This window comes from Theropithecus gelada, chromosome 1, assembly GCF_003255815.1.
Source record: "Theropithecus gelada isolate Dixy chromosome 1, Tgel_1.0, whole genome shotgun sequence".
Lineage (NCBI taxonomy): Eukaryota > Metazoa > Chordata > Mammalia > Primates > Cercopithecidae > Theropithecus > Theropithecus gelada.
Window position 1 is genome coordinate 1,040,804 of NC_037668.1, and position 239,456 is coordinate 1,280,259.

The 239,456-nt window shown below is 41.6% G+C and overlaps 5 protein-coding genes and 2 pseudogenes across 16 annotated transcripts in view; 2 read left to right on the forward strand and 5 right to left on the reverse strand.

Moving 5' to 3' along the window:
- Positions 1-15,689: 15,689 nt before the first annotated feature.
- On the forward strand, positions 15,690-71,214 carry GPSM2 (G protein signaling modulator 2). Of its 3 annotated transcripts, XM_025384731.1 has the most exons (16): positions 15,690-16,679; positions 22,075-22,120; positions 24,946-25,017; positions 35,964-36,185; positions 36,579-36,714; positions 37,047-37,189; positions 37,732-37,855; positions 37,969-38,084; positions 40,892-41,047; positions 42,511-42,619; positions 43,495-43,624; positions 54,140-54,210; positions 58,114-58,290; positions 61,954-62,113; positions 63,527-63,744; positions 70,513-71,207. In XM_025384731.1, the coding sequence occupies exons 3-16, from the start codon at positions 24,962-24,964 to the stop codon at positions 70,750-70,752; spliced, it is 2,058 nt and encodes a 685-aa protein (XP_025240516.1). In that variant the 5' UTR covers positions 15,690-16,679; positions 22,075-22,120; positions 24,946-24,961; the 3' UTR covers positions 70,753-71,207. The 3 variants fall into 3 exon arrangements, with proteins under 3 accessions (XP_025240516.1, XP_025240509.1, XP_025240498.1); XM_025384724.1 differs by lacking the exon at positions 22,075-22,120 and having other exon boundaries at positions 70,513-71,214; XM_025384713.1 differs by lacking the exon at positions 22,075-22,120 and having other exon boundaries at positions 16,435-16,679; positions 24,714-25,017; positions 70,513-71,214.
- On the reverse strand, positions 70,750-110,387 carry CLCC1 (chloride channel CLIC like 1). Of its 6 annotated transcripts, none has more exons than XM_025384755.1 (12): positions 110,268-110,387; positions 96,706-96,835; positions 96,213-96,314; positions 93,988-94,095; positions 89,946-90,167; positions 89,585-89,725; positions 87,505-87,598; positions 85,841-85,938; positions 85,429-85,575; positions 81,677-82,018; positions 74,960-75,277; positions 70,750-73,191 (listed from the first exon to the last, which is right to left on the reverse strand). In XM_025384755.1, the coding sequence occupies exons 2-11, from the start codon at positions 96,832-96,834 to the stop codon at positions 75,005-75,007; spliced, it is 1,656 nt and encodes a 551-aa protein (XP_025240540.1). In that variant the 5' UTR covers position 96,835; positions 110,268-110,387; the 3' UTR covers positions 70,750-73,191; positions 74,960-75,004. The 6 variants fall into 6 exon arrangements, with proteins under 6 accessions (XP_025240540.1, XP_025240550.1, XP_025240578.1 ...); XM_025384765.1 differs by adding an exon at positions 109,218-109,378 and having other exon boundaries at positions 70,750-75,277; positions 110,268-110,322; XM_025384793.1 differs by having other exon boundaries at positions 70,750-75,274.
- Positions 83,565-84,782, forward strand: LOC112624283 (annotated as a pseudogene). Its single transcript, XR_003119386.1, has one exon. The product of XR_003119386.1 is annotated as a ubiquinone biosynthesis protein COQ4 homolog, mitochondrial pseudogene (transcript).
- A 6,675-nt stretch (positions 110,388-117,062) lies between the features above and the next one.
- WDR47 (WD repeat domain 47) lies at positions 117,063-189,556 on the reverse strand. Of its 4 annotated transcripts, none has more exons than XM_025398536.1 (15): positions 189,183-189,556; positions 170,371-170,537; positions 164,350-164,433; positions 160,670-160,775; positions 157,776-158,578; positions 151,641-151,767; positions 149,303-149,481; positions 142,879-143,136; positions 138,946-139,021; positions 133,415-133,572; positions 129,664-129,833; positions 128,992-129,162; positions 128,115-128,246; positions 121,187-121,405; positions 117,063-118,421 (listed from the first exon to the last, which is right to left on the reverse strand). In XM_025398536.1, the coding sequence occupies exons 2-15, from the start codon at positions 170,526-170,528 to the stop codon at positions 118,279-118,281; spliced, it is 2,784 nt and encodes a 927-aa protein (XP_025254321.1). In that variant the 5' UTR covers positions 170,529-170,537; positions 189,183-189,556; the 3' UTR covers positions 117,063-118,278. The 4 variants fall into 4 exon arrangements, with proteins under 4 accessions (XP_025254321.1, XP_025254351.1, XP_025254332.1 ...); XM_025398566.1 differs by having other exon boundaries at positions 151,641-151,764; positions 160,691-160,775; positions 189,183-189,548; XM_025398547.1 differs by having other exon boundaries at positions 160,691-160,775; positions 189,183-189,548.
- Positions 133,847-134,138, reverse strand: LOC112632690 (annotated as a pseudogene).
- Positions 189,557-210,656: 21,100 nt separating the features above from the next.
- Positions 210,657-220,822, reverse strand: LOC112604544 (transcription initiation factor TFIID subunit 13). The gene is made up of 4 exons (XM_025353586.1): positions 220,749-220,822; positions 219,818-219,896; positions 213,248-213,345; positions 210,657-211,160 (listed from the first exon to the last, which is right to left on the reverse strand). Exons 1-4 carry the CDS (start codon positions 220,773-220,775, stop codon positions 210,990-210,992), a joined length of 375 nt encoding a protein of 124 aa, XP_025209371.1. The 5' UTR covers positions 220,776-220,822; the 3' UTR covers positions 210,657-210,989.
- A 16,819-nt stretch (positions 220,823-237,641) lies between these two features.
- The window catches only part of LOC112636145 (UPF0577 protein KIAA1324-like), a 63,380-nt gene continuing 61,565 nt past the window's right edge, over positions 237,642-239,456 (reverse strand). Inside the window, exons 5-6 of the mRNA XM_025404645.1 lie at positions 238,827-239,060; positions 237,642-237,723 (exon numbers count right to left, since the gene is read on the reverse strand). Of these exons, the coding sequence (XP_025260430.1) occupies positions 237,642-237,723; positions 238,827-239,060 (316 nt within the window). The remainder of the gene's footprint in view (positions 237,724-238,826; positions 239,061-239,456) is intronic.

Below are 239,456 nucleotides of genomic sequence, written 5' to 3' on the forward strand. Positions count from 1 at the left end.
CATGTGTGCAAAGACCTGAGGATGGAAAATAACATTGTTTATTGGGAAAGCTGAAAGGAACTAGCATGGTGGTGGCAGAGATGAAATAAGTTGATGTGTTCAAGACATAAGACGTTTTTGAGTAACAATCAACAAAACCTGGCAATGTGCTTGTGAAGGCAGGGGAGAATTTAATCAGGACCCCTTGTCATGCTTTCTTGTATTTTTCCAAGTATTTTAGAATAAAGATCACTCAAATCAATAATAAAAAAAAAGACCCCAAAGAACAAAAGACATGAATTAAGAGAAAAAAAGATATACAAATATACATGGTGCTTAAACATATGAAAAGATGATTACCTTTGTTAGAGCATGTTCTATGTTTTAAACATATTTGTAGGCCGGGTGTGGTGGCTTATGCCTATAATCCCAGCACTTTGGGAGGCTAAGGTGGGAGGATCCTTTGAGGCCAGGAGTTCAAGACCAGCCTGGCCAACATGATGAGACCCCGTCTCTACTAAAAAATGCAAAAACTAGCTGGGCATGGTGACGTGTGCCTGTAATCCCAACTATTCGGGAGGCTGAGGCACGAGAATCACTTAAACCTATTTATTTATTTATGTATTTATGAGACAGGGTTTTCCTCTGTCGCCCAGGCTGGAGTACAGTGCCATCATTGTAGCTCACTGCAGCTTCAACCTCCAGTGCTCAAGCGATCCTCCTGCCTCAACCTCCCAAATAGCTGGGACTACAGGTTCCTGCCACAGCACCCAGCTAATTTTTTTTTAAATTTTTTGTAGAGGTGGGGTCTCACTTTGTTTGCCAAGCTGGCCTTGACCTCCTGCGCTCAAGCAATCCTCCTGCCTCAGCCTCCCAAAGTGCTGGAATTACAGGCATGAGCCACCGCACCCAGCCTATGCCTACTTTAGCTTTAATGCATGCATAAGGTTTAGAACAGTGCCTGACACATAATGTCTTGATACATGCTAGCTTTAAAAACTTATTAACCATTATGTAAAATACCTCTGTCAGTATTTCACAATTTTAGCTTTTTTGTATGTTTTTATATGAGATGAGAATTTGAAATGTAAATCTGTTATAAGTTGTGGCATGGTAGAAAAACAATAGCTATCAATACTTCCCTAACCCTTTCTTGTAAAAAGCACAAAGCTCTTTGCATAGTCATAAGTTAGAGCCCCCAGCACAATTATGAAGTAAATATTACCTGATCCAATGCTGCAATGCCAATTTTTACTAGACAGTATTAAGATACCAGAAGTGACAACCATATGAAAGGTAAATAATCAACGTTTAGCCTTTTATGATAGGCTTGTGTAGGCTTCATAAGCGTTAATTAACTAAAACTCACAACACTTAGGTGAGGTATTTCTTTACCCTCTCAAGCAGTGTCATTATCTCAGAGAAGGAAACTAGGTACAAGGTTAAACAACTTAGGACAGGAAACAATTATCTGCTCAAAAATAACAGCGCTTTGCCTCTAAATAACACTTTTCGACCAACAGTATCCAGTCACATTGCAAACTCTAATTAAACACTCTCAGGGACTTAAGTATCTCTAACCTTGTGGAACAGATTGAAGGAGAGGAGGCAGTTTAGCTAAAATTATACAGCAGGCCACTAGCAGCCAGGATTTAATCCCTTGGAATCAGGTGTGAGGTGGGATTAAAAGCCGACTGTGTGGTAGGTGCTTTGTGTATATCTCTTCAGTCCTTTTCACAGCCCCCAAAGTAAGTATCATTGCTTCTTTAAGATGAGGACTGAGGACACGGTGGTTCATGCCTGTAATTCTAGCTCTTTGGGAGGACAAGGCGGGCAGATCACTTAAGGACAAAAGTTTGAGACCAGCCTGGCCAACGTGGTGAAACCCTGTCTCTACTAAAAATACAAAAAAAAAAAAAAAATTAAGCTGGACATGGGGCGTGGTGGCATGCAGCTGTCATCCTAGCTGCTCGGGAGGCTGAGGCACAAGAATCACTTGAGCCTAGGAGGCAGCGGTTGCAGTGAGCTGAGAGCGTGCCACTGCACTCCAGCCTGGGTGACAGAGTGAGACCCGGACTCAAAAAAAAAAAAAAAGATAACTGAGCTCAGAGGAACAGAGCTAGGATAGGTCATCCAAAGCCAACGTGCTTCTGCTCCCGTAAGACCGCATGTCACAAACAGGAAGAAGAAATAGAAGCAGTCAGACTCATCAGTGTTGTTGTTGTTGTTTTAATAAGATTGGTTATTGTTTTAGTTTCATATTGCTTCTATAACAAATTGTTAAGGAACAAAATTTCAACAAATTGATTTCAAAGATCTTATTGGCTTTTATTGGCACTTCATGAATCAGACAGCATACCATCTATGAAATAGAAAGGCTCTTCAATGAGCTAAGCAGAGAGGCTGGGCTTTACAGGCAGAAAAGGCTAAAGTAAGCAGAAATAAGGAACAAGGACCCATAAGCAGATTGATTGTTTCAAAGTGACTTCAAGCAGAGGGGATTTCCTTATCATGCCTGATCAAGTTGACTGGGCCCCATTAGGTTGGTTGCTATGAATTTCCTGTTTTTTTAGGAAACTGACCCATTTCTAAGTTCAGTTTGGTTATGTGGCCCCGAGCACGAGTGACTCCATTCTTATTGGGTCTGGTCTGTTGGGGCCTAGTGCAGGAGCTCAGTCAACCAATGACCTCTCATAAATTTTATTTCACAAAGTTAGCACAAATGTAGTGTAAAACTACACAAGTTGATTAAGTTCTGGAGGTCAACGTCTGAAAATAATTTCACTGCACTGAAATAAAGGTGTAGGCAGGGCTGCATTCCTTCTGGAGGCTTGACAGGAGAATCAACTTTCTTGCCTTTTCCAGCTTCTAGAGACCATTTGTAGTCCTTGACCCATGGCCCCTTCCTTCATCTTCAAAAGCAACATCACAACATATTCAAATCTCCTCTGACAGTGACACTCCTGCCTCAGTCTTTCACTTACAAGGACCCTTGTGATTACACTGGGCTCACCCGGATAATCTAGGATAATCATCTCAAGACCCTTAATTTAATTGCATCTGCAAAATCCCTTTGACATGTAAGGAAACACATTTGCAGATTCCAAGGATTAATACTTGGACATCTTTTGGGGCCATTGTTTTGCTTACCATAGTACTCTTTTGGAGGATTCTTAGAAAACTAGGATCTATGCCTCATCATTTCATCCCCAAGTAGCATTTATTGTATCTCCAGAGGGTACTACTACCCCAAAGCCCCTCTTGATGTGAAGCTTTTTTATCCTGTAGAACAATTGTAATTTATTGAGATACAGCAGGAGGGCATACCTCAAAATTGGAAAGCTAAAAAAAAATTAAAAATTATACCTTTGATACATGCAACTGTAATACATGGATGAATTTCAAAATACAGTTACATGTCACCTAACAACAGATATACATTCTGAGAAATGCATCATAGAGTGTACTTACACAAACTAGATGGTGTGGCCTACTACACACCTAGGCTATATTGTATAGCCTATTGCTTTTAGACTACAAACCCATAGAGCATGTTACCATACCAAATGATGTAGGCAACTGTAACGCAATAGTAAGTATTTGTGTATCTAAACATAGAAAAGTTTCAGTAAAAATATGGTAATATAATCTTACGGGACCACTGTCATAGATATAGTCTGTCATTGACCAAAATGCTATTATGTGGTGCATGACTGTAATTTAGCTATTTGAAAGAAGCCAGGTTACACACACACACACACACACACACACACAGGGTATATATTGTATAATTCCATTTATATAAAATTGTGAAAAATGCAAAGTGATGTATAATAATAGAAAGTAGATCAGTGGTTGCCTGAGTTGGGTGTAGGTTGAGAAGGGAGATGGGGTGACCAAGAGACATGAGAAAATTTTTAGAAGTGATAGATATGTTGATTGTGGTGACTTTTTTTCAGAACTTCACAAATCGTGCCCTTTAAATATGTCCTGTTGATTGTATGTCAGCCATAGCTCAAGAAAGTTGTTAAAAATAATACGTTATCCCAGTGTTTTGGGAGGCTGAGGCGGTCAGGAGTTTGAGACCAGCCTGGCCAACACGGTGAAACCCTATCTCTACTAAAAATACAAAAATTAGCTGGGCATGGTGGTGCACACCTGTAGTCCCAGATTCTTGGGAGGCTGAGGTGGGAGGATCGCTTGAATCCAGGAGGCAGAGGTTGCAGTGAGCTGAGATCACGCCACTGCACTCCACCCTGGGTGACAGAGCCAGACCCTGTCTCAAAATAATAGTAGTAATAATAATAATAATACATGAGCAGGCCTTGGTGGCTCACACCTGTAATCCCAGCACTTTGGGAGTCTGAGGGTGGAGGATCATTTGAAGCTTGGAGTTTAAAACCAATATAGTAAGACCCTGTCTTTAAAACACACACACACACACACACACACACACACACACACACACACACACACCAGCTGGGCATGGTGACAGAAGCTCACAAGCTTGTAGTCCTAGCTACTCAGGAGGCTGAGGCAGAAGGGATCACTTGAGCCCAGGAGTTGGAGGCTGCAGTGAGCTATGATCACGCCACTGCCCTGTAGCCTGGGTACAGAGGGAGACCCTGTCTCAAAAATATAATAATACATGAAAAGAGACTTTAAAATCCTCCAAAGCACACAGGAACTTCATAAAATGAGATCATAGAGCCAGGGAGAAACTTGTATCACACAGCAGTAACCTTATCTATAAAGCTCTTCAGAAAATGTTTAATGACCTCATTCACATGTTATCATTTTAGGATGATTGCAGGTTTGCAAGTGTAACACATTTAGCAGTTTGTTTTGCATACTGTCTAAGTTCCACATGGCCTCTGAGGCCCTTTGTGAACTGTGGCAGCTTACCTCTCCAACCTGTCTTCCTACCACACCTTGCCTTGAAATTCATGCTTCAACAATCCTAAGCTATTTATAACTCCCCAAGCTCACCTGGTGTTTTATGTCCCCGTCTTTGAAGAAGACATGCCTGGAATGCCCTTCCTCTCTGGCCTCTTTGGCCAGGAGAGGTCATCCCTTCGTCTTTTGTCAATTCATGCCCTGTACAAGGTTCCCCGGTTACACTTTCTCCACTATCTTGTAATTAATTGTTTCATATCTGTCCTGTCACTAGCCTATTTGTAATCCCAGCCAGGGCATATAGCTGGGATGGCAGGGTCTCAACATTTATTTTATGGAACTGGAAATGCTCTCAGTGTGTCATGGTGGTATACATGAGAACCATTAGGATGTCTACAGGGAAGAAGATCTGCCAAAAGAGGAGTTTGAATGTTGCTGGATGAAGGGACAAAGCACGGTCTTGAAGTTGGTGGCAGTGACACTCCTGCAGCCTGAACTAGAGCAGTTGGTTCTCAATAGGATGGCAGGGCCACCCAGGGGCTTTTAGAAATGGAGGGGGAGTGCAGCTGGCATTTAGTACTCAGGGGCCACGGTGGAAGCAAAGTCCTGTGCAAAGAAGAATGCTCTCATCCAAAACGCCAGTTAGAAACACTACTCAAGGATAAAGTGTGTTTTCTCTGTAAAGACGGCAAATGGGCTGGGCGCAGAGGCTCACGCCTGTAATCCTAGCACTTTGGAGGGCCAAGGTGGACGGATCATGAGGTCAGGAGTTCCAGACCAGCCTGGCCAACATGGTGAAACCCCGTCTCTACTAAAGATACAAAAAATAGCCGGATGTGGTGGCAGGTGCCTGTAATCCCAGCTAGTCAGGAGGCTGAGAGAGAAAGGAATCGCATGAACCCAGGAGGCAGAGGGTGCAGTGAGCCAAGATCGCGCCACTGCACTACTCCAGTCTGGGCGACAGAGAGAGATTCTGTCTGAAAAAAAAAAAAAAAGACTGCAAATAATCCTTTTCCCTAGTGCTTCATGTGAGTGTGATGTGCAGCTAGTGAGGAGACTGGAATCCTCTCCCCGAAGCGCTCACTCTCTGCACTTACTCCTTGACCCCTGGGGATCCTCTGTCCCCTGAACTTCTTTTGCTCCTCAAATACACTGCCTACTGCCTACCTTAGACCTTCGCTTCATCTGTTCACAGGGCCTGAAGTGTCCACCCCACCTTCCTCCTGCCTTTCTACATGGTTCTTACTCAACACTTAGCATGCCACTTCCTCCAGAACCTTCTCTCATTCCTACAGTAGGCCAGGGTCCCCTGATATAAGCCCCCAGAGTACTCCGCTTATCTCCTTAGTAGCATTTATCACAATAATAAAATACTGGTGAAAGGAGAGAGGGGAGACAGTGAGAAAAGGGAAGGCAGAGAGGGAGGAGGGAAGGAAGGGAAGAAGACCTATTTGGCTGCTTGAGGAGAGTGGAAAAGCACAAGTTGTTTAAAAACTGAGTTTGGACCGGGCACGGTGGCTCATGCCTGTAATCCCAGCACTTTGGGAGGCTGTGGAGGGTGGATCACCTGAGATCGGGAGTTCAAGACAAGTCTGACCAACATGGAGAAACCCCATCTCTACTAAAAATACAAAATTAGCCGGGAGTGGTGGTGCATGCCTGTAATCCCAGCTACTCGGGAGGCTGAGGCAGGAGAATCGCTTGAACCTGGGAGGTGGAGGTCACAGTGAGCCAAGATTGCACCTCTGCACTCCAGCCTGGGCAAGAAGAGCGAAACTCCATTTCAAAACCAAACAAACAAATAAACAAACAAAAAACTGAGTTTGACCCTTAGCTCTGCTCCTTAGTAATTGAGGACCTGGATGAGTTATCTAAGTGATCTGAACCTCGGTCCCCACATCCACAAAATGGAGAAAAAGGGTGCTCGTGGCAATTAGATAAGTATATGGAAGTGCCTTGCTCAGTGTCTGACACACGGTAAGTGCTCAAAAAATGTCAAACCTTTTTACCTTCTCTCCTTCTCCCTCTTCCCCAAATGGAAGGGCAAGTAAGGGTGAAAATTTAACTGAGAAATGTGTACTGAAAAAGCCTTAGTACCTAGCTTGCTAGAGAGAACATCTATAATCCTCCTAAATGGGTTTGAGAGGCTCTGTGAACACAAAAATGTCTTAAAGGAAGCCTGTGGTCAGGGGATGAACAGTCATAATTGGTGAGAGTGGAGGCAATGGGTAGAATTCCTAGACATTGGCAAGGTCGTGTTGCTCAAATATTCATAAAAGATCTACCCTTTTCCGCACAATCCCTCCAGCATGCTAGCAAGTATCTGTAGGATGACTACACTTGGTTTCTTGGAAAGAATGTGACCCAATGAGGAAGTGAGACACCGCTAAAAATTTACTTAGTTCTTATGCCTAGTGTTCCATTATTGGAAGGCTAAGCATGTGGGAATTATTTATATCCTACTGCTCAAAGTCATCACCAAGGTCTGATTGCAAAAATTCAAAAAACTGCAACCTCAGGCATTAATGGGTTAATGTTTCTGAGACCAGAGCCCTACCAAGGTTCTACTAATGCAAAACACAATGGTTTGGGAAGCGTCAGTGACACCTATCTGAGGTGGAGTGTAGCCACTAAGGTAGAAAGAATTCCAAATGATGACAATTCGGATTGCTATGATTTGCCTAAACCTCTGGGCACATTTGCAATCCCATTATTAAAACTGATAATAACATCATAAAACAGTGTCATTATCTTCAGAGGAGAACATCTGAGCAAGCATGTTACCCTAAAGGCAAACGGACTCTTAGAAGTTAAGTACATGGAAGACTTCTAGGGTCATCATAAGAGTCTCGCTTCCTTTCTAAGCAAGCCACCCTACTGAGTTTTTGAACAATATGGTAGTAATGAAGTTTTACTAGGCAACTTCTTTGCAACTTCCTGTACACCTGACACCATGTAAATTAAGAGTACTTGATTGTTTTGCTGGCAAAGCAAAGGCAGCCTCTAGATCTGCTGTTAACCAGTGATAGCACCCACCTCAACTTTAGTGAACACTAAAAGGTATTAATATATCTTCACCAACCCTGTAAAGAAAGAGAGGGGTCTCCTGGTTAAAGCCCTAAGCTACTTACTTACTTCTCTTTCTCAGACAGGCTTCTTAAACCTACCATCTTTGATCTACAAGTCCTAAAGGGTTTCCATGCTCAATGGCCTTTGCCAACTCCTCAAGGTTTTAAAATAGGAAGTCCCTCATCCTGGGACCCTATCAGTCTCGGGATGATTGGTCACCCCAGCTCAGAACAGATTCTCTCCACCCTACCCAACCGCTAACATCTGTATTATCTGTCTCCCCCAAGCACTTAATCTCTTTTCATACCTTTTTTTTTTTTTTTTTACAATAGAAAGATACCAGAAGGAGGTGATAAAGAGAGGCACGTGTGGGAAATATATACAAATCCACAGGGGGTTTTCTTAGTTTTCAACTTTTTTTTTTTTTTTGACACAGGGTCTCACTTTGTCATCCAGACTGGGGTACAGTAACATGATCTCAGCTCACTGCACTCTCTGCCTGCCAGGCTCAAGTTATCCTCCCACCTCAGGCCCACAAGTAGCTGGGATTACAGGTGCATGCCACCATGCCCATCTAATTTTTGTATTTTTAGTACAGATGGGGTTTTGCCATGTTGGCCAGACTGGTCTTGAACTCTTGGACTCAAGCAATCCACCTGCCTCGGCCTCCCAAAGTCTTGGGATGACAAGCGTGAGCCACCGCTCCCAGCCAGTTTTTAACTTTTTTATATTTTATATTTACCTGCTTATTGTAGAAAATGTGAAAAATCGAAAAAAGTATAGAAAGACAATGCTTCATCGTAATTGTTTCTTGTGTTTCGAGGACACAATACATAAAAAATTGCATACGATCCTTTTTTCATCTAATGTCAAGAACATTTCCCCACGTTATTAAAAACTTTGAAATGAATACTTGTTTTTAAGAGTTATATCCACTACATGGCTATACTATAATCATTTCCCTAATGACAGACATTTAGGGTATATCCAAGTTTTCAACATTTTCTTTTTTTGTTTTGGAGATAGGTTCTTGCTGTCACCCAGGCTGGAGTACAGCAGTACAGTTACAGCTCAAGCCATCCTCTCACCTCAGCCTCCCAAGTAGCTGGGACTACAGGCCTGTGCCACTACACCTAGTTAATTTTTAAATTTTTCAGTAGAGATGGGGTCTTGCTATGTTGCCCAGGCTGGTCTCAAACTCTTAGACTCAAGTGATCCTCCTACCTCAGCCTCTCAAAGTGCTGGGATTACAGGAGTGAGCTACTGTACCCGGCCTCAATATTTTAAAATAACACAACAGTAAAACATCCTTGCCTGTATTTCTAATTATTTCTTTAGAATAGATTATTAGATGGGAAAGTATTAGGACAGAATATAAGTATTTTAATGCTCTTAATATAAAAACAAAATGGATTACAAGCATATTCATCAACAGTGTGGGAATAATATATTGATATGCTCTCTGCAACACTAAATTGTAATTTTTTAAAATCTTTGTTAATTAAAAAAAGGTATTTTAGTGTTTTAATTTGTAGTACTTCGATAATTCATGAAGTTGGACATTTTTCATGTTTATTAACCATTTTTATTCCTTCATTTGTGAATTATCTCTGTCCTTTGCACATTTAGCTATTATCTACAATATGGTTGTTTTTTAATTACAAGTAATACATGCTCACTGTAAAACATATTAGAAAACGTTAATACTTATAGTACTTTATAACCTGCTCCTGAAAGAACTGAATCCAATACATTGTTAATACCTTTCCATGTCAACCAATATGCATCTTAGCTAGCAAATAAATTCAATTGCTGCACAACATTCCACTGTATGGGTGACTTGTTTTCACTGCTCTTTTGGACATGTAAGTGGTTTCAAATGTTTGAATATTAAAAATGATTGTATGATAAGTTTCCTGGTACATTTATTTTGCACACTTGCCTGATCGTTTATGTAGGTGAAGTCCTAAAAAATGGAATTGTTTGGTCAAGAGGTACTAAGGCTTTTGACACATATTACAAAATCTCCCTCCAAAATGATCATACTTATTTGCAGCTCCAACAGCAGCTTATGAGAGGACTCGTTTCATCACATCCTCAGCAACAACGGGTAACACGATTTTTAAAAATCTGAAGTCTGATGGGCAAAAAAGGAGTCCCATTGTTGTTCTCGTTTGCATTTATTTAATAATAATGAAGCTGAAGTTCGTATGTGAGCTCATTGTGGTCACTTAAGTGCTGGTCCTTGTCCTTTGCCCTATTGGGTTGTTGTCTTTTTCTTCTTTGAGGTTATTTCATTGTTAGAGGTTAGGCTGTAAGGTAATTTCATTTAAATACCAAGTATTCGGTATTAACTCTTTGTCAGTAACACAGGTCTCCATTTGTCATTTTCCTTTTGATTTTTTAAAAGTCAGTATATGTAGAGAGAGTAAAAGCATGGCTCCTGAGACAGATTGGTTCTACTATTTACTAGCCTTGGTGGATGCCGTGTTAGGTGCCCTGTTTAGATACCCTTCACTGGCCAGTACACCTGTCTCTCCACTGTTGTGAGGTTGGCGGCTAGAGCTCACAGGTGCCTTTTTCTCTAGAGAGTCTACACTAGGGAAGGCAGCCACACCTGGGGGAAGGTTACGCCCCACTTTATCCTGATACAAAGGTACAAACACCTTTGTGTAAGATGGGGGCTAATTCTGCAGTTTGGTTTATGCTCTAGTTTCCAGAGCCCTCCCTCAGTGGAGCAGATCACGGCTAGGATTTCCTAAGATCCATTTTTCTTGGATCTTTTCCCTTCCCTATCCTGTTTCACTCTCTCCCTTATGGGTTCCTCCTAAAGAGCCCTCCCTCAATAAATTATAGGGATCTAAATCCCATCTCGGGATTGGCTTCTAGGGAAACCAACCTAAGATACTGTAAAATGGGGATGATGTTAGTACCTACTTCATAGGGTTGCTGTGGAGATTAAATAATAGTCAAAATAATAATAATAGCAAAATTTAGCACTTATATGTGCTAAGCCCTGTTCTAAACAGTTTATATGTATTCATTCATTTAATCCTTACATCAGTCAATGTCCAGGTATAATCCTCAAACATGAAAAAAGTTTAGAATTGTGCTTGGCATATATTTAGCACCAATAAATCTTAGCTATTATTATTTACTGATTTACTCTAGATTTCACATGAGAGATTAGGCATGTTAGCAGGCTGTTTCCCTGCATTTTGAAGTCTCTTTCCCATTCTCTTTTTCTTAGCTATTCCTTTGGAAAGCTCTTACCTACTCCGTGCCCTCATTTTTTCCTCCTTTTATTCTATTTTTATTTTATGTATATACACATACACCTACATATGTGTACATATATACATACATATATACATACATATGTATGTGTATATATGTACACACATATACATACATATATATTTTTTGAGACAGGGCCTTGCTCTGTCTCCCAGGCTGGAGTGCAGTGGCACAATCATGGCTCACTGCAGCACTGGCCTCCTGGGCTCAAGTGATCCTCCCACCTCAGCCTCCCAAGCAGCTGGGACCACAGGTACATGACACCACACCAGGCTAATTTTTATTTTTTTGTAAAGACAGGGTATCACTATGTTGCCCAGGCTGGTCTCTAACTCCTGGGCTCATGCAGTCCTCCCACCTCAGCCTCCCAAAATGCTGGGATCAAAGGCATCAGCCACCATGCCCAGTCTTTTATTCTAAAAGATGGAGTAACAAGTCCACATTCTTGCTGAGGAAACTACACAACCAGTCTTCTAACTTTCTTTTAATCAAAGGAGCACTGTTACTCTGATAGATTTTGTTGGGGGAGGGAAGCAACAAATGTTATTTACTTGGTTATTCAAGTTTGCCTTGATTCAGTGTGGTCATTTATAATTCAGGGAAGTCTAGCGACCCTGGTTTCATCTTAAAGCAAAGCTTGGCGTATCCTAACAACCCCACATGTTGTGAGGCTATGTACATTCTCAGTGCTCTCCCCCTACTCCAACACACTGGAAAATGGTCAAGGAAGCCTGTCAGCAGTGTGAGCACCAGGGGGTTTCATCTAGTATTGTGGAAGTGGTGTGGTAAAAACTTCATTGCTGTGTTCCCAGCATCCAGCAAAGTGCCTGGCATAAAATAGGCATTTAAACATAAATGTTATGGAGCAGATCACAATACGTTTTTAAACAGATCCCTTTCTCTTTCTCTCTCTCTCTCTCTCTCTCTCTCTCTCTGATTCAGGATCCCCAAGAAGACTAATGTGCCTTTTTTCGTTTGTTTTCCATGGCATTGACATTTATGAAGAGTCTGGGCTAGTTGTAGAATGTCTGCAGTTCTGGATTTGTCCCAGAGTGCTTTTTAAAAAATATAAATCAGGACCAGGCGTGGTGGCTCATGCCTGTAATCCCAGAACTTTGGGAGGCTGAGGCAGGTGGATCACCTGAGGTGAGGAGTTCAAGACCAGCCTGACCAACATGGTGAAATCCTGTCTACTAAAAACACAAAATTAGCCGGGTGTGGTGGCATAGGCCTGTAGTCCCAGCTAATCAGGTGGCTGAGGCAGGAGAATTGCTTGAACCCTGGAGGCAGAGGTTGCAGTGAGCTGAGAGTGTACCACTGCACTCCAGCCTGGGCAACAAGAGCAAAACTCCATCTAAAAAAAAAATAATAATACACACACACACACACACATATACATATATAGAAAAATAAGATGAAGTTATTCCCATGTTTAAAACCTTCCACTGACTTCCTATAATATTTAGAAAATAAAGTCCAAACTCACTACCCTGGCTTACAAAGGCCTACATTGCCTTTTTAATGTTTTCTTCTTTCTCACTTCAGCCACAGTGGCCTTCCTCCAGTTTCTCAAGTCCACAAAGCTCTCAAATCCTGCAAAATCCTCACAGGATTTTGCATTGGCTGCTGCCTTTGCCTAATGTGCTTTTCCCTGAAGTTTGCTTGAAGGCTGCCTCCTTCTCATAATTCAAATCCCAGTTTGAATGCCATTTTCTCAGAGAGGCCTTCCTTATCTTGGCCCCCAATCTGAAACAGTCACTTACTCACTCTCATATCACCCTTCTTTTAACTCTCTGCATGGTACCTATCATATTTTTTCCTTTTCTTTCTTTTTATTTTTCTTTTTTTTTTCTTTTTTTTTGAGACAGAGTCTCGCTCTGTTACCCAGGCTGGAGTGCAGTGGCGTGATCTCGGCTCACTGTGAGTTCAGCCTCCCAGGTTCATGTCATTCTCCTGCCTCAGCCTCTACAGGCACCTGCCACCACATCCAGCTAATTTTTTGTATTTTTTTAAGTAGAGATGGGGTTTCACTGTGTTGGCCAGGATGGTCTCGATCTCCTGACTGCGTGATCCACCCTCCTTGGCCTCCCAAAGTGCTGGGATTACAGGCGTGAATCCCGGCCTCTTTTTTCTTTTTTGAAGCAGGGTCTGGCTCTGTCACCCAGGCTAGAGTGCAGTGGCTGGATCATAGCTCCCTGGAGCCTTGAACTCTTGAGCCTCAGCCTCAGCCTCCTGAGTAGCTAAGACTACAGGTGTGTGCCACCACACCAGCCTAATAAAAAAAAAATTATTTTTGTAGAGACAGTGTCTCGCTATGTTGCCCAGGCTGGTCTCAAACTCCTGGCCTCAAGCAGTCCTCTCACCTCAGCTTTCCAAAGTGTTGGAATTACAGGTGCGAGCACACCCAGTCCTGATATTTTTCTTGTTATTTATTTTTGTTGAGCTCCAAGAGATCAGGGGCTGTGTTCTGTTGTGCTCACTACTATATTCCCTGTACCTAGAACAGTTCCTGACACACAGCAGAAACTTAATACATACTTGCTGAATACTGTAATGAATAAGCTGAGAGCTGAGGATGAAAAGAAGCCAACCATTTAAGGAGCTTGGAGGAAAATCTAGGCAGAGAGGAGGTCCTGAGAGAACCCTGAGGCTTAGTCCGTTCTACGGCATGAAGAATGCCTTGTATACTTGGAGGAAAGTGAGGCAGCAGGAGGGAAAAAATAGGAGAGAAGAGAGAAATTGGCAGGGGCTAGATGGCTTAAGGCCTTTTTCCCCAATGGAAGTTTGGATTTTATTTTATTTTTAATTAAATGGGAAATCACTAAAGGTTTACAAGTAAGAGAGTGACATAATCTGACTTATGCCATTTAAAAGATATTTTTCAATTTGAGTGATTAGGAAGATGGAAGTAACTAATATCAGAGATAGAAATCACATACGTAAGAGAAGATTTGCAGGGGGAAATAATTTTGGACATGTTGAATGTAATGTTTTACTTCCGGCTAGGTGAGGGAGCTCACACCTGTAATCTCAGCACTTTGGGAGGCTGAGGCAGGAGGATCCTTTGAGCCCAGCAGTTCAAGACCAGGCTGGGCAATGTAGTGAGACCTTTTCTCTACTGAAAAATAAAATTAGCCAGACATGGTGTCAAGGTCCTGTGGTCCCAGCTACTGGGGTGTAGGGGTGGGGTGAGATTGGAGGATCACTTGGCCCTGGGAGATTGAGGCTGCTGAGCCATGATCTCCAGCCTGGGTGACAGAGGGAGGTCCTGTCTCTCTCTCTATATATATATAAAACTTCCTTTGTGGCTTTCACAGTATCCATACTTTAAAAGAATTTATGATTAAGAAGGAATTAATACCTACCTCTGAAACAGTACAGCCAACCAATTCCGTTGTTATTTACCAGAACCTGATATTAAAGATGGTTGTTGATAATAATAATAATAGGTATCAAGTATGGAGCAGTTTCTATGTGTCAGGCCCTATGTCAACCACTTAACAACCTTACCTCACGGAAGCATCATAGCTACCCTTATTAGAAGAGGCTTTATTATGTTTCATAGTTGGGGAAACTAAGACTAAAGAAGATAACTCATTCAAGGTCAATCAGATAAGTAAGTAGCAGAGTTGGAACTCAAACCCAGGTTTAGTTTGATGACAAAGCTGTTCCTTTAAGCAATTTGCCACAACATGCACCTAATGGGAAATGTTGCTCGGATCACTGGTGATGGCCATCATTCACAGAGATACTGAACCCAGAGTTTTCTTGAACATAGGCTTTACCCTGTAGAAACATTTAAACTTTGTTTCAGAAGAGAAATATCTATTTGAGAAATAATCTAAGTAAATTCATCAGATGCTTTACCCCAGAGAGACTCTGGTCTTCATATTTCGGTTTTTGTTGTTGTTTGAGACGGAGTCTCGGTCTGTCGCCCAGGCTGAAAGTGCAGTGGCGCAATCTCAGCTCACTGCAACCTCCGCCTCCTGGGTTCAAACCACTCTCCTGCCTCAGCCTCCCGAATAACTGGGATTGCAGGCGCCCGCCACCAGGCACGGCTAATTTTTGTATTTTTAGTAGAGATGGGGTTTCACCATGTTGGCCAGGCTGGTGTCCAACTCAGGTGATTCACCCGCCTCGGCCTCTCAAAGTGCTGGTATTACAAATGTGAGCCACTGCGCCCTGCCGGTATTTTGTGAAGAACAAACTACAAGGTGACTACTATTTTGGGGCCACCTTGACATGGAGGAGAAGTGAATGGAAATAAAACTTATTCTTCCCAGTGTCTTTAGAATGTAGGTGCTGAAACTGAGTAAAACTGCCACCCAATTTTCCTGGGAACCAGCGATTCTGCAGTCAACAGAAGTTTGCATTTCCAACAGCTGGAAACGCCAAGATTGTGGCACAGCCTCAAGAACTGAGGCTGCCTTGTTCAGACTTTCACACGGTCCCTCTGTTCCTTCCACAGAGGCCTCTTTTTCTTCTACATCCCGCATCTGCCGCTTGGGACACTCATTCTGCAGGGCAGCACCAAGTCTTCCAAAAAGGCGGCGCTGGTTTTGTGCTCCATTTTTAAAGGGATCTAGGCCAGCCCCTATCTGAACTCCGTATGATTTTTTGTTTGTTTGTTTGTTTGAGACGGAGTTTCACTCTTGTTGCCCAGGCTGGAGTGCAATGGCGCGATCTCGGCTCACCACAACCTCCGCCTCCCAGGTTCAAGCGATTCCCTGCCTCAGCCTCCTGAGTAGCTGGGATTACAGGCATGCGCCACCACTCCCGGTTAATTTAGTATTTTTAGTAGAGATGGGGTTTCTCCATGTTGGTCAGGCTGGTCTCAAGCTCCCGACCTCAGGTGATCCGCCCGCCTCGGCCTCACAAAGTGCTGGGAGTACAGCCGTCAGCCACTGCGCCCGGCCAACTCTGGACAATATTTATTGCTCTACTTTTTAGTGTCTGAAGAAGAAAGAAGGGGACAGGAAAGAAACTTCAATTTGAGAGTTGAGGACACGTGCCAGAGCAGAGGAGGACCAAGCTCCCAAGTCCCCTGTCACCTTGACACGCAGACGGGTCGCCAGGACTGCGAAGAGTGGGGCAACCAGCGCCCCGCCCCGCCCCGCTGCGCCGCCAGCCATTGGCCGGTCCGAAAGACGCGGGGCGTTGTCGGTTTGAATGGAGCGCCTGGAGCCGGAGCGCAGGCGCAGAGGGCGGCGTTGAGGCCGGCGGAGCCGCGGGACCCCTAGGTGGCGGAGGGACGCTCCGGGGAAGCGAGGGGCGCTACGAGCTCTTGCCCACGTGACCTGCCGGGGGCGGGAGCAGGGGGCGCGCCGGCCTCCCGCGGTGCCCCTGCCTGGGGGAGGGGCCGTGACCACCCGCCTGTCGCCAGAGGCGGTCGCGGCTGCACCTTCACCGCGTACCCGGGACCCGCCGGCCCGCGGGAGGTGAGCGCTACCGCGACGAGGGGTCTGAGGCGTTTGAAGGGCTCTCGGAGGGAGGTGACAGGGAGGGGTGCGTGTGCGTGCGTGTGGAGCTTCTGTGTCCAGAGGTCTGGGGGCGACGTCCTTTGTTTTGGGCGGAGGGCGGGCGGGGGACTTGCGGGACCTGTGGGCGCTGCGGGGACGCGGCGTCGATGCTCAAGAAACCAGAAACTCGGCTTGAGGAGTTGCTGCTTTTTTGTTGGAAAGTCTTAAAATGAGAGTAAAGCGTAAGAATCTCACTCCCGAGTCTTTTTTTTTTTTTTTTAAGGTAAAGAGTTTGCTAGAGTCCAGCGACTTCTTACTATTCTGAGTGTGAGTAACAAATTGTGAGTTAAAGCCCGAATCCCCGTGGAATGCAATCCGAGGCTGATTGCAATCACTTGGAGTCGGGCGCTTCCTACCTAAACCAGGCAGTTTGTGGCAAATACCTGCGTTGACCGTGTTTAAATTAGTGAACTTTCGGGCACCCACTGGTCGATTTACCGTAGAAATTGGTAGTTGCTGCAAAAAGTGTGAGTAAACATAAAACGTTAAGAAAACCCTTTCTTGAAATCTATAGAATGCCTTCAAATAAAAAATGAAAAAAAAAATCTGAAATTTCCTTGTTTTAGTAGTAACCAATTAGAGCATTAACTCTGGTTAAAGAAAACGAGTAAGGATGGAAATTTTCTTTGCCTTGATGCATAATTTAACCGCACCGTAGAATTAAACGAAGTAGGTTCTTGGCTTTCCTTTCTGTCGGGTTTGCGTTGGAGCCTTCATGGGTTGTGTTGGAAGTTAACAGGACCAACCGAGCTGAGTTTTCAAGCTGCCACTTTAGAAGGGTGTTCTGAAGATTTCTGGCCTGATAATAGCCAGTGTGATTGCTTCTGATAAATACCACTTTTGCTTGGGTTCTCACTATTCAGGAGCAGCTTTAGTTGATTGTTTAGAAGTGAATAAACAACATTAAAAAGGGTAGATCACTGTTGGTTGACAAGGTGTGTGTAAGGAGAGGGGGGCCTTAGGGATCAGGGGTGGTCTAACATCTACTCCTCTTTACAACTACCATGAGTCGTTTTCGCAAGCTATCTCCCAGGCTATTATTTATAATTTAAGTATTGGAGCGGTTTCAAAGTAAAAAGTTGCCTGATGTTGTTATAGAGGCATGTCTCCAAAATCCTCTCTGGCCAGATAAGCAGTTTAGTTGTATTTTCTTACGTTCTTAAATCAGATATTCGGTGTTACAGACATAGTTAATATAAATCTGAGACTTGGTTACTAGACTAATTAAAACAGTGATAAGATATAGTAGTTTTTAAAATGACCTTTTCATAAACATAAAATATTTCTAAGATCTATCTTAAAAATTTTTTAATTAGTTCTCTGGAATTTTAAAATTGAAAACGTGACATAGATTTAGGTTATTCTAAATTTGAATATATATTAAATCTGTCTATTTTATAATAACAGTTACTATTATTACTACAGCACTATGTTGAGTACTTTTGTTATGTATCAGAGCCAGGTGCTGGGTCAGGTGCTTTATAAATCATGTCTGTAATTATCACAGCACATTTTAGGTAAGTGTCATTATGCCCACACCAACTGAGAGTTTAGCATAAGATCATATAACTAATAAGTCACTGTGCTGAGATTTCAAATCATGGGCTGATCCCAAAGCATATACTGTATTTCTTCTGTGTGTCTGTTTAAATCTCTGCTGTGTCTCTGAATTCCATTTGTAGGGACAAGTTCTACTTTAAAGATGGCTTTAGGTGCTGTGTGTTGTAGCTTCGCAGAAATATTTCAGTCTTTCTGTTGGAACTATCTTGCTTCATTATCTTATAAATCATCTTATAAATCACATTATATTTTCAATATCCTCTTAATCATCTTTATACAAAACATAAGTGAAGAGTAAGACTTTTCTGAGTTTCTTACATAAATATGAATACAATCTTTCCTGTGGAAAAGAAATGTATTAAAGTCCGGTTTTCTCACTGTTACCGGATTCTTTGGCCTCATCATAATTCCTATCTTCTTCCCAGACAAGAAATGAAAGTTTGTTGGGCATCCCTTATGTGCAAAGCAATGTCTTTGGTATTGTGAGATGACAGAGAATGCTTGCTATTCAGTAGTTGTTTCTGGTGTGTTTGTAGTATTTTTCTTTCCTCCCCATTCCTGCCTTACATGTTGCTGTTGGTTTATCTTCCTAGCAGAGATCCAACTTGGCTATTCCTTTCTGGGGAAAAAATACCAGCAAGGTTCCCCATTGTGTAAATAAAAGGCTGAGGCCGGGCACGGTGGCTCATGCCTGTAATCCCAGCACCTTGGGAGGCTGAGGTGGGTGGATCACTAGGTCAGGAGTTTGACACCAGCCTGACCGACATGGTGGAACCCCGTCTCTACTAAAAATACAACAATTAGCTCGTTGTGGTGGTGCACGCCTGTAATCCAAGCTACTCAGGAGGCTGAGGTAGGAGAATCGCTTGAACTCAGGAGGGGGAGGTTGCAGTGAGCCGAGTTCGCGCCACTGCACTCCAGCCTGGGTGACAGAGCCAGACTCCATCTCAAAAAAAAAAAAAAAAAAAAAAGGCTGAATATGAATATATGCTTCTGCCACATATTCAGAGTCCCTCACAATTTGTTAACTGTTCTAACTTCTCAGACTTCTCTTTCACTACTCTGAACACTATGTGCTTATCCTGGAACACATTCTGCGCGTTTCTACCTCTCCCTTTTTCTTGAGTCGTTCTTTTCCCTTGACTGTAATGCCTTTCCTTCATTTGGCTAATAAGATCAAGCCATCCTTCAAGGTGCAGTACAAACTTCCTTGCTTCCAAAATTTTTCCCTGGTCCTTTTTAGTTAGAATTATTCTTCCCATATTATCTCAAAACATTATTGAATAGAAACATTTATTTTCCCACAGAATGTTGATAACTTTTGGGAAGAGAAGATAAAATCATGCTTAATATATTTTGCTATGGAGAATTCTAAACTCAAACTCTCTAGGGACCCTTTCTAAGCATTTATAATATTTCCGCATTTGGAATTTATTTCTGCTTAAAAATGTGTTTGGGTCGGGCACCGTGGCTCACGCCTGTAATCCCAGCACTTTGAGGGGCCCAGGTGGGCGGATCACTTGAGGCCAGGAGTCGAGACCAGCCTGCCCAACATGGCGAAACCCTGTCTCTACTAAAAATACAAAAATTAGCCAGGCATGGTGCTGGACACCTGTAATCCCAGCTATTCGGGAGGCTGAGGCAGGAGAATCACTTGAACCCAGGAGGTGAAGGTTGCAGTGAACCAAGATGTCACTGCTGCACTCCAGCCTGGGCGACAGAGTGAGACTACATCTCTTTAAAAAAAAAAAAAAAAATGCTTAGTGGAAAGGACCATTTCCTTTCTATTTCACTGTTGAGCTTTAAAATTATCATGTATATGTATTAGTTGATTGAAGCTGATGACCATCATTGGTAGTAATAAATGGCTATGTTTACCAAAAAGGTTTATATATAGTTCAGATGATCTAACCTGGAGGCAAGAAAAGTAAATTATATATTTATTGTCTGATGAATGTTACCAGTTTGTATAGATCCATGGATGGAAGAAACAGACCAAATAAACAAACAACAACAACAACAAAAAAAAAACAAAGAAACAGACCAAAAGTTATTGTCAGTTAAGTGCCAATCAGGATCAGATAGGTTAGACAAATTCAAAGAAGCACAAAATGTAACCTGGTTTGCAAACTTTTTACTGCCAATGGAGTAAAGCAGGGCTAGGATCTCTGATAAAGAGCTTTTCTTGTCTGCTCTGATTGCATACCTTGGACAGTGCCTGAAAGTCCACCTAGCTGTCTAAATGAAGTCTGTCTATTTTGACTTTCTAATTAGATAATTAAATGCGAGGCAGTTAGAGTTGTGTACTAGTTGATCTTTCTGTATGTTTCTGTCAATTCCTGGGATTTGGAAAAAATGATTGCCTTTTCTTTAGGGTTAGATGCTGTGATCTAGCAATTTTGTTAATTTTGCAGTTTTTGGAGCATTGCTTGGAAGATACTGTTAGGAAACAGATTTGTTCCTTGCAGATTGTTAGTTGTAAATAATAATGGAGGTTGGAGGTTGAACTTGATGACGTCTCAGTATCCTTACAAACCTATCATTTATTTTCCAATTCTTGGTCCTGTGGTTAATTTTTCTTATCCTAATGAACAAATTTGTAATTTAATATTTGTTGCAAATTTTACTAGTCTTACACTACATACACACGCATTGTATCTAGGAAGTAGATTTGTTAACTCCATGTAATGAGGAACATGAGTGAACACATTATTGCTAAATTGGCTACAGAGTTCTTGAAACGTGAATCATGAATCAAGAATTGCTTGTTTGTTCAGTGAATTTTTTTTTTTGTGAAGTGCTACCTAATTGTTATGGAGATTGTAATGTAAGAGGCACTTTTAAAGATATTCTTCCCTTGAGAATAGTAAGACTATATTATAAATTGCTCTTATTGAAATAGTGAATAGCATTCTGTCTTCTTGCTTATTTTGATAGTCTTAAAAATGGTTCTACATGCAGTTTTCATCAAGTAAAGTATTTTGCAACTTTATGTTCATTTACTTATTCGTTAATTTGTTAAACATGTAAATGCTATATGTTTCTTCTTAAGGAGTACGAAATTAACATTTTATAATGATTGCAAAATTTATTTAGAATTTCATTAAGAACTCATGGATGAGAAAAATATTTTATTTTTTTAGAGACAGGATCTCACTCTGTGGCCCAGACTGGAATGCAGTGGTGCGATCATAGATTACTATAACCTCCAACTCCTGGGCTCAAACAGTCCTCCTGCCTCATCCTCCCAAGTAGCTGGGACTATAGACACAGTCCACCACACCTGGCTGATTTTTTAATTTTTTGTAGAAACAGGGTCTTATACATTGCCTGGGCTGGTCTTGAACTGCTGGTCTCAAGTGATCCTCCCACCTTGGTCTTCCAAAGCACTGGGATTACAGATGTGAGCTACCGGGCCTGGCTGAGAAAAATATTTACATTTAATATCAGTATCTGTGGGGAATTGGTTCCAGGACCCCCTGAGGATACCAAAATCCATGGATGCTCAAGTTGCTTATATAACATGGTATAGTATTTGCATATAACCTATACATATCTTTCCACAAACTTTCAGTCCTCTCTAGATTACTTATGATACCTAATATGATGTAAATGCTATGTAAATAGTTGTTATACGGTAGTCTTTAGGGAATAATGCCAAGGAAAAAAGTCTATACGTGTTCAGTAGAGACACAACTATTCATTTTCTTTCCTGAATATTTTTGATACGCAGTTGGTTGAATCCGCTATGCAGAACCCACAGATCTGGAGGGCCTACTATAATTTAATTTAATTCTCAGGTAAATTAATTCTAATACCTCTCTTTCTGCTCCATTTTATAAATAACAGCCCAAACCTCATAGTGGATAATGGGAGACAATTTCATTGCCAGTTTAGCTATTTGTGTAATCTGGATGCACTTTGGAGCTATTGCTATGAGTGTCCACACTGATTCCCTTTATTAATTTTTTTATTAAGGAAAAAAGAGGCACAATGGAATTCTGAACAAAAGGAAAAGAGATTTGATGTGTTGATAGCTGCTACCTTTTTGTTCTTTCTTAAAATACTGCTTCCTAGCCAATGCTGTGGCGTGCACCTGTAGTCCCAGCTACTTGGGAGGTTGAAGCGAGAGGATCACGTGAGGTCAAGAGTTCCAGGCTGCAGTGTGCTATGATTGTGATGTGAATAGCCACTTTACTCCAGCCTGGGCAACATAGCAAGATCCCATCTCTAAAAAACAAAACAACAACAAAAGATAGAGCTTCCTTTTTTGGCCAAGAGAAGGGATCAGAGGAGTAATATTTTGTCTTTCTTGCATGCTAAACTTGTTATTAATATGAAAACCTCATTTCCTCTAGGAAACTTCGTCAGTATTCCCAAGGCTGTTTCTTTCTACCTTCCCTCCTCTCACCTTACTGCTCTGTTCCCTATTAACCTCTAGCTGTACTTAACTGACAGAGCAGTGAGTACTCATTAGAGTCTGGTTTATGTTATAACTGAAATACTTAAAAGGACGTTATATAGAAGCGGAATTGGACTTCATTGTATATGGCAGCAGAAGGAAGAAGTGGAACAAATGGGTAGAAATGGAAGGATTGCTCAAAGTATGGAACAGTTTTCTTATAGGAATATTCAGAATTAGGATTAGCTGCTTTATGACCTATGTAGGAATGCTATAGTAAAATAGTGGACTAACTGACCTCTAGGATTGTTTATAACACTGAGATTCCAGGACTTTATGATTGTTTATGAATTTATCTCATATATACATATGTATATCCTTCTTTGTCTTTCTCAACTGTTATCTCAGAGGTTATAATTTATATCTGATGTGCTGTAGCTCTCTCTAATGTATCGGTATGGATTCGTTTTTGTTTTAAAATTCTCAGTCTTTATCACTGAAGATTTTGCCTTTATTTCTCTATTTCTTTCTCACCCTCCTATTAGATATATTATAGGGCTGCTCATTTTATTCTCCTTTTCTCTGAACTTCTCTGTATTATTTTTCGTCTGCTTATCATTCTCTCTTTAGCTGCTTAACTAGTACATTGAGGGTTTGTTGTTGTTTTGGTGGGGGGAGACAGAGTCTCGCTGCGTCGCCTGGACTGGAGTGCAATGGCATGATCTTGGCTCACTGGAACCTCCGGCTCCCGGGTTCAAGTGATTCTCATGCCTCAGCCTCCCAAGTATCTGGGATTACTGTCGTGCATCACCACACCTGGCTAATTTTTGTATTTTTAGTAGAGACAGGGTTTCACCATGTTGGCTAGGCTGGTCTTGAACTCCTGGCCTCAAGTGATCACCTGCCCCGGCCTCCCAAAGCACTGGGATTACAGGCATGAGCCGTTGCACCTGGCCTTAACTAGTACATTGAGTTATTAGTATCAGTGTTCATGGTAGTTTTTTGTTTCATTTTGTTTTGGGGCAGGGTCTTGCTCTGTCACCCAGGCTGGAGTGCAGTGGCGTGAATATTAATACTTTGAGTAACAGCAATCAAAAACCTATGATCAAAATGTCCATCAACAGCAGAATGAAAAATACATTTGGTATACAATGGAATATACATGCAAGTTGTAGCTATGCACAACAATTGAGAAAAATCTCAGAAACATAATGTTCAGCAAAATCATACAAAACTCAATTGTATCTTATTTAGGACTATACCGACATTTGTAGTAAAGTTGTAAAGACAAGCAAAGGAATAAGGAACAAAATTCAGTTTAGAAATCACCTTAAAGGGAAAAGGAAGGAGATGGGTTAGGTTGGAATACCCAGGAGACTTTAAAGGCAGTGGTAATGTTCTTATTTTAAACTGAATGGTGTTATATAAATATTTGTTGTGTCATTCTTTTTACCATATACATATTTCCCAAATTTCTTTTGTACCTACCCGATATTAATAAAAAACATTTTAAAGACCTTAAAGAGTCTAAGTAGAATATATTTTGAAAGCAAATGAATCCAACTATAACCTAAGTATCAGTGTGATATCTTCTTTGAAGAAATAAATTTACTGAGTTTGGAGTTGACTATTTCAAATAATTATTGAATTTTCATTTGATTTGTTAGTAGTAGTTTTTAAAAGTGGCAATTTTGTTTTTAGATGCTAATATGATACCTACTGTTATTCTTTTTTGTTTATAGCAGAAAATATTACATAAAATTATTAAATTTCAAACATTTTAAAAATTAAAGTACAGCTCTCAAATCTCATCTATTCCCACCCCTATTTAGAAGCTCCATGGTGACAGTTAAGCCCTGTGCTGTCTTCTGTAGTGATTGACATGACAGCAGTCTGTGGAGTTAGCTTGTGATTATGTACAGCTCAGGGTTACTATAGGTTATTCTTTGAAAATAGGACTTCAAGCAAAGCATCTTGTATTCCTTTTGCAGAAATGTTGCTGAAGTGCTGCTGAAAGGGCCAGAGATGCAAGGATTTGGGACACATTTTGAACCTTTAAGCTGTCTGACATTGACCTCCTTTCGTTATTAATAAAGAAGAAGCAGGAGCTTAGGATGTATTAACACCAACTCATTAATATACTAACCGGACAATGTTCTACAAATAATTCTACACTGTAAAGGACTGGATTGGCACAAAATAAAATAATTTCATTTTATTCAGCTTATAATATGACTTGATGGAGGAAAATTTGATAAGCATGAGGGAAGACCATTCTTTTCATGTTCGTTACAGGTAAGACTATTGCTGTCTTAATGGATGACCTTTAATCCTTATTTTAAAATGTTTTTAACTCTGATGACCATTTCAAGTTTCAGATGAAAATACTCAAATATACCAGCCATAGTATTGTCTGTAGACAATATTTTCTTTTTGTTGTAAGTTTTTATGTCCTTTCTATAGAAAAATGGAAGTAGAGACCAATTGTGTACTATGGTTTGTTTAATGTTCCCTGGAAGAGTTTATGAATAATTTCTTTATAATTTGTAACTTTTTATATAATGCAAATATGTAAATGAAATATGTTTGAAAATCTTTGAGGCTAAAAGATGGATTTTTTAAAAATGTGGTCAGCTGAAGGACCTAACCTTTGCATTGTAATTTAATGGTGATCTTTTAGAAATGAACTTTTTATTTTTGATTTATTTTTATTTTTTGTAGTGTATTGTTTTGATTCCCTTCTCATTTCCTTTTTTGTATTTTTTTATTTTATTAATTTTACTTTTTAACTTCTATATTATTAGAGATGGGAGTCTCACTATATTGCCCAGGCAAGTCTCAAACTCCTGGGCTCAAGCAGTCCTCCTGCCTCAGCCTCCAGAGTAGGAGGAACTACAGGTGTGTGCCACTGCACCTGGCTTTTTGTTTTATCTTTAAAGGAAATTTTATTTCACTACCATTATTACTATTTTAAATATTTACCTAATCCACATTAATGTAAATACATTATTATTAAAATACAAATAAGCACTGCTCAAAAGAAATATCACTTTTAAGCTTAATGTCTAGTGACATTTTGTGTTGTTTTGCTGATTTAATACATAAGACCACAGTTTTACATGAAGTAGTGGTAATCCCTAATTTACTTCAGAAAGCAAGTCAGGCTGAGGAAAGGCACCCACATTCTCTCACAAGCTTCACGGGCCCTAGGGAAATGGCCTGGCTCCTCTAGGCCCTACAGTGTTCCCTTGGATGCCCAAATGGACTGTCTACATTCCAGGTAAAAGGTTGCAGATTGTAGGGACCAGTGTTCCCACCTTTGTTCTGCATCCACAAGTATCTTTCACAAATACAGCACACTCCCTTTGGCTATACCTTATATATAATATGTTATGCAAATGTATGTGTATTGGGGGGGATGCTTCCCACTGATCTAGATCAGGATCCAAATCAGACATACACATCAGGAAAGGAGTGAAGCAAGCCAGGAAGTAAGTGATAGCTGGGCAGAATGAAGGTATAGAGTGGGCAGGTCTTCCTGATTTTTCAGGAGAGCACAGGAAATCTGAAAATCTGAAGTGTTTGTTTGTTTGTTTGTTTTGAAACAGTCTCACTCTGATGCCCAGGCTGGAGTGCAGTGGCATGAGTTTGGCTCACTGTAACCTCTGCCTCCCAGGTTAAAGCGATTCTCTTGTCTCAGCTTCCCGAGCAGCTGGGATTATAGGTGTGTGTCACCATGCCCAGCTAATTTTTTGTATGTTTAGTAGATACAGCGTTTTGCCATATTGGCCAGGCTGGTCTTGAACTCCTGGCCTCAAGTGATTTGCCTGCCTCGGCCTCCCAAAATGCTGGGATTACAAGCATGAGCCACCAAGCCCGGCCGGAAATGTAAATCTTTAATATGCTGTCTCCAAATTCTGAAATGTTGGCAGCTAATGCAAATTTTTTTTTTTTAAATGTGGGTTGAACATTTTAAGGAGGAGAAAAAGTCCTGTAACAGACGCAACTCTCTAAAAAACCACACAGACAGGTGGGGGAGGTAGAGCTCGAGGTTTTGAGAAAGCTCCTCTCTAGGACGTAACATACACTTACCCTGGGACTCCGAGGCTGTAACCCTTCTGCACCTCGAGGTCCAGAACACCAAGTGTGAAGTCTCCATCTCCTGACCTTGCCCACCTCATTGCCCTCCATACCTCCTCATCACACCCTCCATTCCCCAAACCCCATAGGTTCCTCTGCCTCCCAGACTTTGGCCCTTATTCCTTGGATGGCCTAGAATGCCACTACCTGTCATCCTCCCAGGCACTGCCTGTTGCAAGCCAGGGTGCCATTCTCATTCCTCACTCCTGGAGGGTTGCATACAGACCTTCCTATTGCATCCTTCTAGATGGGCTGCTTAGGTCAGTGTCACCCACAGACACCATGCACCCAGTGACAGTCTGTGAGAGCATGCGGCCCACCCCCATCCATGTGTGGAGCTCAGCCTTCGTAAATGAGCATTTTGAAGGAATGGGTATTAAATAAAACCGGAATAGGTGGGTACTTTGTAAACATGATAACCAATAGCCAGTTTAATATTTAGTGATAAAATATTAATGACATCTCTATTGCAATTAGGAACAAAACAAAACTATCTGCACTATGATTATTAACATTTATTCTGGAAGTTCTGGTAATTGCACTAAATGATAAATGCAAAATGCAAACTTAAATATTATAATCATTTAGTAAGGTGATTAGAGAATATGTTCTTTTTTTTTTTTTTTTTTTTTTTTTTGAGATGGAGTATCGCTCTGTCCCACAGGCTGTAGTTCAGTGGTGTGCAATCTTGGCTCACTGCAACCTCTGCCTCTCAGGTTCAAGCAATTCTCCTGCCTCAGCCTCCTGAGTAGCTGGGACTACAGGCATGCACTGCCACGCCCGGCTAATTTTTATATTTTTAGTAGAGATGGGGTTTGCCATGTTGGCCAGGCTGGTCTCGAACTCCTCATCTCAGGTGATCCACCTGCCTCGGCCTCCCAAAGTGCTGGGATTACAGGCATGAGTCACCGCACCTGGCTTTTTTTTTTTTTTTTTTTTAACCCCTTGAGACAGAGTCTTGTTCTGTTTCCCAGACTGGAGTGCAGTGGCATGATCACAGCTCACTGCAGCCTCAACCTCTCAGGCTTAAGCAATCCTCACACCTCAGCTTCCTGAGTAGCTGGGACTACAGCCGTGCCTGGCTAATTTTTAAAATCTTTGTGGAGATGCGACCTCACTGTGTTGCCTAGGCTAGTCTCGAACTCCTGGGCTCAAGAAATCCACCTACCTCGGCCTCCTAAAGTGCTTGAATTACAGGAATGAGCTGCCGTGCCCAGCTGGTAATAGATTCTTTATCAAAACTGTTACAAGTTAATTATTAGATAAACATCAGAATATTGTAGCAATTAATAGAATTCAAAATCTCAGAAGGAAGGTGTATCAAATTTTTTATGTCTTAACATATTTAGGAAATAGGAGATTTATTATCCTGTAGAGTAAATGGTTCATGTTAGGAAGGTTCATGCCAAGGAAGTTAACATAGGTAAGATGAGGACATTTCTATTAAAAAAGAGTTTCAAGTAAAATAAAATGGAAGACATTTAAGATATAATTAAGATGAGATTTTAATATATGAAATGCTCTCATCCTACCTGTTACATAAACTTCCAGAAACCTGGGAATTATCTACTTTTTTCCTTTCTCATTCTGTATCCAGCATGAAGTATTGCTGGTTTCATCTCCTAAATGTTTCTCAGATTCATCTACTCATGTGCGTCCTTCCAGTTGTATGAAATGCTTGTTCCCTGGTGCCGTAAAGAAATATCACTTGAACATAAATGTATTTAGTAAGGCTATTTTTACTTCCTGCAGAAAGGGTACACTCGCCAGCAGTTTTGCCACGAGAGTACACTGAACAAAGGAGACAGGGTCATTTATAACCTGACGCATCCACCCTACTGCTGTGTCCGGTTTCCATTGGCTGGAACGGGACCTCACATTCTGTATTTGTCCCGAGTGGCTAGCAACTTAGAACTTTTTAAAAGAGACAAAGGTAGAGGGCAACAAAGCAAGGAGGAAGTAACTTGTGGAATGTTGAGAAAGGTAAAAACACTTTTAAAGAAGGAAGAGGAACAGGTTATGACCTAATGCTTGCTTGGACCAGTATAAGCATGCTAGGGCAAATACTTAGGCTAAATTGTGGGAGCTAAGAACATAAAGTACATTGATTTCCTTATCGTGGCTAGCAGATATTTAAGAATGTTAGCACAGGTCTTTGAATAAATTTTGCTTCTAAGAGAAGTTACTATTTATTCCTAATTAGATGGGGAGGAAAGTCTTTGAAGAGGAACCTCTACTTTACTTTTTACACCACCATAGCTCAATTGAGATCCTCAGGATCTTCCTTCCAGACTCCCTCCATTCTTCACTTCTTGGAACCCATCATTTTGATTTGTCACGTAGTGGGCTCAGTCTCAAAACAGAGAGCTAACCGTGCAACCTCTCTGCTCAAAACCTAGGGTGGCTTCTTGTCACCGAGCCAAGCTGAACATAGAACACAAGATCTTCCATTATCTGGCTTCTGCCTATTCCTTGGACCTTACTTCCTGCCATTCTTTAACTTGCACTTTGAGCTCTGGTTTCCTACATGTCGTGCTGTTTTATGTCTCGTGTCTTTGCTCATACTATACCCTGTGTTGAATTCCCTTCCCACTTTCTTTGTTTAGCTAATTCTACTCAATATCTAAGATACAGCTCAGAGATTATCTCCTCCTGGAAACCATTTCTAAGCTCCATAGTTAGGCTCTGTGGCCTCCATGTGATTATATTACAATCTGTGCATTTTTATTAGCACCATCAACTATATTAAAATTAAATGAATCTGTTTTTATGGTGCTGTCTTCCCCCTCACCTCTCCCTTTGAGCATTAGCTCCTCAGCTATGGTCGCTCCTCAGCAGCCATGATAATTAGCATGTTCTCTGGCACATATTGAACTTCAGTGGAATATGAACATAATAAGATGTTTGTCTTGCTGAATGTTTTGAATAGTATTGTGCTTTCTAATATGGTAAGAGCAGTAGATAAGGAGGAATGGCTTGTACCTCTACCTGTTGGAAGATCTTAGAATTGTCTTTTTTTCCATGATACAGTTTAGATCAAACATGGTTGCACATTGCTATAGGACTTCACCAAGGGAACCTTAAAAATCGGTACTGTCTGTAATAGGACTATACCAAACAAATCCCTGACTTTATCAGTGCTCTACAACCAGCATTCTGTATATTGATTGGATTGTCATATAATTGGGGGTAATGATTTGAACTCTTTATGTTAGGCCATAGGCTAGTATAAGTTATTCTTCTGCTCTAGTGAATACTTATGAAATGTTTTATCCATCTGGTTCTTCCATTGTGGAGGTCCTCATCTATCCCTGGAGGAGCTTCTGTGGCACAATGAATTTGTAATTTTGAAATGGAATGTTTCTTGGGACACTAAGTCACCTCCTAAGGGGACATCAGAATGCTTTAATGAAATATTTTGCACCTATTTCAGAAGGTGGAGACTGATAGCAAAGTATAGTTTATTTCTAAGTTTAAAAAATTACATGGTTGATTTTTAGGAATTATTAAATTTTTATGTGTGATAATGGCATTGTGATTATATTTTTTGAAAAAGATTAATCTTTTAAAGATATATACTAAGGTATTTACAAATGAAATCATATGCTTTCCAGAATGTACTTCAGACTGATCTGGGGTTGGAAGAGTAACAATGGGAGTAGGAATGAATAAATAATATTTTGATTGTATATGTGTAATTGTTGAAATTGAAAGATGGATACATTGGGTTCATTACACTAGTTTCTCTGGTTTTGTGTTTCTTTGGGAAATGTCATTTATGCTTCTTACTGTGAATAATAAACATTTCAATACTTTAATATTGTAAAAGTTAGATTATTGCACGTAAGTTGTGAAGGAATACAGATATGGTGTTGAATTCTTTAATTTTGTTAGCTCAATGTAGTTGTTAATAATGTGCTTTCTTGAATAGTTTAAGTTAACATGGAGTGATGCAAAGACCACTGGATTTGGAGACAAAGACAAATTTTCTTATCTCGGCTTTGCCATCCCATGACCTTAAGCAAGTCATTTAACCTGTCTCAGCATCAGTTTCTCCTTCTGTAGCAATGCCTATCTTAGAAGGTTATTTTTATTTTATTTGAGAAGGTTATATTTATTTTATTTTATTGGAGTGCTCACTGCACCCTCTGCCTCCTAGGCTCAAGCTATCTTCCCACCTCAGCCTCCCGAATAGCTGGGACTATAGGCTCATGCCACCACAGCCAGCTAATTTTTTTTTTTTTTTTTTTTTTTTGGTAGAGATGGGGTTTCGCCGTGTTGCCCAGGCTGGTCTTGCACTCCTGGGCTCAAGCAATCCACCCCGCTTAGCCTCCCAAAGTGCTGGGATTACAGGTATGAGCCACTGCACCCCGCCTCAGAGGGTTATTTTGAGAATTAAGTTTGATAAAGGTTAAAATCACTTTTAAGACTAAATTACCTTATGAAGTTTTATTTTTAATCATTTTCTTCCTTCTTATTCTATATTATTAATCATCTAACCATACAAAATGTAAATCAATATAATTGAGCACTTTTCCTTTTACAAAATAAATGAGAAGAGCTAGATATATGTGGTAAATTGAATGGGTGAAAACTGTTTATTGGGGCTAGGACTGGTGATGGAAAAGGTTCATGCCCAATTAGAATACAGAGAAGGTAGAGCTAGAGTCTATGAAAGAAGATTCCACAACCACAGAAATGGAAAGCATAATAGAGAAAATGGAGAGTACTCTTGTTTTGGCTCTTAAGTCCTGAATCCCATCATTTATTCTTAAATAGTATGTAAGCTCCTTGAAGCAAGAGTCAAATCTGGACAAAATTGATGTTATTAAGTCTTCTAGAAACTTTGTATGTGGGATATATTTTAATGGAGGGGTATTTTCTTGGTTTTTCTTCTATATCTGGGTATGTTCTGTGTTTTCAACCCAACTGGTAAACAAAGGAGGTAATTCTATTCTCTCATAGAGACAGAGAGAATATGAAATTACTTTCTCTGTTACTATTTAATGATCTTCTAAAAAATTTATAAACCAACCTGCCCTATTTTTCAGGCATAAACCTATATTTGATTCAGATGTTAGAGATTTTTGCCAGAATATTAACTTATTTTCTAATAAAATACAACAGAGCCTGAATCTATCTAAGAATTAATCATAAACTAGAGAGTTTTGGACATTATTTCAGGTATTAGTCACTGGAATAACTTTTCTAAGATAGTCTCTCCTGTAGGGCATTGTTACTACATGGACTTCAAAGACAGCCATGTAGCCAGCAAGCTTCCAGTTTGCTGTCATTGTTTCTTATGGCAATTATGTAAAATGCCTTTTAAAAAATGTGTAACACTTATGATGCCATTCCACCTATAGCTAAGTTTTGTTGGATGCCACATCATTTGGATCAATGGTTCCAGTAAAATGTTCTGTAGACTTAAATCCAGAAGATCAGTCATTTGTGGTGAAGTTATTTATTTGAAGAAGATACTTCTCAGCTTTATATGAATATAGGCAAACATACTTCCGATTTTTAAATGTTGTTCACATGAATAGCCAGTTCCGCCTTACTCCTAATTTCCTGGCCAGCAACCCAGTCATCCTAAACTGATGGTGCTGTCACATATGATCATTTCCCCACCTCTCCCTTAGTGACATGATGTGCCATCATTAGTATTCCATTGTATAGTGGCGTGTAATTTTTTTTACCCAGTGCTCTATTGGTGGACATTTAATTCATTTGTGTTTTTTTGCTGCTGTAAATATCCTTTCATATATATCTTCTTAAATTTGTATAAGTATACCTTAAGATCAATTCCTAGCACTGAAAATGCTTGAGATACAATTTTTAACATAATTAGAATGCTTAAATTAAAACCTTTTTATAGGAAAATATTTTACATGTAAAATATATTTTCCATGTTTTTTTAATATTTCTTAGAAGTTCATTGGTTTCCGTTTTTGACAAATAAAGACAATCAGTTCAGGTACTTCATCTAGCAAAATAATCCTTTAATAAAAATCACATTTTGACTGGGCACGGTGGCTCATGCCTGTAATCCCAGCACTTTGGGAGGCCGAGGCAGCCGGCTCTCCTGTGATCAGGAGTTTGAGACCAGCCTGGCCAACATGATGAAACCCCGTCTCCACTAAAAATACAAAAATTAGCTGGGCACGGTGGCGCACGCCTATAATCCCAGCTACTCAGGAGGCTGAGGCAGGAGAATTGCTTGAACCCAGGAGGCGGAGGTTGCAGTGAGCCAAGATTGCGCCATTGTACTCCAGCCTGAGTGACAGAGCAAGACTCCATCTCAAGAAAAAAATCACATTTTTACATATCTTTTGTTGACTTATATCTCTTTATACGTAGAATATGACAATAACTTCATAAAATCTTACACAGATCTACTCAATTTTTTCTTTTATGAAATCTCTCATTTTCAGAAATGCAATTCTAAAGGGCAATTTTCATTTTTGGAAGACAAAAATAGGCTTTATTAATTGTGAAGTGATATATAAAGAAATATAAATATAGCTGTTTAAGGTCTCTGATTTAACCGCTTATCTTACTATGTATTTTAGATCTTCTCTCCTGTATCTAATTGGCTTGTAGTCTAATGTTGTAGCAAAATGTTAGAGGTTTACCTGCATTATTTTGCATAGATCCATAAAGTGAAGATGGGGCCGGGCATGGTGGCTCACACCTGTAATCCCAGCACTTTGGGAGGCCACGGTGGGTGGATTGCTTGAGGTCAGGAGATTGAGATCAGCCTGAGCAACATGGCAAAACCCTGTCTCTACTAAAATTACAAAAATTAGCCAGGCATGATGGTGCACGCCTGTAATCCCAGCTGCTCAGGAGACTGAGGCACAAGAATCACTTGAACCCAAGAGGCAGAGGTTAGCAGTGAGCCGAGATTGTAGAGTGACAGTGTGAAACTGTGTCTCAAAAAAAAGTGAAGATGAGCAAGCAGTAGCCATTAGCTAAGTCATTTGAATTCTTAAAAAAGAAAGAAAGAAAGAAAAAGATACCTAGACAGAAAACATGAAAATTACCTATTGGAATTGGCTGCATACATCTGCTTGTTCTGAACCAGAAGTCTGCTTTGAACCTTTACAGTTGGCTTAGTTAATTTTGTCCAGGCTTTTAGCTTCATCAGATATATTTTCCATTTTATAATCCCATTTTAATTTATGGCTGTAAGGACCCTTGAAATTTTACAGACTGAAAAACAGCACTCAAAAAAACATGTTAATTGATCTACCACTAGATATACAGAAATATAATCATATTTGAATGATATTAGGGTGAGTGGTGGTTTAATTCACATTTCTTATAAAAGCACTGATTCTCAACCCTAACTTGTACTTTAGAATTACCTGGGGCTTTAAAAAAATACAGGTGGCCAGACGTAACCCAGAGAGTGGAGTTCAGGGTTGAGAGTTTTAGAAAGTGCTCCAGGTGAGCTCTGCTGTTGTACAGCCAGCATTAAGAACCACTGGCTCAAAGCTCATTCTAGTAAGGAGTAACTTAGTGCTGTTCCAAAAATCAAAACGTTTGATGAGCCTAATCAGAGCTTTTCAGAGAGTGATATGTATGCCACTGGTGGTACATAAGGTAACTTTACTCACTTTTAGAGTTTAATAATTACATATTTGTTTAATGTGTATTAGAACAGGGATTCCCAAGCCCTGGGCCACAGACCAGTACTGTTGTGGGCAGTTTGTTAGGAGGTAAGCTGCAGGTGGGCGGGGCAAGTCAGCATTTCCACCTGGGCTCTGCCTCCTGTCAGATCAGTGGTGGCATTAGATACTGTGAACTGCACATTCGAGGGATCCAGATTGCACGCTCCTTATGAGAGTCTAATACCTGATGAGATGTCACTGTCTCCAATCACACCCAGATGGGACCATCTAGTTACAGGAAAACAAGCTCAGGGCTCCCACTGATTCTACATTATGGTGAATGTGTAGTAACAAGAGAAATAAAGTGTACAATAAATGTAATGCACTTGAATCATCCCAAAACCATCCCCTGCCACCCATCCGTGGAAAAACTGTCTTCCACAAAACCGGCCCCGGTGCCAAAAAGGTTGGAGACTGCCGTATTAGAATATAAATATAAGTATCATATCAAATTCACAGTTTCATGAGTACTGCTTTGGATGAAGCTCCATTTTTTTTCAATGATAAAAGATAGTGTGCCAATTTAAAGGAAATTTGCCAAATTACAGAAATAATTAAACAAATAGGTAGTTCATACATAATGGCAGAAATCATGAAGATGCTGAAGAAACACAATGGCAATTTTGGTGAGGGGCACCCTCTAAAATTTAGGATTTGAATCCAAAGTGTCAGTGTTTTTTTCTCCCAGATATGTTTACAGTGACTTCATCCTTCTTTTTCAATTCAGGGACAGACTTTCAAAATTAGTATTTCTGCGAATTTTTTAATCATTGTTTTCTAACTTAGTTTCTTGACACTTAGTTCTCTTGTGAAAATGTGCCTTATAGATCAAGAATATTTTGTTCCTCTATTTTTCTATGGTATACGTGGTCATGTGGTGGTAAGAAGAGGAAGGAGACTGAGTGTGTGTTGTGTGTGTATGAGAGAGAGCAAGGGATGGATGGATGGATGGATGGTCAGAGGGGTTGATGAACAAGTGACTAGAATACTTGGATAACTTGGATACCTGGGTAGAGAACAGTATTAATAATTGTAGGGCCTCACTTTCCCACATACTCATCTCCTCAGACTCTAAGGACGTCCAGAGGTCTGTTACAACTCAGAATTGTTTGGGAAATACTGCTATAGGTTCTTTCACTAGTAACATGGATTGCTCTGGGCCAATTAAAATGAGCTCCACATACAGATATTTAGCTATCCTGACCTCTCTGAGCAGGCTCAGAGAAATTTGAGTAGGCAAATTACCTCTTGCTACAAATAACTGTTTTACTGTTTCATCAGGAATGTATATAGATTTCAGTTATAGAGGCAGCTGCCCTGAACAAGAGTAGCCATATAGTCTACATTTAAATTATATTACTGGAAGTTAAAAATACTGTGATGCAGCTGTAATGTTATGTTTAAATGTCCTGTATAATTTTGTAGAATGGAAGCTTCTTGCCTAGAGCTGGCCTTGGAAGGGGAACGTCTATGTAAATCAGGAGACTGCCGCGCTGGTGTGTCATTCTTTGAAGCTGCAGTTCAAGTTGGAACTGAAGACCTAAAAACACTTAGTGCTATTTACAGCCAGCTGGGCAATGCTTATTTCTATTTGCATGATTATGCCAAAGCATTAGAATATCACCATCATGATTTAACTCTTGCAAGGTAATTAAGCTTTTAAATATTCTTCCTTCTGAAATTAGCTATTACATTAAAAAATATTTCTATTCAATTAACAAAAACTAACTTAATACATTTAATGAGTTCTACTTCAGTAGCATCACTTTTTAAAACTAACCTTTAGGTTGAACACAGTTTAATTGAATGAATAGTAGTGAAATGACCCTAGAGTTTAATTAAATGGATGAAAACTAATTACATTCGAATCCAGAAATGTAAGTTTTAAATATTTATTTAAAGTAGGTTTCAAAGCCAATGGGTTTTTCTTACCTTAAGCATGTTAGTTTGTCCTCTTGGAAAACTGTACTCTGGCTGCTTTATATTTTAACACCATTTGTATTTCAATACCATTTTTTTTTTGTTTTTTGCTTTTTTCAGGACTATTGGAGACCAGTTGGGGGAAGCGAAAGCTAGTGGTAATCTGGGAAACACCTTAAAAGTTCTTGGGAATTTTGATGAAGCCATAGTTTGTTGTCAGCGACACCTAGATATTTCCAGAGAGCTTAATGACAAGGTAATACCACAGCATTAGATGGTAGGTCTAATATTTTCATTCAGATGGCTTTGCATTTTAATACTATTTAATTATTCTATAGTTTATTTAAAAATTAATACCAAAAAAGAAAACATTGATAGACTAATAGAAGTAAAATAGAAAAAAAAATTTAATGGAGAAAAAGAAGGAAATAGAGGTCTTTCTTTTATAAGTAATTATTTGATTGGTTCTGTATGGAGAGCCAATATAAAAATTTCTTTCCCTTGTCCATAATACTAAGGATATTACAAATATATATGATAAACCTGACCTGTTTTCAAAATGTAAACTTTGCTGATGTCTTCATTTAGGTGGGAGAAGCAAGAGCACTTTACAATCTTGGGAATGTGTATCATGCCAAAGGGAAAAGTTTTGGTTACCCTGGTCCCCAGGATGTAGGAGAATTTCCAGAAGAAGTGAGAGATGCTCTGCAGGCAGCCGTGGATTTTTATGAGTGAGTAGGGGCTGATATGGGCAATCATGTAGGCCCATCTAAGCCGTGGATCTGCTATACGTTCTTTATTCGGTAGTAAAGTTTTTAAGTTTGGCAAAGGTTTTAAAGCTATGAACTAGCAAAATCATCAATTCAGTTGCTTAAATGTTATAGTGTTATTATTAGTAGTAATCTGCAGCTTTCATTTAAATTGCAGACCAGTGCCACTTAGTGGCAAAAACAAGAAATATCAATGGTTGGGCTGTTATTTAGAGTAATTTAGTCTTTTACCAATAGAATTTCATACAACTACTTAACTACAGGGGTTCCAAGATTAACTCTGTGCTTGACCCTGGGCAGAAACCTATCTAAATAGTTTAATAAAGTGTTCCCAGCTATTTCCTATAATTGCTCTTCATCATTGATGTCATCCTTAAAATGTTGCACATTATGGCTGTAAGCTTCCTTACATTTTTTTCTGATAAAAAGAATTAGATATGTAAATCACGTAAATAAAATTGTTTTGCAAACTTATTTTTTCATCACTTTTTGCTATCCCTTAGGGAAAATCTATCATTAGTGACTGCTTTGGGTGACCGAGCAGCACAAGGACGTGCCTTTGGAAATCTTGGGAACACACATTACCTCCTTGGCAACTTCAGGGATGCAGTTATAGCTCATGAGCAGGTACAGTGGAAGGCCTTGGAGCCAGACCATTTCCTCCATCAAAGTTCTGAACAGTGATTAGATCATTCTTCCGTTTTATTTTAGCTATATCTAATTAAAATTTTCTGTTTCAGCGTCTCCTGATTGCAAAAGAATTTGGAGATAAAGCGGCTGAAAGAAGAGCATATAGCAACCTTGGAAATGCATATATATTTCTTGGTGAATTTGAAACTGCCTCAGAATACTACAAGTTAGTCTAATATTTCTGTAGATAAATGTAAAACGAATAGTTATTCAATCCCATTAATTCATAGGCTTTAGGTTTAAAATCTGATTGCAGCAGGACTTTTGGCATCTAAGCCTCAATTTCCTTATCTGTAACAGAATATATCAATACATCATTTTGGGGAATACTGTGAAGAGTGAATGAAACAATATATTAAACACTTAGCACAGTGCCTGGTACACAGTGCTCAATAAATATTATTGTACCTAAGATTTAATAGCAGCAGTATGACCCCTTTATAGTACTGGTTTTTATCTTTAAAAGTAATTGTTTTTAAATGAAGTTTTCAACCTTTAATATCTTTTAAACCTATTTAGCATATGTGGTGTATATTGTGTATATGCTTTATTTCACTCAATTATGGGTTAGAAGAGATGCCAAAAGAAAGCCTGGTAACAAAAATATTTATAGTCTCTATCAGTGATCACTGATTTTTTTGCTCTACCTTCCCACCTTCTTACTGAGCAGTTCTCCCTTTACCCTCTTTCTGCCCATATTTGACTGTGTCACTGTAAGCTGCGTCCCCATTCACTTACCTGAGGAGTTTGCAATCCCAGCTTCTTCTGTGGCAGGATGTCTCTTATCAGTAGATTTGAGACATAGATGATAGAAAGTTTAGACAGCTTCAGGTTGCCTGATCTGTGCTTTCTAGATTGAGTTTTCCCTAGTTAGTGGGGATTGAAGGCCCTTATAGATTTTGGGTAGAAGCCAGTTTGACTAAACTGAAGACACAGTGATTGATTTGTATTTTGTTAAAGAATCCAATATGAGACAGTTCTGAATAATTTTGTCATCCTCATAAAAAGGTAAAATTGTTTCAGGCCTATCTAAAAAAAAATTGAATAGCATTCCACTTTGCTTTAAACATTAACTAATGGTTAATATTTGTTGGTTGGTTAGGTTAGTTAGATATGAAATAGCCTCCCAAATAAAACATATTACTATGTACTATATGAAGGAGTATATATTTTGATTTTAAATATAAAAGTTTCTTATATTTTAAAGCCAAGGGATATAGAGAAGTCTTAATTATTAAATGGCATACCTCTGTTACATACTGAAAGGGTCTATTATAAAATGGATAGTGGCTATTTGACTAAAGAAGCATGAATATAAAGTAATGAAACTTACTTTTTTTCTCCCTATAAGCAGCTAGAACTCAGAACTTTATATATATTCCAAGTTGTTGGTTAGAAATATTTTTAGAACTCTTCTTTAGATTTTTTTTTTTTTTTTTTTAAACAAAGACAGTTTTGAGTTTTGCTCTTGTCGCCCAGGCTGGAGTGCAATGGCACAATCTTGGTGCACTGAAACGTCTACTTCCTGGGTTCAAGTGATTCTCCTGCCTCAGCTTCCTGAGCAGCTGGAATTACAGGTGTCTGCCACCATACCCAGCTAATTTTTGTATTTTTAGTAGAGATGGGGTTTCACCATGTTGGCCAGGCTAGTCTTGAACTCCTGACCTCAAGTGATACGCCCACCTCGGCCTCCCAAAGTGCTGGGATTACAGGTGTGAACCACCACACCCAGCCCAGAATTGTTATCAGGGCCAAACAAGAAGGCTAACATAACATTGTAGATCCATAGCCTTCCAGATACAAAGCAGTAGTTTGGTAAACCTATGTTAGTAATTGAATTTGGTTCCAGAAAGATTTCTGATCATTTACAAATCAACTGTACCATCAAAGAATAATGGTATGCCAGAAAGCATTATGCCACAGGATCTGAGAGCAATTCCAAAAGTCTTTCAAAAATATTTGAAAAGACAGGCAGCATTAGAATAATTAGGTAGCCTCCTAAGGTGACAGATTTGAATGTATCATCATTAAATATGTAATTTTAGATTTGTTTGTTTAAGAAAAAGCTATCACATTACCGTATAGTAATTTGTCGTATAGTTATAAGTGATATGAAGTAATTACACTATTTGGCAGAAATGATGGGAGAGCCATTTAAATTACTGAATCCAAAAGCATCTGTAGGTTTAAGCACTGATAATAATAACATATTAACATTTATACAGCATCTACTATGCACAAGATGCTATTCTAAGCACTTTTTATCTATACATATTAATTTAATCCTCACAAAAATCCTTTGAGGTATTTCTCCCATTTTGTATATGAAGAGACTGGTATACATACTTTGCCCTTAGCTTAGTAATTGGCAAAGTTGGGATTTAAACCCAGTCTAGCTCCAAGATCTATACTCTTAACTGCTATGCTAGCTTCTCACTGACAATACCACAGGTAGAATGGGTAATGTTTGGATGCAGCATTCAGTATTTTTCATGAGTTGATGACTAATGCCCTATACATAAGAATTTTACCTAAGTGGTGACTAATAGCCTACACATAAGAATTTTACCTAAATATTTTAAATGTTGACAATGCAAAGGTGACAGTACGATTGAAAACAGATGTCATGTGGAAAAAAGCTATTGCCAATACTAAAGGGAAAGTTTTTTTTAAATGTTAAAGATAGTATGTTAACCTCTAGAAACTCTTGATTTCATGTTTCAATACTCCTTTACTTTGGTGAATTGTTAGGATTCTCAAATTTATTCTGTCTTGAATCTGCTTTCTGTGTTTCAAAAAGGCCTTTTCATTTTGTCTAAAAGTAATGAAGAAAGTACGGGATATGAATATTAGGCTCTCAGAAATTTAAAGGCAGCAGAAAGCAGCAGAGAGGAAAAATTAGAGTTTTATTTTGTGATCCTTAAAGCCCAAACTGAGAATGATCATTATGTAAGAATTAATTTCTTCTTGTAGGAAGACACTACTGTTGGCTCGACAGCTTAAAGACCGAGCTGTAGAAGCACAGTCTTGTTACAGTCTTGGAAATACATATACTTTGCTTCAAGACTATGAAAAGGCCATTGATTATCATCTGAAGCACTTAGCAATTGCTCAAGAGCTGAATGATAGGTATGTTTTACATCTTTTGACCGTAACTAAGGTAAAATATAGATGCATTATTGAATCCCTAGAGTTTTTCCTTTGTTTCTTTTCCTGTGTTTACCTTAAAATCCCTTTTAAGGAATTTTCTTTTTCAGTGATATCCTCTGTATATCATTGTATGAAGGGCTAGTCTGTGATAGAGGATTAGTCTGTGATAGAGGACTGTCTGCGATAGAGAATTAGTCTGCGATAGAGGATTAGTCTGTGATAGAGGATTAGTCTGGTTCCATATGCCCTTGACCCAAGATCAGTGACTAGGTCCCAAACTCAGTTACCTCTTCAGAAGTCTTCCTGGAGAAACCCCGTCTTTACAAAAAGTACAAAAATTAGCCAGGCGTGGTAGGGCACGCCTGTAATCCCAGCTACTTGGGAGGCTGAGGCAGGAGAATCGCTTGAACCCAGGAGGTGGAGGTTGCAGTGAGCCGAGATCACGCCACTGTACTCCAGCCTGGCGACAGAGTGAGACTGTATCTCAAAAAAAAGTCTTCCTAACTATGTAAGTGTAACCCCGTATCTACTAAAAATGCAAAAATTAGCCACGTGTGGGGAGGGGGCATGCCTGTAATCCCAGCTACTCAGGAGGCTGAGGCAGGAGGATCACTTGAACCCAGGAGGTGGAGGTTGCAGTGATCTGAGATCACGCCACTGTACTCCAGCCTGGCAACAGAGCGAGACTGCATCTCAAAAAAAAAAAAAAGTCTTCCTAACTACATAAGTGTGGGAATTGTGGTAAACTTAGAGATAATGCCCAGTGTGAAGGGGGCAACTACTACCCAACTCCAAATAATTGTTGCCAGGCAGGAATGAAAATCCATTGTGTCCACATCTTCCTGTTTTTTAAAGAAAAGCTGGAAGTGCTGAGTTTTATATGAAATCTGCTTTTTAAATGTTAGTGGCTAATTCAGTTGTTTTGTTTTACTGTATTAAAAAAACAGTATTTGCCAGCATTTAGTCTGTGATATTTGCTTTAGAAAATCGATTTTTTTTTTTTTACCTCAGTATGAAAGAGAACTTTTCGATGCAGTTGTTCAAAATGAAGTATGCTACCTCAAGAGGTAGTGAGTTCTGTCTCCCTGCTGCTCAGACACACACTGAATAATTACCTGGTAGGGCTGTTATAGAAGGAAAATGGGGTAGTGGACCAGAATACCTATCCTTGAGATTTATTACTTTATACTGTATTTTCATATTTTAAAAGAATGTTTTCTATGTTGTAATACTTGACTATGAGTTTAGTATCATGTGGGTATTATTTTTTTTAATCTGGGTATTCTAATATGTCTATAATATCACGATAGTATGTTCTTTATATGAAAGACCAAATCAATCCAAACCTTTCTTTATACCTTTAGTTCCTGCTAGATAGCTTTTATTCTATACATAGGACCTCTTTTCAAATAACTGCGTGTTCGCTTTGAATAATGTTTTAGAATTGGTGAAGGAAGAGCATGTTGGAGCTTAGGAAATGCATACACAGCACTAGGAAATCATGATCAAGCAATGCATTTTGCTGAAAAGCACTTGGAAATTTCAAGAGAGGTATGAAACAAAAAAATGCTGTCTGTGCTGTTGTAATTTACAAATTAGAGGTTGGGGGAGGGAACCCTGTTATTTCTCTAGATTGATCATGTGGCTGAATAATAAATTTGATTATATATCATTCTCTTGTCATAAGAACCCCACAAAGCATTTTGAGGTACAGATCACAGTTATGTTTGTATTGTCTTTGATGTAGGAAGACAAGAAAGTAAGGCTGGGCATGGGTAAGTGGAAGGAGAGTACTAAAATATGCTCCTACTCTACCCGCATCTCTACATGGAGAAGTAGCATGGTATTGAAGGAAAAGCATGATTCTTAGAATTAAGGACTGCTTCCTCTTGTAGTTCTGCCACTTACTGGCTATTTGAGCTTGGAAACCTTTTCTGAGCCTCAATTTCTCTCATCTGCAAAATGGGAATAATATCTACCTTGCAAAGTGTTATAATGATCAGAGCTAATGTATATTAAAAGTGCCTAGCAAAATGTCTGGTGCTAGCTTAATAAACATTACTATTATACTATGGGAATAAAATATTCTAAGGAAATTTGATTCATATACCAAGTTAATGTGTCCAGGATAATCTACCTTATTACTTAGTATGATCCCAGAGAGCAAGAGCAATCTAATGTTTAGAGAACTAAAGAATTAAAAGAATACAATTAGCTGTCCTATTACGATATTTTAGAACTTGCTTTTTCTTTCTGTATTCTTTAAGACAACTATTAATGGAAAAAAATTTTCAGTCATTCATAGTCTCATAATTCTAATAAAACTATTTTCATTCTTCCAGTTTTAGGTTCACTACATTTACAAATAATCTTCACCATTCTTTGTCTTTAAATACTACTCTAAAATATAAATGTTTGTGTTGTAGGTTGGGGATAAAAGTGGTGAACTAACAGCACGACTGAATCTCTCAGACCTTCAAATGGTTCTTGGTCTGAGCTACAGCACAAATAACTCCATAATGTCTGAAAATACTGAAATTGATAGCAGTTTGAATGGTAAGTAATAGGACTTTTAAAACCCAATTTTTAAATCCTCAATATTTACATTAAAGTTATTTATCACAAATTTGGCATATTCAGAGAGAATATATAACATAGGAAGTTCAACTTATTACACTCTTTTTGCTGTACACAGCTCTGTAAATATATATAATTATATATAATATATAATTTATAAATGTAAAACAGTATTTTATAGTTTTTATGAATTTAGGAATGGTGATGGTATTGTTCTTTTCTTTTGTAAAAATACATTTAAATTCTCTAAGCTCATTCAAAAATTTATAAATGTGAAGGTGCCAAAATTTTTAAATGTTATTGTTTATCCTTTTTGTCTCATATAGTTTTACATATTTGATTTCTGTTTAGCTCTTTTTCCCCCATTTCATTTCCAAGGTGAATTTTCTTAGGACTTTCTTTTTTAAATTCAGAAAATCTAAGATACTCTTTTTATTTTTCTTTCTTGCTTTTTTTTTTGTTGTTTTTTGGTTTTTGGTGGCAAAACCTATTTTTAGGAAACCTTCCTTAGGTGCCGATTTGTTTGACATTTCTATAGCGAGGAAACTTGCTATAATGTCTCTTTTTGAGTGAAAAAAAAAATGCTTTTAAAGAAATAAAAGGGATAAGATTAGGATCACATTTTTAAATTTCATCAGTATGTGATTCTGTATGAGATCATTTTCCTAAGCTTGAGAGATTCTCAGTCTTAAAAAAACTGACAAAAAAAAAACTGACAAATATTTTGAATCTGAAAGTCAGTGATAAATCTACCTTTTTCCAATCTTTTTTTTAAACTCATGAAAAAGGAAAAGAAATTAGTGGCTAGTCATCTGATTTAGACTTTCAAATAACATTTAGTGAAAAGTCTGAAGTGTGAGCCGTATAATAATTTGTGACTGCGTGCTTTGTGGTTGAATGATGTGCTAAAACTAGTTTTTCTGGGTTGAACTTTCTTTTTTTTTTTTTTTTTTTTGGAGACAGAGTCTCGCTCTGTCACCCAGGCTGGAGTGCAGTGGCCGGATCTCAGCTCACTGCAAGCTCCGCCTCCCGGGTTCACGCCATTCACCTGCCTCAGCCTCCTGAGTAGCTGGGACTACAGGCGCCCGCCACCTCGCCCGGCTAGTTTTTTTGTATTTTTTAGTAGAGGCGGGGTTTCACCGTGTTAGCCAGGATGGTCTCGATCTCCTGACCTCGTGATCCGCCTGTCTCGGCCTCCCAAAGTGCTGGGATTACAGGCTTGAGCCACCGCGCCTGGCCCTGTGTTGAACTTTCAAACAGATTATGCCATAAGAGCTCTCATCTTTAAAAAGCAAAAGCAAACAGTTGCTTGTCTTCATGGACCCTATAGACTGTTCCTTTGTTCCATTTTATAACAAAACCTGAAAAGACACCACTGATGTTCATTGTCTTTACTTCCTTGCCTCCCTTTCTCTCTTTAACCCATTCCCGCTGGGCTTTACCCTCACCATGACTCTGAAACCACCTTTCAAGGTTACCACAAACCTCCATTTTACCAAATATATCGTTCAGGTTTCACATGTCAGCTTACTTGATTTTTCTCAGCAGTATCTATAGCCAATCATTCCCTTCTGAGAATACTTTCTTCATTCAGCCTCCAGGATTACTGTACTTTTCTGGTTTGCCACTCTCGTCTTTATTCTCTTCTCTCCTCTTCTTCATCTTTCTGTCCTTTACATTTGCACTGCTCAGGGTTCAGTTCTTGGATCTCTTCCTACCTTCTTTCTCTCCCTATTTTCCATCTGTCTCTCCTTCCTTCTTACTGCTTTTACCCTTTTTCCTTCTATTCTGTGCTTTAAGTCAGTGCTTCCAGTAGAATTTTCTGTGATGATAAAAACGTTTTATATCTGCCATCCAATATAAAAGCCACTAGCTATATGTGGCTGTTGATCACTTGAAATGTGGCTACTACAAGAGGGGGTGAATTTTTAATATTACTTAACTTTGCTTAATTAAAATGTAGAGAGCCGCATGTGGCTACTGGCTATTGGACAGTACAGCTCTAGATAATCTCATCTGGTTACTTGGCTTTTATATTGTCTATATACTGATTATTTTCAGATTTATATTTCTAGCCAAAATTTCCCTCATGAGTTTGAGACTCATTTGTTTAACGTTTTCCATTGTCATGCCATATCTAATTGGCATCTAAAACTTAGCATGTCTAAAATGTTTTCTCCTAAACATGTTCTTCCTGTACCCCACCCTGTCTCAGGAAATAGTATCACCATTCACTCAAGTAATCAGGCCAAAAAACTAGGGGTCATACTTGTTCACTTTCTACTTTATTTATTTATTTATTTATTTATTTATTTTATTTATTTATTTTTTTAAAGACAGGCTCTCACTCTGTTGCCTGAGCTGGTCTCGAACTCTTGTCCTCAAGAGATCTTCCCACTTCAGCTTCTCAGTTAGCTGGCCTTGTTCCCTTTCTTTCACTCACTTCTACATCAAACCTATCAGAAACCCTGCCTTCAAAATGTATCCCTAATCTCTCCTACAGTTTACTCTGCAATGATCTTAGTATAAGCTACCAACAGCTCCCAGCAGAGTTCTAGCCTACCAATAATTTATCTTACTTCAATTCTGCATCTCTCACACTTGCTTTTCCTCATAGGAGCCAGAGTGCTTTTTTTTTTTTTTAATTAAAAAAAAATTTTGGCCAGGCACAGTGGCTCACGCCTGTAATCCCCAACACTTCAGGAGGCTGAGGCAGGTGGATCACCTGAGGCCAGGAGTTCGAGACCAGCCTGGCCGACATGGCAAAACCCCATCTCTACTAAAAATACAAAAATTAGCTGGGCGTGGTGGCGCAGACCTGTAGTCCCAGCTACTCAGGAGGCTGAGGCAGGAGAATCACTTGAACCTGGGAGGCGGGTTTTGAGATGGAATCTCGCTCTGTCACCCAGGCTGGAGTGCAGTGACGGAACTGTAGGTACCATCTCCTAGGTTCAAGTGATCCTCCCACCTCAGCCTCTCAAAGCGCTGGGATTACAGGCATGAACCATCATGCCTGACCTCAGAGTGCTCCTTTAGAACATATGTCGTTCCTCTGTTCAAAACCCTCCAGTTAGTTCCCATCACACCTAGAACTGAATCCTCAGTCCTCACCATGGTTGAAAGGCCCTACGTAATCTGAACCTGCCTGTTTCTTCAGCCTCTTTTCCTACCATTCCACCTCTTGCTCACTCTGGCTCTATGAAGACAGGTGTTTTTTGGTCTCTCTTGTTCATTGCTATATCCCCAGTGTGAGGAGAAAGGATTTGTAAGAAAACTTGTCTATTTCTGGTGTTGGCTCAAGGTAGAAAAAAGGAGCCTTCGCTAAAATCCTGAATTCATGAATTCATAAGCCTCCCTGTATACTGGTTTGGAATTTGATTTATACCATCTGCACAGTCTAAGAAACCCTAATCCATTAAAGCACTTTTGGGTTAGAGGTGTTCCTAGAGACTTAGCAGAAGTAAGACCAAATAGTTTCTGGGGGAAAGGCATTCTTGATTCCAGGTCATACGGGTTTGACAACAAAAAAATTACCAAATACATAAAGAAACAAGCCAAGATAGTAAGGAAACAAACAACAAAATTAGGTTATCAAGATCTTCAGATGTTAGAATTATCAGATATAGAAAATAAAATGACTATGGTTAAAAGTTTACAGAAATAACAAGGAAGTGAAACAAGAGAATAACAAAAATGTTAGGTAGACTGGAAAAAAAAAAAACCTAATATTTATTGAGTGCTTATGATATACCAGGCAGTGATTTAAGTGCTTTACATGTTTTAACTCATTTAATTGTAACAATTCTAGTAGTTAAGTTTCTGTTATCCTTAATTTACAGATGGGGAAATGGAGGCAAGAGAGGTTAGATAAATTTCCCAGGGTTACCTGCATAGTAAGTGGTAGAGATGGGAGTTAAACTTAGTTAGTCACTCTGGCTCCAGAATCCGTCTTATGTGATAGTTATGTCTTAATGTGATGTTAACACACCTGAATAATTGATAAAAATCAGTCAGGAGTCAGACATCAGTAATAGAGATTTGACCAACACAGTTAATAGGCTTCTTCTAATGCAATATTTTGCGAACTGTGTCTGACCCATTCATGAGTTATAAAATGAGTTGCAGTTACCATTAAAAATACACATATAGGGCTGGGCGCAGTGGCTCATGTGTGTAATCCTAGCACTTTGGGAAGCCGAGGCAGGCGGATCATGAGGTCAGGAGAGCGAGACCATCCTAGCTAACACGGTGAAACCCCATCTCCACTAAAAATACAAAAATTTAGCCGGGTGTGGTGGTGGGCACCTGTAGTCGCAGCTGCTTGGGAGGCTGAGGCAGGAGAATGGTGTGAACCCGGGAGGCGGAGCTTGCAGTGAGCCAAGATTGCACCACTGCACTCCAAACTGGGCAACAGAGCAAGACTCTGTCTCAAAAAAAAAAAAAAAAAAAATTCATACAGGAGGCTGGGCACGGTGGCTCATGCCTGTAATCCCAGCACTTTGGGAAGGCCAAGGCAGGCGGATCATGGGGTCAGGAGATGGAGACCATCCTGGCTAACAGGGTGAAACCCCGTCTCTATTAAAAAATACAAAAAATTAGCCGGGCTTGGTGGCGGGCACCTGTAGTCCCAGCTACTCGGGAGGCTGAGGCAGGAGAATGGTGTGAACCTGCGGGGGCGAAGCTTGCAGTGAGCCGAGATAGCACCACTGCACTCCAGCCTGGGCGACAGAGCGCGACTCCGTCTCAAAAAGAAAAAACTTGCTGTGAGCCGAGATTGCACTACTGCACTCCAGCCTGGGTGACAGAGTGAGACACCATCTCAAAAAAAATAATTAAAAAAAAAAAACACATACAGGAGCCGGGGCAGTGGCTCATGCCTGTAATCCCAGCTCTTGGGAGGATCACTTCAGCCCGGGAGTTTGAGACCAGCCTGGGCACACAGGGAGACCGCCATCTCTCCAAAAAACATTTTTTAATTAGCCATGCATGGTGGCATGAGCCTGCGATCCCAGCTACTTGGGAAGCTGAGGTGGGAGCATCACTTGAGCCCAGGAAGTCAAAGCTGCAGTAAGCCATGATCATGCCGTTGCACTCCAGCCTGGGCAACAGAGAAAAACCAAAAAACTACACACATGTGTATGTGTGTATATAAAACTGTTGTGTGAAGATTTTGTTGTATGTTTGTGTATGTTCTACGTATATATGTGTATTTTTTAATATGGGGTTACACCTTAAAAGTGAAAACCACTGATTTAATGGAAATATATTGACCTAACTGGTCAATTTCCATTATTTTTAAGTATTCATGAAATATTTACAGAAAACTGACAATAAAGCAAATCTCAACAAATTTAAAAGGATTTGTATCACATCTGTATCACACATGCCCTGAGCACAGTGCATTTAATTTAGAAATTAATAAGATAATGTATAAAACATTCAACTGAAAACTTAACACACTTCTCAGTAACTTACAGGTTGAAAAAGAAATCTTAAAGTTAGAAAGTAACTTAGGACTGAATTATAAAAATAGTTTCAATTTTGTGGCACGCAACTTACATTGGTACTTAGAGCAAAATTTATGTTGTATTTAGAAAGGAAAAAGGCAGTGGCTCATGCCTGTAATCTTAACACTTTGGGAGGCCCAGGCGGGCGGATCACAAGTTCAAGAGATCGAGACTATCCTGGCCAACATGGTGAAACCCTGTCTCTACTAAAAATACAAAAATTAGCTGGGCATGGTGGCAGGTGCCTGTATTCCCAGCTACTCAGAAGACTGACTCAGGAGAATTGCTTGAACCCAGCAGGCGGAGGTTGCAGTGAGCCGAGATCACACCACTGCACTCCAGCCTGGCAACAGAGCAAGACTCTGTCTCCCCAAAAAAAAGGAAAAAGGCTGAAAGTGAGCTAAATATCTAAAAAAAAAAAAAGAAAGAAAGAAAGAAAGAAAAAACTGAAAGAAGGCAAAAATTTAAAAAGAGCAGAATTTAATAAAATTAAAGATTCAATAGAGATGGTTTTTTTAAAGTCAAAATTTGGTTCCAAATTGTTTAAATTTTGACTAATTAAGTCTACAGCAAGACTGTTCAAAAAGAAAAGGGGACATAATAAATATGCAGAGATTAAAAAGAGATTCTGAGTAACATTGTGACAAAATATTTGAAAATCTAGGAGAAATGGGCAATTTCTGGAAAAACAAGTTACCAAAACTGATCCAATGGTAAAATGTAATGTGAATGGTTTGCTAATGGCTAAAATTATACAGAAATTAGATCAGTAATTTAAAATCTTCCCACTAGGAAAATACCTGGCTCAGATTATTTTACAAGTGAGGTAAACCAGCCACTTAAGAAAACTAATTACAATACCTTACACAAAAATTGTATAGGCAACTGAGTAAGTAGAAATACTTTTATCAGTCTGAGAACCATAACCTTGATATCCAAACTAGATAAGAAACAATACAAGAAAAGTAAATTACAGGCCAGCCTTACTCATGAACATAAGATATAAAAATCTTTACAAAATATTAGCAAAGCAAATCTAGCAATGTATTTAAAAACAGGGAGCAGGGCACAGTGGCTCACCCCTGTAATCCCAGTACTTTGGGAGGCTGAGGCAGGTGGATGACAAGGTTAGGAGTTTGAGACCAGCCTGACCAACATGGTGAAACCCTGTGTCTACTGAAAAATGCAAAAATTAGCAGGCCACAGTGGTACACGCCTATAGTCCCAGCTACTCAGGAGGCTGAGGCAGGAGGATCACTTGAACCCGGGAGGTGGAGGTTGCAGTGAGCCGAGATAGCGCCACTGCACTCCAGCCTGGGCCACAGAGAGAGACTCTGTCTCAAAAAAAATTCAAGTGGATTCAACATTAGAAAATCAATTAATGTAATTCACCAATGAACATAGGAAAGAGAAAATCACCCAAATATCCAAATCTGTTAAATATATTTCATTTAATAGTACTATTAAATGAAAATGTTCCATTTATAAGACACAGTAGCAGATTGGAGAAAGAATAAAATGCAACTACACACTACTTGCAAGAGAAATATATAAGGATATAATAAGCCTGAAAGTAAAAGAATAGATGATTCGCTATGCAAAAACTAACCAAAAGACAGCCAGTATAGCTATGTTAATAGCAGATAAAATATACTTTAAGGCAAAGGGTCTTACTAGAAATGAAGAAGGTCGGCTGAGTGTGGTAAGTCACGCCTGTAATCCCAGCACTTTGGGAGGCTGAGGCCAGTGGATCACTTGAGATTAGGAGTTCGAGACCAGCCTGGCCAACATGGTGAGACCCCCGTCTCTACTAAAAATACAAACATTAGCTGGGGGTGGTGGCAGGGCCCTGTAATCCCAGCTACTCAGGAGGCTGAGGCAGGAGAATCTCTTGAACCCAGGAGGTGGAGGTTGCAGGAGCCGAGATCACACCACTGCACTCTAGCCTGGGCAACGCAGCGAGACTCCATCTCAGACGGGCGGATCACGAGGTCAGGAGATCGAGACCATCCTGGCCGACACGGTGAAACCCCGCCTCTACTAGAAAATACAGAAAAAAACTAGCTGGGCGAGGTGGCGGGCGCCTGTACTCCCAGCTACTCGGGAGGCTGAGGCAGGAGAATGGTGTGAACCCGGGAGGCGGAGCTTGCAGTGAGCTGAGATCCGGCTACTGCACTCCAGCCTGGGCGGCACAGCGAGACTCCGTCTCAAAAAAAAAAAAAAACAAAAAAACAAAAACAAAAACAAAAAACAAAGTAAATGAAGGTCACTTTACAGTGGTGCTTAACAGTGATTAACAGTTCAATTCACCAGGAAGATACATGCATTAAATGCGTCTGGGCTTAGTAGGCCTTTATAACAAGGCCTTAATGTACATAAAGCAAAATTAAAGAAATGGGAATATCTACAGTTATAATGGGAAATTTTAACACATCTCTCTCAGTAATTGATGGATGATAAATCATACTCAAGTGGGAAGACAATTTTTTTTCCCCCCAAGACAGGCTCTTACTCTGTCACCAGGCAGGAGCACAGTGGAGCCATCTCAGCTTACTGCAGCCTCTACCTCCCAGGCTCAAGCAATCTGCCCACCTCAGCCTCTTGAGTAGCTGGAATTATAGGCACACGCCACCACGTCTGGCTGATTTTTATATTTTTTGGCAGAGATGGGGTTTTCCCATGTTGCCCAGGCTAGTCTCGAACTTATGAGTTCAAGGGATCTGCCCACCTCAGTCTCCCAAAGTGCTAGGATTACAGGCATGCACCACCATGCCCGGCTGACAAAATTTTATAAAAGATTTCAGTTCTTCTCAGATTGATAAAAATTAAGTGCACTGCCAAACACATCACAATTATTTTATGGAACTTCATGAAGTTATTCACAAGTTTATATGAAACAAAAAAGTTCTGAGAAATACCAAAACATTCCTAAGAACATGAAAAGTGCTTTCTTTACAGATATAAGTAATAAGACAGTGTGCTGTTGGCATAAAGACAAACAAATAGACCAGTGGAATCAAGTAGCCTATATTCCTTGGATATATGGAAAATAATCTCACATAAAAATGAATTATTGATGGATTAAGGATTTAAATGTGAAAGACAGATTTAGAGCAGTAATAGTGATGATGCAGGAGAGGTGCAGTGGCTCACCCCTATAATCCCAGCACTTTGGGAGGTTGAGGAGGATCGCTTGCATCCAGCAGTCAAGACCAGCCTGGACAATATAGGACCCTTGTCTGTATCAAAAAAAAAAAAAAGTTGGAAATGGTGTTGCATGCCTATAGTCCCAGCTACTTGGTAGGCTCAGGTGGGAAGATTGCTTGAGCCCAAGAGGTCAAAGCTGCAGTGAGCCATGATTGCACCACTGCACTCTAGCCTGGGCAATAGAGCAAGACCCCTTCTCAAAAAAAGAGATGGGGGCTGGCCAGGGATGGTGGCTCACGCAAGTAATACCAACACTTTGGGAGTCCGAGGTGGGCAGATCACTTGAGGTCATGAGTTCCAGACCAGCCTGGTCAACATGGTGAAACCCTGTCTCTATTTAAAAAATAGGGGTGGAGGGCACGGGGGGGCAAAAGTGACGAACAGTACACAAATAGCCCATAAATAGAAGATACTTAACTTCATCTCATCAGCAAAAATCACAGTGGAGTACTATTAGAAACTTATGAGGTAAACAAAAATTACTACCAGTATTAAAATGATGCAGGGTAATGGAAACTCTTATATGGATTATATGAAATAGTTTCATATAAAACTATTATATGAAACTGTGTGGATATGGTATTGATGGGATAGAAATTGGTGCACCCTGAAGTACAATCCAGCAACATTCTGGTGAAGTTAAAGATGCACCAACTGTATGATTCAGCTGTTCCACTCCTGTTCTGCTCCCAGTTATATACTCCTGATAACCACCAAACTGGAAGAAATGCTTGTTCATGTACACTGAGAGACATTTCCAAGAATATCTGTAGTGTGCTTATCATAGCAAAAAATTGGAAGCAACCCAAATATCTATCACTAGTAAAATGGATAATTTCCTAGTCCACTCTACAGTCTGTTATTTTTGAGACGGTGTGGATAGTATAAACCAGTTATTATAAAAAGCCCTTGCCAAAAATGGCAATGAAAATGAATTAAGGTATACATAGCAACTTGGATGAATCTCACAAATATAAGGTTTCTCAAAGCTGGTTGCAGAATACATACAGTATGATACCATTTATAAGTGTTTCAAAACCCACACATGCTGTATTGCTAAGAAATACATGCATTTGTAATGAAAATGCATAAAAGCACAGGGAAGACAAGATAAATTATGAGGGGAGTTATACAAGGGGAGTTTAATGTGTTTGTAATGTTTCATTTTTTAAGCTGGGTATTAGGTATTTCTTATGCCTTTTAAAATATTGCCTAATATTTTAAAAGATTAAATGGATATGGAAATTCTCTATATTTAATAACTTTACTGAAAAAATTTAAGGCCTTGTTTACTTGTTTTCTGACTGGCAGTAAGTCTGTCATCTAATGAGATCTTAAAATGGAAAGGGATGACCTAGAAAGGAATAACAGCGTGGTAGTGGGGATGCTATTTTGATTCTTTTCACACAATTGAAGGCCTACAGCCTTTTCCTTATGTTGTTATAAGGAATAAACCGCTCTACAGTTTGTTATTTTTGAAACTGTATGGATAGTATAAAACCAGTTATTATAAAATGCCTTTTTCAAATTAAGGGGTAATGTTAGTTTACAACCAAAATGTAACTTCCTTACATCAAAGCATTTTAGAGGGGAATGTATATTCTATTTTTGTGTAGCTGGTATGGAAAATCATTATTCTTAGAAGAATACATATTTGTACAGGTTTTCTCCTTCCATATGGGTTTGTGTATCAGATTTTAGAACTGAATAATGTAATGATGCTGAACTTGTACTCTTAAGGGCTCCCTGGTTTATTTGAATTAATTTTTTTTAAACAAAGGTGTACGCCCCAAGTTGGGACGCCGGCACAGTATGGAAAATATGGAACTTATGAAGTTAACACCAGAAAAGGTGGGTGACAGGTTTTATATTTTAAATTTCATGAACTATTATAAAATGTTTTAGTAACTTTTCATTTAATGAAATAATTTAAATAAGGCTTGCCCTATATAGATATCACTTGAAAAGTTGCCTGTAAAAAAAAAATCAGAAAAAGTATAGTGCAAAAAGAATGCGTATAGTGTGCTGCCATCTGTTTAAGAAAAATACATGCATATATTTCCTTTGTAGATTCCTAAAACATTTCTGGAATAAGATGTAAGAAACGGGCTAACAATGATTTCTTCTGGGAAGAGGACTGAGTGGGTTAGGCTAGAAATACTTTATATACCAGTTTGAACTATTTGAATCATTTACCAAGTAAATGTATTACTTTTTTTTTTAATTAGATCAGGAAGATCAAAAGGACAACCTTTTTTTCCCAACTACATAGCAACTTTATTGCCAAGATAAATGAAATTTATGATCAAAAGGAGAGTTGTTTTTCTAGCTGCATTCTTGAAAAGCTTTTTTTTTTTTTTTAAACAAGTACTTTGTGTTGAAGATACATCTTCCTTAGGCTTTTTCTTGGGGGAGAGGGGTGCGTAGTAAAAGGGAAGGGACTTCATAATTAGAAACAGGTTATTGAAGAACACATCAAGACTGCTTTCTTCCATTTCCTTTGAACTGAATATTACATTGTCAAAATAGGCTCTCGGCCGGGCGCGGTGGCTCGCGCCTGTACTCCCAGCACTTTGGGAGGCCGAGGTGGGTGGATCATGAGGTCAGGAGATCGAGACCATCCTGGCCAACACGGTGAAACCCTGTCTTTACTAAAAATGCAAACATTAGCTGGGTGTGGTGGTGCACTCCTGTAGTCCCAGCTACTCGGGAGGCTGAGGCAGAAGAATCGCTTGAACCAGGGAGGCAGAGGTTTCTGTGAGCTGAGATCGCACCACTGCACTCCAGCCTGGCCACAGAGTGAGACTTGTCTCAAAAAAAAAAAAAAAAAAAAAGGCTCTCATTCTTTTATGTTTATTTTTTTTTTCTTTTCTTTTCTTTTTTTTTTTTTTTTCCGTGATGGAGTCTTGCTGAGACTGGGACTATGGGTGTACATCATCATGCCTGGCTAAGTTTTTTCAGAGACAGAGTCTCGCACTGTGTTGTTTAAACTGGTCTTAAACTCCTGGCCTTTAGCAATCATCCTGCCTCAGCCTCCTGAGTTGCTGGTATTATAGGTGTGAACCACTGTGCCAGCTGTGGTATATTTTTAAAAATACTTTTTATAAAATATCTTCATTACAGCAACTTTAGAAAATTTGAATACAGAAATAAAGATAATCAGTAATCCTGCCTCCTGATGGTAACTACAGTTATTTTCCCATCTATTCATCTGGCATTTTCATATGGATGTTATAGACACTATTTTCTAATATGTGGTAATCTATCAAGAACGTCTTTCCAGCTGGACGCAGTGGCTCATGCCTGTAATCCTAGCACTTTGGGAGGCCGAGGCAGGCAGATCACTTGAACCCCGGAGTTTGAGACCAGCCTGGGCAACATGGTGAAACCCTGTCTCTACAATTAAAAAAAAAAAGATAGAAAAATTAGCTAGGCTTGATGTTGCATGCCATGCCTGTAGTCCCAGCTACTTGGGAGGCTGAGGCAGGAGTATCGTTTGCGCCTGGGATGCAGAGGTTGCAATAAGCCATGATTGTGTCACTGGACTCCAGCCTGGGTGACAGAGTGAGACCCTGTCTCTGAAAAAAAAAAAAAAGAAAAGAAAAGAAAAAGGAACATCTTTCCATGCCATTAAATATTCTTCTGCCCTATCATTATAACAATAACATATGCTTTTTCAATAGTGATAGTTTATGTGTGAATAGTCTTCAAAAAACCAAAATCTAATTGTGTTAGAATCATATCCAAGATATTTTTATTCCAGCAATTCAGAGTTATTTGGAAACTCCAGTAGTTTTTAAAGGACTTTGTGATTTTTCCAAATGTCCAGCTTTTCTTTGTGAGTGGTTCTCAAATATAAATTTGTTAAATCCACAAATTATTTTTTAAAAGCTTTTAAGGCAATTTTTGTCTACTTTCTTCTTTTAGGAACATAGAAGTAGCAAAATTAATTTGCTATCTTCTGCCTACCTATGTAGTGGTACTAACAGTGTTATGTAAGAAGCTGACCAGATTCGACCTTGTAATTCTCCAAGAGCCAAGTGATAAAATTCTATCCTTAATTTAAAATATGTTTAAGTGTAATTAGTTCTTTGTATTGGTTTCTTTTCCTCATAATAAAGCTGTCAAAGAATTCATTATTTCATTATTCTCAACAAAGTAAAGAAGCATACATAAGGAAAAAGGGAATTTCTTCGCCCTGTATTCTTGTTTTCAGTATTGTTGAGAAGTTCAAATAAATATATAAGGAACATTTTTAATTTTTCTTCTTGAGTTTTGGGTACAGTTTTATGTTCTCACATCAAGGACCATTTTCCTTTTCTCTAAACAATAGACCATGAAATCCACTGTAGTAAATAATTTCCCCTTATAATGTGTATGTGAAAAGGAATCGATGGCTTGGTTCACTTACTAACCACATGTTTTAAAAACAGCAACAAGGCCTGGCACGGTGGCTCACGCCTGTAATCCCAGCACTTTGGGAGGCCAAGGTGGGTGGATCACGAAGTCAAGAGATCGAGACCATCCTGGCCAACATGGCGAAACCCCGTCTCTACTAAAAATACAAAAAAATTAGCCGGGCGTGGTGGTGGGCACCTGTAATCCCAGCTACTCGGGAGGCTGAGGCAGGAGAATCACTTGAACCTGGGAGGTGGAGCTTGCAGTGAGCTGAGATTGCACCACTGCACTCCAGCCTGGCAACAGAAAAAGAAGAAAAAAAAACAACAACAAATGTATTTATATGCGTATATGTATATATACACATACACACACACACACACACTCTCTCTCTCTCTATATATATATATATAAATGGGTTCTCACTATGTTGTCCAGGCTAGCCTCAAATTCCTGGGCTCAAGCAATCCTCCCGCCTCAGCCTCCTGAGTAGCTGGGATTATAGGTGTGAGCCACCATCCCCAGCTACATGTCTCACTCCCCTGTACGTTTATTTCAGTTTGTACCTCATGGGGCACTTTTCTGGATTGGTGGGAATGTTCTATGTATTGATTGGAGTAGGGGTTATATGGCTTCCAATCATAGACTTAAAATCTGTGCATTTGACTGTAATTTTACCTATGAAAAAATGTGTGTAACTAAAATTATTACATAGCATGAACCTTTAGACTTAATTATAAACATTTAAGACTGAATGTTAAAGCTGCAAATGTCAGAGCTATTGTATGTAGTGCATATTTTTCCCCTGTACTCAATAGATGTTATTTTGTTATTTGTAGGTTGTGTATTTACACCAGATCTAGACCTTTATAAATTGGTTTTGCCTATTGAGAATTTAGTACGGTATTAGTAAAAACAGTACCGTTTTATTTTTTAAAAATTACTGCTATGTTTCAAATATTAATTTTTATGTTTAAAAATTCTACATACATCCAAAAATTCCAGTTGTAACATATTTTTAAGTAACTCACATCTAGAGTAAAACTTTGGCTCCTTCTCTGACCGTTCATACTTTATTTTTATCAGGTTTTGGCAAACCTTGCTTTCTTATTCATAGGTTCTTTAAAACCAGCATTTTAATGTTTTGATAATGAGAAATCCACAGTATGCATTTGGTACAAGATCTTGAAAATAGTGCAGTATACTAAAAAAGATATTTTTAAAGAGATCTAAAATTCTTCCTCTCTCCCCCAGTAGTAAATAAGTGAGTATGTCAGGTTAATATTATGGGAAACCAGAAGAGAGCTGGGGATTTGGAGGTGTTTTTTCACCTGCCTTCCATTTATAATTTTGTAGATACAGAACTGGAACAGTGAAATTCTTGCTAAGCAAAAACCTCTTATTGCCAAACCTTCTGCAAAGCTACTCTTTGTCAACAGACTGAAGGGGAAAAAATACAAAACCAATTCCTCCACTAAAGTTCTCCAAGATGCCAGTAATTCTATTGACCACCGAATTCCAGATTCTCAGAGGGTACGTTTAAGTTTTTGAGTATTGTGTTTTGAGTACCAACATTTGGGTTTTCTTGTATTCATACTGAATTTTTAGTAATTTAAATTAGACATGTAATATAAAATACCTTTGTATTCATATTTCCCTATCTTTTCTATCTTCTTCAAAATTAGAAATGGTAATTACTGTCTTAGTAGATAAGTTGCTCCCTTGTATTGGACAATAATTATTTTTCTTTTTTTTTTTTTTTCTCGAGATTGAATCTTGCTCTGTCACCCAGACTGGAGTTCAGTGGCGCAATCTCAGCTCACTGTGACCTCTGCCTCCCGGGTTCAAGCGATTCTCCTGCCTCAGCCTCCCAAGTAGCTGGGATTACAGGTGCGCACCACCATGCCCAGCTAATTTTTATATTTTTAGTAGAAACAGGGTTTCACCATGTTGGCCAGGCTGGTGTCGAACTCCTGACCTCAAGTGATTTGCCTGCCTTGGCCTCCCAAAGTGCTGGGATTACAGATGTGAAGCACTGTGCTTGGCCAATAATTATTTATTTGAGTCACTGTTGTTTGCAAAAATACTAGCAGTTATTTCACTGCATTGTCTCCCAGTAAAACCACCCTCTACTCAGCTCAGAAGGCAGAACAAATTAAATTCAGATGCTCAAGAATTTTTAAATATTAATTTAGAATGAAGAGTGTCTGTTAGCATCTACTTCTATTAGTCATATTATTGAAACTGTAATGATAGAATTACAAACTTTTGATGAAAAATGAGCCTGGGCAACATGGTGAAACTGTTTCTACCAAAAAATAAAAAGTTAGCCGGGTATGGTGGTATGTGCCTATGGTCCCAGAGCCCAGGAGGTGGAGGTTGCAGTAAGCTGAGATCATGCCACTACACTCCAGCCCAGGCAACAGAGCAAGACCCTGTTTCAAAAAAAAAAAGAAAAATGAGCATAGCAAACAGTTTATTTAATTTATTTAGAAATAAAAATATGATGGGTTTACTGATAATCAGTATCAGGGAAATCTCAAATCCAGCTACCCTATAATCTGGTAAAAGGATCAAAGTAAATTACAAAGAAGGTACTTCATATTATCAAATCCATTTATCTGCCAGGCGCAGTGGCTCATGCCTGTAATCCCAGCACTTTGGGAGGCAAAGGTGGGTAGATCTTCTGGATTTAAGAGTTCGAGATCAACCTAGCCAACATGGTGAAACCCCATCTCTACCAAAAATGCAAAAAATTATCTGCGTGTGGTGGCACACACCTGTGGTCCCAGCTACTCAGGAGACTGGGGTGGGAGGACTGCTTGAGCCTGGGACGCAGAGGTTGCAGTGAGCTGAGATTGCACCACTGCACTCCAGCCTGGGTGACAGAGTGAGACCCCATCTCAAAAAAAATAAAAAAATAAAATTGGCTGGGCACGGTGGCTCATACCTGTAATCCCAGCACTTTGGAAGGCCAAGGCAGGCAGGTCACTTGAAGTCAGGAGTTCAAGACCAACCTGGCCAACATGGCAAAACCCTGTCTCTACTAAAAATACAAAAAATAGCTGGGTGTGATGGCACATGCCTGTAATTCCAGCTACTCAGGAGGCTGAGGCAGGAGAATCGCTTGAACCCGGGAGTTGGAGGTTGCAGTGGATCGTGCCCGGGAGTTGGAGTTGGATCGTGCCACTGCACTCCAGCCTGGGCGACAGAGTGAGACTGTCTTCAAAAGAGTAAAATAAATAAAATCAATTTTTCCAGCAATGAGAGCCTTTGAAAAAAAAGTTAACCTTTTTGTTTTAAGTTAGAGATTTCTTTTGTCAGCATTTCATTTATACCTATATCCTTGTAGTGTCTTTTGTCTCAATTTCTTTCCCCCAAGTCTGTGGTATTGTTATAGAATGCCTCGATTTTTATCAGTGGTTTCTTACATAGCTTTTCTGGGATAGCTATGACTAATAAAATTAAAACTTATGGGGTATATAGAAATTCAGGGATATTTTTGTAGATCTAGAGCAGGACTGGAATTCAAGGAAGTCACGCCTTTGTTCAAAGTTTGGGGTCTTAACTAAGCTCACTTAGCTCAACTGAAAATGCCCATACTTTTGGAGCCATATGTATTTTCACGTTCACAGTCTTGAATTCTAGGCTTTTTTGCTCCTAGGAAAAAGTCTTTTGTTGGTAATTAACACATTTGACTGTGGCTTATGTATATATCATTCCCAAACCTCAAATTTAACATGTTAAAAACTTCTCTTAATCACTCCTGTTTTCCTTGTCCCAGTTAAAGGGATACCATTTACTCTGTCCCTAAGCCAGGAACCCCAGTGTCGTGCAAGATTCCCTCTTTCACTAACCACATCAAATCTACTGTGTCCCTCAGATCTGCTCTTACCCTCACCCCTTTTAAAAAATATCTGCTACCCCAGCACTTTGGGAGGCCAAGGCAGGCAGATCACCTGAGGTCAGGAGTTCAAGACCAGCTTGGCCAACATGGTGAAACCCTGACTGTACAAAAAATACAAAAATTAGCCAGGTGTGGTGGCATGCACCTATAGTCCCAGATACTCAGGAGGCTGAGGCAGGAGAATCACTTGAACCTGGGAGGCAGAGGTTGCAGTGAGCCAAGATCATACCACTGCACTTCAGCCTGGATGACAGAGCAAGATTCCGCAAAAAAAAAAAAAAAAAAAAAATCTGCTACCATGTCTTAGCCTAGTACTTACTCTCTTACCTAGACTTCAGTAGGTACCTGAACTGATCTCCCTGCCTTCATTTATTATCTCTAAACAAAACTGCTTAAAATTGACTATTGCCAGTGCTCATCTTATTTCACATAGGATAAAGTCTACATTTGTTAGTATTGCATACAAAGGCCTCTTCCCTCCTCTATACCTACCCCTACCCTTCAGTTCATCATCAATTGAATACTATCGCATATTAACCAGTATGAAACATCTCTCACCTCCAAATGTCTATTCATTCTTAAGGAGCCAACACAAATACATGCTATGAAATTTTCCCTGTTTCTCCTAAAAATTAGTTCTTCTCTCCTCCTCAGGCCCATAACACTTTTTGTATATGTGCCTCTATTATAATACATCATTATGAAAAAATTAAAATAATTACTTGTATTAAACATTGCATTAATCATTTCAGTTTTGAAGCCTTCCAAATGAAGTATAAATATAGATCTTGCTCTCCTCACAAATATTCATTTATTTGAAGTTTGTATTTTTTCAGGGTCTTCAAATCTAAGTATAATAAAAAAGACCTTAGAAATCACTATGGTAGGAAAACACCCTTGTTTTCTTTCTTAGACAGCTCTTACAAAGAGATAAGTGTCCTTAAATTCCGCTGTAGAATGTTTAAAACTGAATGCAGAGCCTGAAGTACAGGCCTGTATCACCAGTGTTTGCATAATTCAGTATCTGTAGTGGTTCTGTTACGTCTGAGGTATGTTTCTTTAGCTTCAGAAATACAGGAATTAAAAACTAGAAGTGCTTTTTGTTAGTTGGATTAAAATAAGATTTTATTACTAATATTTGCCATCTTGTATTCTTTTTCAAAATGTCAATTTTCATTTTTAATCCTCATCCTTTACCTTTTGCATTTAAATGCATCATGATGTTCATTGATGATCTAAAAATAATACTGGAATATTCAAATGAACTAGACTTCCTCTCAATATTTTAGAAAATCAGTGCGGGTACTATTGGAGATGAAGGGTTCTTTGACTTATTAAGCCGATTTCAAAGCAATAGGATGGATGATCAGAGATGTTGCTTGCAAGAAAAGAACTCCCATACAGCTTCAACAACAACTTCTTCCACTCCCCCCAAAATGATGCTAAAAAGTAAGTCATCTCTGTTTCTCCCCCGATTTTAATAGTTCTCTTTGATATTCTTGTGGTTTATTTCTGAGAATTGAGTTCCCATCATAAGAGATATAATAAATGAGCCTGAATCCAGGTATATCCGAAATGCTGCTATTATACAGTTCAAACAAGGTTTTCCCAGTTCCCTTATGTATATCTGTGTTTTTAGTCCAATGTGCTTTCTACTAACTATATTATACTGCCTCCCTAGTTTTCTTTGAAAAATCTGTTGTGGAAAATGTGACTGTGAGCCAGGTGTGGTGGTGCACGCCTATAATCTCAGCTACTTGGGAGGCTGAAGTGGGAGGATCACTTGAGGTCAGGAGTTTGAGGCTATAGTGTGCAATGATCGTGTTTGTGAATAGCCACCGCACTGCAGCCTGGGCAGCATAGTTAAAGCCTATGTCTAAAAAATATATAAAAATAAAATCTGATTTTATTTATTTATTTGAGACGAGATCTTGCTGTTAGCCAAGCTGGAGTGCCAGGCCATGATCATAGTCAGTGCAGCCTTGTGCTTCTGGGCTCAAGTGGTCCTCCTACCTCAGCCTCCCAAGTAACTGGGACTGCAGGCACACACCACCATGCCCGGCTAATTATTTTTATTTTTTGTGGAGATGAGGTCTTGCTATGTTGTCCAGGCTGGTCTCAAGCTCCTGGCCTCAAGTGATCTTCCTGCCTTAGCCTCCCAAAGTGCTGGTATTCCAGACATGAGCTACCATGCCCAGCCTTAATATAACTTTTAAAAATAAAAATGAGGAAGAAAAGTAGTTATACATACTTTATGATTATACATAAAATGTCAATACTTCATATCTGGATTAAGAAAGAAAAACAAAGACAGACTGAAGAGGAACCTATGGCTAAGGCTGAGGCTAAGGCCTGGCTGAGTTAGAAAGGACTAAAATAGGTTGCTTATATTTTTCTATTTCGGCTACCAGAAGACTTCTTGTACCATAGACCAAGACTTGCCAGCAGCACTTAACTGTTAGTTTACTAAATGATTTGTATCCAGGGCCTAGAATAAAAAACACTGTCCCACACATCCTGGTCTGAGAAATTATGTAAGAAAAACAGTTTATTCACCTTCTGAAATCTGGTCACATATCTTATAGTTACATTTTGAGTGAGCGTTAAATAGAGAAATATAGCCAAATCTGAATAACCCCCAAGTGGGTCATTTGAAGTACTCTAGGGTTCATTTTTCCCTCCCGCCAGTAAAAACCACACCCATCTAGCCAAAGCCCATCCGTGTCAGCGCTATAGCAGGAGGGCAGGGCAGGTATTGGGACTGGCAAGGCTGAAAAGATCTAGGTATATATAATAAATGTGCTTAGGTTTTTTTTTGTTTTTTTTTTTTTTTAACCTTTCGCTTTCTTCTACTATTCTTAGCACCATCTGTTCCTGTGGTATCCCCCAACACGGATGAGTTTTTAGATCTTCTTGCCAGCTCACAGAGCCGTCGTCTGGATGACCAGAGGGCTAGCTTCAGTAATTTGCCAGGGCTTCGTCTAACACAAAACAACAGCCAGTCGGTACTTAGCCACCTGATGACTAATGACAACAAAGAGGCTGATGAAGATTTCTTTGACATCCTTGTAAAATGTCAAGTATGTCTGTATGTTTTTTTCATTCTGCATACAGCTCAGATGCCACTGAGAACATTGGCAGTGTTATAATTCTCATTCAGGAAGGGCTTATTTTTTATTAGAGAGTTATTATTGTCCCTCATTCAGTAAAAAATTATTGAACACCGATTATGTTTCAGGTGCTATTCTAGGCACTGAGGACACACTTGATTTTTAAAGGATCTTACATTTTAGGAGAGACAAGTGCATATGTGTGTGTGTGTGTGTGTGTGTGTGTGTGTATAGAGAGAGAGAGTATGTGTGTGTATGTGTGTTGTATTAGGTAATCATACTTGCTATGAAGAACTTTAAAGGAGGATAAAGGGGTAGTGGATAAGCGGAGGTGTTGGTGGTAGGGGGAGTGTCTGTTTTAGGTAGGGTGGTTAGAGAAGACCTTTCTGGATTGTCATTTGAACAGAGACCTGAATGCAGTGAAGCAGTCAGCCATGTGACTATCTAGAGAAAGAGTATTCCATGCAGAGGCAGCAAGTCCCCTCTTGGATATAAAAGCTTAGCCAGTTCAAGGAATGGCAAATGTGACTGGCATGGGATGGGTAGGGGAAGGGAAGAGTCGCACAAAATGAGGATGGAGAAGTAATCAGGGCCTAGATCATCTAGGCTCTTAGAGGCCATGATAAAGTCTTGTGTTTTAGATGTATTAAGAAAGTACTGGGAGTATCCTCAAAGAGGATCCTGGCTACTGATGGAAGAATGTAGAGTGGCAAGGGTGTTAGTATGAAAACCAGCTAGGAAGATAGTATGGCAATGCAGGCAAAAAATACTGGTGATGTGGACTAGAGTGGTAACAGTGAGTAGTCAGCGTAGGGCTACATTATTAGTTATTATATCAGTTATATATTATGGTTAGTTGGCAGGATGTCTTAATAAATTGGGTAGAGGGTTTCAGGGAAAGAGAATCAAAGATTACTTATACCTTGAATAACTGGGAAATGAATGGTTCTATTTACTGATATGGAGATGACTAGAGGAGAAGCAAGTTTGGAGACAAAAAGCAAGAGTTCTGTTTTAGACATGTTAAATTTGGTAAACTGTTAGCCAGTTCAAGGAATGGCAGGTGTGACTGGTATAGACAATGAAGTAGAGGTGTTAAATAGGCAATTTGATGTGAAGTCTGGAGCCCAAGGGAGACGTAAACTTGGGAGGCATCAGCATATAGTTGGTATTAAAGCCCTGGGAAGAAATTACCTAAAGAATAGGACAGGAAGACTAAGCCCTGAGCATTTCAAAGTCTACTAGTTAGATGGAGGAAGATGAGCTGGCAAAGCAGCAACAGCCAGAGAGTTGGAAGGATACCCCGAGGGTGGGCTGGGGTGGGGTGGGGTGAGGTGTGGTGTGGTGGAAATCAAGTGAAGAGTGTATCTTAAGCAGTGCTCAACTGTGGCAAATGTTGCTAAGAACCCACTACTAGATTTGATAACATGGAGATTATAAATAATTTTGAAAGATACTGTTTCAGTGGTATGGTGGGGACAAAGGATTGAGTGGGGTAGGAAAATGGGAAGTGTGAAAGGGGAGATAGTAAATATAGAAAACTTTAATGGGTTAAATCGACCATTAGCTAGAAAAGAAATACAAGGCAAATGTGGTTTTTTCTTTTCTTTTTTGGGGTGATAACATAGTTTACAGGTGGAAACGGTCAAGTAGAGAAGAGTCAGTGATGTAGGTAAGTCTGGGGTAACTGAAGAACACAGTTTTTGTGTAGGTGAGAGAGGGAAAGCAGAGTATGCATTTGGAGATGGGAGCAAGTAGGAATTCTCTCTGGATGCTTTTGTTGTCTCACCAAAGAAAGAAGTAGTCATTAGTTAAGACTGGGGTTGGGGAGCCCTACAAATTTGAAGAGAAAGGAAGTGGGAAATAGATGACTTAGAGAAACTGAAACTAGGGGAAAGTATTAAGAATACTGTGCTGTGGAAAGAACCCACCTGAGGTTCACAGTCACTGGAAGTAAAACTGGTTGAGTGCAATTGTGTATTTATCCAGTCATAACCAGCTGCTTGAAGCAGAGATAAATCAAGACTGATATTTTGCCAGGAGAATGGGATTTAGGGGAGAGAATGGTAGTTGAAGACATGTGCCAGGAAGTGATTTTAATAATGGACTTTAGAATCTAGGCTGTAAGAAGGGAAATAAAGAAATGAAAGGTGTGAAAGTAAAAAGTAGCAGTGGTCCCAGTAGATTCAAGGAATGCTAAAGATACATAACAAACCATCAAGATCTATGAAGCAAAAATTAACAAAATTGAAGGGAGAAATGGACAGTTCTACAAAAATAGTTGAGGAATTCAATATCCTATGCTCATTAATGGATAGGACAACTAGAAGATAAGTGAGGAAAAGGAGGACTTGAATACACAGTAAACCAACTAGATTTAATGTGCATATATAGCACACTTGACCCAACAACAGCAGTGTGCACATTCTTCTGAAGTGCACATGGAACATTTTTCAGGTCGGTCCATATGTTAGGCCACAAATTCTCAACAGATTTAAAAGATAACTATCATATAAAGTACCTTCTCTGACCCCAAAGGATAAAATAAGCAATAACAGAAGGAAAACAGGAAAAACTCAAAAATTTGTGGAAATTAAACACTCTTAAACGACTAATCCATCAAAGAAGAAATCACAATGGAAACTATAAAATAGAGACAAATAAAAATAAACATACAAAAATGTATGGGACATAGCAAAGGCAATGCCAAGGGGGAAATTCATAGCCATAAATGTTTACACTAAAAAAAGACGAAAGATCTCAAGTCAACAACCTCACTTTACAACTTAAGGAACTAGAAAAAGAAGAACAAACAAAACCCTAAACTAGCAGAAGGAAAGAAAGAAAAATAAAGATTATAGCAGAAATAAATAAAATACAGAACAGAAAAAAAATAGAGAAAATCAATGAAGCCAAAACGTTTTGAAAAATAGATTAACAAAATTGACAAACTTTTAGCTAGATAGACTAATTGTAAAAACATTCAAATTACTAGAAACACAAACTTACCAAGAACAAATGATGAAGAAACAGAAAATACACCCATCGTAAGGAGGTTGCATCAGTAATCAAAAACCTCTTGCTAAAAGCCCTGGACCTGATATCTTTACTGGTGCATTCTATCAAACATTTAAAGAACTAACACTATGCCTTCTCAAACTGTTCCTTCCAAAAACTGAAAATAAAGGAACACTTCATAACTCATTCTATGAGGCCAGTATTGCCAATACCAAAGCCAGACAGACACTACAAGAAAAGTACAGATCAATATCCTTCATGAATCCAGATGCAAAAATCAACAAAATACTACAATCCAAATTCAGCAGCACATCAAAAGGATTTTACAACATGACCAAGTGGGATTTATTCCTCGGATACAAGGATTGATTGTTCAACATGTGAAAATCAATCAATGTAACACATAAACAGAATAAAGGGAAAAAAACACATATAGGAAAAAAAAATGACTAAATTCAAAATTCTTTCATGATAAAAACTTAAAAATTAGCAACAGTAGGAAACTACCAGAACATAGTAAAAGCCATATACGAAACATGCACCGCTGACATCATACTCAATGGTGACAGACTGAAAGCGTTCCTCCAAGATCAGGAACAAGATCAGAATGCAGGTTTTGGCCACTTTTATTCAATGAGGTACTAGAAATTCAAGCAATTAGGCAAAAAAGAAAAAAAGGCATTCACATCGAAAAGGACAAAATATCAATAAAATTGACAGAGGTAATCAACAAGTTTAGCAAATAGCATGATACAAAATCAACACAAAAATCAGTTGTGTGTTTATACACTAACAATGAACAATTGAAAAGAAATATAAAATTCCATTTAAAATAGCATCAAAAAAATAAAGTACTTAGGAATTAATCATTGAGGCAACAGACTTGTATAATGAAAACCACAAAACATTGCTGAAAGAGATGAAAGAAAACAAATGGAACAATATCCCATGTTCATGGATTAGAAGACTTAATGTTAAAATTTTGATACTATCCAAAGTGACCTACAAATTCAATACAATCCCTGTAAAAATCCAAATGGCTTTTTCCCCCTACAGAAATAGAAAATATAGCCTAAAATTCCTAAAATTCATATGGAACCTCAAGGGACTTCCAAATATCCAAAACAATCTTAAGAATAAAGCTTTAGGACTCACATTTTTTTATTTCAGGTTATTACAAAACTACACTAATCAAAACAGTGCTGTACTGGCATAAAGACAGACATATAGACCAAAGGAACAGAATACAGATCCCAGAAATAAACTTTTGCATGTGTGGTCAAATGATACACAACAGGGGTGCCAAGACCATTCCATGGGGGAAAGGATGGTTTTATCAACAAATGGTTCTGGGTAAACTAGATAGCCACATACAAAAAGAATGAAGTTGGACCCTTACCTAATACTATATACAAAACTCAAAGTGGATCAAAGACCTAGGCATCAGAACTAAAACTATAAAACTAAAGAGGAGCATGTGGTGGCTCACACCTGTAATCCCAGCACTTTGGGAGGCCAAGATGAGAGGATTGCTTGAACCTAAGAGTTCAAGACCAGACTGGGCAGCATAGTGAGATCCCATCTCTATAAAAAAAATTTTTTAATGGCATACACCTGTAGTCCCAGCTACACAGGAGGCTGAGGTGGGAGGATCACTTGAGCCTAGGAGTTCAAGGCTGCAGTGAGCCATGATCATGTCACTGTGCTCCAGCTTAGGCCACAGAGTGAGACCCTGTCTCTAAAGGAAAAAAAAAAAAGGAAAGCCTCATGGCATTGGGTTTGGCAGTGATTTCTTGGTTATAAAACCAAAGGAGCAGGGAACAACAACAACAAAATAGACAAAATGGACTTAAAAACTTGTGCATCAAAGGACATTATCAACAGTAAAAAGGCAACTCAACATAAAATACTTGGAAATCACATATCTAATAAAGGATTAATATCCAGAATATATAGAGAACTCCTAAAACTCAACAAAAACCAACCTGATTCAAAAATGGGCAAAGAACTGCAAGAGGCATTTCTATAGAGATAACAAGAGGCTAGAATATGATCACGGGAGCCAAATGGCTAATGCCGAAGTGAAGGATGAGAACACTCAATCAGAGGAAGTCTAGGAACTGAAGTGCCAAGTGTTGGGTTAATTGGAGGACATTGAAATTATCAATTTATGACAGGAGAAATGAGTGAGCCATGTATGTGTGGAGGCGGCACCGACTTAGGAGGGCAGTAAATAACTGCATCCTCTGAGGGTTGTGGGATTAAATACTCAGGGATCTATGTGCTTATCACAGTCCCTAACAATGTAGTGGGTATTCAAATATCAGCTATCACACTTCTATTCTTATTCTTGAGCTACAATGCCAGAAACTGTGGTGTATACTTGTAAGTACATGTATTTTTTATTTGACAAGTAGCATGTCTAATGTAAGAATCATAATACTCAAACTTGAAAGAAAAATTCAGAGACCAGGTACGGTGGCTCATGCCTGTAATCCCAGCATTTTGGGAGGCCAAGGCGGGCAGATCACTTGAGGTCAAGAGTTCAAGACCAGCCTGGCCAACACGGTGAAACCCTTGTCTCTACTAAAAATAAAAAAATTAGCCGGGTGTGGTGACACATGCCTGTAGTCCCAGCTACTGGGAGGCTGAGGCAGGAGAATCAGTTGAACCTGAAAGATGGAGGTTGCAGTGAGCCAGGATCACACCACCGTACTCCTGCCTAGATGACGGAGCGAGACTGTGTCTCAAAAAAAAAATCAGTCTGGGCTATTTCTTTTTTCTTTTTTTTTTTTTTTTTGAGACAGAGTCTCGCTCTGTCGCCCGGGCTGGAGTGCAGTGGCCGGATCTCAGCTCACTGCAAGCTCCACCTCCCGGGTTTACGCCATTCTTCTGCCTCAGCCTCCCAAGTAGCTGGGACTACAGGCGCCCGCCACCTCGCCCGGCTAGTTTTTTTTTGTATTTTTTAGTAGAGACGGGGTTTCACCGTGTTAGCCAGGATGGTCTCGATCTCCTGACCTTGTGATCCGCCGGCTATTTCTTAACAGATTTAACTGCCTAAGACAGAGGCAGGCAAACTTTTCCTGTTAAGGGCCAGATAGAAAATATATTAGGCTTTGCAGCCTATATGGTCTCTGTTGCAACTGCCCAACTCTGCCATTTAGTAGGGAAGCAGCCATATAGATAGTATATAAACAGATGTATTGATGGGAAAATGAAAATGACTTCATCTACAGAAGCAGGCATTGGGTTACAGTTTGCTGTCACCTAGCCTAAGATGCGATTTTTTTAAGGTAGTTCCTCATGGGTTTGTACATATTTCTAAAGGTTTGTTAAGTTCCACTGTTGATGCCTGTTAGATTATAACCTTGAACTGTCATACTTAGATAGAGTTGACCTTGTGTTTTATCTCAGATTTTTTGTGACCAATTATAATTAAAACAGTATGACTTAATATAATGCACTTACTAAACCCATGAAGCAGCTATACCTATATAAGTCATTTTAAAGGAAAAATTGTATGCAGTTTCAGGTTTAAAGATTATTTCAGAAATCAGGCTGGGAACTAAAGAAAACAATGTAAAAACAAAGATTAATTTCTGAGAAGCCCCAAATAAGTTTACAACTGTGTTTTCTTGGTATGACTGACAGAGATATAACATAGCTTGGTGCTTTCTTTCCCACAGGATGTCTTTTAATCTCTTTCTCATACACTTTTAGGGATCCAGATTAGATGATCAAAGATGTGCTCCACCACCTGCTACCACAAAGGGTCCGACAGTACCAGATGAAGACTTTTTCAGCCTTATTTTACGGTCCCAGGCAAAGAGAATGGATGAACAGAGAGTTCTTTTACAAAGAGATCAAAACAGAGACACTGACTTTGGGCTAAAGGACTTTTTGCAAAGTAATGCTTTGTTGGAGTTTAAAAATTCAGGGAAAAAATTGGCAGACCACTAGTTACTATAGATGTATTTTTTTTTCCTTTCAGAACACGGTAAGGAAACAATCTATTAATTTTTTCCTTAAAAGGAGAATTTATAGCACTGTAATACAGCTTAAAATATTTTTAGAATAATGTAAATAGTTAACCTTCAGTAGTCTATTAAGGCATTACTACTTCTCTGGACACGCGCATGTTTGAGGGTGGAGGTGTCCTGTAAAGGTGCTTCATCGTCTGTGATTACTTGGGATGTGTTCTTTGGCAGCTTGTTAGGTTACTTTACCTAGTGTTTGTAAAGTAGGAAGTTAAGTGAATCATAGATTAGAATTTAATCCTCTTATGGAAATAATTTTTTAAAATCTTGACAATGGCATTTTTTTTTTACACATAACCATGGATGTAGTGGGAAACAATGCTGTTTAGTAAAAATAATGTACTTGATCAATGTAAAAAAGCATATAAAATAGTCTTATTAAAAATCTAGTTTTTTTTTTTTTCTCCATGAAAATCTATTTTCAATATTTTTTAGGCCAGTGAGTATAAAAGAAACTCTGCTTCTTGGGCTGGGCATGGTGGCTCATGCCTGTAATCCCAGCACTTTGGGAGGCTGAGGCAGGAGGATCCCTTAAGGCTAGGAGTTCAAGACCAACCTGGGCAACATAGTAAGACCCCCGTGTCTACAAAAAATAAATCAGCAGCCAGGCGCGGTGGCTCATGCCTGTAATCCCAGCATTTGGGAGGCCTACGTGGGTGGATCACTTGAGGTCAGGAGTTTGAGACCTTCGTGGCCAACATGGCGAAACCCCATCTCTACTAAAAATACAAAAATTAGCTGGCCATGGTGGCATGCACCTGTAGTTTCAGCTACTTGGGAGGCTGAGGCAAGAGAATCGCTTGAACCCCTGGGAGGCTGAGACTGCAGTGAGCCGAGACCAGCCACTGGAGTCCAGCCTGGGTGAAAAAGCAAGACTCTGTCTCAAAAAAAAAAAGAAAAAAGATAGCAAGCATGCTGGCACACACCTGTAGTCCCAACTACTTAAGAGGCTGAGCCAGGAGGACCACTTGAGCCCAGGAGGTGGAGGCTGCACTCCAGCCTGGGTGACAGAACAAGACCCTGTCTCTAGAAAACAAGTATCTTTTGTGTGTTTTGGGCTATTTGTTTAAAAAATATATATATTTAAAATGGTCTCTTCTGTTCCATAATACTGCTGTAAAACAAACTTTTCTAAGTTCCAATATAAAAAAAACAAAAAACACCATGTGGTTAGGTCAAGAACCTAGGACACATAAATAGAAAACGGATGAAAACTCACAAAAATTAAGTATAAAAGATGTCAGCTAGAACATTAGTTGTCATTAAGCCTTGTCTTCCTTATCCCAGATACTGAAGGCAGTTTACAAGGGGATAACAAAGTAACTGTAGCAAAAGACAAGTATGGGACAGACCAGGGCCTGGAGTAACACTGCATCACAGACTGCAAAAGCCCACGCTTGGAACAAGTTGCCAACTTGTTCCACTCTCCTTGCTTCTGACTGTGCACAGCTGGGATAGGATCTGGGGATGTGGACCCCTATTCTTTCAAAAAGTCATTCAGGTGATTTGGATGGGCAAATAGAAATATTTATCTAAATGGCCAATGTTTTTTAAAGAGAGAGTCATAATCTGGAATTAAAGTGCTCAGCCAAAAAAAAAAAAAAGTACTAAATTAAAACCTGGATTACATTATGTTTTACGTATACTATAAGGTGTGATGTCCTGGATAGCATTTTAAAAACTCAGGTAAGTTAAGTTTCATGGGGTTCTTATACGAAAATTCAGTAAGACAGTATACCAAACCACAATGTAAAAAGTTTATTTTGTGTATATAATAGTTCTTACAGCCTGTAAACATTCAACATTAAACATTGTTTTTAATAGCTGTCTATCTACCCTGTTCTGATTTTCCTAAAAGCTTCACACTATATAGGCTGGGCATGATGGCTCACGCCTGTAATCCCAACACTTTGGGAGGCCAACAAGGGCAGATCACTTGAGGTCAGGAGTTCGAGACCAGCCTGACGAAACCCCGTCTCTACTAAAAATACAAACATTAGCCAGGCATGGTGACGCACACCTGTAATCCCAGCTACTTGGGAGGCTGAGGCAGGAGAATCGCTTGAACCCGGGAGGTGGAAGTTGCAGTGAGCCGAGGTTGCGCCACCGCACTCCAGCCTGGGCGACAGAGCAAAACTCTCAAAGTAAAATTAAATTTTAAAAAAGCTTCACACTATAAACCTTAATTTTAATGACATATTGGCTAGTCAATAAGCCTTATCTCTTTTCTGATAATAAACTGGCCCTGATGTGTTCAATTTGCTTTCATATTTAAGTCTTTCCTGAATTGCTGTCGTCATTCAACAGCAGCTGCACGTTGCCTTGCTAGCTGTCAAAGTAGATTTCATCCCCAAATGGATATCTGTAATGAAAGCATACAAAGGTGAAATTTTATTTAAAATTTTTTAAAAAGAATTTGTTTTTGGATTAAAAGGCATGCAAGCAGCTTTAATTCCATCCACAGTTACAGTCTATCACCTGGGGCATTCACTGCTTTTCAGAGTCGGATCACAGTTCAAAAGACAGCTCTCACCTTGGGGTCAGTGTGAACATGTCTTGTCCCCAGAGGACTACTTTATATGCATGGATGTTCACAAATTTATTCTAAACTGCAGGTGTCTGTCAGGATTCATTTGTTATATGCCCTCTGTGTTAAAAATCTTAAAATCCTTTTGCACTTCTTAGAAAAAATAACCTTTCTGATGAAATACTAAAGATGTTTGCAATATTAAACTAGAATATATTAACATGTATAATTTTTTTTGAGACAAGGTCTTGCCCTGTCACCCAGGCTGGAGTACAGTGGCTAGATCATAACTCACTGCCACCTCGCCATCTTCTTCTCTCAGCCCTCCAAGTGGCTGGGACTACAGGTGTGTACCACCATGCCTGGCTAGTTTTATTTTTAGTAGATAGCCTTGAACTCCTGAGCTTAAGCCATCATCCTCCCTCGACCTCCCAAAATGCTGGGATTGTAAGCATAAGCCACTACGCCTGGCCTAAAATTAAATTGTTACAGGCACATAAGTAACACTTCCTGGATCCAAAAATGTGCATTCTGCATTTCGTATTAAAATGAAAAAGCAAATGCTTGGGATACAAATATCTGCATGAAAATTTAAAGACTTTATTCCTGACTGGTATCATTTTTAGTAAGCAGTTGAACATAACTTGTAGTGTGAATATGGTTAAAACAAAGGACACCTGATGTCTGTGAAATCTGCTAAGGACAGGTACAAAATTTATGAATTGCTTTTTAAACAGTTTAAAATGAGGAATGCTTTTGATAATAAGAAAGACTAATGTAAAGTGCTGACTGATGTCCTGTCTGCAGTTAAGGAAGACACCCAACTTTTCTTCCTCATTATGGTATTCTCTGTGTACAGATTTCTAAAAATGCAAACTTCCTATGGACAAGACAATATGATCTGCTATAATATAAATTAAGATATGATAATATGCTAGGATTCTGAGTAACATGAAAAATAGGTCTTATAAACAGCCCATATACTTCATTTGGTGGGGGAAAAGAATAATGTCATTTTCAGTCGACTGACTCTGTAAAACAGATTACCAATGTTATCTAAATTGCCCTGGCAGTCTTCAGTTTTCTCTAAGTAAACATAAAGTAAAAGTGACAATAAGGATGCAGGTGTAGTAATAGCTGCAGAAAAGATGAAACTACGAAGCCACAATGGCCTGTGGGCAGGCTACATAGAGACAAGCTGAGGTGTCAGACTGATCCTGGTAACGACACTCCATGGCTGCATGAAGATGCTGGAGACACCAAGTGGGTGGCCTGAACTCTAGTGGATTCCACTAGGCAACGTAAGTTGGTTAGTGGGTTCCTGTAAGTGCCTGTAACAATAAAATTTCTTTTTCAATGTCCCCAATTCAAACTGGTCTCCTTAACTATCCAGAATCAGTGATGCCTGCCATCTGTTCATCTTAAACACTTCCTACTTTATGGGATGTAAATATCAAAGAGAAGATGAAATTAAAAGCTTTTATATACATACATGTGTTTGTTAATTCTAATTGTCAGTAAAAATGTGAATGTTGAAGTTGGCACCTTTGTAGTAATCAGAATACTTGCAGAGAAGAGAAAGAGAGTGAAGAGTATACTTTACAGAGCTCGAAGGAGACTTGAGGCTGTCGTTTGTGCTGGTGTTCCTCTAGCCACAGGGGCTGCTGACCGGATCCTGTCCACGTGGTCCAGCCACACCACTTGTGGGGCTGTATGTGCTGCCTTGGTCCGGGCTGCCCACGGCTTCAGACTTGAGCTGGGCCTTTTCCACTGCAGGTGAACCTTCTGTATTCCCCGATGTGTCTTGGCCAGAGACAGGCTTGGCAGACTGGCTGCTTTCAGTACTGCTTTCTTTCAGTGTGCCTTCCCCCAGGATTCCACCTATCTCCTTGGGCTTTGTATCCAAAACAGGTGATTTCTGCTATAAAGTACAAAATTACATTTTAACTGTTTAATGTAATGTGAAGTCTTAGTAATCAAACATATCTAAAAAGTTCCCACCCTAATCTGTTGTAGCAAGCTCCAAACTCTTTCAAATCCAGGGTCCAGTGCTAAGTTATAATTATGTAAATGTTATTATACCTCACCAAACTCCACTGTACTCCCATGGAGGAGTGGGAACACTTAGGGCCTACTGGGTGGTCTAGTGGCCCAGCTTAGAAGGCGTCAAGAGAATTGGTCATCAGTATTGTTAGCTTCTCTAGCCTGGTGAGAATAATTCATTTGACAAATATTTATTGAGCATATATTAAGTTCTAGGTGTTAGGGATACAGCAGGAACAAAATACATAAAACTGTTCTCACTGGAACTTATATTTAGGTTAGAAGAAAATCACACAAGTATCATATATATGTTGAATTAAAGAGGCTATGTAAAAAAAGCAGAGAAGATATGACTGCTGAATGTGGGGTGGGCTGGTAGGGTCAAATTATAGTTTAAATCAGGGTGGTCTGAAAACATGATATGGCATCCAGCCAAACTTAAAGTTTTGTAAGTGAAGGAGAAATAAAATCCTTTACAGACAAGCAAATGCTGAGAGATTTTGTCACCACCAGGCCTACCTTACAAGAGCTCCTGAAGGAAGCACTAAACATGGAAAGGAACAACCAGTACCAGCCACTGCAAAAACATGCCAAAATGTAAAGACCATCAATGCTAGGAAGAAACTGCATCAACTAACAAGCAAAATAACCAGCCAGCATCATAATGACAGGATCAAGTTCACACATAACAATATTAACCTTAAATGTAAATGGGCTAAATGCTCCAATTAAAAGACAGACTGGCAAACTGGATAAAGAGTCAAGACCCATCTCACGTGCAGAGGCACACAAAGGCTCAAAATAAAGGGATGGAGGAAGATCTACCAAGCAAATGGAAAACAAAAAAAGGCAGGGGTTGCAATCCTAGTCTCTGATAAAACAGACTTTAAACCAACAAAGATGAGGAGAGACAAGGCCATTACATAATGGTAAAGGGATCAATTCAACAAGAAGAGCTAACTATCCTAAATATATATGTACCCAATACAAGAGCATCCAGATTCATAAAGCAAGTCCTTAGAGACTTACAAAGAGACTTAGACTCCCACATAATAATAATGGGAGACTTTAACACGCCACTGTCAACATTAGATCAATGAGAGACAAAGTTAACAAGGATATCCAGAAATTGAACTCAGCTCTGCACCAAGTGGACCTAATAGACATCTACAGAACTCTCCACCCCAAATCAACAGAATATACATTCTTCTCAGCACCACATCACACTTACTCCAAAATTGACCACATAGTTGGAAGAAAAGCACTCCTCAGCAAATGTACAAGAACAGAAATTATAACAAACTGTCTCTCAGACCACAGTGCAATCAAACTAGAACTCAGGACTAAGAAACTCAATCAAAACCACTCAACTACATGGAAGCTGAACAACTTGCTCCTGAATGACTACTGGGTACATAACGAAATGAAGGCAGAATAAAGATGTTCTTTGAAACCAATGAGAATAAAGATACAACATACCAGAATCTCTGGGACACATTTAAAGCAGTGTGTAGAGGGAAATTTATAGCACTAAATGCCCACAAGAGAAAGCAGGAAAGATCTAAAATTGACACCCTAACATCACAATTAAAAGAACTAGAGAAGCAAGAGCAAACACATTCAAAAGCTAGCAGAAGGCAAGAAATAACTAAGATCAGAGCAGAACTGAAGGCGACAGAGACACAAAAAACCCTCCAAAAAATCAATGAATCCAGGAGCTGGTTTTTTGAAAAGATCAACAAAATTGATAGACCGCTAGCAAGACTAATAAAGAAGAAAAAGAGAAGAATCAAATAGACGCAAAAAAAAAATGATAAAGGGGATATCACCACCGACGCCACAGAAATACAAACTACCATCAGAGAATACTATAAACATCTCTATGCAAATACCTTAGAAAACCTAGAAGAAATGGATAAATTCCTGGACACATACACTCTCCCAAGACTAAACCAGGAAGAAGCTGAATCCCTGAACAGACCAATAATGGGCTCTGAAATTGAGGTAATAATAGCCTGCCAACCAAAAAAAAGTCCAGGACCAGATGGATTCACAGCAGAATTCTACCAGAGGTACAAGGAGGAGCTGGTACCATTCCTTCTGAAACTATTCCAATCAATAGAAAAAGAGGGAATCCTCCCTAACTCATTTTATGAGGCCAGCATCATCCTGATACCAAAGCCTGGTAGATACACAACAAAAAAAGAAAATTTTAGACCAGTATCCCTGATGAACATCGATGCAAAAATCCTCAATAAAATACTGGCAAACCAAATCCAGCAGCACATCAAAAAGCTTATCCACCATGATCAAGCAGACTTCATCCCTGTGATGCAAGGCTGGTTCAACATACACAAATCAATAAATGTAATCCAGCATACAAACAGAACCAAAGACAAAAACCACATGATTATCTCAATAGATGCAGAAGAGGCCTTTGACAAAATTCCACAGCCCTTCATGCTAAAAACTCTCAGTAAATTCGATATTGATGGAACGTATCTCAAAATAATAAGAGCTATTTATGACAAACCCACAGCCAATATCATACTGAATGGGCAAAAACTGGAAGCATTCCCTTTGAAAACTGGCACAAGACAGGGATGCCCTCTCTCACCACTCCTATTCAACATAGTGTTGGAAGTGCTGGCCAGGGCAATCAGGCAGGAGAAAGAAATAAAGTGTATTTAATTAGGAAAAGAGGAAGTCAAATTGTCCCTGTTTGCAGATGACATGATTGTGTATTTAGAAAACCCCATTGTCTCAGCCCAAAATCTCCTTAAGCTGATAAGCAACTTCAGCAAAGTCTCAGGATACAAAATCAAGGTGCAAAAATCATAAGCATTCTTATACACCAATAACAGAGATCCAAATCATGAGTGAACTCCTATTCACAATTGCTTCAAATAGAATAAAATATCTAGGAATCCAACTTACAAGGGATGTGAAGGACCACTACAAATCACTGCTCAATGAAATAAAAGAGGACACAAACAAATGGAAGAACATTCCATGCTCATGGATAGGAAGAATCAATATTGTGAAAATGGTCATACTGCCCAAGGGAATTTACAGATTCAATGCCATCCCCATTAAGCTACCAATGACTTTCTTCACAGAATTGGAAAAAAACTACTTTAAAGTTCATATGGAACCAAAAAAGAGCCCACATTGCCAAGACAATCCTAAGCCAAAAGAACAAAGCTGGAGGCATCATGCTACCTGACTTCAAACTATACTACAAGGCTACAGTAACCAAAACAGCATGGTACTGGTACCAAAACAGAGATACAGACCAATGGAACAGAACAGAGCCCTCAGAAATAATGCCACACATCTACAACCATCTGCTCTTTGACAAACCTGACAAAAACAAGAAATGGGGAAAGGATTCCCTATTTAATAAATGGTACTGGGAAAACTGGCTAGCCATATGTAGAAAGTTGAAACTGGATCCCTTCCTTACACCTTATACAAAAATTAATTCAAGATGGATTAGAGACTTAAATGTTAGACCTAAAACCATAAAATCTCTAGAAGAAAACCTAGGCAATACCATTGAGGACTTAGGCATGGGCAAGGACTTCATGTCTAAAACACCAAAAGCAATGGCAACAAAAGCCAAAATTGACAACTGGAATTTAATTAAACTAAAGAGCTTCTGCACAGCAGAAGAAACTACCATCAGAGTGAACAGGCAGCCTACAGAATGGGAGAAAAATTTTGCAATCTACTCATCTGAGAAGGGCCAATATACAGAACCTACAAAGAACTCAAACAAATTTAGAAGAAAACAACAACCCCATCAAAAAGTGGGCAAAGGATATGAACAGACATTTCTCAAAAGAAGACATTCATACAGCCAACAGACACATGAAAAAATGCTCATCATCACTGGCCATCAGAGAAATGCAAATCAAAACCACAATAAGATACCATCTCACACCAGTTAGAATGGCGATCATTAAAAAGGCAGGAAACAACAGGTGCTGGAGAAGATGTGGAGAAATAGGAACACTTTTACACTGTTGGAGGGACTGTAAACTACTTCAACCATTGTGGAAGACTGTGGCGATTCCTCAAGGATCTAGAACTAGAAATACGATTTGACCCAGCCATCCCATTACTGGGTATATACCCAAAGGATTATAAATCATGCTGCTATAAAGACACATGCACACGTATGTTTATTGCAGCACTATTCACAATAGCAAAGACTTGGAACCAACCCAAATGTTCTTCAATGCAGACTGGATTAAGAAAATGTGGCACATATACACCATGGACTACTATGCAGCCATAAAAAAGGATGAGTTCATGTCCTTTGTAGGGACATGGATGCAGCTGGGAACCATCATTCTCAGCCAACTATCGCAAGAACAGAAAACCAAACACCGCGTGTTCTCACTCATAGGTGGGAATTGAACCATGAGACCACTTGTACACAGGAAGGGGAACATCACACACTGGGGCCTGTCATGGGGTGGGGGAGGAGGGAGGGATAGCATTAGGAGATATACCTAATGTAAATGATGAGTTAATGGGTGCAGCACACCAACATGGCACACGTATACATATGAACACACCTGCACGTTGTGCACATTTACCCTAGAACTTAAAGTATAATAAAAAATAATTAAAAAAAAAAAAAGCATGATATGGCTAGGCATGGTGGCTCACACCTGTAATCCCATAACTTTGGGAGGCCAAGGTGAGAAGACTGCTTGAGGCCAGGAGTTTGAGACCAGCCTGGGTAACAGCAAGACCCCATCTCTACAAAAAATAAAAAATATTAGCCAGGCATGGTGGTATATGCCTATAGTCCTAGTTTCTAGGAAGGCTGAGGCAAAAGATTCGCTTGAGCCCAGGATTTTGAGGCTGCAATGAGCTATGATCACTGCATTCCAGCCTTGACCACAGAGTGAGACCTTGTCTCCAAAAATAATAAAAATGAGTAAAGGTCTGAAGACAGTAACCATATGATATATGAATGAATACTGTAGAGCGAATGAACAGGAGGTACAAAGGCTCTCAGTTCAAGGAACAGTCAGGAGCCCTTGTGGCTGAAGTAGAGTGAGCATGGAGGAAGAAGAGGTGACCAGAGAGGTAGTGGATGTGGGGGAAGGGGAGACCAAGGAGGCTTCTAGGCCATTGTGATAAGTGGCTTTCCCCTCAAGTGAGACAGGAAGTCACTGGAAGACTTCTGAGATAGGTGACAGGTAATTATTAACTATAAAAGCTGGAAGGAGCATCTTAAGGTCTTGTTTTTTTGTTTGTTTGTTTTGGTTTGTTTTTTTTTTTTTTTTTTGAGACGGTGTCTTACTCTGTCACCCAGGCTGGAGTGCAATGGTATGATCTCGGCTCACTGCAACCTCTACCCCCTGGAATCAAGCAATTCTCCTGCCTCAGCCTCCCAAGTAGCTGGGATTACAGGTGCGCACCACATAATGCCTGGCTAATTTTTTTGTATTTTTAGTACAGATGGGGTTTTGCCATGTTGGCCAGGCTAGTCTTGAACTGCAGACCTCAAGTGATCTGCCTGCCTTGGCCTCCCAAAGTGCTGGGATTACAGGCGTGAGCCACTGCACCTGGTCCATCTTAAGGTTTTCTAGATACATGTAGATGTGTTTATTTTTGTACGAACTCTATGGGAAGGGGTTCTATAATTTCCCAGATTCTATTATGTTCATAACTATTTCAAAGGTTTAACAGTTGCAACTTAAACATTTCAAATGACAATACAAATTCCTCCCTCAAACAGAAATGGAAATGTCCCTTCAAAAGGCTGATAATGGTGAAACACTTCTCACCATTCTACAGGTAAAAAGTATAGTCTAGCCAGCCAATGACACCGAAGATTTGGGGAAGCAATGTTTTTTATCCCGGCCCCAGCCCACTCTTCCATCCAGCTAATCCTTTAGGGCCCTACAGTGCCTTCCCTAGAGCTCTGGGCCTTCAGTGATGCCTCCTCTCTGATCTCTTCAAAGATAGAAATTTCTGTCATGCTCACATGCTGGCTTCCTATGAAGGTTCGTATGAATTACCATCTGTTCTAACAAACTACTGTTGAATTGTATTTTACATAAAAGTTAAATCTAATTTTATTTCTTCTGAGGAAGCTGAACTAACTTTGACTAGGAAGGGGAGAGACAGAGTGACTCTATCACTCATTATATAATTAAGGGTGAAGGGTAAGAGTAAAAACAATCAGAACTCTTCCAGAAGCATTTAGAACCAGTAACGAAGGGACAGCAAAATAAAAGAGTTGCTGACTTACACCGGGTACCACCGTGGGATGCTCTCGTGCCTCTGCGTCTGGTACATCAAATGCCCGGAGCACTTCAGGGCTCTTGTTGCCAGTCTGAAATCTCAAATCAACATCTCTCTCTCTCAAAATCTCTCTTCTACCCTCATATGTTTTAGTATAAGGGCCTTGCTCAATGGGGCCAGTGTGGCCCCTATAATAGAACTCTGCATCACCTGCCCCACCATCAGGTCTATAATCAATTTCCTCCTGCCGTCTTCTATCCCGTGGCCGAAGTGCCTGGGGAGGTTCTCTCTCAGGACCGCCTACATGTCTCAGCACATGAACTGATTTGCCAGCACCATAGCAGAAACTCTGTAAGGAAAAGAAATACATTTTCCTGAGGACTTAATGGCTAATCTACAAAAAAGTTATGAGGCATTTTATTCAGAGTGCTAACAAAATTATGTAATTTAACTTACTTGTGGCATTTATAGACATAAACATGTTAATTTGACTTTTTTTCATTAGAGACCTCTTCTTTAGATTAATACAAGGCCAAAGTGGCCAATAAAGCTTAATAAATCACTGAATATTCAGTAGATATTTTAATGAGCTAGACACATTTTGATTGAACTATAACAATGGCAGGCTGAAGCCTAGGTATTTAAATTAGCAGGTTCTAGTCTGATAATTATTCATGTTTCTAGATTCATGCCCATCATCATACAAGGTAAATGCTGAAAATATTTAAAGTTGTATATCATTATGTACACAATCTCCTGTACCTTTACTTTTTACAAACTAGCTTAAGTTACAGCTAAAATTCAACAGGTTTTGATTCACATTCCATGGGAAAAAGTAGGCAGCAGTTCCTGACAGTGTGGCTCAGGGACCCCTGCGGGGAAACCTGAGACTTTCAGGGGATCTATGAGATCAAAACTTTTCATAATACAAAGACATTATTATTTGTCTTTTTCACTGTCCCCTCCTGAGTGTGCAATGGAACATTCCAGATGCTAGAGTGACAGCCTCACTCGGACTCAGGAGATGCCTGCCTGCGTGTACAGTACTCGTATGTTTTAAATTTGTTTTAACTCCTAATATGTAAATATCAATAAATATAATCACCTTAAATAAGAGCTGTTTGTGGGCTTCAATTTTTAAGACTGCAAAGAGGTCCTGAGAACAGAAACTTTGAAAATTTCTATACTAGTTTTTCAAACACTACTATTTGAAGACAGAAGTAGCCAAAGTCAAAGAGCATAACTTTCCTTAGGGAGCACATGAAACAAAAACAGATGGTGAAGACTCTGCTGATAATTTCCGTTTCAGAGACTACACTACGACTATAGAACTAATGTCACGTAACAAAAAAAAAATACCCGCCAACCACATAATCCTGTAATCACAAGCCAAAAAACAAAACCAAAAAGGAAACGATTTCAAAGTGAATAGAGATAGTGAATCTTGTATCCTTAGGGCAGAGAATTTCCCTTGGCACATCTAAGTTTTTGGTTTTATGCAACAACCGCTTTACTTGGGTAATAGCTAAAAAATCGATAACAAAAAACACTGAACAGACCATGGATGAATGACGAGTAATATTTCTTCTTAATGTCTGCTCCTGGATCCCCAAACTCTTTCTCAGCATACCCACGTTCTTCCACATCCCTTTCTGGTTCTGTGTCAAACTCAATGCTCTTCCCTTCTCACTGCTGCAAAAACTCAAGACTACAAATAAGAAGGCCCCCTTTCTCAAGGAGACAGTAATCAACTTCCTATTTCCTGTGTATTAATTCACCAAGGTTAAAGGACAAATTTAAAAAGAGGGTATTATTCTAAATCACTGCTACATATGCAATCAAACTAGAGAACTACTTTCTTGATTAGAAAAATATACAAGTGGACGCCCACTGCCATGGCGACTCCGCTGCGCCCTGTCCTGCGCCGGCTCCGCGGGCTTCCTCCTGCGGCTTGCTGCAGAAATGCCTCTCCGGGCCAGGAGCGACGGCGCCGGCCCGCTGTACTCGCACCACATCCCCACCTCCCCGCTGCAGAAAGCGCTGCTGGCCGCCAGCTCCGCGGCAATGGCGCTCTATGACCCCTACCGCCACGACATGGTCGCAGTTCTAGGGGAGACCACAGGACACCGCACCCTGAAGGTCCTCAGGGACCAGATGAGGAGGGATCCAGAGGGTGCCCAGATCCTGCAGGAGCGTCCCCGGATTTCGACGTCCACCCTCGACCTGGGCAAGCTCCAGAGCCTGCCAGAAGGCTCCCTGGGTCGCGAGTATCTCCGTTTCCTGGATGTGAATAGGGTCTCCCCAGACACCCGAGCACCCACCCGCTTTGTGGATGAGGAGGAGCTAGCGTATGTGATTCAGCGATACCGGGAGGTGCACGACATGCTTCACACCCTGCTGGGGATGCCCACCAACATCCTGGGGGAGATGGTGGTGAAACGGTTTGAGGCTGTCCAGACTGGCCTGCCCATGTGCATCCCGGGTGCTCTCTTTGGACAGATCCAACTCAGTGCTCAGAGCCTGCGAGTGCTGGTCTCGGAGTTGATCCCATGGGCCGTTCAGAACGGGCACACAGCCCCATGTGTCCTCAACCTGTACTATGAGCGGCGCTGGGAGCAGTCCCTGAGGGCTCTACGGGAGGAGCTGGGCATTACGGCACCACCCGTGCATATCCAGGGCTTGGCCTGAGTTCCTGAGCCAGCGGGGCCTGGCCTACTTCCCCCATCTACTGCTTTCCTTGGGGGCAGAGGGCTCCCTTGACTACCTTTGTTCCTCTTCTTTGAACACTGACCCTTGGACAACATTTATCACAATTTGTTATAGCCACTGCTGAGTGGCCTTGAGGACGAACCCCACAGGGAGCAAGCAGTACAGAGGCACTCCCAGGGGGACCAGCAGCTGTCCAAGGAGAACCATGCGTGAACAGTGTCAGTCGTCTGGGCTCATGCTGGGATGTTGCAGCACTCCTGTTGCGACTCCTTCCAACCAGCCAGGTTTGCTGGGGGCCAGGCTGGGTGTCCTCACAGGAGTGAGTGCTACACCCAATTCCAAAAGCCCGAGAAGAGAGAAGCGGAGGGGGAGGCGAGTGTGTGAATAAAGGCTCCCATCAGGTCAAAAAAAAAAAAAAAAAAAAAGAAAAATAGACAAGTAAGTATAATATATCTGTATCCTTTAGAGGGGCGGAGGGGAGGAAAAAAAATCTGTATCACTTAAAAATCACCTTCTCATTAAGCATGACTTAGCCTGATTTACAATATCAGAGAAGCCCAGTAAGTTCAGCATTGCTTTTCTGTAAATCTTGCTAAATACTGACAGTGCTAATACTAGCCAGTATTAATATATTAACACTAAGATTTAATATAAATCTTGCTAAATACTGACAGTGCTTTTATATATATATATATATATATACACACACACACACACACACTGTTTTGTTTTTTTTTTTTGAGACAGAGTCTCGCACTGTCACCCAGGCTGGAATGCAGTGGTGCGATCTCCACTCACTGCAAGCTCCACCTCCCGGGTTCACGCCATTCTCCTGCCTTAGCCTCCCAAGTAGCTGGGACTACAGACACCCCCCACCACGCCCGACTAATTTTTTGTATTTTTTTAGTAGAGACGGGGTTTCACCGTGTTAGCCAGGATGGTCTCGATCTCCTGACCTTGTGATCCACCTGCCTCGGCCTCCCAAAGTGCTGGTATTACAGGCATGAGCCACTGCGCCCGGCCTGACAGTGCTAATACATTAATACTAACCAGGATGGCTAATGCCATAATTATCAGCACTGGAAGATGAAGCAGCGCTGGAATTTCCTTCATGAGTGCTTTAATGAATTCCCCAGTTCCTTTTCCAATGTGCTTCAATGGCTCCGTTACAAATGTGGTGAATGTAACTGCAAGTGCCTAAAACAAGAGAGAAAAGCAACTTAATTTTCTCCTCACAGGGCTAAGGTACAGAATGAATCAAAATTCATTGTGCACTGAGGCTGAAAGTATGTTACATAAATTAAAATGCTGTTGTGCCATTTTTAATGTGAAAAATCACTGTGCAATAGTATTTTTTGTTGGACAAAGGCTTATTTGCAAAATGACTCAAACACTAAATTTCTTTACAATACAAGGGATTTCTGACTTACTTTAAGGAATTTTTACAAAATATATGCGATACCTTTGTTGGTGGGACCAACCAAATAGGGTTGACTAGTAAGAGCTCATAGTATTTTTGGCATGGGTCATCCTTATAGGTCCATGAACTTCTAAACCATTCTGTTTAGAGAAACAGACAAAACACTGATCATTTCTTTTAATGTTGCATTTCATTCCCAAACAAGACACTACTTTGGTTTTGACCCTCTGACCACCCACCAATCAGTTTTAAATTATCTTGTTTTAAGTAGACTCCCTGTAATGCTGATTTTTAAATTTTTCATCTTATGTCCAAAATCATGTTTTAAAAATCCATTCAAATTATACATGTTTTATGCAGATAAAAAAATTGTATTTTATAAAAATGTCTAAAAGGTAAACACTTTAAAAGCAATGCTTCACAAACACAAATGAGTACAGGTAAAACGGGAAGTCAAAATAAGACTGGTGGATTGTATCAAAGTCAATATCCTGACTCTGATATTGTACTATTAAAGCTGTGCAAGATGTTACCATTGGAGGAAAATGGGGAAAGGGTACACCGGCCCTCTCTGTAGTATTTTTTACTATGTGAATCCACAATTACCTCAGTAAATTTTTTATTTAAAAAGTCAGTTCTGGCTAGGCGCGGTGGCTCAAGCCTGTAATCCCAACACTTTGGGAGGCCGAGACGGGCAGATCACAAGGTCAGGAGATCGAGACCATCCTGGCTAACATGGTGAAACCCTGTCTCTACTTAAAAATACAAAAAACTAGCCGGGCGAGGTGGCGGGCGCCTGTAGTCCCAGCTACTCGGGAGGCTGAGGCAGGAGAATGGTGTAAACCTGGGAGGCGGAGCTTGCAGTGAGCTGAGATCCGGCCACTGCACTCCAGCCTGGATGACAGAGCCAGACTCCGTCTCAAAAAAAAAAAAAAAAGTCAGTTCTTTATGGAGTTTACAAAATAAAGTAGAATATTAGTTCTAATTTTTCCAAATCAGGCTTATATACATTGGCAAACTAGCCCGAGCTAGAGGACACATTTCACTGTCCACTGAAGCCATGAATTGGTTTAGTTCCCACAACTTTTTAAGAAACATTTATTTTGGAACCCATCTGCAGAATTCTGTATCAGTCATGGACTTGCATTTATAAAATGCCTTAGAACACTATTAAACCATCCCCATTGCTAGATATACACAACCAAAGGTAGTGAACATTCATGAGAATGTTTATAAAATGTGAAAGAATTAAAAAACTAATCTTTCCCAGAGTTAAAAAAAAAAGTAAAGCTATAATATAAAATTTCACAAGTCAATATAAGGCCATTAAATTTAAGATGGATATTAATTCATATATACACTCATTCACTTGATTCACTTGTTTAATAAACTTCTATTGAGAATATGCCAGACACTGTGCAAAGGACGAGATGAACAAAAGCGAGCATAGGATCCTTCACACAGTCTTATGAAGGAAGACAGATAATATCAGAGCCAACATATATACAACTTCTATTCCTTCCCTGTGACTTTAGATGAGCATAAAAGTCACTCGTTTTAAACCTCAAATGCTTCTTGCATGTTCTTCTGATATTAAAGATTCAGTCATGGAAAGCCTCCTCTGTTATTTTATCATTCTCTTTGTTCTATGTTCTCTCATTCTCAGAATTTCTATCAAAATAAGGACAAGTGTACAAACACCTTACCCCAGATACTTCCAGTCCAGTCCATCTTCTCGGCACACACATTGTTTAATGGCTCCATCTTGGCGACTTCAGCCTGATGCTGTGCAAAAGCTAGCTGACCAAAACCAAAAGGGAACCAGGAGAGGCCGTTACCATGAAGGTTAGGCCTACACATTCAAAAGACCTTCATTCAAAGAGTGTCTTTACCATGCATCCAAACCAGACTGTTATAAAAGTTTTAATTAAAAAAATTCATATTATTACTATTTTTTCTCTTTTTTTCCTGAGACGGAGTCTCACTCTGTGGCCCAGGCTGGTGTGCAGTGGCACAATCTCTACTCACTGCAACCACTACCTCCCAGGTTCAAGCAATTCTCCTGCCTCAGCTTCCCGAGTAGCTGGGATTAAAGGTGCCCGCCACCATGCCCAGCTAATTTTTGTGTTTTTAGTAGAGACGGGGTTTCATCATGTTAGCCAGGCTGGTCTCGAACTCCTGACCTCAAGTGATCCGCCCACCTCAGCCTCCCAAAGTGATTATAGGAAATTATATTATATTATAGGAGGGATTATAGGAAAACATATTATTTGTAAAGAGTAGCTATTTCCAGTTCATGGAAAAGTACAGCCTTAATGCAACAAGTAAGCATAAAGTACTAACTACAATTGCCTTCTCTGTAAGTAATTATAATGAAAAAGGAAAACTTTACTAAAAATAATGTTTTTAAAAATTAGTTCAGCCGGGCATGATGGCAAGGGCCTGGAGTCCCAGATACTCAGGAGGCTGAAGTAGGAGAATCGCTTGAACCCAGGACGTAGAGGTTGCACTGAGCCGAGATTCCGCTACTGCACTCCAGCCTGGGGGACAGAGTGAGACGGTCTCAAAAACAACAACAACAACAACTAGTTCTAGCCATACAAATTAAATGACTACTTCTCATTTTCTTTTACAGTTGATGATATCCTATTTTGCACTGGATAATTTCCAGCACAATGACCAATATACAATCATTGAGGTGACAATACTCAACAAACTTTCCTTCCACATAGAATCTGTGTTTAATTTGTAAATAATTAGTTCTAGATACTATAATACTTAGGGCAAAAGGTTAAAGAAATGTCACAATGCTTTAACCAGATGAAGTCATTGAAGTCACTGGCTACTTGACTTACTCTGCTAGACAGATCTAAAATTTTCTTTCAATGATTATGCTATGTTGATGGGAACAGTAGTGGTCCTTTCAAATTTCTATATACAGTATGATCCCAACTTTGAAAGATAATTAAAATCTAGAAAAAAACTAGAAAGAAATACCTCAAACTACTGACAGATTTTCTCTAGGTGATAAAATTATAGGTGATTTTTAAAATTAATTTCTTTTTATCTGTCTTTTCTACATTCTCTGCCATGAACATAACACTTACTCAAAAAATAAGCTAATTTTTAAAAGATAGTATTCTGGTATCATTTCTAGCAAAGAATAGAATGACATACCCTAAATTACCCACATGAGAATTTTTAAATGTATCCACCTAGCTTTATTCTTTTTTTTCCTTCCTTTTTTCAAGAAGGACTTCACTCTGTGGCCGAGGCTGGAGTGCAGGGGCACGATCTTGGCTCACTGCAACCTCCCAGGTTCAAGCAATTCTCCTGCCTCAGCCTGCTGAGTAGCTGGGACTACAGGCACACGCCATCAGGCCCGGCTAATTTTCGTATTTTTAGTAAGGATGGGGTTTCACCATGTTGGCCAGGCTAGTCTTGAACTCCTGACCAAGTGATCTGCCCACCTCAGCCTCCCAAAGTGCTGGGATTACAGGCATTAGCCATCATGCCCAACCCACCTAGCTTTATTCTGACTTACATGCCCAAATGTTAACAGTAACTGGGTTATGAAAATTAGGACTGAACTTTTTTACCCACTAACTGGTCAAGGAATCAAAAAACAGTCAGCTAAGAATTTTCCATTTAATTCCTCCCCAGCGTGGACCACCTCTAGTCACTGCCTCCAACCTACATCCAAGGCAAGATTGCTTTCAACAGATTAGTCTTCTTTCATTGTGAATAAATGTTTTAAAATTGTAAAACCCTTCATCCATGTAATACCTTATATAAATACATCCAATTCCATCCCAGACTGAACAGAAAGCTGATGATTAAAACACGTCTCAACTGAGTGTACCAGCGTACATATGTCCACAGCTCGGTAGCCACTAAAACCACGATGCAGAGCAGACAAAGAAGTACCTTAAAACAGAGAGAAGCAGAAATCAGCCACCAAAAACACTCAGGGCAGCTAAAAAGAACTGGACTCAAATGCACAAAATCATTTCTACAATTTTGCAGCTTATTCATCAATAAGGCATGAGTGACTTAGTACAGGTTCTGAACATAATTATGGTGGAGTTTGGAAAGTATTTTAAAAAGGAAACTTAATGACGTTGCCCTTGCCCTCATCCCATCTTACCATTAACACATTATATGGATCCACTCCAAAGGAATCTTCAAATCGCCACTTCCATGTTTCAAAATCATGAAACTTAAAATTAATTAAAATATCACTTAGTGCATCATCCAAGGCACCTGGTTTCCAGTCTTCTCCACTGAGAAACTTCTGTATTTCTAACAACGTTTCTCTTTTAAGGATAATCTCGGCATCATAATGCATATCGCCTTTGTTTTCATCAGGCTAAATTAAATTTACCAAAAAACAAACAACAGAAAGAGAATTTTATTACTACTTGGTGAACCATTTTAAGACAAAAGCCAACTTGGAACTAAATATTAGTTTGCAGTATTTCATATGTATAATAGCCTGGGCGAGGTGGCTCACACCTATAATCCTGGTGCTTTGACAGGCCAAGGTGGGAGGACAGCTTGAAGCCAGGACTTCAAGACCAGCCTGGGCAACAAAGCAAGACCCCATCTCTACAAAAAATTCTAACAATTAGCTGTGTGCAGTGGTGTGCACCTGGCTCCCGCCTACTAGGGAGGCTGAGGTAGAAGAATTGTCTGTGCCCCGGATTCAAGGCTACAGTAAGCTATGAGCACACCACTGCACTCCAGCCTGGGAGACATAGTAAGACCCTGTCTCTTAAAAACAATAATAATAATATCCACCTGTCTTCACAGGCTAACATGAAAACCAAAGATAATACACGTGAAAAACATTTAAAAATTCTAGAACTCTGTGCAAAAAAAAGATACTGTAAATTTCACTAAAATACAGTTGATTCTTGCTATTCACAGTAGTTATTGTCTATAAAGTCACCTCAAACACCGATTAGCAAGTACTGAACCATTACTCCTATAATAAATATACGGTTTGGTTCATGCAAACCTCTGTCATAACATTTTTATCAATTGATCAATACATAACCTTGTTTTATGTGTGTTTCTGTACATTCCTGTTTAAGGACACCTTATTTAATACACATATAGTTCATTCATTAACATTGAATACATGAACAACTGTCGTATACCTTACACTTGACTCTAATACACACCTCTCTAATACACACCTTTTCTCTGTAAGTACATCATGGCCTTCTTGCACTTAGAAACACTAGACCTCAGTTCAGCACTACATCAGAGGGCTGTTTTAAACAACGAAATCATGCTATTTAATGATTGGTCTCAAAATAAATAAAAATAAAAATAATCACCACTCTCCCCTCAAAAAAGCATGAAAAAATATACCACTAAATAGATCCCCCCAAAAAAAAACACTTGTTTGCAGTATGAGAGCTGAAACAAGACAACAGTTTTGGTTGCCTTGTTCCATCTCAGCTGGGAATGCATGCAACAGGCAACCCAAATTTTTTGCCACTCTTCACAGTGTCCCAGAGTAACCACAAAACACCTCGATTATTGACTTTGGGGTTACACAGACTTAATGAGGTCGATTCATAAATACAGAACCTGTGAAGAATGAGGATCAACTGTGCATCTTTATTTTATGATTCACTGCATGACTTTTCATTTGCTGACAGTTTTCAGATAGCCTAAAATCTGTATTAGTGCAAACAAGAAAAATAAGGATTTCAAAGAGCAACAAAATAACGGGCTTCCATAAAATACATATTTATAACTACCTTTTTAAGTGTGAGTTCAGCTTAGCAAAATCACTGTAAACAAATTTTGCATTAATTAGCAAGTTGATACAAATAAAATTCCTTTTTCTTTTACAAACACTAAATATACGGCGGGGCATGGTGGCTCATGCCTGTAATCCCAGCATTTTGGGAGGCCAAGGCAGGCAGATCACTTGAGGTCAGGAGTTTGAGACCAGCCTGGCCAACATGGTGAAATACTGTGTCTAGTACAAATACAAAAATATTAGCCAGACGTGGTGGCATGTGCCTGTAATCCCAGCTACTCGGGAGGCTGAGGCAGGAAAATAGCTTGAACCCAGGAGGCAGAGGTTGCAGTAAGCCGAGAGCCTGGGTGACAGAGTGAGACTCCATCTCAAAAAATACATATATAAAAAAGTAAATATGAAAAGAAAAGAAAAAACAAATGTCACATATTATCACAAATCATCAGTAAGCATTTTTAAAAGCCATCATTAATATTAACAGGTTTTTTTTTTTTTTTTTTTTTTTTGAGACAGAGTCTTGCTCTGTTGCCCAGGCTGGAGTGCAGTGGCCGGATCTCAGCTCACTGCAAGCTCCGCCTCCCAGGTTCACACCATTCTCTGGCCTCAGCCTCCAGAGTAGCTGGGACTACAGGCGCCCGCCACCTCGCCCGGCTAGTTTTTTGTATTTCTTAATAGAGACGGGGTTTCACCGTGTTAGCCAGGATGGTCTCGATCTCCTGACCTCGTGATCCGCCCGTCTCGGCCTCCCAAAGTGCTGGGATTACAGGCTTGAGCCACCACGCCCGGCCAATATTAACATGTTTTAAAAATCAGAAACTAGGCCAGGCGCAGTGGCTCATGCCTGTAATCCCAGCACTTTGGAAGGCCAAGGCAGGCAGATCACGAGGTCAGGAGATGGAGACCATCGTGGCTAACATGGTGAAACCCCCTCTCTACTAAAAAAAATACAAAAAATTAGCCAGGCATGGTGGCGGGCGCCTGTAATCCTAGCTACTTGGGAGGCTGAGGCAGGAGAATGGCATGAACCCAGGAGGTGGAGCTTGCAGTGAGCCAAGATTGTGCCACTGCACTCCAGCCTGGGCAACAGAGCAAGACTCCATCTCAAAAAAAAAAAAAAAATCAGAAACTAAGTATTTTCAAGCATTTCCATCTTAGGTATTTTTGTTTCCATCTGTTTCCTTATCCAGGTTCTGTTCCACCCTGTACACAGCTGTAAGACTCAAATTATAGAGTGTACATTTGAGAACACATCTGCTTCTACAATTCCAGAATAAGGCAGCATTATTATTCATCTAACACTCCCTTTTCTTTTGGTCACTTCTTACTGTACCAGGAAGATGGAGTATATGGCAAGTTTTGCCAGCCTACACTGTGCTGATGCAAGGGCCTTTCATTTTCGGGGCTCTGCCTGTGACCACTTCTGGTAGGTGGGGCTAACGGCCAGATCAAGACCAAAGGCTGGTCTCTGACTCTCTAAATCAATTCTGGTGGCATACACAATAGGGAAAAAAAGTCTATGAGCTTTTAAATGAGCTTTCTAAATGTTATAAGTTATTAAATTACACGTTTTCTTGATGTTTTCACTTTGGTAAGTGAATTAAAACTAAATTAATGCATTAAGTCTGGGAAGTTTTCACTTCCCAAAGTGAAAACAGTGACTTCTTAAAAACAGAAATTTTGGCTGGGTGCAGTGGCTCACATCTGTAATCCCAGCACTTTGGGAGGTCAAGGCAAGCGGATCACCTGAGGTCAGGAGTTCAAGACCAGCCTGGCCAACATGGCAAAACCCCATCTCTACTAAAAATACAAAAATTAGCCAGGCATGGTGGCAGGTGCCTGTAATCCAGCTAGTCAGGAGGCTGAGTCAGGGAGAATTGTTTGAACCTGGGAGGCAGAGGTTGCAGTGAGCCAAGATTGCACCACAGCACTCCAGCCTGGACAACAGAGCGAGACTCTGTCTCAAAAAAAAAAAAGGAAATTTTAACAACAATTATCAACAATATGTCTATAAAGCAGCACTCACCACAGTAAGCAACAAGGAGAAAAACTACATAAAATACATTTTTCTTTTTCTCAGCATATACTGAGAGAAAACCAGGAGTAGGGTCAGGACAGAATTATCACCCCACCTCCTCACCTCTATTAACCGGTGGAGCAGAGCACAGAGCTGAGTAAGTAAATCCATACAAACTAAAGGAGAGAGAGCGGTCTGCACTGCTCATCTTCCACCAGACCACTGCAAAGCAATACAGTAGTGCCTTCAATCCTGTATGAATAGCTTCTGGTTAAAGAGTCAGTCAGGTGGGCTCTGTTAAAAAGCATCATGATGCTTTCACTTCTTTATATTATTTGAAATTAATGAATAAAAATATCCACTACTCTGATTAGTATCACACCATCAGATACTCACAAGTCCAAGCTTTCCAGCTTCAATTAAAATCTTATTTAAGTATCTCCTAAAAACAGGATTGCTTTGACTTTCATAGTCTTCCCTCTTTTTCTTTTCGCACTCATCAATCTGTAACCATAAAATCATTCAACATTAGTTAGAGTCAAAGTATAATGTAAGGGTTAAGTTTCTAGCCTAGTGCTGCCATTGGAATCAAGGTAAGGAGCTAGTTGTTTTGATCAAGCTTGCATTTATCAGCTATAATACATTACAGGGCAGAGCTGGCCTGCCTCCCCATGTTCTCTTTGCAAAGGGCAAGTAGGCAACAAAAAAGGAGCCCAGATCCAGTACTTAGCTCTAACCTGGCAGTTTTTCTGCTGGCTTTCAACAACTTTAAAGCTAAAGATCATGAGTCCAGTAGGCAGAGATCCACAAGCAGAGCATCTGGACCAATCTGCCTCTTTCTAATTCCAAAGCAACAATTTAACAAGAGAGAGGAGGAAGGAAGGGCAGGAGGGAAGAGCAGAATAAATACACAGAGACAAAGGGACAGAGAAACAGAGACAAGATGAAGCCAGAAGATGAAATGAAAGACACAACAGAATATTTCTTCACTGTGCATATGACTTTTGGCCTTTCATTAATGTTTCATCAGCAATTAATCATCCCATGCTGTATGGAACGCTCAGGAAGGCAGGAACGGCAGCTTCTCCAGGGTACCGTCCACATAGTAAACCTTCAGCGCACAATTCTACACCGGAGCAGACTTCCTACGAACTTAGCTCTGCCACCACCAACCCAGGAGGCAAGTCGCTGAGGGCAGTGGATATTTTTCAAACATTAAAATAACTTTGTGATCATCAACTTGTATTTTTTAACCGAGTGTGGACCACGAGTTCAGCACTGAAATGCACGTCAGTGGATAAACACAACAATAACTGAGCAGCACACCGGCTTAAAATAAGAAGCACACAGAGCAGAGGAGGACACAGAGGACGCAGCAGTTTCCTCTGCTCTCAGGCAAGGTTTGTAAAACCAGTTTATTTTCTAAATCTTAAAGAAACAACTTAGGAAAAAAAAAAAGAAAGGATTCGAGACTCCATTTTACCAATCATGTTTCTTACAACGTTTAAACCAGTCACAAACAATGGAATAAAAAAATTCTGTAAAAAGGTATTTCTGCATTTTTGCTGTGCAACGAAACTTTTGTATAGCTCACTATACAGTAATAATACACAAAGTGAAGCAATTTTTTTTCCTTTTCTTTTTTTTGTGGCTTCCTCAAATCATGGGAGCGAAGCAAATTTTATCCAAGCGCATTTTCTCAAGCACTCAGGTGAGACAATATTCGCATTGAATCAGAATCACAAGCAAGTGGGTATAGACCTTATTGGGCTCTATCTGGATCTCAATGAACAAACTCTCCCAGTCTCTCAAGCTGGGACTCATTCACTCTTTAGCAATTCCCTATCCCTTAACACCCCTCCCCCGCTTCCCTAAGTCACCAACATTTGCCTACTCTACCTCATAAAAGTTTAATACCTGCCTCTTATCTTCAACCCATCACTGCCTCATTTCAGACCTTCAGCATTGCTGGAGTTCTGTAGCCTCCACTGATCTCACTGACACCCCCCCGCCCCCGTCTCCATTCCAGAGCTTACCTCCTTACCTCCACACTGCTACCAGTTCGCCCTGCCTACGCAGCCAACTGAAGGTGGCTCCCACACCAAATAACGACTCCATTCACATCCCTTGACTTATTTATTTTTGTGTAAACTCTTCTTTAGCTACATTTTTTTTTAAGAGGATTGGATAAGTGAAGGAATGAATACTATTACATGCTAAATTATAATAATCCTTCTTAAGAGTAACTCTTATGCTTATAAGCTGGTAATAGACACATTTCTTCATTTGCTACATTTGAGAGTTTACTATGCCTCAGCACTGTGATAGGTGATAGAGAATTAAGATGAATGAAACGTATTCCTTACACCAAGAAGTCTGCAGTCTGGTAAAGAAATACTTACAACACAGAGATGTCAATGTTATTACAGGAAAATACAAGGTACTATTAGAAAAACCAAAGCTACAATAACTAATGAGAAACCAAGGTTAGAGTATCCAAAGAAAAATTTGACCTATAAAAATCATACGGTACACGGAAACACTAGAAACACAAATATTATCAGCAGAGAGAGATTTAACATAATATAAAAATATAAAATTTATGAATGAAAAAAACTAACCTTATAAGTTAAAGAATCAAGTTTGTGATAACATTCTGATATTTCATCAGCATATGACAAGTCAGGACTGACATCCTTTTCCCCTGAAATACCATATTTTGCCTAAAACAGAGTATAGAAACATTTTATTTCTTTATAGTTTAGTTACAAAAATAGCCTTTGGTTAATGAAGACTAAGATTCTGACTTCATCATTTCATGACTCTGCATGTTATATTCTTAAATTATAGTGAACCACAAAAAAACAGTTTCAAATGTACACACTAAGAACTAAAATCATATTATTTTGCTACTTCAAGGGCTTTACATTCAAATTCAATACTAGGTAGATTTGAAATAATTTTAGATTAACAGTGTCAGGAAAATATTCTGCATAACTGCTAATCATGGATCCATGACCCTCATAGCTCTGTGAAAAACAACAGAGCTAGACTATTTCCATCATGGGACTGAGAAGGTCTTACACACACATGCACGTATTTTTTTTTTAATACCTGCGATTTTCTCATTGTTCCTGAAGCAGCGTCATAGTTAAGCATGTCTGTGGGGTCAATCCAGTCATCATCATGAGCATAACCAGCTACTAGCAACAGACATTCACAAAGGAGCCAAGAACACAGCATCCTGTATAAGGCAAAAACAATTTTCAATATATATAACGAAATAGAATTATTTTTTAAATAAATTGGGTTTTGGGTTTTATTATTATTATTATTTTAGAGACAGGGTCTTGCTCCATTGCCCAGGCTGGAGTGCAGTGATACAATCACAGCTAACTACATCCTCCAACTCCCGGGCTCAAGGGATCCTCCTGGCTAGCTGGGACTACAGGTGTGTGCCACCACGCCTGGCTAATTTTTTTTTTAATTTTTAGTAGAAACAGGGTCTGTGTTATCCAGGCTGGTCTCAAACCCCTGGCCTCAAGTGATCCTCCCACCCTGCTAGGATTATAGGCATGAGCCATTGTACCCAGACAGATTGTTTTGTAATGAAAATACTTTCTTCTAGAGCTAAGATAACACTTTCTGAATAGTAACTAAGGAAGAAGGTACATTAATAATAAATTGGTATTCATATATAAAAAACATGCATGTATGCATAATATGCTCATTAAGATAAGAAAACAGGCATTTTTCCACATGGCCCAGCAATTCCATTCCTAGGTATATACTCAAGAGAAATGAAAATGTATGTCCACACAAAAACTTGTACATGAATGTTTCTAGCCACATTTTTCATAACAGCCAAAACGTTTGGGAAAAACCCAAATTTCCATCAACAGGGCCAGGTGTGGTGGCTCACGCCTGTAATCCCAGCACTTTGGGCGGGTGGATTGCTTGAGCTAAGGAGCTCAAGACCAGGCTAGGCAACAACAAAAAAAACCAGAAAATTAGCCAGGTGTGGTAGTGCAAGCCTGTGGTCCCAGCCTCTTGGCAGGCTGAGGTGGGTGGATCACTTGAGCCTGGGAGGCGGAGGTTGCAGTGAGCCAAGATGACACCACTGTACCCCAACCTGGGTGACAGAGTGGGACCCCGTCACAGAAACAACAACAACAACAAACAAATTTCCATCAACTGATAAATAAATGAAACGTGATACAGCCATGCAACAGATTATTCAGCCATAAAAAGGGATGAAGTACTGACACCATGCTACAACACAGATGAATCTTGAAAATGTTACGTTATATGAAAGAAACCAGATATGAAAGACCACACATTATATAAGTACATATATATGAAATATCCAGAATAGGCAAAGCTATTAAGACAGAAAGTAGATTAACAGGTGGTTAAGCCTGAAGGTTTGGGAGTATAATAGCTACAGGGTTTCCTTTTGAGGTGATGAAAAATGTTCTAAAATTGTGATAATGGTTGCAAATACATGCAAGTATACCCAAAACCATGGAATTGTATACTTTTTTTTTTTTTTTGAGACAGGGTCTCCCAGGCTGGAGTGAAAAGGCACAATCCCAGCTTACTGCAGCCTCGCCCTCCCAGACTCAAGTGATCTGCCCACCTCAGCCTCCTGAGTAGCTGGGACTACAAGCCTGCACCACCACACCTGGCTAATTTTTTTTTAATTAATTAACTTTTTTGTAGAGATAAGGTCTCAGTATATTGCCCAGGCTGGTCTCAAACCCCTGGGGTCAAGCTATCCTTCCACCTCAGCCTCCCAAAGTGCTGAGATTACAGGCATGAGCCACTGCGCCTGGTGGAACTGGACACTTTAAATGGTGGATTATATAGTATGATTTATAGCTCAATAAAGTCAATTTAAAAACAGGTATTTTAATGAACCTCCTTGTGTTTTTGGAGTTTTGTTTTGTTTTTTTGAGATGGAGTTTCGCTCTTCTTGCCCAGGTTGGAGTGCAATGGCGCAATCTTGGCTCATCGCAACTTCTGCCTCCCAGGTTCAAGCGATTCTCCTGCCTCAGCCTCCTGAGTAGCTGGAATTACAGGCATGCACCACCATGCCCAGCTAATTTTGAATTTTTAGTAGAGATGGGGTTTCTCCATGTTGGTCAGACGAGTCTCAAACTCCCGACCTCAGGTGATCCACATGCCTTGGCCTCCCAAAGTGCTAGGGTTACAGGCGTGAGCCACTACACCTGACTCCCTCTGTGTTTTTTTTCATTTTAACAAATGATAAATAAGAAAAGTGGGAAATTGCCAGGTACGGTGCCTCACGCCTGTAATTCCAGCACTGTGGGAGGCCAGGGTGGGCGGATCACTTGAGGCCAGGAGTTCGAGAGCAGCCTGGCCAACATGGTGAAACCCCGTCTCTATTAAAAATACAAAAACTTAGCCGGGCATGGTGGTGTGTACCTGTAATCCCAGCTACTTGGGAGGCTGAGGTGGGAGAATCGCTTAAACCCAGGAGGCAGAGGTTGCAGTGAGCTGAGATCACACCACTGTACTCCAGCCTGGGTGACAGAGTGAGACTCCACCTTAAAAAAAAAAAAGAGAAGTGAGAAATTACAATTCAAATGAAGTGACTAAACTTCAAAACCATTCAGAGAAAATAACCTGCCTTACCTAAGCCCCTGCATAAACAGTCAAATAATTTAAACATTAGTAACTCTTCTATATAGCTATTTAATTAAAATTAAATAAAATTAAAAATTCAGTTCCTCATTCCCTCTAGCTACATTTCAAGCACTCAATAGCCACGTATAGGTAGTCGCTACCATATTGGACAGGGTGGATACAGAACATTTGACCACTTTTATCATCGAAGAAAGTTCTGTTGGATGGCCTATCTCATACCCACCACATGTAAGAATCAGGCAAGAGAACCCCAAGAAGACAAAGCCCTGGGCCCTGTCCATAAACAGCTTACAGTCTAGTTGTACAATAAAAATAACTCCAGGCTAAATTAAATACTCCTGTTCCCCATGTGCCTTGTATATTCTTCTGGCATTGGAAGCAATGAAGTTAGCCATTTATCGGTCTGTCTCTTCCATTAGCTCAATGGCTCTCAACCTTGGCTCCATATTAGAATCACCCAAGGAGCTTCTAAAACTCCCAATGTTTTGGCCATATCCCAAAACAATTAAATCAGAATCTCTGGGATTAGGACCCAGGCACTGGAATTTTTTTAAGCCCCTCCAAGTGATTCTTATGTGTAGCCAAGATAGAAAACCACTGTTAAAGAGTGAACTTCTCTAGGGAAAGGTAATATCTTACCTAACTCTGAAGTCACCTTCCCACTCACATCTCCACCTTGTCCCTCCATCTCCCCAGCCTCAACACCCAGCCCAGTGGTTGGTACGTGAAAGACATTCAGTAAACGTTTGTTAAGCAGCAAATGCAAATAAAGCCATAGCAAGGACTCAAGGATTTTAGAGGTTCAAAGGATAAAGAAAGCACATCTGGCCAGGCACAGTGGCTCACGCCTGTGATCCCAGCACTTTGGGAGGCCAAAGCGGATGGATCACCTGAGATGGGGAGTTCGAGACCAGCCTGACCAACAGTGGAGAAGCCCCATCTCTACTAAAAATACAAAATTAGCTGGGAGTGGTGGTGCATGCCTGTAATCCCAGCTATTTGGGAGGCTGAGGCAGGAGAATCGCTAGAACCCGGGAGGCGGAAGTTGCGGTGAGCCAAGATCGCGCCATTGCACTCCAGCCTGGGTAACAACAGCAAAACTCCATCTCAAAAAAAAAAAAAAAAAAGAATGCACATCAACTGGAGAAAGTGGAAAGACTGCACAGGAATGAGAATCTGAAGTAGGGGTAACATGTTAAGTGCTCAAGATGGGACAGGCAGAGACAGAGGGCAAAGTGTATGCTTCAGCAATTGCAATTGGGAGGATAGACACAGTGAGAGGTAGAGGTGGGTGGGTGGTGATGACACTGCTGAGGAAAAAAGCTTATGACGAACTTCACCTGCTGTAATTCTCACGAGGGATGGGAGCCAAAGCTGGGAGCAGTAGATCACGCCTATAATCCCAGGACTTTGGGAAGCTGAGGTGGGCAGATCACTTGAGGTCAGGAGTTTGAGACCAACTTGGCCAACATGGTGAAACCCCATCTCTGCTAAAAATACAAAAATTAGCCAGGCGTGGTGGCAGCCACCTATAATCTCAGCTACTCAGAGGCAGGTGAATCGCTTGAGCCTGGAAGGCAGAGGTTGAAGTGACCGGAGATCACGCCACTGCACTCCAGCCTGGGTGACAGAGCAAGACTCCACCTCACAAAAGAGAGGGATGTGAGCCACACTGCAGGAAGATAAAACTAGCACTAGGCCAGGTGCGGTGTCTCACGCCTGTAATCCCAGCACTTTGGGAGGCCAAGCAGGTGAATCACGAGGTCAGGAGTTCAAGACTAGCCTGGCCAACATGGTGAAACCCTGCCGCTACTAAAACTACCAAAAAAAACAAAATTAGCCAGGCATGGTGGCATGCACCTGTAAATCCCAGCTACTTGGGAGGCTGAGGCAGGAGAATCGCTTGAACCTGGTTGGGGGACAGAGGTTGCAGTAAGCCGAGATTGTGCCACTTCACTCCAGCCTGGGCGAAAGCATAAAACTCGGTCTCTAAAAAAAAAAACAACAACAACAAAAATAAAAAACTAGCACTAAGTGCGAGGAGGAGGAAAACCTGGATTCATTATCCAACAAAGTGGCTGAAGCAGAAGAAAGATGTGGTATTCGGCCTAAAAGAGTGGTGGCAACAAAACCAGGAAGGACACATGTGGCACACTCTGAAGATCAATTCTACAGACCTCGGCCTACCAGCAACAAAAACAGTGATGTTAATTTTAAATAGAAATTCAGAATGAGAATATGGCTGTGGAAGGAGTTCAGCATTAATTTGTTCAACATTTACCAAATACCTACTGTACATTGGGCACTGTGTGTGTGTGTGTCGGAGGTTTGCTCTTGTCACCCAGGCTGGAGTGCAATGGCGCGACCTCCTGGGGTGTGTGTGTGTGTCTGTGTGAGACAGAGTTTTGCTCTTGTCACCCAGGCTGGAGTGCAATGGCGCGATCTCCTGGGCTGGGCTGTGTGTGTGTGTGTGTGAGACAGAGTTGCGCTCGTCACCCAGGCTGGAGGGCAATGGTGTGATCTTAACTCACTGCAACTTCTGCCTCCTGGGTTCAAACGATTCTCCTGCCTCAGCCTCCCAAGTAGCTGGGATTACAGGCAGGCGCCACCATACCCGGCTAATTTTTTGTATTTTTAGTAGAGAAGGGATTTCTCCATGTTAGTCAGGGATTTCTCCATGTTGGTCTCGAACTCCCGACTTCAGGTGATCAGCCCGCCTCGGCCTCCCAAAGTGCTGTGGTTACAGGCGTGAGCCACCGCGCTGGGCACTGTCTTAAGTGACAGGGACCCCAGGAATCTACACAGACAAGGTCTTCTTCAGGAAGCTTACATTCTAGGGGGGAAGGACAGTAAGTTGGCAAAAAACAAAAACAAAAACATGTAACTCGAGATAGTGATAAATCCTAAGAAAATAAAGCAAGACAGTGTTACATATGGATTAGACGATGCTGCGTATTTCAGGGTAGGCCCCTAAAATCCAAGACAGCCACAAATGCTTTGTCACTCTCCCCACGGAGAGATGTCGAGTGTATTTCCCCCTCTCCTGAATCTGGGCTGGCCCTGTGACTACTGAACCAAAATCCTTTGGTGGAAGTGGGGCTGCGATGGTTCTGGGCCTAGCCTTCAAGGGGGTCGCCTGCTTCTACTTCGCTTTGGAACGTGTGATGGTTAACTTTAAGTGTCAACTTGACTGGACTAAGGAATACCTAGAGAACTGCAAAGCATTCCTTCCGATGTGTTTGAGGGGGTTTCCAGGGAAGACTGGTTTGTGAGTCAGTTGACTGAGTGTGGAAGATCCACCCTCTGTAGGGGCGAGCACCACTCAGTCATCTGGGAACCCTAATAAAACAAAAAAGAGAAAAAGCAATTTCTTTTCTCTCCTGGAGCAGGGACACTCTTCTTCTCCTGTCACTGGACATCAGAACTCCAGGCTCTCCAAGCCTTTAGACTCCAGAACTTACACCAGCAGCCCCTAGGTTCTCAGGCCTTCAGCCTCAGACTGAAAATTACACCATCAGCTTCCCTGGTTCTGAGGCTTTCACACCTGGACTGAGCCAGGCTACTGGCATTCCAGGGTCTCCAGCTTGTAGAGAGCCTATCATGGTACTTCCTGGCACCCATAATCATATGAACTAATTCCGCTAATAAATTCCCTCTCATCCATCCATCTACCCACCCTCAATGGTTCTGTCTCTCTGGAGAATCCTAAGACAGAACATATGTTCGTGGGAACACGCCCCTCTTGGAATCCAGCTGCCACCTTGTAAGAAGGCCAGTCACATGAAGAGGCTGGGTGCAGGGGCACACTGAGCTCCCAGCCTGCAGCTAATATCAATGGCAGTCATGTGGCTGAGCCATCTTGGTGGTTCCAGTCCAGCCTCTGGTGACTGACTTGATGATGCAGCCAACGTCATGTAGAATAAAAGAACTATCCAGCTGAGCCCAATCACACCCCATAAAACCACAAAATCACCAGCGGTAATAAAAGTGTTGTTTAAAGCCATTACACTTGACCAGGCACGGTGGCTCACACCTGTAATCCCAGCACTTTGGGAGGCTGAGGCGGGCGGATCACAAGGTCAGGAGATCGAGACCATCCTAGCTAACACAGTGAAACCCCGTCTCTACTAAAAATACAAAAATTCAGCTGGGCATAGTGGCACGCACCTGTAGTCCCAGCTACTTGGGAGGCTGAGGCAGGAGAATTGCTTGAACCTGGGAGGTGGAAGTTGCAGTGAGCCAAGATCGCACCACTGCACTCCAGCCTGGGTGACAGAGCAAGACTCTGTCTCAAAAAGAAAAAAAAAAAAAAGCCACTACACTTTAGAGTGGTTTGTTACACGCAAGTAGGTAACTACAAGAACATTTAAGGAGAAAAATAAGATAATCTTAGGAAGATTTGAAGAACATCCAGAGAGAAGACGCAGCAAGTATAGAGGCCCTGAGTGGGGAAGAAGCTGAAGCAGTCAAGGAACAGAAAGGAGGCCATAACAGCTGGGTCTTGGGGATGAGCTGGGAGGCAGGGAGATGGGGAGGGAAGGAGTGGTAGACCACAGTAAAGAGTGTGGTTTTTACTCTACGTGTAACAGGAGGCCACCTGAGGCTTTTAAATAGAGGCATGATAGAATCTGGTTTACATTCTAAAAGAAATTACTGTGGCTATTATGTAGAGATTAGAATGGAAAATTATCAGGAGGTTAGGAGGATCTGTAGTCATCCAGTTGAGAGATGAAGGTGACATGAGCTAAGATAGCAGCAAAGGTGATGACAAATGGTCAGATTTTTAAAATCTGTAGGTAGACCCTACTACATTTGGCAAAGTGACCAGCTAATAGGTCACTAGGCATATTTCTTCTTCCTTCTGGACAAATGATGACTGTATGTCTCAGCCTCTTTGTGAAGTATGGCTGCGTAATAGTAAAGTTCTAGCCAATGCAACGGGTAGAAGGGATACGTACCACATCCAGGTCTGGCCCATGAAAACCTCCCAGCTGCCTTCTTCCAACCTGGGAATGTCCAGGACACTGAGCCCTGGAGGAGGGCAGCCAAACTATGCAGGTGCCTGGGCCCACCTGGAAGGCCACCCACTAAGTGGGAATATAGCTTTTCACTTTCATGTGAGCAAAAATCAATTTCCTTTATGGCATATCCTGAGACATATGGGTTTATTTCTTATAACATCTCTTGCTACTCTAATACAGAAATACACTATAGAAATTGCTGAAAATTTGGATGTAGGTAAGGACAAGTGAAGATTTGGTACAATTTCTAGGTTTGTGGCCAGGCCAACTGGGAGAAGAGAAAAGACTGAGGAAGACAGCAAGTTCTGAAAGATCAAGAGTTTTGTTTGGATATAGTAAAACTGAGGTGTCCACTGATGTCCAAGTAGAGACTGTAAATATGCAGGATGAAGCTAAGGAGAGCCGTGGGACTGCATTTGAGAGCCCTCAGGATGTAGACGGGGTTTAAAAGAGATGGACTGCGTAAGATCACCAGAAGATCTATTATGAGGACAAAAGACTGAGTCCAGGGCAAGCCAACATTCGGGGATCAGAAAGAAGAGGAGGAACCAGTAAGATATACTTCTAATGAGTGCTATGAGGCAGGAAGAAAACCAAGAGAGGCTGGAATTCCAGAAGCTAACTGAAGAAAGGAAGAGAGAACAGACAAATAAGTTGAATGCTGCTAAGAGGTCAGGCGATCAGAGGGCAGCAAACTGACCCCTGGATTTGGCACAGCAGCTTTAACAGAGAAAGCCTAGCGGGAACGGTTAAAGGAATCATTCAGGTGGAGGTTTCGGATCAAAGTGACACAGTAACTCTACAGTGGTACCCCCATCTACGGTTTTGCTTTCTGAGGTTTCAGTTACCCACAGTCAACTGCAGTCTGAAAATATTAAATGGAAAATTCCAGAAGTAAACAGTTCCTAAGTTTTCAATTATGCGCAGCTCCAGATAGTGTGAGGAACTCTCTTCCTGTCCTATTCCATCCCACCTGGGACGATGTCCACACTGTAGGTGTCACACTCCAGTCATTTAGTATCCATCTGGGTTATCAGATCGACTGCTGTGGTATCTCAGTGTGTGTGTTCAAGGAATCTTTACTTAATAATGGTCCTAAAGCATAGGAGTGACAATGCTGGCAATTCAGATATGTCAAAGAAAAGCCATAAAGTGCTTCCTTTAAGTGAAAAAGTTAAAGTTCTCAACTTAATAAAGAAAAAAAAGGGCTGGGCGCAGTGGCTCATGCCTGTAATCCCAGCACTTTGGGAGGCTGAGGCCAGCAGATCACTTGAGCCCAGGAGTACGAGACCAGTGTGGCAAACACAGCCTGTCTCTACTAAAAATACAAAAATTAGCCAGGCATGGTGGTAGGCACCTGTAGTCCCGGCTACTTGGGAGGCTGAGGCAGGAGAATTGCTTAAACCCAGGAGGCAGAGGTTGCAGTGAGCCAAGATTATGCCACTGCACTCCAGCCAGGGCAACAAAGTGAGACTCCATCTCAAAAAATAAATAAATAGGCCAAGCGCAATGGCTCATGCCTATAATCCCAGCACTTTGGGAGTCCGAGGTGGGCAGATCACCTAAGATTGGGAGCTTAAGATCAGCCTGACCAACATAGAGAAACCCTGTCTCTACAAAAAAATACAAAATTAGCCGAGTGTGGTGGCACATGCCTGTAATCCCAGTTACTCGGGAGGCTGAGGCAGGAAAATTACTTGAATCCAGGAGGCAGAGGTTGTGGTGGGCTGAGATCGCGCCATTGCACTCCAGTCTGGGCAACAAGAGTGAAACACCGTCTTAAAATAAATAAATAAATAAATAAAAATATGCAAATTAGCCGGGTATGGTGGCACACACCTGTAATGCCAGCTACTTGACAGGCTGAGACAGGAAAATCACTTGAACCTGGGAGACAGAGATTGCAGTGAGCTGAGAACGCACCACTGTACTCCAGCCTGGGTGACAAGGTGAGACTCCGTCTCAAAAGAAAAAAAAAAAAAAATTAAAGAAAAAAGAAAGAAAAAAAAAAACTCATATGATGAGGTTGCTAAGATCTATGTTAAGAACAAAACTTGTATCCATGAAATTGTACAGGAGGAGAAAGAAATTCATGCTAGTTTTGCTGTCGTACCTCAAAGTGAAAAAATTCCAGCCACAGTACATAACTGTTATTATTGTGTATTGTTATAATTTTTCTATCTTGTTAGTTATTGCTGTTAATCTCTTACTGTGCCTAACTAATAAATTAAACTTTAGCAGAGGTATAGATGTATAGGAAATAACACAGAATATATATAAGGTTCAGTACTATCTGAAGTTTCAGGCATCTACTGGGGTCTTAGAATGTATCCCCCAAGAGTAAAGGGGGGACTCTGTACTCCAACACACTTCCCCAACTCCTACTTCTGGCCAACATGAAGTAACAGGGACCAGATTTACCCTCCTGCCTGAACAACCAAAGCTCTTCACAAAATATATAGAACAATAGTTTCTGGCCAGTTGTGGCGACTCATGCCTGTAATCCCAGCATTTTGGGAAGTCAAGGCAGGAGGATCACTTGAGCTCAGGAGTTTGACACCAGCCTGGGCAACTCAGGGAGATTCCATCTCTACAAAACTTAAAATTTAGCTGGGTGTGGTGGCGCACATCTATATTCCCAGCTACTTGGAGAGGCTGAGGTGAGAGGATCACTTGAGCTAGGGAGGTTGAAGCTGCAATGAGCCGTGATCATGCCACTGTTCTCCAAGACAGGTGACAGAGCAAGACCTTGACTCAATTAAAAAGAAAAAAAAAACCCACTAAATTCGCTGTTATGCTCTGGAGATACTTAGAAATACTGAATAACTGTATACTGTACTGGAAAAAATTAAGAGTTCAGCTAAGGAAGAAAGCCATGGAAGAAGCAAATACCGGAGAGGAGATTGAAGGCTAATAAGGGCAATAGAGGGCAAGCCAAAAAAATGCAATGGGCAAAAACCAAAGAGGGGCTTAATTTCAAGAAAGAGGTATCAAGCATATTCAATACTTCAGAGAAGTGGAGAGGAATAAAGTCTGGAAAAAAGCCATTAGATTGGTTAATTAGTTGGCCATTTATGACCTTTCAGAGAATGACAGTGAGAAGCCTAATTCTCTAAGTGGTTAAGAAGTAGGTGACAAAGGGAGTGTGTAAACTGGAGACAGGCTCCAAGATGGGAGTGCATGAAATCAAGGTTACAGGAAGGGTTCTTCATAGGCAATGAGGTTATGCACTCCATAAATAGAAATGAATGAAGAGGGATGAAGACAAAATTTCAAAAGCAAAAAGAGAAGTTGACAGATTTCATATTATAATATGATATCAAGTGGACAGAGAAATTACTAAGAGTAATTTGCATTTCTAACACTGTATGTGGGGAGGTTAAGATGGGGGAAATGGAGAGTTGAAGCGGAAAAAAAGTACTTACTACAGGAGGCATTATACAAAGGGAAGTGAATGAAAAGCCTGTCAAGCAGTTGAGAGCTTTTTTTTCTTTTTTATAGAGACAGGGCCTCACTATGTTGCCCAGGCTGGTCCCGAACCCCTGAACTCAAAAGATCCCCCCACCCCCCGCCTTGTCTTCCCAAAGTGCTGGGATTACAGGTGAGCCACCGTGCCAGCCAGGCAGCTGAGTTTTGACAGTGACATCCACAAAGTCATACTATTGGCAACTATGTTACTTTCTCCAATAATAACCAGCAGTTCCATAGATTTCTCCAGGGATAGAGATTAGCAATGTAGAAATGATGGAAGACCGGAGGGTAAGACAGAATAGAAGAATCAGCTAGAAATTCAAGCCCTCCTGCCAGATCCCCATGGTCACTGATCGAAGGCTAGAATTCCTTGAGAAATCCTAAAACGAATCTCACACTTCCTCCAAACAAAGCTGCATCTAAACCTGCTGGAGAGCTTGTTAAAAAAAAAAAAAAAAAAGGATTCTGATTCAGTAAATCTGAGGTAGGTCTGAGATTCTCCACTTCTAACAAGCTCCTGGTGATGCCGCAGACCACACTCTTGAGTAGCAAAGTGTTAATCAAAAGTAACCATCCTAGCTGGCTTCGTTTAATGGTAGCACCTATGTCATTCTAGTACTTGTCAGGGGATACTTCTCTCTCTCTCCCGCAGTCCCTACTAGTTTTACCATTTCTCTCCTGTCTCAGGCTTCGGTACTAATAATTTGTAAATTATAATATATATAATAGTAGCTAAAGGCCGGGCACGGTGGGTCACGCCTGTAATCCCAGCACCTTGGGAGGCCAAGGCGGGAGGATCACCTGAAGTTGGGAGTTCCAGCCCAGCCTGACCAACATGGAGAAACCCCGTCTCTACTAAAAACAAAAGTAGCAGAGCGTGGTGGCGCATGCCTGTAATCCCAGCTACTCGGGAGGCTGGGGCAGGAGAATCGCTTGAACCCGGGGAGTGCAGGTTAAGGTGAGCCGAGATGGCGCCACTGCACTCCAGCCTGGGCAACAAGAGCAAAACTCCCTCTTAAAAGGAGCTAATATTTTGTTACTATGTGCCAAACACTGTTACATTAATTTAATCCTCACAAAACTACTGGAAGTAGTAATCTTATCCTCACTTATCTTCATTTTACAGATCACACAAAGTAACTTGCCCAAGACCACTACGCTAGTAAGTGGTAGAACCCAGACTGGCTCCACCTAAACTGCCTCTCCAGGGCAAAAGTACTAACAGGCTCTCAGGGGCTTCTCTGAGAGGATAGGGTCTTAGAGTGGAGAAGACCTGTTAGAACGAATAGTTATATATTTTACTATATAAAATATATATAGTAAATTATAGTAGCTTCTAGACTGGAGAACTACCAGGAAACACAGATCTCCGTGCAGACGGCCAGCCATTGAGTACATATGGACACAAAAGAAAGTCTTTGGTTTCAACGAATGCACATGAGTAATGGGAAAGGCAAGACTAACTTGGATTAGTAGAGTCAAATCCTGCATTAGGCTAGAAGTACCAGGGCATACGTCGGGAGGTTGCAACTTAGTTCGTGTGATTCTGTAGTTTCTTGGAACCACGGCTCTCAAACTTGTCAATCTGCATTTTTAACAATTTCCCAGATGACGATAAAGCTAGTCTGGGAAGAACATTTCATAATCACTATCATAAAGAAAACCTGAATTGTTTTTCACCACCTAGTTATAAACCTACAGCTTATGGTATCTCTAACTTTTTACACTCAAATCAGATTTGAAGTCAAGCGCGATGGCTCATGCCTGTAATCCCAGCACTTTGGGAGGCCAAGATGGGAAGAACCCTTGAGCCCAGGAGTTAAGAGACAAGCCTGGGCAACACAAGGAGACCCCTTCTCTACAAATAAAATTTACAAATTAGCCGGGTGTGGTGGCGCTCACCTGTGGTCCCAGCTACTCAGGCGGCTGAGGCAGGAGAATCGCTGGAACCCGGGAGGCGGAGGTTGCAATGAGCTGAGAGAGCGCCACTGCACTCCAGCCTGGGTGACACAGCAAGACTCCGTCTCAAAAAAAAAAAAAAAAAAAAAAATCGATTTGGAGGTTGTTTTGTGTCCTTTTTTGTTGTTGTTAACTGTGTTAATTCACAAATTTGAAGTTTTACAAAATTAACTACAACTAAATCCGAGCTATTCTGCTGACAGCATTTATTCAAATTATGCTTAAAGTTTTCAGAGATAACCAAAGCCAACATAATTCAATCTGCGCCCGGGTCTCGCTTTGCACTCGCTGTGCCTTCTCCGTAGGCCGCTCTCTGGGCCCAGCACCTCCCCGGAATGCGCACAACCACGGCGGACACGCAGCCGCCGGCGCGGGAGCCGAGGGAGGAGCCCGAGGCACCCACAGGCCGGAGCCGACGCTGCGCAGCGAGCACGGTTCCCGCCCCGGGTCGCGCCTGCGACCTCCCCAGCGTCCGCGCCGCGAGGCCGCGGTACCCGCCGGGGCGTAACGCCCCGCCCCACACGCCGCACAACACACCCAACTGCACGGACTCACGTCCGGGATCCCCTGCCTGCCTCCGGAGGAAGACACCTGCCCAGGCCGGCCGCAGAAGACGTCGCACAGCTTGCCGCGGCCCAGCGTTTCAGCGTGCTTCCTGCGCCCCCTCATCGACTTGCTCGGCTGGCGGCTGCGTGTCCCTCCCCGTTGCGAGCCGCTGATTGGCCTTGTTGATTGGGCGGGGCCAGTAGTGGGACCGGCCTCAGCGCGCGGGTGACTTTGGCCACGGATTTTCTTTTCCTTTTCATCTGCGGAACTCTTTCTGCGAAGGAAATCTCGCCTGGAACTCAAATATATACAACGGATAGAAAACATATTTTGTTACTATTAATGTATGTGATAAGTTTGAATGTGTAACATTCGCCATGAAACGCAAGCATGATTTTTTTTTTTTTGAGGCAGAGTCTCACTGTGTTGCCCAGGCTGGAGTGCAGTGGCGCGATGTCGGCTCACTGCAACCTCCGCCTCCCGAGTTCAAGCAATTCTCCTGTCTCAGCCTCCGGAGCAGCTGGGACTACAAGCGCGCACCCCCACACCCAGCTAATTTGTCTTTTTAGCAGAGACGGGGTTTCACCGTGTTGGCCAGGCTGTTCTCGATCTCCTGACCTCAGGTGATCCGCACGCCTCGGCCTCCCAAAGTGCTGGGATTACAGGCATAAGCCACCGCTCCTGGCCACAAGCATTTTTTAAAGGGAGAATCACGGATGACAACTGTAGTTCTACTCAGGGCAGGACAAGGGAAAGGTCTGCACACTGTAGGGCAGTTGGAAATAGTGAAGTTTTGTTTTTGTCTTTAACTGCTGGCCTTGCAATCTCGAGAAACTGTAAAGATGGTAAAACTGTAACCATTTTTAAAGGTACAATTCAGTGGCATTAGATACATTCACATTGTTGTGCAACCATTACCACCATCCGTCTCCAGCACTCATCTTGCAAAACTGAAACTCTGTACCCAGTAAATGGTAACTCCTCATTCTTCCCCTCCCTTCTTCCCAGCAACTGCCATTCTTTCTGTCTCTATGAATTTGACTACTCTAGGTATTTCATATAAAGATTCATACAGCATTTGTCTTTTTGTAACTGATTTCACTTAGCATAATGTCCTCAAGGTTCATCCATGTGTCAGAATTTCTTTCAAGGCTGAATAATATTCCACTTTATATATATGGCAGTTCATTCAGTCATCTGTTAATGGATAACAGGTTGTTTCCACTTTTGTCTACTGTGAAATAATACTATAAACGTGGATATACAAATATCTGTTTTTTAACCCTTTTGGGTATATACACAGATGTTCAAATATCTGTTGCTTTCAACTCCTGAGCAATATATACAAAAGTGGAATTGCTGGATTATGTAGTAATTCTATTTTTAATTTTTTTGAGGAACTGCCATACTCTTGTTTGTTTGTTTTGTTTTTGTTTTTGTTTTTGAGATGGAGTTTCACTCTTGTTGCCCAGGCTGGAGTGCAGTGGTGCGATCTCAGCTCACCACAACCTCTGCCTCCTGAGTTCGAGCGATTCTCCTGCTTCAGTCTCCTGAGTGGCTGGGACTACAGGCGTGCACCACCATGCCCGGCTAATTTTTGTGTTTTTAGTAGAGATGGGGTTTCCCTATGTTGACCAGGCTGGTCTCGAACTCCTGACCTCGTGATCCGCCCGCCTCGACCTCCCAAAGTGCTGGGATTACAGGCATGAGCCACTGTGCCGAGCGGAACTGCCATTCTCTTTTCCATAGTGGCTGCATCATTTTACATTCCTACCAAGAGTGCACAAAGGTTCCAATTTCCCTACATCTCTGCTGACATCTTTTTATTTTTGTATAGTAGCCATCTTAATAGGTGTGAGGTATCTCATTGTGGTCTTGATTTGCCTTTTGCTAATGGCCAGTGATGTTGAGCATCTTTTCATGTGCTTATCAGCCATGCCATTTGTGTATCTTCGTTGGAGAAATGTCTATTCAAGTCCTTTACCCGTTTGTTTTGTTAAGAGACAGGGTCTCACTTTGTCACCGAGGCTGAAGTGCAGTGTCATGATCATGGCCCACTGCAGCCTTGAACTCCTGGCTTTGCTCATTTTTTTAGTGGGTTTTTGTTGTGTTTTAGTTCCCTGTACATTCTGGATATTAACCACCTTATCAGATAGGATTTGCAAATATCTTCTCCCACTTTTTCTTTTCATTTTTTTTAGAGACAGGGTCTCTCTGTATTGCCCAGGCCGGTGTCAAACTCCTGGGCTCAAGTGATCCTCTTGCCACAGCCTTCCAAAGGGTTGGGATTACAGGCATGAGCCACCACACCCAGCCCCGTCTTCTCCCTGTTAGTGGGTTGCCTTTTCACTCTGTTGTGTCCTTTGGCTTCTTACTGTAAAACAAAAATAAAATTCTAAGCCCCCCAACCGACTAAATAGACCCATCCTGTCAGCCAAGGGCATTCTAAAGTAAACCTGAGGCCGGGTGTAGTGGCTCATGCCTGTAATCTCAGCCCTTTGGGAGGCCAAGGCGGGTGAATCACTTAAGATCAGGAGTTCAAGACCCAGCCTGGCCAACATGGTGAAACCCTGTCTCTAGTAAAATCACAAAAATTAGCCAGGCATAGTGGTGGGCCTCTGTAATGCCAACTACTTGGGAGGCTGAGGTAGGAGAATCACTTGAACCTGGGAGGTGGGTGTTGCAGTGAGCCAAGATCATGCCATTGCATTCCAGCCTGGGTGACAGAGCGAGACTCCGTCTCAGGAGAAACAAACAAACAAACAAACAAACAGAGACCTTAACACTGATACACTTTGTAGCAATAAGATACCAATGTGACAGCAAGTCCATCCCCCTACCCCCACCTCTGTGTTGTCCCATCTTTCTGGACTGAACCAATGTACATTTAACATGTATTGATTGATGTCTTATGCTCCCTAAAATGTGCATAAAACCATGCTGTGGCCCAAACACCTTGGGCACATCTTCTCAGGATCTCCTGAGGCTGTGTCATGGGCCATGGTCACTCACATTTGGCTCAGAATAAATCTCTTCAAATATTTTACAGAGTTTGACTCTGTCGACATTACAATTTTGAAAAAATAAACATTTTAAAAATAAAATTTGGGGGCAGGTGTGGTGTCTCATGCCTGTAATGTTAGCTTTTTGGGTGGCCAAGGTGGGAGGATTGTTAAGAGGCCAGGAGTTTGAGACCAGCCTAGGTAACATAGTGAGACCCCCATCTCTATAAAAAATTAGCCCCACATTGTGGCATGTGCCTGTAGTCCTAGCTACTTGGGAGGCTGAGTGAGGCAGGAGGATCATTTGAGCCCAGGAGTTCTAGGCTCTAGTGAGCAAGACTTTGTCAATACAACCTGATGTAATAAATTTAAAAATTAAACATTTTAAAAATAGAAATAATCTCTCAACTTGATGAGGCAAACACACAAATAAAATTGGAGCAGACCTCTCAAAGTCCTCCCTGGGAATAATTAAGAACCTCTGCACTACCCATCCACCCCAACTCCCCTTCCTTGCACTCCCAAATGAGATGGACCCTGAGAGTATAGATACTTCAGTCCTCTCATTTTCTCTTTTATGTGAACCTCAAAGAACCTAGTCACCCCCATGCAGAAGACATGTGGAGACAAACAAAAAATGACATATGTGACCAACTATTTATTGAAGCAAATATAACAATTTCTGGTGCTTATTATTTTGAGAGGGAGTCTTGCTGTGTCGCCCAGGCTGGAGTGCAGTGGCACAATCTTGACTCACTGCAACCTCCACCTCCCGCATTCAAGCAAGCGATTCTCCTGCCTCAGCCTCTTGAGTAGCTGAGATTACAGGCACACGCCCCCACACCCGGCTAATTTATTTTATTTTTATTTTTTTTTTTAGAGACGGGGTTGCACCATTGTCGACAAAAAGAGTCAAACTCTAAAATATTTGAAGAGATTTATTCTGAGCCAAATATGAGTGACCATGGCCCGTGATACAGCCCTCAGGGGGTCCTGAGAACACCTGCCCAAGGTACAGATTAGTTTTATGTATTTTAGGAAGGCATGAGACATTAATCAAATACATTTAACAAATACATTGGTTTGACTTAGAAAGCTGGGAGAACTCAAAGCCGGGGGCTTCCAGGCTATAGGTAAATTTAAACATTTTCTGGTTGACAATTGGTTGAGTTTATCTGAAGACCTGGGATCAAAGGAAATGTTCAGGTTAAGATAAAGGATTGTGGAGACGGAGTTTTATTGTGCAGAGGAAGCACTCAGATAAAAGACTTCAGAGAAAGCAGGTTGTGAAATGTTTCTTACGGGAATTAAAAAGGTGCCTGGTTCTAAGTTGAATACCTCCTGGATCTGGAAAGAAAGGAAGGAAAACAAAGGGGAAAAGGGATTCTTTATAGGATGTGCATTTTTCCCACCAAAGACTTTACAGGGCAATTTCCAGGTATGGCAAGAAAATGTATTTTGGGGTAAAACATTTTGATTTTCCTGTTATGCCAGAGTCAGAGTGGAAAGCAAGTCACGATATACAGGATTAAATAAAACCCATCTGATGAGAATTCATGGTTTGTAAGGCACGACTCCCCAGACCCCCCTAGATAGGGAATTTAGGCAAGATTTAAAAAAAAAAAAAAATCGGAGCTTAGTCCTCACCATGTTGGCCAGGCTGGTCTCGAACTCCTGACCTCAAGTGATCCACCCGCCTCAGCCTCCCAAAGTCTTGTGATTACAGGCATGAGCCACCACACCCAGCCGTGGTGCTTATTATCTAATGTACTGCAGTAAAAGAAATGAATTCCATACCTAATGTCCAGGAGAATCTTTTCTCCCTGAGAGTGATGAAGGTGGAATACACAATTTTATGAATATTTTTAACCAGGAACTTGAACTGGTCTCCGAGAAATAGCTTATTTTCCTAGTTTTAAACTTAACACAACTTATCTAATATCTAAAATGTGTGAAATTCAACATGAAAGTAAACTAAAGAAGAGACTGGGCCGGGGATGGTGGCTCATGCCTATAATCCCAGCACTTTTGAGAGGCTGAGGTGGGTGGATCACCTGAGGTCAGGAGTTCGAGACCAGCCTGGCTAACATGGTGAAACTCTGTCTCTACTAAAAATACAAAAATTAGCCAGGCGTAGTGGCCGGCACCTGTAATTCCAGCTACTAGGGAGTCTGAGGCAGGACAATCGCTTGAACCTGGGAGGTGGAGGTTGCAGTGAGCCAATGTCATGCCATTGCACTCCAGCCTGGGGACAAGAGCGAGAGACTTCATGTCAAAAATTAAAAAAGAAGAGATTGTGGCCTACTTTTAGCAGAATTCCCTTCTTCATGCCTGAAAGGTAGAAAATTTGTGTACCTATTGAATACCCACAAGCTAGCTGTATTTTATTTCTTCCTAAGTTGAAATTGCAAAATTGTAACTGAATGAAAGAGATCTGATCTCCCCAACTCCATCTTGCTTCCAAGCTGTCATTGTTCATTCCTGGTCGTAGGCCAAACTAACTTTGGTGGCTCAGGCCTGTAATCCCAGCACTTTGGGAGGCCAAGGTGAGCAGATCCCTTGAGGTCAGGAGTTCAAGACCAGCCTGGCCAACATGGCGAAACCCCGTCTCTACTGAAAATACAAAAATTAGCTGGGTGTGGTGGTGCGCACCTGTAATTCCAGCTACTTGGGAGGCTGAGGAGGAGAATCACTGGAGATAGAGGTTGCAGTGAGCCAAGATCACACCACTGCCATTGCACTCCAGTCTGGGTGACAGAGCAAGACTCTGTCTCAAAAAAAAAAAAAAAAAAAAAGTGATAGCTCTTTCCCAAAACAAACCCCCTTCTTGCCTGGGGACTAGACTGCCTCCTTTGTAGGAATAACAAATTAGCCACAAGATTAGACATTACAGTTTAGGAGTCATACAGCTGGAGGCTACAAGATTCTGACCCTCCCCACATTGCTCCTGGGGATAACATCATTACTGTAAAACCTAAGATCAGAGATTGAGATACTTCCCAGACCCTGCACTTGATGGATCAGCTGGCACCAGTTATATCGATAAACTGGCTCATCTCATCTTGTGGCCCCCACCCAGGAACTGACTCAAGAAGACAACTTTGACTCCCTATGATTTCATCTCCAACCCAACCTATCAGCACTCCCAATTCATTAGGAGTGAACCCCACCCACCAAATTATGCTTAAAAACTCTGATCCCAGAATGCTCAGGGAGAGTGATTTGAGTGATAATAAAACTCCAGTCTTCTGCACAGCTGTCTCTGCATGAATAACTCTTTCTCTATTGCAATTCCCATGTCTTGAATACATTGGCTCTATCTAGACAGAGGGCACAGTGAACCTGTTGGGTGATTACCTAATTTGACATATTCATACTCTTGAGTTTGAATTTATACATATTGTTAGGCTTTTATTAGTCAACTTTCACAATATATTAAGGATAGAAAGTTCTCTAAATCTTGGATAAAAGAGATAGAAGACACACAAAAGTTATACAGGCCAGGCACAATGCCTCATGCTCGTAATCCCAACACTTCAGGAGGTTGACTCAGGAGAATCACTTGAGGCCAAAAGTTCAAGACCAACCTGGACAAAGCAAGACCCCATTTCTAGAATAATTATTTTTTTGTTAAGTTATACAGTTGCCAAGGATTAAAAAGCAAATTAATAGAAGAACTTTAGAAAGAATCTAAGAAACTGATTACGGGCTTCATCCATTGGACCTCACTTTCTCACAGTAAACTGAAAAAATAACATTCTTTTGAAAGCCAAAGACTCTGAGGAACAGAAACAGTTTTAGGTGTCAAGAGGTCTTTATTGAAATAATAGCACAGTTACACTTCTAATACCCTTTCCACTTGTATACAACAGATGAAAAATGCTTGCTACATACAGTGCACAGACAGTTCAATAATGAGAACCAATACAACTGCATTTGAAATAAATAAAATAGCCTATTTAAATAATTTAAAGTAAAATTACTGTACAATATGAAAATAAAGATACATAAATGTTAGAATCTACAAAGCTGTAGAAATAAAATCATTATTCTGCATTACACAAAACAGTGCAAGAAAAAAATCCAAATAAGCTTTTGGAGTGCAAAGTTTAAATCTTCCATTTTAAATTATCATGCAGACATAGCATTTCAAGCCATGCTATGGTCTATGGCAAGGATTTTAATTTTTAAGGAGAAAACTGCTAGCCAGTAAATTTACTGCCCCATCAAGTGTTGCATCACATAACTGCTGCTGCTCTGCTTCTATGGTTCAGTTTGGAAGGGAGGTATCCTGTTGCATTCAAAAAACTGAAGTTAACAAGTTTCTGAAGCAAACACATTTACCTTTTAGCCTGAAACAAAATTATATGACAAAATAATCATATCCCTGGGTTTAAGAAAAAAGAAAGGGTCTATACCACATAGTGAAGAAGCAGTTTTTCATTCATCTTTAAACTCTATAATGATCCTTAAGTGAAAGCAACCATGTAACTTTTGAGTGACATATATTATGGAATTCTGACTTCTAGAAGACAAGTGATAATACAATATGGGATCATGAGAAGAGCAAAAGTAATTCTGAACACCTGGGAAGTTTAATCTGGGAGGAACTTGGTTGCATTACATTTAATAATATAGTTGAAGTATAATTCCATTGCAATGTGCATATAAAACTGTTATTTAGGCAAAGACCAAGGAATGCATTTAATACTAAACTGTAAACACACTGTCCACCTTGACTTGGAGTGCACACCAACAACGGAAGAGCTCTTCTGCAGACTTTGGCAACGAGACTACATATAGCAGGTCACAGCAGCACGAGCTCACATGGAAGACTGAAAGCACTGCGGAATAACACCACCCAACACCTCCTATCAGTGGGATACATGGTAATAAGGGGCCTCTTCGTGCTAAACCACTTTCCTGGACACTACGTTCTTCAGATTTGTAATTTTCACAACTCAGTAGTCTTAAGTCTCTGTGCTTTTGCTGCATAGACTTACACCATGGGGTGTGCTCTACCCGTTGTAAGTCCAGAGGGTGACAGTTCTATCTGCAGAGGATGACAGGAAGGAAAGATCCTGGGTGTGCCATCTGCACTGAATCACTTTGTCCTTGTGCTCCCCCACCACCATGATAGGAAGCTGCTTGGTGAGGTCCCCTAAATTAGAAAAGAGATGTTCATTTACAATGCAAAATAAGAATAGGTACAGATTTTATAGACTTACTGTTACTTTAAGACATTACAGTATAAAAAATCTTAAACTACATTAATATAATACACTGAAAGGTTTACACAGGGATAAATTACTAACTACCTAATTATGCTATTAGTATTTGGTAACATACCCACACAGCAACATTTGACAAGTTGCTCTCTCTCTTTGAAATTCTCTCAACTTGATTTCTCCCTGATTTCAGTGCCACTCCCATCTTTTGCTAGTTTCCCTTTTCTTCTTGACTTAAAGCTTGGTGAATCCCAGGAGTCAACCCTCAGATTTCTTCTGTTCTCTCTGTACCTAACTTCCTACAAAATTTCATCTAGCAACATGGCCATTTATATATTTACAATTCATACATATTTTATCTCCAATCTTGAGTTCTCACTTAAGCTCCAGACTAGTATCCAAACAGTCATTCAGCATCTCACTTGATTGCCTGATAGTCATCCTAAGTTAAACTTGTCTAAAACCAAACTCAGTTTTCTTGCCTAAACCTGTTCCTCCCCTCGCCTATCTCCCTTATCTCAATGGCACCATCTGGTTGCTCATGACAAAAACCTAGGAATCATCACTGAGTCCTCTTCCCCTCACTCCCTAAATCGAATCCAAATAAAATATATCTCAAATTTAGTCATTTCTTACTACCTCCACCTCCACCACCCTAGTCCAAGCCACCATCATCTCACCTGAACTATTCCAACAGCCTCCTCACTGACATTTATATTTCTACTCTTGCCCCCCTTACAATCTACTCTCTACAGAACTCCAAATTCTCTAAAAATATAATTCAGCTCCTATCACTCCCATTTAAAATCTTCCAAAGGCTTCACATTATACTTTTAAAATGCTTATAGCCCACCAACTATAATAAATGTACCACTCTGGAGGGGGATACTGATAATGGGGGGGGGCAGGCTATGCATGTGTGAGTCAGGAGTATATGGGAAATCTCTGTATCTCTCAATTTTGCTGTTAACCTATAACTGCTATTCAAAATAAAGCCCTTTAAAAATGTCTATAAAACCCTGCCATTTATTCTTCTGTGTCTCTCTGTCTTAGTTCACTAAGTTCCGGCCACATTGGCTTCTTGTAGTGTCATGAACGTGCTAAGCTGGTTCCTACTTCAGCATCTTTATACTTGCTATGCTCTTCTCCTAGGGTCCTGGCCTGGCTTGTTCCTCCTCATCATTCTGGTCTCTGTGCAAATGGCATTTCCCTGGAGAGACCTACTCCAATGATCCTATTTAAAATAGCCCTCCCCCTGCAGTGAGCCGGGATGCACCACTGCACTCCAGCCTGGGCGACAGAACAAGACTCCATCTCAAAATAAATAGATAGATAGATAGATAGATAGATAGATAGATAGATAGATAGATAGATAGACAGACAGACAGACAGCCTTTCCCTATTCACCCTAGTCACTATCTCCCTACCATGCTAATTTTTTTAAACAGCACTAATACCTAAAATTACATTGTTTATTGGTTTACTTTTCATTGAACTCAATATAAGCTCCATCAGGGAGGGAATTAACTGTCTTATTCTCATCTGTCAGTCCCTAATTGATACACAATATTTGCTTGATGAATGTTTAAAAATAAAACTAGATACTAAGACCTAATTACAAAGATTGTATGCTAATTATTTAATGTAGAAGCTAATAAGAGTACATAAATCTATCATTTATCTCAGAATGAGTCACTATAAATAAATGTTGATTTTAAAAAATATCTTAAGTGGAGGCGGGAGGATCACTTGAGGCCTGGAGTTCAAGACCAGCCTGGGCAATATGGCAAGATCCCATCTTTACAAAAAAATTTTTTAAATTTGCCATCCATGGTGGTGCACAGATGTAGTTCCAGCTACTTGGAGGCTGAGGCAGAAGGATCGCTTGAACCCAGGAGGTCAAGGGTATAGTGAGCAGTAATCATGCCACTGCATTCCAGCCTGGGTGAAAGAGTGAGACCCTGCCTCAAAAAAGAAATCAAAAACTAACAATAAGGTTGGGCATGGTGGCTCATACCTATAATCCCAGCTCTCTGGGAGGCCAATGCAGGCAGATTGCTTGAGTTCAGAAGTTCGAGACCAGCCTGCACAACATGGCAAAACTTTATCTCTATGAAAGATACAAATATTAGCCAAGTGTGATGGCATGCACCTGTAGTCCTAGCTACTTGCAGGGCTGAGGCGGGAGGATCGCTTGAGCAGGGGAGATAGAGGCTACAGTGAGCTAAGATCATGCCACTGAACCCCAGCCTGGGCGACAGAGCGAGACCCTGTCTCAAAAACAAAAACAGGCTCGGTGCAGTGGCTCACGCCCGTAATCCCAGCACTTTGGGAGACGAAGGCGGGTGGATCACTTGAGCCCAGGAGTTCGAGTCCAGCCTGGACAACATAGTGAGCCCCTGCCTCTATAAAAACAAAACCAAAACCTAACAATAAGACTATTCACTGCTTATTTAATAATTTGCTATTATATATCTTAATACAGTCTCAGAATCTGCTCAATACCATAAAATGATTGAAAATATTATATAATTATAATTGATTATATAATTAATTATATAATCAATTGAATTAGAATTGATTATATAATCAGTGGTTGTGGTTGATTATATAATCAACCACATCACACTAACAAAAAAAAACAAAGGTCCAAAATAGAACGGGAAAGATTAAAAACAGAGAAGTCGATTTCAATCACCTTGTAGGTCTGTCACCTTTATTTTCATATCATAAGAGCCTGTTAGCAAGTAGTGAGCTCCCGGGGAGAATCGAACAGAGCGAACATCACTGGAATGAGGGTGATAACTTTGTACCATTCTTCCTCCTCTTATGTCATACAACATGCAGCTAGAATCTTCTTGACCTGTGGCTAAGAGACGACCACTGGGATCTACAGCTACAGATGCCACTGCACTGCCTGTAGTGGGAGGAATGAAAGTTTAAATATGGAAAATCAATATACCCAAATGGCAACACAGCTAATTATGTTCACTGAGCCATATACTAACGATTTAATGTAGTTTATCAATACTGTTCAGCTATGAAAAAATCCAAATTAACAGTTAACCAATGAACACTTGTGTCCTTTTAAGGCCCAAGGCCTAAACAAGATTTTGTAAGAAACGAGAAAGTCCATTTTTTGTCATTTGAGAGAACTGTGTGGAACAGCATCACCTATAGTGCAATAGATGAGCCATGCTACAGAAACCACTTTTCTCAATCCAGTGTTTTCACTACTGAGTAAGTGTCTAGAAATGCTCCTATACCCAGCTAAGAGTCTAGCTAAAGAGACAAGAAATTCAGTAACAAAATGCATTTTATTTTAGGACAACAGTATAGGAAATGTACTAAAGCAACACATGATTACTGCCAGTAGGAACTGTGAACAGAAAATAAGCTCTTGGGGGCATATATTCAGGGCAACTTGAATCCACGTCTCCCAGAAATAAAATAAATAAATAGGCTGGGCACGGTGGCTCACACCTGTAATCCAGCACTTTGGGAGGCCGAGGCGGGTGGATCACAAGGTCAGGAGATCGAGACCAGCCTGAACAACATGGTGAAACCCCATCTCTACTAAAAATACAAAAATTAGCCAGGCGTAGTGGCGTGTGCCTGTAATCCCAGCTACTCAGGATGCTGAGGCAGGAGAATCACTTCAACCTGGGAGGCGGAGGTTGCAGTGAGCTGAGATCATGCCACTGCACTCCAGCCTGGGCAACAGAGTGAGACTCCATCTCAAAAAAAGTAGACAAATTTTTTTGAGACAGAGTGAGACCCTGTCTCAAAAATATAAATAAATAAATTAATTAATTAATTAAAAAAAAAGAAGTTTGAGTAACACTGCTCTAGACCAAAGTGGTCTAGGAAGACTTCACAAAAAAATGGGACACAAGTTAGATCTTGAAAAACAAACAGTATAAATAAGAGTATGTATGTATGTATACACAGGCAAACACATACATTTATATGTAATAAAGAATAATCTTTTCTTGAAATATATTGAAAGAGAAGAGGGCTATTATGATCAGCAAGAATTACATGAGAAAAAGTTTAGAGGAAAAGTATAAAACAGTTACAGGAAGGTGGACCAGTTTGGCTGGAGTTAAAAGTTTAACTTTTAACAAAAGTTAACATGAAAGGCAGCTTGAAACTGAAATGCAAAAGGTGGGTTAGGGCCAGGCCGTCAAGCGCCTAAATCTCAAACTGCAGAGTTCTGAACTTGTCTCTGTAGACAGTAAAGCATCACTGTAGGTTTCTAAGCAAGAGAATTACATGATTCGAGCAGTACTTTGGGTAGATTAATCTAAGTGAAAATGTGTATCAAATTGAAGTGGAAAGATTGTAGAACAAAAGAGGCCACTGGAAGACAAGAAAGATTTCAGGAACAAAAACTGAATAAACAGTCAACAGTCTAGGAAATTAACTGCCTGAGTGGGGCAGTTAATTAAAATAAAGCACAAATGAGTCCCAGATTTCAAATCTAGTTGCATGAGGAAATAAAAGAACCATTATCAAAACTAGGAAAATGAAAAACAACAACAACAACAACAACAGTAGGGAAGGTGGGAAGAGTAACTGATTTAGAGGAGAAATACAAAGAGTTTAGTTTTACACGTACAAAATTCCTAGTGTCAACAAAAATCTTCATTCATTTACTCAAAAAAGTTATTAAATCACTACTCCCTTAGGCCAGGCACTATGGTAGGTGCTAAATCTCTTCTGAAAATAAAAGAGGTATCATTGCTGCCTTGATGAAACTTAAAATCTATTGGAGGAGGGAAGCACTAAACAAGTAAACGAGTACATAATTTTAAATAGTGGTAAGAGTTCAGTAATAGAAAATAATGGTGAGGTCCCAATTAGGTAAGTCAAAGAAGGCCTCTCTAGCCAGGTAGCATTGAAGTTAAGACCTAAAGACAAGAAGGACCTAACCATGAGAAGACAAGAGGAGGAACATTTCCAACTAAGGAAACAGCGCATGGCTTTACTGGACATGGACCTTGGCATGTTCCAGGAATTGGAAAGAAAAAAAGTAAGTAAGTGATCTGAGATGAGACGAGAAGGGTAAAAATGCCAAGTCAAGCAGGGTCTTACAGGTCGTGATAACAAGTGTGCACTTTAAGATTTAAAGCCACTGAAGGTGTGAGGTGACCAGGTTTATTTTTTCAAAAGTGTACTCTGACTGCTATGTGGATCACAGACTAAAGGGAGCACAAGTGAAAGTGTACAGTAAGGAAGCTAGTGCAGTGGTTCAGTTGAGATGATGGTGGTTTATCCTATTTATCCTAGAGTGGTAGAAATAGAGGAAAATACGTAACTGGGTTTTTTGTTTGTTTGTTTTTTTGTAGACAGAGTCTCACTCTGTCGCCCAAGCTGTAGTGCAGTGGCATGATCTCGGCTCACTGCAACCTCCACCTCCCAGGTTCAAGCGATTCTCCTGCCTCAGCCTCTGGAGTAACTGGGATTACAGGCGCCCACCACCACGCCCAGCTAATTTTTTTGTATTTTTAGTAGAGGCAGGGTTTTACCATGTTGGCCAGACTGGTCTTGAGCTCCTGACCTCAGGAAATCCGCCCACCTCGGCCTTCCAAAGTGCTGAGATTACAGGCATGAGCAATCACACCCGGCCAGGTGCAACTCCTGGGACATTTAACTTTTAGATCATGTAGCTGAGGCATAAAGTTGTTATATACCATGTTTGGTATAAGTTTGTCTTACTGTTTCTCTACTAAGAACTCTTTTTAAGGCCAGGTGCGGTGGCTCATGCCTGTAATTCCAGCACTTTGGGTGGCCGAGGCAGGTGGATCACGAGGTCAGGAGATTGAGACCATCCTGGCTAACATGGTGAAACCCCGTCTCTACTAAAAAAAAAAACAAAAAAATTAGCCAGGCGTGGTAGCAGGAGCCTGTAGTCCCAGCTACTCAGGAGGCTGAGGCAGGAGAATGGCGTGAACACAGGAGGCAGAGCTTGCAGTGAGCTGAGATCGTGCCACTGCACTCCAGCCTGGGCAACCTGGGCGACAGAGTGAGACTCCGTCTCAAAAGAAAAAGAAAAAAAAAAAAAGAATTTTATGAGCCTAGCACACAGAATAGGTTTCAGCTAGAGATAAAAATGTAAGTCCTTCAGCATATGCGTTACACTTAAAGCCGGGGAAATGGGTGCAATCATCTAGAGAAAGAAAAGAGACTAAAGTCCTGAGCCCTAGGGAATGCCAGAATTTAGAAGTTGAGCAAAGAGAAAGAGCCAGCAAAGGAATAATTACCCAGAAAGGTAAGAGAATAGCAGAAAGCCCAAAAGAAAAGTGGAAGAAGTCAACTGTGTTGCATGACACTGAGAGTTGAAGCAAAAGTAGGATATAAAAGTGATTTGACAACCGGAAGTTTATTGGTGATCTTGAAAAAGACAGCATTTGTTATAATGGTTGCAGCAGGAACCAGATTAGAATAAGTTAAAGACTGAGGGTAAGGAAATGGCTAACAGTATATATAGGCAAGACTTGTGAGATATCTTGAGTAAAAAAAGAAGCAAAAATTGAGGGTAAGAGCTGGAAGGGATATAAGGAGATCAAGAGATGAATTTTTGGCTTGCCAATTCTATAAAATGTTTGCATGTGCATGATAGAGAAGCAGAGGAGGAGAGATACCGTAAGAGGAAGACATTAATGTTATCAGAGAGAGGAGACAACCAAAAACTAGAAGTCTCTGAAATGGAGAAAAAGGGCCTGAAAATAATGTAGAAAGCTAGAGTTTAAAAATAAATTAGTGGTAAGTGTATAGAAATTACACAAATAAACAAACAAAAAAACACAATTATTAACCCCAAGGAAAATATACACAGGAAAAAAAAATAAGCTATGAATGGCATCACCCTGGTTAAAACAATGTAAACAATGACTAACTGAGCTGACCAAAACTGATATATCAAAAAGATGCGGAGGGGCTAGGCAGGGTGGTGTGTGCCTGTGGTCCCAGCCACTCAGGAAGCTAAGGCGGGAGGATGGCTTGAACCTGGAAGTCAAAACTGCAGTGAGCCATGAATGCAACACTGCATTCCAGACTGGGTGACAGAACAAAACCCTGTCTCAGAACAAAACAAAACAAAAAACAAAAAAAGAAAAGATGCAGAGAGAGGAAAAATATATGTGAATGTGGGATGATGGGAGTTGGAAAGGCACATGAAAAAGTTAAATCTTCATCTTCTATGGTAGGAAGTCAATAAATAATCCTAAAGAAAAGAAAATAAATTAAATAAATATGAATATGTCCCTATTCCCATACAAATTCTTCCTCTCTCCACATCTTTTCAATATAGTTATATCAGTTTTGGTTAGATCAGTAGTCATTGTTTACATTATTTTAACCAGGGCAATGCTGTTTTTCTTAATAAGCCTTATTGAATTGCTTGATTTCTTAAACCAGGGGTCCCTAAGCCCCACGCCACTGACTGATAGCAGTCTATGGCCTGTTAGGCACCAGGCCGCACAGCAAGAGGTGAGCGACAAGTGAGCGAGCATTACCACCTGAGCTCCGCCTCCTGTCACATCAGTGGTGGCATCAGATGCTCACAGGAGTGGGAACCCTATTGTGAACTGCGCATGTAAGGTATCTAGGTTGCATGCACCTTATGAGAATCTAATGCCTGATGATCTGAGGTGGAACAGTCTCATCCCTAAACCATCCCTACCCCTTCCCACCCCACCCATGGAAAAATTGTCTTCCACAAAACTGATTCCTGGTGGGTGCCAAAAAGGTTGGGGACTGCTGCCTTAAACTATGTCATATATTAATTTTGAAAATGATACAAACTAAATTTTAACAAATCAATGATCACGGACTCAAATGTGCTGTAAAACATCATATCTGGTTTGAATCAAAGTGAAGAAAAAGGTCCATGAAACTCAAAAGAATAAACAAGGCATTAAAAAAAAAAATACCAAAAATTTAGAATACAAGGCAGACCTTTTCACTTGGAATACTACCATAGAATTCTCTTCTAATTCTGCTATTAAAAACTACAGAGGACCAGGCATGGTGGCTCACACCTGTAATCTCAGCACTTTGGGGGGCCAAGGCAGGTGGATCACCTGAGGTCAGGAGTCTGAGACCAGCCTGGCCAATATGGTGAAACCCCATCTCTACTAAAAATACCAACATTAGCTGGGTGTGGTGCTGGGCGCCTGTAGTCCCAGCTACTCATGAGGCTGAGACAGGAATCGCTTGAACCTGTGAGGCACAGGTTGCAGTGAGCCAAGATTGTGCCACTGCACTCCAGCCTGGGTGACAGAAAGAGACCCTGTCTCAACAACAACAAAAACTACAAAGGTGGAAAAGGTACTTTAGAATAAAATAAGGATAATGGCAGAATACTGTGTCACTCTTAGATACCATGCTTAAAAGGTAGTACAATGCGGCCAGGTGAGGTGGCTCACACCTGTAATCCCAGCACTTTGGGAGGCCGAGGCGGGCAGATCATGAGGTCAGGAGATCGAGACCATCCTGACTAACACGGTGAAACCCCATCTCTACTAAAAAATACAAAAAATTAGCTGGGCATGGTGGCGGGCGCCTGTAGTCCCAGCTACTCGGGAGGCTGAGGCAGGAGAATGGCGTGAACCTGGGAGGCGGAGCTTGCAGTGAGCTGAGATGGCACCACTGCACTCCAGCCTGGGCGACAGTGTGAGACTCCATCTCAAAAAAAACAAAAAGGAGGCCGGGCGCGGTGGCTCAAGCCTGTAATCCCAGCACTTTGGGAGGCCGAGACGGGCGGATCACGAGGTCAGGAGATCGAGACCATGCTGGCTAACACGGTGAAACCCCGTCTCTACTAAAAAAATACAAAAAATTAGCCGCGCGAGGGGGCGGGCGCCTGTGGTCCCAGCTACTCGGGAGGCTGAGGCGGGAGAATGGCGTGAACCCGGGAGGCGGAGCTTGCCGTGAGCTGAGATCCGGCCACTGCACTCCAGCCTGGGCGACAGAGCGAGACTCCGTCTCAAAAAAAAAAAAAACAAAAAAAAAAAAAACAAAAAAAAAAACAAAAAGGTGGTACAATGCAAAGAACAGTACATGGAACAATCTAAGACATACTGTTAAGTTCAGAAAGAGAAATTTGTAGTGCATGCTACCATTTCTCTGTGTGTGTGTGTGTGTGCATTTGTGTTTACAGGAGAAGGGAGATTAGGATACATACAAACTTTCTGGTTATATATTTATAGAATATTTCTGGAAGAATAAATAAGAAATTGGTCCTTTAGTGAAAGACAGACCAAGAAATAGGAATGGAAAGAAAATAGTACATTCCATTGTTCAATTTCACTTTTTGCCATGTGCATGCATTTTAAAAAATGTTTCTAGACGTCTGAGTTATAAAATGGCCCTGCTAACAGACAATCTGGGACATTATATTTAATCTCCCTGGGCCTTGGTTCCCTAAGCTGAATATTATTTTTACAAATAAGGTAACAAATGAAAGTATTTTGAAAGAACTGAAAGTAACTAATAAAATATCAAGTATTTATTTCATTATTTTTTATATTTTTTATATTGCAGGGGAGACGAAGTAGGCTACTGCAATTTACAAAGTTTTTTTTCTCATATAAATTCATTTAAATTAAAGAAAAACCTACCAGTTCCATGAAATGTTGTGCCAACAACACGAACACAACTTGGTACTCGAAGATCCCAAAATCTAACAGTCTTATCTTGGGAACCAGATGCAATCATCCAGCCACTCCAGGTATAAAGTGCTAAAATATGCCCTATAAAAGATCATATACTCAATTATTAATGTGGGAGAGTGTCTTTCCATAACATATTCAAAGCTAAGCACTCTAGACTTGGGCAAGGTCGCTCATGCCTATAATCCCAGCTACTCAGGAGGCTGAGGCAGGAGGACTTCTGGAGCCCAGGAGTTCGAGGCTGCAGTGAGCTATGATCATGCCACTGCATTCCAGCCTGGGCAACAGTGCAACACCCTGTCTCTAAAAAAAAAAAAAAGCTAAGTACTCCTTATTTACAGGGCAAGTGGAGGTCTGGTTAATCAAATGTACTATGTGATAGAGATTTTTCACATTTATCAAATAGACTGACAATTTTAAAAATAAAATAAAATTCAGTAAAATGCACAACATCAAAACCATACTAGGCCAGGCATGGTGGCTCATGCCTGTAATCCCAGCACTTTGGGAGGCTGAGACAGGATGATGGCTTGAGCCCAGGAGTTCAAGACCAGCCTGGGCAACATAGTGAGACCTTGTATCTACAAAAAAGTTTTTAAATTAGCCAGGCGTGGTAGCACATGCCTACAGTCCCAGCTACTCAGGAGCCTGGGTAGGAGGATCACTTGAGCTCAGGAGGTTGAGGCTGCAGTGAGCTGCAATTGTGCCACTGCACTCTGTCTGGGCAATAAGAGCAAGACCCAGTCTCTCAGAAAAGCAAATGCAGAGAGGAAAAAACACAGATTGAACAAAAAGAAAAGCAGCACTTGAAATTGATATTACATACCAGTATGTCCACTCAAAGCATGGAGGCCCTGTCCTCTTTGACAATCTGTTGTATAAATGTTACAATCCCCTGCTCCAGCACTTATTAAAATAGCTCCTCCGCTTTCTGGGCCTTCCATAAATGCCAAGTCTCTAATTGTTCCATCATGCATACTAAATTCCAGATCTGGTCCTGAAACAGTAATAAGAATTAAAAAAAAAAAAATGCTGCTCAACTTACTGTGGTAACTTGAGATTGCTAAACTACCTCAAAACTGGTCAAGAATAATGGTTCAGAAATATGGTTTGTATTTTCATTTAGGGATTGGTATTATAAGCAGTTTCACTTCACTGAGCAAAGAATTTTATCAAAATAGCTATTACCATAGGATTATCTTGTCTCTTATCTCAAAGAAAAAGAAAGAGAAGACAGGTGATGTCTAGAAAACATCTGGTAGCTATTTAAAGGTTATTTTTCTAATAATTTTATAAAACTCAAACACCACCTAGACACCTGTAAGAATTTACTAAGAAAGAGTAATACCTCATGAATGTAACTAAACAATTAGAATTATTAAAAAATTCTTAAGATTATATTCTTGGATTTCATTAAAGACAATACAGAAATACAAAATGGAGGAAACATAACGTATACACTGGTAAGCTAGCTACTGCTTACATACTTGGGCCCTACCTGTTGCGTTACAAGTCTCTGCATTGAAGGGCAGCACTTTGACGTATTTGTCATTTGATCCTGTTGCTAATAACTGCCCACAAGGACTCCAGGCCACACAGTAAATGGATCCTTTATGATGTTTATTCCTTTTAAAACGTACCACTGGCTGCTTAGGAGTCTCATGTGCACTGAAAAGAAAAATTACAGAAAGATATCTCAATTTCTTGCTTGCTACAATCAATTATTATGAGGTTCCACATTATAGTTGTTCCTGAAGGAGCAAAAAGCATGTCAGACAACAGCTTATTAATAATTTTCAAAATCATAGAAGAAACAAATTAGAGGATACTTAAAACCCAAAAAGTAAAATTATAAACCAAATCATACTAAACTAACTCTCATTTCAGATGACAAAGGAAACAGAATATATGACTTTAAAAAAAAACTCTCCATTTCTCATATTCTGTATGGATTTTAAACTCAGAAACAAAAAAAAAATTAGAAAGCTAACAACGCTTCCAAATTTTTTAAAAATGCAATAAGCATGTAATAAACATATAATAAGCACATAATAAACATGTAATAAACATATAATATGAGCAATGTGCAAAAGAGTTCTGTCCAGAGTTTAAAATCTGGTACAGGTAGACATTGTCATGACTACCTATATACAGTAAGGCAAGTATAAGTTGTTATATAGTCCAGTATAAAGCACTGGGCCTTAAAGGATAGGGTGAGTTTTTACAGAAAAAGAAGGCAGAAGAACCACTTTAGTGACAATAAAATATAGCAGGGAAAGTACTGGCTGAGTATGCAGCAATGCAAAGAGTCTGTGCGGCTAGCGGTGAAAGGCACAAGGCATTTAGTAGAGTGAGCAGGAGGGATGTGGTGGGTGAGGCGCTGCAGGCTCAGCTGTGGAGGGTTCTAAATGCCACGCTCCTCAAGAGTTTGTCCTTTAATGACAGTCAAACATTGGCTTAATGGGGTAACAGCATTTTATCTACACTTTGAAACACAGACTAATATGAAACTAAAGATTTCTAAATCAGGTATAACGATAAAATCAAGTCTATGTAAGAAAATGTACATGTTTCTGGAGATTCATCCTGAAGGATGAAAGGGTTAAATGACATGATATCTAAGATTTATTTTTAATACTTTAGCAAATAAAAAAGATGAAGGAAGCAATGTTACAAAAATCTTGACAACTATTGAATTTCAGCATACTAGTCTCTCTACTTTTGTGTCTTTGAAAATGTTCATAATTAAGAAATTTTTTAAAAACAAACAAGAAGACCGACAAATCTCTAATACCTAAGAAGCATTTAATATTGATCTAGGCAAGGCACGGTGGCTCATGCCTGTAATCCCAGCACTTCGGGAAACCGAGAAGGGTGGATCACGAGGTCAGGAGATCGAGACCATCCTGACCCCGTCGCTACTAAAAATACAAAAATTAGCTGGGCATGGTGGCACGTGCCTGTAGTCCCAGCTACTCAGGAGGCTAAGGCAGAAGAATCACTTGAACCAGGGAAGTGGAGGTTACAGTGAGCCGAGATCGTGCCAATGCACTCTAGCCTATGACAGACAGAGTGAGACTCTGTCTCAAAACAAAAACAAAAAACCAAAAAACTGATCTAGAGAACAGACCAGATAAAAAGATGTTCTTTTCAGCTGCACAACCAATTTATCACCAAGTACCACTGATTCCTTCTTTAAATGGATTATACCTCTCAAACCCACCCACTTTGCCCCACCGCCACTGCCACCACATTAGCCATCAAATACAAACAGCTTCCTCCCTTTCTCCCAGCATCTCCTCTTATTGCCATCCAATCACAGGCAGAGGGATCATCTCAAAATACATTTACACTTGATCTGCTACTTTCAGTGGTAAGTACTTTCACTGCACTCAGCATGAAATCTAAAATGGCTAGCTGCTTAATTTAGTTCATGTCTATCTCTGCGGCCTTATCAAACTCAAGCTCATAATTTTCTTTTTTTTTTTTTTTTTTGAGACGGAGTCTCGCTCTGCCGCCCAGGCTGGAGTGCAGTGGCCGGATCTCAGCTCACTGCAAGCTCCACCTCCCGGGTTCACGCCATTCTCCTGCCTCAGCCTCCCGAGTAGCTGGGACTACAGGCGCCCGCCACCATGCCCAGCTAATTTTTTGTATTTTTTAGTAGAGATGGGGTTTCACCGTGTTAGCCAGGATGGTCTCGATCTCCTGACCTCGTGATCTGCCCGTCTCGGCCTCCCAAAGTGCTGGGATTACAGGCTTGAGCCACCGCGCCCGGCCAAGCTCATAATTTTCTAACCAATCTGAATTTATTTCAGTTCCTAAAAAAAGCCAAGCTCTTTCTCACCTCATGTTCCCTCTATATTATTCTCTTTTCCCTTCTCTTTACATAGCTAGGTTCTACTCATCCTTAGATCTCAATTTTAGTGCCTCTGCCTCAAAGAAGTCTTTCTCTGACTTGCCAGTCTGCACCCTACCCCATTCCCATTTTATTCTCTCACAGCACCTTGTAATCCTTCTTCATAACATCTACCAAAATGTGTGTATTTGTGTTCATTTGCATGATATAATGCAAATGAATGCATCTTCCCCACTAAACCAGAAGTTCCATGAAGCCAATAAACATGTTTGCTTTACACACAACTATAGTACCTAACACACAGGAACCCAAAATATGTATTTGCTAAATAAATGTATTTCTTTTCTTTTTTTTTTTTTTTTGAGACGGAGCGCCCGCCACCTCGCCCGGCTAGTTTTTTGTATTTTTTAGTAGAGACGGGGTTTCACCATGTTAGCCAGGATGGTCTCAATCTCCTGACCTCATGATCCGCCCATCTCGGCCTCCCAAAGTGCTGGGATTACAGGCTTGAGCCACCGCCCCCGGCCTTATTTTCAAATCAGTTTCTTCACAGCCTATGACACATCTGTGTTTGTGTAAGAAATACAAAAGATGAGAAACAGTTACCTTAAGTTCAAGTTAACCCTAAACATACAAGTCTTTGGTTCTACCTCCATAATTATTGCTATTTCTCACGCCCTTAGAGAGAATTTTGCCATTCTTTCTTAAATATTTCTACTTAAATAATGCAGTGAGCACCAGTAAATTATAATACTATCAATTAACCTGGGCCTTATTATATTCCCTTTCCCAATCATTAAATGCTACCAACAGTCCAAAAGCCTAAATTATTGGTTTCAGACATAGAGATAGCAAAAAAATACAAACAAATGAAAAATCCCACCCCTCTGTTTCTCAAACTAGGGTTATAATTAAAAAGTCTTAAGAGGTGTAAAACAGTAAGAGTTGTATGTAAATTACATACATAATTTATAGATAGGTGTGTATGAATAGGAAAAAACACAGTATATATAGGGTTCAGTACCAGCCAAGGTTTCAAGAATCCACTGGGGTTCTTAAAATGTATCCCTTGCAAATAAGGGGGGATTACTATATAAAGAATTTTCAGATAAAAAACAAAATACAAAAGCCATGGAAATAAAGAAATCTAAAGCAATAAATGAGCAATGTTGTAATCAAAAACATTTTATGAAAAAATTATAAAGTTAATCAATGACTTAAGTATATTTCCTAAGCACTGAAAGTAAAAACAGTTATTTTGTAACAGAAAATAAAGTTTAATCAAAGGAAAGAAAGATTTGAAACACTACTGAATGGCAATTCTGGAAAAGGAACCTATAAGGCTAAATTAAAAACTAAGGTAAGAATGGCAGCACAAGTCATTGATCCTTACCTTGGATCAATTACGTCTGGATAGGCACATACTCTCAGAGTTTTTGAATTAGAGCCAACAGCATATAAACCTCCAGCTGGATGAAAAGCCACTGCTCTAACAGCTTGTGTGTCTTCTAGGATATTAATACAAACAAACTGCTTTTTTGATTTGTCATCCTATGGAAAGAATGAATATTAAAGTCACCTATTAAAAAAATGAATTTGAAAGAATTCATCTTTCTCCCATTTTAAATTCATTTGAACTGTATCATTCTTGTTGGATCATGTTAGGTTTACTACCAATAACCATATATTATTTTCTCTATGTTTTTCTTACTTTTTAAATCTTCGTAACATCCTTTAAGAGGCAAACACACACACGAGTAGGCTACAGTGAAGAATCTTATTTTGGAGACTTAAGAAGCCACTAAGATACTTCCAGGTATTATCTTCAATGATGCTTCTTATCTTTATTCTGGGACACCAGGTAATATTAAGCACCTACAGCTACCACAAATGCGGCAAATCTTTGAATCCTTTTAATAATGCACCATCAGACGAAACACTATTTGCAAAGTCACCCATGTTTCTCCAAGCTTCATTACAGCCCCATAGATCCTTAGCCCTCCTGCAGCCAGCTTCTCCTGGATGGTTTCTAATGGTGTTTCTTCTATCTTCCATTGTTCATAATCTGGAAATTCCATTTTATTATGTTCATGTTCACGTCCATGTCCATGGGCCATGTCTGCATTCTTTAGATGATTCTTTTAAAATGCAGTATTACTGCTTTCCTTTTTTTTTTTTTTTTTTTTTTTTTTTTTTTTTTTTTTTTTTTTTTTTGAGACGGAGTCTCGCTGTGTGGCCCAGGCTGGAGTGCAGTGGCCGGATCTCAGCTCACTGCAAGCTCCGCCTCCCGGGTTCCCGCCATTCTCCTGGCTCAGCCTCCCGAGTAGCTGGGACTACAGGCGCCCGCCACCTCGCCCGGCTAGTTTTTTGTATTTTTTAGTAGAGACGGGGTTTCACCGTGTTAGCCAGGATGGTCTTGATCTCCTGACCTCGTGATCCGCCCGTCTCGGCCTCCCAAAGTGCTGGGATTACAGGCTTGAGCCACCGCGCCCGGCCACTGCTTTCCTTTTTTAAAAAGTTTTACTTTTTTTAATTAAAAAAAAAATACAGATGGAGTTTCTCCATGTTGCCCAGGCTGGTCTTGAACTTCTGGGCTCAAGCAATTCGCCCACCATGGCCTCTCAAAGTGCTGAGATTACAGGTGTGAGCCACTGCACCCAGCCAATTGTTCGTTTTGTTTTGTTTCGGTTTTTTTGAGATGGAGTCTTGCTCTGTTGCCCAGGCTGGAGTGCAGTGGCATGATCTTGGCTCATTGCAACCTCCGCCTCCCAGGTTCAAGTGATTCTCCTGCCTCAGCCTCCTGAGCAGCTGTGATTACAGGTGCCCACCACCACGCTAGACTAATTTTTGAATTTTTAGTAGAGACAGGGTTTCACTGTGTTGGCCAGGCTGGTCTCGAACTCCTGACCTGAAGTGATCTGCTTGTCTCAGTCTCCCAAAGTGCTGGGATTACAGGCATGAGCCACTGCACCTGGTTCCAGCCAATTGTATTTAAATACATATGATTACATGAAGTTTTTCTGACAGCAGTCTCCATATATTAAAGTAGCAAATTCAAATTCCCTAATTTTTCTATTTTTCATTACTCATTGCTAAACTAAGCTCAGTTCATAAACACTCAAGTTTTTCTTCAATTATTAAGACAAAATATAGTAATAAATATGGGCCAGGCACAGTGACTCATGTCTATAATCCCAGTACTTTGTGAGGTCGAGTTGGGCAGATCGCTTGAGCCCAGGAGTTTGAAACCAGGCTGTGCAACATGGCGAAACCCCATCTCTATAAAAATGAAAAAAAAAAAAAAAATTAGCCAGGTGTGGTGGTGTGCATCTGTAGTCTCAGCTACTTGGGAAGTTGAAGTGGGAGAATCGATTGAGTCTGGGAGGTTGAGGCTATAGTAAGCCTGGGCAACACCTGTCAGGGAGGGGAGCGGGGAGTGGGGAGAGGGGAGGTAGAAGGTAGGGAGGGCTGGGGCACGAAGAAGGAAGGAAAGAATAAGTATGCATTCCTATATTAAGTTCTCTTTAACTATTAAGAGAAAAAAAGCCCACTAGAAGTTCTAACAAAAATAATAGAGTATCATTTGTGTTTCCAAATGAAGGAAGTACAAAGGATTATTAATCTGCTTAAGAAAAAATGTTTACCATTATCTCTAGCAATGAATATTTCAGTATTTCAAGCTGAAGTTATAAAATATCCCTTTAACAGCCTGGGCAACATGATGAAAACCCATCTCTACCCAAAAAAAAGAAAAAAAATACAAAAATTAGCTGGGTGTGGTGGCACATGCCTGTAGTCACAGCTACTCAGGGCGCTGAGGTGGGAAGGATCACTTGAGCCTCGGAGGTCAAGGCTGCAGTAAGCTGAGATCGCACCACTGCACTCCAGCCTAGGCAACAGAGCAAGATTCTGTCTCAAATTAAATAAATAAACAAACAAACATCCCTATAAAATAAATGGAAAAATAATGGAAACATTTGAATGTTTCATTTCTACTTTTTTTTTTTTTTTTTTTTTGAGATGGATTCTCACTCTATTGTTCAGGCTGGAGTGCGGTGGCACGATCTTGGGTTCACCGCAACCTCCACCTCCCAAGTTCAAGTGATTCTCCTGCCTCAGCCTCCCAAGTAGCTGATGTTACAGGCATGCGCCACCACACTCGGCTAATTTTTGTATTCTTAGTAGTGATGGGGTTTCACCATGTTGGCCAGATTGGTCTCGAACCCCTGAACTCAAGTGATCCGCCCACCTCAGCCACCCAAAGTGCTGGGATTACAGGTGTGAGCCACCGCGCCCAGCCTTGTTTTTACTTTAAACTGTCAACTCGTCCATCCAGATCTATCTTCTGAAGAGAGAAGCTGAAGCAGTTCTGTATAAAAGCTTTGGTGACTCCTACTACTGATGTCATTTGAAACCACCGTGTCACCCCGACCAGGACTGACTGGACATGGTGAAGGAACCTCTACACTAGGTATGGTCAATAGACTCAACCAAACCCTGTCTTTTGAGAAGTATGAATGTCAAGTACACAGACAAAGGAAAATCACTTCAGCTCTGGATATATTCTGAGAGGTCTAGGACCCATAATGACTACAGCAATGAAAAGACTATGCCTCTCTCTACCTAAGCCTTTATTCATGCAATACAACCTAATGTGTTATACTATGTACGTCCTATGTAAGTGAATTGAATTCTGGTATTATTCGTATGAATTTGGCTAGAAATGTTACATTTTCCAATAATCCATACAAAGGGAATGTGACTGCAAAATTATATAATAGCATGGGGTAGATAAGAGAAAAAGGGAGGAAAGATGACTAATTAACTAAATGGCCTATAGCACATCAATAATTACTACATACTGCTTTATAGCAGAAGCCACACACATTGATTTTATTTGCTGTCCTTCAGTGTTTTAAATTGACACAGAGTTTTGCTCTTGTTGCCTAGGAGGGAGTGAAATGGTGCAATCTCGGCTCATTGCAACCTCTGCCTTCCGGGTTCCAGTGATTCTCCTGCCTTAGTCCCCCAAGTAGCTGGGATTACAGGCACCCCCATCACGCTCAGTTAATTTTTTGTATTTTTAGAAGAGATGAGGTTTCGCCATGTTGGCCAGGCTGGTCTCAAACTCCTGACCTCAGGTGATCCACCTGCCTTGACCTCCCAAAGTGTTGGGATTACAGGAGTGAGTCACTGCATCCAACCTTAAAATTTTTTTAATTTGTTGTCATTTAAAAAACTAGGATATTTCACATAAAAATCTAGATTTCTAGCTTTTCTTGAAAATCAGGTCAGGTGCAGTGTCTCACACCTGTAATCCCAGCATTTTGGGAGGCTGAGGTGGGAGGATTGCTTGAGCCCAGGAATTCGAGACCAGCCTGGGCAATGTAGTCAGACCCTGTCTCTATTAAGAGATATACATACATATATTTTTTGGAGACAGAGTCTTGCTCTGTCCCCCAGGCTGGAGAGCAAAGGCATGATCTTGGCTCACTGCAACCTCTGCCTCCTGGGTTAAAGCAATTCTAGTGCCTCAGCCTCCCGAGTGGCTGGCATTACAGGTGTGAGCCACTATGCCCGGCTATTTTTTGTATTTTTAGTAGAGACTGGGTTTTGCCATGTTGGCCACATTGGTCTCCAGCTCCCGACCTCAGATGATCTGCCTGCCTCAGCCTCCCAAAGTGCTGGGATTACAGGTGTGAGCCACCATGCCTGGCCTAATATTTTTTTAAAAAATCAAAGGAACTGGAAACACTGGACTTGCATATTTCTTTTGCAAGGGACAAATGTTCCTTTATGCCTATCTATTTCATCCCTAAAAGCATCTCAAATTAACACCTTTGTTTTTTTTTTTTTTTTTTTTTTTNCTGTTGTTTCTTTAGCGTCCACTTTCTACTGATTAGACTTCCTTAAGATATTTTAGTTGTGTGAAATGCTGAAACACTCATATATTAAGGTAATTGACTGAAATTTTAAATCTCTGTGAATACTATATTTATGTTTAGGTTAAGCCCCTTTTTTTTTTTTTTTTTTTTTTTTTTGAGACAGAGTCTGGCTCTGTTGCCCAGGCTGGAGTACAGTGGCCGGATCTCAGCTCACTGCAAGCTCCGCCTCCCGGGTTCACGCCATTCTCCTGCCTCAGCCTCCCGAGTAGCTGGGACTACAGGCGCCCGCCACCTCGCCCGGCTAATTTTTTTTTTGTATTTTAGTAGAGACGGGGTTTCACCGTGTTAGCCAGGATGGTCTCGATCTCCTGAACTCGTGATCCGCCCGTCTCGGCCTCCCAAAGTGCTGGGATTACAGGCTTGAGCCACCGCGCCCGGCCCTAACACCTTTGTTTATGGGGTTAAAATCTGAACTAGGAAAAGTAAGATAGAGTGAAGCTATATACTAGTTAGGAAAGGATGCTTGGTTCCAAAGCAAAAAAAATAGGTGTACTGATGAGAAGCCCAAAGAGATACCAATAATGAAATTAACCATAGGGTTCAGAGAATAACACAGAGCCTCAATTCATGTCCCAAGGCCACTACTGGGCCATTAATATGAACGCTCCCACATGTCCAACTGTGCTTTCTAAGGCTCCCTCTTCAGTTACACCACTGAGAGCTCAACTGCCCTGAGCCTTGAAATAAATACCAATATTAGCAGTAATAACTATTTTTTTTAAAGTTTTTTTTTTTTTTTTTTTAAAGACACGAGGTCTCACTCTGTTGCCCAGGTTGGAGTGGTGCAGCGGCTATCCACAGGTGCGATCTAGTACTCTACAGTCTCAAACTTCTGGGCTCAAGACATTCTCCTGCCTCAGCCTCCTAGGTACTGTACACCACGTCTGACTAAAATCGTTCTTTCTTTGAATTGAGAATTCCTTAGCAAAATTTACAAGTGCATATGAAAACAAAAAAACTTCCTTCCCCAAAGTATTACCTCTTCCCCTTTTGACCTTGATAGACTCCCTGAAGAATCTCCAAGAGGTGGCTTAATGACCGAATGTTCTGATGAGCTGTGGGAGTAGAAATTCAAGTAAAGTTTACTCCATGTATCAAAGTAGAAACTAAATTAATTTACCCTTTCAAACACTAATTTTTCTTTTTAGCAAACAATCCTAGCTGACTCCAACGTTACTCTCGGGAGACATTTATTAAAATAGCCTCTGGATTCAGTAGCACCAATGGGAGTTGTAAGGAGGAGATGAAAAGCCATTCTGGAAAGAAAATTAAGTCAAAGTCCACATATTTTATAGTGAGATGTCAAGTACCCTTCTCTTGCTTAGTTCCAGAATCCTGTTTGCCATGCTTAAATCCAACCCCAGACAGGACGCTGGAGAATGCTCCAGGGAAATTATCTGGCCCAAGAGAAAAAATATCAGAAACTCACAGTTAAGGGTCCCTTAGTAAAACTATGTTTCCACTTAATCACTTTTTATGAGGCCAACAGGCAGACAGATCCACCCACATATGTAGCCCCTCCTTCTAATCAGCTTTTTAATTTTTTATTTAATATTATAAAATATAATAGAGACGGGGTCTTGCTATGTTGCCCAGGCTGGTCTCGAACTCCTGGGCTCAAGCAATCTTTCCACCTCAACCTCCCAGATTGCTGGGATTACAGGTGTAAGCCACCATACCCGGCCAGTCTTTGTTTTAATGCCTCACTGTTTACAGCCAGCCAAAGCTTTCTAGATACCTGAAGAAAGCCTAGATAAAATGTAGAGACTAAAATGAACAGAAAAATGAACTTGGGAGAAGAGAAGCAATTTAGGGAACAAAAGCTACAAAAATATAATTTAAATCCTTAGATAGAAGAGGAAATAATGGATTAATAAGGAAACAAGAGCAAGATCTATTTTTTTTTTTTTTTTTTTGAGACGGAGTCTCACTCTGTCGCCCAGGCTGGAGTGCAGTGGCCGGATCTCAGCTCACTGCAAGCTCCGCCTCCTGGGTTCACGCCATTCTCCTGCCTCAGCCTCCCGAGTAACTGGGACTACAGGCGTCCGCCACCTCGCCCGGCTAATTTTTTGTATTTTTTAGTAGAAACGGGGTTTCACCGTGTTAGCCAGGATGGTCTCGATCTCCTGACCTCGTGATCCGCCCGTCTCGGCCTCCCAAAGTGCTGGGATTACAGGCTTGAGCCACCGCGCCCGGCCTATTTTTTAAAAAGGAAAAGAAATTAGATAATAAGAAAGACCTCTTAGAAAATTAAAATATGATGGTAGAAAAAAGTAAATCCATAGAAAACGGAAGTGAGGAAATTGCTAAATAATAATTTTTTAATTTCCTAGAACTTAAGTTTCCAACTTAAAAGGGCCCATGAAATACCCAGAAGAATGAAGAAAAATAGAATCATTCTGAGGTCTATTTTCTGTATCATCATGAAGTTTCAGACTATCAGGGAAGCGAAGAACCTGAAAAATTCCAAAGTAGAAGGAGCAATAGGCCTCACCCAAAGAATGAGGAATCAACCAGTCTCACCAACACGGTGAACATGGTGAAACCCCATCTCTACGAAAAATACAAAAATTAGTTGGGTGTGGTGGCGTGTACCTGCAGTACCAGCTGCTAGGGTAGCAGAGGCACAAGAATCACTTGAACCCAGGAGGTGGGGGTTGCAGTGAGCCAAGACTGCACCACTGCACTCCAGTCTGGGAGCCAGAGCAAGACCCTGTCTCAAAAAAAAAAAAAAAAAAAGAAAAAAAGACAATGAGGAATCAAAATAGCATCGGACTTTTTACTCAGAACACTAAAATTGGAAGACCATGTAGCAATGCCATTGAAATACTGAGGAATGATTTTCATCCTAGAATTCTATACCCAGCAATACTAACAAAAAAGGTGAAAAAGCAAACACATTTTTAGACATGCAAAGTCTCAGAAACTTCACCTCTAATGTATCCCTTTTCAGGTAACTGTGAGATGTTAAAAACAGGGAACTTAATAAAGAGATGAGGTAAAGGAAACCCTAAGAGAACAGTAAGGAAAGTCCCAAGATTCTATCTAAGTGATCAAAAAAGCAATAAATATAAAGTGAAACAGGAGTGATCCTGGAGGGACATCTCCCAAGGAGAAAAAATGGAATACAGAAATTTCTGATACTTTTTACAATTAATGAGAGAAGTTTTATGATCTTATAATTCTGTCAAAGCACTTACAGATAGTTTAGTGATAAATATTAAGAAAACTAATCATGTACAGACACATGTACAACAACTTGATGCAATTATTGTCTCCAGGAAAAACAAGAAGCTATATGAAAAAGAAATATAATCATATGGCACTACATGACTCAGTTGTAAATAACATTTACAAGGTCATAGTAATGTTAACACTGATACTGATTTAAATAAAAATTGATATATACTGAAGATAAGGGATAGACCAATTGAGGGTGCCATGCATGAAGAGTATGGTAGGGAATCAACACATAGCAAAAACAGTAATAGAGGCCGGGTGTGGTGGCTCATGCCAGTAATCCCAGCACTTTGGGAGGCTGAAGTGAGCGAATCATGAGGTCAGGAGTTCGAGACCAGCCTGGCCAACATGGTGAAACCCTGTCTCCACCAAAAATACAAAACATTAGCTGGGCATGGTGGCACATGCCTGTAATCCCAGCTACTCAGGAGACTGAGGCCAGAGAATTGCCACTGCATTCCAGCCTGGGCAATAAGAGCAAAACTCCATCTCAAAAAAACAAAACAGTAATAGAAGTATATTATTGAGAAATGCGGATATAGCAAAAGGCTGGGTGTGGTGGTTCGCTCCTGTAATCCCAGGATTTTGGCAGGCTGAGGTAGGAGGATCACTTAAACCCAGGAGTTCGAGACCAGCCTAGGCAACATAGTGAGATCCCATCTTTAAAAAAAAAACAAACAAACTGTATTATACGTATCAGAAAAAATAGCCAAATGGGTTGAAAATGGCAGCCAATAAGAAATAAAACCATGGACAAAGATGGGTTCTATTTTAAGCCTTGAAGTACTATTTGTCTTTTGAAATCACGTATGTATATTACATGGACAAAAACAAAAATTAAATTTTAAAATTTGAGTTCCTGTTTCGAAAGTACTCAAAACAACTATTATGAAAACTGTAATAAAAAGCAAATATTAAAAAAATAAAAATTTAGAAGAGCAAAAATTGAATGTATGCTCTGAAATAAAACTAGGTTTTTGACACTAATTATTTATAAAGTGAATTCCTATAAGCATCCAAGTGCCAAAAGCAAGTTATGCATTTTTGTACTTAATCTCAGCCAAAAAGCTGGGAATCTCATCTTATACATTTTTTAATGAACCACCCTGAAAAGTGTTTTATGCTAAGAATAAAGAAAATGGTCCTTAACTATTCCCATTGCATAAATTAACACTTGTATACTAATGACAGCAAGATAAAAATTTTCCCTGAATAGTGAAAATGTAAATATGCAGTCTTCCACTGCTGTAATTGCCAAAGCGGCCAACACTGCAGCTGCAATCATTCCACCAGACTGTAAAACATCTTTCTATGCCCTGAAAGTCTGAATTTTAAGATTATTTGTTCAAAGATGCCAATTGAAGAAAAAAGAAAATCAAGAAGACTTAGAGATCCTAAAACTGTAGTTCTTTGAGTAGGATGGCTTATAAAAAATATAATTGCCTTGGTGGTAGTGAGGAAGCAAAAAGAAAAATAGAAGGAAAATGAAAACTATAAAGAGACTTAGACGTTGGTAGAACAGAATATAGACGAATGAAGGCAGATTAGGGAAAAAATATTGGTAGGCAGTAAGCTCTAAAAACTTTTATTTTAAGGCTCCAAAGACAAGTTCAACCTTCTAGTCATTAGTAGTAAGCTAATATTTCCAAGTTTTACAAAGTCAAGCACTTACATTTGGCTTCCACAAGGTGATTCCTCCAGAAAAGGTATGTGATTTGTTGATCCAGGATTACGAGGAGTGCTTGTATGAATATTTGAAGCATCATGTGTTAATCTCTGACTAGAGTCTTGGGGTGGCGTAGTAAAACTAGTCACAGAAGAACTATTAGATCCATTGCCTTTGCTCCCATTACATTGCTGGCTGAGTGTTGATACTTCATTACCAAGGCCATCCATTCCAATATTTAACTCACCAAGCTTTTGAATGGACCTATAAAATTAAACAATATAATCATTTTAAAATAAAAACTTAAACGCATTCCTAATATATACAAGATTAAAAGTGTGAAAAGGTAAATATATGCACATATATAATCTACGGCAAATTTAGTGTTAAAAATTACCACCATTAACTTAAGACATAACCAAGATACTGAAAGAAGATCCACATTTTCCCATAGTAAAACACTAAAGAAGATAGGCATAATGGGCATTATAGACTTTTCTTTTTTTTTTTTTTGAGTCAGGGTCTCGTTCTGTTGCCTAGGCTGAAGTACAGAGTGGCATGATCATGGCTCACAGCAGCCTTGACCTGCGGGACTCAAGCAATCCTTCCAGCTCCCACACATACCTGGGACAACAGGTGCACACTATCATGACCAGTTAACTATTCAAATTTTTTGTGGAGACAGAGTCTCCCTATACGGCCTAGACTGGTCCTCAGCTCCTGGGTTCAAGCTGTCCTCCCGGCTTGGCCTCCCGAAGTGCTGGAATTATAGGCATGAACCACTGTGCCCAGCCAATATCACAGACTTTTTGAAAGCAGCTTTTATTTAAAAAAAAAAAAAAAAATCTGCTTCTTCCCAATATAACTTTGGTTTAATTTTCCATTTAAAACTTAACTTTTAAAAAGAGTCAATAACAATATCACCACTACCAAAATTGCTCATCAACAAAACAAGCCATTTTCATTCCATCTGTCTTGAGTAGTATCAAGTAGGAAATGGATGACTTGAGCAGGCCATGATGAGTAAAAAGTTAAATGGCATCCCTAATACTCTACATGTACTCATTCACTCATTAATTCATTCTACGAATACTGTTTGCCAGGCTCTGATCTAGACAACAGGGAGATAAAACAGGGAGCAAAACAAGTTAGCCTCAGGGCCTTCCCCTCAACAAATAGTCTTTCCATTACTGTAGCCTGACTCCTTATGTTAAGATCAGGGCTACAAAGGGCACAAACAGGACACTACTTTACTCTTTTAAGATTTAGACTCATGGGCCAGGTGCAGTGACTCACAGCTGTAATCCCAGCACTTTGGGAGGCTGAGGTGGGCGGATCAATTGAAGTCAGGAGTTCGAGACCAACCTGGTCAACATGGTGAAACACCATCTCTACTAAAAATACAAGAATTAGCCAAGCATGGTGACAGACGCCTGTAATCCCAGCTGCTCAGGAGGCTGAAGCAGGAGAATAACTTGAACCCAGGAAGCAGAGGTTGCAGTGAGCTGAGATCACACCACTGCACTCTAGCCTGGGCGACACAGCGAGACTCCATCTCCAAAAAAAAAAAAAGATTTAGACCCATGGGCAGGAGCAGTGGCTCAAGCCTATAATCCCAGCACTTTGGGAGGCCAAGGCAGAAGGATTGCTTGAGCCCAGGAATTTGAGACTAGCCTGGGCAACAGAGGGAGACCCTGTCTCTACCCAAAAAAAAGAAAAAGAAAAAGAAAAACGTAGCCAGACATGGTGGTGCATGCCTATGGTCCTAGCTACTTGGAAAGCTGAGGTGGAAGGATTGCCTGGGCCCAGGAGGTCAAGGCTGCAATGGGCCGTGATCCTGCCTGGGCAACAAAGTAAGATCCCGTCTCAGAAAAAAAAAGAAAGAAAGAAAAAAACAAAAAAGGAAAGAAGGAAGGAAGGAAGGGAGGGAGGGAAGGGAAAAGAAAAGAAAAGAGAAAAGAAAAGAGAAAACAAAAAAAAGGAAAGGAAAGGAAAAGAAAGGAAAGGAAGGAGAGGATAGGAGAGGGCGGAAGAGGGGAAAGGAGGGGAGAGGAGGGGAGGGGAGAGGAGGGGAAGGAAGAGAAGAGAGGAGAAAGGAGAGGGAGAGAGGAAGGAAGATTTAGACCCAAAACTAGCCCAGCATCACTTTCTCCGGCTGAGATTCGATATAAGAAAGGACTAATACAGGGAGTACAATTATTGAGAGGTATTGTGGCTCATGGTATTTTTAAATTTTCCTATATTAAACATTGTGTGTGTATATTTTTAAGGCTTAAAAAATACTTACAAAAAAGCAGCTCAATATTATTAGAGGAACTGTTAGCCTTTACTAAATATGTATCAGTTAAAAATTGTAATTAAATAGCATTTCTCAAATTGTGTTCTGTGAAACACATTTCTTGTGAAATGTACATATATCTTTTTTATACTCTCCATAAAAAAGGATATGAGGTCAAATACACTTCAGAAAAACGCTAAGTATAAAAAGCATTTAAAATGCTAACACAGGCCAGGCACAGTGGCTCATGTCTGTAATCCCAGCACTTTGGGAGGCCGAGGCGTGCAGATCACCTGAGGTAGGGAGTTTGAGACCAGCCTGGCCAGCATGGTGAAACCTCATCTTTACTAAAAATACAAAAATTAGCCAGGCATGGTGGTGGACGCCTGTAGTCCCCGGCTACCTGGGAGGCTGAGGTGGTGAATCGCTAGAACCTGAGAGGCAGAAGTTGCAGTGAGCCAAGGTCACGCCACTGCCCTCCAGCCTAGGAAACAGCAAGACTCCACCTCAAAAAAAAAAAAAAAATGTTAATATAGCATTTGAACTCTCTTAAAATGGGGTGGGATGGGGAAGAGGCTGAATATGCCTATTAACTGTCAAATCAATGGTGCCAATTATTAGTATTAATAAAAACAAAAGATCAAGAGGTATAAAGTAATGATATAGCATTATTAATAAAATTCATATCATGCTATAATTTTTTCAGTAAGATCTAATTGTATAACACAACTTATTTCTCTTCTTTCTATGCCCCTCAGAAGAAGAAGTAAAACTTAAATCTGGAAATAATGACCTGCAGCAAGAGTGATTTGGAAGAATAAAACATTAAGAGGAAAAAGCACATTTTAATTTACAGATCCTATCTCCATTCAATTTGTCCTTGATATTAGGTATCTTAAAGCCCTAGTACAGGCTCAAATATATAAAACTAAAGAGTCTAGAAAAAATAATGAAACAAAAATATTGGGCCAGGAATGAGCCTGTAATCCCAGCACTTTGGAAGGCCGAGGCAGGTGGATCACAAGGTCAGGAGATCGAGACCATCCTGGCTAACACGGTGAAACCTCGTCTCTACTAAAAACACAAAAAAAAGAAATTAGCCAGGCGTGGTGGCGGGCGCCTGTAGTCCCAGCTACTCCGGAGGCTGAGGCGGGAGAATGGCGTGAACCCAGGAAGCAGAGCTTGCGGTGAGCCAAGATCGCGCTACTGTACTCCAGCCTGGGCGACAGAGCAAGACTCCGTTTCAAAAAAAAAAAAAAAAAGAGAATGCAGAAAATTTATGGGAAACTAATATATAAAAATTTAGGATGGACCGGGCACAGTGGCTCCGTATCAAAAACAAAAACAAAACAATAAATATACTATAAATAAACCTAAATTACAAGACAGAATTTAAATTATTTAAATTCTAGGCCAGACATGGGTGGTTCTCGCCTATAATCCCAGCACTTCAGGAGGCCGAGGCAGGAGGATTGCCTGAGCTCAGGAGTTCAAGATCAGTCTGGGCAATATGGTGAAGAAACTTCATCTCTACAAAAAATACAAAAATTAGCTGTTTGTGGTGGCTGGAGGATCACTTTAGCCCCAGAGGTGGAAGGTCGAGGCTGCAGTGAGCCATGACCACACTGCTGCACTCCAGACTGGGCAACAGAGCGAGACCCTGTCTCAAATTTTAAAAAAAGAAGAATTTAAATTCTATTTATGATTGTCTTTAAAGGAAAGATGAACCTTCCTGAATAATTTCACTTCTTTTCTGAGGACATATATCACTAATCACTACTGGGGAGGAGAGTCACAGAACTTTGCCATTTCATCTTCTCACTGCTAGATATCTGCTCTTACTGCAAAATAAGTTGGTCAGAAATTAAAATTACATCCATGACTTTTATGGCTATGAAGAAAACATCCAAAAATCAGAAATGGCAATTCATCAAATAAGAATAATTCTGACAAGCCACTGACTTCATCAGAGGTGATAAGAAAATGATACCCAAACTGGATGTTCAGAGGTCTATTTAGACTCTTGAGACCACCAGTTTAAACAATCCTTGTGTGAGCCGGCTACGATGACTCATGCCTGTAATCTCAGAGCTTTGGGAGGCCAAGGCAGGAGGAGCGCTTGAGCCCAGGAGTTCACGGTTATAGTGAGCTATGATCACACCACTGCACTCCAGCCTGGGATGACATAGCAAGACTCTATCTCTATTTAAAAACCAAAAAGGGTGGGCGCAGTGGCTTACACCTGTAATCCCAGCACTTTGGGAGGCTGAGGCGGGCAGATCACCAGGTCAGGAGATTGAGACCAGCCTGACCAACATGGTGAAATCATGCCTCTACTAAAAATACAAAAATTAGCCAGGTGTGGTGGTATGTACCTGTAATCCCAGCTACTCAGGGGGCTGAGGCAGGAGAATCGCTTGAACCTGGGAGGTGGAGGTTCCACTGAGCCCAGATTGCACCACCATCAGTCTGAGCGACAGAGTGAGACTCCGTCTCAAAAAAAAAAAGGCCAGGTGTGGTGGCTCACACCTGTAATCCCAGCACTTTGGGAGGCTGAGATGGGAGAATCCCTTCAACTAGGGTAGTAGAGGGTGCAGCAAGCTGTGATTAGATCGTGCTACTGCACTCCAGCCTGAACAAAGAAACAAAAAAAAACCCACTCCCTTTGTGAAGGTTTGAAGACAGGATCAATTTCAGGCTCATTGACTTACACAACACTCAGAGTTGTCAAGCAGATTACTTCCAATATTGTTGAATCAAGTGAAGAGCTAACAGTCACCATTACAGTTACCTAATTGTAACCATGATGATGGCCAACATTTATAGGACACTTCCTATGTGCCAGAACTGTTGTAAGCACATTTGTATATATTAATTGACTTAATCTTCCAACAATCATTGCTTATTTAAATATTTATTATTTTATTGAATTCTAAAAACACACACATAAGACCAGGAGTGCAGTGGCTCATGCCTGTAATCCCAGCACTTTGGGAATGGGTGGATCACTTGAGCCCAGGAGTTCAATACCAGCCTGCCCAACACAATGAAACCCCATTTCTACTAAAAAAATACAAAATTAGCCAGGTGTGGTGGCGTGTGCCTGTAATCCCAGCTACTCGGGAGGCTGAGGCAGGAGAATTGCTTGAACCCAGGAGGCAGAGGTTGCAGTGAGTCAAGATCGCGCCACTGCACTCCAGCCTGGGCGACAGAGTAAAACTCCATCTCAAGAATAAATAAATCAATAAATTAATTAAATAAAATAATATAAAATAAAAACACATGTGTATATATTTCTCCTATAATTGCAAACAATAAATGTAGTTCATATTGTTTTGGCAGAAATTATAACAATCATTTTAATATATCAAATCAAAAAAATGTATAGGTTTAAGCACTTTAGTAACAATAAAAATAGCAGCTAACAACACGGTGTTTACAGTGTGCCAGATACTGTTCTAAGCACTTCACACAGATTAACTCTATTTATCCTCATGGTAACCTTGTAAGAAGGTTAGAGGAAATAAGAAGTAGATAAGGGCCAGCACGGGGACTGTAATCCCTGCACTTTGGGAGGCCAAGGTGAACGGACTGCTTGAGGCCAGGAGTTTGAGACCAGCCTGGGCAACAGGGCAAAACCCCATCTCTACAAAAAATAAAAAAATTAGGTGGGTGTGGTGGTGTGTGCTGTAATGCCAGCTACTCAGGAGGCTGAAGGAGGAGGATCACTTGAGCCCAGGAAGTTGAGGCTGCAGTGAGCCAAGATCGCGCCTCTGCACTCCAGTCTGGGAGACAGTGAGAGCCTTGTTTCCAAAAAAAGGCAGCAGATAAAGAGATAAAAAGAACTAGAGTAACTTCTCCTAGATTCTCAGTTACCCTGGGACAGCTGAATCCACCTGGCTGTCGGCTATGTACAGGTTCAGCCTGTGCACTGAACCTCTGCACTCTTCTGCTCTAGTTGCTTAGGGAATAAGGACGAAACTAGATGAGCCCTCAGAATGCTGTGACTAGAAAGCAATATGTAACTCCACATTACTTGAAATGCTTAAAAAGCCTTAAAATGTCCAACTATACATAGAAAGTAGCAGTTATTACATGTTTTAAATAGCTTTCAAATAACTCCATATTTTAAAAAGTGACTAGAAGACCAACCTATTAAGGAACTGTTCAGTAAGATTCTGCTGCTGATCAGGACCATCCTCCTGATTCACGCCTCCTTCAAGCAACATCTGCTGGTATATCTGCCGCTGTTGCTCCTTCTGTTCTAAATGCTGTTGATAGCGTAATCTTTGCCTATAATATTCTTGAAATTGTTCTGTTGAATCTCGAAGCTTAAAAACATTAGAAAAAATATACATATTTGAGCAAATTATGACAGAATATGTCTTCACTCAACAGTACTTTTTATAAATGCTGAATAAAATATACAATTAGCTATATTTAACAATCAAAAATACTTAATCTATTGCTCTTTGAAAAACAGTATGAGTCTTAATACTCAAGTGGATCAGTTAATTTGCTTTATTCCACAGAAACAGACTGACCGAAATGAATGGTTGCCTTGGTTCCCTGACTAACCCAAAATAAAAATACAAATCATAATGCTTACAAGGGGGCCATGATCAGAGAATATGAATGTAGATAAAGACTAATACAAATCTGGCATTTCTTTAAAAATATCCATACTGCGGGATGGCATTAATATTTAATAACCATAATGAGATACCAACTTACCCCAGCCAGAATGGCCATCATTAAAAAACAATAGATGTTGGAATGGATGGGGTAAAAGGGAATGTTTACACATTGCTGGAGGGAATATAAATTAGTACAGTCTCTATGGAAAAAAACAGTATGGTGATTTCTCAAAGAACTAGATCTACCATTCAATCCAGCAATCCCACTGAGTATCCACTCAAAGGAAAATAAGTCATCATATCAAACAGACACCTGCAAGTGTATGTTTATCGCAGCACAATTACCAATAGCCCTAAATTAGTACTAAAAAATGTTCCATGTACACTTGAGAAGGGTATGTATTCTGCTGTTATTGAGTGGAGTGTTTTATATATGTCTGTCAGGTCTAGTTGGTTTACAATATTGTTCAAGTCCTCTATATCCTTATTGAACTTCTACTTAGATGTTTCATCCATTATTGTAAGTAGGGTATTGAAGTCTCCAACTATTATTGCAAAACTATTTCTTCCTTCAGCTCTCTCAATATTTGCATCATATTTTAAAGCTCTGTTGTTTGGCGCATATCAATGTACTTTTAACAGTAATTTTTTACTTCTTTTTTTAATTTTAATTTTTTTCCTGCATTGCTATAAATACATTCTTTTTTTTTTTTTTTTTTTTTTTTTGAGACGGAGTCTTGCTCTGTAGCCCGGGCTGGAGTGCAGTGGCCAGATCTCAGCTCACTGCAAGCTCCGCCTCCCGGGTTTGCGCCATTCTCCTGCCTCAGCCTCCGGAGTAGCTCGGACTACAGGCGCCCGCCACCTCGCCCGGCTAGTTTTTTGTATTTTTAGTAGAGACGGGGTTTCACTGTGTTAGCCAGGATGGTCTCGATCTCCTGACCTCGTGATCCGCCCGTCTCGGCCTCCCAAAGTGCTGGGATTACAGGCTTGAGCCACCGCGCCCGGCCTTAAATACATTCTTAATAGTTGAAAACAAAAAACATATTTAACTTATTAAAACCACTTAACCCCTTAGAAATGCCATGCTATATAAACTTGTTTGTTTGTTTGAGATAGAGTCTCACTTTGTCGCCCAGGATGGGGTGCAGTGGTGCAATGTTGGCTCACTGCAACCTCTGCCTCCCAGGTTCAAGCGATTCTCCTGCCTCAGCCTTCCGAGCAGCTGGGACTACAGGTAGCTGTGCCACCACGCCCTGGAAATTTTTTGTATTTTTAGTAGAGATGGGGTTTCACCATGTTGCTTAGGCCGGTCTTGAACTCCTGAGCTCAGGTGATCCACCTGTCTTGGCCTCCCAAAGTGCTAGGACTACAGGCAGGAGCTGCCACACCCAGCCTATACAAAACTTATATCCTATTTCACAATAAAATTTCCTCACAAAAGCACTAGAACCCTGGACTTGGATAAAAGTTTATTCTGTATTTAAAATGTTTAATTTCTTATTCTTAAATCTAATTAGTAAAACATAGGACATATATATTAAAAATGTAAACTAGCCATGTTTAATGTAAGCTCAATTACTTGAGTCACAAAGCATGCAAACCATGCAATGTCACCTGTAATATTTTATATTGTTAATAAATTGACCTGTTAAAATTGCTCCAGAATACATAAAGGCAACTAAATACATCACATATTCGTTGAAGAGAGGAGAAAGTAAGCTAATAATAAGAAAATCTATGTATATTCTTTCCTACTCCCAAATATCAGAAAATTCTTTTTATATTCTAAGTAAATTCTATTACTTCTTACAAAGAGAATAACTCTGAAAAACACTAGGTATAGTAAATATTACCTCATTTTTTTCTTGTTTAGCTGGTCCTGGATTCTGTGCTCCATTTGCAGGCTCTTTTTCTGAAACTGAACTCTGGCCCAAGATTTCACTGCCTATAGGCCTCTGTGCATCAACAGGTGTATCACTTCTTCCAGAAACGTGCAAAAAAAACAAAAAGGCAGACGGGGGAGTAAAGGAAAATATATTTTAGTTAGAGAAATTTTATTTTATTATTATTATTTTTGAGACAGAGTCTCTCTCTGTAGCCCCGACTGGAGTGCAGTGATGTAATTTCCGCTCACTGTAACCTCCACCTCTCAGGTTCAAGCAATTCTCCTGCCTCAGCCTCCAGAGTAGTTGGGAACACAAGTGCCTGCCACCACACCTGCCTAATTTTTTGTATTTTTAGTAGAGATGGAGTTTCACCATGTTAGCCAGGCTGGTCTCAAACTCCTGATCTCAAGCGATCCACCCTCCCCAGCCTCCCAAAGTGCTGAGATTACAAGCATGAGTCACCAAGCCCAGCCAAGAAATTTTAATTTTAAAAAATGAATAGGCCAGGCACAGTGGCTCACGCCTGTAATCCCAGCACTTTGGGAGGCCAAGGCAGGCAACTCGCTTGAGCTCAGAAGTTTGAGACCAACCTGGGCAACATGGCGAAGCCCAGTCTCTTTTAAAAAAAAAAAAATTAGTTGGGTGTGGTGGGGCACCTGTGGTCCCAGCTACTCGGGAGGCTGAAGTGGGAGGATCACCTGATCCCGGGAGGTAGAGGTTACAGTGAGTCAAGATCACGCCACTGCACTCCAGCCTGGGTGACAGAGTGAGACCTTGTCTCAAAAAATAAAAAAAGAATATTTAGCCTGTGTATAAACTATACACAAATAGATTTTATATATTCCTTTCTTCTCTTAAAAATACCACAAAAAGAGTTTTTAAAAATAGGAAGGTCTTAATGGAAGAGTAATGGGTTATTAGGTAGGGAGAGTGAGAGTAGGTCTCCAGTTTAAAATCAGTAGTATGGGCCAGGCGCAGAGGCTTATGCCTGTAATCCCAGCACTTTAGGAGGCTGAGGTGGGCAGATCACGAGGTCAGGAGATCGAGACCATCCTGGCCAACATGGTGAAACCCCGTTTCTACTAAAAACACAAAAATTAGCTGGGCGTGGTATGCGCCTGTAGTCCCAGCTACTTGGGAGGCTGAGACAAGATAATCGCTTGAACCAGGGAGACAGAGGTTGCAGTGAGCCGAGATCAGGCCACTGCACTCCAGCCTGGTGACAGAGTAAGACTCTACCTCAAAAAAATAAAACTAAAAATAAATTAAAAATAAAATCAGTTGTGTGGCCTTGGGACAGTCACTTATATTCTCTGTAGCTCGGCTTAAAATAGGCTGATGAATACAAATAATAAGTTGGATAACATAATGCCTAAATTATCTTTATAAAATATAAACTCACAGTTTTGTTATCTAAAGATTTTTTCCTCCAATACATTTCTATACAATTTTAAGAATTTTTGAGATTTTATTAGAAGACTTTCTTTGGGCCAGGCACAGTGGCTCACACCTGTAATCCCAACACTCTGGGAGGCTGAGGGTGGCGGATCACCTGAGGTTGGGAGTATGAGACCAGCCTGATCAACATAGAGAAACCGTGTCTCTACTAAAAATACAAAATTAGCCGGGCATGGTGGCGCATGCCTGTAATCCCAGCTACTTGGGAGGCTGAGGCAGGAGAATCACTTGAACCTGGGAGGCAGAGGTTGCGGTGAGCTGAGATCGCGCCATTGCAGTCCAGCCTGGGCAATAAGAGCTAGACTCCCTCTCAAAAAAAAAAAAAAAAAAAGACTGAGGAGGAGTTTTTTGGCTACCAGGCTGTGCTGTAACTTACTAATGACCATAAGAAGTCCCCTTTTATGTCCACAAAGAAAAATTTGTAAGAGCTATTAACTGTATAAAGAATAAAATAACCTTCAAAAAGTAACATTTCATTTAATTTTGCAACATATACAAAACTTCCATATGCATTATCTCATTTAACTTGCACAATAACCTGTGAAACAGGTTATAAGACCCACTTCACAGAGAGGTAACAGACTCAAAAAACAAGTGATTTTCCTAAGATTGCACAGCTAGAAAATAGAGCTTGAACTCGAACTCAGGTCATCAGACTCCAATTCCAATGCTGGTACATGCCTAAAATACATGCATTTCAAGCTTACATATTTGAAATGACTTTTCCTCCATTTTAAGTGTCTCTGTGCAAGCGGAAGGATATCCTTATAAAATATTACACACTCCCTTTCTTTCATGTTTTATCTTCTTGTTCACCATAGTAGTCCAATCACATTGCAGCATGGTGTTAGCACATAGTAATCACCAAAAAAAAAAAAATTTTTTTTTTTTGAGATAGGATATCTTGCTGTAACCCAGGCTAGAGTACAGTGGTGTAATCAAGGCTCACTGCAGCCTCAACCTTCTGGGCTCAACTGATCCTCCCACCTCAGCCTCCCAAGTAGCTATGACTACAGGCACACACCACCATGCTTGGCTAATACGTTTGTATTTTTCTGTAGAGACAAGTTTTCACCATGTTGTCCAGGATGGTCCTGAACTCCTGGGTTCCAGTGATCCACCGTGCCTAGTCTGAAATATATTTTAAATGCTTACCCACTTAAAGAAAAAAAAAAAGATACTGACTTCAAGTATTTCAAGTAGTACTCCTCATGTTGCATACTTAGCATAATTGGTCTAATTGAGTTTATATATATATTTAAAAAAACAATAAATAGAGATGGGGTCTCACTATATTGCCCAAGCTGGTCTCAAACTCCTAGCCTCAAGCAATCCTCTCACCTCAGCCTCCCAAAGTGCTGGGATTACAGGTGTGAGTCGCCGTACCTGTCCCAATATTTTTTAAATTACATCTAAAATATATTTAAAAATAAGTACATTTGTTCCAAAGTAAACTTTTACATTTTATCCATAGGACAGTAACTCTCACAGCATTTCATTAGTAGTCCTTTTTGACACACTGTCCTTACCAAAGCTATGAGCTCTGAAGGGAAGAAATTTATATTCCCTGAGTACCAATCACATGCTTGCCACTCTACTAGAAGCTTTATCTCATTTTGCAAGTCAATGCTTTATTATATAGAGAAGATAACTGAGGCTCAGAGAGATTAAGTAACTTTCCCAAGGTCACACAGCCAGTAAATGGCAAAGCTATTGTTCAGACCTATGTCTAACTTTAAAGACTGTGTTCAGGCCGGGCGCGGTGGCTCATGCCTGTAATCCCAGCACTTTGGGAGGCCGAGGTGGGCAGATCATGAGGTCAGGAGTTCAAGATCAGCCTAGCCAAGATGGTGAAACCTCGTCTCTACTAAAAATACAAAAATTAGTCAGGCACAGTGGCAGGCGCCTATAATCCCAGCTACTTGAGAGGCTGAGGCAGGAGAATCGCTTGAACCCAGGAGGCGGAGGTTGCAGTGAGCCGAGATTGCGCCACTGCACTCTAGCCTGGGCAACAGAGCGAGACTCTGTCTCAAAAAAAAAGAAAAAAAAAAGTTAACCTACCCTTTAGGAAGTCCCTCACTTAACTGACTCAAGTTAGATTCTCCTCTCTAAAGAACATGAAAGAAAATATCACAACCTTCTCCTCTATAATCTCAGAGCAACTTAACAGAAAAGGTTTCCCTATACATTTATCCTATATTTCTTTTTTCTTTTTTTGAGATGGAGTCTCACTCTGTTGCCTAGGCTGGAGTGCAATGGTGCGATCTCTGCTCACTGCAACTTCCGCCTCCCAGGCTCAAGCGATTCTCCTGCCTCAGCCTCCCAAGTAGCTGGGATTACAGGCACGCACCAGCTAATTTTTTTGTATTTTTAGTAGAGACAGGGTTTCACCATGTTGGCCAGGCTGATCTCAAACTTCTGACCTCAGGTGATCCAGCCACCTCAGCCTCCCAAAGTGCTGGGGTTACAGGCTTGAGCCACCGTGCCCAGCCTTACCCTGTATTTCTTAAGCTTTAACTAAGGATCTCCACTTGCTCTAATTATTATTATTTCTTGAGACAGAATCTCACTTTGTCGCCCAGGCTAGAGTGCAGTGGTACAATCTAGGCTCACCGCAACCTCCACTTCCCAGGTTCAAGCGATTCTCCTGCGTCAGCCTCCTAAGTAGCTGGGACTGCAGCCATGTGCCACCACGCCCAGCTAATTTTTGCATTTTTAGTAGAGACGGGGTTTTACCATGTTGGACAAGCTAGTCTTGAACTCCTGACCTCAAGTGATCCACCGCCTCGGCCTCCCAAAGTGCTGGCATTACAGGCCTGAGTCACCATACCCAGCTCACTTGCTGTAATTAGAAACAGAAATTCTGAGTCCACTGCTCCTTCCTCTGCAAAGAATGGCTCCAACTATCCTATGTAATGTGAAAAGGTTTCATTTTTATCTCTTTCATGAAATAAATTTATTGAAGTCAACACTAATACTTCATTGTGCCAACTCTAAGTTACAGAAAACCATCCATACATACTCATGGGTTTCCTGGAAAAATGAGGCAGAAAGTTTCCTAACCCTGAAATAAATAACTGTTGATCAGGAGTTTACTATTTCTTGCCAGGTTTGAAGGAAAAACTGAATGGTGGCTTTAACACTTATTTCCTTCATATGTATAAAAATTACTAAATAAAGTGGAAATAATTATGGAGTTTTAAGTTCTGGTTGTTCTCCACACTACTATGTACAGGAGAAAAAAAGGAGAAACAATCTGGCATCCTTAAGGATAAGGAGTTAAATTTATACAATAAGGAGTTAAATTTGTGACACAGTCATACAATGAAATACTGCATACTTATGATTAATCGTTGATATCAAGAAATTTTCAAGAATATGGAAAACAGTCATGATCTTTCAAGTGGAAAAAGCAGATTACGTGAAAATCTATATAATACATTCCCAATTTTTTAAAATGTATTCAGATAGCCGGGCGCAATGGCTCACACCTGTAATCCTAGCACTTTGGGAGGCCGAGGCAGGTGGATCAGCTGAGATCAGGAGTTCATGACCAGCCTGGCCAACATGGTAAAACCCCGTCTCTACTAAAAATACAAAAATTAGTTGGGCATGGTGGCAGGTGCCTGTAATCCCAGCTACTTGGGAGGCTGAGGCAGGAGAATTACTTGAACCTGGGAGACGGAGGGTGCCACTGCACTCAGCCTGAGTGACAAGAGCAAAACTCCATCTCAAACAAACAAACAAAAAAGTACTCAGAGAAAAAAAGACTGGTCTAAGTATGAGATTGTGTGGGATTTTAATTCTCATACTATTACTCTTCTATATTTTCCAAATTTTCTTCACAGCACATATATTACATTTATAACCAGCAAAAGAATAAGATACAAAAATGAAGATTTTTCTCATATAATTTTAATTATCAAAAATTTTAAACGCTTACTAAAGTATTAAGGACTAACTTTCAACTAAAATGACCTGAACATTAAGAAAACATACACACTCCTGGGCGTGGTGGTTCACACCTGTAATCCCAGAACTTTAGGAGGCCGAGGCGGGATGATTGCTTCGCTTGAGTCCAGGAGCTTGAGACCAGCCTGGGCAACACTGCAAAACCCCGTCTCTATCAAATATACAAAAATTAGCCAAGTATGGTGGCGTGTGCTGGTAGTCCCAGCTACTAAGGAGGCTGATTTTAACCTGGGAGATTGTTCCACTGCACTCCAGCTTGGGTGACAGAGCCAGACCCTGTCTCAAAGAAAATAAAACATATACACACTATAATTAGATTATCTCGAACTTCTGAAGATTTCTTTTTTTTTTTTTTCTGAGACAGAGTCTTGCTCTGTCACCCAGGCTGGAGTGCAGTGGCGCGAGCTCAGCTCACCACAAGCTCCGCCTCCTGGATTCACGCCATTCTCCTGCCTCAGCCTCCCAAGTAGCTAGGACTACAGGCGCCCACCACCACGCCTGGCTCATTTTTTGTATTTTTAGTAGAGATGGGGTTTCACCATGTAAGCCAGGATGGTCTCGATCTCCTGACCGTGTGATCTGCCCGCCTTGGCCTCCCACAGTGCTGGGATTACAGGCATGAGCCACCTCACCCAGCCTAAGATTTCCTAATTTTTATAAGCAAATGCTTACCGCTCAGGGGATTCTTCATAAATACTGTGACATTCTGTATTCTCAAGCATGAGACTTCTACTGAGGTTTTGTACCCCTGGATAATGGAAGTTAGCAAAGGAGTGTGACATTGGAGAAGTTTTGTTTCCAAGGTCTGAAATTCTCTTATCATGACTGGTTAGTCCACAGGTGAGGCCATCTAAAGCAGGATTCAGAGAGCGGGTCATATAGGCATCAGCTGATTGAGGTCTTCTCATTGGGGACGATGGATAGGGAGAGAGTTTGCTGATAAGAGGAGTCAAAAGATCAGCATATGCAGCTTTTGTAGGTTTCAGAAGTTTGTCAACATGAATATTAAGCATTTTCTGTTCAAAAGCACAAGAGAAGACAGAAGATGGAAGATTCTGAAGCCATGACAGTAAACTCAGATCCAAGTCATCACAACCATTACCACATAAGAGGTCGATGCCAAGAAGCACTTCGCTTTCTGTAATTTCTTCTCCAGTTGCTTTACTCTGACAAAATTCTACACAGCATTCATAAAGTAGGCCTTTCATTACAAGCTGAAATAAACGATTGTTACTAGCTTTAAAACCAGCTTCACTTAGCTTCCTATCAGCAGGGATGAATTCTGCAACCATGACACAAGCCTCTTCAAAACAGTGAACTCGTGCGGTACTGGGATTCCAGTCCTTAAACTCGGCATGATTGGTCAGACGAGGCAAAGTCAAAAGCAAACAGAGCTTACTATAGTCATCTTTAGAAGGACAGTATTCTTCTAGAGCATGTAAACATTGCACAGCTTCTTGCATGGTAAATTCCAGCTGTAAGAAAAATACAAATGATCAAATAATCACTATAAAAAACATGCTGTAAAATATGAAAACAACAAGAGTACAAAGAATAAATTATATTGCCACAGAATACTCATATAATCTGTCGGATATGCAACAGCTTTCAAGACAGGAACCAAAATGTTTTCACAACTAAAATAAAAATAATAAAAAATTTGGTTAATTAGCGCATTAAACTTTTATCTATAAAAACATTGTTCTATTATAATTCAGGCTTAAGACGGGATCTCACTCTTCTGCCCATGCTGGAGTGCAGGGGTTATTCATACACACAAATATAGTGCACTACAGCCGTGAACTCCTGGGCTCAAGTGATCATTAGCCTCTAAAGTAGCTGGGACCACAGGTGTGCCACAGCTCTCAAATATACAATTTTTTAAGGGTAAGAATAATTTTTCTAGAAATAAAAATTGAAGCATGCCAATATTCAACTGTTTATAAACCCTGCTATTATTCCAGCTTACCCAAAAGGCAAAAGAGCCATTCTGTTAGTCCTAACTTACCTTAGAGCAAAATTGTGTGGGGATAGAGAGTCAAGAAAAGGGAGCCGAGCGTGGTGGCTCGCACCTGTAATCTCAACAATCTGGGAGGCCAAGGCGGGCAGATCACGAGGTCAGGAGTTCGAGATCAGCCTGGCCAACACAGTGAAACCCTGTCTCTAATAAAAATACAAAATATTAGCTGGGCGTGGTAGCAGGTGCCTGTAACCCCAGCTACTCCGCAGGCTGAGGCAGGAGAATTACTTGAACCCGGGAGGTTGAGGTTGCAGAGAGCCAAGATCACGCCATTGCACTCCAGCCTGGGCGACAGTACGAGACTCTGCCTCAAAAAAAACGGAAAGGGAAAGCCTACAGTTGACTTACTACAAAACAATCCAGACAGACCAAAAAGGAAGCTTAGCTGAGAGACAAATTATAATAATTTGTATAGTGAATACTGTCTTTGAATCACAAGCTTTTAATGATGTAAGGAACCTTAGCGCTCACCTGGTCCAGCCTCCATATCTTACATATGGGAAAAGTCAGGGTACACATTTACCAAGGTAATTCAGTTGATTAGTGGCGAAGACAGAATAAAAAATAGGTCTCCTAACTCATGTTCCAGTGTTCTTTTCACTTTTGAACATCATTGTCTGGCAAATATTTCTCTATCTGAAAGTCTCCACTGTAAAATCCTTTGGTTTTTGCCACAGTCTGAATGTTTGTGCCTCCCTAAAATTCCTATGTTGAAATCCTAACCCCACAAGGTAATGGTATTAGAAAAGCCGGGCCTTTGGGAGGTGACTGGGTTATAAATGCTCAGCCCTCATGAATTAGATTAGTGCCCATATAAGAGACCCCAGAGAGCTAGCTAGCCTCTTTAACCAGGTGAAAAACACAGCTAGAAGGCACCATCCATGAACCAGAGCACAAGCCCTCACCAGACAACGAATCTGCTGGTACCTTGATCTTGGACTTTACAGCTACCAGAACTGTGAGAAATAAACTTCTATTGTTTACCAGCCCCCTAGTTTATGATATTTTGTTATAGAAGCTCAAATGGACTAAGACACTTTACTTCAGTTAACAGTTACTAGAACTTAATAAAAGTTTTCTCGGTTTTAGTATTAACACTGAATCTTTAAAAGTCACTTTCCTAATCAAAATGAATTTAATTTCATTAAATTTAAATAATCATGAAGATAAACATTTCAGCAAAAAAACTATCTCTGGATCAAAGAAAATACGGAAAAGACAAGAGAAAAAGGAAATAAACATAACCAACCCACTTCTGGGATTAAAAAAAGAAGAAATGAGGAAGAGTCATCAAGTCAAACTTTGGCTATTGCTGACTTACCTTAAACAAGAGAGATGCACACACGCTTCAACTAGCCAGCTATTTATATATCTTGGTTTAAACCATGGAACAAGTTTAGAAGCGCTACAGATTGAAAATACTACACCTGGAAAACACCAGATCTTGCCCCATCCCAGCTCATAAAAACTTTGAAAACTTGTGATGCTAATCCTTCGTTTCAGTGACTAAAATACTTATGACTGAAAACAAGACTAGGGCGCAAACCTTCAGGAATAAAAATCTTACATGCTGGGGCTCATCTTCTGCTGACATTGCATTGTTAACACATAAAGCTTCTAAAAACTTCTGCTTCAGGATAATATAACGAAACCTGTGGAAAAAAAGGAAACATTAATTTTTCCAATGTCTGATGTCAAATATACTTAGAAGTTACTATATAAGTACTTTTGCTTTAAGAAAATTATTCAAATAATCAAATAATTTACAAGGCTTCTTATCATATTGAAGCCATAACTGAAGAAAGTTCAGTCACAAGTAATCACAATTTAACACTCAGAGAATGAATTTCTATTTCCAATATTAATTGTAAACAAAAATCCAATTTTTATAGAAGATATCAAATGTTACCTAATATTAAATCAAAAGTCTTATATCCAAAATGTTTTGTTTACCTTACATTCTGTTTTTTCTTTATTAAAAAAATTTTCATTGACAAATAGTAGTATATATTTATGGGGTATGTTACATTTTTATATACATATACATTGTAGAAAGATTAAATCAAATATTTTCTTTTTAAATATGAGAAAAGTCTAATAAAAAATGGGACTGAAAGGGTAGGAGAAAATTAACATTTCTAAAACGTTACGAAATAGAGACTTAGAGCTTTTTTTTTTTTTTAAATAGAGACAGAGTCTTCTGCTCTGTCACCCAGACTGGAGTACAGTGGCATGATCACAGCTCACTACAGCCTCAAACTTTGGCCCAAGCAATCCTCCTGCCTCAGCCTCCCAAGCAGCTAGGACTACAATTGTGTATCACAGCACCCAGCCAATTTTTAACATTGTTTTGTAGAGACTGGGTCTCACTTTGTTGCTCAGATTGATCTCAAATTCCTGGCTTCAAGCAATTCTCCTGCCTCAGCCTCCCAAAGTGCTCGGATTACAAGTATCAGCCACTGTACCTGGTCCCAACTTAAAGCTTTTTAACAAGAATTTTTCAGTGAGGGAAGGGATAGCAAAGAGTCTACCTAAGTTGTCTAAGAATCAAAAGCTTTATTGCCCAAAGCAATTTATAGAAAAAGTATTTCTAAGTCTGGAAAGAAAAAAATAATGAACCTTCAGTCATTCTTTCAGCCACTATTGTAGTAGCAAATTGTGTCTAATAAAACAAAACCCCTGCCTTAAAAAAGAGGGTCACCTAATAAATTATATGAAATATTCACAGAATTCAGCAAGGTCTCAAGTATAAAACCAATTGTACAAAAGGGGTGGAAAGTTAAAAAAAAAAAAAAAAAGACATAATAACTGACTCTCAGAAGACAATCAGAATTGTACCAGGTAAAGGCAGGAGATGGGGAAGGGATTAATATTCCAGATAAGTGAAGAATGTACAAATGCAAAGAAATATCAAGCAGCATGGTCTGAACAGCAAATCAAAAAACAACAAGAGGTTCAACTTCTGATAATGATGGAGTAACTTGTATCTGGCTAACTTTCTGCATATAACAACAATAAATCCTACATAAAATACAAAAAATGACTATTTTATTTGTTTATGGATTGACTGATTGAGACACAGTCCTGCTCTGTCGCCCAGGCTGGAGTGCAGTGGCACAGTCTCGGCTCACTGCAATCTCTGCCTTCCAGGTTCAAGCAATTCTCCTGCCTCAGCCTCCCAAGTAGCCAGGATTACAACCATGTGCCACCACACCCAGTCAATTTTTTTTCGTATTTTTAGTAGAGACAGGATTTTGCCATCTTGGCCAGGTTGGTCTCCAACTCCTGACCTCAGGTGATCTGCCTGCCTTGGCCTTCCAAAGTGCTGGGATTACAGGCGTGAGTCACCATGCCTGGCCTCAAAAAATGACTATTTTGAATGCATTTGAAAAGCTGGCACAATTAGAGGGAAGTCAACCCTTAAAAAAAGAGAAATTTGCCAGGTGTGTTGGCTCAAGCCTGTAATCCCAGCACTTTGGGAGGCCAAGGTGAGTGGATCACGAGGTCAGGAGTTCGAGACCAGCCTGGCCAACACAGTGAAACCCCATCTCTAAAAATACAAAAATTAGCTGGGTATAGTGGTGCACACCTGTGGTCCCAGCTACTCGGGAGGCTGAGGCAGGAGAATCGCTTGAACCTGGGAAGCGAAGGTTGCAGTGAGCCAAGATCGTGCCACTGCATTCTAGTCTGGGCAACAGAGTGAGACTCCATCTCAAAGAAAAAAATAAAAATAAAAACACCGAAATTTCAGAGGTCAGATTCAAGGGCATAAGGCTTTCCAGTTGAGGGCACTCAGTTCACACAGTGTGAGCTAGAACTCAAACAGAATGCTGTGGCTTGAAGAGTCTGGTACTGACTGAGCAAAATGGCTCATACTTGTAATCTTAGTGCTTTGAGAGGCCAAGGCAGGAGGATTGTTTCAGCCCAGAAGTTCAAGACCAGCCTGGGCAACAAAGTGAGACCTGGTCTCTATAAAAAATCTAAAAATTAGCCTAGCGGGGTGACACATGCCTGTGGTCCCAGCCACACAGGAGTCTGAAGCAGGCAAATCACTTGAGCCCAGGAAGTCAAGGCTAGAGTGAGTTGTGTTCATACCACTGCACTCCAGTCTGGGCAACAGAATGAGACCTTGTCTCAAAAAAAAAGTTTGGTACTGCCAGAGCAGCTGAAAAATGAGTGGAAGATCCAAAAAAAGAGGGAGTCACAGTAGGAAACATACCAAAATCTACTGTATAAACTTAGGTACCCCAATCCCTGGCTATCCCCTAAACTGTAAAGATGCAAGGGAGACTCCAAGGAGTCTGGAGAAAACAGATGAAAGGCCAAAGAACTGAGCAGAGATTTTGGCTGGTATCCGTAAGAGGGGAGAAAGAGTTTGCATTTTGAAGCTACCTAAGTTAAATAATTGCCTGTATAAAAATCAAACTTTTTATGTAGGAAGAGAACAGAATTCAGAGTCTCAAGAGTGAAGCTACAATGTGCAGATTACATTTACAAAATAATTAGATATAGTTAAAAAAAAAACAAAAAGTGACTCCCAGTTAAGAGAAAAGGCAATCATTAGAGACTGAGCCTGATATAAGCACAAGTCCAAATTACCAAACAAGCAAACAAGCAGCTACTCTCGGTATGTTGAAGGACCTAAAGAAAAATGTAATCATAATGAACGAACAGATGGAAAAATCTTACCAAAAAATTATACAAATTTGAAAATGAAAAGCATAATATTCTAAGTGAAAAATTCACTGTGGAATTTGAAACTGCAGTGCCACACACATGCCACTGCACATCAGCCTGGTGGCAGAACAAGAACCTGTCTTTAAAAATTCACAATTTATCATCAGATTGCTAATAGCAGAAGAAAAGGTCAGTGAACATTAAATCAACTTAAAATAATCCAAAAGAACACAGGGGAAGCTGGGGCAACATGGTGAAACCCCAACTCTGAAAAACTACAAAAATTAGCTAGGCTGATGGCACATGCCTGTAGTCCCAGCTACTTGAGAGGCTGAGGTGGGAGGATTGCTTGAGCCCAGGAGACCAAGGCTGCAGTGAGCTGTGATCATGCCACCACACTCCAGCCTGGATGACAGAGAGAGATCAGTTTGTTTACTCTCTGCTCAAAGCCAGTGGAGAAAGAAAAATAAAAATAAAAATTTTTGTTCATTGTTTTGCTAAGCTTCTACCAAAATGATGAGACAATAAAAACTTTAGATAAAATCTTACCTTTTTTTGTCAAATTTTTCCATACATTCTAGAGGCTGAATGAACTGAAGAACTTCGTCCCATTGACCATCAAGAATTAGCTGCCTGAATTAAAAAAAAAAAAAAAAAAACCAGTATGTCACCAAATTCAGGTTATACTAATTAAAAGCAGAACAGGTGACAAAACAGCATTCAAACTTCATAAAGCACATAATGAGATTAACATTTTATTTGATTCCTCAAACAAATGTTTCATAACTTTTTTTTTTTGGAGACAGAGTGTCGCTCTGTTGCCCAGGCTGGAGTGCAATGGCACGATCTCAGCTCACTACAACCTCCGTCTCCTGTGTTCAAGCAATTCTCCTGCCTCAGCCACCCGAGGAGCTGGGACTATGGGCTCACACCACTATGCCCCACTAATTTTTTTGTGTTTTTAGTAGACACAGGGTTTCACCATGTTGGCCAGGCTGGTCTCAAGCTCCTGACCTCAGGTGATCCACCCACCTTTGCCTCTCAAAGTGCTGGGATTACAGGCATGAGTCACCTCGCCTGGCCTAAATTTTTCATAACTTACTTGTAACGACATATACTATATGAGAAGAATGTGTGAATCTACAACCACTCATACTAACGTATATGTGGTTTTTGACCTACGTAAAAACATTGGACACGCTGGGCGTGGTGGCTCACGCCTGTAATCCCAGCACTTTGGGAGGCCAAGGCGGGCAGATCACCTGAGGTCAGGAGTTTGAGACCACCCTGGACAACATGGTGAAACCCTGTCCTCTACTAAAAGTACAAAAATTAGCTGGCCATGGTGGCGGGCGCCTGTAATCCCAGCTACTCAGGAGGCTGAGGCAGGAAAAGCTTGAACCTGGGCGGCGGAGGTTGCAGTGAGCCAAGATCGCACCACTTCACGTCAGCCTGGGCAACAAAAGCAAGACTCTTGTCTCCAAAAAAAAAAAAAAACTGGACTAAGTCTAAAAGTTCCTATATTTCCACATTCATCTTACAGTTTTAAAGCTATTATACATTATTTTAAGAACAAGTGGCTGGGCGCAGTAGCTCATGTCTGTGGTCCCAGCACTTGAGGAAGCTAAGGTAAGCAATTCACTTGAGCTAAGGAGTTCGAAACCAGCCTGGGAAACATGGTGAAACCCCGTCTCTACAAAAAATACAAAAATTAGCCAGACATAGTGGTGCACGCCTGTGGTCCCAGCGACTCAGGAGGCTGAGGTGGGAGGATCACTTAAGCCCACATTGTCAAGGCTGCAGTGAGCTGAGATTGTGCCACTGCACTCCAGCCTGGGCAACAGAGTGAGACACTATCTCAAAAAAACACACAAAAAAAGAAAGAACAAGTGATCACTTGAGCCCAGCAGTTCAAGACTAGCCTGGCCAATATGCAAAACCCCATCTCTACAAAAAATTTAAAATTAGCTGGGCATGGTGGTACATGCCTGTAGCCCCAGCTATTCAGAAGGCTGAGGTGGGATGATCGCTTGAGTCAAGAAGGTCATGGCTGCAGCGACCATGGTCATGCCACTCCACTCCAGCCTGGCAGCCTAGGTGACATAGCAAGACCCTGTTTCAAAAAAAAAGGAAAAAGAATTTTAAAAGCTGGGAGTGGGCCAGGCATGGTGGCTCATGTCTGTAATCCCAGCACTTTGGGAGGCCAAGGCGGGCGGGTCACCTGAGGTCAGGAGTTCAAGACCAGACTGGCCAACATGGCGAAACCCCATCTCCACTAAAAATACAAAAACTACAGGTGCCTGTAATCCCAGCTTACTTGGGAAGCTCAGGCAGAGAGAATCGATGGAACCCAGGAGGCAGAAGTTGCAGACAGCCAAAGTAGCACCACTGCAGTCCAGCCTGGGTGACAGAGTGAGACTCCATCTCCAAAAAAAAAAAAGGCGGGCGTGGTGGCTCACACCTGTAATCCCAACATGTTAGGAGGCTGAGGCAACATGGTGAAAACCCATCTCAACTGGGGGTGATTTTGCACACCGTCAGGACATTTGGCAACATCTAAAGACATTTTTGGTAGTCACAACTGGGGATACTACTGGGATCTAGTGGGTGGAGCTACTGGGATCTAGTTGGGGATGCTGTTAAATATCCTACAACAAAGGACAACCCTCCACAACAAAGAATTATCCGGCCCAGATGCTAGCAGTGCCAAGGCTGAGAAACTCTGCTCTACATTGTGAATTCTATGTGAAATCTACAGCTTTGAGAAATCTAACAATAACGTTTACACTGAGAATGAAAACAGCAAGGAATAAGAACAAGTTTCATCCTACTTTAAATGGTCTATGGGAATATCCAAAAGTTACAAGGCATTCTTATTTCTTTTCTTTTACAATGGCAATTTCCCTATTTTTGAACGTTTTAGAACAGAGAAATTTTAAATGGGAAGGATGGGCAGGAAGACCTACACAGGATTAACAATATTCTGCAAAGAAGAAATATTAATAAAAGCAGGATGGGCACAGTGTCTCACGTTTGTAAATCCCAGCACTTTGGGAGGCTAAGATGGGAGGATCACTTGAGGTCAGGAGTTCAAGACCAGCCAAGGCAGCAATATAGTAATAGCCCATCTCTATTAAAAAAAGTTTAAAATAAAGAAATTTTTTAGGCCGGGCATGGTGGCTCACGCCTGTAATCCCAGCACTTTGGGAGGCTGAGGTGGGCGGATCGTGAGGTCAGGAGATTGAGACCATCCTGGCTAACATGGTGAAACTCCGTCTCTACTAAAAATACAAAAAATTAGCCAGGCATGATAGCAGGCGCCTGTAGTCCCAGCTACTCGGAAGGCTGAGGTAGGAGAATGGCGTGAGCCCGGGAGGTGGAGCTTGCAGTGAGCCAAGATCCCACCACTGTACTCCAACCTAGGCGACAGAGTGAGACTACATCTCAAAAAAAAAAAAGGAAATTTTTAAAATAAAAATAAAGCAATCACAGCATCTCATAATCATTTTATAAAGGTGAATTTCAATATTCAAAAAGAAAGGATGTAATTTCAAAGGCCAGCCCTTTAAGATGAACATATTTAGTTTTTTTTGTTTTTTTTTGAGACAGAGTCTTGCTCTGTTGCCCAGGCTGGAGTGCAGTGGCACGATCTCGGCTCACTGCAAGCTCCACCTCCCAGGTTCATGCCATTCTCCTGCCTCAGCCTCCCGAGTAGCTGGGACTACAGGCACCTGCCACCACGCCCAGCTAATTTCTTGTATTTTTAGTAGAGACGGAGTTTCACCATTTTAGCCAGGATGGTCTCAATCTCCTGACCTCGTGATCTGCCCACCTCAGCCTCCCAAAGTGCTGGGATTACAGGTGTGAGCCACTACGCCCAGCCAAACATATTTAGTTTAATGAAAAACCTACTATTTTATTATTATTTGCATTTCACCTAAGACCAGTAAAATTTCATCATAAATCAAGCAGGAGGGTACTTGAGAGCAGCCACTGTTAAATTCTAGGAGTATTAATGCTTGAAAGACAGTGCTTAAAAAAATACTACACTAAAAACTAAGCTCTCTGGGGTTGGATGATATTCATAACACAAAATATAGGGAAGTGCAACAAGTTTAAATAGACTCCCCTAATATAATAAAGCTTTGTTGTTGTTGTTGCTGTTGTTGAATGGTTCCTTAAGTTAGGAATACTTCATTTTTTTTTTTTTGAGATGGAGTTTCCTTCTTGTTGCCCAGGCTGGAGTGCAATGGTACGATCTCAGCTCACTGAAACCTCCGCCTCCTGGGAGGAACACTTCATTTCTTAAGGCTTTCCAAATCACAAAATGCCACATGTCCAAAAATCTGTACTTCTTGTCAAGGATATTTGGTATCTCATAAAAATAGAATACATTTCTGCCTGCAAATTTGGGATTTTCTGTTTCTATCCAATTCAAACTAGAATATATTTAGCTTTCCATTTTGGCAAACATGTTACTTCACTTTGCCTTGCAATTCCACCTCTAAGAATCTTGTCCTAAGGAAATAATCCAATATATAGAAAAAGTCTCGGCCAGATGCATTGGCTCACGTCTGTAATCCCAGCACTTTGGGAGACCAAGACAGGCAGATCATTTGAGGTCAGGAGTTCAAGACCAGCCTTGCCAACATGGTGAAATCTTGCCTCTACTGAAAATACAAAAATTAGCCAGACGTGGTGGTGTGCACCTGTTGTCCCAGGTACTTGGGAGGCTAAGGCAAGAGAATCACTTGAACCCAGGAGGTGGAGGTTGCAGTGAGCTGAGATCACACCACAGCACCCCAGCCTGGGTGACAAAGCAAGACTCTATCTCAAAAAAAAAAAAAAAAACTCATGTATAAAAGATGTTCTGTAGAGCAATTATTTAAGATAAATTGGGAACAATTGTGTAAAATTAGGGGAACCATTTAGGAAATTAAGTAAACTGGAAATTTTTATTTGTAGCTGGAATTACAGGCATGCACCACCATGCCCAGCTAATTTTAGTTTGGTTTTTTTTTTTTTTTGTTTTTTTTTTTTTGGTTTTTTTTTTTTGAGATGGAGTCTCGCTCTGTCGCCCAGGCTGGAGTGCAGTGGTGTGATCTCAGCCCACTGCAAGCTCCGCCTCCCAGGTTCACGCCATTCTCCTGCCTCAGCCTCCAGAGTAGCTGGGACTACAGGTGCCCGCCACCACGCCCAGCTAATTTTTTGTATTTTTAGTAGACACGGGGTTTCACTGTGTTAGCCAGGATGGTCTCGAACTCCTGACCTTACTTAGGTAAAATACCCACCTCGGCCTCCCGAAGTGTTGGGATTACAGGCATGAGCCACCATGCCTGGACTTTTTAAATTTATTATTTATTTATAATTTATTTATTTATTTAGTCTCGCTCTGTCACCCATGCTAGAGTACAGTGGCACCATCATGGCTCACTGAAACCTCCACCTCTCGGGCTCAAGTGATTTTCCTGCCTCAGCCTCCCGAGTATCTGGGACTAGAGGCATGCACCACCACATGCGGCTAATTTTTGTATTTTTAGTAGAGACGGGGTTTCACTACGTTGGCCAGTCTGGTCTCAAACTCCTGACCTCGGGTGATCTGCAGACTCCCAAATGGCTAGGATTACAGGCATGAGTCACCATGTCCGGCCTGAAGATTTTTTAAATATGAATTTGTAATCACACAGAGAAACCTTGTGATGTTAATAGATAAGGCACGATTCTAAATTACAAACACAACAGAATTGTAATTTTTAATAGATGCAAAAAAAAGATGCACAGTAATTACACTCTAAGAATGAAAACAGCAAGGAATAAGAACAATACTATGTCTGCGTGGTGGGGTAATTTTTCTTTCATTTATCTTTCTATATTTTCTACAATGAACACATTTTATTTCTATGGCCAAAAAATGGTATTTCAGAAACATTTTCTTACCTTTTCAAAGTCTCTGATTTTCTCAGTCAAATATCTTTTATTATGATACCACAACCACAATGGAGTTGTGACTCTTGTTCTTTTTAACAGACCTCTGGGTCTTACTACTGAAAACATTCTACAGAAAGCATTATTTTGTAAATGTTCTTTTTTATATTTTTGTATTTTTGAGATGGAGTCTCACTCTGCTGCCCAGGCTGGAGTGCAGCAGTGCCACCTCAGCTCACTGCAACCTCCACCTCCCCGGTTCAAGCGATTCTCCTGCTTCAGCCTCCCAAGTAGATGGGACTACAGCCTCCTGAGTAGCTGGAATTACAGGCATGTGCCACCACGCCCAGTTAATTTTTACATTTGTAGTACAGGTGGGATTTCACCATGTTGGCCAGGCTGGTCTCAAACTCCTGACCTCAAATGATCCGCCTGCCTCAGCCTCCCAAAGTGCTGGGATTACAGGCATGAGACACCATGCCCGGCCTATTTTGTAAATGTTCTATTTTTTAAATATTTTTTTAAATTACACTTACATAGCCTTTTCATGATTATAAAGTTCTGTCTGTATTAAATATATTACCTTATTAATACTTAACATCTCTTTGAAGGAGCTACAAACTTCACAGTATAATGAAATCATACCTCAGGAAAAGCATATCATCTGAAAACAGGCCATTTATGACTCCACTTTCCTTCTCCAGGGCCAGCATACTAATGTGAAGCTTCTTTGAATTCAGGAAGTCCAAAATTAGCTTAATGATTTCAACCTCTTTTACATTCACTGTTTCCTCAGCCGTCATATTGATAGCCTAAATATGAAACAGAAAAACAATAAAGCTAGTCCTATTGATTTATTTCTAAGTTTAACTGCCTGGAAACTACACATAACAGGTTTACTGGGAATCTTTAGTACACATATTCTGAAGTGAAGTTAACTTAGTATTTATCAAAACCAAGTCATTCTTTAATGTGTGACAATGGTATGGCCATGACTTTTTAAAGTCCTTATTTTTGAGATACATATTGGAATAATTACAGATTAAATGATATAAAGTTTGTGATTTACATGAAAATAATAGAAGAGAAGAGTGGAAAGAGATAAAGATGAAACAAGAATGATCATGGTTACTGAATCAGGGTGATAGGTAAATGAGAGTTTATTATATAATCCTGTCTACTCCTACCTGTTTAAAATTTTCCATAATAAAGAATATTTTTAAAAGTCATTAATAATCAAACCATGTTTAGCTATGTCCCAAATACATTGTCCCAGGTATGCTCTAATACTTCACTCAATAAGTACTTAATGCCTTTTCTCTGTGACAGACACCATTCTGTACTCAGCAGACATTGGCCTTGCCTTAAGAAGCTTTAGCCTAGCAGCAATACCTAAATGATACCTGGTCAGTACAGTGGAGCCAAACAAAACAAGGTTAGTTAAGATGTGCAACTTTAGGTCAGGTGCAGTGGCATACGCCTGTAATCCCAGTACTTTGGGAGGCCAAAGTGGGAGGACTGCCTGAGCTCAGGAGTTCGAGACCAGCCTGGGAAACATGGCAAAACCATGTCGCTACAAAAAATAAAAAAATTAGCAGGCCATGATGGTGTGCGTCTATATTCCCAGCACTCTGGAGGCTGAGGTGGGAGGATCGCTTGAGCCCAGGAGATCAAGGCTGCAGTGAGCAAAGATCATGCCAGTGCACTACAGCCTGAGCAACAGAATGAGACTCCGTCTCAAAAAAAAAAAAAAAAAGAAAGAAAGAAAAAAGTGCAACTTTAGTCATATGGGTAATATCAGTGATATTTCCATACTCTCCAAGCTTCCTTCTCTTACCTGTAGGTCTGCTACAACTGAGCACGTAATGCTCAGGTTATGAATCCATAAAGATTTAGACCTGGGAGGACTATAAGATCATTTGTTCAACATTCTAATTTTACCAGTGAGGTCACACAAGTTAAATGGCCTAAACTGTTGCAGTTTTCAAATGTTAAGGCTCAGAGCAATGCAAAATACCACCACACTAGTGGAGTAGCCACAAAGAAACTTCATCAGATGAAACAGACTATAAGCAAATCTTTCTCACAGGACCAACTTACTCTAACGAAGCTTGCAGAAACATAAACATACACATGTGGACTGGGTGTAGAGACTCACGCCAGTAGTCCCAGCACTTTGTGGGGCTGAAGCAGGAGGATCACTTGAGCCCAGAAGTTAGAAGTTACATACAGTGAGCTATGATCACATCACTGCACTCCAGCCTGAACAACAGAGGAAGACCATGTCTCTAAACAAAACAAAACAAAAAAATATACGTAGGCCCACAGGTGTTGTTTCCATTTATTTAATTTTGGGTCAATTTATTTGTTCATAACAAGAAATGCAGATGTCTACCAGACTACAATGCTCTCATCAGCAGATGAGTACATTTTCTCCCTCAGCTAGAGGCCTGGGCACGGTGGCTCACACCTGTAGTTCCAGCACTTTCAGAGGTCGAGGTGGGAGGATCACTTGAGCCCAGCAGCACGAGACCAGCCTGGGCAACATGGTGAAGCATGGTCTCTACAAAAAAATATAAAAATTAGCCAGGCCGGGCGCGGTGGCTCAAGCCTGTAATCCCAGCACTTTGGGAGGCCGAGACGGGCGGATCACGAGTTCAGGAGATCGAGACCATCCTGGCTAACACGGTGAAACCCCGTCTCTACTAAAATACAAAAAAAATTAGCCGGGCGAGGTGGGGGGCGCCTGTAGTCCCAGCTCCTCGGGAGGCTGAGGCAGGAGAATGGCGTGAACCCGGGAGGCGGGGCTTGCAGTGAGCTGAGATCCGGCCACTGCACTCCAACCTGGGCAACAGAGCCAGACTCCGTCTCAAAAAAAAAAAAAAAAATTAGCCAACATGTGTGCCTGTAGTTCCAGTTACTCAGGAGGCTGAGGTGGAAAGGTCACCGGAGCCCCAGAGGTTGAGGCTACAGGGAGCAGTGATCATCCACTGCACTCCAGCCTGGGTGGTAGTGTGAGACCCTGCCTCAAAAAAAAAAAAAAAAAAAAGAAGAAGAAGAAGGCTGGGCACGGTGGCTCACACCTGTAATCCCAGCACTTTGGGAGGCTGAGGTAGATGATCAGGAGTTTGAAGCCAGCCTGGCCAACATGGTGAAACTCTGCCTCAACTAAAAATACAAAAATTAGCTGAGCATGGTGGTGCGTGCCTGTAATCCCAGCTACTTGAGAGGCTGAGGCAGAACTGCTTGAACTCAAGAGGCGGAGGTTGCAGTGAGCCGAGATTGTACCACTGCACTCCAGTCTGGGCGATAGAGCCAGAGTCCATCTTGGGGAAAAAAAAAACAAACAAACAAGAAAAAAAAAAAGGTGCTAGGGTAAACAAGGGACAAACCACAGAAAAACAATTATACGACTCACTCAAATATTTAATGACATCAGACTACACAAATCCCTCTACAGAGAAGAACATGTCTGCTTCCGGAAACAGTAAATCACGAACTTCTCTCCCAACACACCAGCTGCCCAACTCCGCATGCTTTAGGTTTCCCTTTGCTATCTTCTGAGCTGACCACCATCCTCCTGTTCATAGACTTCGTCTAAAAGAGGATACAATAAAATGAGTAACATTTCCACTCACTAAAACTCACTAAATTCTTTTTTTTTTTTTTTTTTTTTTTTAAGACAAGGTCTTGCTCTGTTGCCTAGGCTAGAGTACAGTTGCATGACCATGGCTCACTGCAGCCTTGACCTCCCAAGCTCAAGTGATCCTCCCGCTTCAGCCTTCCAAGTACCTGGGATCATAGGTGTGTGCCACCATACCCAGCTAATTTTTTATTTTATTTTTTGTAGAGACGGGATCTACCTATGTTGCCCAGGCTGTTCTCGAACTCCTGGGCTCAAGCAATCCTCTCGCCTCAGCCTCCCAAAGTGTTGGGATTACAGGGATGAGCCACCGTGCCCACCTTTTTTTTTTTTTTTTCAGGTTATCTGTGGAAACTACTCATTAAATTCTGATCATATCAGAACTGTCTCCCTAATATTATTCTTAGAGCACACTGATTAGTGATTTTAGCATTCCTCAAATCTTTAGATGAAAAATATTCCCTCCTCTGTAGGTTCTTAGATGGCACATCACATGTATCTCCATGCACCAACCACACAAACTTAATGCAGAATTGGGACTGTAATTTTTTAATATAGCTCAATATACCAATGATACTAAACATTGTATAGGCCTCATATTCAACATTCAATCTAAATACTAGTCCAGATATAAAGTTAATCTGAATGGAATTTATGACAATAGTCCCACTTTAAATAATAACTACAAGTTTAATGCTGCTGTCATTTTTGGTGAATAAAGCCTAAAAGAACTACATTCTTACAAATACATATTTTATACTGACAGCTGAAGGTAACAGAAAATATATCCTAATTAACTTAAAATTGGTTCAAGTGTTTTTAAAAACAAAACTAATTAAAAAAAAGATAAGTTTTAATTCTATACCTTGAAATTCCCAGTAGAATAGTATATTTTAATCACCCAACCCAGAATTTTTTTTTTTTAAGACAGAGTCTCACTCTGTTGCCCAGGCTGGAGTGCAGTGGCACAGTCTTGGCTCGACGCAACCTCCCCCTCCTGGGTTCAAGCAATTCTCTTGCCTCAGCCTCCTGGGTAGCTGGGATTACAGGCGTGTGCTGCCACACCCCGCTAATTTTTTGTATTTTTAGTAGAGACGGGGTTTTGCCATGTTGGCCAGGCTGGTCTCAAACTCCTGACCTCAGGTGATCTGCCCACCTCGGCCTCCCAAAGTGCTGGGATTACAGGCAGGAGCCACAGCACCCGGCACAGAATTTTAATTCTTATAAGCTTCACTGTTGCTGAATACAGTATAAATATAGGCATAGGCACATGCCTGATGACTGTATGTTAGAATTATTCTCTTCTAACCCCCTTGTATTACTGAAACATTTATACAGGCTCCCAAAATCCTACCTCTATAAGTGATATATACTATATACTTTTTTTTTTTTCAGATGGAGTCTTGCTCTGTCACCTAGGCTAGAGTGCAGTGGCACAATCTCGGCTCACTGCAACCTCTGCCTCCCAGTTTCAAGGCATTCTCCTTCCTCAACCTCCCAAGTAGCTGGGATCACAGGCGCCCGCCACTGCACCTGGCTAATTTTTTTATTTTTAGTAGAGACAGGGTTTTACCATCTTGGCAGGGCTCTTCTTGAACTCCTGACCTCGTGATCCACCCGCCTTAGCCTCCCAAAATGCTGGGATTATAGGCGTGAGCCACCGCACCCAGCTATATACATATTTTAAACATCCATTTCGTCTAATCCCAGCTACTTTGGAAGGCTGAAGTGGGCAACATAGTGAGACCTTATCTTAAATAAATAAATAAATAACATATAATTAACATTTTCTAATCTCCTCAAACTATTTACCACAAAGTTAGAACTTTTCTCTAATTCAGAGAACTAGAATTCAATAATAATTACTTCTTCCTCTCTCCTCTGGGGGAGCTATAAATCTGTAAAAGATTTTAACAAGTTTAGGAACTACTAAAATTATCTTTTAAAATGAGATGCACACATAATATGTGTTCAATAAATAACTATTAGCTGAATTAACTTGAGAGGTAAAAAGTCACCAAAGACATGTCTCTACAAAAGTACAGAACAGATGACTATGGTTTTTTTTTGTTTGTTGGTTTTAGACAGGGTCTTACTCTGTCGCCTAGGCTGGAGTGCAGTGGGTCAATCATGGCTCACTGCAGCCTCGGCCTTCTGGGCTCAAGCAATCCTCCCACCTCAGCCTCCCAAGTAGCTGCGACCACAGGCATGTGCCACTGGGTCCAGCTAATTTTTGTTTTTTTTGTTTTGTTTTGTTTTGTTTGTAGAGATTGGGTTTCGCCATGTTGCCCAGGCTTAGTCTGACTGTTTGAACTCCTGCACTCAAGCAATCCACCCATCTCGACCTCCAAAGCGCTGGGATTGCAGGCATGAGCCATCACTTTGGCCCAGATGACTTTGTTTTTAATTGTTCAAAAACCCACTGAAAAGGATGGAGCTGTAACTGAAGCAATCCAACTATTTAGCCCAAGTCAATTCTGACAGCTTCTTAGGTAGACCTGCTAGTCCACAGCACATGTGAACGAACAATTGTTTGCCAGATAGAATTTATGTAGGTAAACAGTAAGAATGTATTTCACGGAAAACAAAACATAAAAGATTCTGAGTGTCTCAGTATTTCCTTATTAAATAACTTTTTTTTTTTTTTTTTTTTTGAGACGGAGTCTTGCTCTGTGGCCAGGTTGCCAGACTGGAGTGCAGTGACGTGATCTCAGCTCACCACAACCTCCACCTCCTGGGTTCAAGCAATTCCCCTGCCTCAGCCTCCCAAGTAGCTGGGATTATAGGCACGCACCAACACGCCAGCTAATTTTTTGTATTTTTAGTAGAGACGGGGTTTCACCATGTTGGCCAAGATGGTCTCGATCTCCTGACCTCGTGATCTGCCCACCTTGGCCTCCCAAAATGCTGGGATTACAGGCATGAGCCACCGCGCCTGGCCTTAAATAACTTTTTTAAAAAAACATTTTTGAGGTTAATAATTAACATTTTAATTAATTTAATATGTATTTAATAATACATATATAATTTACCATCTTCACCATTTTTATGTGTACAGTTCAGTGGTAATAAATAAATCTATATCTTTTTTCCCTTTCATCCTTGCCTTCCCTCTTTCCCTTCCGGCCTCTGGTTAAAATCACAAAAACGTAATTGTGAATTTTCCTTTAAAAAGTAAATTTTACTTATATCCAATATCCAGACTAGGTAAAGAAATGAGTGTTCTTTAAAAATAAATATGACTGGAAACCAGCTAGAAGGTATTTAGTATTCTAGTCCTTAGATACAATTAACATGTACTGAAATTAATTCCAGATGGCGTCTCTATATGGACTCCTATTGATTACTATCTTAGTAAAACAAGATTAGAGGGATGTATTAAAGGGTTAAAAATAAAATTATTTTTAGAAATCTAAGATTAAAGGTAAAATGCTAATAATACATATGAAACCGTCAGGCGTGGTGGCTCATGCCTGTAATCCCAGCACTTTGGGAGGCCGAGGCAGGTGGGTCACGAGGTCAGGAGTTCAAGACCAGCCTGGCCAAGATGGTGAAACCCCATCTCTACTAAAAATATAAACAAACTGACCAGGTGTGGTGGCTCACGCTTATAATCCATGGGAGGCTGAGGCTGGTGGATAACCTGAGGTCAGGAGTTCGAAACCAGCCTGGCCAACATGGTAAAACCCTGTCTCTACTGAAAATACAAAAACTAGCTGGGCGTGGTGGTGCATACCTGTGGTTCCAGCTACTCAGAAAGCTAAGGCAGGAGAATCACTTGAACCTGGGAGGCAGAGGTTCCAGTGAGCCAAGGTTGCGCCACTGTACTCCAGCCTGGGTGACAGAGCGAGACTCCGTCTCAAAATAAATAAATAAATAAAATTTCAAAAAAATTACCCAGGCATGGTGGGGGCGCCTGTAATCCCAGCTACTCGAGAGGCTGCGGCAGAGAATTGCTTGAACCTGGGAGGCGGAGGTTGCAGTGAGCCAAGATTGCACCACTGCACTCCAGCCTGGGCAACAGAGCAAGACTCCGTCTCAAAAAAAAAAAAAAAAAAGAAAGAAAATATACTAGTAATAATAATATATTGACTCTGTGTATTTCCATACAAAGATATGGAAAAACTTCATGAAAAAATACCACTGGTAGCTTTCTAACCAAATATAAGTAGATATGATTTAATTAAATGTTCATTTGCAATGCGGTTAAACACACAGTATGAAGGAAGAAAAACACAACAGGCTAAGAATTATTATAAATATAAGGATAAAAGAACTAGGGCACAGTCATCATAAACCTTATAGTCACGACAAAAGTGCTTAAGAAAGGCTCCATTAATCTGCAATTCCATCTCACACAATAAAAACTGCTCTCTTTAATCTTCCAAGTATTACAGAGTGCCTAACACAGAATAATAGTGCTTTACAATAGAAGTTCACAAGCAAAAATGCAGACAAGAAGATGAAGTGTCATGAAGCTTTTCAATAAAATATCAAACTGCAACACAGGACTACTGCATCTTTTCCTTTTTTTTTTTTTTTTAAAAAAAGGAAGAAAAAACCTGCTAGCTGTTTTTAGTAACATGGCATTCAAAAAACTTTATGTTGCTGCCACGTCACTTAATTTTAAATGTCCAGACCTGCAGGAATACATACGTGATGTTGCAAGTCACTTAACCTCTATGTGCCTCAATTTCTTCATTCATAAAGTAAGGGGATTCATTTGTCTAATTTCTATGATTTCCCTTCAAGTTTTATAAATTGCTTTAACTCACATTTCAATATCAGAAAGTACATATTCTTGGGAAATATCAATAATATATAGAAAATATCAAGTCTGGGCCGGCGCGGTGGCTCAAGCCTGTAATCCCTGCACTTTGGGAGGCCGAGACGGGCGGATCACGAGGTCAGGAGATCGAGACCATCCTGGCTAACATGGTGAAACCCCGTCTCTACTAAAAAATACAAAAAACTAGCCGGGCGCGGTGGCGGGCGCCTGTAGTCCTGGCTACTCGGGAGGCTGAGGCAGGCGAATCGCTTGAACCCGGGAGGCGGAGCTTGCAGTGAGCTGAGATCTGGCCACTGCACTCCGGCCTGGGCGACAGAGCGAGACTCCATCTCAAAAAAAAAAAAAAAAGAAAATATCAAGTCTGGGATAATCAGAAGCCTATAATTAATAAGGTCTGTTTAATAAGAAGAAACAAAATAGATTTGCATTAGATCACTTAAGCAAACAAACAAAAGAAAAGCTCTTTTAACCAAAGCTGTGATGTCTGCTAATCACCTAACATTTGTAACATGGGTGCAGCACATGTCCCTTCTTACTGTTGACAGCTGTTCTCAATTTATCAATTATTTTAATTTACCTTCTGGAACTGTGAATGATTTTTGGCCAGAAGAAATAAATTATGTTTAAAGCAGGTGCAACTTTATATAAGTATAAAAAGAAAAGAACCTAATATAAACTGTATGTTGTATATATGCATAAAATATCTCTGTAAAAAAACGTAAGAAATTGATTATATTGGTTGTATCCTAGAAGGAAAACTAGATAATTAAAGAATAGGAATGGAATCTGTACATCAAAGTAGCCCTGTAACATGAGTTTACCTATGTAACAAACCTGCACATGTACCCCTGAACCTAAAATAAAAGTTAAAAAAAAAAAAAAAGAAGAGGAATGGGAAGATAACTTTTCACTATATACCCTTTTCGAATTTTGTACCATGGACGAATATTACCTATTCAAAAAATTAAAAATAATAAAACATAAATAACAAATTTACATTTGCACACACACAAAGAATTAGTAAACTAATGCATATAATGAAGTAATAACATTTCAAAGGAATTTGTATTTTTTCCGCATAACCCAAGACTTCTCAGATCTGATTTAAATACCATTTCAATCTTTCTTTTTTGTTTTTTTGAAGACAGGGTCTTGCTCTCTATCCCAGGCTGAAGTGCAGTGGCACAATCTTAGCTCACTGCAGCCTCTACCTCCTGGGTTCAAGAGATCCTCCCGCCTTAGCTTTCCCAGTAATTGGGACTACAGGCATGCACCACCACACCTGGCTAATTTTTGTGTTTTTTGTAGAGACAGGGTTTCACCATGTTGCTCAGGCTGGTCTCCCACTCCTGGGCTCAAGAGATCTGCCAGCCTCAGCCTCCCCAAGTGCTGAGATTGCAGGCATGAGCGACTGCACCTGGCCTCAATCTTTCTTTACGAGATTAAGGACTAAGGTATGTGTGTTCTTTCCATATTCAAACCCAGACATTTTTTAACAAGTATGTTTAAAATTACTGAAGTACTAAAAATTCACAATATAAAAACGATTTTGTTACTCAAACTGCTCAATTAAGTCATGTAATGCAGAAAAGATAAAGAAAAAAATTGTAAACTTTGACACTAACAATGTAAAATGTAGACCGGGCATGGTGGCTCACGCCCATAATCTCAGCACTTTGGGAGGCCAGGTGGGCAGATCACTTGACGTGAGGAGTTCAAGACCAGCCTGGCCAACGTGGCAAAACCCTGTCTCTACTAAAAATACAAAAATTAACCAGGTGTGGTGGTATGTGCCTATAATCCCAGCTACTCGGGAGGCTGAGGCAGGAATATGCTTGAACCCAAGAGGTGGAGGTTGCAGTAAACTGAGAGTGCACCACTGCACTCCGGCCTGGGTGACAGAGTGAGACTCTGTCCAAAAAAAAAAAAAATTGTAAAATGTAAATCTTCCATTCAACAGAAACTTGCCACAAACAATTATGTTGAAAGACAAGGCACAGAGTAGGACTAAGTAAAACACACATAAAGATATAAATGGGGCCGGGCGCAGTGGCTCACACCTGTAATCCCAGCACTTTAGGAGGCTGAGGCAGGTGGATCATGAGGTCAGGAGTTCAAGACCAGCCTGGCCTAGATGTGAAACCCCGTCTCTACTAAAAATACAAAAATTAGCTGGGCACAGTGGCAGGCACCAGTAATCCCAGCTACTTGGGAGGCTGAGGCAGGAGAATCACTCGAACCCAGGGGGGTGGAGGTTGCAGTGAGCTGAGATCATGCCACTGCACTCCAGCCTGGGCAACAGAGTGAGATTCTGTCTCCAAAAAAAAAAAAAAAAAAGAGGTAAATGGTTATTATCTAGAGCATATAAATAGCATAAATAGCATCTTCAAAATCAATACCCTCAAAATTCCAGCTGAAAAATGAGCAAACATATAGACAATTCACAAAAGAACTATGAACATCAATAAATTTATGAAAAGATGCTCAACCTCAATAATAGTTGTATAACAAGGTACCAACATGCTCACTTCCACACATAGTAAAACGAGGCACCCATTTATGGCCTACCAGTTTTGAAAAAGAAAAAAGAAGACCTGATAATATCTAGTTTTGGCAACAGTGTGGGCAAATGCCTTCATATACTGTTGTTAAGAATGTAAACTGGGGGCCAGATGTGGTGGCTCACACCTGTAATCCCAGCACTTTGGGAGGACAAGGCGGGCAGATCACGAGGTCAGGAGATGGAGAGCATTCTTGCCAACATGGTGAAACCCAGTCTCTACTGAAAACACAAAAATCAGCTGGGCATGGTGGTGCATGCCTGTAATCCCAGCTACTCGGGAGGCTGAGACAGGAGAATTGCTTGAACCAGGCAGTCAGAGGTTACAGTGAGCCAAGATCCGCGCCACTGCACTCCAGCCTGGCGACAGAGTAAAACTCTGTCTCAAAAAAATAAAAATAAAAAAAGAATGTAAACTGCGATGGACTTTTTTTTTTTTTTTTTTTTTTTTTTTTGAGACGGAGTCTCGCTCTGTCACCCAGGCTGGAGTGCAGTGGCCGGATCTCAGCTCACTGCAAGCTCCGCCTCCCAGGTTTACGCCATTCTCCTGCCTCAGCCTCCCCAGTAGCTGGGACTACAGGCGCCCGCCACTCGCCCGGCTAGTTTTTTGTATTTTTTAGTAGAGACGGGGTTTCACCATGTTCGCCAGGATGGTCTCGATCTCCTGACCTCGTGATCCGCCCGTCTCGGCCTCCCAAAGTGCTGGGATTACAGGCTTGAGCCACCGCGCCCGGCCTGCGATGGACTTTTTGAGAGAATTTGACAGCATGAAATTTTTACCTACAAAAATGTTGGCAGAGCGTGGTGGCTCATGCCTGTAATCCCAGCATTTTGGAAGGCTGAAGTGGGTGGATCACCTGAGGTCAGGACTTTGAGATCAGCCTGACCAATATGGTGAAATCCCACCTCTACTAAAAATACAAAATTAGCTGAGCGTCATGGCACATGCCTGGAATCCCAGCTACTTGGGAGGCTGAGGCAGGAGAATCACTTGAACCCAGGAGGCGGAGGTTGCAGTGAGCTGGGGTCACACCATTGCCCTCTGGCCTGGGCAACAAGAGTGAAACTCCATCTCAAATAAATAAATAAATAAAGTTAAATGTAAACTACCCAATTCCAATTCTTATAGAAACCCAGCCTGCAAAAATACTTGCAAATAAAAGATGTTCCCTGAAAATTTATTTGTAATAGAGAAAAACTAGAAATAAACAGAACTCTCCTTAATAGCAGAATCGGTAAATAAATTATGGTAAATTCACACTATAACACAGGGGTCCCCAACCCCCAGGCCACAGACCAATACTGATCCATGGCCTGTTAGGAACCGAGCCGCACAGCAGGAGGTGAGCTGCAGACAAGGAAGCATTACTGCCTGAGCTCCCCAACCTGTTAGATCAGCAGTGGCATTAGATTCTCATAGGAGCACGGACCCTACATACGAGGGATCTAAATTGCAGTCTCCTTATGTGAATCTAACGCCTGTTGATCTGAGGTAGAACGGTTTCCACCTCTTCCCCTGTCCGTGGAAAAATTTTCTTCTAGGAAGCCAGTAAACCAACCAGTCTCTGGTGCCAAAAAGGCTGAGGACTGCTGCTATAGAATACTAATGCAGTGATGCATATCTATACATTCTAAAAAGGAAAAGTGCATCACAGAATAGTATAGCTATCAATAAATATTTGTTGAATGAATGAATATAAGTAGGTCCATTTATTTAAAAGGAGAGAGGCATAATATCTCTGTGTCTAAATAAATATACAAAGAAAGGTCTGAGGCCGGGCACAGTGGCTGATGCCTATAATCCCAGCACTTTGGGAGGCTGAGATCAGAGGATAGCTTGAGCTCAGGAGTTCAAGGCAACATGACGAAACTCTGTCTCTTAAAAAAAAAAAAAAAAAAAAATTAGCCAGGTGTGGTGGTGCACGCCTGAGGTCCCAGCTACTCAGAAGGTTGAGGTGAGAGAACTGTTTGAGTCTGGGTGGTCGAAACTGCAGTGAGCCAACATTGCACCACTGCACTCCAGCCTGGGCGAAAGAGTAAGACCCTGTCTCAGGAAAAACAAACAAAAAACAAACAAACAACAACAAAAAAAACAACTCCACACACAAAAAAAGGTCTGGAATGATGCATGCCAAACTGTTCAGTGTGATTATCTCTGAAGAGAGGAATGGCATTGGGGTGGAGGGCAAGGATCTAGCAGAAGAAAAGGGTTGAAGGAGACTTTTTAATTTTTTTCTCCTGCCTTGGCCTCCCGAGTAGCTGGGATTACAGGCGCCCGCCATCACGCCCAGCTATTTTGTATTTTTAGTAGAAACGGGGTTTCACCATGTTGGCCAGGCTGGTCTCAAACTCCCGACCTCATGTGACCCGCCCACCTTGGCTTCCCAAAATGCTGGGATTACGGGCATGAGCCTCTGTGCCCAGCCAATTTTTAATTTTGTATCTTCTTTTTTTTTTTTTTGAGACGGAGTCTGGCTCTGTTGCCCAGGCTGGAGTGCAGTGGCCGGATCTCAGCTCACTGCAAGCCCCGCCTCCCGGGTTTACGCCATTCTCCTGCCTCAGCCTCCTGAGTAGCTGGGACTACAGGCGCCCGCCACCTCGCCCGGCTAATTTTTTTTGTATTTTTAGTAGAGATGGGGTTTCACCATGTTAGCCAGGATGGTCTCGATCTCCTGACCTCGTGATCCGCCCGTCTCGGCCTCCCAAAGTGCTGGGATTACAGGCTTGAGCCACTGTGCCCGGCCCTCTTCTTCTTTTTTAAGAGAAGGAGTCTTACTATGTTGCCCAGACTAGAGTGTAGTTGCTATTCCCAGGCCTGTTCATAGCACACTACTGCCTCAAACTCCTGTGCTCAATCTATTCTTCTGCCTCAGCTTCTTGCGTAGCTAAGACTATAGGCATATGCCAGCTCACCTGGCTCAATTTGTAATTTTAAAGCAAAAAAGAACTATGAAAGTGAAAAATATATACATATTAAAGGATTAGATCTCAAAAGTTCTAATCTATATTAAGGTACCAACTAAAGTAGAATCCCCAAAACAGGATTAACTGCTTTGTTTACAATGCAAAAACTACTGGGTACTATTTTAGGATCTTACATTCATTGTTTAATTGATCCTTACAAAAACCATTCTTCACCAGAAGGTAGCTTCTAGATCCCCTCCCACTCCTGTCATCCTCCTCTAAATATTTGTTAATCTCCCTCTTAAGGAACCCAAAATAGGCCAGGCGCGGTGGCTCACGCCTGTAATCCCAACACTATAAGAGGCTGAGGCAGGTGGATCACGAGGTCAGGAGATCCAGACCATTCTGGCCAACATGGTGAAACTCCATCTCTACTAAAAATACAAAAATTAGCCGGGCGTGGTGGCCTGCGCCTGTAGTCCCAGCTACTCAGGAGGCTGAGGCAGAAGAATCATTTGAACCTGGGAGGGGAAGGCTGCAGGAGAAGCAGGAGAATCTACTCAGGAGGCTGAGGCAGGAGAATCACTTGAACCTGGGAGGTGAAGGTTGCAGTGAACCGAGATGGCGCCACTGCACTCCAGCCAGGGCAACTGAGCAAGACTCCATCTCAAAAAATAAATAAATAAATAAATAGGCCAGGCACGGTGGCTCATGCCTGTAATCCCAGCACTTTGGGAAGCCAAGGCGGGCGGATCACGAGGTCAGGAGATTGAGACCATCCTGGCTAACATGGTGAACCCTCATCTCTACTAAAAATACAAAAATAATTAGCCAGGCATGGTGGCGGGCGCCTGTAGTCCCAGCTACTCGGTAGTCTGAGGCAGGAGAATGGTGTGAACCCGGGAGGCGGAGCTTGCAGTGAGCTGAGATCACACCACTGTACTACAGCCTGAGCGACAGAGCAAGACTCCATCTCAAAAACACAAATAAATAAAAAATAAAGCACAACGCTCCAGGTGTGGTCTGATCAAGAACTATACACAGTGAAACTAACATATCCCATAATCTAGGCTCTTTACAATGAATACACCTAAAATTTCTTTATATCATCATCTATCTGTGAAATGCTATTTTTGCACTTCCAGCAATTTCATTTCCAAAGCTTTTCTTAAAGTTTCAAAGAAAACCACTGGGCGCAGTGGCTCACGCCTGTAATCCCAGCATTTTGGGAGGCTGAAGTGGGTGGTTCACGAGGTCAGGAGATCAAGACCATCCTGGCTAACACGATGAAACCCCGTCTCTATTAAAAATATAAAAAAATTAGCCGGGCGTGGTGGCGGGCGCCTGTAGTCCCAGCTACTCAGGAGGCTGAGGCAGGAGAATGGTGTGAACCCAGGAGGCGGAGCTTGCAGCGGGCAGGAGATCACACCACTGCACTCCAGCCTGGGCGAAAGAGTGAGACTCTGTCTCAAAAAAAAAGAAAAAAACAAAGATTTTATAAAAGGTTCCACTTTCTTTTTCTTTCTCATCACATCAACAAGAGTCACAAAACATGGCACTTAGCCATAGGAAAAAAACATTATTTGAGTTACATACGTCAAGCGTACTATATAACGAGTAATTATAAAAAGTATAAAATTTTATGTCTTTTTGCATTGCATGTAGTACTGTTTTTTCTTTCTTTTTTTCTTTCTTTTTTTTTTTTTTTTTTGAGACTGGGTCTCACTGTCTCCCAGGCTGGTAGAGCCTTGTCAACCTAGGCTCAAGTGATTCTCTCACCTCAGCCTCCTCCCAAAATGCTTGGATTACAGGTATGAGTCACCTCGCCCAGCCCAGTACTATTTCTCTGTAAAATAGGATGTTGACTTATAAAACGAGAACAAGCTCCTAGCAGAGTGGAAAGCATGCAACTGGTGCTCAATAAATGTAAATTTCTTCCCTTCAGAGCTCCTAGCCTTGGTAAGGACAATGTGTCAAAAGGACTGTTAATGAATTGCTGCGGGAGAGCTACTGCACTGTGCAGTATAAAAATTTACTTTGGAATAAGCTTATTTTTGAAAATATTTCAGTAATTTAAAAAATATCAAGTCAGGTGCGGTGGCTCATGCCTGTAATCCCAGCACTTTGGGAAGCCAAGGCAGGCAAGTCACTTGAGCCCAGGAGTTCAACACCAGCCTGGGCAACATGGCAAAACCCTATCTCTACAAAAAATACAAAAATTAGCTGGGTGTGGTAGCAAGCACCTGTAGTCCTAGCTACTCGGGAGGCTGAGGCAGGAGGATCACTCGAGCCCAGGAATTTGAGGCTGCAGTGGGCTATCATCACGCCACTGTACTGCAGCCTGAACGATAAAGTGAGACCCTGTTTCAAAAAATAAATAAATAGGCCAGGTGCAGTGGCTCACGCCTATAATCCCAACGCTTTGGGAGGCCAAAGTGGGTGGATCACTTGAGACCAGGCGTTCGAGACCAGCCTCACCAACATGGTGAAACCCTGTCTCTTCTAAAAATAAAAAAATTAGTCAAGTGTGGAGGTGTGTGCACCTGCAATCCCAGCTACTTGGGAGGCTGAGGCAGGAAAATCACTTGAACTTGGGAGGCAGAGGTTGCAGCGAGCCGAGATCACACCACTGCACTCCAGCCTGGGCAACACAGCGAGACTCTGTCTCTAATAATAATAATAATAAAATAAATAATATTGGAAAGTTCATTGAGATCAATTATGTTAAAGTTCATTGAGATCAATTATGTTAAACGTACCATATGAAGAAACTCCTACTTGTGATAATATTCATCTGAAGCCATTTAAACAGGGGAAGTTCAGGTAGGTAATGACTGAGGAGTATTTACTATGTATTAACAACACGCTACAAACTGGGATACAATGATCGAGCTATTATGGTGAACAAGACTATAGAACACAAAAGAAAGGTTTTAAGGGAGTGTGTGGTATAAATTCCTTTTTTTTTTTTTTTGAGGCAGAGTCTTGCTTTGTCGCCCAGGCTGGAGTGCAGTGGCATGCACAATCTTGGCTCACTGCAACCTCCACCTCCTGTGTTCAAGCAATTCTCCTACCTCAGTCTCCCGAGTAGCTGGGATTACAGGCACATGCCACCATGCCCAGTTAATTTTTGTATTTTTGATAAAGACAGGGTTTCACCATGTTGTCCAGGCTGGTCTCAAACTCCTGACCTCAGGTGATCCGCCCGCTTCAGCCTCCCAAAGTGCTGGGATTACAGGCATGAGCCACCACACCCCGCCGGTATAAATCCTTTTTAAAGGGTATCTTTTCATTTCAACACAAACAAACTCAATATAGAGAAAAATTAGTTGAAATATGCAAGCTTTGGCTATTCAGTGTAATAGTCTCAAAACTGAAGTATCCTCAGGTGTGGGCCAGCATTGGATTTGGAGTTTGAAGACCTGGGTTTAAGTCTTCTGTTCAAAAATAATACACAGGGTCAGGCACAGTGGCTCTCGCTTGTAATCCCAACACTTTGCGAGGCCAAGGAGGGTGGATCACCTGAGGCTAGGAATTCGAGACTAGCCTAGCCAACATGGTGAAACCCCGTCTCTACTAAAAATACAAAAATTAGCCTGGCGTGGTGGCAGGCACCTGTAATCCCAGCTACTTGGGAGGCTGAGGCAGGAGAATCACTTAAATCCAGGAGGCGGAGGCAGCAGTGAGCTGAGATCGTGCCACTGAACTCCAGCCTGGACAACAGAGAGAGACTCCGTCTCCAAAAAAAAAAAAAAAAAAGGTAATCAACAGATGCCTTCCAAAGTGCTTTCAACTCAGAGCCCATTCTCAAACTAAAACAATAGCAAGCATTATCACTATTTTACAGAATGAGAAATTAGTCAATGTTAGGCTTAGTAGCTCTTACAAGAATGCAATCCGTAACAAAAGAAAGCTCAAATACAGGTAATCTGATTTTTCAGCTTACTGATCTACTAAGGAAAACTTCAAATCTTTTCATAACTAAAGCGTTTCTGAAACTGCAGCATACGTTAAGTATTTCACATGCTGTCCATTAAATAACTAATAAACTCTATTTCACAAACAGGAAAAGAGGTTGAACACCATTATGTAAGTAGTAACATAGGATTGTACCCCTGTTCTCTTATGACACATTCTTAACAGTACTGGTTTTTAAGACGAGGGAGAAAAGAACCAGGAAATGGACCAGTGGGAGACAAACATAGGTTAAAATCCTGTCAAAAAAAAAAAAAATTTACGTCTTCATAATGGCATCCAAATTCAAGTGTCTGGGTTTTGGCTTTTCTACCTAACAATATACTGTTGTGGCTTGACTTTTCCATTACCGTGTAATAATGTTTCTTTCCTATTGGAAGCAATCTATCCTAACCTCCCAAACCTAAGGTAGAATTACTCATTTCATCTTCTTCCTAAATGAGACCTCGAAAATATGCCATATAAAGGAAAATGGGCTCTTAGGCGTTTCTCCTTCTTAGTAAAATGTCAATGCAACATATGCCAACGCTGGAGACAAAAAAATTCTACTTGGATTTACTGTGAAAAAAAGATTTATAGCATTTTTTAAACCTACATGTTCATTTATGTGCCATTAACTTTTTGAGGCATTCTACAGAGTCTACAACAAAGAGAGAAATAACTATTAGGATCACAATCTATGAATCTGGGTGGAACAAAGACTTCTCCTTTCATTACGCAGAGAAAACCAAGTTGCCAAAAAAAAAAAAAAAGGTCCCCTCAGATACCATGCACGGTTACTAACTGCATGTCTGTGTACAGAGAAGCAAAAATCATCTGGTCAAAAGCCCAAATGCCGCTCTGGCCAACCCTCGCCCCCGCCCCCGCCCCCTTTGCCCACGGCCTCGCCCCAGAGCTAGAGTTCCAATATTTTTCTCCCCAATAAAGGGAAGAGGTTTAACCCTTTGAGTTCCACAACCTTGCGTTCTTCTACGCAGGCGCCCCTCCAGTACAATCCCAGTTCTAAATCGAGTCGCTGCCCCTTTCCGCGACCACACCCAGACCCCCAAAGGCCTGCTCCCAGAGACCACTGATGTAAGAAAAGCCAAACCCGGCCCCAGCGGGGCTCCCAGCCCCGCCGCTCCCTCTCCTCCTCCGGGCCAAGGCGTGCCTAGAAAGGGACACGAGCGCGCCCCTCAGTTCTAGCACGGGCTCGACCAAGGGGCGAGGAAGGAAGAATCGGCGCAGCGGCGAAATGGGCACGAACCTCGAGCTCACTTGCTGCTCGGTGCCAGGGCGAGGGGTGTCGCTCTGCCCCCAGAAACCGACTGGTAGTGTAAGAAAGGTGTGGTCCAGGAGCGGTGACCTCGGACCGGAGCCCAGCAGTTCGCAGGTCCTCATCCCGCGATGCTGGGGCCTCACCCACGACCCCAGTCCCCTCCCAGTCGGCACCCAAGCCTACTAAAGACCCCTCTCTGGGGCCGCAAACAGCCCTCGGGGCCGCCCAGTCGAAGCCGTGTCAGGTGGTGACAGGAGGCGACGGGTGACCATGGCAACCCGAGGTGTGCAGCTGTCCGACCCCGCCTCCGCCTCCCGGACACACTCACCTGAGGGCTCCAGGGCAAGCCCGGAGGAGCGACGGAGGAGAACGCGGCTGGGAGGCCGGCGGCCAGGGCACCGAAGCGGCCGGCTCCGGTCTCCGGCGGGAGCACGAGGACGGCGGTCTGGGTTTGGCGTCGGTCCTCCCTCCTGCCGCCCGCGCGTCAATCCATCAGTTCGTCAACCCGTCCTTCTCACGTCTGCCCCTCCCGGCCCCGCGACTGCTCAGCTCAGCCTCCTGCAGACTGCGGTTGTCAAATGCCGGGGAGCCGAGCTCTACCCGCGAGCGGCAGCCAATCGCCGCGCTTCCCCGAGGCGCCTCAGGACCCCGCCGCGCGGGGCGGCCAGGCAGGTGCCTGAGCCGAAGGGCGAGTTGGCTGGGGTGGGCTGGGCGGGGCTGGGCTGGACGGGGCGGGGCGGGGCGGACCCAAAGCCTGCGCGGGGCGGGGGGCGGGGCGGGCTTGGAAAGACCGGCTAGGGGCCCGGGGGACCAGCAGGACGCGCGCGTCAATAGCGTGAGACCGGTGGCAGGGAGTTAGACCCGTAGCAGGTCGGTGACCCCATGTCCCAAAATAGCACTAACGGGGTTGTCGCCTCCAAACAGAGAAGACTGCGCATTAGGATTGACTCTTCGTACTCCTCCCAGATAATTAATAAAGGTGAATGAAATTAATGTCGCCTTCTACCCTTCTCTCGCTGCTTTCGTAGGTCCCACTTCATCCCAGAAAACTCCAGTAGTTTGTCCCCTTTCTGCTTTCTCATTTTGTAAAGGTGATCTGCCTTGAAAGCATTTTTCAGTTACTTAACATTTAACATGTTCAGTTTTATCTACCCCTGTTGGTTGTAAGCCACTTATTCCACAAATATACGTGATGCTCAACCGAGCTGAATTAAGCATCCAGGAAGTATAACCATAAGGAAGAATACAATTACACAAACCTGTAAGAACATCATCCTCGGCCAGGCGCGGCGGCTCATGACTGCAATCCCAGCACTTTAGGAGGCTGAGGTGGGAGGATCACCTGAGGTCAGGAGTTTGAGACCAGTCTGGCCAACATGGTGAAACCCCGTCTCTACTAAAAATCCAAAAATTAGCCGGGTGTGGTGGCAAGCCGCCTGTAATCCCAGCTACTCGGTAGGCTGAGGCAAGAGAATCGCTTGAACCCGAGAGATGGAGGTTGCAGTGAGCCGAGATCATGCCATTGCACTCAGGCCCGGGTGACAGAGTGAGACTCCGTCTCACAAAGAAAAAAAAAAAAAAAAATCATCCTCACAGAGGCGAAAGTCCAGAGTGAGCTGGACCTCCCAAAAGGGGAAAATGGGGTAACAGTCTGGTAAAGAGAATAAACATTAAAAATATTTCTGGCACTCCCATGCTTATGCTTATTGCAGTACTATTCACAATAGCCAAAATATGGAATCAACCTAGGTCAATCAACAGACAAATGGATAAAGAAAATGTGGTACATATACACAGCGCAATCTTTGTTTTTTTGTTTTTGAGATGGAGTCTCGCTCTGCCACCCAGGCTAGAGTGCAGTGGTGCGATCTCGGCTCACTGCAAGCTCTGCCTCAGCTTCCCGAGTAGCTGGGACTACAGGCGCCCGCCGCCACCTCTGGCTATTTTTTTTTTTTTTTTTTTTTTTGTATTTTTAGTAGAGATGAGGGTTCACCGTGTTAGCCAGGATGGTCTCGATCTCCTGACCTCATGATCCGTCTGCCTCGGCCTCCCAAAGTGCTGGGATTAAAGGCATGAGCCACCACGCCCAGCCACACAATGCAATCTTATTCACCCATAAAAAAGAATGAAATCCTGTCATTTGCAGCAACATGGATGGGACGGGAGGACATTATGTTAAGTGAAACAAGCAAAGCACAAAAAGACAAATATTGCACGTTCTCACATATATGTGGGAACTAAAAGAATTGGATCTCATGGAGGTAGTGAATACAATGGTGGTTACCGGAGGCTGGAAAGTGAGTGGAGGGCGAAGGGGGAATAAAGAGGTTAATGGGTACAAAACTACAGTTACGTAGCAGGAATAAATTCTAGTGCTCGATAGCATAATTGGGTGACTATAGTTAACAGTAATCTATTCTATATTTCCAAATAGCTAGAAAAGAAGATTCAGAATGTTCCCAACACAAAGAAATAGTAAATGGCAGGCCAAGTGCAGTGGCTCACGCCTGTAATCCCAGCACTTTGGGAGGCCGAGGTGGGCAGATCAAGACCATCCTGGCCAACATGGTGAAACCCTGTCTCTACTAAAAATACAAAAATTAGCTGGGTGTGGTGGTGCGCGCCTGTAGTCCCAGCTACTCAGGAGGCTGAGGCAGGAGAATCACTTGAACCTGGGAGGCAGAGGTTGCAATGAGCTGAGATTGGGCCACTGCACTCCAGCCTGGTGACAGAGCAAGACTCTGTCTCAAAAAATAAAAGAAAAGAAATAATAAACGCCTGGGCACAGTGGCTCATGCCTGAAATCCCAGCACTTTGGGAGGCTTAGGCTCACTTAAGGCCACTAGTTAGAGACTTGCCTGGGCAACATAGTGAGACTCCCTCTCTACAAAAACGAGAATAAAAAATTAGACATGGCGAGACACACCTGCAGTCCTAGCTACTTGAGAGGCTGAACTGGGATGATAGTTTGAGCTCAAAGTTCGAGGCTACCGTGCGCTATAATCACACTACTGCACTCCCACTGGGGTGACTGATTGAGACCCTGTCTCTTAATAATAATAATGCATGTTTAAGGTGATGGATATCCCAATTACCCAGATTTGATCATTACACATTGTATTTACTCTAGAAATATGTACAACTATTATGTAATCATAAAAATTAAAAATAAAATTTAAACCATATTTCTGGGAATACAAAATTTTGTCCAATTCAAGATAAAAGAAGCGAGAGCTTAAAGATACACATTTTTTTTTCCTTTCTTTTTTTTTTTTTTTTTTTTTTTGAGATGGGGTCTCACTGTGTCACCCAGGCTGGAGTGCAGTAGTGCAATCTCAGCTCACTGAACCTCCTCCTCCTGGGTTTAAGCGACTCTCCTGCATCAGCCCCCAGAGTAGCTGGGACTACAGCGCACCACCACGCCCAGCTAGTTTTTGTATTTTTAGTAGAGACGGGGTTTCACCATGTTGGTCAGGCTGGTCTCGAACTCCTGACCTCGTGATCCGCCTGCCTCAGCCTCCTATAGTCCTGGGATTACAGGCACGAGCCACTGCGCCTGGCCTTCTTTTTTTTTTCTTTGAGACAGTCTCACTCTGTCACCCAGGCTGGAGTGCAGTGGTGCAATCTCAGCTCACTGCAACCTCTGCCTCCTGGGTTCAAGCGATTCTCCTGCCTCAGCCCTGAGTACCTGGGATTACAGGCACGTGCTACCACACTCAGCTAATTTGTGTGCCACCACACTCGGCTAATTTTTGTATTTTTAGTAGAGATGAGGTTTCACCATGTTGGCCAGGCTGGTCTCAAACCGCTGACCTTAAGTAATCCTCCCGCCATGGCCTCCCAAAGTGCTGGGATTACAGGCACATGCTACTGTACCCAGCCGAGGAAACATTTCTAAGAAAAATACGTATGCATTCAGAAAAACAACACACAAAAGCTGAACTACAAAATTTCAATTGCCTAGTCGATAACTCCTGGAAGAAAGTCTTCATTATGAACCCTCTTAATGATAAGTGACAGGCAAATAAATATAAACATAATTGAGGCCGGGCGTGGTGGCTCAAGCCTGTAATCCCAGCACTTTGGGAGGCCGAGGCGGGAGGATCACGAGGTCAGGAGATCGAGACCATCCTGGCTAACACGGTGAAACCCCGTCTCTACTAAAAATACAAAAAAAATTAGCCGGGCGAGTTGGCGGGCGCCTGTAGTCCCAGCTACTTGGGAGGCTGAGGCAGGAGAATGGCGTGATCCCAGGAGGCGGAGCTTGCAGTGAGCTGAGATCCGGCCACTGCACTCCAGCCTGGGCAACAGAGCGAGACTCCGTCTCAAAAAAAAAAAAAAACAAAAAAAAACAAAAAAAAACATAATTGAATGTTACCCAGGATCTTGATATTGAAAACAAAACTAGCCAACAAACAATGCATTACAGAGTGTGTAAATTGAAAAAGTAGGCAGATACGTTATATCCTGGAAGTAATCTCTCAATTATTTTGCTAGTATAGTTCATTTAAGAAACCACTTCTAAATCTTTATGCTAAACAAGAAGTTTTGAGAACCAATATCCTTTTTTTTTTTTAACTTCATTTTTTATCCCATTTGCAACAGTTTTATCAGTTAGAACCTTTTCCCCATGGACTCATATTCTGAAACTTTAGGAATTAATTACATTTTCTGGGCCGGGCGCGGTGGCTCAAGCCTGTAATCCCAGCACTTTGGGAGGCCGAGGCGGGTGGATCACGAGGTCAGGAGATCGAGACCATCCTGGCTAACATGGTGAAACCCTGTCTCTACTAAAAATACAAAAAACTAGCCGGGCGTGGTGGCGGGCGCCTGTAGTCCCAGCTACTCGGAGGCTGAGGCGGGAGAATGGCGTGAACCCGGGAGGTGGAGCTTGCAGTGAGCCGAGATCGCGCCACTGCACTCCAGCCTGGGCGACAGAGCGGGACTCCGTCTCAAAAAAAAAAAAAAAAAAAGGAATTAATTACATTTTCTTTCTTTCTTTCTTTCTTTCTTTCTTTTTTTTTTTTTTTTTTTTTTTGAGACAGTATTGCTATGTCGCCCAGGCTGGAATGTAGTGGGGCAATCATGGCTCTCTGCAGCCTAGACCTCCTGGGCTCAAGCGATCCTTCCACCTCAGCTTCTCCAGTAGCTAAAACTACAGGTGCAAGTCACCATGACCGGCTAATTTTTCTTTTTTTTTCTTTCTTTTTTTTTTTTTTTTTTGTAGAGACGGGGTTTCGTCTTGTTGCCCAGGCTGGTCTTAAAGTCCTAGGCTTAAATGATCCTCTCCCCTTGGCCTTCCAAAGAGCTGGGATTACAGGCATGAGCCACCATACCCAGCCCAGCATCCTTTAAATATTTAAATCTTCTACTAGCTCTAGAAAGAGTAACTAATCAGGGATAATCTGACAACCGATCACCTGCTAGGGATAGTGCTTGAAAAAAAAGGAAGAGGCCGGGCACAGTGGCTCACGCCTGTAATCCCAGCACTATGGGAGGCCGAGGCAGGCAGATCACGAGGTCAGGAGATCGAGACCATCTTGGCTAATACAGTGAAACCCCGTCTCTACTAAAAATATAAAAAATTAGCTGGGCGTGGTGGCGGGCGCCTGTAGTCCCAGCTACTCCGGAGGCTGAGGCAGGAGAATGGCGTGAACCCGGGAGGCGGAGCTTGCAGTGAGCTGAAATCACACCACTGCACTCCAGCCTGGGTGACAGAGCGAGACTCCATCTCAAAAAAAAAAAAAAAAGAAAAAAAGGAAGAATGGCTCAGTCCGACGGGCAGGAGACACTTCTGGAAGGAAGGCCATGATGGCTGCCCAGGGAGAGCCCCAGGTCTAGTTCAAACTTGTACTGGTTGGTGGTGGTGGTACTGGAAAAACTACTTTCATGAAACATCATTTGACTGGTGAATTTGAGAGCTATGTAGCCACCTTGGGTGTTGAGGTTCATCACCCAAGTGTTCCACACCAATGGAGAACGTATTAAGTCAATAAATGGGATACAGCCAGCCAGGAGAAATGTGGTGGACAGAGATGGCTGTTATATCCAAGCCGCAGCCCAGTGTGCCATCATAATGTTTGATGTAACATCAAGAATTACACACAAGAATGTGCCTAACTGGTATAGAGATTTGGTGCCAGTGTGTGAAATCATCACCATCGTGTTGTACGGCAACAAAGTGGATATTAAGGACAGCAAAGAGAAGGCAAAATCTATTGTCTTCCACGGAAAGAAGACTTAGAGTTTGCTCAGACAGCTGATCTCCCGGATGAGGATGATGACCTGTGAGAACAAAGCTGGAGCCCAGTATCAGAAGTATAGTTTTATAGACAGCTTTCCTGTGATGTCAGCAGTGCAAAGTGTGCCTCATCTTTTTATCTAGCTAAGCAGAACATGTGCTTCATTGGTGGGATGCTGAAGGAGATGAATGGGCTTCGGAGTAAATGTGGTAGTTTAAAAAATACCTTTGCCGGGTGTGGTGGCTCACACCTGTAATCCCAGCACTTTGGGAGGCCGAGGCTGTTGGATCACGAGGTCAGGAGTTCAAGACCAGCCTGGCCAACATAGTGAAACCCCATCTCTACTAAAAAATACAAAAATTAGCTGGGCACAGTGGCGGGCGCCTGTAGTCACAGCTACTTGGGAGGCTAAGGCCAGAGAATGGCGTGAACCCAGGAGGTGGAGCTTGCAGTGAGCCGAGATCGTGCCACTGCACTCCAACCTGGGTGACAGAGCAAGATTCCGTCTCAGAAAAAAAAAAAAAAAAAAAACCTTTGCCAGGCGCAGCAGCTCACGCCTGTAATCCCAGTGCTTTGGGAGGCCGAGGGTGGGTGGATCACAAGGTCAGGAGTTTGAGACCAGCCTGACCAACATGGTGAAACCCCATCTCTACTAAAAATACAAACATTATCCAGGCGTGGCGTTAGGTGCCTGTAATCCCAGCTACTCAGGATGCTGAGGCAGGAGCATCGCTTGAACCCAGGAGACAGAGGTTGCAGTGAGCCGAGATTGCACCACTGCGCTCCAGTTTGGGCAACACAGAGAGACTCTGTTCCAAAAATAATAATAATGATGATAATAATAATAATAATAATAATACCTTCGTGGCCAGGCACCATGGCTCACACCTGTAATCCCAGCACTTTGGAAGGCTGAGGCGGGTGGATCATTTGAGATCAGGAGTTCGAGACCAGCTTGGTCAACATGATGAGACCCCACCTCTACTAAAAATACAAAAATTATCTGGGAGTGGTGGTGGGTGCCTGTAATACCAGCTTCTCAGAAAGCTGAGGTAGGAGAATTGCTTGAACCTGGGAGGCGGAGATTGCGGTGAGCTGAGATCATACCACTGCACTCCAGACTAGGAGACAGAGTGAGACTCTCTCTCTCAAAAAAAAAAGAAATCTTGGTTGGGTGACCTGCATATTGAGCTGCTTTGATTCCTTCTTGAGTTGCAAATATAAGACTGCTACAGTGACATCGGAAGGAAGGAAAGAAGGAAGGGAGGGAGGGAGGGAGGGGAAGGAAGGAAGGAAGGAAGGAAGGAAGGAAGGAAGGAAGGAAGGAAGGAAGGAAGGGAAGGAAGGGGAAAGAAAGAAAGGAGGGAGGGAGGGATGGAAGGAAGGAAGGAAACAAGGAAGGAAGGAAGGAAGGAAAGAAGGAAGGAAGGAAGGAAGAAAGGAAGGAAGGAAGGAGAATCCCAATGAGGTATTAGATTGGCTTTGGCATTCATTGAACACAAAAGGAAATGCTTTGCTTATGTTCTTATTTAAACCTCATAATCTCCCTTAAAACACCTATTAATTATTCCCATTTGAGTGATTAAATAACTTGCCCAAGGTCACACAGCTAGTATGTAGCAGAGACATTGTGACTCATAAAACTTTCTTTTTCTATTCTACTACATTATTATTATTTTTTATCTTTGAGAGGGAGTCTCACTCTGCCACCTAGGCTGAAGTGCAGTGGTGCAATCTCAGCTCACTTCAAGATCTGCCTCCCTGGTTCAAGCGATTCTCCCGCCTCAGCCTCCTGAGTAGCTAGGATTACAGGCATGCACCACCACACCCAGCTAATTTTTGTATTTTTAGTAGAGACGAGGACTCACCATGTTGGCCAGGCTGGTCTCAAACTCCTGACCTCAGGTGATCTGCCAGCCTCAGCCTCCAAAGTGCTGGGATTAGAGGCATGAGCCACCATGCTCTGCCTCATTCTACCACATTATATTAACTGGAAATTTTATTTTAGTATTTATTTATTTAAGAGACAGAGTCTCACTTTCTCACCCAGGCTAAAGTGTCACCTAGGCTAGAGTATAGTGGCATGATTATAGCTCACTGCAGTCTCAAACTCCTGGGCTCAAACTATCCTCCGGCCTCAGCTTCCTGAGTAGCTGGGACTACAGGTATGAGCCACCTTGCCTGGCTAATTGTTTTAAGAAATTTTGCACCAGACACAGTGGCTGATGCCTGTAATCCCAGTACTTTGGGAGGTCAAGGCGGGAGGATCCCTTGAGCCCAGGAGTTTGAGACCAGACTGGGCAACATAGTGGGACCCCATCTTGACTAAAAATAAAAATAAAAAAAATAGCCGGGCATGGTAACACGTTATCTCAACTACTAGAGAGGCTGAGGCAGGAGGATCGCTTGAGTCTGGAAGGTTGAGGATTGCAGTGACCCATGATTGTGTCACTGTACTCCCTCCCAAAGTGCTGGGATTATAGGCTTAAGCCACTATGCTCAGCCAGAAATTTTAGCTTGAATACAATGGACCCTATTCTGACAAGGTAGAGAAGACAAGAAGTCTTATTAATGTTTATATTCTCCATAACCTATAGCATAGTGCTATTTGCATATTCATTTTCAATGCATAGGAATTCAGCATTGTTCGAAGCAAATATATCACCATTATATTTCTGGAAAAAAGAAGGTGGAAGGAGAGAAAGAAAGAGGCACTGAAACACAAGACATCTGGTACATCTTATCACTTGCACACTTATAAATGCATCGACTGTATATTTGTTTCTTAATGTAACATCAAAGTTTACGTTACAACCTTAGTAGCTGGTAGCCTAAGGTATCACCTTTGCTTCTATACTCAGCCCCACTGGTTAAGATTAGATCTTCTTGTCTTTCACTCTAGTTGCTGCAATAGCAGTCAATTGTTCAAAGAGGACAAGGCTTGCTTAGATGAAGGACTGTCCTCAGATCCCAAGATACTGCCTCAATCATTCACCAAATATTAACTGAATGCCAGTTCTGGGTCAGGAACTAGGTTAGGCATCATTTGGAAATGCAGGTTCTTACAAGACAGAATGATTCATTGTGCCTTGTGACTTAAATGCCTATAGGCTAAGGTGGACCTCTTTTAATATGATTCTCAAATGTTATTTCTAAAAAGGAGAATAGAAGTTTTTGGTTTTCCCCAAACAGGAGACAGGAGTCTCAGTACAAGCCCAAGCTAGGAAACTTTGCCTCAAGGAATTCAGGGGAAATTTGTGGAGCTAAGAGAACGTGCTTTAGAAGCTCCACTCCCATTACTAGAACACGCACATACATACACACATCAAAGAGCTTTGTGCTTCAGAGACAGTAGCACCTAACCAAGATATGGAATTAACCTAAGTGAGGCTTTAGGAGAACAAAGCACCACCACTGCTGCTTCTCCTTTAAACAGATTCAAGGGCCAGGCATGGTGGCTCACACCTGTAATCCCAACACTTTGGGAAGCTGAGAGGGGCAGATCACCTGAGGTCAGGAGTACAAGACCTGCCTGGCCAACATGGAGAAACCCTGTCTCTACTGAAAAATGCAAAAATTAGCAGGGCCTAGTGGTGCATGCCTGTAGTCCCAGCTACTCAGGAGGCTGAGGTAGGAGAATCATTTGAACCCAAGAGGCAAAGGTTGGAGTGAGCCGAGATCGCGCCACTGCACTCCAGTCTGGGCAACAGAGGTAGAATTACCTCAGTCTTCCAGGGCTCCTATCTAGACCTCTAAACAAAAACTTAATTATACATAAAAGAGATATGCTGTTATTTATATTAAGTAAATATCTGATATATTCTTGAAAATAAAAATAAATAAAATAAATTATTTTGGAAAACATCCACTATAATCAAGTCAGTGAAATATGTCAATTTTTTTTTTGTTTTTTTGAGACGGAGTCTTACTCTGTCACCCAGGCTGGAGTGCAGTGGCACAGTCTTGGCTCACTGCAAGCTCCGCCTCCCAGGTTCACGCCATTCTCCTGTCTCAGCCTCCCGAGTAGCTAGGACTACAGGCGCCCACCACCACGCCCGGCTAATTTTTTGTATCCTTTTTTTTTTTTTTTTTTTTTTTTTTAGTAGAGACGAGGTTTCACCCTATTAGCCAGGATGGTCTCCATCTCCTGACCTCGTGATCCGCCTGCCTGGCCTCCCAAAGTGCTGGGATTACAGGTGTGAGCCACCATGCCCGGCCATATGTCAAAATTTTTAAAAGGGGAAACTAAATGTTAGGAAATGTTAGTAATACATAAAGCACATTAAGCATCATAATTTCAGATAGTTGTTTTAGGATAAGGTTAGAAAGTTTCCAGTAATAAGCTTGTGACCATTTAGTAGAACTTCCTATAAAGATGTTAGAAATGTCATAATCACCAAAACAAGTCTTGATTGGTGTCTTATAAGTTCACATGCCTCCAAAATACTTACGAAAACCCTATTTCAGAAAAAATAAGTATAGCATTAGCATTTCTTTTAGAGTTTGGTCAGTAACTATGCAGGCTCTTTCCAATAAAATTTCAGTTATTTATCTAAAATGGTCATGCAAATACAAATTGAAAAAATGATTTTTGCTTTAGTAATTGTTCTGATCCTAAAAGAATGTACCCAAGGATATCAAGGCAGTCTACCAGATTCTCTGTGTAAGCACAAATAATCATCATATTATGTATAAATTTAATAAAGTATGATACATAGAAGTCTCAGTACTACAAATAACATGAGATTTTGTACAAAAGTTCAAATAGGAACTCCTATCAACCTACCGGTAAAACACAAAAAAATTTGCTCCTTACTTTATTTCATTGTATTCAGTTATTTGAGTCTGGGCCTTGCTTTGTTGCCCAGGCTGGAGTGCAGTGGCGTGATCTCAGCTCACTGCAACCTCTGCCTCCCAGGCTCAAGCAATCCCCCCACCTCAGCCTCCTCAGTAGCTGAGTCTACAGGCGTCTGTCACCACACACAGCTAATTTTTGTAGAGACAGGGTTTTGCCATGTTGCCCAGACTGGTCTCAAACTCCTGGGCTCAAGTGATCTGCCTGCCTAGGTCTCCCAAAGTGTTGGGATTATAGGCATGAGCCACCCTACCCAGCCCTATTTCTAACTTTAGAATTCCATTTATCGGAATCACACCTGTAATCCCAGCACTTTGAAAGGCTGAGGTGGGCAATCACTTCAGGTTAGGAGTTCCAGACCAGCCTGGCCAACACCGTGAAATCTTGTCTCTACAAAAATTAGCTGGGCATGGTGTCGTGCCCCTGTAGTCCCAGCTACAGGAGGCTGAGGCAGGAGGATCATTTGAACCTGGGAGGTGGAGGTTGCAGTGAGCCAAGGTTGCACCACTGCACTCCAGCCTGGGTGACAGAGCAAGACTCTGCCTTGGGAAAAAAAAAAAAAAAAAAAAAATGCCAGGCACGGTGATTCACACCCAAAGGAATTCCAACACTTTGGGAGGCCGAGGCGGGCAGATCACTTGAGCCCAGGAGTTCGAGACCAGCCTGGCCAACACAGTGAAATTCTGTCTCTACTAAAAATACAAAAATTAGGCCAGGCATAGTAGCGCATGCCTGTAATTCCAGTACTTTGGGAGGCTGAGGCAGGCAGATCACGAGGTCAGGAGTTTGAGACCAGCCTGGCCAACATGGTGAAGCCCCATTTCTACTAAAAATTAAAAAAGTAGCTGCATGTGGTGGTGGTCACCTGTAATCCCAGCTACTTGGGAGGTTGAGGCAGGAGAATCACTTGAAACCAGAAGGCGGAGGTTGCAGTGAGCCAAGATTGCACCACTGTACTCCAGCCTGGGCAACAAGAGTGGAACTCCATCTCAAAAATAAAAATAAAAATAAAATGCAAAAATAAAAATACAAAAATTAGCTGGGTGTGGTGGCACAAGCCTGTAGTCCCAGCTACTCGGGAGGCTGAGGCAGGAGAATTGCCTGAACCCAGGAGGCAGAGCTTGCAGTGAGCCAAGACCATGCCATTGCACTCCAGCCTGGGTGACAGAGCGAGACTCTGTCTCAAAAAAAAAAAAAAAAAGAATTCCATGTATCTGGATACCACATAGCAAAATGGTACCTGTGCTGTCTCAGATACAATAGGTGTTTAATAAATAAATACTCAATATATGAAAATGTTTTCCTTGAGCCAATCCCCTAATTTTTTTTTTTTTTTTTTTTTTTTTGAGACAGAGTTTCGCTCTTGTTGCATAGGCTAGAGTGCAATGACACAATCTTGGCTCACCACAACCTCCGCCTCCTGGGTTCAAGTGATTCTTCTGCCTCAGTCTCCCGAGTAACTGGGATTACAGGTGTGCACTGCCATGCCTGGCTAATTTTGTATTTTTAGTAGAGATGGGGTTTCTGTATGTTAGTTAGGCTGGTCTCGAACTCCCAACCTCAGGTGATCTGCCCGCCTTGGCCTCCCAAAGTGCTGGGATTACAAGTGTGAGGTACTGCACCCGGCCTTTTTCTTTTTTCTTTTTTTTTTGAGAGACAGGGTTTCAGTATATTGCCCAGGCTGATCTTGAATTCCTGGTTTCAAACGATTCTCACCTTGGCTTCCAGAGGTGCTAGATTTACAGGACTGGGCACAGCTTTTTTTTTTTTTTTTTTTGAGATAGGGTCTCATATGTTTGCAGTGGTGCAATCATAGCTCACTGTAACCTCGAACTCCTGGACTCAAGTGGTCCTCCCATCTAGGACCACTCCTCCCAAGTACCTAGGACTCCAAGGGCATGCCACTGCACCCGACTAATTTTATTTCTTATTTTTGTAGAGATGGGGGTCTCGCTATGTCGCCCAGACTGCCCTATCACATAATTTAATGGTGTGAATACTCATATAGTCATTTACAAGGGCCCAGGAAAAGCAGCAGCCTTCAACAACACATTTAACACCTTGTTCCCTGATCATCCACACTTCCAGTATCTATTTGTGGTAAGAAGGAAAACATGGGGACTCTAAGAAAATCAGACCTAGAAAAATGGGTATGTTCTGTGATGTGGGCAGAGCTTTTAAAAGTTCTTGGTTTTAGGCTGGGTGCAGTGCCTGAAACTTGTAATCCCAGCACTTTGGGAGGCTGAGGCGGGTGGATGGCTTGAGTCTAAGAGTTCAAGATGAGCCTGGGCAACATGACAAGACTGCATCTCTTTAAGAAAAAAAAAAATTAGGCAGGGCACAGTGGCTCACGCCTGCAATCCCAGCACTTTGGGAGGCCAAGGTGGGCAGATCACGAAGTCAGGAGTTCGAGACCAGCCTAACCAACCAACATGGTGAAAACCGGTCTCTACTAAAAATACAAAAATTAGCCTGGCGTGGTGGCGGGTGCCTATAATTCCAGCTACTCAGGAGGCTGAGGCAGGAGAATCGCTTGAATCTGGGAGGTAGAGGTTGTAGTGAGCCGAGATCGTCCCACTGCACTCCAGTCTGGGCAACAGAGCAAGACTCTGTCTCAAAATAAATAAATAAATTAATTAATGAAATGAAGTAAATTAGATGGGCACGTGTATAAAAAATATATAATAATAATAGAAATAAAGTGCACAATAAATGTAATGCACTTGAATCATCACAAAACCATCCCCCATCACCCTCACCCCAGTCCATAGAAAAACTGTCTTCCACAAAACTGGTCCCTGGCACAAAAATGGTTGGGGACCACTGCTCTAGACAATGCATTCATGTAACTCCCCTCACTGTCATTCACCCTCATAATGTTGTTTTTATTTCCTACATCTGTATGCCTAGAGAAGGAAGAATGTGCTGATCATATAGGTGCAAGTTTTACTTACCTCTATAAACTGGTATCCGTTTTCATACACTGGTCTTATAAGTTTGGATTCTGTGAGTGTACCCAGAGAGATGAATGTGCTATTTGCTGATGAAATCAGTTTCTAAGCCTGCAATGCTGGAAATCAAACTCTGGCTCTGGACTCAAGTAACGCAACCTCCCAAAGTCTCTTGGGAAATGGCCAAATGACTCTCCAGGCAGCACCCTTCTCCACTGATGACAGGCCAAGTGAGCTCTTTCCTCCATTTTAAAATTTCTACATTTACAATATTACAGTTTTTACTAAAGAACACCAATTCCGGCAAGGCGTGGTGGCTCATGCCTGTAATCCCAGCACTTTGGGAGGCTGAGGTGGGCGGATCACCTGAGGTCAGGAATTTGAGACCAGCCTGGCCAACATGGCGAAACCCCCACTCTACTAAAAAAGTACAAAAATTAGTTGGGTATGGTGGCACCCGCCTGTGATCCCTGCTACTCAGGAGGCTGAGGCAGGAGAATTGTTTGAACCTGGGAGGCGGAGGTTATGGTGAGCCAAGATCATGCCACTGCACTCCAGCCTGGGCAACAGAGTGAGACTTGGTCTCAAAAAAAAAGAGAGAGTGCTTCACTTAAAGTGGAGACTGTGCACTGTGGCTCACGCCTATAATCCTAGAACTTTGGGAATCTGAGGCAGGAGAATGGCTTGAGGACAGGAGTTCAAGGCCAGCCTGGGCAACATAGTGAGACTCCATCCCTACAAAATTAAGAAAAAAAAAGCCAGGTGCAGTGTAGTCTTAGCTACTTGGGAGGCTGAGGAATGAGGATGACGAACCCACGAGTTCAAGGTGCCATGAGCTATGATCCTGCCACTGCACTCCAGCCTGAGTAACAGAGCAAGACCCTGTCTCTAACAACAACAACAACAACAACAACAACAAAAAGTCACAAAGTTTGGAGGAAATTATTATAGATTAAAAGAAATTTAGACATACCAAACAAATGCAATCGGTGACACCTTGTTTAGATCCTATTTCAAAGAAACTGTGGGAAGCAGAATAATAACCCCTCACAGATGTCTATTTCCTTTAGCCAGGCATGATGGTACATTGCCTGGAGCCCTAGCTATTCAGTAGGCTGAGGCAGGAGGATTGCTTGACAGGAGTTGGAGGCTGCAGTGAGCTATGATCACTCCAGCCTGGGTCACAAAGCGAGACCCCATCTCAAAAAAAAAGTCCACATCCTAATTCCCAGGACCTGAGAATATGTTACTTGACATGGTAAAAAGAGATTTTGCTTGCATGATTAACTTAAGAGCCTTGAAATGGGGAGTGTATTCTGGGTTATCCAGGTGAGTCCAATATCAGAGAATCTTTACCAGCTGGAGTCACAGGCCAGGGAGATGCAACATTGCTAGCTTTGAAGAAGGGTAACAGAAGCCAAGAAATGTAGCCTTTACAAGTTGGAAAAGGCAAGCAAACAGGTGTCTCCTAGAACATCCAGAAAGGAACACAACTGTGTCAGCACCTTGATTTTAGCACAGTAAGGCTAGGGTCAAACTTTTTTTTTTTTTTTTTTGAGATGGAGTCTCACTCTGTCACCCAGGTTGGAGTACAGTGGCACGATCTCGGCTCACTGCAAGCTCCGCCTCCTGGGTTCATGCTGTTCTCCTGCCTCAGCCTCCTGAGTAGCGGGGACTACAGGCACCCACCACCACGCACAGCCAATTTTTTGTGTTTTTTAGTGGCGATGGGTTTTCACCGTGTTAGCCAGGATGGTCTCGATCTCCTGACCTCGTGATTCGTGATTCGGGCTGGGGTCAAACTTCTTACCTAGAGAATTAGTTAAATAATAAATGTGTGTAAGTCACTAAATGAGCTGTAATTTGTTACAGTAACAATTGAAATAATACACACACTCAAAAAAGATATGTTGAGACAAATCAGCAAGATTTAAACAGGGATTTGGCATCAGGCACTGTGGCTCACACCTGCAATCCCAGTACTTTGGCAGGACTAAGGCAGGAGGATCACTTGAACCCAGGAGTTCAAGACCAGCATGGGCAACATAGTGAGACCCCTCTCTCTACAAAAAAATTTTAAAAATTAGCCAGTAGTAGTGCTGCACACCTGTAGTCTAGCCACTTGGGAGGTTAAGGTAGGAGGACTGCTTGAACCCAGGAGGAAAAGACTATAGTAAGCCATGATCATGCCACTGCACTCTAGCCTGGGCAACAGAGCAAGACCCTATTTCAAAAAAATGTTAAAATTAACAGGAATTGGGTATCAGATGGAATATTGAGGAAATAGTGTTAATTTTTGATAGAATATAGTAATACTATTTGGGCTTTTTAAACTTTGTTTGTTAGAAATATGCACTGAAGCTCAGGCACGTTGGCTCATACCTGTAATCCCAGCACTTTGGGAGGTCGAGGCAGGTGGATCACTTGAGGTCAGGAGTTCAACACCAGCCTAGCCAACATGGTGAAACCCCATCTCTACTAAAAATACAAAAATTAGCTAGGCATGGTGGCAGATGCCTGTAATCCCAGCTACTCGGGAGGCCGAGGCAGGAGAATCACTTAAAGCCAGGAGGTGGAAGTTGCAGTGAGCCAAGATCATACCACTGCACTCTAGCTTGGGTGACAGAGTGAGACTATGTCACACACAAAAAAAAAAAAAAGAAAAAAAGAAAAAAAAATATGTACTGAAGTATTTATAGATGAAATGATACAAGGATGTCTGGGATTTGCTTTATTTTTTATTTATTATTATTATTTTTTTTTTTTATTTTTTTTTTTTTTATTTTTTTTTTTTTTTGAGACGGAGTCTCGCGCTGTCGCCCAGGCTGGAGTGCAGTGGCGCGATCTCGGCTCACTGCAAGCTCCGCCTCCCGGGTTCACGCCATTCTCCTGCCTCAGCCTCCTGAGTAGCTGGGACTACAGGCACCCACCACCGCGCCCGGCTAATTTTTTTTTTGTATTTTTAGTAGAGACGGGGTTTCACTGTGGTCTCGATCTCCTGACCTTGTGATCCGCCCGCCTCGGCCTCCCAAAGTGCTGGGATTACAGGCGTGAGCCACCGCGCCCGGCTATTTTTTTTTTGAGACGGAGTTTTGCTCTGTAGCCCGGGCTGGAGTGCAGTGGCCGGATCTCAGCTCACTGCAAGCTCCGCCTCCAGGGTTCCCGCCATTCTCCTGCCTCAGCCTCCGGAGTAGCTGGGACTACAGGCGCCCGCCACCTCGCCCGGCTAGTTTTTTTTTTTTGTATTTTTAGTAGAGACGGGGTTTCACCGTGTTAGCCAGGATGGTCTCGATCTCCTGACCTCGTGATCCACCCGTCTCGGCCTCCCAAAGTGCTGGGATTACAGGCTTGAGCCACCGCGCCCGGCTATTTTTTATTTTTTTAAGATGGAGTCTTGGCCTTGTTGCCAGGCTGGAGTGCAATGGCACGATCTTGGCTCACTGCAACCTCCACCACCCAGGTTCAAGGGATTCTTTTTCCTGACTCTCGAATAGCTGGGATTACAGGCTCCCGTGACTATGCCCAGCTAATTTTTGTATTTTTAGTAGAGACAGGGTTTCACTATCTTGGCAGCCTGGTCTCGAACTCCTGACCTCAGGTAATCCACTCGCCTCGGCCTCCCAAAGTTTTGGGATTATAGGCGTGAGCCATTGCACCCAGCCAGATTTGCTTTAAAATAATACTGTCCTCCTACCTTAAAAAAGGTAAGGGTTCTGAAACCAAGGTCCAAAAATAAAAATAAAAAAATTATTTAAAGGTAGGGGGATAGGACAAATTGGCAAAAAGTTGGTTACTTGTTGAAGCTGGGGACTAGTTACACTATTATTGTGTATACTTGAGATTTTCCATAGGAAGTTAAAAAAGAAAAAGTGAATTATTTTGGGAGAGAGCACTTATATATTCCAGATCAGCACTGTCCAAAAGAATTTTCTGGCCGGGCGCGGTGGCTCAAGCCTGTAATCCCAGCACTTTGGGAGGCCAAGACGGGCGGATCACAAGGTCAGGAGATTGAGACTATCCTGGCTAACATGGTGAAACCCTGTCTCTACTAAAAATACAAAAAACTAGCTGGGCGAGGTGGCGGACGCCTGTAGTCCCAGCTACTCGGGAGGCTGAGGCAGGAGAATGGCGTAAACCCGGGAGGCGGAGCTTGCAGTGAGCTGAGATCCGGCCACTGCACTCCAGCCTGGGCGACAGAGCGAGACTCCGTCTCAAAAAAAAAAAAAAAAAAAAGAGAATTTTCTATGATGATGGCAATGTTCCATATCAGCACTGTCCAATGCTATACCCGCTTACCATAAGGCTTTTGAGCACTTGAAATATAGGAAACATGGCCAGGCGCAGTGGCTCACGCCTGTAATCCCAGCACTTTGGGAGGCTGAGGCGGGCAGATCACGAGGTCAGGAGATCGAGACCATGGTGAAACCCCGTCTCTACTAAAAATACAAAAATTAGCCGGGCGCGGTGGCGGGCGCCTATAGTCCCAGCTACTCGGGAGGCTGAGGCAGGAGAATGGCCTGAACCTGGGAGGCGGAGCTTGTAGTGAGCCGAGATCACACCACTGCACTCCAGCCTGGGTGAAAAAAAAAAAAGAAATATAGCAAACGCAACTAAGGAAGTGAATTTTTCATTTTATCATCATTTTTTAAATATTTTATTTTTTGAGACAGAGTCTTACTCTGTTGCCCAGTCTGGAGTGTAGTATAATCTCGGATCACTGCAGCCTCTGCCTCCTGGGTTCAAGTGATTCTCCTGCCTCAGCTACCCCAGAATCTGGGCTTACAGGCATGTTCCACCACACCTGGCAAATTTTTGTATTTTTGGTAGAGATGGTGTTTCACCATGTTGGCCAGGCTGGTCTTGAACTTCTGACCTCAAGTGATCTGCCTGCCTCAGCCTCCTAAAAACCTGGGATTACAGGCGCGAGCCACCACACCCAGCTGAATTTTTCATTTTAAAATGTAAATAGCCACATGTGGTTAGTGGCTACCATTTACACAGTGCAGCTGGGGATACTGGAAGACAGCCATGCCACCTTACTACCAGAATTTGAAGTTAATAAGCAAGCTCATGAATCAAGTCAGCCCCCCGAGCCTCTTTTCCCTTTTTGTTAATAGCAGTATGCAGTATCCCAATCCCACTCCAAGCTCTTTCTTACCAGAAGTGGGGCATGAGATTCGGGCTATAGCACAACTTCTTCCTGGCCATAGTGACTGGTCCAGGAAGAAAATAAGCAGAGCTCGGATTGTCATAATCCTTGCTTGGAATGTTCTATATTACGAAGTAAAGCAGCTTCTTCAATTTGGAGTTGTAAGGAGGGAACTCTAGAACTGCTGGCCATCATGTTCCTTTGCCACTCTGAGAATAAAACCAAAATTAGGATAAAAGACAGAGAGACAGAGTCTTGCTTCTCAAGTACTTAGATCCAGTCAACCCTAAATTCAGCTCCATCCCTTCTTTTCCATGTTTCGGTGAGGTAAGCCAATAACTGCCTTGTTTATGCTATTAATAGTTTTGAGTTAAGTTGTATCACTTGCAACCTAAAATAGTCTTAATGCAAAGCCCCACTCAGTCTGGGCAACACAGTGAAATAGCTTCTCTAGCCAGGCATGCCTGTAGTCCCAGCTACTCGGGAGGCTGAGGTGGGAGGATTATTTGAGCGCAGGAGGTCAAGGCAGTGAGCCGTGATTGTGCCACTGCACTCCAGCCAGGGTGACAGAGTAAGCAGTTTACTGCACCCTTGACCGCCCAGACTCAAACGATTCTCCCACCTCACCCTCCTGGGTAGCTGGGACCACAAACGGACACCACTGTGCCTGGCTCTATTTTTCACAGAGATGGGGTCTTGTCATCTTGCCCAGCCTGGTCTCCAACTCCTGGGCTCAAGCGATCCTCCCGCCTCAGCCTCCCAAGTAGCTGGGACTACAGGCATGCCACCATGCCTGGCTAATTGTTTTGTATTTTTTGTAGAGACAGGGTTTCAACATGTTGGCCAGGCTGGTCTTGAACTCCTGACCTCAAGTGATCCACCCGCCTTGGCCTCCCAAAGTGCTGGGATTACAGGTGTGAGGCATTGTGCCTGGCCTTGATTTTTGCAGAGATGGGGTCTACGTTGCCCAGACTGGTCTCCAACTCCTGGGCTCAAGAGATCTTCCTGCCTAGGCCTCCCAAAGTGCTGGGATTGCAAGCATGGGCCACGGTGCCCAGCCCTGCTTTTTTAAATGAAATGATTCACCCTGATATGCACTGAAATAAAAAAAAATTTCAGTTAGACTAAGCAGCAAGAATTATCATATTACCAGTAATGGGCATAATATTCTGGGAGGAAAAAAAGTCATAAATCAGTCAGATTCAAGGATCAACCTGTTTAACTGTTCATATTTTATTCCTGTATCAGTAGATTAGGAAAGCAAAATTTTCCCAAGCACTGATTTATAGATCATGTTTATAAGCGGCACACAAAAAGTTAAGTTTCATAAACAATAAGTAGATCAGTGATCTACTTAAATTCAATTGTAATCCTTACGTTAAGCTGAGGGCAATAATAATTTAATACAATAGACTAAATACACACAAACCCGTGTATCCAGAACTACAAACATGGTTTCCATAGCCACATATGGTTTTAGTCACATTTCCACAATGAACAAGTACTTACAAATATGTTAATAAAACACTAACCCAAATGCTTATCCTGCCATGAGCTTTTAAGCAATGCTATTCCTGCTACTGAAAGCATTTATTTTTAGAAGCTCGAATCTGATCTGGGAAAACGGGTTCTCCTAAAACTTAACAGGATGTTATAAATCTGAAAAGATTTTAAATCAAAAAGCCTTCCAACACAGCATTATTCATGTGAAACTTGATTTCTTAAAAAATAATAACTTGTTATCTGAAGAAAATTAAAACAGATTATCTTTTAAGAGATATAAACATTCTCTCAAAAAACTATATTTTCCTCTATCATCTCTTTAAAAGAAATGCAAACCAGTTCATTATCTGTAGTTGTTATTTTGAGACAGAGTCATACTCTCTTGCTCAGGTTGGAGTGCAGTGGCACCATCTCAGCTCACTGCAATCTCTGTCTCCTGGGTTCAAAGCAGTTCTTCTGCCTCAGCCTCCCAAGTAGCTGGGATTACAGGCACATGCCTCCATGCCTGGCTAATTTTTTAATTTTTAGTAGAGGCAAGGTTTTGCCATGTTGGCCAGGCTGGTCTCGAACTCCTGGCCTCAAGTGATCTGCCGGCCTCAGCCTCCCAAAGTGCTGGGATTACAGGTGTGAGCCACCACACCCGGCCTAGTTCATTATCTTTAATAATAATTGTCTTTAATAATGAACTAGACAATAAACTAGTTGCTGTCTAAAAACTTCTGAATACATGAAGTACAAGTCTGAGCTGTCGAGTCAAAAATGCCATTTAGATTTCACATATTAAATAGCTATAGTAGTCCAGGCATGGTGGCTCACACCTGTAATCTCAGCACTTTGGGAGGCCGAGGCAGGTGGATCACGAGGTCAAGAGATTGAAACCATCCCGGCTAACACGGTGAAACCCCCGCCTCTACTAAAAATACAAAAAATTAGCCAGGCGTGGTGGCGGGTACCTGTAGTTCCAGCTACTCGGGAAGCTGAAGAAGGAGAATCACTTGAACCCGGGAGGTGGAGCTTGCAGTGAGCCGAGATCGTGCCACTGCACTCCAGCCTGGCGACATACCGAGACTCTGTCTCAAAAAAAAAAAAAAAAAAAAAAAGCTACAGTACAGCTTACAAGGGTATAAACATACCTAACAGACAAATACTACTTTATCCTTTAGATAGTCAAAACTCAGAAGGAACGGCATGGTTTGCAAGGTACATTGACTTATGTGTGGTCATTAAACCCCAGTAAGTAATTCAAGTATGGTAATACAAAGGCAGGCAATTAGATACACCAATATCACTCTAAAATCAAAGGCATAAAAATAAAGGCTGAAAACTTTCTCTATCTTTCATTTACATGGCTAGATATCAGAACCTTATTTTAGAAAATATACAATTATTATATATGATTTCCCCAGATGGTAATTTTCAGAAACTACAAAAAGTGTCAAGATCCATAGTTTGCTTCATCAAATGCTTTTCTAGCTCGTTTCAATTCTTCATTCATAGTAAGCAAGTCTTTAACCCTGGCAAACTTTCTTGGGTCCTTTCGAATCAAGAAGACAATATCTTCAACTTGTACTCGACCTTGTCTTCCAATCGACATTGCCTTGTGAGTCTATTACAAAGAAACATATTACATTTAATTTTTTACAATCTAATATTTTACTGTTTTAATTTGCATTTATTAATTGCAAGTGAGTTCGAAGATTTTCTCTTATTATTATGGCTATATTATGGCTATTCATTTGTGAATTATCTTTCTACTCATATCCTCTGTCCATTTTCTAGTGGGTTATTAGCAATGTTCCCTTTATGCTTCACAGTCACTTTAAAAAAATATCTTTTTTTTGTGAGACGGAGTCTCGCTCTGTCGCCCAGGCTGGAGTGCAGTGGCGCGATCTCAGCTCACTGCAAGCTCCGCCTCCCAGGTTCACGCCATTCTCCTGCCTCAGCCTCCTGAGTAGCTGGGACTACAGGTGCCTGTCACCACGCCCGGCTACTTTTTTTGTATTTTCAGTAGATACGGGGTTTCACTGTGTTAGCCACGCTTGTCTTGAACTCCTGAACTCAGGCGATCCACCTGCCTCGGCCTCCCAAAGTCCTGGGATTACAGGTGTGAGCCACCATGCCCAGCCAAAAAAATATCTTAAGGACATTAAAACTGTCAACTTTATTGTTCCTTTTCTGTTTTTTTGATATATGTAGATTTTGTCTTCATTTGTATAAAATAATTTTATCATTTTGTGTACTCACCCATTTCATTTATGCTTTGTGTCCTTCTCCATCTTAATACCCAATAAATATTGGTGGGTTTTCTAAAAATCAAATAAATCTATCTCATCCCCTGTCATTATATACTCACCTGTGCAAAACTGAAGACCTATCATAGTATTATATCTAACGACAAAAAAAGAGAAGCTAAATACTTAATAATACGGCATTGAGCCGGACACAGTGGCTCATGCCGGTAATCCCACCACTTTGTGAGGCAGAGGGGTTAGATCGCTTGAACCCAGGAGTTACAGACCAACGGGCAACATAGTGAGACCCCGTCTCTACAAAAAATTTAAAAATTAACAGAGCTTGCCAGGCGCAGTGGTTCACGCCTGTAATCCCAGCACTTTGGGATGCCAAAGCGGGCAGATCAAGAGATCAGGAGATCAAGACTATCCTGGCTAACATAGCGAAACCCCATCTCTACTAAAAATACAAAAAATTAGCCGGGCATGGTGCTGGGTGCCTGTAGTCCCAGCTACTCCGGAGGCTGAGGCAGGAGACGCCTTGAACCCAGGAGGCGGGGCTTGTAGTGAGGCAAGATCACGCCACTGCACTCCAGCCTGGTGACAGAGCAATACTCTGTCTCAAAAAAAAATAAAAAGAAAAAGAAAAGAAAAATTTAAAAGAAAAAAAAAAAAAAGCAGAGCATGGTGACATATGCCTATAGTCCCAGGTATTTCGGAGGCTGAGGTGGGAAGACCACTTGAGTCCAGAAGGTCTCAGCTGCAGTGAGCAATGATCATGCCACTGCACTCCAGCTGGGGCAACAGAGTGAGATCCTGTCACACACACACACACAAAAAAAACATTGTATATCTTTAAATACTGGAAAAGGAGGGGAAAAAAATAAACCTATGTTGGATAATGGCATTATGGGTAGTATTTTTATTTTATTCAAGGATTTTATAATTATGTCCTTATAAAAAATGGAAGAGGTTAGGTACGGTGGCTCATGCTTATAATCCCAGCACTTTGGGAGACCAAGGCTGGTGGATCAAATGAGATCGGGAGTTCGAGACCAGTCTGACCAATGCGGAGAAACCCTGTCTCTATTAAAAATACAAAATTATCCAGGCATGGTGGCACATGCCTGTAATCCCAGCTCCTCAGAGGTTGAGGCAGGAGAATCCCTTGAACCCGGCAGGCAAAGGTTGCAGTGAGCCGAGATCACGCCATTGCACTGCAGCCTGGGCAACAAGAATGAAACTCCGTCTCCCAAAAAAAAAAAAAAAGGAAGAAGAGGGGATAGAATATGTATGTATAACCTCCATCCTTAATGATAAACAGTAACCGATAACTTCTGCAAACAAGCACTCAAATGGATAGCTTATTTCAAAGGGATGACATAAGTTCTAGTCTTACCTAAAGTTTAATATTTCAAATCTATTCTTCAATTAAGTAAGACCAGTTAGGAAAGAATCTTACCATTTCAGTGATAAACTCTATGACAAGATCTTCAAGAATATCCACTGACTCAGTATAAGGATTCTGGTCATCCCCAAAGCCATACATCATACATCGCACTGTAAAAGAACAATCACTTTTGTTTACTTTTACAGATTTAACAATTTAATGCTTTAAAAAAATAAACTAGAAGTGAACCAAGTTATAGACAATATTGGTATAAAAACATATTTGCATTGTATTTGTTATCTCCAAGTATGGATTCTGGTGTAAAAGGTTTAAGGACAGTCTGATGACCAGTTGTTCCCATGTAGCCTCCAACCAAACTCTTCCTTCCTCCGAGCTACTGAACCCTAAGGTAAACAGTGTTTTCCTAATCTCTATCATCTACTTACCAGTCCCTGACCCAGCAGAACACCTTTAAGTAGGAAACTCTGGCAGGGGACAAGACAGATAGCAACAGCTTAGCCTTTTTTGGAGGCAGTTTTTGTGTGTGGGCATGGCAGAGGGGCATTGGAAAAAAGGCAGATTCTTTACTGATATTACCATAGGGGAAAAGACATGAGAGAAAGTTCTCCAAATAGGTTTTTTTTTTTTTTTTTTGAGACGGAGTCTCACTCTTTCGCCCAGACTGGAGTGCAGTGGCACGATCTCGGCTCACTGCAAGCTCCACCTACTGGGTTCACGTCATTCTCCTGCCTCAGCCTCCCGAGTAGCTGGAACTACAGGCGCCCACCACCACGCCCGGCTAATTTTTTGTATTTTTAGTAGAGACGGGGTTTCACCATGTTAGCCAGTATGGTCTTGATCTCCTGACATCATGATCCGCCCATCTCGGCCTCCCAAAGTGCTGGGATTACAGGCGTGAACCACTGCGCCTGGCCGCAAATACATTCTTACAGGAGGCAACAGGGTAATCAAAATTAGAAAGCAAAGGGCTTACTACAAGGAATTTTGACATTTCCTAGATCAATACAACTGCTGGCAAAGCCCTTTCAGGCTTCATCTGAAGAAACCATATGAAATGAAAAAGGTAAGTCTAGGTCGGGTGCAGTGGCCCACACCTGTAATCCAGCACTTCAGGAGGCCCAGGCAAGTAGACTGCTTGAGCTCAGGAGTTTGAGACAAGCCTGAGCAACATGGCAAAACCCTGTTTCTACAAAAAAAAAAAAAAAATTAGCTGGGCGAAGGCCGGGATGTTGGCTCACGCCTGTAATTCCAGCACTTCGGGAGGCTGAGGCAGATCATTTGAGGCCAGAAGTTTGAGATCAGCCTGGCCAACAAGGGGAAACCCCGTCTCTACTGAAAAAAAAAAAAAAAACACACAAAAGTCAGATGGCGGTATTGGCACATGCCTGTAATCCCAGCTACTCGGGAGGCTGAAGCATGAGAATCCCTTGATTCCAGGAGGCAGAGGTTGCAGTGAGCTGAGATGGCGTGATCCACCTGCCTCGGTGATCCACCTGCCTCGGCCTCCCAAAGTACTGGGATTACAGGCATGAGCCACTGCGCCCCGCCCCAAATACATTCTTACAGGAAGCAACAGGTGTGCACTCCATCCTGGGTGACACAGTGAGACTTCTGTCTCAAAAAAACCCCACAAATTAGCCAGGCATGGTAGCATGTGCCTGTAGTCCCAGCTGCTCACATGAGCCAGGGAGGTTGAGGCTGCAGCAAGCTGTGACTGCAACACCTCTCCAGCCTGTTATACATTACCTGTACATGGGCATTTTTCTGGGAATAATTATAACTTTCATCGGATTCTCAAAGGGGTACATGTAAATGGTAAGAAACTCTGTCAAATGCTGCAAGTCTTTTATTATCTTGATCTTAGTAGTGCGTACAAGTGTGTGAGTGTGTGTGTGTGCACGTGTATACAGTTACCCCTTAGTATCCTTGGGAGCTTGGTTCCAGGACCTCCCGTGGATACTAAAATCTTCAGATGCTCAAATCCCAGATATAAAATGGCATAGTGTTTGCATATAACCTAAACATCTATATTTTATTTTAAATCATCTCCTATCTATATTTTAAATCATCTCCAGGTTACTTACAATACCTAATACAATGCAAATGCTATGTATATAGTTGTTATACTATATGGTTTAGGGAATAATGACCAGGAAAAAAAGTCTGCACATATTCAATACAGACGCAGTTTTTTTTTCCCTCAATATTTTCCATCTGAGGTTGGTTGAATCCATGGATGCAGAACCCATGGATATAGAGGGCCGACTGTATAGTATACATAAAATTCAGCAAGCTGTTCACTTAAGACTTGCACAACTTATTGTATCTAAGTTCTATTTTTTTTTTTTTTTTTGAGATGGAGTCTCGCTGTGCTCCCAGGCTGGAGTGCAGTGGCGTGATCTCGGCTCACTGCAAGCTCCGCCTCCCGGGTTCGCGCCATTCTCCCACCTCAGCCTCCCAAGTAGCTGAGACTACAGGCGCCCGCCACCACGCCCGGCTAGTTTTTTGTATTTTTAGTGGAGACGGGGTTTCACCATGTTAGCCAGGATAGTCTCGATCTCCTGACCTCGTGATCCACCCGCCTCGGCCTCCCAAAGTGCTGGGATTACAGGCTTGAGCCACCGCGCCCGGCCCTAAATTCTATTTTTTTAAAAAACATACTGCCAGGCGCAGTAGCTCACGCCTGTAATCCCAGCACTTCGGGAGGCGGAGGCGGGCGGATCACGAGGTCAGGAGATGGAGACCATCCTGGCTAACACGGTGAAACCCTGTCTCTACTAAAAATACAAAAAATTAGCTGGGCATGGTGGCAGGCGCCTGTAGTCCCAGCTACTCGGGAGGCTTAGGCAGGAGAATGGCGTGAACCTGGGAGGTGGAGCTTGTAGTGAGCCCAGATCGTGCCACTGCACTCCAGCCTGGGTGACACAGCGAGACTCCGTCTCAAAAAAAAAAAAAAAAAAAGGACTTGTAGAATACTTCTAAAGGAAGAAATGAGTAAATTAAGAATAATTCCTCTATTTAGAAGAAGTAAAAACTAGTAGAAGTACAAAGAGAAGAAAGTAGGCCAGGCCTACAGAAGAAAAGGGTGACTTGGAAACCAGCTTGAGATAGACATGTCCCTAGGGTTTACACTGGCAAGAGACTTTAGGTCCAGAAACAGGAGGAAAAAAACAAACACAGGAGCCAATAGTTTTTATCTTTCTGTTTTGGATTCCGTACTTTTTTGCCTTTTTTTTAAAAACAGATAATTTTAGATTTACAGCTGAGTTGCAAAAATAGTACACAGTTCCCATATGCCCTATATTCAGCTTCCCCTTATGTTAACATGTTATACAACCATAGGGAGTCATCAAAGCTAAGAAATTAACATCGGTACAAGTACAGACTTTATTCAGATTTTACGAGTTTTTCCACCAATGTCCTTTTTGTTTCAGGTTCCCATACCATTTAGTTGTCATGTCTCCTTAGTTCCCTCTATTCTCTGACAGTTCCTCGACTTTTTCATCTTTCAAAACCTTGACATCTTTTTTTTAAATGAAACCATTGTTTACAAAAAACCTTGACACTTTTGAAGAATATTGGTCAGTTATCTTGTAGACTATCCCTCAATTTGGGTTTCTTTGATGTTTCCTCGTTAGATTGAAGTTAGACATTACCAGGAAGAACACCAAGGTGATGTGTCCTCTTAATGCATCATATCAGGGGTATATAATGTCAATATACTGTATATTATTAGTGATGCTTTGATCACTTGGTTAACATGGTGTCTTCCAGAATTCTCCATTGTAAGTTTACTGTTTTTGTTTAAATATTTCGAGGAAGATACTTTGTCACTAACATTTTGATGAGCAGAATTCACCAGACAGAAAATATATTTCACTGGAAAAGGGAAACTTATTATATGGGAAGTATGTAAACTGTATTTGGCTAAAGGGTCTATAAAGGCATAAACAAATGCCAGATAATGCTTTGAAATTCTATAGGCCTATTGCAACCTCTGCCTCCCAGGTTCCAGTGACTCTCCAGCCTCAGCCTCACAAGTAGCTGGAATTTTTTTTTTTTTGAGAGGCAGTCTTGCTCTGTCACCCAGGCTGGAGCGCAGCACGCCATCTTGGCTCACTGCAACCTCTGCCTCCTGGATGCAAGCAATTCTCCTGCCTCGGCCTCCCAAGTAGGTGGGGCTATAGGCATGTGCCACCACGTCCAGCTAATTTTTTGTATTTTTAGCAGGGACGGGGTTTCGCTGTGTTAGCCAGGATGGTCTCGATCTCCTGACCTCATGATCCACCCACCTCAGCCTCCCAAAGTGCTGGGATTACAGGCATGAGCTACCGTGTCCGGCCCTCGAGTAGCGGAGTTATAGGCACGCATAACCACACCCAGCTAAATTTGTATTTTTATTAGAGACGGGGTTTTGCCGTGTTGGCCAGACCGGTCTTGAACTCCCCACCTCAAGTGATCCTCCCACCTTGGCCTCCCAAAGTGCTGGGATTACTGGCATGAGCCACTGTACGTAGTCTCCTGCAAATTTTTTTTTTAAGGTTCAGGAAACAGATCTTTCGTCAGTAACCTCTATGAATATTCAGTTAAGATAAGGAGAAGCCTGAAGATTCCAAATTCCTGTCATCACAAACTAATCTCACTGGAAAAAAGGTCTTTGCTAACAACCAACTGAACATCACTCTGGGATGCTCTGGTACAAGGATCCCATTCTTATGCTGATATAATAAGTAAAACCACATAATGGTATAAGGAGCATCAGAGAAATGAAATAAGAAATGGTCAGCTTTAGTGAGGAAACGAAATATGGAAAAGGATTTGGATGGTTAAAAAATAAGAGTGTCTGGCTGGGTGTGGTGGCTCATGCCTGTAACCCCAGGAGTTTGGGAGGCTGAGGCAGGAGGATCACTTGAGGGTAGGAGTTTGAGACCAGCCTGGCCAACATGGTGTAACTAGTCTCTACTGAAAATACAAAAATTAGCTGGGTATGGCTGGTCATGGTGGCTCGGGCCTGTAATCCCAGCACTTTGGGAGGCCGAGTTAGGCAGATCATCTGGGTCATGAGTTTGAGACCACCCTGGCTAACATGGGGAAACCCGTTTTTACTAAAAATACAAAAAATTAGCCGGGGCATGGTGGCGAGACAGGGTCTCACTCTTCTATCACTGGGGCTAGAGTACAGTGGCATGATCACAGCTCACTGCAACCTTTAACTCCTGGGCACAAGTGATCCTCCCACCTCAGCCTCCTGAATAGCTGGGGCTATAGGTGCACGCCACCATGCCCAGTTAATTGCAAAAAAAAAAAAAGATATACTGACCCTGTAGTTTCAAGGGCATCTGGGAACTGCTCACATATAACCCCGCCTAAATAAACCATATTCATAAATCTGTGTTGCCTCATTAGATATAACTTTACATAAAGGACCCAGGACTGGGAGATGGAGAGCACATTCTCATGCTGTGTTCCAGGGCTTGGCCTGTACCATCAGTAGTAGCAGCAGCTCTCCCTTCCTCTTGTTGCCAAAAAGGGTCAAAAGCATCTACTGAGGGGGTAGGATGCAGAATCAATACATTATAATCACCATGTCATTATTTATTTAGTTTATTTATTTATTTATTTTGGACACAGGGTCTGGTTCCGTCACCAAGGCTGGAGTGCAGTGGCGCAATCTGGGTTCACTGCAACCTCCACCTCCTGGGCTCAGGCCATCCTCTCACCTCAGCCTCCCGAGTAGCTGGAACTACAGGGGCGTGCCACCATGCCCTGATAATTTTTGTATTTTTTGTAGAGAGAGGGTTTCACTATGTCGCCCAGACTGGTCTTGACCTCCAGGGCTCAAGCGATCTGCTTGCCTTGACCTCCCAAAGTGCTGGGATTACAGGCGTGAGCCACTGCATCTAGCCTCCATGTCACTCTAATGTCTTACACTATTCACCACCTTCTTTTTTTTTTTCTTTTTTTTTGAGACAGAGTCTTGCTGTGTTACCCAGGCTGGAGTGCAGTGGCATAATCTTGGCTCACTGCAACTTCTCCCTCCTGAGTTCAAGCGAGCACGTCTGGCTAATTTTTGTATTTTTAGTAGAGACGGGGTTTCATCACATTGGCCAGGCTGGTCTCAAACTCCTGACCTCCAGTGATCCACCTGCCTCAGCCTCCCAAAGTGCTCGGATTACAGGCATGAGCCACTACACCCAGCTGTTCACCATCTTCTTACTTTGTTCATAGCCTTAGTCCAAAGCCCAAGCCCCAACTCACTTGCTACTCTCCCTCAACACCTGTTGCAGCATCCATTAGTATCTGTGGCTTACAGTCAAAGAAGCCTCTGTTTCTACTGCTGCAAAGGCAAGAGGAAAACTAATGGAGGTATGTTCTTCTGCCCTAAATTAAAACACGAACTACATTTGCTCACCTAAAAAGCACTTTATACACACACATACACACACATATAATTGGGGTTACGATTGGTACTATCTGATTCAAAAGTTAAACAGAATTTGATAGGCTAGTCTGAGAATATTGTCACTACAGGGAAACATTCAAAGCAATAAATGTACTTTGAAAGGATATGTCCAAAAGTTTTCATCATCTGTAACAAAATCATTGTCAAATACTACTTACATTCTTTAGAAAAAAGCCTCTTTCTTTTACCCTGTCCACCTTCTGCACCTCCTCCAATTTCTTCATTTTCTTCCTCAAACTAGAAAATATATATATATAAATGTCAAATAATTGCCTTGCATTTGATATTTTAATAATAACAAGGTTTTTTCCTTTTCAACAGATAGGCCAGAAAGCCTAAAGGAAGCAGAAAAAAAAAAAAAAAAAAAACACAAAACCTTAGCACGGAAGGAGCCTAGGTATCGAGTTCAACTTCCAACTCATCCAAAAATGGCTTCTACAATGTTCCTAACAAATAATCCTACTGCTTCTACGTGTAAGAGTTCTAATGACCATAGGTTTTATTTTTAAACAACTAAGGTGGCCTATTGCTACTGTTAAACAGTTGATACTGAATCAAAGTCTACCTTTGTAGACTTTCAATTAAGCAAAACTAATATTTACTAAGCATTTGCATATACAGTGCTAAAAACGTTCCTTAGGTAAGCCCGTAACCCTATTTTGTAACAAGAAAACTGATGTTCAAAGTTAAGTAACTTGCTTAGAGAGAATGGAGATTTTGAAATCCAGGCTGTCTGACTTTCAATGCATTCTTTTCCCACTACTTCACAGTAAGTATAGTTTTGTTAACAATTGAACTGTTGGTTCATAGTGAGCGCTAATAGATGTTAGTTTTGACCTCTGATGATTCTGTAAGTGTTTCAGTGTCTGGCAAATACAGACCAAAATCAAGGGGAAAGGGGTCACAAAACCTATTCTTCCTTCATGTCCTTCCCTACTTTCTAAAATGATCAATCCTTAGGGAGTGAAGTCCCCGAATTCTGTCGGCTGAATTGACTAAGGCAAGCAGATCCGATCCTGAACTCTGCCTCCGCTACTGAGCCCGAAGGAGTGAAGAAAAGAGAGGTTTTGGACACAGACGGTCACTCACGGTGGGGTCTTCTTCCTCATCTGCCATCCCACTAGCCCGCCAACCCACAGGGCCCCGCCGGCTGGTTCCCAGCGGGTTACGCTACTTCCGCCGCCTCACTTCCGGTGACGGGCGGGGCTGGAGCTGGGCCTAGCTGACTGAGGCCTGCGGAAGGACGGTGGTGCTTTCCGACCTGGCGGCGGAAATGCGACAGTCTCTAGCGGAGGAGGCCGGAGCTCCTCCCTGTAATACTGAAGGAATTGAAAACTAACAAAGAAAAGGAAATCACGGGCTACGTGGGATGTATCTCGTTGTCACCCTAAATTTGTTACTGCGCATTGAATCACGGCTTCCTGTTTGGGGACTGCGAAGCTATGGATCGTAGGAGGGCTAGCCAGCGGTGCTTTATCTGACATAAATGCTTGTAAATCATTTTAAAGAGTTGTGGTTCCACTGTTTCTAAGCACTATGTTAATTACTGGGGATACTGTGCTTCACCACAAATTTCCAAGAGATGGTGTCCCAAAACTAAGCATTTAAAATTTTGTGCAGGTTTGTTTTTGTGTGTGTGTGTGTGTGTTGTTTTTTTTTTTTGAGACCAAGTCTCACTCTGTCGCCCAGGCTGGAGTGTGCGGTGGCGAAATCCCGGCCCACTGCAACGTCCGCCTATCGGGTTCAAGCGATTCTTCTGCCTCAGCCTCCCGAGTAGCTGGGATTACAGGCGTGCACCACCATGCCCGGCCTCATTTTTGGTTTTTTTTTTTTTTTTTGAGACGCAGCCTCACTATCCCCCAGGCTGGAGTGAAGTGGCACAATCCGGGTTCACTGCAGCTTAGACCTGCTGGGCTCAAGCCATCCTCCCACCTCAGCCTCCAAGTAGCTGGGATTACAGGCGCACACCACCAATGCTCGGCTAATTTTTGTATTTTTAGTAGATATGGGGTTTCGCCACATCACCCAGGCTGGTCTGGAATTCTTGATCTCAAGCGATCTGCCCCCCTCGGCCTCCCAAAGTGCTGGGATTACAAGTGTGAGCCACCGTGTCCATTGGGGAAGGCTTTTGGTCGGAACAATGGTTGGGAAAACCACAGGCATTGGAAGGCCAGAGCTAGGGATATAAAATATGTGTCCTACAGTGTAACAGATGATGCTACATAAAGAAAATCCCGCAATACACACGATTTCTGAATGTCCTGCTGAACATTCGGTGAGTGAAAAGTAGTTATGTGAGGCTTGAACCTATCTTTGTTAATAAACACAAAGCATTTTCCCACACTTTTAATGTACGTTGAATTTTCTAGGAATGTTATTGCCCCAAAATTGAATACTAATTGTATTGTTTTGTTTGGAATTCATTAAGAGTTGTGTACCATTTCAAGAAATAACGTCACCCAAAGCAACATCACTTGTAATAATTTGAATAGTGAATACTGAAAAAAGAACTTTGATTTGAGGAATGTGAGTTAAATTATTAGGCCCTGAGAGGCATTAAAATGAGAGGCAATCACATCCTACTTGCCCCCTTTTGAGCTATGTATTTATGTCTTAAAACTGCTTGCCATTCCACAAGTATTAGTTATAAATTAGCCTAATTATGCCCCACCAGACACTATATCCCACACCCTATAGCTTGATAATGTTTAGCCAATCACTAATCAATGTTATTTTTGTAAACCAATGAGAATTCCTTAAGGACAACTTTGTGTCAGCCCACTCCCCGTCCTCATTCTTTTCCTTTAAAAATCCACTTGTACCTGCTGCTAATCTTAGAGTGTATTCCGGGCCACTTTATGCTGCTGAGTTGCAATCCTCAAGTCTGGCCCGAATAAACTCTCTATTTATATTAATTTTGCCTCAGCTTCTTCCTTTTAGGTCGACAATACTCACTCAAATCAGTCTGCATTCAAAGTAATTCTACATATAGGTACAAGCATCTGAAATCTTCATTATACCCCCTAGTGCTCGAGTGTTTATATATTGAAACATATGTTGGCTGGGCGCTCTGGCTCACACATGTAATCCCAGCACTTTGGGAGGCCGAGGCGGGCGGATCACGAGGTCAGGAGTTCCGAGACCAGCCTGGCCAACATGGTGAAACCCCCTCTCCACTAAAAATACAAAAATTAGCCGGGCGTGGTGGTGGACACCTGTAATCCCAGCTACTCAGGAGGCTGAGGCAGGACAGTTGCTTGAACCCGGGAGGCGGAGGTTGCAGTGAGCTGAGATGGCGCCACTGTACTCTAGCCAGGGCAACAGAGTGAGACTCTGTCTCAGAAAAGAAAAAAAGTGCAGCCCAAATTCGTGGAGAGGGGATTACATAAGGGCAAGAATATTGCGCTGGAGATCACTGGGGGCTTTCTGAGAGGCCACCTACCACGGTCAATTATATTATTTTTGAATTTCACTGCACAATAATGGAGACATTGTATTTGTTATTAATGTTTAAGGGAGATTGTTGAGCCTGATAGGGTTGAGAACTGCTTTTAGGTAGTGATCCAGTGTCCAAGAGGTCATGCATAAAACATTCATAGTGTCTGTTATCAAGGGAGTAGATAGGTAAAATATGCTGGATGCACAGCATAGAGTACAATGCAGCAATCAGAAGCAATAGATGTAGCAACATGAGAGAACTCGAAAGCAGTTCTAAGTTAAAAAAGTAAGAAATAAAATTTATAACATAATACCATTTATAGAAATTAAAAGTACTACTTATTTTACAGGAAAATATAAGAAAGCATAGACATTAAACACATGAGTAAGTTACAGTCTAGGAGAAATGGGAATAAGGATAAAAGGAATACATTGATCAATAACAAGTGAAGGACTTTGGAAGGGCCAATTGTAATAGTATGCCATGAACTGCGGCATGTGAATAATTCAGTCCTGTGAACCTGAGGTCCAAAATACAAAGTTGGGGGAAAAATTGCAGTGTGATAAGCAGAGCAGAAGGAAAACACAGAGTGAAAAGTCATGGTGTGCTTCTACAAGATGTTCTATGTAGGTTGCCAGGGCCAAGTTTGTTGGGTGGGGATGCAGGAAATGAGGCTGGATATGCGTGTGAAAGGCCTTAAATGTTTTCTTCAGAGACTGAAATTCAAACTACAGAGTTCTTGGGAACAGAACAGAATAGAACAGACATAGATGTGTCACATGACTTTATAGTTTTTAAAAAGATCACTTTAGTGGGGAAACTAGGATGAGAGATGATTATAATCTGAATTAAGGCAAAGAGGAAGAAGGAACTGATTTAAGACAAACTTTAAGAGACAATTTACAGAACTTTGTGACAATGTGAGAGCTATGGACAGAAGCATGGAATAGTATTAATATAAATAGGAAAGAAAAAGGGGAAAGAAGTTGGAAGTGGAAGGAAATGAGTTTAGTCTGTGTTTGAGAGTCTGGAGATGTCCTAAAAGTGATGGAAATCCAGGCCAGGAATTACAGGCTCGGAAATCCACAGAAAAATTAGTACTAGATCTACGCCAGGCACGGTGGCTCACGCCTGTAATCCTAGCACTTTGGGAGGCCAAGGCGGGCAGATTGCCTGAGCTCAGAAGTTCGAGACCAGCCTGAGCAACGTGGTGAAACCCTGTCTCTATGCTAAAATACCAAAAAAAAAAAAAAAAAAAAAAAAAAAAAACAGAGAAAGGAAAATTAGTACTAGAGAAAATGACACGGGAGACATCACAAAGTGATAGTCTAGAGATTGCACAGAAACAAAGGCTAAGAGAATAGAGGCAAAGGGCACAGCCTTAGAAACAGTACATCAAAGAGACAGAGTGACAGAAGGAATGGTCAAAGAGGTAGGAAAAGATAAAAGTAGGAAAAGGGGAGGAGGAGAGGGAGGAGAAGAACTGAAAACCCAAAAAGAAAAAGTTTCAAAAAGAAGCAGGTGTTGGGAGTTTGAGGCGGGCTGATCACTTAAGGTCCGGAGTTTCAGACCAGCCTGGCCAACATGGTGAAAACGTCTCTACTAAAAATACAAAAAAAAAAAAAAAATTAGCCGGGTGTGGTGGCGAGTGCTTGTAGTCCCAGTGGTTTGGGAGGCTGAGGGAGAAGAATCGCTTGATCCCTAGAGTCGGAGGTTGCAGTGAGCCAAGATCATGCCACTGCACTCTGGCCTGGGTAAAGAGTGAGACTCTGTCTCAAATAAAACAAAACAACCCAAGAAATAAAAGCAGGTGGTATGGAGTGCTCAGTGCCAGAGATTACAAGATTGAAGATTTAAGAAAAGGCCTTGAATTTGATAACTAGGAGGTATGGGAATAATCTGGAGAACAAAGTTTGAGGGTGTTGGTGAAGAGGGAAGCCAGATTATAAAAGTTTAAAGAATGAGTGTATACTAGGATACTGAAGGTAGAAAAGCAGAGAGGAAAGTGGCCTTAAGAGGGCAGTAAAGACTGGGAGCGGTGGCTCACTCCTGTAATCCCAGCACTTCGGGAGTCCAAGGCGGGCAGATCAAGAGGTCAAGAGATCAAGACCATCCTGGCTGACATGGTGAAACCCCGTCTCTACTAAAAATGCAAAAATTAGCTGGGCGTGGTGGCACACACCTGTAGTCCCAGCTACTCGGGAGGCTGAGGCAGGAGAATTGCTTGAACCTGGGAGGCAGAGGTTGTAGTGAGCTCAGATCATGCCACTGCACTCTAGCCTGGTGACAAGAGCGAGACTCCATCTCAAAAAAAAGAAAAAGAAAAAAGAGGGCAAGAGGGCGGTAGGATCAAGGAATGTGGACTTTGTATGAATGATTACTGAATGAATTGAAGCTGTGAACTTATCACAGTCATTCAGCTAACTGCTCAGAAAATCCTTTCATTACAGCAAAAAAATGGAATGAGCTTTTAATGAAAAAGGTAATTACAAGAGATTTGTTCACAAAAGAATGGATTCAGTAGAGAGGTAATTGATAGAAGGAAGAAATGGAGCTGTATGAGAGTAATTTGGAAGGAATGGCAGGGGTGGGATTATCAGAAATGAGGAAAGCAGGAGCTGGATGGTCGGTTTGAGAGGTGTTAGTGATGGGATATGGGCAGGCAGGTAGCAGCAGTCAGACTCCAAATCAAGGCAGAAGCTTTGCAGTCCCACCCCTACCTCCACTTTCACCCCTCCATCCCAGGGTGTAAACTTCTACAGTGCTTCTCCCTAATTTGGGCTTAGCGAAGTAATGTCACTTTTTAAATGGCTTTCAGAATTTCTGCAATAATCCTAATGCAGTCTTAACCACACTGCCTGTACTCCATGGTTAAATATGCAGACTCTGAGATCAGATAGGTTGAGTTTGAAATCCTAGCTGTACTATTTATCAGCTATGTTACCTTAAGACAACTTACTTGACCTGCTGGTACATCCACTTCCTCATCTATGACGGGGGATAATAATAGTTACTAACCATATAAGGTTATTATGAGGCTTAGATTTATTAATAACCATAAAGTGTTTTGGGTAGTACCTGGCATGTAGTAAATATTCCATAAGTATTGTTGTTTTTATTTTTTATTTGTTTATTTTTTGAGACAGAGTTTCACTCTTGTTGCCTAGAGTGGAGTGCAATGGCGCAATCTTGGTTCACCGCAACCTCTGCCTCCTGGGTTCAAACGATTCTCCTGCCTCAGCCTCCCAAGTAGCTGGGATTACAGGCATGCGCCACCACGCCCAGCTAATTTTGTATTTTTAGTAGAGATAGGGTTTCTCCATGTTGGTCAGACTGGTCTTGAACTCCCGACCTCAAGTGATCCACCTGCCTTGGTCTCCCAAAGTGCTGGGATTACAGACATTAGCCACCGCGCCCAGCCCTTAAATTTTTAAAAATGATTCAACTTCTGGATATTTATAGGTGAGTGACTTCTTTTCCAAGAAGACAGCAATCCCTGGTTATTACCATGGGGAGCATTGGCTTCCCCAGTAGCCCCTTCTCCCTAGGGAGAAGGCAAACGTCATTTTACCAAAGGGAAAGGTGAGGAATAGAGTATGTATGTATGTATGTATTTACTTACTTAATTGTTTGTCGCCCATGCTGGAGTGCAGTGGTACAATCACGGCTCACCGCAGCCTCAACCTCCTGGGCTCAATTGATCCTCCCACCTCAGCCTCCCAAGTTGCAGTTGCTGGGACCACAGGTAACACCTGGCTACTTTATTATTCTTTTTTCTTTTCTTTTTTTTTTTTTTTTTTTTGTGATGGAGTCTCGCTCTGTGGCCCAGGCTGGAGTGCAGAGGCGCCATCTGGGCTCACTGCAATTTCCGCCTCCCAGGTTCAAGCCATTCTCCTGTCTCAGCCTCCTGAGTAGCTGGGATTACAGGTGCGTGCCACCATACCCAGCTAATTTTTTGTATTTTTAGTAGAGACAAGGTTTCACCGTGTTAGCCAGGATGGTGTCGATCTCCTGTTGATCTCGTGATCCATCAGCCTCAGCCTCCCAAAGTGCTGGGATTACAGGCGTGAGCCACCGCACCAGGCCCACACCTGGCTACTGTTTTAAAAAATTTTTTTGTGGAGACAGAGGTCTCACTATGTTGCCCAGTCTGGTCTTGAACTCCTGGGCTCAAGCGATCCTCCTGCCTTGGCTTCCCAAAGTGGTGGGATTACAGACTTAAGACACTGCACACAGCCAAGAATACTGTATTTAAATCTAAGTATTAGGAAGTCAGGATATCTATGAAATGGGTAAAGATAGGAAGGCATATTCCTGTCCCCACTTAGAGAGCCCTAAGGCTGCCCAGAACTTAATGCTGTGACATCCAAATTTTTGAACCTTCATTTATGTACCTTCATTTATATACCTTCATTTATATACCTTCATATATATATCTATTAAAATATACATTGACTTCCAAGTTCTAGAATGAGTAGAGTGTAAAATAGCAGTGATTATATAAGCAGAATTAGCTCCTCTCACATTAGAAAGCATAATTTTAATGGCTCAATTCCTTCTTTTTCCTTTTTCAATGAAATGGGTGTTGGGGGGTAGAAATCAGAAGAATTTTGGAGATTAGTAGAAAATGACTTAAGTTCTAATTTGTACTTGTGCCAGTCTCACCAGGCACTTAAAATAAATAAGGGGGAAAGTACCCATTGTATGTGCCAGAATCCCGCTGGCTCAAGGAATTTTTTTTTTTTTTTTTTTTTTAGAAAGAGTCTTGCTCTGTCACCTAGGCTGGAGTGCAGTGGTGCAATCTTTTATTGTATTTTTAGTAGAGACAAAATTTCACCATGTTGGCCAGACTGATCTTGAACTCCTAACCTCAAGTGATCCACCCGCTTTGGCCTCCCAAAGTGCTGGGATGAAAGACCTGAACCACTGCACCCAGCCTGGCTCCAGGATTTTCTAGGTGCCTGGCTGGCTAACTTGTTAACTTCATTTGAATGAAGATGTTTATGACTGTTTAGGGCAGATGATACTTGTATTTTAATAGCAATAGTAGGTGAAATGTATTGGGGGTGCTACCTACCTTATTTAATATGCCTCAAAACTTATTAATTCACGGTGGCTCAAGCCTGTAATCCCAGCACTTTGGGAGGCCGAGACGGGCGGATCACGAGGTCAGGAGTTCGAGACCATCCTGGCTAACACAGTGAAACCCCGTCTGTACTAAAAAATACAAAAAACTAGCCGGGCGAGGTGGCGGGCGCCTGTAGTCCCGGCTACTCGGGAGGCTGAGGCAGGAGAATGGCGTAAAAACCCGGGAGGCGGAGCTTACAGTGGGCTGAGATCCGGCCACTGCACTCCACCCTGGGCGACACAGCGGGACTCCGTCTCAAAAAAAAAAAAAACAACGTATTAATTCATATATATATGAATATCTTATTCGTATATCTATGAAACCTTACTACATACATTTAGTTATATATATCTCAGCATATCATAGATACATATATATCTAGTTATAGATATCTCTAGATATATCTATCTCAGTTGCCCTAAAGGAGAAAGCTAAGCCAGATTCCTTTTTTTTTCTTTTTTTTTTTTTTTTTTTAGACGGAGTCTCGCTCTGTCTCCCGAACTGGAGTGCAGTGGCCAGATCTCAGCTCACTGCAAGCTCTGCCTCCCGGGTTCACGCCATTCTCCTGCCTCAGCCTCCCAAGTAGCTGGGACTACAGGCACCCGCCACCTTGCCCGGCTAGTTTTTTGCATTTTTTAGTAGAGACGGGGTTTCACCATGTTAGCCAGGATGGTCTCGATCTCCTGACCTCGTGATCCGCCCGTCTCGGCCTCCCAAAGTGCTGGGATTACAGGCTTGAGCCACCGCGCCCGGCCTTTTTTTTCTTGTCTTTTTCTTTTTTTTGAGACGGAGTCTTGTTCTGTTGCCCAGGCTGGAGTGCAGTGGCGCAATCTCAGCTCACTGCAAGCTCAACCTCCAGGGTTCACGCCATTCTCCTACCTCAACCTCCCCAGTAACTGGGACTACAGGTGCCCATCACCACACCTGGCTCATTTTTTTGTACTTTTAGTAGACACGAGGTTTCACCGTGTTACCCAGGATGGTCTCAATCTCCTGACCTCGTGATCCGCCCGCCTCGGCCTCCCAAAGTGCTGGGATTACAGGTGTGAGCCACCGCACCCGGCCAGATTCTGAACTATATAATATATTCGGTGCTGTCACAACGGGATAACAGGAATGATGGTATTCACTAATGTGAACTAAAAAGGTAGGCTATGAACTGAACACAGGGGAGTATTGAACAAACTTCAATAAATTCAGCATGTGACAAATAAATTGACAAAGATTGTAGGGAAAAAAACGTTTATTTTCAAGGATTTGTGCAGACAATGGTGAATAAAAAATTGTATTTCAACCATAAAAAGAAGCTGACTTCATTCCACCCTGGCCTACAGGGTTTAGGGTGATGCCAGTTTGAATCTGAGGCTATACTGCTATCCCCATTCCTCCACCTGTAAAAGATTCCCCCAGAGGAATAACTTCCTATAACTTTTAGTCAAAAATATGCAAGACACATCAAACAAAGTAATGAGTTAAACAAGTTTCTGCTTATCTGCTTAGGGAAAGTCAAGAAATAAAACAAATGTGTATTTGTTTCTTGCTGTAAATTACCTTTACCTTGTGCACTTTTTGGTACATTCTGCTATGAAAACATCTCAAAATGTGACAACACAAAGAGTTTAGGTCAAGGTGACCCACCCAGGAGGCTGTAAGAACTGGTTTGAACTAGTACTGTGGAATGGAACTAGTTTAAAATATGAAGCAGCTCTAAACACCAAGCTTAGAGACATTAGAAAACAAAAATCATTAAAGCTACAAAATAACAAGTGCAAACATGCTGAACCTGTTTCCAGGGAGTGATATTCCCTTTGGCCAACAGGTCCCAAACTCACACCCACAAGGTGTAACTCTCTTTCCTGTTCTACTAGATTTCCTTTCTCTCATCTCAAAGGTCTTCAGAAATGACAATGGAAAACATATGAATTGTTGAAATTTACCCTGTGGACCAATTCCTGAAGAGATAACAGCCACAACTCTGAGATGATTAGACATGTAGTGTTTACTTGATGACTTTCTGTATTTCTAGAAACCCTCAAAGCATTAAACTGCCTATTTCCAAATCTAAACTTCCTAGCAGCTTTTATTATTTGGAGTAAGCAGACAGAAGACAATTTACTGCCACACAGGAATCAACCATAGCTAACTTGTCCACCATTAAGTTTTACGATAATGGACAATTCAACTGGAAGATCCATGCCTATGCTTGCTTATAATAATTTAATTTTAGACCTACTCTTTTTTTTTAAATAGAGAAGTTCTAGACATCCAACAGCTGATCCTTCTGTAGATATAAGGAGGGAATGGAGAAGTCTTCCTGTCAAATGCTGAGCCATCTAAAATGGTCTGTTCAGGAGTTACTAACTCCATGGCAAAATCCTTCAGTATCAGTTGCAAAGTTCTGTTTTCTTCCACTTCAGGAAACACCCTCATTTGATTTGTGGATCCTATGAACTGTCCAAACACACTGATGAATATCAGCAACTTCTCTCATTTGAATTTCTCATGTCCTTAAAGTAAGTAGAATTTCCAGAGACAACTAAAGAGTAATGCAATATGAAGAAAATTAAGAGTTGGCTAAGAAAAATAAATAATCAACTAAAAATTGCTGTAACAACTCAGACTTAAACACAAAATAAGTTTGTTGTCTTTTATAAGATGACAAAACTTCAATTTAACATCACAAGTTCTTATACTAGATGAATTTACCAGTATATGAATCAATATATTAGATTTCTTTCTTCTACCTCAACTGCAAATATAAAAAACAATTATTTCTTTTTTTTTTTTTTGAGACAGAGTTTCGCTCTTTTTTGCCCAGGCTGGAGTGCAATGGCGCGATCTCGACTCACCGCAACCTCCGCCTCCCAGGGTCAAGCGATTCTCCTGCCTCAGCCTCCCGAGTAGCTGGGATTACAGGCATGCGCCACCACCCCGGCTAATTTTGTATTTTTAGTAGAGACAGGGTTTCTCCATATTGGTCAGACTGGTCTTGAACTCCCGACCTCAGGTGATCCACCTGCCTTGGCCTCCCAAAGTGCTGGGATTACAGGCGTGAGCCACCGCGCCTGGCCTCAAACAATTATTTCTTCAATAGTTTCTTTTTCCTTAGTTGAGGTATTTAAAACTGAGTAACAGTATTTAGCACTAAGTAATTTAGAAAATATAAAAAGGTTTTATGAAATAGCAACAGTTGATTCATTTTTCATATACCATCTGATCACGTGAAGTCTCCATTTGAGGATACTGGTGAACAGAAAAATTTTTTCTTGTCTAAGCCACTGCTTTCTGGTCTCATCACACAGATAATTCTCAAATTTTATGTAGGCCCAGATTTTCTTGGCAAAACTCAAGATACCAGCACATAACACAGCTACTTCATCTGTTCTCTTTTTGCAGTGAGCACTATGCCTCTCTTTTATGTTTCCAGATGGGTACATGAAAAATGAATTTCTAAAGCCAAAGAATATCTTGGCATTTCATAACTGTTTCCCACCCAGCATCCCCTCCCCAATTTGCCAGATCCAAATCAAAGAGTGAAAAGAAGTCTTGAAAATTCTCTCTTCAAAAGAGGTCTGAACACAGCCTAGTTCCTTCCCTAACGAGCTGCAGGTTGAAAAGATCCTGATGAGGAGCTGAAGAACAAAACAGGATGACAGGTTTTTACGAAGGAGGTACGTAATCTTATCACTGAGGGCTGTAATTTATATGGACATTATATGCACTCTGCCAAGGACTGATTTACACACAGATCAAAGGAAGCTGGCTTTCTGTAGTCCCCTGAAGCATAATGACCTCAGTTGATCCACCCACCTTGGCCTCCCAAAGTGCTGGGAGTACAGGTTGAGCCACCACGCCCGGCAGTTGTTTTTATTTAAGAGCCTTTCACCATTACCTTCTGCTGTTGTCCTTCATGAGCTCTACATTCCAATTCCACAAAGCCACATTCAAATATTCATGCAATAAATATTCATGAAGCACTTGCAAAATGTTCAGCACTAGCTATGGGACTGTGGATAAAATGACAAACAAAACAAATGAACATTACAGTATAGCAGGGGGACATAAGTTAAACGGATATTGTATGCTTTGGAAAGATGACCAGGGAAGGAGACTGAAGGTTCGCGAAGTCTCCCTTGAGCAATTGAGGTCTGAGTTGGGACTTGAGGGATGAATGTGAGTTAGCCATTGAACAAGGAAGGGGAGGCTTTACTGTGCCTAATCTTACCTTGCACTTTCCCTCTCCAGGCCTTTGATGGCTCAATTCCCTCCCCACTAGAATGCTCTTTATTTCTGCTTATTGAAATGCTATATGCTTTTCAGGCCCAGCTAAAATGTCTGCTCCTCAATAAAGCCTTCCCTGAATGCTTCAGCTGAAGGCAGTTTCTCCTTTCTACTCCCCCAGCACTTCGTTTTCATTTTCCTTGGACACTTCTCACTTTCTACTGTATTTTTTGGTTATTTATAAACACAGCTTATCTTTTTCTACTAAATCTTAAACTTTTTAAGAAGAGAGTCTATTTCTCATTCATCTTTGAGTTCCCAAAGGCTAGCACATTCCTTAGATTTAGAAGTGCTGGAACAAATGTTTGTAGCATGAATTAATGCGTATTTGACATCCCTTTTCAAATATGTTGTAATTCAAATGAAGCTATTGTTGCAAGCTGTGCCTTTGAGGCTGAACTTACTCCTTGGTTAAACCAGAATGCCACAGTCATGGTCCCCATGACTGATTAGTGTTCACCACAATAACTGCAACAACTCTAACAAACAGGCCACTGTTCTTGACTGACAGGCGTTTGGCAACAACTACCAGTTCTCCAGTGTACTGAAATGAATTGAGGAAGGACTGTCTGAATTGAGAATCCCTAGGCTGGTAGGCTCTATTTATTCTTTGCAGTTGGGCTGCAAGAGCTGGTGACCCAGGGGGGCTTTGGCCTGATGTGAGACACGATTGCACTGCGTGGCAGTGAGGTTATGAGACTTTCCAGGGTGACAGAAACATTAATGATTGTAACAAAATAATCAAAGATCAATATTAGTGGAAAGCACTGTAATTTGAGGCAGTGTGATAACAAGGGAAAGGGAGCTTTGAGCTTAGACCTGGGTTTGGATGCTAACAGGATATCTCACCCACATCCCTTCTTTAACTCTCAAGATTTCATTTTTAAAAAAAATCTGTAGAACAGTTGTGCAAATCAAAGATGCTGTCTTTACACAATGTTCATGTTCTATTAAAATGTGTTTATTCATCTATCTTTTTTTTTTTTTTTTTGAGACAGAGTCTCGCTCTATCGCCCAGGCTGGAGTACGGTGGTGGGATCTCAGCTCACTGCAAGCTCCGCCTTCGGGGTTCACGCCATTCTCCTGCCTCAGCCTCCGAGTAGCTGAGACTACAGGCGCACACCACCACGCCTGGCTAATTTTTTGCATTTTTAGTAGAGACGGGGTTTCACCGTGTTAGCCAGGATGGTCTGGATCTCCAGACCTCGTGATCCGCCCGCCTCGGCCTCCCAAAGTGCTGGGATTACAGGCATGAGCCACCACGCCCGGCTCATTTATCTTATTCAACATATTTTGTTCTCTGAGGACAGGGACTCATTTCTGCAAAATCTAGCAAAGTGCTTAGTACACAGTAGTAGACACTGGCAAATATTTTTTTTTTTTTTCGAGACAGGGTCTCGCTCTGTCATCTAGGCTGGAGTGCAGTAGTGCAATCATGACTCACTGCAACCTCCACTTCCAGGGCTGAGGTGATTCTATCACCTCAGCCTCCCATGTAGCTGGGACCACAGGCATGCATCACCATGCCTGACTGATTTTTGTATTTTTTGTAGAGATGGGCTTTCACTGTATTGTGCAGGCCAGTCTTGAACTCTTGAGCTTAAGCGATGCGCCCACCTCAGCGCCCAAAGTGCCAGGGCTACAGGCATGAGCCACCAGGCCAACCACAGATACTTTTTAAACAAATGAACAACAACAATAATAGCTATCATTTATGGAACACTTACTCATGTCAGATATTGTTGTAAATAGTAATTCACTTAATCCTCCAACAACCTTAGAAAGGAGCTAACTCAATTTCACAGAAAACTGAACTTTCTTTTTTTTTTTTGAGATGAGGTCTCGCTCTGTCACCAGGCTGGAGTGCAGTGGCGCGATCTCAGCTCACTGCAACCTCCTTCTCCCGGGTTCAAGCGATTCTCCTGCCTCAGCCTCCCAAGTAGCTGGGACTACAGGTGCCTGCCACCACGCCCAGTTAATTTTTGTATTTTTAGTAGAGACGGGGTTTCACCATGTTGGCAAGGATGATCTCGATCTCTTGACATTGTGATCCGCCCACCTCAGCCTCCCAAAGTGCTAGGATTACAGGCATGAGCCACCGCACCTGGCCAACTTTTTCTTTTTTAGAATATAAAAGTCTTGATACAACTAATTTTGAAATAGCCTGGGGAGACTCACTCTATTCAATTAAAAAAATGTAAAATATCTTATACAATATGAAAAAGAAAAAATATGGTGGAGGGAGCAGGGCGCAGTGGCTCAGGCCTGTAATCCCAGCACTTTGGAAGGCCGAGGCGGGTGGATCACGAGGTCAGGAGATTGAGACCATCCTGGCTAACATGGCGAAACCCCGCCTCTACTAAAAATACAAAAAATTATCCGGGCGTGGTGGCGGGCACCTGCATAGTCCCAGCTACTCCTGAGGCCAAGGCAGGAGAATGGAGTGAACCCGGGAGGCGGAGCTTGCAGTGAGATGAGATGGCACCACTGCACTCCAGCCTGGGCGACAGAGTGAGACTCCGTCTCAAAAATAAAATAAAATAAAATTAAATTAAATTAAAATAAAATAAAATAAAATAAAATAAAAATCATAATTTGCCACCGGGCGCTGTGGCTCACGCCTGTAATCCCAGCACTTTGGAAGGCCGAGGCGGGTGGATCACGTGGTCAGGAGTTCAAGACCAGCCTGTCCAACATAATGAAACCCCATCTCTACTAAAAATACAAAACTTAGTGGGGCATGATGGCGCGTGCCTGTAGTTCCAGCTACTCGGGAGGAGAGGCAGGAGAATTGCTTGAACCCAGGAAGGGAAGGTTGCAGTGAGCCGTGATCGCACCACTGCACTCCAGCTTCGGCAACAGAATGAGACTTCGTCTCAAAAAAAAAAAAAAAAAAAAAAATTGTAATTTGCCAATTCATCACTGCTGCTAGTTTTTCAGCTTCGATTTCATCCTTAAATTTTTTTTCTGTTTTATGAGACACAGTCTTGCTCTGTCTCCCAGGCTGGAGTCCAGTGGCCCGATCTCCGCTTAATGCAACCTCTGTCTCCCCGGTTCAAGTGATTCTCCTGCCTCAGCATCCCGAGTAGCTAGGATTACAGACACACCACCACGCTCAGCTAATTTTTGTATTTTCAGTAGAGACAGGGTTTCACCATGTTGCCAGGTTGGTCTCCAACTCCTCACCCCAAGTGATCCACTCGCCTCAGTCTCCCAAAGTGCTAGGATTACAGGCGTGAGCCACCACGCCCAGCCTTTAAATTTTATTTCTTTTTTTTTTTTTTTTTGGAGAGGGAGTCTCACTCTGTTGTCCAGGCTGGAGTGCAGTGGTGCAATCTCAGCTCACTGCAACCTTTGCCTTCCAGTCTGAAGCAATTCTCCTGCCTCAGTCACCTGAGTAGCTGGGATTGGAGGCGCACGCCCCATGCCTGGCTAATTTTTTTGTTTTTAGTTTTGTGTTTTTAGCCGAGATTTTACCATGTTGGCCAGGCTAGTCTTGAACTCCTGACTTCAGGTGATCTGCCCGCCTTGGCCTCCCAAAGTGCTGGCGTTACAGGTGTGAGCCACTGCGCCCAGGCTTAACTTTTTTTTTTTTGAGGTGGAGTCTCGCTCTGTTGCCCAGGATGGAGTGCAATGGCACAATCTCGACTCCTGGGTTCAAGCGATTCTCTCGCCTCAGCTTCCCAAGTAGCTGGGATTACAGGCACCTGCCACCACTCCTGGCTAATTTTTTTTGAATTTTTAGTAGACATGGGGTTTCACCATGCTGGCCAGGCTGGTCTCGAACTCCCGACCTCAGGTGATCCTCCCGCCTCGGCCTCCCAAAGTGTTGGGATTACAGGCATGAGCCACTGCACCCAGCCGATTAACTTTATTCTAACTTCTGAGAGTTACCGAAGAGGAAAGACTTGTCTTTCAGAGCATGACAAAAATTGGAGGTTTTCATCTAGTTAAAAAAAGGGAGGGAGAAAAAAATTATATTTAAAAAGTGAGTGGCATGAGCAAGAATGAGAAAGCAAAGACTGTAGCTGAAGAACATAGTCTTTATAGACAAAGCTTAAAATCCATATACAGAACAGTGGAACCTACTATTGGAAGGCCTTGAATAGCAAGCTGAGGACTTAGGCATTATTCAGTAGGTAGTGGTTGCTGTCAAAGGAAACACCAGTGTGGTACGGAGGAAAATTTTCTAGTCCTGATTTCAGAAGGCTGGAATTATTGTGCCAGTGTATTACTTGGCAGTTCTTACCCTAAACCTCGGTTTATTTCTAAAACAGGAGTAATCAGGCAGTTGTGAGGGTTAGGGTGATGGCTGTAGGATTAAAAGAGGGGCAATTTTTTTCTTTTCGGATCTCGGCTCACCGCAACCTCTGCCTCCCCAGTTGAAGGGATTTTCCTGCCTCAGCCTCCCAAGTAGCTGGGATTACAGGCATGTGCCACCATGCCCGGCTAATTTTGTATTTTTAGTAGAGATGGGTTTCTCCATGTTGGTCAGGCAGGTCTCGAACAGCCAACCTCAGGTGATCCGCCAACTTCGGCCTCCCAAAGTGCTGGAATTACAGGCATGAGCAACCGCGCCCGGCCAAAGAGGGGCAATTATTACTATTATTAATATTTTTTTAAACGGAGTCTCGCTCTGTTGCCCAGGCTGGAGTGCACTGCTGCTATCTCAGCTCACTGCAACCTCCGCTTCCCGGGTTCAAGAGATTCTCCTGCCTCCGCCTTCTGAGTAACTGGGATTACAGGCCCACGCCACCATGCCAGGCTAATTTCTGTATTTTTTTTTTTTTTTAAGTAGAGACAGGGTTTCACCATGTTGGTCAGGGTTGTCTTGAACTCCTGACCTCAGGTAATCCGCCTGCCTTGGCCTTCCAAAGTGTTGGGATTAGCTGCTGCCGTTTTAGACAAGGGTTGATGAAGGGTTCGAAGGCCTGCACAATAGAGCTTTTGTTCTGTTTTGAGTGGTCCTGAACAGTTCCTTTGGGCAGGGGAATTTGTGTGTGAATGTGCAAACATATATGTAAACTGAGTGGCTGCCTGGCCTTGTCCTAGGTTTTGTCCCGTATATATTCCGCCTTTTTTTTTCTTTTTCTTTCTGCATGTATGTATATTTTCTCAAGGCGTCTGCCCTGCACTAGACTTTGGCTTGCCTTTCCAGGCCAGCTTTGACAGTTTTCCCTCTGGGTAACCAAGCGGGCTGCAGCCAGCAGATGGCACTGCAGCAGAAAGGGGCAGAGTCCTTTTAGGCCCTTGACAAGCAGGGCGGGTTAGTAACCTTATAATTTAACCCTCTAGTTAGCCTTGGAGGACTCGGTGTCGCACTTCCGCCCGGACTCTAATAAAGTGGGCCGAGTTGTGTGTAATTAAGGATTTCAGGATGCAAATCTGTATCTGTAGTTTTGTCTCCTCCACCCCACCCCCATTATTAGATTGGCAGTGTCTTTTGTCACGTTGTCAAAATGTTCTCAGAGGAGCGGTGGCTGATTTCTGGTTAAAGTGGCTGAGGTGATCCCAGCATTAATTAAATGCAGGAGAATCGAGATTCTCCTGATAGTTTAAGGAAAAGAAAAATTCACACAAGCAAACCGGCAACCATTTGAATGTTTTCCGACGACGTGGTGCTTTAGGATCTGAAAGATGCGACTTGTTTTGTTTGTTTGTTTGTTTTTGAGACGGAATTTCCGCTCTTGTTGCCCGGGTTGGAGTGCAATGGCGCGATCTCGGCTCACCGCAACCTCCGCCTCCCAGGTTCAAGCGATTCTCCTGCCTCAGCCTCCCGAGCAGCTGGGATTACAGGCACGCGCCACCGCGCCCGGCTACTTTTGTATTTTCAGTAGAGACGGGGTTTCTCCTTGTTGGTCAGGTTGGTCTCGAACTCCGACTTCAGGTGATCCGCCTGCTCGACCTCCCAAAGTGCTGGGATTACAGACGTGAGCCACCGCGCCCGGCCACGACTTGTTTTTGTTAAAGGTTCCTCATTTCATTTGGAACGTTCAGACGCAGTCTAACTACATTTCCATCCGGAGTAAGGAAGAGCCGCTCAAGGGCAGTCACCGAGGCCGCAGGTGCGGCTTCTTCACCCGCGGTGCTGGAGTTCTCTCAAGTGGAAGCCCACGACGATGAAAACCTTATAGGTGGGCTGCTGCTTACACACAACAGCCGCCACGGCGCAAAATAAACTACAAAACTATAAGCCTTTACCTTTTCAAACACACCGACGCGGGCCAGCCCCAGCACTACGCCCTCAGGGGCACGCAGAAAAGATTTCCTTATCATGGCCAAGTAGGAAGCCTCCGGGATAGCGTTCTTCTTAACCTACGTAAACACGCTGTTTCCCGAGCTCGACAATCGGCTAGCCACTCCTGATAGCGTTCGGCGCTCGCCTCTCGGCCCTTGCTCCTGCGTACTCGGCTTCTTCCAGTCGCCTGGGCCCGGATCGGGAAGTGTCAAGCGGCTGCCGAGTTCCCTCACCTCCGCGGCTATCACCACTGAACCCGGACCCCCTACCCAGGTCCAGGGCCAGCCGCCATGACGAACGGTGAGAACCGATGCCCTGAGCGGAGGGTGGGAGTGAAGGACGAAGGGAAAACGTGGCGGGCGGGGCCGGGACTGACGTGGCCGTTCTCCCCGCCCCCTCCCAGCCCGGCCCCCCTTGGGCTCTCGACGCCCCTAACTTCTGTACCCCTATCCTCCTCCGCCGGTTCCCCCTTCCCATATTCATCTAGGACCCCCAGTGCCTCTTATGCTCATACGTCGAGTTATTATCCCTATCCTTTGCTTTCCCTTTTCTTTTTCTTAGTTCTTTCTGGCCCTTGGAGAGGTCAGTCCCAGAGGTACTGCTGCTATTTCGACCCAGGGAAGAGAGAGGCTCCTCCTCCCAGCCCCCTACGTTCTCATACTTTCGGACCGTAGTTTTGTGGAGAGGGCCAATAAATCACATAGAATATCA

Coding starts and splice junctions, on each gene's coding strand:
- WDR47 (XM_025398536.1), bottom strand. CDS start 170,528: ATGACGGCTGAGGAAACAGTGAATGTAAAAGAGGTTGAAATCATTAAG. Junction 149,482..151,640: donor CTAAACAAGAAAAAAATGAG/GTAATATTTACT, acceptor AATGTTTTTAAG/CTTCGAGATTCAACAGAACA. Junction 118,422..121,186: donor AAAGGTGACAGACCTACAAG/GTGATTGAAATC, acceptor TTTCTAATTTAG/GGGACCTCACCAAGCAGCTT.
- LOC112604544 (XM_025353586.1), bottom strand. CDS start 220,775: ATGGCAGATGAGGAAGAAGACCCCACC. Junction 219,897..220,748: donor ATGAGGAAGAAGACCCCACC/GTGAGTGACCGT, acceptor TATATTTTCTAG/TTTGAGGAAGAAAATGAAGA. Junction 213,346..219,817: donor GAGGCTTTTTTCTAAAGAAT/GTAAGTAGTATT, acceptor GTTCTTTTACAG/TGCGATGTATGATGTATGGC.
- CLCC1 (XM_025384755.1), bottom strand. CDS start 96,834: ATGCTGTGTTCTTGGCTCCTTTGTGAATGTCTGTTGCTAGTAGCTGGT. Junction 90,168..93,987: donor AAGCTGGAAAGCTTGGACTT/GTGAGTATCTGA, acceptor AATTTAATTTAG/CCTGATGAAAACAAAGGCGA. Junction 82,019..85,428: donor TTATGGCATTAGCCATCCTG/GTTAGTATTAAT, acceptor TTTTCCTTACAG/AGTTTCTGCTATGGTGCTGG.
- GPSM2 (XM_025384724.1), top strand. CDS start 24,962: ATGGAGGAAAATTTGATAAGCATGAGGGAAGACCATTCTTTTCATGTT. Junction 36,186..36,578: donor CATGATTTAACTCTTGCAAG/GTAATTAAGCTT, acceptor TGCTTTTTTCAG/GACTATTGGAGACCAGTTGG. Junction 43,625..54,139: donor AATTGATAGCAGTTTGAATG/GTAAGTAATAGG, acceptor TTTTAAACAAAG/GTGTACGCCCCAAGTTGGGA.